This window comes from Syngnathus floridae, chromosome 16, assembly GCF_059516105.1.
Source record: "Syngnathus floridae isolate MCC-2025c chromosome 16, RoL_Sflo_1.0, whole genome shotgun sequence".
In the NCBI taxonomy this organism is placed as follows: domain Eukaryota; kingdom Metazoa; phylum Chordata; class Actinopteri; order Syngnathiformes; family Syngnathidae; genus Syngnathus; species Syngnathus floridae.
The window spans coordinates 5,250,391-5,533,819 of NC_142428.1; the positions used below are offsets into that span (position 1 = coordinate 5,250,391).

At 42.5% G+C, this 283,429-nt stretch overlaps 17 protein-coding genes and 2 long non-coding RNA genes across 38 annotated transcripts in view; 10 read left to right on the plus strand and 9 right to left on the minus strand.

The window, feature by feature from the left end:
- Positions 1-2,081: 2,081 nt before the first annotated feature.
- Positions 2,082-14,436, minus strand: rpap1 (RNA polymerase II associated protein 1). 3 transcript variants are annotated; one of them, XM_088401159.1, is made up of 27 exons: positions 14,373-14,436; positions 13,634-13,836; positions 13,367-13,515; positions 13,166-13,258; positions 12,761-12,941; positions 12,492-12,659; positions 12,159-12,368; positions 11,436-11,545; positions 11,245-11,343; positions 11,040-11,141; positions 10,809-10,976; positions 10,569-10,745; positions 10,358-10,492; positions 10,126-10,296; positions 9,905-10,062; positions 9,650-9,820; positions 9,362-9,557; positions 9,120-9,229; positions 8,830-9,025; positions 8,563-8,709; positions 8,290-8,432; positions 7,138-7,570; positions 6,946-7,064; positions 6,594-6,825; positions 6,346-6,522; positions 5,456-5,512; positions 2,082-5,130 (listed from the first exon to the last, which is right to left on the minus strand). In XM_088401159.1, the coding sequence occupies exons 2-27, from the start codon at positions 13,830-13,832 to the stop codon at positions 4,975-4,977; spliced, it is 4,257 nt and encodes a 1,418-aa protein (XP_088257285.1). In that variant the 5' UTR covers positions 13,833-13,836; positions 14,373-14,436; the 3' UTR covers positions 2,082-4,974. The 3 variants fall into 3 exon arrangements, with proteins under 3 accessions (XP_088257285.1, XP_088257283.1, XP_088257284.1); XM_088401157.1 differs by having other exon boundaries at positions 11,436-11,555; positions 12,157-12,368; XM_088401158.1 differs by having other exon boundaries at positions 11,436-11,555; positions 12,157-12,368; positions 13,634-13,853; positions 14,373-14,413.
- A 185-nt stretch (positions 14,437-14,621) lies between these two features.
- Positions 14,622-18,705, plus strand: LOC148385265 (transmembrane protein 151B). The gene is made up of 2 exons (XM_088400559.1): positions 14,622-15,164; positions 16,966-18,705. Exons 1-2 carry the CDS (start codon positions 15,054-15,056, stop codon positions 18,535-18,537), a joined length of 1,683 nt encoding a protein of 560 aa, XP_088256685.1. The 5' UTR covers positions 14,622-15,053; the 3' UTR covers positions 18,538-18,705.
- Positions 18,706-18,919: 214 nt separating this feature from the next.
- Positions 18,920-21,700, plus strand: lrr1 (leucine rich repeat protein 1). Of its 2 annotated transcripts, XM_088401323.1 has the most exons (6): positions 18,920-19,149; positions 19,211-19,402; positions 19,857-19,955; positions 20,281-20,533; positions 20,596-21,070; positions 21,172-21,700. In XM_088401323.1, the coding sequence occupies exons 2-6, from the start codon at positions 19,220-19,222 to the stop codon at positions 21,425-21,427; spliced, it is 1,266 nt and encodes a 421-aa protein (XP_088257449.1). In that variant the 5' UTR covers positions 18,920-19,149; positions 19,211-19,219; the 3' UTR covers positions 21,428-21,700. The 2 variants fall into 2 exon arrangements, with proteins under 2 accessions (XP_088257449.1, XP_088257448.1); XM_088401322.1 differs by having other exon boundaries at positions 18,920-19,402.
- Positions 21,701-21,759: 59 nt separating this feature from the next.
- On the minus strand, positions 21,760-25,631 carry dnaaf2 (dynein axonemal assembly factor 2). The gene is made up of 3 exons (XM_088401321.1): positions 25,375-25,631; positions 23,071-25,142; positions 21,760-22,320 (listed from the first exon to the last, which is right to left on the minus strand). The coding sequence occupies exons 2-3, from the start codon at positions 25,051-25,053 to the stop codon at positions 21,958-21,960; spliced, it is 2,346 nt and encodes a 781-aa protein (XP_088257447.1). The 5' UTR covers positions 25,054-25,142; positions 25,375-25,631; the 3' UTR covers positions 21,760-21,957.
- Positions 25,632-26,668: 1,037 nt separating this feature from the next.
- On the minus strand, positions 26,669-30,052 carry LOC148385268 (Krueppel-like factor 11). Its single transcript, XM_088400608.1, has 4 exons — positions 29,832-30,052; positions 28,960-29,247; positions 27,561-28,410; positions 26,669-27,404 (listed from the first exon to the last, which is right to left on the minus strand). The coding sequence occupies exons 1-4, from the start codon at positions 29,868-29,870 to the stop codon at positions 27,103-27,105; spliced, it is 1,479 nt and encodes a 492-aa protein (XP_088256734.1). The 5' UTR covers positions 29,871-30,052; the 3' UTR covers positions 26,669-27,102.
- A 4,141-nt stretch (positions 30,053-34,193) lies between these two features.
- grhl1 (grainyhead-like transcription factor 1) lies at positions 34,194-44,301 on the minus strand. Of its 3 annotated transcripts, none has more exons than XM_088400606.1 (16): positions 44,107-44,301; positions 41,716-41,905; positions 41,403-41,476; positions 41,170-41,303; positions 40,859-41,091; positions 40,377-40,459; positions 40,103-40,256; positions 39,898-40,009; positions 39,707-39,801; positions 38,173-38,383; positions 37,913-38,040; positions 37,194-37,222; positions 36,878-36,963; positions 35,777-35,862; positions 35,527-35,591; positions 34,194-35,280 (listed from the first exon to the last, which is right to left on the minus strand). In XM_088400606.1, the coding sequence occupies exons 1-16, from the start codon at positions 44,124-44,126 to the stop codon at positions 35,166-35,168; spliced, it is 1,815 nt and encodes a 604-aa protein (XP_088256732.1). In that variant the 5' UTR covers positions 44,127-44,301; the 3' UTR covers positions 34,194-35,165. The 3 variants fall into 3 exon arrangements, with proteins under 3 accessions (XP_088256732.1, XP_088256731.1, XP_088256733.1); XM_088400605.1 differs by having other exon boundaries at positions 38,140-38,383; XM_088400607.1 differs by lacking the exon at positions 44,107-44,301 and adding an exon at positions 43,827-44,086 and having other exon boundaries at positions 38,140-38,383.
- Positions 44,302-55,779: 11,478 nt separating this feature from the next.
- Positions 55,780-61,772, plus strand: LOC148385270 (14-3-3 protein beta/alpha-1-like). 3 transcript variants are annotated; one of them, XM_088400380.1, is made up of 6 exons: positions 55,780-55,937; positions 56,492-56,864; positions 59,922-60,042; positions 60,306-60,469; positions 60,550-60,645; positions 60,776-61,772. In XM_088400380.1, the coding sequence occupies exons 2-6, from the start codon at positions 56,571-56,573 to the stop codon at positions 60,848-60,850; spliced, it is 750 nt and encodes a 249-aa protein (XP_088256506.1). In that variant the 5' UTR covers positions 55,780-55,937; positions 56,492-56,570; the 3' UTR covers positions 60,851-61,772. The 3 variants fall into 3 exon arrangements, with proteins under 3 accessions (XP_088256506.1, XP_088256508.1, XP_088256509.1); XM_088400382.1 differs by having other exon boundaries at positions 55,818-55,937; positions 56,444-56,864; XM_088400383.1 differs by having other exon boundaries at positions 55,847-55,933.
- Positions 61,773-62,304: 532 nt separating this feature from the next.
- adam17a (ADAM metallopeptidase domain 17a) lies at positions 62,305-69,687 on the plus strand. Of its 3 annotated transcripts, XM_088401170.1 has the most exons (20): positions 62,305-62,529; positions 62,806-62,938; positions 63,132-63,265; positions 63,380-63,468; positions 63,585-63,768; positions 63,997-64,127; positions 64,211-64,297; positions 64,667-64,792; positions 65,031-65,175; positions 65,285-65,376; positions 65,472-65,624; positions 66,222-66,421; positions 66,527-66,630; positions 66,804-66,938; positions 67,017-67,147; positions 67,219-67,297; positions 67,362-67,450; positions 67,537-67,596; positions 67,844-67,886; positions 68,368-69,687. In XM_088401170.1, exons 1-20 carry the CDS (start codon positions 62,424-62,426, stop codon positions 68,736-68,738), a joined length of 2,592 nt encoding a protein of 863 aa, XP_088257296.1. In that variant the 5' UTR covers positions 62,305-62,423; the 3' UTR covers positions 68,739-69,687. The 3 variants fall into 3 exon arrangements, with proteins under 3 accessions (XP_088257296.1, XP_088257294.1, XP_088257293.1); XM_088401168.1 differs by lacking the exon at positions 67,844-67,886 and having other exon boundaries at positions 68,372-68,523; XM_088401167.1 differs by lacking the exon at positions 67,844-67,886 and having other exon boundaries at positions 62,306-62,529.
- On the minus strand, positions 69,590-70,905 carry iah1 (isoamyl acetate hydrolyzing esterase 1 (putative)). The gene is made up of 6 exons (XM_088401171.1): positions 70,773-70,905; positions 70,628-70,680; positions 70,390-70,535; positions 70,158-70,319; positions 69,975-70,096; positions 69,590-69,898 (listed from the first exon to the last, which is right to left on the minus strand). Exons 1-6 carry the CDS (start codon positions 70,833-70,835, stop codon positions 69,722-69,724), a joined length of 723 nt encoding a protein of 240 aa, XP_088257297.1. The 5' UTR covers positions 70,836-70,905; the 3' UTR covers positions 69,590-69,721.
- A 369-nt stretch (positions 70,906-71,274) lies between these two features.
- Positions 71,275-74,454, plus strand: LOC148385273 (dnaJ homolog subfamily C member 30, mitochondrial-like). 2 transcript variants are annotated; one of them, XM_088400889.1, is made up of 3 exons: positions 71,275-71,395; positions 71,525-72,165; positions 72,987-74,454. In XM_088400889.1, exons 1-3 carry the CDS (start codon positions 71,296-71,298, stop codon positions 73,008-73,010), a joined length of 765 nt encoding a protein of 254 aa, XP_088257015.1. In that variant the 5' UTR covers positions 71,275-71,295; the 3' UTR covers positions 73,011-74,454. The 2 variants fall into 2 exon arrangements, with proteins under 2 accessions (XP_088257015.1, XP_088257014.1); XM_088400888.1 differs by lacking the exon at positions 72,987-74,454 and having other exon boundaries at positions 71,525-72,669.
- On the minus strand, positions 72,765-76,773 carry LOC148385274 (cleavage and polyadenylation specificity factor subunit 3). 2 transcript variants are annotated; one of them, XM_088400886.1, is made up of 18 exons: positions 76,563-76,773; positions 76,382-76,445; positions 76,211-76,308; positions 75,968-76,096; positions 75,716-75,893; positions 75,498-75,587; positions 75,263-75,413; positions 75,007-75,182; positions 74,719-74,877; positions 74,487-74,633; positions 74,245-74,397; positions 73,997-74,105; positions 73,839-73,937; positions 73,672-73,766; positions 73,518-73,605; positions 73,393-73,459; positions 73,228-73,324; positions 72,765-73,125 (listed from the first exon to the last, which is right to left on the minus strand). In XM_088400886.1, the coding sequence occupies exons 1-18, from the start codon at positions 76,631-76,633 to the stop codon at positions 73,003-73,005; spliced, it is 2,094 nt and encodes a 697-aa protein (XP_088257012.1). In that variant the 5' UTR covers positions 76,634-76,773; the 3' UTR covers positions 72,765-73,002. The 2 variants fall into 2 exon arrangements, with proteins under 2 accessions (XP_088257012.1, XP_088257013.1); XM_088400887.1 differs by lacking the exon at positions 73,393-73,459 and having other exon boundaries at positions 73,228-73,308.
- itgb1bp1 (integrin beta 1 binding protein 1) lies at positions 76,744-79,642 on the plus strand. Its single transcript, XM_088400890.1, has 7 exons — positions 76,744-77,103; positions 77,783-77,901; positions 78,090-78,168; positions 78,248-78,378; positions 78,513-78,605; positions 78,879-79,028; positions 79,100-79,642. Exons 2-7 carry the CDS (start codon positions 77,830-77,832, stop codon positions 79,169-79,171), a joined length of 597 nt encoding a protein of 198 aa, XP_088257016.1. The 5' UTR covers positions 76,744-77,103; positions 77,783-77,829; the 3' UTR covers positions 79,172-79,642.
- Positions 79,643-81,022: 1,380 nt separating this feature from the next.
- On the plus strand, positions 81,023-104,274 carry asap2a (ArfGAP with SH3 domain, ankyrin repeat and PH domain 2a). The gene is made up of 28 exons (XM_088400900.1): positions 81,023-81,554; positions 89,398-89,470; positions 91,067-91,212; positions 91,305-91,379; positions 94,234-94,283; positions 95,170-95,299; positions 95,643-95,728; positions 95,797-95,872; positions 95,949-96,035; positions 96,482-96,585; positions 96,698-96,767; positions 96,855-96,942; positions 97,201-97,249; positions 97,454-97,620; positions 97,843-97,976; positions 98,159-98,253; positions 98,324-98,513; positions 98,649-98,734; positions 98,930-99,045; positions 99,472-99,539; positions 99,606-99,713; positions 99,793-99,994; positions 100,395-100,562; positions 100,715-100,820; positions 101,094-101,152; positions 101,344-101,423; positions 101,495-101,614; positions 102,786-104,274. The coding sequence occupies exons 1-28, from the start codon at positions 81,429-81,431 to the stop codon at positions 102,858-102,860; spliced, it is 2,934 nt and encodes a 977-aa protein (XP_088257026.1). The 5' UTR covers positions 81,023-81,428; the 3' UTR covers positions 102,861-104,274.
- Positions 104,275-105,749: 1,475 nt separating this feature from the next.
- mboat2a (membrane bound O-acyltransferase domain containing 2a) lies at positions 105,750-124,766 on the plus strand. Its single transcript, XM_088401073.1, has 13 exons — positions 105,750-106,002; positions 112,382-112,527; positions 114,034-114,111; positions 116,792-116,887; positions 117,257-117,312; positions 118,102-118,156; positions 118,530-118,716; positions 119,060-119,252; positions 119,600-119,703; positions 119,785-119,849; positions 119,908-120,040; positions 120,765-120,916; positions 121,206-124,766. The coding sequence occupies exons 1-13, from the start codon at positions 105,919-105,921 to the stop codon at positions 121,357-121,359; spliced, it is 1,503 nt and encodes a 500-aa protein (XP_088257199.1). The 5' UTR covers positions 105,750-105,918; the 3' UTR covers positions 121,360-124,766.
- A 787-nt stretch (positions 124,767-125,553) lies between these two features.
- Positions 125,554-155,289, plus strand: kidins220a (kinase D-interacting substrate 220a). 7 transcript variants are annotated; one of them, XM_088400287.1, is made up of 33 exons: positions 125,554-125,774; positions 128,261-128,468; positions 128,574-128,672; positions 128,902-129,000; positions 129,688-129,786; positions 129,936-130,034; positions 130,159-130,257; positions 130,331-130,528; positions 130,612-130,710; positions 131,046-131,144; positions 131,220-131,318; positions 131,395-131,572; positions 131,649-131,813; positions 131,894-132,073; positions 132,310-132,475; positions 132,559-132,710; positions 133,050-133,150; positions 133,210-133,395; positions 133,526-133,666; positions 134,116-134,353; positions 134,412-134,503; positions 136,085-136,229; positions 136,298-136,460; positions 146,217-146,395; positions 147,604-147,818; positions 148,190-148,306; positions 148,618-148,677; positions 150,000-150,032; positions 151,393-151,509; positions 151,617-151,715; positions 152,548-152,769; positions 153,177-153,398; positions 153,565-155,289. In XM_088400287.1, the coding sequence occupies exons 2-33, from the start codon at positions 128,337-128,339 to the stop codon at positions 154,339-154,341; spliced, it is 5,070 nt and encodes a 1,689-aa protein (XP_088256413.1). In that variant the 5' UTR covers positions 125,554-125,774; positions 128,261-128,336; the 3' UTR covers positions 154,342-155,289. The 7 variants fall into 7 exon arrangements, with proteins under 7 accessions (XP_088256413.1, XP_088256408.1, XP_088256411.1 ...); XM_088400282.1 differs by lacking the exon at positions 148,618-148,677; XM_088400285.1 differs by lacking the exon at positions 148,618-148,677 and having other exon boundaries at positions 128,320-128,468.
- A 1,161-nt stretch (positions 155,290-156,450) lies between these two features.
- On the minus strand, positions 156,451-158,413 carry id2a (inhibitor of DNA binding 2a). Its single transcript, XM_088400290.1, has 3 exons — positions 157,892-158,413; positions 157,741-157,802; positions 156,451-157,146 (listed from the first exon to the last, which is right to left on the minus strand). The coding sequence occupies exons 1-2, from the start codon at positions 158,261-158,263 to the stop codon at positions 157,746-157,748; spliced, it is 429 nt and encodes a 142-aa protein (XP_088256416.1). The 5' UTR covers positions 158,264-158,413; the 3' UTR covers positions 156,451-157,146; positions 157,741-157,745.
- Positions 158,414-162,947: 4,534 nt separating this feature from the next.
- Positions 162,948-270,801, plus strand: LOC148385280 (uncharacterized). Of its 3 annotated transcripts, XR_015853084.1 has the most exons (5): positions 252,998-253,098; positions 260,168-260,312; positions 262,202-262,313; positions 267,713-267,800; positions 268,003-270,801. It is a non-coding gene; the product is annotated as an uncharacterized LOC148385280 (long non-coding RNA). The 3 variants fall into 3 exon arrangements; XR_015853082.1 differs by lacking the exons at positions 252,998-253,098; positions 260,168-260,312; positions 262,202-262,313 and adding exons at positions 162,948-163,245; positions 178,214-178,321; XR_015853083.1 differs by lacking the exons at positions 252,998-253,098; positions 260,168-260,312; positions 262,202-262,313; positions 267,713-267,800; positions 268,003-270,801 and adding exons at positions 162,948-163,245; positions 178,214-178,321; positions 178,480-178,567.
- On the minus strand, positions 214,869-219,051 carry LOC148385281 (uncharacterized). The gene is made up of 3 exons (XR_015853088.1): positions 218,992-219,051; positions 216,328-216,407; positions 214,869-216,248 (listed from the first exon to the last, which is right to left on the minus strand). It is a non-coding gene; the product is annotated as an uncharacterized LOC148385281 (long non-coding RNA).
- Positions 270,802-280,568: 9,767 nt separating the features above from the next.
- Positions 280,569-283,429, minus strand: part of rnf144aa (ring finger protein 144aa) — a 15,855-nt gene continuing 12,994 nt past the window's right edge. Inside the window, exon 8 of the mRNA XM_088400324.1 lies at positions 280,569-283,429. This exon is cut by the window's right edge and continues 591 nt beyond it. The gene's annotated coding sequence lies outside the window, so the exon portion shown is untranslated.

Here is a 283,429-nt window from a genome sequence, read left to right on the forward strand (position 1 = left end):
TCAATAAAGGATTCTTAGGAATCTCATTTTATAAATGTTTCTTTTGATTCTTGATTCTTTCTAACAGTCACATAACTAAACCGACTGGAAGAGGAGGTTAGACAGACGTACTAAGAAAATTTATTCAATAAATACATTGTCTATTCTTATTCGTTTAACCAATGAATCGTTGCTTTGTATTAAAGAGAACATGAAAAATTACTTAATTGGTTTTACACAACTAGATGCTCAACAAAAGTCAGTCTGTTGGTATTTGCGCATTTCTGAAAATATTTTCGCTCATTGTATAAAACGATAAATTAAATTGCCCCCGCACAAAGCTTCTCGGTCCATTACATGGTTTGCTTGGCTGGGTGAAGATCCAAAGCCACTTTCAAGCACCGGCCGGGACTACACTACCTGAAACATTGTCAGACGAATAAATAATGACGAATGAATCAATGTGTATTAAATATACGTAAATATGTTCTATACTACAGAGAAACAGCGACATCTACAGGGAACTGCAGATTACGTCATACAATGCTAAGTTTGAATACATTATTTGCTCATCCTCTCCTGCAATCGTAACCGGCTCATTCAGACTTTAATTTAGTATTTTGTCCCCGTGGAACAACTTGTGTTTGTAAATGTCCTTTATTGCAACGTTCACTTTAGCAATCCTCTGAGTAACTTCGAAATACGGCAGCTGAGTAATACGAGGGAATGCGTCGATGTGAAGATGAAGGATAATTAAGGAAGAGGAAAGGAAGCACATAATGAAGCAAAGGACGTGACGGGAGTTATAAACTTCTCATTAAGATGGCAGCGGGGAACAATCGAGCCAACAAAAACGTGAGTCAATGATCACGCTAACGTCATAAAAGTTCTCAGACTAAAAGTCGCACTTTTCTCATAATTTGCCTGAATAAAATTAGAGCTTACCCCGGCAATCAATATTTCCATTCCTGAATCACGTTAAAATAATTTTGCCGATTATCAAACACAGAATTGGAAGATGTGTATTTATGGGAATTTTGGATCATTTTTCCATGACCATATTCAAGGTCACAAAATGACAAGAAAGTCTGGCTTTCAGTCTGGCTTCTAATTCATCCCAAATGTCCATTCTTGGGTTGATGGTCATGACTGCGTGGGCCGGTCAGGTTCATCCACACCAGATTTTGTCAAATATTATGAAACATGTTAATTTTATGGTGCTCTCATGATGAAAGGCATCCGGCATCTAGTTTTTATTAAATGCGTTTTTTGTCTCAACTAATCAGGTCACTTCTCTTTTAATGTGTTTTATTGATTCTTGTTTTAATGTTGAACATTAAAAAGCAGCCGCGGAAAACACATTAAAGTAACTTTACGATCGCAGGGACCACAAAGGCCTGAATGATCACGATAATAGGTGTTTTTTTTTGTTGCTTTCCTTCCGGCATATCACCTCTGCGACGTAGAGTGAATGTTTATTTTGAAATTGTGCAGTTGAGACGGAGGAGAAAGAGAGGGACGAAATGTTTCCTTTGTTTCCGCGTGTTGCTCTCAAGTCTGTCGCTTGCGTGCTTGCACAGGCAGTAAAGCCGATGTTTGTACCGTGACCTTGATGAACTCCCACTTACTGACATTTGCTGTGCTATAAGTGTGTTAGAGGAATTATCCGTTATATTCTTAATAACAGCAGTGCGTTTAAAAAAAAAATAATAATAATTCAAGCTAAAAAATGTTAACGATAGCTTACATTTATTTCTTACATTAATCATTTCTGACATTTTAAAATGAATAGTCGGATAATGACCGCCCATTGTGATCAGACAATAGCTGAACAAATGGACAAGCCGCTAACAATTAGTTTATTAGTCATGGAGCCTGACTTTAGAATTTGCCTTAACTAATACCGAATAGCGAGTCCTGCCAAACCACATCTAATTCAATATTATCAGTTTCGGCTTTGTTTGAAACAAACAAGCCCGACTTCAAGCTGTTCATTATCGCTAATGCATTCTGAAAAAACGTTTAATCAGGGTCACCCTATTGATCATTTCTATTTACTATTGGGAAAAACACACACACATGCAAAAAAAACACATCGGGACTTGATTAGCTTCCAAGAGCAGATCGTGTTTGGTTTCCAGTAAAATAGATGCTATCGTTCACATTTAGTGTTTTCATATGACAGGATTTCTGTCCAGAACAAAAACAAGTGGATTTGCTCTTTCTAACAGGAGCAGATTCTAACAAAGCTGCGGCTAATAATTCCGATCGCTGCTTGTCGGCATCAATCAATATTCTTGCTGACGTCATGAAAAGGGGACTTGTTTGGGCGAGAATTGCTAGTCGTATAAGAAAAATAAATCTGTTTTGGTTTAGATGTTCTGCTGCAAATTGAAAAGAACAAATCCATTCAGCTCAATAAATTTAAGCAGACAATTACTGGGCTACATAAATTGATCTGGCCTCCGGGGCTTTGACTTTGATTTTTGTGATTTAGAAATCTTCAATTAACCCAAGATGCACTTTTTTGGAACGTGTAATAGAGCTGGAGTACGCAAAAAAGAAAAAAAGCACAAAGAGGACATGGAAACTCTAAACAGAAAGGTCAGAGGCTGGATTCAACGTTATAACTGTGAAGCAAAGAGCCTTGATATAGAATCGAGATAAGGTGGAATCACGAGTGGAGCAATATTGGAGCACACAGCACACATTCACGACATACTGCATATATTCGGATTTATGAAACGAGGCAGGAAACAAAGCTAACATGAACAAATGCCCGATCAAATGATTCAAACAAAAAAGCTTTTGTGTTTGAGGGCACTGCGAGCAAAAACATTTTCTGTTGGGGAAAAAAAATTAGAACACTGACGTCTGTTTTGTTGTCACTCAATTGAGTAGTTGCACATGCTACAATCATTAAAAAAAAAAAAAAAAAAACGCACTACCAACTTGTAAAAGTTTACACACCCTTGTTCTAACACAAAGTTTTTGTGGTACAATACGAAAAAAAATGACCCCAAGTCAAACCACTTCGAAGATATTTTCAACGATTATAACCTATATAACTCAAATAATAAATGTACGCACGCTTTTTGTAACTATAGATTTGACTATGTTCAGAATAATCACGAGTCAAATAAGCCAATTTGTGACTTTGTCAGTTTTAAAAGCACATCCAAATCCACGCCGATAAAATTCCACCTAAGTGGTAATTAGGTGCTACCATTACAGCCATTAACCTACAATAAGGGCAGCATTAGATGAGATCAATCTGTTGACACCGATTAATTAGAGCACGTGAATTTATACCCATTAAAACAATCAATAGTAAAGTTACGTGATTTTAAAGGTTACCTTTTAAATTTGAAAGAACACACATTCAGAAAATCTGATCAAAGTGTTGATAGTAACCTTAAAAAACACACACATTCTATTCAAATTCAGTCATTGCAAATCCTGCCAAGGGCGAGACACGTGTTGCACTTGATTCATGCAACTTTTTTTTTTTTACACATGAAGGAATTCCGGATTGCACCGCGTCATTAATGAAAGCTGAAAATACACATCTGACTTTTTATTTGCTGTAGCTATTCTCTGCTCCATCTGTTAGCATTTTTACAACGTTTCCATCCACAAACACACGTTAGAAAAATATACTTAAGTGTAGGAATTCCCATGTGGATTTTGTGCTACAAAAATAAATCAAATGAGCTTCACATCGGAGCCTTTGAAAAAAGTCATGGTGTCGAATGCTCCGCGTTCGCTTTCATGCCGGGACACGTCATTAAACGCATCTCAGAGGCAGGGCCATCATTAACAGGGTGTTAAATTTTTAATTCTGACCCAACTACAAAGGATGAGTGAGGCAGCGGACAAGAGAGCGGCAAAAGCAAAAAAAAAAATCAAAACAATGGCAGCGGTGTTGTTTTTCTTGGGTATTTTTCCACAAAAAAGGCTTTTGGCGTAGTTTTTCTTTTCTTTTTGGGTTAATATTTTGCATTTCAGTCTGGTGTTTTCTAGACTTGCTTTTAACCTCCAGCGTAAAATACTTTTTAACACATGTACATGAAAGTACAAATTCATACATTTAATTTTCTTCTCTTTAGTCTAATCTACTGTTACGCAATACTTCAACTCTTAAATGAATGCCAAATTCAATAGAATGGAAATTGTGAGTTTTTTATGAATATAGAGTTGATATAACAAGAAACTTCTTGGAGGCCTATTTGCGTTTGTAGCCTCTGGTGGTTTTCAGTCTGCCATGAAGCAAAAAAGTCTAAAGGCACTCTTTGTTAGCGAAGACATCGTGAGACACCATGTCCTCCGTGTAATTCAATCAGTTTTACTAAATCACACCAGTGTCGTATGGCATTAGAAACTGCTGACATTCGTTTAGTCCATTTAGTCTGCGTTTCTCTTTGAAAGTAGGTAAAAAGACTGACAGTTGTCGAAAGACGACGAGTTTTGAGTGCTTAAATGCGCTTCATGGGAATTTCATCGCGTTGTCTGCCAAGTAATTGAAACGTTGGGTAACCTCATTATTAAATGTTTTATAGGTTACAAAAGAGTTGGACTTCTACCATGATGGATTAAAAAACAGACCTAAGCAAGGGTGAGTGAGTATACGTGGGGGGGGAATAAAAAATCCACCCCTCATGGGCATTTTATAAATCTGATGACTTGACTGGCTGCCATCTGGTCCGCATGCTTGGCTTGAATTCTTGTTAGTTAAGAACATCAGTTTGAGTGGTATTACTTCCCATTCCCAAAAACATAAATCCACAGTGTATTCATCAAATTTCATATACAAAAACGGGACAACCCTATAAAACCAAAATCTCTTGAATCACATGACCAAGAGTCATCCATTACTGTCAAAGTAAGTGTTTAATAGAGTGTACAACCCTCGATCAAATAAAATTCTTCATTGAAATACTGAAAAATGTAACTGTTCATGTCATTAAATGTCTTATGGTGACATTGTTCTCCTCTTCACCTGTTCTCCGTTTGACAGCTGCCGCCATTTTGCAGGCCCACGATGTTCTCCAAATGCTTTGCTCTTGTAGGAGGTAAGTGATCGTACATTTCGAAGCCCAACTGAGAGTTCTGTTTGGGCATCCGGAACAGCAACATGTGCTTCTTTAACACCTGTGTTTTGAGACAAAAATGTTAGAAGTGGAAAAAACAAATCGAGCACTTTAACATTAACAGCAAATAGACCTCCAAAATTGTTAAGTTATGCAAAGACCTAATTTAGCCGATCCAGATTACATCCATTGCTCCAAACAATAACAGTGGTTAGCAAAATTAAAAAACGAAAAAGAAATGAAAGCATTCATCCAAGGTTTAATCATAGTTGAGAAAACCTGCGAGAGCAAACGAGAGAGTTGCTCACGGTCACTAAAACCTCTCAGCGGGTGTGCAAGTAAAGAGGAGTTTGAAAAATGTGATTATAGGCAGAAGAAAGAAGTACCTCATCCGTCATGTAGTAAATTTTTTTCAGCATGCTGTGTCGTGCCGCTTCAAGCTCCTGGAAAGGATGAAGGGAAATAAGATCAAAAGGGGCCAGTGGTTCTAAAGACTAGCCAGCTTCATACATGAATGGTGGTAGCTCATAACTAAAATGTAATTTACAAGCAAAGTACAATGAGTGATGTGTGGAACCTAGTTATCAAAATTAAAAGCAGAAACCATAACTGACCACTTCAGCTATTTTTTTTTTTTTTTAGACTGTAAATTGCTGCAGAGTATAAGTCGCACCAGTCAAAAAATGCATCACCAAAAGTTCTGGTTGGACGAACCTTCCGCTTCTAATTTAAAGTTCTTTTAAAATTTAAAATGGCTTACCTTAAATAGAATCCTGGTCAGTTATTCTGCCTTTTGGTGCTGTAAATTGTTGCAGCGTAAATAAGACGGATGCTAATCTAGTGATATGTCGTAGCCATGATTAATCTTCTGCTTCCAGTTGCTGATTTGCGTTCAGACTGAAGCAATAAGAGTATTGCTATAGTACCATCTGGAGCCATCTTGGAGTCAAGGAAGTATGTTGAAGAGGGTAAGTAGCGCTTTGCCATCATCTTGTAGTACGGCATTTATACGCAAACCTTTTTTGACCTGGCGTCAAAAACTTGCAGATTTTTGCAATTCACGACAAGCCTTATTTGCAGAAAATGTAAAAAAAAATACAATAAAATTTAAATATATATATATATATATATGAACAAACATCCATTTTATTCGTTCCAGCCCCCAACCCCAAATATCTATTTTCAAGTGTTTTTAATTTAAAAAGAAAAAACTTTGCTTAAAGTTACCCCTTCTACATCAGTAGGAGGCAATTTCCTTCACATGAAATAAACATACCTGCGCCGCAGCATCCTGAGAGAAGACAAAAGCGTTGACATGAGCCAGAGCCACCACGTACAGGAAGGGACACCAGGAAGGCTTCGCACTCCCGGTGACAAGAGAGCGAAAGTAGAGTCGCACCAGAGGGAGGGAGTCTTCAGGGGGAGATGTGAACCTCTCCATGGGGATGGCAAGCTTCCATTAAAGAGGCACAAGGATGTTATTGAAAGAAACACTCAATAATGAAAATCAAAATGGCTGCTCACCTGTTCCAAAGTGACACCCAATGACCTCAAGATGCCCACGTGCTCCCCAAACATGGCCAACCTCATGGTGGCGCTGTACTTCCTCTGCAGGGGCAAGAGAATCCAGCAGCCGAAGAGGCGGTCCCCGAACGACACGGCCTCGTACTGAGCCAAGAGGGCACGATACAAATCTTGGAAGGAGGCCAGACCTGGAGGGGGGATGCTGAGGTCTAAACATTCCAGTCTTGATGGCCTGCATGCAGAAAAAGTGAGTGAACAAGATCATTGCCACTGAAGAGTAAGTAACAAGTGCTTAAAAAATAATCTTCAATAATTAAAATTAAAAATGATATCACAGGACTTTGACTCAAACCTTGATAGTAGCCGAAACAGACCCCAAGTCAGTTTTTGAACTGGTTTCTCCAGGAACAAATCGCTGGAACACAGGAACACACAAGACAGTCGGGCCAGCTTTGAAACAGGGAGGATCACCTATAGGATATCAAATTCAGGTTTTTAGTTAGATGGTCTCCTTAACTACAGTAACTCGAAGAGGTCAATGCACCTTAAGGGCTTCCTCCCGCCAGACTTCCAGCACCAGTAACCACTGCAGACATTGGGTGACTGCCAGCAGAGCCCCCTGGGGAAGCTCCTCCACCGATAGCCCTCCACCACCAGACACCCCGGTTTTCTCATACAGGCTGACCAGAGGAAGAAAAGGCCAGTCTGACGGCAGGGTTGGCCCACTTAGTTCTGGTAGGAGGTGGGATTTGATCCAGGGGTTGCGGCCAAAGAGAGCATCCTGCGAGACCAGCACGGATGTCTCCAGGTGGGCCAGGTGTGTGAGGAAGCAGCCACGAATGGAAGGAAGGTTGGCGCAGGCTTCTCGTAAAAGAGCTCCTACGATTTGGAGCGAAGGAGAGTTGGGATGGCTTGCTTCCTCTTGAAGCTGCAGTTCCCCCAACTCAATGGCCTCCGGACCACCACTGTGACCCTCCCTAAAAAAAAAAAAAGACAAATAAAATGATAATTTATCAAATGTAAAAAGCTACTGTGATTATTTTATTTATCAAAAAATAAATTGATATAATAATGATCATAACAAGCCTAATTACATTAATATAGGTGCTATGAAAGCTCTATGTAAACTTCTACCACCATTCACGATCACATTCATCCGAGAGGTCATAAGATAAGTCATGGGAGAGGAATTATGAGAACAGATTCACTAATTTGTTTTTGTTTTGGACGCTTGCCATTATTTTGGTGGTAGAGTTGGATCACGACAATGTTTTGATTATAAAAACCATGTGAGATGTTTAAAGGTATTTGCTAGTGCTGTAAACAAGTGAAACTTGTAATAAGAAACTTAAGGCTGAAAAAGCATAGGAACAGATTATTTAAAGTTCATATTTTGAAAGCGTCGTATTCTGTCAAAATTAGTCAAATAATAAAAACTGTCAAATTCACGATTTTCCACCAGCACTCAAATAAAAAGCGTGGTTCATCATGTTTTTCTTTTTTAATGTGTTCTCTGCTGCTTTGATGAAATTCTAAATAGATGAGCATTGATCTAATTTGTAAAATGACATTATATTAATGGGCTGCATTTTGCAAGTAAGTATTTTCACAAAGCAAGCATTATGTGCCTAATATGTCCACAGCTGTTTTGGTTGCTAGTGCACAAACTTGGCAGTCAAACGTTTTAGAAACTTACGGTATGAAGTCCTTGCTGAAAACCATGGTGGCGAGCAAGTCATGAGCAAGGTGCTCGCTCCCAGGCAATAACCATGGAAGAAGAACGAGCGCCACCTTGTGGTAGAGCTGGGCATGCTTTTCCACTTGTGGCTCAATTGAAACCTGAGATTGAAACAAAATGCTTAATAATGACAAAACTGATTTTCAAATAATGTCCAGTGAACCTATATCATGATAGATGCTTTTTTTTTTTTTTTTAGTTTCAAAATAAAAATTAAGACTTTGAACCTACCGATCTATATGCCAGGCGCAGCAACAGGAAGATGAGATGGTGCTCATGACGGAGGAGCCAGGACCAGGTATGAGACAGTGTGGGTGTGGCCTGACTGACAGTTTGCAGGTAACCAATGACAGGCTCCGACACAAGGAAGCTCGTGAACTAGATCGGATTAAAGAAAGTATAAGCACAACATACAAGCATACTAAATTTATTATAAACACGTTTGCTTGCTAATGAGTTCAAGCTTGACTTTTCGAGCTCAAGAACATCATGACTTACCTTGCAGGTGAGACCTTTGTGGATGCTGGTGATAGTATCCAAGAGGAGCGTGAGGCTTGTGAGGAGAGGGAAGGGAGAGGAGTGAGACATCAAGCCTGGACGGTCCCTCCATCCTGAGCAGGCCAAACCAGGCAGGCTGGGAGAGGTGTCCAAATCCACATTACCAGGCATAACACTGCATACTACTGAAGATGACCTGGTAACAAAAATAATCAGAATTTATTTTTCAAGATTACTAGGAGAATAGTCACGATTCTGACATAAGGGGCTTGAAAACAAATGAAACATACTTCAGGTTCTTTATCAGGTCTTGCACAACACTGTGGGACATTAGGGGAAGAAGAACCTCAGAAGCCAGCTGCTCTAGTTCTTGAAGACCTTCCACTGGCTTGAAACAGTTCTGAGGAAAAACAAAGCACATATTTAGAGTTTGAGCTGAATGCCACAGTGGTTGAAAGACCAGATGATTGCATATGAATTTCTTCTAAGGTAAAAGACAATGGATGGAATAAGAGTGGAAAATGAGAAGAACCTGTTTGGAGAGCTGAAGGTAGAAGGCCTCAAAGTAGATCAAATAAGATGGAATCAGTGCCAGACTGATGTCTCTCTGTACTGGATTATCGAGACCCTTTACAAAACTCTTTAAATGGCCCATAAGTGGTGCTGGCAAGCCTGTGACATGCCCCCATGTCACCGGAGGGGGAGGAGGACATTCATCACCTGAAGAACTTGAAAAGAAAACAAAGACCATGATTCTATGAGTTTCATCAATCACATCCAACTCCAAAATAAATAAAGTTCCATCAAGACTGTTTTTTACCTGACCATGCCAGCCTGCAGTTCCTGGTGGCAACCAGCAGTATGTGTCACCTGAGTAAGCAGAGTGAGCAGAGCCAACACCCTCTCGAGCTGCAGATGCAACAGATGGCAACAGCGAGCCAGCGTTGTACAAACAGACTGCAACGACGTCAGTAAAGCTGGATACAAATCTCTGTGGAACAGCATCAATCACAGCTGATGAGATGTTTTGGCATTCACGTATAAATGTCTTGCAAATATTCATAATGTTACATACATGTACAAGTCGCAGGCTTGGCCATAGCCGGCTGCCACAGCCCACATCCTGTAAGCTTCTGTGGTGATCCCAAGAGCCTTGCGTGGCTCTAAAAGGATCTCGCTGGGTTCAGCACTGAGCAGACGACATAGACGCTCCCTCACACCTGCAGAGTTCAACTAGAAGAACAATTAGTGAGGCACGCTAAACAGAAGCAATGTGATCTTACAAATAAAACTTACTAGTCTGGCACATGCATGTCTGCCAGAAGTAGCCAAAACTCTTAAGAGCTTCATGGCAGAAGCAAGGGGGAGCCCATAAACAGATTGAGGGAAGGAATTAGAAGGCACGGTCCAGGAAGTGGGAAGAAACTCCGACATCACCGTCTCCATCAGGCGAGGACAATCCAACACCTGAGAGAACAAGTCCGCAATAAAAACTGGGGGAAAAAAAAATCAATGAGCTGATATCTACCTGAGTAGCAGATGATGAAGAGTGTCTGGCGATACGGGTCAGGATCTCCAGAATGTCATGAACAACCCGGGGGGAGGGTCGGACAACCTCAAGGATGTAACGTAATCTGGGGAGAAGTTTCATTCTCAGGAGCCCCTGAAGCAAAACGCATTTCCTCATTAACTGTTTAACAAGCAATTATTTTGTTAGTTTTGACGGCGCTAAAAATCACCTTGACAACATCCTGCCTCGCCACGTCATGATCAGGCTTCCTCTCCTCCCTCTCCTTGGCAGTCTCTTTTAAAATTTCATCCAACCCTTCATCGTCTTCCTCTTCTTCCTCCTGCGATGGCAGCAACGGGAAGGCGGCCAGCCCTCGGAACCAGTGGAAAGTGAGGTCCAAACACTCCTTTGAAATATTTCACATCAATGTTCGTTTCGAAAAATTCCATTTAGAGTACTTTCGTCTTACTTCATCTTCTGTGCACACCAAAAGTGCTCGGAGTGCGTGCACGGCGGCGGCCATCACTGCCTCCACGCTATCATCCAGCGCAAAGCGAAGGAGGAAGAGCAAGCCGGCGTCGAGCAGAGTGGACAACATGCTGCCTTTCAGGGTTGAGCGGTAGTCCCCGGCCTGAGCCTGTGAGCCGTGGAGATACACGAGTAATGCGTATCGTTGACATGTTTGAGAGAGTTTGTGTACCTTTGAAAGAATATTGCGGAGGGTGTTGAGAGCCAAACTCCGCTGTTGGATGAGTTGACTGCGTGACAGAAGGAAAAGCTCCTGGAGGGAGTAACCTGCACGCTGGTGGAAGGGGGTGGATTTGAATTAAGCAGCAAGATCCACCCAATTTTGAGTATATAATGTTATGCACAATAAATTATAAGAAGCTGTATCGCTTGGATACCTCAGGCTCGTCTCCATGGTGGTGCAGACCCAGGTGGGTGGGCAAATCTTCCGTGGGAGGAATTAGATTTCCGTTAAAATCAAAACGGGCCTGCATGGCCTAAAAAAAAAAAGAATATGTGATGTGTTTTCTCAAGTTATCATAGTGTTCATCTTGAGTTAATTCAAATTTTAAATAGTTTATCTTCTCACCTGTTTGGTTCCAGTTTTTCTGGGTGCAGGAAGGTCCCCAATCCACTCCAGCTTCTCTGGTTCCAGTTTATCCATGTGCACCCAGTCCTTCTGAGGCTTCACTGGCAGATCTATTCCCACACCAAAACATTATCAGACACTTTATTAATTATAGCTGATTTTCCATTGTCCTTCTCACCAAAGAAGAATTATTCAATTGAAAACCACAGCAAGAGGTTCTTCCACGAGGAACACTTTCATCAGATCTAAGTGTAACCGCAAAGTAGTCAGGAGAGTGACTTTCCAGCTAATCAAACAAAGTAAAGCCAGTGCTTAGCTTTTTACATGGAATCCGGCCATGCGGCAAAATAATGTGGGAAGTCGCAGTGGCAAAAAAAAATCCCTACATTGGAAGGCCACAAAATCAATTAAGTCACTTGACAGCAGCTACGTCCACATCTTTGAAGCAATTTATGGGCCGGACAATGTCAGGGATAAAGTTGGATAAAGTTGGCAGGCATTTAATTGAATGGATCTTCTTGACAGAGTGGGACAAAGTCCAATGTCTCATCTAGAGCTCTAAGAATTTAGACTAATTAAAGGGATTTCTCAAGCTCAGCAATGTTTACAAAGTGAAGTGCAACATTAATATAGGTGGAGTGCATTTGGTTCATTTGGATCTCGACCAGACAAAAACAAGAGAGAAAAAGCAATGAGAAGGTTCCCTTTTAAAAATCATCATACCGATCACAGCAGATCGGGGCGACAGTTCCTCTTCTTCCTCCTCTTCCTCTTCCATCTCCACATCTTTGGGTTTTGCAGAGGGCGCAGCACCACTGGTGGAGTCTGAATTGAGATGAACACTGCTTTTGCCCTCAGGGTGTTCGCGTGAGAAGGAAGAAGCCGGCGCGCTCGCAGCTCTCCGAGATTGAACAAACTCCACCAGCGTCGGATCTGGCATGCAGAAATAATTGTTTTGAAAGAGTGGACCAACATAATGGAACAACAAAAGCCTTTGTGCACCGGCTTCATTTAATATCATGTCAGGTCACACCGGCGACGGATGCAAAAGCTTACCAAGCTGTGATAGGAGCCTCTCCTGCTCCTCTAGTATCTCAGACTGCGACATTGCCAGGATCTTCTCCTGGTTCTCCCTGTGGATCCTCTTGCTCTCCTCTGACCTATTAGGACACCCGAGTCCGTCTCCAGACACCAGTCTTGAACTTGACACTGGAGATGACACCGCTGAGGAAGAATATTATGCATTATTATAAATTACATATTACCATAATAAAAAATATGAGGAGTCACTCGTGATAGAGTTCCAGACCCACTGAGAGACTTACTGTCTCCATTGTGATAAGACATTTCCATAGGCCTCTGAGGAGGAAGTTTCTGCTCCTGAGGTCTGTGTTTTGATGGAGCTTGAGATGTAAACTTTAATGGGGCCTTCCCCTCTTTTAGTCTCTGAGCCGCAAGCTGTTGAGCAAAGATGCTCTTTTTCTCCCCCACGGCCGACAGAGGTACCTGATTGACAAGATGGGCAGCATTTAGGGTTCATACAACTAACAATTTACAAAATTTAAAATTTTGTTTTGTAAGAGGAGCAGAAAAAGACTATAAAGTAAAGGATACATTTTTTGCACAAGTTTCGTTAACTGCCCCGCAGGGATGAATAAAAGTTTTATTAAGCACATCTATTCTGTTTATTGCTTCTATCCACAAAGAAAGTTAGTTTTGTGTGTTTTTACCTGAGTGCTGTTTGTTGAGCGATGACATGCTTTAGGGAACGCCACGCCAGTAAATTCCGGTAGTGATATCGGAATGGAGCTGGTGTCTCGTTCCTTCAAAGAAAGTAATAATCACAGAGTCATTATTGAAACCCCACAGAAAAAACTCAAACTAGTTATAATGTCAGACTTTGGGGCAGATTATGGTTTAAGGACACTTACAATAATCTTGGACAGAACTGCACTGATGTGAGTGTCATGTCTGTCCATCGTCTCTCCCGCATCCTCGTCCTCAAAGGTCACATGTCTGTTTTTGAAGCGGGACTTTTTAGGAGGGGCTGGTGTCAAAGATGGAAGCTCGTCCGGGAGATCTGAGAACATAATTAAAATTATTTTGAAAATCCCATTAATCAACAGTAATCAACAGATTAATTGATGATCAAAAATAATTATGATGCATTCCTGGTTCATTAAAAAACAACAACAAACCTTCTATGGTGACCACATCCCTCTGACTTTCTTCATTGTGACCATTATGATCCTCCCCAAGGTCTCCTGCTGTCTCACCCCGCCTCTTGTCAGGACGGCGGAGCACGCTGGCAGCAGACGGAGCTCCAGATTTTAGGAACTCTTCCTGCTCCCGCAGGAGATCCGTCTCAGAGCCGCCTGGCTTAGGACGTCGCAGCATCCCTCTGGAGAAGGACAAAGTCTATTTCCTTAATTCATTTGGCATTTTTCATCCAGAAAAAACACAAAGTACTTCACAAAACAGGATATTAAAGATGAAAACGATGTAGAGTATTCCATTTGGAAATCTTTACTTAAATTACTTAATCAACCTGAAATTATGGTGCAACTCTGCAGACACAAGCAAGTCACTTGTGAGGGGAACTCAGTTGGATGGCTTCTATTATTCTGAGTTGTATCATGCAAAAAGAACAAACTACAACTTCAAAATAATTAGCACTGGGGTTTCCATCTCGGGATGGATATTTTATGTCTCCCTGCTGCAAAACAACCAGGAAAACAGATCTTGAGGACCAAGAATAAAGACCCCTTTGCTTAATTGTTGTTATCACGTGTGGCGATGTTTATTTTATAATTCGACAAAGTGAACTGAACAATTTATTGTACCTCTTCAAACACAAGACTTTCGTTATATTTATCAAAACCAACTCGTCACATTAAAAACACAACAACGCCGCTTTAACTTAGATGTAATGTTTACCTTTCTTTAGCTGTGCGAGTAGCGACTAGCAAAAATCCGGATGTACTCTGAAGTGACGCATTAATATCTGCTTTCAAAATAAAAGCTTTCGCAGAAAGCGGAAGTGACTTTTTATGACTTTATGAAATTCTATGACACGTCGTTTTACCCAGTAATCACATGGCCAGCCTCCGCTTGAAAGTATAAAAACTATTTTCCCTTTTTTATGTGTTTAATGTCATTATTACAATCAAACATTTTTACAGCTTTATTGTAACAATTTCAAAATAAAAGCTCCAAATTAATGCGCCCATATAGGACGACGTTTTCTTGAGCTAGAAAAATACCACACTCCCCCGAAGAAACATTTTTGTCACGACTTCCTCTCTTGTGCAGCCGTGGGATTGGTGGAACTGAGGACGTCGGGTTAAATCGGGACGCAACACCACGATCATCGTTATCGCTGACTGCATCATGGTCAACCTTTGCTGTCTCTGCTGTGGTGAAATCCCTCAACCCCGCCCCCCTCGGTCGGGACCACCACGGGATCCCCGCCTCACAGTGCAGCTGCAACCCACCGGCACCACCACCACCAAGAGTAAAGTGGGTCCGAAGAAGACGCGAGCAGACGCGGATGCTACTGCCCATACCGACAAAACGGACTGATCGTGCACTTGCCGCCTGACATGCAAGAAGTGCAGGATGCTCTCCTCCGATCTGGACTCAACAGAAGATACCGAGGCCAGCGCTCTTAATCATGCCGAGGAAGAAGCGCAGGAGGCGGACTCTCCAGTTGAGAGTGATGTGGGTGAGGTAAGTGGTATGCACTCATCGGTTCACCACCAGGATCATCTCATGAGATCCAATTAAGCCTAAGAGATGATCAATTTTGCAATGATTGATACTTATTGCTGTGTTGTGATGGTTTGCACTGCGTCCCATTCCGTCGAGCTGTTTCCAATATTTTGGTGATCTGATTTAATCCTAATATGAAGAAATTACAGTTTAGCTGTAGTCCAATTAGCAAATCAAAACAGAAAATTGCTACATCTGCAAAAGCTGAATATTTAATATGAGGTGTTTATTATCTAAAAGGCAAGTATGATCATAAATCCTCAAATGACGGCATCTTGGGAGTTACTGCAAAATTAAATCTTCATGTCATCATCCTCAGCATTGTCGGTCATGTATAATTTAAGGCAATAATTAATAATTAATTCCTTTTCCAGGCTAATTCATTGTGTCCTGAAGTGAGTTGAAGACAACGGTGTATAATATGTTTAAATTATTAACCCAAAACTATTTTTGCACAATACAACGGACTGAAAGTTTATTTCCCCTAAGATTTAATTCTGTTTAATGTTTGCATTATTCTCTATGATGATTGCCTCTTAGTATTTAATCATTTAACCTTTTATTTATTAATCCCTGTACTATTCCCAAGGCAAATTCCCCACTGAATCCACACAGTAAATCGTATTCAAATTCCAATTATTATTAGCAGTCAGCCGTGAAAAGATAGTAAAGTACTTCACATTCATTTTCAAACCTCTCGAAGAGCAGCATTCCGATAAAATGAACAAGTAAATATTATGATTTCATTTTTTTTTAATATTCTGTATTTGCTAATTAGCAATGTTCGCTAGCACACGTTAACCAGGCCATCAAACAAGCTAATATCATTTAAAATTATTTTCAAGATTAATTAATGTAACATACCTCAGTGTGCTTCTTCCATTTGGATGGAGGGTGTTTTTAAATTATAATATAATTACATCACTCTGTATTTGTATAAAAATTCATTCATGGATGTAGTAATGAGGAATAAGCACCAAACTTCAAATCCTTGAGTGCTACCGAGGATTGTTACCGCTGCCAATAAGTCCGTCCTCCTTGAGGTTCATCATGACAATTGAGTCCTTGTCTTTTTCTCCGCCATAAATCAAATGCGGTTGAAGCAGCACAATGACATCTTCGCCTGAGCCTGTGCAGTAATGGATGACTTGTTGTCAGCAAAGAATCTTTTCACTCCATTAAATGCAAGATGACAAAACAAGATCTCCCGAAGAGAACGACCGAGTGACTAACACGATGTGAACATTGTCTTTTCTAATTTGTGGACCTCCAAACGATCCAGTAGTTGCTCAATGGAATTGATTGGAATACATTAACTATATTAGTGTCTTAGCTTTAGGCAATTGTCCTTGCTGATTGCAAAGTTCTGACTTCTAGTTAGTATTGCAAATGTGTGCACTTTTTCTTGCTCGTCCGCCCTGGAGTAAATAATGACTCAGTGTTTTCCCTGATTCACTGGAATTAAAAAACGAAATTGTAAGTCCATGTACTGCCATTATATAAATTGAGATGACAACATCTTAATAAGCTATTTTGTCCTTCAGCTGCATTGAAGTTCTCACACGACGCGCTTTAATTGAATCCCCCTTAAGCTTTCTTCCATTTGATTTATTTTGTGCTTAGCTATGGCAAAGCTTCGCAATTTACAACGCATTCATTAGCATGGTGGCTACAACTCCTGATATCACTGGCATGTTTTAGGAGCCTCATTGCCTTAAGTGACCCATTTCTCACCGTGCTTCTGAACTTCTCTCCACAGCAGCGTCCAGTCAAGCAGTCTTTGGGTGCCTGCGTGTGCCGGCAAACTCATTGGCGCTGCCTGCTGCTCTCCTTGCTCATGTACAGCTGCCTGGGTGCAGTCAGCTGGTGTCAAGTCAGCCGAGTCACCAAGATCAGCTTCAATTCAGCCCTGGCTTCCACGTTCACGGCTTCCTTCGCCACGTCCCTACAAAGAGGATCCCATCCTGGAGGTCTCTCTATGATCTACCACGATAGCCCTTGCTCGGACGGCTACGTCTACATCCCATTGGCCTTCCTCTTCATGCTCTACGTGTTGTACATGGTGGAGTGTTGGCATTGCCGAGTCCGCAGCGAGCGGCAGTGTAAAGCCGACGTGGACAGCGTGTACGAACGTGTGGCGCGTATGCGGCAAGCTCAGCCGTGCATCTGGTGGAAGGCCATCAGCTATCATTTTGTACGCCGGACACGGCAAGTCACCCGTTACCGTAACGGAGACGCCTACACCACCACGCAAGTGTACAACGAGAGGGTCAATACGCACGTGGCTGAGAGCGAATTCGACTACGGCCGTTGCGGGATGAAAGACGTGTCGCGTGACCTCAGAGGGTTGGATGAACATCCGGCGACTCGCCTGCAGTTCACTAAATGTTTCAGCTTCACCGAAGTCGGCCCGGAAAATGATTACCTCAATCAACGAGCCAGGTTCTTCTCGGAAGTGGAAGGTTTGGATGATTACATGGAAGCCAGGGAGGGGATGCAGCTGAAGAATGTGGACTTCAGGGATAACTTGATCGCCTATGTACACCCGGATAAAATGCCCTGGTACAATTCCCAGGTGGCCTTCTGGTTGGCTGCTTTCTTCATGCTCTCCTGGCCCCTGAGGGTGCTGATAGAGTATCGCACGGCATACGTGCATTACCGCATTGAGAAACTGTTTGGGGTAGACTACACGTGCAGCAGCGACTCACCTCTGGATGAAGATCGGAATGTCAGTTGCGTCATTCCCAGAGTTGATACGCTGGACAGCACCGAGTTGGAGTGGCACATCCGCTGCAACCGCCAGGTGATCCCCAGCTACTCCGAGGCCATGCTGATCAACATGAGCTCCAATTCCGACTGCACCGCATCCTCCAACTGCTACCTCCTGGACACCAGCCCCACCACCCAGAGCTATGGAGCCCTCCAGGGTCAGACAGGGCGGGAAGGCAGGCGCGGGAGAACCAGGAGGAGGACCGTCACCAGCTCCAGCTGCTCTTCTCTCTTCTCCTACCAAGGAGCACGCTTTCGATCCCGTTTGTCTTCAGCCACTTCCCGCTTCTCACTGTGTCGCATGTACGGGTCACGTCGCACGGTGGCGCTATGGAGGAGCCGCAGCAGCAACATGACGGACCCCTGCTGCATGGATGAGCAGAGCCGCTCGGACTCCAGCCAGCTGGCCCTCAGCGATAGTCCGCCCAATTACAGCGATGCCAGGTTCTTTCCTGTGCTGATCGTGCACGGACCTGACGGGTGCGGGAGCGATGACGGCAGAGGAGGGCCCCAGCATTGTTACATTCGAAGGGACTCATCATGCGTGGAGACATCCCTGTAAAGAAGAGACTTGATTTATGTACATACAGAACTAGAGAAAACTGCTTTCAATAAATGAATCATTCCAAACTTGGAGGTCAATTGAGGCAAACACAATTTTTAAATCCGGACCCGGATTACCATTATTATTATTATTATTTTATAATTTGTTTTCAAGAAAAACAAGTGACAACCCATCATGTAGCCTAATTTGATTTGTCCAGTTCAACCATTAAAAAAAGACTTTAAATATTGCTGAATACGTTCCTCAATTTCCCAACTATTTTATATTCCTGGCTATTATCTTTCATCTGCTCTTTCAAAATATCACATTACTACAGACAGTGTATTATTTTGGAAGACCTTGTGTTATTCCTAACAACACAATGTTTTATTTTGAAAGTACTCTGACGCCATTTCCGACGCGCGCGCTCGCGCTAACAGTGAGCTAATCGACTCCTTGTCATCATCTACGACTCTGTACTAAGGAAAACACAGTAGAGTATCGCCAGGTTTTCTGCACTACCATCCGATCGTGCAATCGTGACTTTTTCCCCGATTTTCTCTGAGCTCCGACACCCAATCCGTGCGTCGCATCGGCGGGTTGTTTTCATCGAAGTTTCCCCCCCTGGAGGTATGCATCGCCCCGGCCCTTGTTAGCGCGGAGCTGGCTGTGAAACTTTAATCCCCGATAGCCGATCAGGATGAAGTTGCAGTGCGATGTGGAAGTGGTCAACCGTATGCTTCCCACCTTCGGTATGAAAAGTCGCGGCAAGGGGGTAAGGGCGGTGCTGTCCATCGGGAAACACTTGGACAAGACCAGTCAACGCGGGAATGTCTACTTGATGATCTGCACGGCCAAGGACAGAACAGGATCCAAGTATAAGGTCTGACAAAGCTGACACGATTTACTTGATGTGTTATGGCTAATTAAGTCTCGTACGCCATCTAGCGGAAGAGGATTTAATTATTTTGCCTGTCACTATACGTCGGTGGTAAAAATACAATAGAGTAGCTTGTTGAAATATATTTTTCATATATAAATATATATTTTTTTGTGGAGAGTAATAAGAGACACAATTCACTTGTCTCGCTTCATATTATTATTTTTAGTTTATTAATGTAGCTAGAAACAGAAAGAAAAGAAATTAGCTGTCTCATTTGACACCCTTGAAATTTTGTCCCAATCTCATCTACCATTTTTTAAATATTGTGACACTGCAAAAGTGACGCACGCACACGTTCCTGTTTAAGCCTGTGGAGAGTTTGACCAACGTTGTGTCATCTTGTTGTGACATGGAATTTTCCACTCGTTGAACGTGATCCAATTTTGTCTTGCAGCTCAAAGACAACATTGAGAAGTTCTTCACGTGGTTTGTAGAGGAGGGCAAGGCCACGGTGAGATTAAAGGAACCTGCTGTCGACATCTCTCTGAGCAAGGTAGGCGCGTCATTGATTTATCAAAAGGCATCGAGAGGCATTCAATTGCCTGTTTGTTACCCGTACAAAAAAGCGTTTGTTTTGACGGCCGTGGCCAGACACCCTGGCAGCCTCATTGCTTCCAGTGGCTGCCATGCCTGAATGCTGTCAGGCAGCTGTGACCTTTCACCTACATTTTGAACACGACTGACAATAACATTCACTTTGCAAATGCCCGACAGTGGCTTTAGACGACGGTTCGAGTACTACCCATTTTGGAAAAGGCCGCAAAATGATGTCTGGCGTCCACCATATCAACACGCTGATGATGTCACTTGACACTCAGGCCGACGCAAACAGCTTGAAGAACTTCCTCTCGGCCGCCCGCTTGGCGGACAGGGGGAGCGAAGCCAGCAGCCTGCCGCTCTCCACTCTCACGCCCGTCCGAGCCAGGGATGTGGAGCAGCCTAAGAAGAAGATGACCATCGTCTCCAAGAAGGACTACCCGCTCACCTGCAACTTCCCGTACTCCCTGGAGCAGCTTCAGGTCTCCTACTGCAAGCTGTCACGCATCGATACTCGCATGCTGTCACTGAAAGGTATGTGATGCTCAAAGAACATGATCAGTACACTTGGATGCCTCACATATTTGTTTTTGTAGCTCTTCGCAAGCTGGACCTCAGCAACAACCACATCAAGAAGCTCCCGGCCACCATCGGCGATCTGGGCTGCCTGTCCGAGCTGATCCTCCACAGTAACCACCTGGAAACTTTTAGCGAGGCCCTCTGTCTGTCCACATTACAGCAGACCCTCCAGCTCCTGGACCTCAGTCAGAACCGTCTGCAATCGCTTCCCACTCAGTTCTGCCAACTCCGTGAGCTGGTGAACCTCAAGCTGGATGAAAATAAGCTCGTCTCTCTGCCCTTCCACTTGGGACGTCTCGCTAAATTGAGGTTCTTGTCGGCGGCCCACAACCAGCTAGCCGCACTGCCCGGCAACTTCCGCAAGCTAAAATTGGAGAACTTGGACTTATTCGGAAACCCGTTCGTCCAGCCCAACCCTCTGGACGACACCATGAGGCTGGCGTTCCCGGTTCCTCTTCAAGAGCTAGCTTCCAGGGCTGTAGCTAACCTCAGGTGTTTTAAAATCCTGCATTACACACATAATCAATCGATCAACAATTTTGTATAACTGGTGCCACCTCATCATCTAATGAACTTTCATTTTCTTCCATCAGAATCCCATACGGACCTGACCTCATCCCCACTCACTTGTGCCGAGACCTGGAATTGGCCAAGCTTTGCGACTGCGGCCGCTTCTGCGTCAGCTTTTACATCAAGACGTGCGTGAGCATGAACCTGCACCAAGTTTCTCACACGGTGGTTCTCGTGGACGATATGGGAGGAACTGATGCTCCCGTGCAGCAGTACTTTTGCTCCCTTTCTTGCTACTCCGAATTCTTGGACAATTCTATCCAGAGGGGAATCAGATGAGGATGGCGAGGACGTGGCACTTTTTGAACTCAGTATTTTATTTCTAGAAATAAGAAGTGGCAAAAAGAGGAGGCAAGTATTTCTACTCCAGCTGAATTGTCCTGCATCCTTCTACTGACCTATTTGCATAATGCAATTAAGATGTGCTGTGACCTCATTGCCTCTCTCTCTCTCTCTCTCTACCAGAAGGCTAAATAAAGAGTTTGTGTTGTGCTCGTGACCTACTATTTTTCTATATGTTGAAAATTTCAATAAAAGTATTTGTTTCAAGAAGTTCATTGTGGCACTTCAAATAATTTGTTTTAATTTTGAATATAATTGTGTATAATTCATAGTATAATTAATTAATAATTGTATATAATTGTAAATAATTCTGACAATTTTTCAATTAATATTTAATTTGCTTCAAGCCATTTATCACTCAATTGAAGATTTCTGTAAAACTGACACAGTTGATAGAATAATTCTATAAACTCCTGTTCAGATGCCAGATTTTGTGATTTAAAGAAAAATGACAATCTAATAATTCTTTAGTCAAGTTCATACAAGAGGGAGTTCTGAAAGGTAAATCCTGCCGATGTGGCGTGATCGCTAAACACTATCTCGTTTCCGTCTTGGTCGATTTCTCTCAGTGAGACAGGCGGCAAATTCTTCTCTGGTTCTGGTTTTCGGATTATCTCCTTTTCTGGCAGGTTCTCTGCCTCCTCTTCCTTCATCCTCGCCTCATCCTTTGTGGAGGTTGGGCTGCTTTCCTCAGTTTTCTGGGTTATTTTGTCGCCTGCTCCTATGTAAGAAGGTTTTTCTAGTGTCTCACTTGTTTTTGTGGTGTTTTTAAAGATTATTTCTGTGGGCGTGGCTTCACCAGATGCCTCCTGTAGTGTCTCTAGTTCCATCTGGTAAAAATAAAATACATATTTTATTTTCTCTGTGAATATTTTACAATATATAAAATAGAAATCTTCAATGAATTTTATTTGATTTAAAAAAAACATTATTTTATGTATGTTTAGAGGGAAGCAGTAACACACTGACAATAAATGATCTAAATATATATTTTTGACTGGGTCATTGCATCCATATAAATTGCCACTAGATGGCAGTATTGGTCTGTAAACGACTTATCTTTGTATTTTATCTGCCTGACGTCTTTAATTTAATTTAGTAAAAATTAAACTTTTGCTTGTATTATATACTTTATACTTTTTATTTTTTATTAGAACAACTTGGAAGACAACCAGGATTACGGAATGGATTGTGTTCTATTTTAGTTTTGATGTTATATAGACATGTTGTCATCAAATGTCAAATTTAATTGCAACTACTTTGTGACACCACCCGTGATTGTTTGGAGGTGTTTTCTTTTTTTTTTTTTTGGAAAGTACATCCAGTGATTAATTGGTTACACCCAGAGATTACTCGATCTATAAAGCCGACTCTGAGTCATACTTACAAAACGTTGTATTCTAAACGATACATAATTATCTAATATAATTTGTCTAATGAATCTTTTTTTTTGTTAGTCATTTGTTTTAACTTTTTGTCTGATTTTTATTTTTTGTACTCCTTTTTCTGCAGCTGTGGTTGTCTAAATGAAGTTGAGTTTTATATAAGGAATGACAAGCAGGTTATGAGTGACGACTCACCGTAACATCCTTCTCTTTGATTTCCGCAGCTTCTTCCACTTGAATGTTCTCCACTTGGCTGCTTGAGTCTAAACATGCATCTTGACTTGCCGGGTTTATTTGAGAGTGCATTCTCCGTGGTGCATCATCTTCCCACACTTGAGCCTCATTTTTATTTTCACCGAGGTTAGTCTGACTTTCTTGAATGCACAGTACATCCTGTTCTTCATTTTCTTTTGTGTCCTCTTCTCTTCGTTTCCCTGTCAACGGCTCCTCTTCCCACACAGAAGCATGACTTTCTTTTTCATTGAGGTTGACCTGACTTTGAAGGGCATCCTGTTTTCCACTTTCTTCTTCCTCCTCTATGGTCTTTTTTTCAACTCCTTGTTCCTCTTCCTCCTCAAGCTCTTCACATGTTCTCTTCTCTGTGAGCTGCTCCTCCTCACTAATATCGACTTCTTGGCGCTCACCTATTTTAGGTTCCTCACCTTCATGATAATCCTGGTCTTTCTTCGTCTGCTCTTCCATCGCTGCATTTTCTTGCATAGAGTCATCCTTCACTTGGGTGTTTGGATTTTCCACATCGCTAGAAGGTTGGGTGGGGATCTGGAGATCAACACTTGCTGGGTCTCCTTGATTGGAATCAATTCTCTGTGACTCATCTTCTTCCTTCACTGGATCTTCATTTTTATTTTCAATGTGGTAGACGAGACCCTCTTTAATGTGAAGTACATTCTGGTCTCTATTTTCTTCAAGTTCTTTTTCCTCCTCCACAAGTTCTTCATCTGTTCCCTTGTCTTTCAGCTGCTCCTCCACACCTGTGTCCTCTTCACCAATCACAGTCTGACCTCCGTTCTGACCTTTTATCACCTCCCCTTCAATTAGTTGACTTTCTTCACCTTCCATTTTCTGTTCCTCCGTGTCACCTTCCGAGATGTTATTACTCCAGCAGAATTCCATCGCGTCATTGGAAGGAAGGACGGGCAGTGTGACCGTCAGTTGTCCTCTCTGCTTGCTGAACTTGGCTTGTCCTCTATCTTCATCCACTGGGTAGGAAAGAGGCAGCTCCAGCCGGTAGGCGGGTGTCTCAGACTCCAGCAGCAGACTTTTCTGCTTCACTTCAAGGTTGGCGTTCGCGACTGACTTCAGGAGTGGTACATCGATAGTGACAATAATTTCTTTGGGCCTGGGGCTCTTTCCAGAGTCCCTGGAACATCTGAAGTCCTGCAGGTCGATAAATGATCGATATTTGACGGAGTAGCTTGGCTCAGTGGGCGCTTTGCTTTTCTCATCCTGAATTTTAAAGCTCTGCGGTTTGAGATCAGGGATGGTTTTTGTTTTTTTTTCATCTGGGTATGGGAAGGCAAGCGGGTGGTCTTCAGGAGGCTTAGCTATATATCCAGGAATGGCTTTACGGATAACACAAGGCTGAGGCGTACCTTTGTACTTTGTGTTCATCTCCCTCACATTGTTTTTATCCAACGTCACCTTAAAGGCATCTTGGATTCCCTGAATGGCCGTGCTGATTACCATTTGCATGAATTCTGCTTTTTTATTCGCTATGTGGAGCGTGTCAGGGTGGAAAATGACATCATAGATCATGACTTTATTCCCCTTTGGATCTGTGTCTTGCCTTCCTGGGTGGAGATTGTGAGGGAGTGACCAGCATTGCCCTCTGCGACCATCTTCTGAAACACCCCACTTACACTCAGGCTTCCCAACTTTGTCATTAGCGCAGATGTTGATGTAGCACTTCTGCTTGCGGTTCACACTGGTCCTCAAAGCCCTGAATGGCTTCGGGTGGATGAACTCAATGGTGTTACCCCTTTCCTTCTCCAGTATAGCAATCTCCTCCTCGTAGATCCTCCTATTCTCCGGATCTGCTATCTCTTGGGCGTAATCATTCAGCATTTCCCTGAATTTTTCATCTTTAAACGCCTTTGTCAATCTTTTTATTTCATCTCCTGTCATGTTGAGCTCTTTTAGCTTTTCTCCGATATCCATGATGAAGTAGAGTAATCACAAATAACCCAGGGAAATTAATTTAAAGATATTATATTAGGACAACAGTGTAGGTTTTGCCTTTGGATCACCTGCAATGAGAACACCCAAAAATGAACATGTTAGGTAGCATTTGTTTCCTATGCCCAAAAAAGCGATTTTAATATGATTAAAAAATGATTTCCTGCAGTTTGGCATCGTTAATAGCACCAGTAAACAAATATGATGATGATATAGGCTTTGATTAAGCATGAACTCATCTAAAGGCAGTTACACTCGTGACGAACAATGCAAAAAGTTAGCTTTTAAATTGTTTGAACTTACCGTGCATTTTCCCGAATTCAAAGTATGTCTTCAGTTTGATTTCAATATGTTTGCCGTTATGGAGGAGCTAAGACAATCTAGCTTCGTTCTATTCACTTCACCAAATTTGTCATGCGTGTACTGTAACCATAGAAACGAATACACTTTTGACACGTGGGAAAAAATAAATTAAAAAGAGAGCAATAATTGTTTTTTATGTTCTTGTCAGTAATCTACACCGAATGGCACTAATACTATTTAAAAAATTGTATGCACATTTCCGGCTTTTTGTTTTTTCCTGTTTTGCCAAACCAATCAATTGAAGGTCACATGACTTCCTTTTATCCAAAACCATTTGACGCAACATAAATTTATGGACCGTTTTAAACTATAATTTACGGTGTTTTATTTAAATTTTTGTTATTTTTCCTTGTTTTGCTGAATTCATTTCTTTTACAAGTTGTTGTAATGTTTTAATATGGCCACCAGACGGCACTATTGACCGCGTTCCAGGGGACGAATCAAGCCGCGTGTTAAGTCGGTCAGTAAGGCAAAGGGGCGAGTGTGCAGGCAAGCAATATGATTGGTCGCGCCCCCAAGAGTTCATTTTTCTCTCTCTCTGATAGGAAGAAAGGCCCTGTTGCTAGGTGAAACCGCTACCAGGAAGAAGCATGGGGGAGGCATACTGACGCACTGGATGTAACTTGCCTTATATAAGTTACATAAAAAAATCTAATGACAATTATTATAGTCTAATTTGGTATGTAATCGTAACGAGGATAAGGTGTATTGAAAATGAATGAATGGCTCATATAAGCATTAAAGGTTATGAGGCAGATGTGTACCACTGCTCACATTGCTGCCCTCTTTTGTATATCATACTTGAATGAAAGTGTGTATATTTTCAATGTGAACAAAAATGAATGGGATTTAATGGCGCGCAATAAAGGCCCAGAGCACACTCAACATTTTTGGTCTGCCCTGACTCACTGAACACTTTGGCAGCCTCGTGAATAAACAAGACATGACGTCTCTGCGTGGTCTTACAAAACCGAGCTTTTATAGCACCGATAAACCGATCAGTGGGCCAGAAAGGAAGTTGTCCCACATATTCGTCAGCACATTTGGGAGGATGCGCGTGCACGTTCCAGACCAAAAAAGGGCGGCGAGGGCGAATAGTGTGACACGGAGGGTGTGGGAAGGCGGCACCAGAGAATTGCTGACTCAACTGAGAGCCCACACCTTGTTTTTCCTGGATTAGATACTGGAAAAGTTATGACTAAAAAGTAGAAAACAACCAACAAAGACAAGTGTGAACAGTAAATGAGTCATCTTTTTAATTACAAATATGTATTAAATAATATGAAAGTTACACATAGAGGTATGCGGTAATCATAAAGGTATCGTAGTAATGGCGATTACATTTTATTTACATTGTTGGTATATGTATTTCAACACGTTCCTCAAATAGGACACGCAACAAAACATTCACATATGTGTCACAACAAATAAAAAAAATGTTGCAGAAGGGTGGAAAATATGAAATTCAAAGTTGTACAAAGGCTTTGGCAAAGAGTGCATCCATTTAACAAAAAGAATCCTTTTGTGTAAATGTACAAATGAGCAGTAGAGATGTAAAGGTCCAGTGCATGTTTTTTTTCTTTGTTTTGTTTTCTTTTCTTTTCTTCCTATGAGTCAAGACGGCCGTATGTGCCAGGCCGCTCCCTGCATTAGTTAAATGTTCCTTGCCTACTGAGAGCCGGCAGGTACCAGCATGCTTATTGTGGCCAGGCTGGGTTTGGCAGGAGGGTTTTTGCCAGTGGCCATCTTGTTCAGGTTCCGAACGTCGGCCTGCCAGGTGGGAATTTTCTTGGTGGTCATGTGACGCCGGGCGTGTTTGGTGAGGTGATCGCTGCGCATGAATCGCCGATCGCACACGGGGCACACGAATTTCTTCTCGCCGGTGTGCGTCCGCCGGTGGCGGGAGAGCTCGTCGGAGCGGGCGAACCTTTTGTCGCAGCCGTCCCAGCTGCAGCTGAATGGCTTTTCACCTACAATTAAAAAAACGAGAAGGTGGTGGTCAGCAAAGTCACTAGAACATAAATTAGAACACACAATTTTTATGGTACAACCAGGACATCGAGGCAGTCGCACTGAATTCCGCATCTGTGTGAGTCATTAACAACAAAGGGCCCAAAAATCCTCACCTGTGTGTGTGCGAAGATGAGCCTTGAGGTGCGAGCTCTTGAAGTACGTCTTTCGGCAACCAGGGAAGTTGCACACATAGTTCCTCCGGCGGGAAAAGTCCATCTTTGTGGCCGCCGCACCACCGCCGAGACCCGTGGGCACGTGGACCGGAGCCGGTGCCAGCGGGAGCAGTTTGGTGTTGCCCAGCGTCATGACAGTCTGAGGTCCGTGGGAGGCCTGGGAGACCGAGGACTGGGGGAGGACCAGCATCACCGTACCCTGAGGCACCGCCGAGCCCACGATGAGAGACTGCTGCACTGCGGCGGGATTGGCGGAGCCAGGCTGAGACAGAATGGGCGCAGCGGCGGTCCGGGCCCCGGCGGACGACGTCTGGACCGTGCTGGGGATTAAGGTTGATATAATACCTGATTGGGCGCTAAAGGGGAACATCTGGCAGATGATTTGAGGGCTGGTGACTGGAGGCGGGGTCAGGGTCGCCTGGGCAGGGGTGCTGTTTAGCTGTTGACTGTTAATAGGAACGGGAGTGGAGACAGTGTCCAAAGAAGGTCTGGGAGGACCAGCCTCTGTTGTTGAGCGTATGCCAGGAAGAGGAAGAAGAGGAGATGGAGGTGTGATGCTCTGCTGCAGCTGGCGGGCTGTCGCCTTCTCTAAATTGGGGGCCACTGGAATGTGGTATTGGCACGGGGAGCTGTCCGCCGTGTGGCGGATTACGCTCGTCGCCATGGACCTGCAGGGAGGGGCGAGTGAGGGTGGGCTCTTGGCCACGGAGGAGGCAGTGCATTGCGAGGACGCGCCGCCGCTGGAGGATGAGGTTTCGGCAAAGCTGGGGCTCTGAGGCGGAGTCATACACTGTGACGAGACCAAAGACAAAAATCAGGAGAAAGGTACTAACAAGTCTTAGGTGGTCATATTTTGTTCAACAGAGGTAACATTTTAATGAGCCTTCATGCATAAACAGTGTGAGATCATCAGGTGTGCTGTGGGAAATCCCAAATCGCTTGAATGACTACAAATAATGCACCCTTGTTCATCTTCCTATCCATGCTGTCGACATAGGATGGTAATTTACACATTGATCCACTTTTGGTGCATTTTTTGTTCACTAAAGCACATCTTTCTTTTCTTATATATTTTTCTTATTCACTGCCAGCCCAGGTAAAATAATGTACCTTTGACTTTTATAGCCATCAATGGCAGTGAATGAGATAAGAAAATCCTGCCATCTCATTTCATAGTTCTCCTGCCACTGGATAGATGATCAAGTAAATATTTGACTACACTAAATAGACAAGTTGTTTAAATACTGTAAAATGGCTCGATCAGTCCATCTTCTGATCGGATCAATAGACTGTTATTGTTAATGGGTCTGTGAGTTCCGGACTGTGGTGGGATTCTTACCAGAGAGGAAAGGGACACAAAGTCTTTTGAGGGCTCCGGGAGCTCGGGTGGCAGGATGGAGTCGCAGGAGTCCGAGGCCGGGGTCAGGGGTCGAGGCTTGCAAGGGTTAGGCCTGTTGCTACCAACAAAGTGACCCCAGGAGCTCATGCACACCAGCGCCTCAGCGGCCTCCAGGTCTGTGTACTCCAGACTGGGAGAGCATCTGCTGTTGCCACTGGGGACGGGCTGCTCGGTGGTGTCGTGCCTCCTCCGCTTTGCGTAGGACCCGCACTGATCGACGGACTTGTTCTGAAGGAAAGAACGGCGTAAACAAGTTGAGTTTGCATCACGGCACGGAAATGGGAAGAATTGGCTGCTCAGTCATTATTTCCTGCATCTCAACTTGGAAATAAAGTGAAAGGGTGGAGGGCTGCTGACTACACCCTGGCCCAGTATGCACTGCCCCACATTTAGAGCCAGGACACCTCCCATAGCCAAATATAGACCAAAGAGTGACGTGCTGGCCAGATGGGCCATGTGAAATCCCCTATAAAGCTGGTTTGCCTCTGGAGGATTGCTCATACCAATTATGCCTTTTTACAGTAAACAATCACGCAACTTAGATTTACATGCAAAGACGCGTTAATGAAAAAAAAAAGAGTTATATGTCAAACTGACATTGGCACATAATAAAAGACTGGGGGAAAATGATGACGAAATGTACCCCCAAAATGACGTATAGTTCGATATCGAGATAAAAGGATGTTGTCATTCTTCAAAAGTGACCTCACGTTAACGGTAAAACAAGTCATCACAGTCAAAGGCTCATCAACAAGTTAGGGAACAAAAATTAAGACACAACTATATAGAAAAATAAAAAAAACGTGTCTTACCCCGCGAGGGTCCATTTCAATATACTTCCGGGATGGCATGAGTGAACAAAACGTTCAAAATGTTACTTTTTCTTAGTGGTCAAAGCCCAGTTAAGTGAACAAAGAGACGGCGCTTCCCGGTGCCGCTGCTTGTTCTGAGGCAGGGCAGAGATTGCTTCTTTTTTTTTTTCCACCACTCTCGGACTGGCTCCCTCTTTTCTCTCAGCTGTGTGAGTAAAACAGGGGGCGGAGAGAAAAAAGAAAAACAAAACTCGCAATGCACACCGTGCGGGTGGCAACACTCGGCCAATGGCAATCGTGTGTGTGCTGCGCCTCGGCCAATCGGAAGGCGGCGTGCGCGTGGACAGTGCGTGCTCAGCGGGCGGTTGGAGGAAACGGGGTGCGTGGCCGTTGGTAGGCGTGGCCTCGCGAGTCAGCAGTGTCAGAGTAAACCCGGTGAACTGCTATCCGTTAAACTAGGCGAAAGGTCGATCGAGTGTATGCTGCCTTCGCGTACTGTAGGAATTTAGAGACATCATACGTTTGGCAGTGTCGCGCATTCGAAAGGATAGCAAATTGTAAATGCGAGTGTATCGACATAATATGTCGTCTAGTGAAAAAGTGGCAAAATAACCCCACTGTGTACTTGAGTAGAAGTAAAGATGCTTGTGTAAAAAAAAAAAAAAAAAATACTGATTCTGCACTACGAGCAAGAGTTAAAAAAATGTCTAGGTCAGCTTTTCTCCACATGGCTTGGGGAAAAGTTTAAAATATATCGGTACAAATATATGTTACGGGGTGATTTGGAAAGGCGACTATTTTAGGCAAAGCGACACAGCTGATGACGTAAACGCAGCGAGAACTCCGTAACGTCAGTATCTGCTTAATCCGATGGTCTTTAAATGCAGCATTGTCGTCGACTGAAGCGCGCGCCTGTTATTTGTTTTTACGGTGTTTGTGCATCAGCTGATAGAGAATTGACAAAAACGATTTAATTTTAATTTTAATTAATTATTTTCGTGCTTGCAGAAGTGTTTTTATACACACACACACCCCATATCGACACTGTGTTAATGATTCCAGCACACCCACAACCCTAGGATAAGCATGAATAAGAAAATGGATGGATAGATGGATTAATATATATTTAAAACATATATATTATGAGCCTATGTGTTCTGAGGCTTTTGTTAGAGGTATTGCAAGGTTTTATTTGTATTTTTGAATTGCATGTAAGCCACGATCATGCTCTCTAGGATTTACTGTATGGACCCACAAACTCCAAGTTTCTAACCCTTCCATTAAAGTGATGTGTTGTATCAATTCATGAGCACGTTTGGGATGTGCCTACTATGCTGTGAAGACTCAATCTTGATGCACAAAAAAAAAAAAAAAAAACACATTCCAGTCTGCAGAACAACTGATAACCGAAAGCGACATTCCTTCTTCACACAGATAATGCAAACCTTCTTAAAACTTCACATCTCTGATCGTACACGGCCATTTGTTATACAAAAACGCATATGCAAGAAGCAAAGTTAGCATTGACCTACATATGACGTTATATCACACTGTGTAAATGAAAGGAGCATGTGTCACAAGGCCTATTCGGGCAAAAGAATGCAGCCAGGAATATCCACTGCTGAAGTTTATATAATAAAGAAAATTAACAACACAGTTTTTGCATTGAGATTTTCTTTATGAGTGTCTTTCCTGTGCTTGCGTGGGTTATCTGTCTTATTCACACGTTCCAAAAACAGCCATGCTAGTCTCATTGAAGACTTGAAATTGTCCAATGGTTGTTTGTGTGTTATTTGCCCTGCGATTGGTTGGCAACAAGTCCAGGGTGTACTTTGCCTCTCACTCAGAGTCAGCTGGGAAAAACTCGCGCGATCCAGTAGAAGTAGGTGTGTGCGCCTAGCAACCACTGCAGACCTGTGTCTCCGTGTGTGTGTCCTATACAGTCTAAGCATGACTGTAGGGTGCAATGAGGGCAGTGTGTGGCATTGCAGAGGAGCGGTAAGGGGTGAGGGAGTGCACGCAGTGCAGAGGTGGGGGTGGTCGAGTAAACGTGCGACAGGCAGCTCGCTCCTGACTGCTGTTTGTGCGCTAAAGTGGGGAAGTCCGCTTCAACTTAGTTAGGGAATCTGGAGGAAAGGTTATGCGGGCCCTGGCCAGGCCTCTGCATGCACACCTCCTCCTGTGTGCCGCCCCCCCCAGTCCAGGAAGTCCAGGAGTCATCGAGGATATGGAGGGAGGGAAAGGGGAGTTGCCCGTGCAGGGTTAAATATACCACCCCAGGGCCATATTTCACAAACAGCTCCTGCAGAGCTCTCAGACAGGCAGCTGAAGACAACAGTTCCATTTGCAGTGCACATATAGACTAACAAGCTATGGACATTTTTAGAATCTGGTTATTTTGTGACCATTGGAAATTTGAAATGTTACCTATCAATGTCCCCAAATGACAACAAATCCATTAAACTTGACTTTCAGCTTGGCGTGCAAGCAAAACTTCTTTCAGTACGCTTATCAAGTCACAGAAGATTCAAGCACATGTTCCACGAGAACCAAGAACGTACTTGCTGAACTGCAGCAGCGGTGATGATGTCATTGGCGTGAACATGGCGGAGGCTTTGTGGAGCTCAGCAGACGTGGCCCGGCCCCCTTTTCTCTCCCACACATGAGCAACAACAACACATTCCACCACAAGCCGCCGCTTCCCGATTGGTCAGCGGGAGTCACTGAGGCCAATCTGCTGCTAGGAGACACTGATTGCCAGATTGCTTGCTCGCTTGCTGGCTGGCTGTCTGTTGTCATGGCAACTTGAAGAGCAGGAGGCAGGGTTGCCGGGCTCCCAACGGCGGAGCCTCCCCTGGAGATGCACTGAGCATGTGCGCCGCCTAATGATGTTTCTGCAGCTGCTATGGACTGCAAAATATGTGGAATTGTCATCATATGGATTGTAGATCACAACCTCGGTGTTACTCGGGCCATTTCCACTGCGCTGCTCCTCATCGGAGATGATCGCTGCTATTTTCAGTGCACACAAGAAACAAAGGAGAGCTTGTGTTATGTCATAACAAGTGTGTACACAGCCAGTTCATCAGCTCCCAGCAGGAAGTTTTCAGTTTTCTACCACCCAGAATGTTTCTGTGAAACTGACCCACCCATAAACAACATGCGCTGTCAGAAAAAAAAAGGGAAGTGCTAAGAGACAGTCTGGCGCCACTTGGAATTATTCTTACAGTGAATGTTTGAGCACTCACTTGAATAATAGCAATAACAGAATATTAGTGGGTTTGAATGCACATACAATGTCACCTTAGGCACAATTATGCTTTTTTTTAAATATTAAATTAGACATGTAAGATTGATTTGCATAAAAATGAGGAAAAAAAGAGAGACCATATGTTAGACTGTGATTAAAAATGTAAAGGTATGTAATTGGCATGCATTGGAAAGAAAACTGAGTGAGATTAATCAATATATACATGGCAAGTGTGAATAACCTACCAATAAATAATTGAACAATAAATAAATGAAATCTACGCAGAGATCAGGGTACTGCATGAACAAAGAAATCAGTGCAATAAATAAACATCATCTGGATGCGAGTGATGACGTCAGAGCAAACTGCGTCATTTACGTAAATAGTTTTGACAGAAACAAGAGAAAAATAAACATTTTCTTTTATAATGTTTGTCCTCATTAGGATCACGATCAAACATGCTGACCACAAGACCAATTTGCTACTCGTCATGGAGCTAGATATTGCATTTTATAAGAGACAAAAAATGTCCTCAGATGCTCTCCCATATTTTGCCTTTTTTTGGGTTGGCTGACTTTCGAGCACAGAAACAGAAAGTGTGAGGTGGAATGAGGACAACGGAGGAGGAAATTTGGCATAGTAGCTGGAGAGAGGGAGAGAAAGCGATGATAAGCGACGGAGTCAAAAAGACTTACAGCAGATGGCTTTATCCTAAAGCGATGAAAATATGCAGGGGGGGGGTATGGTAATGTTTGGCGCGTGTGCTTAGTTAAATGATATCTTGCATCACACTCTGCATGCACTCTGGACACACCCATGAAAAATCCGATCAACCGGTGCACGCCTACTGACCTAGTTTTTCCAATTAAGATCCGTATATTTAAAAAAAAATAAAAAATCCCGTTCGTGGTTTTTATCAATGTATAGTTTGAGAAAGCTTCTAAAAATATTCTTTTTTTTTTAAAGGGCCAGCACAGGAAATTGCATCCAGGTGGTGTTAGAACCCGTACATGCTTCCTGAGTCCCCACAGTGTTGAGTCTATGCCCATTCAGACATCTGCTCCTGCAAAATTTTCAATACATCCATCATAAGACTTCGAGAAAGACAGCAGCACAAGCAAGCTTTTATTGAGTGCTTTGTGCATTGAAATTCTTACAAAAACAAACAAAAAAAAAGCAGAGGCTCCAATAAAATGAAAAACCGCTGGTCCCTTGACACATAATAAATCCATAAAAAAACATATTAGCAATGATAGACATCTGAATATTTAAAATCCAAAAAACCCCACAACCATTCTCTTAATAAATATATACACAAATAAGTACTGCCATACAAAGAGGATCAGAAGAGTAAATGTAAGCATGTTTTTAAAAGGATATTTACATCTATTAATGCTGTCATGTTTTTTTTCTGCATACAACTATCATATTGCACTTCCAAAACAAGATGGCGACTATGGTCGACCAATTAACCCAGTAATGTAGCTCGTTAAAAATCTTTCACAAGGGGAAGATGCATTTTAGCCTTCTATTTAAAAATACTATAGAGGCTATTATTTCAATTGGTCAGAAATCGAAGCCATTTCACTCTCAAACAACAAGTGTCTTACTCTTAAAAACCTGTACATATGTCTACCCTAATTATACAAAGGAGATTTTTACACGCTAAATACTGCCACGTTTTTTTTTTAATAATCTCATTAATGTTGCAGTCGGTTTACGAGCTGCACAACTAACTATTCATCATAACCGGTTGTAATCATCAGTGCTATGGCTTGATTAATATCAGCTATTTCTCCTCACAATATTTCAGGATATCGAGGAACACTGCTGCTTTTTTTTTTTGCAATAGGAGAATGAGGTATAGCAGCAACACAGAAGCATCATATAAAACACACATATAAGGAGAAAAGGGGACAAACAAAAATATTTGGACATTCATTGGAAGCAATGGGACAATAAGGCACATTAAGAGCTATATGGCTTGTTAAATACCATTATTTTGTTTTGCCTTGTAACGTGATACAAGTCCATCATCAATGCACAGTGTAAACCCTTCATCCTCCTCCTCCTCCTCCGTCCAATCAGATTTCAGTGAGAGTGAGCTTGTACATGCCGCCTAGCTCTTCCATGGAGATCTGGAAGGTGTCTTCATTGGAGTAGTGCTTGATGATGTTGTCATCCATGTGCACCAAAATCCTGGAAAAAAAACAAACAGGGTTCGGATTTATGATGATTGAAGCCAAATAAATGGAATGGATATTTTTTTCATTATTTTGGACTAATAATATTTTCATTTCAATGATTCGCTCTCGCTCTCTCTTTGAGCGATCTGTTTTAGTTGCAAATAGAAAGCGAAATCTCCCACAGGAGGATATGCCCTGAATGTGACATGAGACAAAAAGCACCTGTCAATCAGGTTTGCTCATCGTGATTCATACGTACCCTTTCTTGCACTTCTTATACACTTTTCCAACCTTGTCCAACGGCAAGTCGTACTTCTCTGAAATCTGAAAACGAAAAAAAACCTCGTCAGATTTCCTTAAGCGCTTCCCAGGTAGGCGTCCCGTCACAGCTCATTTAGCGACCATGTAGCCTCAGAGCTGCTGACGGAGACGTCTCCATCTGCCACTGATTAAACAGAAAGGTCCGCGAGTTCATCTATACGAGTTTTTTTTTTTTTTTTAATACTTACAGCGTCCACCAGGCCTTTCAGAGTGGGGTTCTTCAACATGACAGCGTCAAACACCTCCTCCGTCTCCTTGCGTACGTACAACAACACTAAGGTGAGCACACACAAAGAGGTTCATTAGTTATGGGCAGATCACTACTAAGAAAGTCAAAATATAATTTTGACAAACCCTGTCAAGTAATACCTCTAATTAAAGTGCTTAACGAGGCCTTTCCGGATAAGTAACAGGAGGTAGTGTAAAGAGCATTTGTTTTCACTCATGACTACTCGTATGAAAATGCGTTTGGCGTCATTTTAAGAAACGGCGTCACTAATGATTGACAGCTCTGTTCGACAACAACATCATGTAGCTGGCTGGTGGACCGGTTGAACTGCTGCAAGGCTTGTCAAACACCCAAAAAAAAAATTCACGTGGATGTTTTTTGTTTTCTTTAAATAACGCTCAATTCTTTTTAATCAGTTAATGATTAAAAGGGACATTTGAGGTCATGGTAGGAGCTTGATTATAAATCCTAAACAAGTCTTTATTTGCATCGATTGGATTTTGTGTGGAAATCTTCAGCGGCCTGATAAGCTGAGGAAAAAAGTTCAAAACAAATTATGTGGGAAAACAAAATATCTTGTGACCCCTTTCATGTTTTTTGCTCAAAACCTCATGATGGGAATCAACAATGTAAACGTTCTTGTTTGTACTGAGGCGTTGCAAAATAATTATTACATACACCGAGACAAAAATGTTCTTGCACCTCCTAAAATAAGAGCTTCTCACACCAATGACCTCCTGACAGCAGTCCTGCAGGAAAGGCAAATACTTTTATTTTTTGGAATTTGCAATGACAAGCAAACTAGGCTGCATTTAGCCCGCCAGCCGTCCTCAGGCTAGCTCTGATGTAGGCTAAAGGGCACAAGTTTGTTTGTGTGTGTCAGTGGTATTTCTGTTGGAAGCCAATGAGTGAAGGCCACAGCATGTGTGCGGTTGAAATTCAGAGGTGGCTACCAGAGCAAGCTGACATGCACGTGTACTAGCTTTGGCACGTTATTTTTTTTCCCCTACAGCAAATTCCCCCCCATCCTTCTACGCTGCACACACACATGCATGCTTACCTTTCTTGGGTTCCTCCGCCCTGGCTACTTTATTGGGCGGTGACCCGAACTCATCATCGCTGAAGGGCAACCTCTTCATGCCGGAGCTGCGTGGGACAAGCGGGCACATAAATCATCGCTTACGAGGTCTTAACAGCCAGTTAACAGGCAGTAAAAAGACACTGGAGAACAAACATGTGGGGATGCAACGCCTTCAAGGCTTTCCTAAAAACAACATTTTTCCCTTAGCGCCTTTTTTTTTTTTTCCTCCTCAGGAAAGTGCCAAAAGGTCACCGCGGTCGCAGTAGTGAAACCCAAATGTGAAATCCCAGCTCACCTGTCTTCTCCATCTTCTGCCGCAAAAGGCTGCAAGACACAAACAGACTCGCATTAACCCCCAATTAGATGGCCGACAAATATTTCATAGAATAAATTTAAAATGATTTCCCTCCAGTGTATTGATTGTAGGTGTTGCTGTTATTAGAATGCTATTCTGGGACCGATGAACCCGGTTAGCTCAAGAGTTTATCAGAAAGTGATAGCCAGGTTCAAAGTTAGCGGCAGCACCAAAAATAACCAAAGTAAATGTTAGCAGTAAGGGGGGAGGGGCTGTTTTTGGCAGCAACTGGCAGTTTGTTGTTTGACTACTCGGAAGCACTCAGAATTTCACGTATTTATCAATGGAGGGGAAAGGGGACATTTTTCCTGCTACCTATGGAAAGGTACGAGCCATCACTCGAATATATGATGTGCAAAATCTTACTATTTTTCAAATGACAAACCATTAGCTCATATTATGACATACAAAGGTCCGTTCGCTATCTTCTGGATCAAATATAAAAGCCACACTTGCATGTGTTGCTACGTGGTCAACCTGGTCAGAGTCCAAAGTGAACACGTCTCCACTGACAGGCTGGCGTCTGTATGCCAACACTAATAAAAATCGGAACTTAAGCGAGGGCGCTAGATGTTCTTAGTATGTGTTTGTTGCATCATACCTCTGCACGTAAAACATGGCAGAAGCATATATCTGCTAGTATGGAAGTGAGAACTCACATGACGCTGGAAGGCAGAGAAGTGAATGTCAGGTATGAAGAGCACAGGCTGGGTCTCTAGATCATTCATCATTTTGAAGATGGTCACGTCGTTGCGTTTCTGCAAGATGGGCACTTTGACATCCACGACTGTAAACAGGGTTGTAAAATAAGAAGCGGTTAAAGTCTGGTTACGGCGCCAGCGTGCCACGCTGTTGCCTCGTAACATTCCGAGGCATTGCCACTCACAGGACAGGCCCGGGGTGAGGTCGGCCACCTTGCCTTTCCTGCGGGACTGCTTCCTCTCCTCGTCTCGGATCTTCCTCTCGGCCCCCTTGTCGCAGAACACCTTGATCTGGCAGAAGGCCCGGTGGATGGGCTTGTTGCTGCGGTTGTTGTAGCTGTACGTGTCGATCTGCAGGTTGAGAGGGAGGCCCTTCACGCCCTTCTGAGATGAGAAGTCCGTGCTCAGGCAATTGACGGAGATGAAGATCTGAGGAAGGCACGTTTGGGTTTTTTAGAGAACCAATCTTCTGTTATTTGCTGAAAACTTGCTGAGGCCAAAGCCGTGTCTAATACAAAAACGTTGCTACGGTGATGTCTTGTGCCAGCATGGTGACAAGAACCTATGAAGCTTAATTCTGTCCGATTTGACTCAGTTCACTTTATACAACAGACCTAACATGATCTTTGTGAAGTATGGGAGAAAAAAAAAAATCACTAAAGCACGGGAGGGGAACTTTGAAACTTTGCACAGCAAAGCCTAAGCCGAGATTGGAACAGTCTGAGGCAGGTGTGATAACCATTTGAGCTAACTACATTCCAGACGATCCAAATACATGGAAGAAATTACATATTATACAACTGCTGGCTTTTACAGAACTAGTCATGACAGCAGCAGCAGAAGGACCGACTGAATAAATGCAACGAGCTTGTACTGTGTCTCCCTCTAGCGGGAAAATTTCGTAAACACAGGCTCGCACTTATTTCTCACTGATAGGCAAATAAACGTCGATATAATGGGCAATATTCTTGCCTAATATGAGATTTAACTTGTGCTGTTTTCTTCTTTGGATTGTATTTATAATTTTCTTTCCTTTTTATTTTTTTTTTATATGCAATTAAATTTATTTTTAATTTTGGGGGGTTATTCTTAAAGGTTTAATTTAATTTAATTTAAATTCATATCCAGTTTATATTATTATGCAACATCAATGTTCATTTTGGAAATAATACAAAACTGTTGACAAAAAACACAAATGCACTTACAAGGATGAACATCCTATGGGCCTGGAGTCATGAGACGGTTAGAGTCACATCCTGGTGTGTGTGTGTGTGCGTGAGTGTGTGCATGTGTGGCGCCAGGTTCTTTGGAGGCCCAATTATATCATTCATCTTTCCTCTCAAACGTGACAGTGAAACAACACATCAGGGCCACGGAAGGGTGAGCAAACGATATTTTCACCTTCATTCGCTCGGTTGAAAAAGGAGCCCACCCGCCCGCTGAGTTTCCTCATTCTTTGGCAGCACTTTAGAAATAATGACTTTGGTCACATGCTCATTTGCTTTGTTGCATGTTTTTTTTTCCAAAGTTTCATTTTGTTTTTACTTTTATTTTGTCTTAATCTTTGTTTGGTTTTTCTATTCAATTGTTTTTTTTGCTCCTTTTTGATGCAACTATAAATATACTGCTGTGACAGTCTGCTTTCTCTCACGGGATGAATGAAGTCTATCTCCGTCTAATCGACTCTAGTAACTGGAATATGTATACCCATGACAATGCATGTGTGTGTATGTAATTTTTTTTCCTTCTTACTTTGGCCTCTTCATTCGTGTCCCATGTGAAGGAGATGGCATTGTAGGAAATCTCCTCGATGTTGCCAATCGTGTTGAAGCTCTCTTTGTAGTCAGCTGCAGAAATTTTGACCAAAAAATATTATAGCTCCTGCATCATTAGAAATTCCAAGTTATGTATAAAAGCAATTGATTAAAAATAAATAAATATACCAATGTCGAGACACCTCTGCTTGGCAGTGTGTTGTCTTGAGTGCCAGTACTTCCAATGTTTGAGCTGGTCCTCTCTGCACTTCTCCTCCCCAAATACAACCATCACCACGCTCTGTGATAGCACAAGCAGTCTTCAGTAAACCCTGTGGGTCTTCTCGTGGGAATAAAAGTAGTACAAATTTGACTGGAGCTCATCAATTCTCACCCTGACTTTGGTGATTGGCTGCTGCAGACCTTTGTTGTCAATCTCACGAAGAGTGATTGGGTAAAACTGACCCTTGTTCAGATACGTCATGGTCCCGTCGCCTGTCTTCTGACGCAGAGACTTGGATGCTTCAAGGGTGTACTCGAAATTATTCCTACGATGGAGATATTAGGAGAAACATGAAGCTATCCATCTATTTCTACAGCGGTGAGTGATAAATGGGCTCCCTCTAGTGGAATGTGAAAGAATTACTGAAGTATATTTGGTGACTTACCCCGGCACCGTGTCAAACTGTGTGTAGTCCTCAGGTGTCATGGAGCTCATACGTAACTGAAGTTCACCCGGGAATGAAAACACCTGTACAAAGAAAGAAAAAACTTCTTTTTCTTAGCCTGAAAAATAAATTCAAAAAATAACTGAAAAGACCAACCACCAGTTTTTCTAATTACTTTCCCAATCAATTATTTTTTATCCTCATCCAGTGTTATATTTTTTGGTTAGTCTTTTTTCTTTCTGTGGTAAATGGTTAAAAAAAAATTATAAATAAGGGCCTTCGGCTGTTGTTGAGGAAACAGCACAACACTTTGTATTGCTGAGACAATGGCATAATAACACACTAGCTGCCATTTTGCCGTGTTCAAATAAAACCAATGGAGGCCAAGCCCACCTTGGACTCCACGGGATCAGGTGAAAACGCTATTGTTTGATGAGCCAGATCTGAGTGGCAAAGAAGAAGAAGAGGAGGATTCTGCTCACCTCCTGGGAACCGTCCTTAAAGCTCTCCGAGAAGGTGGAGTCCGGGGGCGTGCGGGACTGCGTGCTGGGGCTGAACTGGACCGAATTGTGGGCCAGCTGAGGGCGGTCAAAGACACCCACGTGGCTTTCGGTTTCGGCGCAGCTGTTGGGCACGGTCAAACTGTGAATGGGCACTTCGGTCTTGACGTGCGGGTAGTTCTGCAGGGCGGCGATGGACACGGTGACGGTCGTGTCTGAATGAAAGACGCCATGTGGCAATGAGATGACAATAATGGAAGAAGAAGATGGTTTAAAGGTGAAGGAGCATCTACCTGGTGATGGGAACTGATTTCTCTTGTCCTGGGCCAGTTGGAGAATGTTGAAGGGCCCCTTGAGGACTTGGATCCTGTTCTCCATGCTGGTCTCTGGAAGAGGAGGGATGCCATGTGTTGCTTGAAGCTGGTGCCTGCAGAAAAATAATACCTTTTTAAATGCCCTGCCCCAAAAATAAAATAAAATAAAATAAAATAAAATAAAATAAAATAAAATTAATGTCAGGCCGTACCTTTTGTTGGGATCCACATCAGAGACCAACGCATCTGGCTTGCCCTGGGTTATTGTTCTTTTTTCCCGGGGCACCTGTATGGGAGGGTAAACACAGCCGCTGAGCGTCTGACCACATCACATCGCCACAGGCTGCCGTCTTCAGTTACATGTGGCGCGCTTCACGGTCTGCCTCACAGATGTTGCACCACGCCAAGCATGCCGCTTATGATGAACTTGCAAAGGCACTCCATCCCCCCCTCCCCTTTGCACTTTTAATTGAGTACAAACCACTGTGATTGTGTCACGAGAAAGTTTTGACCTGCCAGGTATACCTTATAGTAATCATAGAGCAGCCCCAAAGCAGCGGCGCTATCCTCGTCCCCGTTGATGCTCATCATGGCCTTGGTGGCCGCCGTCAGGGGGTTCTCCAGGAACGACTTCCAGGCTTCATCTTCTGTGGTGAAGGAGCGACGCTGGCCGCCATAGTTGGGGTCATTCTGCACGACCAGGACGGCACGCTTGCTGGAAAGCAAAGATGACAAACGCTTAGTCATGGCCAAAAAGATCGTATCAGATTATCGGGACATCTAACGTTTATTTGGGGTGAAGTAGAGATTCTTTAAATGATCGGTGTGAATGTGAATTTGCGTATATGCGAGTCCTGTGATTGGCTGGCGACCATTTCGAGGTATAAACTGAGCCCATCCTTCTCCTTCTTCATTTTAAGGATTAAGCATGTCAATAAAAGATCACGTCAATGACGTCCTTGTCTCAAAATAGCCCAATGGGAAGTGAAAGAGTTCTTTATCTGCAAGACCAGTTGTTCAGGCTCTTCTGTGATTGTGCAACAAATCTCAGTCATGGAACGGCCGATGAGAAAAGATGCTCTACAGGCTTGGCCAGTGTAACAACTTGGGCGCCGCCATCTCATAGGCCCGCACGCCAACTGCAGGTGACGCACCAGACCGGGCCGCATTCCTGCGTTGTGGCAATTTTTTGGTTTTCAAAGGCGACGACTTACTGGAAAATGACAAGAGTAAACTTGGATGTGCCCCAGCGCTTTTGTCTTGCTTCGCCTCCTCTGCTGCTTTGTCAACACAAACTGAATATTCAGATACTTGCGTGCCAGTTTGAACCCCCTTTGGCTTGTTTTGTCATCACTGCGAGCCTCTAAGCTCAGAACTTCCTGTTCTTCGAATAGAGATGAAATTAAAACAGCCATCAACATGTAGGAAAATATTGGACTTTTTACTATTGGCTCAGGCCTGTTTGCACAGAATATATTTGCTTATGCTAATATTAATGACGAAGCCTCCACGGCATTATGAGCCGAGTTCTCGTTTAATTTAACATTTGTAATAGGGGTGGGGAACATGAGCCCCCCCACCATCATGAGCATTTGATTTCACCTGCCGTCAAGTTTTAAAAACAAATTTGAGGAACTGTCAAAAGCTCCATCCGTATAATTTTTCTCGGCCAAAACCTAGATGGTTAATTTGATATGAAAGAATTTCAAAACACTGTTGAAAATTTGACACTTTTGCATCTTTATCCATTTTTCTGTTTTGGAAACTAGCACTGATACCGTATGAATGGACCAAAGCATTAAATTAATCTCTTTTTGCTTGGCCTCATTATGGTTAAAGGTGAACCATCTTGAACAACACCGCCAAACGAACAAACGATTGTGCGGCTCAGTTTCTATGCATAGTATCTACAACAAATGCACCCTTTTCCCCCTCAATTGTTCTTGCAAAGTGTTCATTAGTAATCCTAGATCTAATTGTGCCTTTCAATAAAACCGCAACCTGATAAGAAGCATTATTTAGGAGCAATAAAACTCTTGGGAAAACAACATTCATGAGGAAAAAACAGTTTGGATGAGTCACATGGGGATTTACATTCAATTAAATAATTAAAAAAAAAGAAAAGTTGACCAAACTCATCGCAAACCTCAAAGGACCCCCCGCGTTTGCTTACATTGTTGTAGAGGAGCCAACGCCTAACAGGTGTACAATTTCATTCCAAAAAGTCTCCTTGTCATTGCCCTCGAAAAAAATTGATGATCTAAGCATATTTAGCATTAAGGAAAAAAACACCAATTTATTTGCATGCAGCAGTATGAAGCTGATGACTTTTTACACACAAAATATAGGAAGATTTAATGTGACATCACCCCCACTGCACTTTATTCCTGAACAAACATCATTAGGACTAAACACATAATAGGGCCCAACAGTTTAGCGCTCTGGGCCAAATCAAACAATCCAAAATGAAAAAAAAACAGCCATCACCCTCACAGGACAGTCCTTTTTTTTTTTCTTTATTCTGATCATTCTAACAGGCGCCTGTACTCTGACAACAGGTGCTGATCCACCTGTACAGGCTCCAACATGACAGGTGAATCACACATGACAGGAGCTGCCTGTATAAAATCACTTACCATTAACAACAAGATAAAACAAAAGAGTCATTCCTAAAGTGACATTTTAACAGCCTGGTGCGTTCAGGGGAAACTTTATAAAATAAGAAAAAAAAAACGTCAAAGGAGAAGCCGCTGGTCAGAGGGAAATCAAAACAAACTTTTAAACTCCAGGACGAAAATTGTCGTAAAAAAAAGATGTTTAAAAAAATCCAGAAAGGTTTTTATTAACAAGTGTGACTATTAAGTGTGAGGTGGTTTGTTGTGAGGGCGAGAGAGTGGCGAGGCCAGGACAACTTACTTGTCATGCTCCTGTGACATCTCGGTCGGTCGAACTGGACTTTCTAGTTGGGACTGAAAATCCGATCCGTCTTCTTTTAAGCGTAGAAAAACGGCGCCGCGAACGTTTGGATGAGGGCAGCGGCAACAAACAAGGTGTCCCCGGCGGAGTAGAACGGGTTTTGTCGGCTCGACTCGCTTTTTTGAGGGGGGGCATTACTGAGATATCGAGGCCGGTTTTTACCTGTGAAGGCGACACGGATTGGATTACAGGTGTCCGGTGGGCGGGGCCACTCTGTCCATTACCCGTTCCGAGGCCGTGATTGGCTGAGCCGGTTGACTACTTGATTCATGACAGTGAACCAGTAGTAAAAATATCAACTGAGATTTGACAAGGGTGTTTTTAAATGTCACTTTCACCTAAACAGTTATTATTAGGTATTATTAAATGTCATCATAGAAGCAAAATGTTATCTGGAAAAAAACTACTAAATAAAAGTACTTTTAATAGGAGTTATAGTACAACTCACCCAGGACTGGTCGCTAGTCAATGACAGGGCACAGACAAACATTCAGACATTCAGATCAACTCATGCTACTTGGACTAATATTTCCACATACAGTCGCCATATATTTATGTTTTTCCAGGAATTTTAATTTTCATCAGCCTTCATTTTGCACCAATTTCAGTCACCCTCAACGTAGATCATTTTAGGATTAAATAGCTTGTCACCTAAGTCCCTTAAGTGCAAAGTGGAGTACGTAAATTGCACCACGAGGTGAAGTGGTCTCATACTGCCCCCCGATTTCACCGTGTAGATGAGTATCAACCTGCAGGTAAAGCAGCATGCAAATCATCCAAGACTTGTGAAAAATTGCAAATTGCACAGTCAATTAGCATACATGAAAATCCGGAGTGAGCTTGAGGGGCAGTAAAACGCCATTTGTTTATTATCGTGCCACTAAAACGGCTGATTGAGGGGTCACAATGTGGTCTAAATAAATATAGATGATAAAAAAACAAAGCTGGAGAGAAAAAGCAATGCTTTAGGTGCAAACAAACAGCTTTGTTGGAGACAAAGGGGTCTTAGAGATGCTATCAGCGACCCCTCCCATACACACACAGACACATTGGGATAGAAACTAACTGTAATCCCCCCTCTCTCTCAACCCTCCAGCTCCCAGATCCTGCTTTACTGTTTATGTATCCCAAAGGAAATACACCTGCTTCTCTCTGAACTTGTTTGTGTTTGCATTGAGGACATGGGACAGTAGGGATGGAGAGGACGGTGTGTGTGGGAGGGGGGAGGGGGCCTTGTTGCTGATGGTAGTGGGTCCCGTCTAGATGCTGACTCGACACAGACATATATGATCTGTGAGACAACTGAGTCAATATAATGGTTCCAGACCCCCCCCAAAATTGAAGACCGCTGCCCTGAAAGAACATTATTGAGAGTGTCAGGACGTACGTTGAGGCAGGGCGTTGCAGGATTAGTTTTGCATCTTGCTCCCCTTTAAGTACTGGGTGTGTATCCGTAGGTAAGCCCCGGACTGTTTCTTTTTTTGTCACCAATTCTTCATTTGCTCTCATGTGAAACTCCTTTACGATGTGCCCCGAGGTGCTTTTCTAGCTTCATCCTTGTTTGCCTTGCAAACGTTTTGCAGTGGCCCCAGTTATACCTTTTGAAAGTAGATGGCATCACCTTGGGGAATGCTATGTTGATTCTGTTATGAAATAAAACATTTACCAAGCAAACCTGTCTTGTCCATTAATGCCATTGTACATCTCATATAGTATTGTATTAGTTTTACTGACATGAAATTATTGAATCTATCAAAACCCCTTCATAGTGTCCAATTACTTTTGTTCACATTTTTTTGCTCTCCTTATCATTATTACTCAAAAATTATTATTTTTTGCATTGAATAACACAGGCCCATTTTTTCTCATCCTGGAAGACAGTTGCTTTTTAATGACCCCTACCCTGCCTGCGCACTCTAACCGGGATGTAAATAGGATGCAAATCCACTTCTCCAGCATGTCCGGACCTGTTTGAGGTGTACAAGTGTGTCGGGACCGTTAGCTCAGAAGCACACTGACATATAGCTGGAAAAGTCCTTGTTGGCTAAACAAAAAAAAAAGCAGTTCAGTAGTGTGTGGGGATGATTATCAGATGGGTGTCTCGCTAATCGTATGTTGACTTTAAAGAGCATTTGTGATTATTATTCACATTTCAACAACACGTGAGCGCACACATTTGATCTGCAAATATTCATTTATTGACATTGTGGGATTGTCAGCTCGCCCCCTTCTAACTGCTACTCGTCCGTCTTCTGATCTCACGGCCTTGCGTGTCTGCGTTTGGTGAATAGTATGACATCATCTCTCGCACCGGTTCTCCGTTTAAGCTTGAGGTTCAAAACAGCTCATAACGTTTGGGAGTGTTTTGCTGAAGTGCTTTGATGCTATCTCGCTGATCACATTGATGACACTCAAAACACTCGGAGGCACTGAAGGCAGGGCTGACCCGTATTCTTCCTAACACAGGCACACACACATATCCTTAAGAAGTGCTCAGGCGTTGTGGGATTATGGGATTTTTAATGGAGTGTTTGTGTGTGTGTTTTGCTTTTCAACATGGAGCTTGTTTGACCTATGAGCTGTGAACATTATCTAACATTCACAGTTCACAACAACTCTTGTTCATCATACAAAATTGTCACATTAAAGAAGTAATGTGCTTAAAAAAATAACATTTGTTGTGTCCTTTGTTATTTATATTTTATCTTCAGATGATGAAAGGGCCAAAATAAAATCCTTTTTATGCGTTGGAACAAAAAGATATTTTTATTCACTCCAAGGTGTGGTTTTTTGTTCTTAATAATATTATGTTTTTTCTCATTTGTGTTAGTACATTTGTTGGATCAGAATGGAAATGTTCAAAACCGCTTTTTTTAATCTTGGCGTCATTGTGGCGCCTGTGAACATGAAAAAAGCAGCTCATTTATTTGAACAAATTGCAAAGGCTGACACATCTATGCAAATTATATGTTAAATTTTCTCCTTTTCCGACAGAATCGTTTTCCTTTGTCGCGTTGATCGAAATGTCTCATAAGTCTTAACATGCAAAATGGTTGAATAAGTTGTAATTATACGTCTGGATGGAGGGATGGATGGATGGATGGATGGATGGATGGATGGATGGATGGATGGATGGATGGATGGATGGATGGATGGATGGATGGATGGATGGATGGATGGATGGATGGATGGATGGATGGATGGATGGATGGATGGATGGATGGATGGATGGATGGATGGATGGATGGATGGATGGATGGATGGATGGATGGATGGATGGATGGATGGCACGAAAGCACGACTCTTTGCATGTGTTATCTTCCTCGCTCTTCTCAATTCGCTTTACCAAGAAGCAACAGCTTACTTTTTATATGAGAGTTTCTTTTAAGGAAGCGGCCCGACCGGCTTTCTGAGGAATGTCGACAAACACAACGCGTGACATTCCTGTGTGATCATGAACGCTACAAGGTGTTATTTTAACGCACAATCGTTGGGAAAGTTGTCGCTTCAGTTTTTTTATACTAACCAAGAGAAATTTTGCCATTATTTTAGTATTAAGTAGCTTTAACCTGACCATGAGGCATCATCCTTACATTTTGACTGACTGGTTGGTTGCCAGTCAATTAATTGTAGGGCATAAAAAAAAATATTCAGACTCTCATTCAGTCCTCAATAAAGATGTTTTTGTAATCCGGGTGGACACCAGCACTCATCTCAAAAGTACACAAACAAAAGAACCGTTGACATTTTGTTTGAAGGGCATCAGGAGTTACTAAATGTGTGTCTTCCGAAAACATTCAACATTAATAGTGTTACAAAAGTTTATGGTGGCTTGGAGAAGCAGCTGTTGTGTTGAATGGAAGACTCTGGATTTTTAAAGACATGCAGGACAAGCATATGATACCAGAAGTACGGTCCACAACTGACCACTCGAGGTTTGGTCCAGTGAGACAAGCTAGAGCTTGACTACTCAAAATCAATTACACGTGACCTATTGACTGACAAACTGTGAAAGCGAACGTTGACGAAAGCGTGGGATGGACTGCCGAAACAAGCTCTGCCACTTTTTTTTCACACCTCATTGGGCTGTCAAGTTTGGTTTCTTCTCACGAGTCATCAGGACTCACCTTGCAAGGAATAACAATAACTGCCTGTTAACTTCATTGGAAAAACAGGCCACAATTGTTGGATGATTATCTTTTATCTTAATCAAATCTGAGTATTAGCTGGAATTGTGCATGTATGAAAAACTAAAAACTAATAAAATACTACAATCTTAGTTACATTAACATGTCCTAAATATTTTACGATATTAATTTAGGACATTACATTTAACGAAAATTAATTTATAAACATAATTTGGCTTTCACTATTTAGGCAAAATAATGTTATTTTTACATTTCATACACATGGTATTTTATTGTGTGTTAAAAATTATGAAAAATAATGAGGCATAAAACAAAAGTTCACATCTATATTGATCAAATTAAGAAAAAATAATGCAAATATTTAGAGATTAAAAGAAATAATACTCTAAAATAGAAAAGTGTATTCATAGACAAATGCTTTCAAGCTGTAACTTTCAAACTAGAATATTAAATTAAAAAAAGGAACCACACACTTGCCACACACACACAGTGTTGCACTTGTTTGTGGTTGAGACAGTCAGGAGAGGACATGTAGAAGCGTGCACCAGTCAGTTTCTGTTGTCTATGAGCCAACCGTTGCTACTGCTTAGAGATGATTGAGAAGACAGAGCAGCGAAACCTCTGTTTGAGAAAAGACCCATTGTATCAACACTTGTCACTGCATTCTGATTGATGGGTCAAATACTCCTCCCAACGTGAATAAGCGACCATTAAAAAGGTGAGTTTCATCTAAAGAAATTGCCAGGATGAGGCCCAAACTCATCTCCAATTTGTGATGCCATCACCAATAAAACTCAGCAAAAACAAAATAGCATATGTATCCTTCATCTATCAAGTATTTGAAAAAACTATTTTCAAGTAATTTATACAAGTTAAACTTTTTGGTATAATAGCTGATGACTGACATTTTCAGTAATAAACGAAATTTAATTAAAAAATTAAAAACGTCCCCCACTATAATATTGCAATTCAGTGGCACCACAATGTTAAACAAAAAAATTATTAATCTGCGTGATAGTGTGGCCTATCATCCACAAGAGTGCAGTGCGAGCTCACTTTAGGGAGGAGAATTTTAAAAAAAAATTCAGAAACAGCTTGCGTAACAAAACCATAACGTTTGTCTCCACTGATCTGCTCCAACATGTCTAATGGAGAACACGCACACACATATACACACACTTGCACATAATAAAAGCGCAATTTCAGACAGCTCAAAGGGTCTTTTTAATGTACAGTGGCACCATTGACCCCCCTCTACTTTCATGCAAATGTCTGTTGGACAGTGTGAATAATTCCCTGCCAACATTAATTAGATTGTGACGTTTCGTAAAAGATAAATGACGGCCGGCTGAGCCTCTTTTGCAAGGAGCCCTTGTATGAAAGGAGTGTTCATTATGTATTCACACAAAAATGCGTGCCTGTTCATGCTCTAATGAATATTTCACCATACTGCAATCTCCATTATCATCATCATAGATACAGGAGGGGTGTGCACACTTGTGCAACACGGTTATTTTTTTATATCGCAAGAACCTGGCATTTGAATAGGGTGTGTAGACTTTTTATATCCACTGTGTGTGTCTGTGTGTGTGTGCTGCCAAACATCTCCAGTCATGTAGAGACAAAGGAGAGATGAATATTTAAAAACAAGCCCTAGCAGGCAGAACGAGGTTCAAGAAAACATGAAACGGATGGATGAATGCATGGATCCACTGAGGAGAGGAAACAGGAAGCAAGACATAAAGACAGGAAGTGCAGTAAAGCCCATCCTCCTGCTTCTCCTCCTCCGCCTCCTCCTCCTCCTCCTCCTCCTCCTCCTCCTCGTCTTCCTGCTAACAGATGCTCCCGTGTAATTCACCTCACAATCCTCTGCACTGGTACCGGCAGTCTGTCGACAGTTACCATGGAAACTGCACCGGGAATGTGCTCACAGTGATGGCGCCATGAAGACCTGAAGATGTTTTCTGCATCCATCAGCATGGCTGGGCTGGATATTATTTTCCTGCTGTCAATTTCACAATTTGAAATGAAAAATTTGTTATTTGCTACGGTGTCATTGTTCTTCTAACAACAGGGAGCCAGAAAATAATTTTCAATCGTCAATACACACACTCATATTCTACATTTAAATAAGCATTAACAGAATTTAAAAAAATAAATAAATCAAGACACAATTTTACTACAACTCAAATTTATTAACCACCCAACATTTTAAAATGTTAATAGGCTGAACTTTTCAATTTTAATTACATCTAATGATGTTCAGCACACAAACACAACCACAAGACAAGAAATGAATGCACACTCAAGACAAGACGCTGACTTGCCCATTTTTAATCTTCCTCTTTGTCTGACTGAAGCAACGAGTCTGTTTACTCGGTGGTGACAACACTGTTCTGGCATCCTCCCCGTCTGACCTCGCTGTGCAAAGGTCACGCACTGAGCGACTTCTCTTTTTTTTCCTCAACTGTCCTAGGTCTCCATAGCAACAGCCAAAGTCAGGGTGTGAGAGGGCGTCGTGTCGCGAGAAGAAAGGAGCTTTCACCACAGATGAATCACGATGTCTGAGTGTGCAAAAAGCTCACGATCGTCATTTATGCTACGCCCAATTTGACAGGAGTATGATAGCTGACAGCACAAATGAGCTTTAAGGATGACGAGCTTGCCCAAACATTATGACAACTCTAACAACCTTGAAGCCTGATGATATCCAAAATCAGAGCTGCTTCAAATGTGCCCAACAAACAGAATCATGTTTTTTTTTTTCAGAGGTAGTCATCTCAAAATATTGCACAATAATAAACATGTAGGTTTAGCAAATCAATTCTCCCCACTGAAATGAATTGAAATGTAATTAATCTGTTCCAGCCCTATTAGTCTGCGTGTGAGTAACTAGGTGTGAGTAGTGGAAAAAAATATCTGTTAATCTGACTTCATTTACACAAAAGAAAATCTAAATTGTGATTTGTAGTCTTTTGTGCTTGTGCCGGGTAAAAAAAAAAAAGGCTTTTAAGAGGAGCAGAATAGCAGATGGAGGATACATGGCACATAGGAGGAGGGAGGGGGGGAGGAAGGGGGAGGGAGGGGGGGTAGTCGAGGGCTGCTGCATTATAACTGAGTGAGGTCACCTTGGGAGAGAAGAGGAGGCCTTCAACAAGCACTTTCATGAAAGGAAGGGAAAAAACATGTTTGGAATAGATAGGGCATGATCGCACACAGTCACCAATTTGATTTCTCTTTGTCATACAAAGACAGAGACATACTTGATCTTTTTTTTCCCTTCATGACATTACAATAATATAAAATTACAACAGCAAAAGTTAAACTTATTGGGTAGGGGAAGCTGTGCCCATATTTGGGACATGAATCCTTCCTGTTGGGAGGAGGACATAGAAGAGGTGGATACTTCCTCCAGGGATATCCTTTGTGTGTTTATAGACACACAAAGGATATTAGTACCCATCCTGGCTCGGCGCCTGTAGCAAATATAGATTTTACGGCAAGTGGACTTTACATAATACTCAAAAGGGCAGGCAGAGATCCAGCAAGGTTGAAATATTTGCCACGAAATTAATATACACAGCTAAAAGGAGGAAAGGTTCTTCCTGTGTGGAGTTTGCATGTTCTCCCCAGGTTCCTCCCTCATTCCAAAACAAGCTTCTGACACTATGTGACTCAAATTCTGGCCTTGAGTGAGAATATGAATGTGAATAGTTGTTTGTCCGCAATTGCCCTCGTGATTGGCTGGCTACCAGACTCCAGGGCGGACACCGCCATTCACCAGTGGAGCCTATAATTCTTGGTGAGATTTCATTTCAATGTCTCTGAAGTTGATTTATTGTTGGGTTATTAGTCAAATTTTCTAAAAATAAAAACAAACAGCTGCATATAAACGTCTTTGTCGGAAGTCACGTAAACATTGCACTCTCCGGTAATGTGTAGTTGATTCTTATCGGTGTTATAAAGCGCTCCTTCATTGTTTCCAGCCGTTGCGCAACGTTGCCATAAAACTAACGACACTGTGAGATAACAGCGCCATATTTGCTGTAGTAATTTGCACTTGGTCAACCGGCATGGCTTGTGATTCATCGGCAGGAGATTTTTTACCTGCTGTCTCTTTTTGTCTCTTTGAGTCAGAGCCATCTTGCTGTTACTAACAATATCCATTTTGCCCCAGAGACGAACCGGGCCAGACCACAAAAGACGAGCGAGTGCAGAAATGGCACCCTCCATTTTACATAATCTATAAAATGCAGAATGGGTGAAGAAGAAGTGTGTTTGCTTTGATATGTGTGTTGTTATTCTTTTTTTTTTCCAGCAAGTGGGGGTGTTATAGTGAGAGTATTTGAATTTGCCCTCGCATTTGCATTATGTAACAACCAGTACAATCCCGCGTAGGACTGCGGAATGATCTCAGCACGTGCTGTGACCTTCTGCTGGTGTCAGCCTGCAAAGTTGCTTTGATTAATAACTCACACAAACCGGTGGCACCGGTTCAGCCCGACTGTGTCAATGATTATGATTTTCCTTTTGATTAAGTTGTTGTTATAAAGTGCACACCAAAAAAAAAAAAACCCACACACAGAGACTATGTTAATGCATTACCAGGAGTACACTGGAAAAATGCTCCAAACTCGTCAGTCAATAAATCCATCGGAAATGAGGCATGCCGGTGAATAATTGAGTCTGCATCCTGCTGACATCATCATTCTGTCGTTGGAGCCAAAAGCCCCCCTGGCCAGGACGGGGAGAGCTCGCCTGCTGGTCCACACTTGGAACATACTGTAAAACACTAAACAAGGATTTTTGGAGCCTGCCATTGCAAGTGAAAACAGGAAATAACAGTTTGGTTTGGTGAGTGGAAGTTTTGGAATAGAAGCCAACACACATAATGCAATTTTAAACCATAAGTATATTAAATTACTTCTTTAGGCTAAATTGTGACTTTACCATTCAGGTGCCTTGCGATTGGCTGGCAACAAATTCGTCGTCCCTCTGCCCACTCGTGACTCATAGAAGCCAACATGGCTTTTGCAATTACGTTTGCCCATCTTCAGGTCTGCGTGAGGCGAATAGATTCAAGCATTGACCACGTTCATTGGTTCTGAGGGAGGGCATGTCGGTAGGAGTGCAAATTTAAAAACTGATATTTTCTTTTGTATTTTACCTCACGAAAGAGGAGGAAGGGGGAGGCTTGGGTGGATGTGACTGAGCTCTGAGTCAATAGTCATGATTCAGACGTGGCGTTTATAAACTCAAAGAAGTTATGATGATAAATTGTCTGGGGGGGTTCTTGGTGAGGGGGGTCTTAACATGAAACAAAAATTCTCTCTACTTTTCTGCTTGTCTCATATGATCACATTCGGACACCATCACAAAATGGCGTAACTCCTTAATGTGCACATTCAGACACAAGTCTCCCACTTTGGGTGGAAACACTGTTGTGTAACATTTCATTCCTCCTCCACACCATCGCCCAACTCTGCTTTCGCCATCCGTTGTGGGATGTTTCACGCTTTCATGCCTCTGCACTTTCACTACATATTGAGTCAACATCAAGCATCACATTTGATCAAGAATGTCTGAATTAGTTCAATTATTTAGTCTGCGCTACCTTTCTCACTCATTAATGCAGACCGAAACATAAAATGGCGTCCCAATCAGCAATGGATTGTTCCTCTTACCCCTTTGTTGAGCACAGATCTTTCACCGGACCAGGCCGATAACCCGGCCAGTGCGGCTGTGAGGGTAATTACCGCCCATCAATAATTGATTGTCATTGCAGTTGCTGCAGCAGAAAAGCACATTGCGATGGGAAAAGCATTTGTTGGATCTCTCTCTTCTTTCTCACACAGGGAGGGGGCAGGGCCTCACAAAGAGGCTGCAGTGATGCTTAGCGGCTCTGAGGTAGCCGTAGCGCTGCAGCATGTCGCATGCATGGGACTGCGGAAGAGGGTGCGTAGAATTGATTGACAGGTGGAGCAAGCACAAGCTTGCATGTCTCTCCTTCAAGGCATACGGCACATATTTTGCATCGTCCATGCGAAAGCAGCTGTAGACTACACACAAATGCACATGCATGTTTCCAAGGCTACATGGCTCTTCTTGATTGTTTATCTCTGACTGTGCTGAGTTAAATTTGATTGAATTAGCTCTAATTATAGGTGAGGCAGGCTAGTGAACTGAAGAGCAAAGGCTTAATTGCGATATGCGACAGACTCACTATACAATATAAGACATGGCGCACCTTTTAAGCATTTAACTCGGTCATGATTCACAGTATCGATTGTAACGTGGAAAAATAGCACGCACATCATATTTTGTGTGTCGAAAAGACGGCTACACAAGGCCCGCTGCTCACTAATATCAACCGGAGTGGCTCAAATCTAGAGCTGACGCCGTGGGATTTCCTATCCTATTAATATTGCTATTTCGAGCCATCTGGCCTACTGTGGACAAGACAGTCTATAACTGAGAATGTTGGTTCTAGTGACCGAAATAGATGTCTTACTTCCTATACACTGGAAGGCAAATGTGAGTCTGTGAAATAAAAAAAAAAGAGCGAAAGAGAGGGGCCTAGTTTCATTTGGTTGCATTCAGGAAATTAGCCTTTATGTTCTTTCCTGTTGAGAGCAAATGTTGCCATATCGGTGTCCTCTGGCCTACTTCAGCGTGTGCTCTGGAAAGTCTCCATGATCACGTCCCATTGGGTCGGTCCGACTTGGAGGAGAAGAAAGATGAAATTGCCACCGTGTGCTACTTTTTAGTCAAGACGTCTTTTCGTTGTGTTTGGTACCTGGGCCTTCAGCGAGGACTTACTTGACTAAATACACTTAATGCCATTAGTATCACAATGTGATTATACCTTCATTACTAAAAAAAATGTAATATAGCAGCATACACGTATGCCATACATCATTTAAATGTGTTATGTCACTGCAAGCAAGCTTCTTTCTATGGCCTTCCCATGACTAAAAAAGGGTGGGACATAAGTGAGTAAAAAGGGCAGGGCAGGGAGGTTGGAATTTGCTTAATGAGAGCAGCAATTATGTTTTCCAAAGGCCTTTTTTCCCAAGAATAACACATCTTGAATCGACTCGTTTTTATCTTTTTATGGCTTAAAATGAGTATATTAATAATGACATCAACTTTTTTGGCACCGTATACTATTTAATGTTCACTTAATAGAGAAAGGATTCAAATTAAAGCAGAATAAAAATAGCATTGTGCGTTTGAGCGTGATCGTGCCACGCCTAGTGTCCACACGTCGTGCCAAACTCGGGAACGATTGGACCGATATCTCCCTGGCAACGCAGTGACGTCATCTCCCTTGCTCTAATTGGAGGAAACCCCGTGCGACCTGCAACTGCAGCGTTCCGGTCTGTCAAACTATGATTTGATCCCCCGCCTCTCACCCCCGCGCTCAATGTCTATTCGCCGGCCCTCCCCAAATTACCTGTCACTCAAAAGAGATAGCGATTTTCTATTGGAGAGTCGCTCCTAAATAACCCGCCCTCCTTTAATCAGGTTCAGTTGGACTTTAGCTGCCGCGGCTTGTTCTTTGCCTTTCTGCCCAATCCATCGAATCGGACCAATTTGTGAAGCGAATTCGGACCTCTGTAGGTGAGATACCTCTACTAATTCATTTTATACCTTCAAGAAAGCGTCCATAATGTCTGTCCGACAGCTAATATGATCAAAGAGGACTCGGTTCGTTTTCGTGAGCTGCGCTTTCGGTGACACTTTTTCATTGATAGGAGTGGCCCGTTAGCTTAAACGTACAGCTTTAGCATCGCTAGGCTAAATTTGTAGCTAGCTAGCTAGCGACCACCAGACAACTTTGTGGCGGGCTGCGGTACCGACGTGACTCAGCTTGGCCATTTCAGAGGCCCTTTTTGTTGCTAGAAATCAAATTTTAACTATTTGCAGTATTTCTGTTCATTATATTACATCAAATGACCGTTACGTAATCGCGTTAACGCTCATTGTGTTTCCCAAGGCGATGTAAACGCACTAAAAACGTTCACGTCGTTTTCTGTTATAATTAATTGTAGTTCTAGTATTCCTGATGTATGAAAAGGTGATGTTTTGATTTTCCTCCATAAGCGATCGGTTATTTTTTTTCTCAGCCTGTCACGCTGCGGTGGTAATAACGCCACTCCTTGTTCCGCTCCCAGTTCACAGTCCCCGACTCTCGCTCGCCCCGTCCGTGTTGTCTGATCCATCGCTCCCAAATCAATTATACAAACAAAAAAAATGGATAAAGTGGATCTTATCCAGAAGGCCAAGCTGGCAGAGCAGGCCGAGCGTTACGACGACATGGCCGAGTGCATGAAGGTGGTCACTGAGAAGGGCGAGGACCTGACGAACGAGGAGAGGAACCTGCTGTCCGTCGCCTACAAGAACGTGGTGGGGGCCCGGCGGTCCTCATGGAGGGTGCTCTCCAGCATCGAAGCCAAGTCCGATACTAGCGAGAAGAAGCTGCAGCTGGTTAAGGAATATCGGGAGAAAGTGGAGAAGGAGCTGCAAGAGATCTGCTCGAGCGTTTTGGTACGTGGCCTTTTTAATAATGATTTCCAGAGAACCAGGCATGATATATAAGAGCTGGATCAACCAGTCAAATATTAGGTACAGCTACATCAAAGCTTCTCCCATTTCAAAGATTAAAGCATCAAAGATGATTACATTCATAGACATAGGTGATTTAACACTGATTTCATCTCATGACAACTGAATTGTGTGAGTGTTAAAAAGAGGCTTCATTAGGACACATTTCTTAACCAGTTCAAACTTGAATGAGCAAAACATGCAGCTCATCCAGAAACGAGTGAGCCAATACGTTTGCCAATTCCAGTATGTATTTTGTCTTCAAAAAGTATTGAACACTAAGCCAATGGCATATGGAGATTGTAACGCGGTGTTGCTATACGTTCTGAAGTTTTTGTTTTGTTCTGTTTTTACCCCGGCGACGGGAATTGCCAGCATTCCTACGCAATCCCTGAGGGGCTTGTAATTGCTCGTTGGAAGGTTGCATGTAATTTGTGACAAACTCAAAATGCTGCAGGGTGATTATTCCATCTTTTGTTATTTGAATTGTCATCTGAGATTTCATTTGTTCCATCTAGGTGTGATACGTGTATATAATCTCAGTCCTATTCTTTAACACATTGTTGCATGGGGTGTATAAGGAAGTATTCTGTGGTTTTCCTCCAACTGTTTTTTGGGAAGCGAGAATTTTAGAGACGTGTTATCGCATCGCATTGTTCCATCTACTGGTATTGGGTCGTTGAATGAGGTGATTATTTTTATAGTAGAACCTCAACGTCACAGTCTGTCAGATGCTGAATAACTTCTAAATAGTTCACATTTCATAAATTCTCTGACTTGATTACAGGCTCACACTTATGCCATTATAATACATTAACTCCAGACTGGGTTGTTTTATAACTTTAACTGTAGACAGAATGAAATGGTGAATTTAAAACAAAGAAACTTGGTAACCTTTGAAAATGCCTCATAAAGGCCAAAGAGTGGATGCTGTCACCTAGTGGCATTTTATGGGTATTTCTGTAATGAATACGTTAAATTGTCTTTTTGGTCGCGTCATTGTGGTGCAGTGGATTTTGATGTAATCGATTGTACCGCTCGTCTTATACCTTGCCAGACCTTTCCCCATGAGCGAGTTCCATTCCTGCTTTGACAGTTGTTAGACTTGCTTTTCTTTTGCCCGCAAGGAGTTGGCATCACCCAAAAATCCAACCACTTGTAAAACTGATCCTTTGAATGCTCGCGGAGCTGAAGTCACGGGAGATTTGCTTCATGACACGCAATGACAGGTTTGGGGGCTTTGGGGATTCCACTGCAATTGGAACATCTCTCGCAGGACCCCTTACCCCAACCCTTCTATGTTAATGTGCAAATTTTGTATCCATGTCGTGTCTTTCATCTGGCAGATGGATCGCTAATGTGTCGAGCCATGTGCAATAACCGACATGCACAAACAGCTCCCACTAGTTAAACAGGGTACCTTTCAGCGGGGCCATATTTTTAAGCTCACGACTTTGGCCTACATTCGAAGTACTAGTTCCGAGCCCGGGTTGGGGGGCGGGGCTCTGCTCTCACTTCTTGATTAATCTATCGCAGCAGCAGGGATTGCGTTTTGCATTATTCCCCCCCATCCTGCCTTGATAGTGGATTAGAGTAGATCGGGTTGGAAGATTCCAGTAATGTCCCTTGGGCTCCTGTCTGACGGAGACGCCGCAGGGGCTGTTCCCTGCCAGTGACTCAGCCTTTTGTGTTTCTTCTGCTGAGTGTTGCAGAAGGGTGTGTCCCTCCTCAGGCCTCAACTCGTCGGCAGAAGCCTTCCGGCTTTTCTGTCTCGCTCCAAAAAAATAAATCTCGGACCACGTCAGCCACGAGGAAGGATTTCGGCTTGTCCGGCCGTTGGTTTAGTTTACCTTTTGTAAAAAGCAGTGACATTTAGGCAAAACATTTTGAATGGCTGAAATATGGAGAAAACAGCCTGTTCTGAAAGCAGTCATTTTTTACAGGCGAGTGTCAGAATTCCCATGGAAATGGAACGTTCTGAGAACAGCTGCTGTCTCAAGAGAGAGCAGTCATACATTAATCAGGCACCATCATTAAATATTTGTCCGGCTCGACAAAAGGTGATTTGAGGTAGTCTAGTTTTTTTCCTCACATATTTACACAGGTGCAGTAAGCTTGATGTCGTGAAGCAATAATTGTAAATTGTCCAGTTAACTGTTTGACGCCTAAAAACGAGATAACATTGGTTTGATTCTTGCATTTCCTTACTCCAGTTTCAACGTGTCAGTGACTGCCATTTTTTTTGCAAATACTGCCTCAATCGGTTATAAAAAGCCACCGATGGCCCAAAGATAAATTCCTGTCGGCCGTGTGAATCGAGTCAAGCTCGTGACCAGTCAGAACCTTCATCTGGCGACGCCGTTTGCACGCTCTCGTGAGGGCCGGCCACTGAAATCAGAGCTTTGTGTGAAAGCGCCGCCAAGAGAGCATACCTCCTCCTTGTCTTTTGTGCGCAGCTTGCAGGGGGAAAGGAATGCTCGGCACATGAGCCGCGTGCATGTTTTGACCGAGCCAATGGTGGCTTGTGGACGTGACTTGGGAGTGGTTGCCGGGAGGGATTTGGCTCAGACAAGGACACTTTCTTCGCCCTGCCAAGGCTTGGAATCCAAACCTCCTTTTTCTTCATTAGGTTTGAGGTTTATGGTGCTTTGCAGATGGTTAATCTGCGCTGTGCTTTAATTGAAGTAGGACACGTTTTTCCTCCACTTTATAATCTCCGTCGAAAGACCCATGACGTGTCCTAGAAAGGCCATCGCACGTTATGATTTTTATGTTGCCGCTGTAATCCACCTTAGGCAGTATGTTATTTATAGGGTTGGTAATTATAGCCCCACTTAGGATGGATTTTTAATATAAATATTTGTGACATGAAATAATGGGATGAAAGTCATCTGACGGCAGATGTCACATTGAGGAGTGTGTGATTTGTTCTCTGGTCGATGTTTATTAGTGTTACCGCATCTAACCAAGTCCCCCCCCCCCCCCCCCCTCCCCCTACAGTCACTGCTGGATAACTATTTAATTAAGAACTCCAAACAAGAGAGCAAAGTTTTTTACCTGAAGATGAAGGGGGACTACTATAGATACCTCGCTGAAGTTGCCTCCGGAGATGACAAGAAAAGTAAGTGGACCGCATTTAACGTTGAATTATTAAAACCTCCTTTATATCTTTGCACTCCAACTCGGAATGTGTCATAGTATGTCTGACTGTTTGCTGGAAACGATGTCACGGGGCCCCCATTTCAGAAGCTAGAGCAGTCGTGGGTGGGCGCTGACTCAGTTTCCGCACAAACCTACCGCGTGATTGTAATGTTCTGATTTGATCAATCAGCGCTTTTTCTTTCTTTCCGATTGACTGTTTCACCATGACGTCTTCTTCATCAGAGATAATCGAAAACTCGCAGCAGGCGTACCAGGAAGCCTTTGACATCAGTAAGACGGACATGGACCCCACACATCCCATCCGCTTGGGTCTGGCTCTTAACTTCTCCGTCTTCTACTATGAGATCCTCAACTCTCCAGAAAAAGCTTGTGAACTCGCCAAAAAGGTTTGTGCCCAGTCTCGCACCATTTGCCACTCGAGCCCTATGGAATTGTTGTTCCATTTTTTAATTTTTTTTGTTTGCAGGCGTTCGACGAGGCCATCGCCGAGCTTGACCAACTAAACGAGGAGTCCTACAAAGACAGCACCCTCATCATGCAGCTCCTCAGAGACAATCTGACAGTGAGTGTCCTCTTCTCACATTGCACAGAATGAGCATTACATTCGAGCTCGAGTTGTTGCCTGAGAATGCACAGTCACTGCCGGATAGTGTTTAAAATGCAACCTGTGTCTCGCATTTATCTCTTCTCAGCTATGGACATCGGATACCGCTGGGGAGGAGAACGACGCCGGAGAAAGAGGTGACTCCGGCGAAACTGAGAACTAGAAGAAAGTCCTTGACCTCCAAAAACAACAAAAGGATTAAAAAAAAAAAAAACTTTTTACACATCCATCATTCCTTATTGCGCCATTCTTCCAATAAAACCCATTGCTCCAAAAAAATGTAATCATGAAAAAAAGTAAATTGGAGAGAAAAAATGAAATTAGGATGACTTGTAAAAGTAAATCCCTCCATTCCTTTGGTTTGTGTGTGTGTCCTGGCCTTTCAGTATGTGCAATTTCAGCTGTAGAAAAGTATTGATAGCTTGACATGGTATTACGCTCTTTTCCTAAAGTTAGAGGCAGAACCCCTTAAAATTCATTGAGCAACAGGAAGTTTATCCAAGGAAGATTTTGTGTCCAGGTTATAATCATAGTTTCCTTTTCCTGCTCTGTATGAAAAAGAAAAAAAAATAAAGAAATAAAAATTGTGGTACGGTTACAGCGTCTGAAATTCCACTTCAGATAGTTTTCATGTTGCAGGGAATGCCAGTGTTCCACGCATGCTGGCGGCAAATACTTAGTTGTGCCCCGTCTGATTAATCCTCACTTTATGATGCCACTCTTTCACTGAAGCATGTCTGTTTGCGGGGAATAGCGGGGGGCTTGACTCACTGACACGCCGGGACCTTTTCAATGGGGGGGGAGATGAAGAGAATTCTGTCATTGCATGTCTCGAGATATTACACTGGAATGGGAACAAATGCTGTAACACACAAGCGCAAGTGTCAAGTTTAATATTTTTCAATGCAGGTTTGTACACATCCTAAATGAGGGTGGTCTGTTTGTCTGTCCAGTGATTGTCATTAGAGATTTGGACCACTATTGTTTTGCTATTCATTCGATTGTAGTCCCCTAAAGCCTTGTGGAAACCGTTTGAATCCCTGTGTAACAGCTATGTTAACATGAATAAATCATTTTATAAACCATCCTCTTGTGTCTTTAATATTTTCTTTATTGTACTGTACGTTATTTTTCCATGTCGTAATTTGTGCCATTGATTTTTCTCCCAGCCAACCCTGGACTACATTCAGTAACTGGTAAGGTATATCCGCTGTTACGTAATCTGTAACAAGTCACGGAGTTAAAAGGTTGAAAAAAACATGCTGTATTTAGAGGGGTAGTTTTTCTTTCTTGTGCTCCCCTCCAAAAAATCTCATGGAAATATTTTTCTAATTTTTTTATAGATTTTATTTTCAAGTCCAACATGATATATGAGCATGGGAAAATTGGTTAATTTATGTAACCCTGAAAGTATTTTGGATGCTGATTTATATTTTTTTGGCCATAACCTTTCAAATGAAATAGCAGGTAAATGTCCAGTGTTCACCATCCCATGAATTAAAAAATTAAAAAGAAAACCCACAATCTGGCGGTACATACCATGCAGAACTTTTAATGACGCGCCTGGTATGGAAAAATGGATGAATGACGTTGCATGATTAATTTCTTGATGACACTCCGACCGGAAATTGTCATTCAGTCATTTCCGCTTTGCTCTCGCTAGCTTGCCCGAAAGCTGGTAAACTTTATGACAATGTCGGCCACGCAGTGATATATGTTATCAGCGCTGTTTCACCATGTGGACCGTGTGCATATTTGTTTTTCTGGCACATTTATGCTTGATCGGAGCTTTTAAATCAAGAATTACGGCTGAGGAAAACCGCGAGGCTAACGCTGAAATTGGTAAATATTGCTAGCTTTTCAAATGTAGTCATCTGTCGTTCAGGAAAATAACCCCGCTATCTAATAGCGGTTTCATATTACTTGTCATATATCTTCCTTTATTCCAATTATGAGTTATATATTGTTTATAAAGTATTTTGGTCGTTGTAGTCAAGTACGAGCGTGTGGTTTGACAGCTGTGTTTTTCTCAAGCTATACAATGCTATGTTGTTCCCATTAATGTAAATCTGTTCATTATCTAGTTATTCGTGACTGGTTTCACCTTATATCTTTCAGATTCACTTCATTCCATTCTGTCTGATTTTGAGATTCTGCCAGTGTCAGACCTCCAGTTACATTCTGTGAGGAAGAGGGACGTGCACACCCCGTCCCACCTGGAGCGTCTGATCAGCTTCAGAGCCTTGCAGAGGTGCACAAGGAGCATTCAAACTACATATGATTTCTTTGTTTTCATTTAATTTTGGGGTTAAAAATGATCTAACTTGTGTAGCTTGAGTTTATATTCTGGGTGGATGGAGGAGGTCCCTCGGCATACCCCCCTACTACTACCTCAACGGTGTACGTGATTTGTGTTTTTACATAGTTTTGTGTGCTCTTTCCAGACATTTCAAGTTGTACTTGACCACCAACACAGACCTTTTCACTGACAATTTCCGAGCCGTTTTTGTCGATAACCTCGGTAGGGAGGAAAACTTCCACGTTCAGCGTCAGAACTACTTCACAGGTCATGTCGTCGGTAAGTTGATGTTAAATCATGTTGAGCTGTTGTGTGGTCAAAACGTGTATTATCACATTTCCTGTCCAATTATAGTTTTATTTTGTAGTTTTATTATTTTGTTTATATTTTCAGGTGAAGAGAATTCTCGTGTGCAGGCACACATTGATGGAGATGAATTTTCAGCTCACATTCTAAGTGATGAAGCAGAGTACAATATAGAGGTTAGGAGATATGCAGTATTGGTCATTTATACAGTATTCGCCCAAGTGCAGTTTTTCATGTCTTTCAAATATCTTCTGCAGTTTTTTAACTCAACTGTTTTGTTCATTTTTGCCAGCCCTTATGGAGGTTTACAGACAGCGCTGACGATAGCAGGTTGCTCGTGTATCGCTCGGAAGACATCAAAAATCTGAGCCGCATTGCTTCTCCAAAAGTGTGCGCTTACATGCACGCTAAGGACCTGTTGCCCGAGTCCGCTGGGGCAGGTTGGGAAGAGCCCGAGGTGACGGACAAGATCGACGGTACGTCTACTTTTACTCGTATCTTGTATTTGTCGTCTAAAATGTACAGAGAAAGTGTTTTTGTGGTTGAAGATCAGGGATGATGTAAGTTGGCAAGGAAAAGCAGAGGGAAAAAACGAGTAGGAGGATAATAAATGTCTAAGCTGGAGGAGGCTTTGGTAATTAGACAAAAGGATGTGGGTGTCAGATTCTTACGTCTGACTAAAGCTGCACAATTTCACTTTGCAGATTTTCATCACAGAGAAAAGCGCCAAGTCCACGACCACAAGAGGAACACCTGCCCCCTGTTGTTGGTGGCAGACTACCGCTTTTTTAAAAACATGGGTCGCGGACAAGAGAGCGTCACACTCAATTACCTGGTCAGATGCGGAAAACTGAAAACCTCTATCCGGCTTATACATACGATCCATAAATTTTGTGTCGTCATTTTCTACGTCTTCAGATTGAGCTGATCGATCGAGTCGATGACATTTACCGAAACACAACGTGGGATGATGACTTCAAAGACTACGGGGTGCAAATACATCAGGTTTGTGTAGTATAGCATGAATGCAGAAAAGACTTCCCCTTTTTTTTTTGTGTTGTGTCACCGCAGGAAGCGATTGACTAGCGGTCCCCTCGCTGAGACATACATTTTAAGAGGAACTGAACGCTTTTGTGTGCGGTTCATTAAGTTTGTTCCACATGCGTTATGCATGAATGGACACACTGTTTATTGTAGTGTGACTAGCCTTTTCTCACTCAAAAGATATGCATTCATTATTCAGCCACACCAAGTCATTTCTTGTTTGTCCTCAACAAGAAGAACTTTTGACTGCCTCTGCAAAGGCTATTTTTATGATTTTAAATCACATAAAAAAAAAAATACCGCCATGTGTGTTTATATTGCTGTTCTCAGATGATCATCCACAAGGAGCCCACAAAACCTCCTCCTGGTCGTGCTGGCTCTGTCTGGGCCCACTACAACATGGAGAACAGCCCTGTGAAATCGAAGGCGGTTTGGGATGTCAAGAAGCTTCTGGAGGTAGATGGGGAGAAAGTTGATGAGGAAATGATGCTTCAAATTTGCTTCATGAACCACTTGTTGTTTTTGGACTCTCGATGGCACTCTTGGTTAGGGGTTTAAGAAATGGTCAGTGAGAGTGCAATCTAGAGGGCTCAATAAACACAGCAAGTGCTTCACGAAGCAGCTTGAAGCTTCATTTTCCCCATTACTGGGAGAAAGCCATTGTGTCATTAAGTAGTTGTGAAATTTTTTCCAGCAATTCAGCTCTGACATAGCCGACAACGCGTCTACCGTGTGCCTGGCCCACCTGTTCACCTACCAGGATTTTGATGAGGGCACTCTGGGCCTGGCCTATGTGGCTCCCTCCAAACCGATGGCCTTGGGCGGCCTCTGCCCTAAACGTAAGGACACTGGCATTGTTTTGAAATGCCTGCCAAATAATCTTGGGGTTATGCTTGGTGCATTTTAGTGTTTCCCTTCTGTATCGTGAAATCTTGTTTGCTTTGACAGCTTATTATCCATCCCTTTCTGCCAAGAAGCCCAGTTACCTCAACACCGGCTTGACCAGCACCAAAAATTATGGCAAAACAATCCTGACAAAGGTCAAGATCACCCCTTAAATATGAATATTAACTTTGTCTCCCGAGCTTTGTTTTGAATGTTTGCCTTAAACTCAACCATATACTTGTCCCAGCAGGAGGCAGATTTGGTGACCACTCACGAACTAGGCCATAACTTCGGAGCCGAGCACGATCCGGACAACATTCCATTCTGTGCTCCCAGTGATGACCATGGTGGAAAGTTTGTCATGTACCCAATAGCTGTGAGTGGAGATCATGTCAACAACAAGGTACATACCGCTTGCTGCCTCTTCTTTTCTTTTTCAAGACTTGCTACAACACATGAAAATGCTTCAAGCAATTTAAAATATTTTTGTTGTAATTCACTGACTTGTTACATAAAATGCAAATGCATGAACCTTTTGTCTTGCATGAAATGTAATTTGTTTTTGCAGCCATCTTTGTTGTATCCATCGGCACAGACTGCTGATGTAGGCGACTTATCGGTTTGCCAGAAAGCTCGCACAATTTGCATAAATTGCATAAAAGGCTTGGATGACACCCGACCAAACTGGCAAGACTCGAGGAAATACAAACTCACTCAACCTTAGATGCCACTGAAGGTGTTGAGTCGATCATGCAATGTGTGATGCAAAGTGTGAAAGCCAGTTTTAAATGTTTACCTTTCGATTATCTGTAATAACAGCAACCTGTTGTCCGTTTTGGCTTTAGTTGTTATTGTTAGTGCAGATTAAATGAAAACGGTGCAAACACAAAGCACATTTTTGCGCTCACAATTAATCCGATTTGAAGAGTTCTTCTAATCGGCCTGCTAGGGCTACTCCACTTACAGTCTGATGATTTAACTCCTCCAACATCTCTTCCAGCGTTTCTCCAACTGCAGCAAGATCTCCATAGGAAAGACGCTTCGTTACAAAGCTCCCTTGTGCTTCAAGGAGAGGAACAGCAATGTGTGTGGGAATTCCCGGGTGGAAGAAGGGGAAGAGTGCGACCCCGGCTTGCTTCATCTCAATGATGATGCTTGCTGCTCCTCCAACTGCATGTTCAAATCAGGGTCCCAGTGCAGGTAGGAAAGCTGATATAAAACTCCTGTGCACTTAATTCCTTTCAAACACTTTCGACAGTGAATTTTTGTAGAACTTAACCACATTTGTTATTTTCCTCCTCTCAGTGATCGAAACAGCCCGTGCTGCAGAAATTGCATGTTTGAGCGGGCAGGAGCAAGGTGCCAAGAGCCCATCAATGCCACATGTAAGGGCATTGCCTACTGCACAGGTAGGTCTGCGCCCCCTGCTGGCCAAAGCAGACATACATTTGAATCTGACACGTTCGCCCCCTGCTGGCCAAAGCAGATACACCACGATTCAATAAAAATGACAGTGGCACCTTTAAGTAGGCCTATGGCAATTTATTTTTCAGGATTCAATAAATTGTTTTTTTACTTCAAGGCAACAGCAGTCAGTGTCCTCCCCCTGAAAACGCCATCGACAACACAGTTTGCGTGGACAACGGCCGGTGCCGAAATGGAGAGTGCAACCCGTTCTGTGAGGCCATGCAGAACCTTCAGTCCTGTGCCTGCAATGGTATGCAATTCTTGTGTTTCTTTTTTTTTTGTTTTTGTTTACCCTGTGTGACAGATTTCTTCCACTCTCATAATGCAGCCACAGAGGATTCCTGTAAAATGTGCTGCAGGCGTCGCGATGGCACCTGCGCGCCCTTCGTCCTGACCGATGGCACTTTGCTTTTACTACGTAAAGGGAAACCTTGCACCGTGGGCTTCTGCGACGAGAACGTGAGTGTGGAAACGTGCGCTCCAGACCCCGACACTTTACGATCCATTCAATGGTGTCAACGTTTCCGTAGGGGAAGTGCATGAAGCAGGTGCAGGATGTAATTGAGCGTCTGTGGGACTTCATTGACAAATTGGACATTAACACCTTTGGTAAGTGCTTCACGTTACACAAGTGAATGAAAGAGCTAATTTAATTTGACTTTCTCTTCATTAGGGAAGTTCCTGGCGGATAACATTGTGGGCTCTGTTGTCGTGTTCTCGCTCATCTTCTGGATCCCTCTGAGTATTCTAGTTCACTGTGTGGTAAGAACCCAACTTTAATTCTGCCAGCGGAGTTAAACTGTTAAAAATGATTTGCCCTGTTTTATCATTTTGCTCTTCTCTTATAGGACAAGAAACTCGACCAGCAATATGAGGAGAACACAATGTCGCTGTACTGTCCTCTGAATGTAAGTGTATCACCTCTTCTCCATTTTGAAGAATTGTATGGTGAGCACGAAGCATTTTAGTTCAGTTGAGATGTTTTTTTGTTCGGTTCCATTCATTTCCATCAAAACAAGAAGCACCGAGTAGATAGATTTGGGGCACACCGAGACTTGTGTTCACAGTCGAAGCTAAATTAGCGCTGGGTCTGTCGGTCCATGCGGGCTTTCAATGACCTTTGTCACTCTTGGCCTTTTCTTATTGGAACTGCAGCAGACGCTGGAGGTTTGTAATAGAGCTCCAGCCTTAGGTGAGTGCGTGTGCCATGGCTTGGTGTTGCGTTGCCATCCAGTCCATGATGATGCATGGTCCGTGGGCCCCCGTTTGCGATACTCCCCGCACTCCTTTACTCCTTGACGTAATCGCTGATCGCCCACAAAGTCGCCGCAAGGACGTCCCGCACGCCATTCGATCAGAAATTACCTCAAGAACGCAAGATTGCATCTCGGGAGTTCTCAAACAAAGATTTGTTGTCGTTCGTAAGATCAGATGCGGTGTGTGTCCACATTTTCAGTTTGTGTCTGCCGTGAGCAGATGAGAGTCCTTTTTAATTCACTTCCTGTCTTTTACCCCTTTTTAGTTGCTATTTCTGCACAGTGTTCACTATTTTGTTGTTTGGGTGAAAAATAGTTTAGCCTCTTTTACTCAAATCAGCAGGAATGCTGCACATAAAACACAAGTGCCCCCCCACGCAGTTACTATCCGCACATGCCTCACACCTTTCGGTCTCCTACTAGCAAGAAATCCTGAGCAACATGGAGACGGCGCCCATCCGCATCGTCAAGCCTCCTCCGCCTCCCTCTTCCTCCTTCGCCGGCCCGACCGCGCCCTTCTCGCAGCACCGCTTGGTGGCGGCCAGCGCCGTCTCAAACCAGACCCCCAGCTCGAGCTACGTGCCCACGCCGGACAGCAGCGACGTGGCCTCACGGATGGCCACCATCCAGGAGGACAGCAGCGACTCTCACCTGGGAGAGGAGGCAGGCAGGGCCGACGACTTCCCAACCGCAGGAGCCTGCTCGTTGGCTACGAGATCCTCCTACGAGGATCTGAGCGATCAAAGCCCGTCGGCCCGGGAGAGGCGGCGCCTCAAGAGGCAAGAGTGCTTTGATTCCAAAGAGACTGAGTGCTGAGTCCAATCAATTTGTAATTTATATATTCATACATTGACCTAAAGCTAGCTGTCATGGATATCTAATACATTCACAAAGGACATTCGATGCTCTTCTTAAGATGAACCACCGCCAATTGAAGTGTAATTTCCTCTTTCATCATACCTCAAACACATTTTGAACAGTATTTGCTTGCCAAAAGTCGCCGTGCTGCACTTTTGAAACAATCCTCGTTGTGTTTTAGTGTACAAAACCACTGGATGATCGTCTTACTGTAATACCCCGCTATTCGTAGGGGGACAGGGACCAAGCCCTGCTTCAAATAGTGACAAACTGACAGTAATTGAGCTTATAGTTAAAACCGAAAATTCCAAAACCAGAATTTTTGGCCGTCATAAACAGCTTATAAGCAGTTACAATATTTCTTCATTGATGCCGATCACGATGCTTCAATTTACTGGGCTTTAGTGCCTCTTGTGGCATCTTAGGGCGCTATTTAAAAAACAGAGATCCTCGAATAGGTGCGAATGTTTAATGAATTAGTTATCCGTGAATATGCTGGGGATTACTGTATACACTTGTGTCATGAATCATGATTGGCTTCTTTTTAAATACAGTATGTCTGCTTTGTGTCAACCTGACTCCAAAACACTGCTGTGCCTTTTTGGATGGTTATTCCCCATCATAAGAGAGAGAATTTGAATTGTTGCAAAGCTGTGAGGTGCTCAAGTTGTGTTACTGTTTTGTTTGCTCGTGTCAATATTGTCGTCACAATGTCTCGCCACTGTTGCCTGTTATTTAATTTCAAGCCAAAACAGCAACAAGGCTGACAAACTGAACGGTTGTGAAATTGTTAATCAATGTAAAGCTTTTATTCATGTCCACCGCTTGTATTACTTAAAAACATCCCAATAAATGATTGTATACAAAAAATATGACTCTTCAAAATCAGAGTCCTCATGCCGTCTGTCCATCTTCGGGTTTATGGGTCACACAGCAGGCTGCTCTCGGGGCTCCCAATGTCCACATCCCCCCAATAGGGCAGGATCATGGGCAGATGAACCACTTTGTTCTCCAGCAGCTCCCAAAGGTGCTGCATCACAAACTGGTTGCCTTTTGCAGACAGGTGGAGACCATCTGACAGGTAGACTGTGAAGTCCTGTGGGGAGGAGAATCAAATGTTATTTGGATGCATTTTTTCTTTCCATAAAATATATGATACAATAAAATAAAACCTGTCCGTCTGTTTGCATGAGCGTCCACAAGTCTAAGACGTCAACGCCGCACTGAGAAGCCGCCTGGACGCACGCTTGAGCGTACTGGCCAGCCACGGAGTTCAATCGATTGAGAGGACAACCTAGGATGCAAAGACGCTTCATGATCTTCAGCGGAGACGAGATCATGCATGTGAACGCTACCTTTCAGCTTGCATTCTTTCTCCCAGGCTGCTTCATTGATGGGAGGAGGGGTTATGAAGATGACTTTGCCTGCAGGGACCCCCACCTTGGTCAGGTAGCTGGTCATTGCCTTCAGGTTCTCCGAGTACTCGTGCAGAGGGACATGTTGCTGAGGGTTTTTATCTAAGTGCAGATTTCAATGCAATAACAGCATATTAAATGTGCGTTTTTGCATGTTTGAGGAGTTGTATACCTTGCAGGGCGCAGTCGTTGGCTCCAAAGAAGACAGTAACTGCTACGATGTTTTCCGACTTGTCCTGGTACAGTATCCGAGGAAGAACAATCCTTCCCCATCGGGAGTTGTAGCCCGAGAACCCTCTGTTGATTACGTCACACTTCCTGCTCGAACAAGTTAAAATATTCCCATCGATTAGTCTCCTAATTATGTATTGACTACGAAATTGCGGAAACGAGGAGAGCAAAAAAAAGACCTTGCTAATTTATCTGCGATGCCTGCACCCCATCCGTTCACTTGGAAGGAACCCTGGAAGAAACAAATTCAGCTAGCAACATATAGCAAAGAAGCGAACGAACAACAGCAACAAAAAATCGTGCAGTTCTTATGAAGCAGCCAACCTGTGTGATGGAATCCCCGAACAGAACCACCCGAGGCCAGGTTAAAGTTTTCAATTTGGACATGGCTGTATTCGTACACACTTGTCACTCGAGTTGCACAGCGCATGCGCAATAGTCACCTTTGTTTTCTGTTTTTAAAACTCTAAAGTCTTTAAAGAGTATTATAATTAAATAAGAACATATATAATATGAATATAAAAATAAATAAAGCAATAAAATGGGAATATATACAGACAATATATTTCCTTTTGCTTTAAACACCTCGGGATGCTGGCAAACACTACTGCAAATATTGACTGCATCTTTACTTTAACAGATCATTCAGTTCTACACCTGAAATGAAATAACGAATACATTTAATTTTTTCTGTATTTTTTTCGTGTTTTGGGGAAAATTTGAGAATTTTTTTTTAAAGGCCATTGTTTAAGGGAGGTGCTATGCCAATTATTCGACAGTAGAGGGCGCTGCAAAAAACAATAACAAACAAACGCAATTTCCGTTTCCGTTTCTTGACTCCACAAACATGGCGGAGGTCATATTTCGCTATAGCAGAAGCACTGTCAACATTTCGCCCAAAATATGCAACTATTTTCCACCGAAATCTCCTGGGAAGCACGTAGAAGGTACAGTGCACTCTTCCACGTTATTCACCGGGGTTTCATTTTAAAATTTTAATAGTAACGAAACAAACTGTGGAGTAACAGTTGAGATTTCAAATTATGTCATTGTTGTTGTTTTTTCTTTTTTTTTAGGGCTGAGGGATGACAAAAGAGCAGGTCATGGACATACTTCTGTATCTTGGGGCCACGGAGGCTATCTAGGGATTTCATTCCCTCAAATCAGTGCTCATCCAGGCTCTTGCTTGGGACATTTAACCTTTATTAGGACTTATGCCAATGGCACCAGAGAGGAGCCTCTTTATAGAAGCAAAACCGGCTACTACGACATCCTCGGCGTGTCTCCCACGGCCACCCAAGCGCAGATCAAAACCGCCTACTACAAACAGTGCTTCCTCTACCACCCGGACAGAAACGCCGGAAACGATGATGCCACCGTCCGCTTCTCAGACATCAGCGAGGCCTACTCAGTGCTGGGCCACAAGGGCCTGCGAAAGAAGTACGACCGCGGCCTCTTGAGTCTGCTCGACCTGACCAACAAGTCCCAGTCCAGACCCTCCGCCGCCAATCCCCCCGGAGGTGGGAGCTCGGCGGCAGCAGGAGGGAGGAACGCGGCCGTGGACCCCCGGAGTACCATATTTGACTTCGACAAGTTCCTTCGCTCGCATTACGGCGACCAGCTCCAGAGGGACAGAGACATTCGAAAACGGAAGGAGGAGATGCTGAAGAAACAGCAGGAGTCGCTGGGCGAGAGGAACAAGGAAAGTACCATGGAGGTGGGTGTCGTCATGATGCTCGTTGCCGCCATGGTGCTGCTGATCACCTTGAGGGGAGTGTCGAACTGAAGTTCATTTTCCTTCATGCACACATAGTTAAATTTCATATTTATAGAAAATTATGAACTATGGGTAACCTTTACCTCTTTAGAGCCACAAAAGTTGCGTATTGTATGATGACTGCTTCTCAGAAATGGTTAGAGGTATTTAAATGTAGGGAGGGGGGCAGTTGCTGTGTATACAATTTCCCAAAAGTTGAATCGATTGTTTTTAGCCGCAATTTAGTGTGCGTTGTTTTCTTTCAGCCTAAATTAGTAGGATGACTCCTGGCACTGTCAATCTGTCAAACTTTTTTTGACTTACAATAAGTCATATCACACTTGTATTATAACTATTGCTATTTGTTGGTCTTTTTGGGAGGTGCAATGTTCTAAAATAATGTGCCTTTTATGTGGGTGCTTTTGTCATCCACATATATAAGCAATGAATGAAACATATCTGGTATTAATTGTGTCATATCTAAATTTTCTTGAATTTGTATATTGAACCAAAACCACACATTCAAATCACTGAGCAATCATGACCCTTGACACCAGTGATGCCAAATACTGAACATTTAGTGCAATTAGAAATTCACATTGCCAAATACTGAATACTTAGTGCAATTAAAAAATCACATTACATGTTAAAACACAGATTTCAAGTCAGTGCATTTTTTTTAACGAACACAACATTAACAAATAAATAAAAATGCTTGTAGTTAAAAACACAACACGGTACATGTTATAAATACTGACAAACTATTAACACGTGTTTTCCAGGACATAAAAATATGCATCACTTAAGTGATGGCATGATTGAGGTGATGGGGTTGAGGGCATCAAATAGGCGCTGCACTGCTTGCTCCACCAGCTCCCTCAAGGAATCGTCTTCTGTGTCCTCGTCCTCGTAGCTCACCGACTAGTTAGGGTGGGGAAAAAAAGTGTAAATTGGGTACCTTCATTTTTTTTCGTTGAAATGTTCAAAGTGTTAAATCTCGAAGCAATGGCGCAAACACCTCACCCGTGTTTCCAAACAAATGTTCACCGTCTTGCCGTCGACGGTCACCGAGATGTTTTGACCGTCGCTGATGTCCACGCAGTCCTGTCCAAACATGTCCCTGAAACCAAACAACACTTCTTCACTTCTTCATTAAAACAGGAAATGTAAATAAGTCATACTACTCACTGTAACATGACTTCAAGTCGACTTTGAAAGACGTCCATGTCCAAAATGGAACTCTGGCTTTCCATGACTAAACACAAGAAAAATTTGAATGTTCTGTAGCATTGCTACCACCAACTACCGCCCACCTTTCTGAGCCTTCGGATTGGACTGGACCTCCAGCACCACAGTGGTGATGGCGTCGGCGTACATGTCGTTAAGAGGGTTGGCGATCCACTGAAAGCAGAACACGAAAAAGTTTGACAACCGCAGCGGGATGGAGGTTCACGTAAGAGTGTTCACCTCGAGCAGAACCATGCCAATTTCATGGATCAGAGTGATACTTTGGAAGATCCTCAGGGTTTTCTTCTCGGTACCGTCGAGCTCTTCTACATCACCTGACGACGAGAAAGCTCAGTGCTCAGTGCAAAGGAACATTTGATTTCATAATGCAGTATTTCAAGGCTGACCTGTGAGGTTCCTAAGGTGGCAGACGAGCAGCGAGTAGGGTCCGGTGAAGGGGATGGCCTGGGTCTGCTTCACTGTGCTCATGGACAGCTCTGTGTACACTGGAGAAGAAAAAAAAGCTGTGTAGGATGACGGGCGGATTGCCGAGGACTTGACTCACGTGAAAGGTCCGAGGGGTTGAGGATGTGGTAGTTGAAGTTCTTCTTCACCAGAATGCCCGACACCCTCTGACCCTGAATGCATTTTTGATCTGCCAGAGAGCCCATCACCTGCACAAAACGGAGCAGCCACGTCACGACGCTCATAATCTCAATAAAATACTTTTTTGTTTTATTAAATCTGTATAGATTGTTTTTAATTATCCAGGTCATGGAAATTTGCAAATGTTGACTCGATGTATTTACGAACCTTGGCCAGTTTTTCTCCCCTGAAGTTGAGGGTGACGGACTCTGTGTTGCGAGGGTTGTGGACTTCGATGTGAACCTGCTCGTTGTCCTCGTACTCTCGGATAAGCGCCGCTTTCAGGCGGGCCATCTCGTTCTGCTCGCCGTGGACCAAGATCTGAGGGCGGCAAAGTTTCACATTTTGTACACAGACTAGTTTTTTTTCTAAGTTCAACACAATCTAGCCATGCATTTCAGCTTCCCTACCACATGTGGAGGTTTGAGAGCGCGGATGAACTCGCTGGTCTGCTGGTAGTCCGTATGGGCCGAGAAGGAGATGTAGTCCACGGACATCTTCAGCTGCAGCTTCTGTCCCGACATGGTGGTGATCTCCTCCGGCTCGGACATGATGTGCTGCGCAACAAACGTGACCGCCAACTGTAAGCTGCACTCACACGACTAACGTAACTTTGAAATTACAGATTCGCTTGCAGCTGACCTTTGCCAACGTTCCCTCCACACAGTATCCAGCGATGATAACGCCGTTCCTCTTGTCTGTGCACCAACTTTCGAAGAGCTCCCTGGAAAGGCCGCTCTGCATCATTCCCGGGGACGCCATCACTACACTGGGACCGATGTCGTCAAAGTGGTCCATGCTCTGGAATTTTAAGACATCCGAGTAAGTTTCCATTCTGAATTTTTTTTTTTTTTTTGCATTGGTCATCTTTTTTCATGGTGTTTGAACATGGGTGTGCAGACTTTTTATATCCACTGCTTTGTGCTCTACCTTGAGGTTGCTAATGTGCTTGAAGACAAAAGGGTTGTTTATGTTGATGGCCTTGCGGATCTTGTCGTTCATGGCGTTGACGTAAGTCTGGTACACGGCCATGCACTTCTTGGCCAGGGACGAGGCGTAGTAGATGGGGATGTCGTGGAGCTCCGGATGGTTCTGCCAATACTCGTCTGCATTCAACAGGAAAAAAAAAAAGACATCATACAGAATTGATAGTGGAAACTTTAGATTGCATGTGTTAGATAATCACCCAGTATGAGCAGCAGTTCCTGAGCTCGGCCCAAAGCGAACACGGGGATCAGACAGCGGCCCTCCCTGTTGACGATGTCGTGCACCGTGTTACAAAAGCGAGCCTCGCGCTCTTCGCGCTTCTCGTGGATGTGCGTGCCGTAGGTGGACTCCTGCACAACAGTGATTAAAGACACTTTTGTTCACCTCAAGATATAACCAAAACACAATTTTTCTGAGAAATTTTGGGGGTGTACAATGATTAAGATGTCTGGTTTGACGCTAGGGATCTCGGCCGCCATGAGATGCCTATCTTCCTGTCGTGAGAAGTCGCCTGTATACAGCAGCTTTGTGAGAAACAGAATGAACAAATTATAATAGCAGTCAGAGGTGGGTAGAGGAGCCAAAAATCAAATTCACGTTCAGGTACTGTCAATTTAGAATATGATACAAGTACAAAGAATTCTTCTATTACCTTGACTCCGGCTATTTCAATCATGAACATGGCAGCTCCCAGCACATGGCCGGCATGGTAGCACCAGAACTTGATCCCCGCCACCTCCTTGACCTCGTGGAAGTTAATGGTCTCAATCTTATCCATGCTCTCCTCCAGGTCCGTCTCGGTATATAGCATGTCGTCTGCAGAAATGTTGCTGCAACGGGTAAAAAGCACAAATTATAATATTGTATTGTAATTTACAACATAATGAAGGGTTTCATGGCTTACCTGACTTTGACGTAGTCCGACAGGAGCCATCGGTAGATGGCCTTGGTGGCGTGCGTCATGAAGGTTCTGCCTTTGAAGCTGGTCTTCTGGAGGAACCAAGGCAGAGCCCCACAGTGATCAAGGTGGAAACTGGAGACAAAGGAAGTGAGTGAAGGGAGGAATTAAATGTGAAAGCAAATTAGGTTGGAAGAATATGATGGAAGAAAAAATGCAATCTTTCTCCTGAAAAGAAGAGATGCTTACTGGCTGATGAGCAGCAGGTCAATCTCTGCTGGGTCGATCAAGTCTATATAAGGGAGGGCATCCATCCCCTCCAAGCCAGGATGGATACCACAGTCCAGCTGACAAATCAAAACAAATTATAGTCTCCAATTATAGTCTCTATCTGATCGGCTTCAATTAATAATTAGTTACCATAATTTTTCTCCCTTTGAATTCCAGTATAATACAAGATCTCCCAACCTCCTGCCCAGCACCCCTGGCGAAAATACAACAAAAGAAAATTAATAATAGCTATAACTAAGCTTACACGGAGATGCAATATATATAATGTATATAATTTAATATAAACGAATTAATTAATTTATCATCGTACAGCGGACGAATATGAAGCTGATCACTCTCCTCTGCCGGAACGGCAATCTCCACTTTGCGTTTTGAAGCCATAGCTGCCGAAAATCACAGAGTAAAATAAAAATAATAAATATCACAATCCGATCATCGCGCACTGTTTTGAAAATGAATGAGGAGGAGGCGGTCCCTTGCAAAACGGGACACTTCAGGTCTTCCCTCAAAACACCGTCGATAAGAACAAGGGGTAGTGACAAACGTTCCGGCACAAATGTTCCCTTTCAGAATAATGATTATTTTAGAATAAAACAAAAAAAATGCTTCAAGAATATATTAGAAATAAACCAAATGTGCGGGGTTATTGATTTAATGTTTAACTATTGTGACAGCATTTTTAGGTTTACCGCTGTCATTGGTTAAGTCCCCTTTAAGAAGGGTTGGGCGGAGGCTGTGAAACTACGAGAGAAGCTAAACAGTGAATAAAAGCCGACAAACGCCCTGTTGAAAGCAGGGAGATTATCCAAGTGATGTTAACGGTGCACTGATGCGCCAACAAGGCTGAGCAGGTATGCATCTGCTGGATTTCTTGCAATTATGATGATCTCTCGAGGGAGTGAAAGTTGACTAACTTCAGCGTTGAAATGAAACCGACGTTATGCGTGGGAGGTGGATAATGAATGGTTTTGCTTGGGTGTTTGTACTTCTAAATAAAACGCTGGTTATAACTTTATTTATGGCACAACATGTCATTCGCGAATATAAATTAAACAGCAGCTAAGGGCAAGGATGTAACAGATATGTGAGAACCTTAAATATTTTATAGTCCACCAACGGACGAAGAAGCAACTTTGGGTCCGCAGGAAGCTGACGTCACACGTCTAAATAAGATAAATTATAGTGTTTTTTTTTTATTCTTCATGACATAAAATTGCATGAAAAATAAGATGGTTAAATGAAAAATTTAAATTAAAAAAATGGCTATTACCAGCACAGTCAATAGATACTGTAAATTCATCAAGTTCAGTATATTTTATCCAGTTTATAGAAAACATTTTTTTCCAATTAATTTTCCAATTAATAGTGAATATAATTGATTCACTATTCAACTTAAAATTAATTATTTAATAGGCTTCCAATGGATTATTTTTGGTACAAAAACGAGACGACAGTGAATATAATGCACATTGTCAAACAAAATGAGGACTATGGTGTAATCTTACATGTTAAATGTTTGGTGGCGATTAGCTTGGAGGTGGGCTGGAATGCGGTGGTCCAGGATGCAAAAGTGAAAGATGTTTCGCAAGGTGAAAAAGCGCCACAGCAGCAGTAGCTCTCAAAGCAGCGAGATCAGCACCAAAAGTAAGGTACAGTAATCAATCCCAGTCTTCACTCACTGGACAACATTAAGTACTCCATTGCAATCCAATGAGATCAGGTCATCTAAAAACTGAGGCTGATCATTTTTAATTTTTCAATCGGTCTTCTATTAGATCTCATTAGATCATGCAGGTTGTACCTTATGTCGTGGTCTTGACCTATGTCTCTTCCTTAGTCTGTAGACTCCAGTTTGGGAGGACTCTCCAGGTCCAGCACAGTCGCCAGCCTCGACACAGACTCTACCAAGAGCTCAGGTCAGTTGGATTGCATAATTCTAATATTTTATTCTATTACTCCTCATCTTATTGATGCAAAAATATACGACCTCTCTAGGAAACAACTCATCCGAAACGTGCGCAGAATTCCGGGTGAAGTATGTGGGAGCCATTGAGAAGTTGCAGTTTGACATGAGCAAGATGCTCCAGGAACCTCTTGACCTCATTAACTACATTGATGCGGCACAGGTAAAAAATATTAATCCAATGTCGTGCAGGATCTGTATGACATCAAATCTGCCAGTTATGCAGAGTTTTAATTCAATTCCATCATGTATACAGCCAAAATTATACAATTTATTTGACACTTTTTCTAATTTTAGCAAGATGGAAAGCTGCCATTTGTACCAGGAGACAAGGAAATGATCCTGTTTGTGTCGAAACACGGAGTCAAAGTGGCCTCGTTGGACCAATGTGTGAGTACTGTTTTGTATTATATTGGGTCTAAATACAACTTTAGCTACGACTGGTGAATGAATATCCAGCAGTAATTTATAAATGCACACAAAGGTTTATAACTTCCTCTTGATGCCACAGGAGGGCAGCAGAGCATGGCATTTGTCACTTCAGAATGGATTTAGTTTTGTTGCACAGAAATGAACTGCTTTTTATACTTACAAAAGGTAAAATACTGATGTTAGGGTAGTATAGATTTGGTGATAGGTAATAATTAATATTTATTCCCTCAGGATGTGTTGCATCGCCACCCGCTCTACCTGATTGTGCGCATGCTGTGCTACGACGATGGCCTCGGCGCGGGGAAGAACCTCCTGGCCCTCAAAACCACTGACCCCGAACAGGAAGGGTGCACCATCTGGGTGTACCAGTGCAGCAGCTCTGTGAGTGCCAGCAAATTATCTGCCATTAAAAAGAAAAATACTTGATTGCCTTTTATTTTTTATGTAAACAGGAGCAGGCTCAGTCCATCTGCAAGGTGCTCTCAGCTTCCTTTGACTGTGCACTCGCATCAGACAAGTTGTGAGGATAGCGTGTGAAAAGTAAAACCAACAAAGGGAGACAACAATGACTGACAAATTCAACTTTTTCTCAAAATCAAGTTTGTTTCACTTACTACCTAGATGCCATATCATTATCAATATCTGCACCAACCAACCACCACACAAACAATCTAATTTAAACTTTAAGTTCAAAATGAAAGATGTAAAGTGAAATGGTTGCATCCATTTGAATTTATTTCAGGTATTCTAGTTAAATGGTACAACAGAGTGCTGGATATAACAATAGTTCGGTGCAACTATTTGGGTACGATTCTTTGCAATGTAGCCGCTTGTCCTTAAGTTTTAAGACTTGAATTTATTAATTATATGTTTTTCATGATTGTGATAGATAATATCAGAAAGAAAATTGCGGTACATCATTTATTTCATGTTACTGTCACTTTCATCCATTTGTTAAAAACGTTTGTTACATTAAATGACTGAAACCTTTTCAATTTTGAGTGCCCCCTCCCTTCTTTGTTATAGTTCAAATATCCACCAGAGGGCGCTCTTGATGTGTAAAACCTTCCTTTTAGTCAACAGTACTATAGTTTAACTGAGACTGCGTGTACCTCATGAAAAGGTGGGTGTGTTAAAAGTCAAGAATGTCATGCATGCTGTGTGCACATTCTGAACAGGTTGTACCGGTACTTGGTGTCATTGAGTTAAGGTTAAACTAAACTGGGTGGACTTTGATGAAGAATGGTGTGGTTTGGTTCAGTTTATAAGACAGCGCCTTGCGGTACACGTCACATTCCAATACCCACAAATGAAAGAAGTAATTGAATTTACATCATGCAAATGAATAAAATTTTATGTTGAATTCGGGCCATTGGTACCGAAGTCTATACAGGTGGAAAGCTGCAGGTTGTGCTGAGCTAGGTAGCAGATGTTTGTCAGGGTCTGCTTTTTAATTTCATAAGGGAGTAGAGGCCTTCAGGCTAGATAGTCAGGCCAAATCTTGAGCTGCTTCATTTAGCAGCTTTCCAGGAGACGCTGCAGAAATGCAAGAATGTGTTAACACTGCCCACTTTGTGATTTGAAGTCTGGCTTGGCTGATACTATTTATACCAATTTCCCTGCCTTGGGTTGGAATTGGAAACAACTTTTAAAAAAAAATCCAAAACCCAGGGAAAATGCATGCTACTCTGGGAGAAGAAAATAATTCTGGTAAACAGTGATCAGCTGTACGCAATGCTCTTCTGAAACACTACTTTGTTCCAAGCAAAAAAAAACACACACAATGAGTAATGCCTTAATTACCAGATCAGCGGAGATCCTGCTCATCCTGTTCTTCACTGTTTACAGACGTGTGCATTACAATGAAATAAAATCGTAGTGTTTTTGTGTCTAGTGATGCATAAACTTAATTTCCCTCATGGGATAAATAAAGTAAATCATGCAATATCTCATTGATTGATTGATTGATTCATTCATTCATTCATCACATTATTTTAAAGGAAAAACAATGGTGAAATTTGTAAAATTTTAGCATACGCTGCATTCATGGACTACTAGAAATTTTTTCCTGAACAAACAACTAAAACAAAGACAGGAGTTTTAAAATGTGCACATGAAAAAAAATACCATAGTCGTGAACAAATACAATAAAAATCAACAATAAAATCTTAGATCTTGCTCAGTCGAGTTTCCTTTTAATCGTGTCCAGGGGATTTCTTCAAAGTCGTTATAATTACAACTGTTTAAATTGGGTTTGAAGGTAGCATAAGGTCACGCCCTTGCTTAGTTTTGATTGGCTTTCCTTTACCAGCCGTCGCTTCTTATTGGCTGCTGCCGGTCCATTGAACCCCTCCTCTACCTTTGTGGATTTCATGCGCTCCGGATGAAACCGTTTTATTGTTGTTCCCCCCGGCTCGCTGCAGTGAGCCCTTCCACCTCGTCCCACGTTTGAATACAACGGAGGACAATAGACTCCACGGAGGGAACTTTGGTGTCTGTATCGAACCGAGGGACAACTATTTAACCTGAATGGACTGGCAATACTTCACTGAAAAGCAACTAGAGGTTAAGAAAACGATCCATCACCGCGGAGCACTGTGTCGGGGACCGAGCGTTGTATGAGATCTACCCAGACATGGTTCACTGTCAGCCGGGATCGTCAAGGACACTACTACCGCTTCTTTGAACTTTTACAACCCAACACCGAGAAGGAGGCATCGGGGATAAGAGCTCGTCTTAGCCTGTTTATTAGACAGTAAAGGGGGTAAGGGAGTTTTAATTATGCCTGACCAAATCACAGTGTCTGAGTTTGTGGTGGAGACCAATGAGGACTACAAGTCACCCACCGCCTCCAACTTCACCACCAGGATGTCCCACTGCAGGAACACGGTGGCCGCACTGGAGGAGGTGAGTGCAACGGGTGGGAATGCAAATACACCTTTTTTCTTTATTGCAGCATTTCCCAACTGTATTGAGTCATAGCACTTATAAATTCAAAAAACAAACAAACAAAAATCTCTCTGTGCATCACTGAAGTTTAATTATCCTGTCTGTATACATTGTAGTCATAGATAGAAGTCAATATAAATATTTTTTGAACCAATTAAAAGGAATTGCATATTTTCCCTTACATTTTCAATACATGAAAATAAAATGAATAACATCCATTTTTATTGCATTTGGTAATTAATGTGCATCCATCAAAATGGTTATAAATGCAGACTTACTGTATTATATGAGTGAGTGTACGTTAACATTCAAACAAATGGATGCTTTGCATACACCTTTGGATCTGTAGTGACTTAACAAGATCAGTAAGTATATGCTGCTGCTGTCCATTTTTCAAATTGTTGCATTACACTGTGTGAGTGTGTGTACACAGACAAGCACATTTCCATGCAGGTTTTCTGAAGAAGGGCTTCCGTTTCCTTCCCCATCGGCGTCCTTCTCCTTTGCTAGAGTTTCCCGACTTTGTGTGCTCCACGACTTAGAGCCTCGCCCAGCCCCGGCGGTAAAAATAGAATTTCCCACATGAGCTGGTTGGCAGCCAGTGGTGTGTATATGTGTTAGTGTGTCTCTGCCTCTGGAAGATGTCAGGTGACCAGGGCCGGTTGATCACTTCCTGTCTGCAACTGTTTTACCTGTAAGCAAGCAAACTGCAGAGGAACCTCTGAGAAAGAAAACAGAATTGAGGCAATTCACTTTTAAGCCATTACGTTTTTTTAATTAGTACCATGACAATACTTTTTGCAAAATGCTAGTTACGGCGGCGGGCTGTCGGATAAACACCGATGCTCAAGCTGCACGGTGACAAAATATCACTTGAGCTGGCCTGTTTGCAGCTCAGCATTCAGTCCGACAAGTGTAACAAGTAGCAAAACCATAAGCGCCATTAATCCTTTAATGCTCACCTAACTGAGGTTGCTTCAGGTTGTGACGTCATGCTGGAAGGTAATTTGAATTTCAGTAGTTTCACAATTCCTTCCACCTTCCCATTGTGTAAACATTACCAAGAGAATAGACTTTTTTTTTTTTTTTTTTAAACGAAAGGCTAATCCACATCTGGGCTCTGTGTCAACAGCTTAAACTGTCTGAGCTTCTACACCTCGCTTTATTTTTACACCGACAGACACCTGCTCAGGCTGTCGGGCTCTCCGCTGACATCATCACCTGGCCACCATTGTTGCTGGTTTATGATGGTTACCTTTCTTGCACTCAGTTCAGCGTGTGAAATTTGTGGAGACCGACCAGTGGGTGCGTTTTGAATAGATTAAAAGACAGGTTTGTCGCTGTTGACTCTGCTCAACTGTTGTTCCGCTGACATTGACCTCAAGCTCAGCCGACACAAGGCTTTATTGTTAGCTGTTAGCTCGGTCTGCGGTGGTACACTTGGTGAACGATTCCATTTATTGTGGTTTGCTCTCCAAACAATCACAAATGCACATTTTTATCACTTATTGACTGTTTTCTTGATCGGAACTTTAAAGCAGTAATCTAAAGAAGATAATTGCGCTCAACTTAGTTCCAACCTTCTCGATTTAGCTTCCAAGAAGGCAAATCCTTTAAGTGATGACAATGCGTCTGTTTGCAGGTTTTTCTTGGGTTGCAATGTGCTAACAAAGGGGATTAATTGGTTTGCCTTGTGTGATTAATTCACAAATCTGTTGTACCAGATGGCTTGCAAACTTCCAGTTTGCTCCGAACGGACACGACCGAAGTTTTGCAGCAAATAGAGAGCAACTCGGACAGGAACTTATCTCTTATTTCGCTCCTTAATGTGTCAGAAAATGACACTAAACAGATCTCAGTCCGAAACAAGCGTAGTTCATAGAGCCCCTATATATGTGTGTTTGCACTCGTGTGTGTTGATGCTTGTAAAACCAGCATGGTAAAAACCAGTTCATCCATTAAAGAAGATGTCGACCCCCCCCCCCCTTTGTACTTCTGTAAAATTTTTCTATCTCCACTTTTTTCACAGATCTAAAAAATATGGATGGAAAAATGTTGTCTGAATAATTAGTGGTTGTGTATTGTTTGTCTTTACATGTAAAATTATCTGACCACACAAGTTCCATTAGAAGAAGTAGTTGTCAATATCCCCCCTCGAGGGTTGAGTTGACCTCCTTGTGAAGTATTGATCTTGGTTAAAATGCTCCTCGCTGACCTCTGGGAAGATTTGCTACAGTTACTTAATGTTGTCAGGCACAGCAACACCCAAAGTGATTTGTTCTCCAGCTGGCCATCATTTCATCCAGCAGAGCTTGCTTTCACAGCGGTATGCCAGCTATGCAAAGCTCAAACAAGTTGCCTCGCTGTTGATTTTGTAGCGGGACTACTGCGGAATACCTCTGGGAATCGGGGATGGTATTCCCAGCATCAATTAGGCAACTGCTGGCACTGACCGTGAATACCGTACCAGCCTTTCAGTTTCCAGATGATTGCATAGCACATAGCAACGTAATGAAGCTTGTTAAAAAGCAAGTAGCTTTCTATGAACTAAAGAGAGTTTATGAGCTCCTTCTGTATCCTTTTGTAACCACAATGAACCCACAATCGTGGTACCGCTCAATTTCCTAACTCGATTCTGGTCTCTTGTGATACCATCTTGCCAGCTGGCCACACTTAATATCTCTCGGCGCTACACGACTGTTATTGTAGCTCACCGCTAGCAGGTACTTAAACGTCTCATTCAACACGATCTGTTTTATAAGCTAATGTGATGACACGAGTGTTCCCTCGTACGTCTTGACCATGTGTTGGTTTGACATCTTGCGTTGTTTCAGGGATTTCTACAGCTCAGTTTCCTCCCCCCCTTTCAATGTTTGGCGGGAACGATAGCGGCCACGCTAAGAGTAGCAGCTGCCGTCTTCGAACAGGTGGCTCAGTGGAAAGTTTTAACAAGGATCCAGACACGTGGATTATCAATTGGCGGTGAAATCCTCATCTAATAGTCTTAGAGACACATGGATGGGATAGGATAGGATGGGATGGACGAGCACTCCCACATATTGCCTAAATGGTCAGTCGGTCCCAAGTGAGCAGATATGGCCAGTCTTGAGTACATCTCCTAAGAAGCTTAATGCTCCCTCTAATTGAAATGGGATTCGAGAAGGATTAGCACAGTGCTAGCGTCTGGCTTCGGACATACATATCCAACACCGTTGATAAATATCCCAAAAAAATAAGAATGTGGTTGTTCTCAGACTCATGATTTAGCTTACTTGGCTACTGGTTTTACACGTTTTTAATTCCTGTGGGGTTCTTGGTTTGAGATCAGCTCATACTGTGGAGTTGGCGTTATCATGCAGAGACAAACTATCAAGGCCTTCATTATGCGGATGCTTTCTCTGTGGCTCCTTCAGGGCCAGGGTAAAGGTTACCGTCTGGACCCAATCAGTGTAAAGCCACAATCTTAACCAGGGGTTTAGAAGAAAAGTTCAAACACTTGATTCAACCATGGTGAATGAGACTTGAGGGGCCAGGGGGGGTACTACCTACTTATTAGCCCAAAAAGAGGTTAGGGGTTGGACACTTGCGGCATTTGGTGGGGGTCAAAAGCATATGACACGCTCCTCATCCATCAGTCTGTCCTCTACCAGATTCTCCAAGACAACCTCTGTTGCTGGCTATTGTCCTCTGACAGGCCGGGCTTCTTCTTTAATGAACTCCACCATTGATTTGTCGTCCGCACCACTCGAGTGGGAGGGTGAGTCCTTATGTGTTGTTCTCCCGTAGTCACTTTCACTTTAAGATATGACCCACAATCTCTCTGGGGATCATTTTACCTTAAATTAAGGGAGTCGGAATGAATTTGTCACATTTGACATCAGACCAAAGAAATGTGATGTATAGGAAAGTAAAAATAATTGAAGATTTTAGCAATACGTTATCTTTATCATTACACCTCTGGACAAGAAACCTAAGAAGTTGAAATGAATGAACAGTACATTGTGGCACCTGGTCCACAGAATTATAAAATAATACAAAGTATCATCTGCATTTTCTGTTATGGCTTCACGATAAATGGCTTGCTTTGATATCAAATTCCACCGATGAATCCAGCTGTCACAAGATTATTGCTTTTCGGAGAAACCGAATCCATCAGCAAAGTTGCAATATTGGCGTGCTCCAGCCTTCTCCATTTTCTTCAGACTGTAACACTGCTTGATACCGCAGTCGATTAGAAACCGACAAGCAAGCCCGATTCCCCTTGTGATTCTCCCGAACGCTGTCACGCTCCATTTAATAGTGCGGTATGAGCTCCCGCTACTGCTCTGACACCGTGGGGTTGATGCATATGTTCATGCGAAAGAGCCAAAATGACTCTCCAAGGTGACATCCGCTGTTTCCCCTTCCAAAAAAAACCTTGGCACATTTCATCCCAACAAATATACTTTTATGAGTCTCCTGCTGCTTTATTACCTTTTTGAAATAGTACTCAAAGTATACAAGGTGCTATCAGGTCTCAGTCTTCTGGATCTCGCAATTTGGTTTGAAATATGCTCACCTTTGCTTAGAATGATGGAAAAGTTTTGATGGAAATACCTCAGTCTCCTGGGAAAACCAAACGAAACAAATGGCCCGCCCAGGTCCTTGTAAAATGCGAAACGTCTCAGCAGTGAACATGAAAGTTTGTTTTCTCTTTGCACTGCAACTGATGTTGACATCCTGCCGTGACTTTTGGCAGCTTGCGGCAGGGCCTGGAGCTACTGCTCACTTTATAGTGAACCATAAAGTACTACCAGAAGCTAAGTCAAACGTTTTCACTTTGGAGTTGTGCAGAAAGACCTTGACGGTGATGAATCCTCAAGTAGACAGAGGACAAAGGCTTCCTGGTTTCTACACAAATGTCTGAGAGACTCATGGACTAGCAGTCCTCAGACTTTCCAATGCCTTACCTGAGAACAGAACATGTTTGTAACAGCCTGGCTGTAACGTTGTCTCATCTCCTCAGATTTCTGCCCGCGGGATTCTTCCGGGCCGGCAAGGTGGAACTGTATATTTGACATATGTTTTGGATGAGTCATAGCTTTTCCGCAGGACGAACACTGCTGTGTTTACACTGACTGAACTGTGCAAAGCAGTTTTTCCTGACCAGGAGAACACAGGTGGAGAACAGCCACGCAGTGTCTGGCACATTTTAAGCAGTCCGTGTTTATATACTCCGCAACATCTTGACTTAAAAGTTACAAGATGTCTTCTCCAATAGGCACATCCAGCAAATAAATTGGATAATTAAATGCGAGACTGCTGCCTTCTCATTACCTGGTATCATCGACCTCACATGGGAGACTTTTTACTCATGACTGCCTTGGGTTAAGTTAGCGTTAGCCTTGTAAAGTATTGCTCTGTTTTGTAGTTTGTGTTTCTCCGAATCCAAAATGCCAACCAGGCCTTTGAGGAACGCATAAGACCATCTTGAATTACAGACATGTTGTCATCGCAAGGTACTTAAGTGGTACAAACAATGAGGCCGGGTGGCTTGTCTGCATGCAATCATCCAGGAATGTTTTCAGACAAACGGAGAGAAGAAGAACATCAGTTGAACAACTGGATGGAGCTGTTGTTGTCAATGATAGCTCATTGTAAAGCCTTGAATCAGCAAAAATATTTTACTATCATCTCCAAGACTGGAGTGGTAGGCCAGAGGCCAAATGTTAGCTAGTCATTATGTTGAGTGTTCAGACTTGGCAGAAGTTTACAATCAACTGAAATCTGTCCCTTAGATTGGATGCGGCTTGGAGATGAAGTCGTGATTTGCAATTCAGTTCGGTTACAACAGACTTAAGCAATCCCCAAATAGTTGTACAAGGGCCAAAATTTTCACTTGTCCCACTCATACCTTACTCACAAACTCAGGAAACTATGAGTAAATGGAGCTCCATGGCAACGGCCCTCATGACCCACTGTAGATGTCCCGCAACAGATGGTGCCTGATTATAATCAAAACGTTGATAGTCGTAATGATGTCAGGTATTATTTTGGTTGAGTCAGAGATTTTCAATTATCGCCCACAAGCTGCTTTCGAGGCAGTGATCGTCTTTTGTCAAGCAGCTTCTATCGTGTGAAGATTCTCCGATTTTTGGAAGCTTCCAAGGCGACGGAATTCCCCCGGGAATAGTTTCTGGGTTAAAACCAGCTAATTTTAGATCGGAGGCCCGCGTTCCAAACAAGAGGGCCGAGTCACTTCCCTCAAGCCTGCAGAGTGCAAACAGCCATTGATTCTTTCGCTTTGGGAGACTTTGCCTGAGAGAATTTGCCTCCTGGCTGAATCTGTGAGCGACCGTGTGTTACAGCTTGGAATGGTCAAATTGATTCAGAGGGTGATTACACTCTGTTGCGGTCAAATAGAGGTTAAGCTGGCCCATCAGCTAACTGATAGATGGAGCTTCTTAGCTAATACGTGACATTTGAGGTTATGAGGTAATTGGTCCACAAAAGCAGCTCTTAAGGTTAAATGGGGATTTTTTTTTTTTTTTGCCAATACGGATTTAAAGCCTTCACATATTTTTCAATTTGCAGTATCTGTCTTTATTGTATACATTAAATTTAATGATTGTATTTGTCTGTTGTATTGCTCAGACTGAGGAAACAGATTTTAATGATTGGTTCTATGGTTATCGTCATCATTTTACTTTTCTGTACTTTTCCATACAAAAATAACAAGGAAAATTGGTTTGGCTCAGAAAGTTTTTTGTTTTTTTTTTGCTTTTGTACACTTGTGTGAAGTCTGAGATGGGGAATTTCTCTCTCACTGTGACAGATCGCAACTAATTGGATAATAACACATGACACAAATGAGTCATTTAACAGGCGCCTAAGGAAATAAAACCGCAGCTTATATATCCACAGATTATATATATGTAACCAGAATGTAGACATTTGGTGCTTTATTTTTTTTCCACCCATTTTCCATAGCGTCTCTTGTCTTCATTTTGATTGCGGGTGAGTTGGAGTCTATCCAAACTCTCTTTGGGTGAAAGGTGGGGGTACACGGCAAACACCTATAGACAAACCAGCAATATGAATGTGTGTGTGTGTGTACAGTGCTGTGCATACTGTTCCTGAATGGGAGTCATTGTGCCATTCTTGTATGCAAAGTGTCTGGAGCATCTGATACGTGTTAAGCAGATAGGGGGGGAGCAGGTTAGGTAAACATTGCTTTTTCCCGCTTGAGCAGACATACTTAATAAGGTCTCCTCAAAATCGGCCCGTTTCCTTCGAGGTACAGTGGCGTATTGTTTCAGCTGCTTTTATTGACTATACAATCATCAGCCATAATATTAGTGTGACCTGCACTCTATTTTGAATTGAAATGAGTTCTCACAAGAACTCTGTATTTCCAAATTTAGTAATGCTACTTGTGTTGTCATGTTGAAAGAATTTAACACCATTATGCTTATTTTGGTTCGCTCATTCAGGACGTTCTGGATATTCCAAACTACTGTTGTGGTAGCAGCTCACACATGAAGAAATTCACACAAGCACACATCCCATAAAATAAATACAATAACTGTGGGGAGCATGTCTATTTTTAGCGCTGCCTTGAATAATGCATTACTTTGCAGTCAGTGTAGATACACAGCACACAAAGTGGGCTCTCCGCATGCATGCAGAGTGCGAAGTTCTAAGAAGCAACACATAAATGTCAATCAATGTCATTTCCAGAAATCTCCACTATTAGTTTGTGTCTTTTTTATTTGAATGAAATCCTCCTTGTCCCACATTTTCTTCTTTGTATCCATTTCAGGCCTTAGATGTGGACCGGAGCGTTTTATACAAGATGAAAAAGTCGGTGAAGGCCATCTACACGTCTGGTTTGGGTGAGTTTTGTCATTTTTTATTTTTGGGGTTATGTTTGCTGTTACAGCCAATGTGCATCGGGGTCAAGCAGGGACAATAATGCACCCCGACAAGGTTTGATTCTGTAGTCCCAACACGTACATATTCCGCTTCAGACATTGGAACGTCTGTTCTGATTGGCTGAGTGTTTTCCAGCGTCTTTTGTGTGACCTGCCAGAGCCCCCGCTGATGGCGAGAAAGCCAGCGAGCCAGGGCGAGAGACATGCAAACAATGTGCTGAGCACATCTTTGGGTGAACACTGCGAGCTCTGTTGTGGTCCCCGCGACAGCTGTCTGATCCCGACTCTCAAAGGAACAGCTGGGAGGGCCGCCGAGGCGCGGGCGGACACACGGCTGCTTTCACCTCCCGTCACGTTATTAACACGCATCGCTGGAATTGCGTCTTTGTGCTGTGACAACTAAAAGGAGAAATCCCTGTGTCTACAGTAAAAACATGATTTAAGCCACTGGGCTGCTGGAATAGTTTAACCAACTGAGCCTCGGTATTAGAAAATCGATCTACTTGGACTCTTATTTGTTTATAATGCAAACAAGTCAGATCCATGAAACCCTGTGCGGCCATTTTTTTTTTTGTCTCCTCAAAGTTATAATATAAATATGCAGAGGCCTGTTTATGTAAACGCTATCTTGCTATGTTAGCATTAAAAGATGATAAAATTTTGGATGAGAAGTAAATCAATCCAGTATTATTAAAGCCAACATTCTGATAGTTCTTAAGTGCTTTACTACACATTTCTACAACGAGAACTAAACTATAACAGCTCACACTGGTGCAATGTACTTTAATTTAAAAAGTTAACTCAAAAGTGTTGAGATCAGGTCACACTTTATGTTTGACCCTTGGAGATTTTATTACGTGCGACTGAATGGAAACCAAATTTGTTGTGTTGCTGCTCACCGATGGCAAAAAAGCAAAAGGGAATAAAAAAAAAAAGTCTTTGTAGACCACACATATGGCAAAATGTTTAGTCAAACAAAGTCTTGACTTAACCTTGTGTCTCAAATTAGACTTCTCTGATGTGTTTTGCACTTACGAGTGACTCAGAAGCTTTCAGCTAATAAGATTGTGCATATCTGCCGAGCCACAGACATGATGTGATACAGCTCCATCTATAAAACTGCACCGATGTTGTCTGCTTTGTGTCTGTGTGTGTTTGTGTGAGTCACGGCCGCGTCGCTCCAGGTGTGTTTTAGTGCTCACCTTTGCATTTTAACACTCCTCCTCTTTCTTTGAAGCGCTAACCTCCAGTGCCTTACAAGCAGACATACACGTCATATTTCCTTGTGATGGTTGTCATGGCAACATCCCCCCCTCATCCCCCCCCCCCCCCCCGAGCGCCTTCCCAAGCTCTGCTGCTGTCCTGATTATATTAAATGTTCCCCTTTTCATCCAAGATAGCTAAGGTGCTCCAATGGAAGATTCAGAATTTGTGTATTTTTAGGGTTTTGTTATAAATCAATCAACATTTAGATTTGGTGGTGTGCCATAAGATTTATTTTTTGTCTGTCAACGCTGACCTGAATATGTGTGTGTGTGTTTTTTTTTTTTTATTCAGCTCACGTTGAGAATGAGGAGCAGTACACTCAGGCCTTGGAAAAGTTTGGAGAAAATTGTGTGTATAGAGACGATCCCGATTTGGGCTCGGCGTTCCTCAAGTTCTCCGTCTTCACCAAGGAGCTCACTGCGCTCTTCAAAAACCTGGTAAGTAAAATCCACTGGGGTTAGAATTTCCATTTTGGCCATAATTGTCTCAAATGCCTGAAGGCACACACTGAACACTGTGTGTCATCTAGTTCCAGAACATGAACAACATCATCACCTTTCCTCTGGACAGCCTGCTGAAAGGAGACCTGAAAGGAGTCAAAGGGGTAAGTCAGCTACTGGTGTCACTTTACAAGCAAACTTTTATGAATGGGAAGGATGACAAGCTGGGAGGATTTTTTGCCGAATCAGCAACAAAACTAAAATCACAAAGGCAAAGTCAGTTCTCCCATATTTACTCGTTGCTGCATAACACTTGTTACTTGTGACCTCGTGACCTTTTACTCCTTGTCTTTGGTTAGCGGCTGGCGCTACAGTGACAATATGATGAGATTAAGTCAGCTCCAATGAGGCTGGTAGCTATGGAAACGTGGCCCCGTGACCTCTAGCCGCACGGTCCGTCTCGCTATCTCAGAACTGTTTGCCTCTCCTTGTTCTTTTTTGTCAATGTTTTCTCCAAGCGTCTGACATGGCTTCCTGTCATTGTTCTCACAACCCTGCACCACTAGCCCCCCCCTCCCCCTTAAAAAATAAAAAAATCCACACCATTTCTACTCGTAATGCTTCACCACTTATAGTTTTTTTTTTAATAATTCAGTGCAATGGAGTTTCTGCCCGTCAACTTATTGCTCAAGACAATATTCAGAAGTTTCTTATTCCCGTATTCCCAGCCCTCTTCTCACCTTCATCATCTTCTTCCTCCTCCTCCATTATCGCTCTGTATGGCTTTCCCACGAGACCGACCTGTCAGCAGATGGGGATGCGGCGTCGTGTCCAGACTCGCTTGACAAGCCGCCGAAGCCATAGGGAGAAAAACACAAAGTAACAACTCGACTTGAACGTCACGAAAGAAGGACTGGGGGAAAAAAAAAAAAAAAAAAGTCGAGAGCTCGGTGTAATAAATGTCACTCATGGAGGTATTCAATGTAGAGAAAAGCCACGCAATTTAATTTTATTAAACTCTAATTTTATCTGTTCATCATAGAGAACAACAAGTGTTTTCAAAAATTCAAAAAGTACTGAAAAAAAATAAGGCTCTGTAGAGTAACTTGCAAATTAAAGCAGGAAGTTTTGGACTTCCCAGTTTTGTGGAATGCAGGATTAATTTCCTGCTGGTTAATGTTTTCCACAAACATGTCAATACTCCCCCACTACTCTCGTCAGTAATAATACCAATGCCTTGCTAGTGACTAATTTAGCAACCTTTCTAGCTTTTGGCTCAGCAAAGAAAACAAATATTCCACGTCATCTTTTCTCCTTTGGCCACCCAAGACAATCTGGACTTTGTTTGGGTTAGCTCCCGCTCCTACAAAAATGACCACGCATGAGTTCCCGCAGGACCTGCTGGTGTCCCTCTTAAAGATAAACAAGCTTAATACACTCCCAGGCAGCGGAAAATGAAAAGTGCTGAGTCTAATAGTCAGTTGTGCAAACGGGAGGGATTTTCAAAGTGGACGCCAGCATGATGTCATGCCATCCCGTGCTTTGGATGGCCACTGTAGCATCATCTGTGTTTGCACAAGTAAGACGCGAGACGAGAAGGGCGTTAGTGGTTCTGAATGGAGTCCAGCTGAACCTCGTCTCGTTGTGGTCCGGCCGTTGGTGAACCACCCACTCTTGCTTACCGCTTGAGATTTTTAGATAAAAATGATTTGTCCATTTTTTGTATGGTTACTTTGTCTTGGCAAGATTGGACTATGACAGCTGAATTTGGGTGAAAGGCAGACTACACCCTTGGCATGTTGCCAGCGGGGGGTGCTTGTGATTCGGCGGGAATTGATCCCACGCCAGCTGTACGGAAGTCAGAAATGTGAACCACTACACTGCCTTAGCTTGCACATCCTGTTTTTTTTAAAAAAATTTTTTTAAAGAACCTTGGTGCTCTTGTTGGATCTATTTGGAGTACTTTGTAGATGGACTCTTGCCCAAGTACAAAACCTGGTCTCCACTGGTGCTGACCTTGCTGCACATTCAGCATGGAAGTGGGAAAGATGGTAGATTTGCTAATGAAAGCATTTTTAAGGGCATGACACCATGTTCTAGCTTCGTTCCTGAATTCCAGCCAAAATGGGAACAAGGGTACTAAATGCTGCTTCTCCCAGAGGGACTATTGTGCCCCCGTCTTGGCCTTTTCTGCCAAGCCATGCCCACGTATGATATTTTTAGCACTTTCTGTTCTTCTCGTGTCTCCGGCTGTGATATTTCCTTCCATCTTGCCCCACTTTGCAGTTTTTTTTATCAGCTTCCCGTTGGCTCTAAACTTTGGTTTCCCGGCTACCCTTCAGATGTTCGGTGAGTGGCAGAGTGCTCTTAGATTTGGTTCAGTAGACCAAATCTGATCCCGGGGTTTGAGAAGTTGAGCATGCCACTCACTCCTCTGCAGCTTGGGGAAACCAAACAATGGCACTGCAACGTCAATCTAAAATCAGTTTGATATGGATCAAATTCTTCGGTAGTTTCATAATTCCGAATTGACTGTGATTGTGTCGACTTGCATCGGATCTAATCTGCCTTTAATCAGCACGGCAACAACGGGGATGCTGTTTAATCAAAAGTTGCTTAAAGCTCACCCTTGACAATGAGAAATCAGCGTTGCTTGTCATAGGCGTGACCCAAGGGGAATTTAATGTCCTCCAAACAATCGGGCCTCCCTGTGCCCTGCTGAGACAGCATCTATGCACGGAAGGGGATTCCCTTGTGTCGATTCTCATCGTCGCATACACATTGAATTTGCTCATTAGTCAGTATGGAAGCTCTCAGCGTGTCTGCTCAGTGGAATTCCTGTGTATGTCTGCATAGCCATGGTTGCTTTGTCTTTCACTATTCTTGATTCTAAATATTTTTAGGTTGACTAATCAGCATGGATCGACCAGTCTTGTATTTATTTTGTTTGTCAGAGTTACTGTAATTTTTTTGTATTTGTATCATCAACATAAATGTCTTTTTTTTTTTGCCACACAGGATCTGAAAAAACCTTTTGACAAAGCCTGGAAGGACTACGAAACTAAAGTGTAAGATAGTTTTATCCAATTTGAAATGTTTCTTTTGAAATGTGTCTCTCCCTTGCTTTAACACCCCCATTGTGATTTTCTCTCACTTTAACAATACTGTAAATAACCTCTGCCCGCATGCCTCCCCCCCTCCCCTCACTGAAAAGTCTTGTGCATGCAAAAAGATGTTTATAGCTTTTGATATATATCTTACAAGCTGCAAAGGACATTCTTTACTGAAAGGGTAATACTGCACATCTCTCCAAAACTTTTCCAATGAGACAATCTGGTCTTGGTGCCAACATCAAGTATTCAGCCTGATGCTGCATGGCATTAGTCCACCATCAGTAAGGTCAAGTTGGAATGGAAGTGAATGGATTCTCGTTATCAGTTGAACAAGCAGTGTCTTGGCTTGTGGCCAAACAGCCTGGCAACCGTGTTTCGGGATTAGCCATCATGATTTTGTAAAACACGGTCATAGCTGAGGACGCATGTGCGTAATCCTGTCAAAGGAAGCCTCCCATGTGACAGGTAAAGCAGCTGCTGATGTTCAGACAGAAGCTGAAAAGTAGTGATATGATTTTTTTTCTTCGTTAGCATTGCTCGGACGTGCTGCAATATTTCTCCGATTGGCGATCCAAAGCTGCTTTTATTGATTTTTTTGCAAAAGAATTGCATGGAAATGGAGCCACCCCTCCATTTTGTGGTCCAGTTATATTTCAGTCATTGCCTGCAGAAGTGCGCCCCATTGTTGGTCTTTGTGTAAAATCACTTCCAGAATTGCCAAGATGCTCTTGCACCCCTCACTTGCTTGCCCTCAAAAAAGTAGTTGTGATATTTCACAAAGACCTATTTATGGTGGGGGTTGAGGTTCCTCAAGTTCACCACCTGCAATGTTCTTTGGCAGCACCAAGATAGAGAAGGAGAAGAAGGAGCACGCGAGGCAACACGGCATGATCAGGACGGAGATTAGCGGGGCGGAAATTGCCGAGGAGATGGAGAAGGAGAGGCGATTCTTTCAGCTGCAGATGTGTGAGGTTAGTTTCATTATCAATAAGCAATTTTAAAAAAAAAATGGCAAAGTGCCAAACATGTCATCGATGTTTGGGAAAATAACACCTTTTACCAGAAATGTCATTATTTGATAAATATTCCAATCCAGTACGTGTATTTTTTGGAATACGGATACTCGCTTCACATGTTTTATGATTGTAAAGTCGGAGCCGTTTTGATTTAAGTTTTACTTTCATGAACTTGAAGGATAACATTTTTACTTTCAAGTGAAGAAGATGAATTGAAGAGGGTGGGGGCGGGGTGAGAATAAATGTTCCCTCTGGCTGAACCTTTGCCTAAGTGGGGCCATCTTGACTCTTTTCACAGTATCTGCTCAAAGTCAATGAGATCAAAATCAAGAAGGGAGTGGACCTGTTGCAGAATCTCATCAAGTATTTCCATGCACAATGCAAGTAAGTAAATTCAATTTGGATTATTGCAATAACAATTCCACATGGATCTGACTGTTCTTCTGGTCCAGTTTTTTTCAGGATGGTCTCAAAGCTGTGGACAACTTGAAGCCTTCCATTGAAAAACTAGCTACAGATCTACACACAGTGAGAAATATTTTCTTAACACTTCATAAACTGCACTTCTTTCCTGCATTTTCATTTTCTATCATCTCATCTCCAGATTAAGCAGGTGCAGGATGAGGAACGCAAGCAGCTGACTCAGTTACGGGATGTTCTTAAAACGGCGCTACAAGTAGAGCAGAAGGAGGTAACACACACACTCACACGCGCTTAAATGTATTTTGCTGTGATCACTTTTTACATCTTGATCTTATCTGAAGTTTTCTCCTCTCTTTTACCGCCTCCTCAATTTGTGAAACAAGTCTAGAAGAGTAAGTGGATTAAAAAACAAAACATTCACTCTGTGTAGTTTCCTGTTTTTATTGTGGTGGCAGTTTTATTTTGGTGTATTATCCAATACTATAGTAGCTTTTTTAAAATTTATTTAAGTTGCAATTCTTTTGGCTCTGTGCATGTCTGCTGGTAAAAAAAATATATATATCAATACAATTGTATTAGTGTCATCACAGGCCTTGAGATATTTACAGCTTCCAGATTGTACCACTTGACAACATCCACTTGTCAATGTTGACATTGATTACAAATATAAAACAAAAAAGCTCCTATTATAGCCTTTGTGTGTGTGTTTTTCAGGAATCGCAGGTGCGGCAAAGCACTACTTATAGCTTACATCAGCCGCAAGGCAACAAAGAGCATGGCACTGAGCGCAGCGGCTATCTTTACAAGAGAAGTGATGGGTGGGTTGTTAAAAAAAAAAAAATCTAATAATTTCACTCATTCATTAAGGTGATCAGGTGAAAAATGCCATGTAACATGTTTTATCTGTCTGCTGATGAATGCGTGGTGCAGGTTGAGGAAAGTGTGGCAGAAGAGGAAATGCACAGCTAAGAATGGATACCTCACGATCCCACACAGCACGGTAAGAAAACCACCACGACCTCGGCAAAAACTTTTGTCGTCAATTCAGATTGATCTATTGATTTATTTTCCATCGTCCGTCTTGCAGGCAAACAGACCGCCAGCCAAACTCAATCTGCTCACCTGTCAGGTGAAGCACAATCCGGACGAGAAGAAGAGCTTTGACCTCATATCACGTAAAACCAGACTTTCTTTTTTTTCCCTTTTTTAATCCCTATTGTCGCCGTTCCCCATTTTTTTCCTTCCTGGTCTCAAATTGGTGTTCAAAGGAAGTAGAAGGTCACAGCTGGGAAGAAAGCAGGATGGGGTTGTTATTTTATTTTTACCTACAGCAAGGATGTTATCTTCTCATTGCTGCTTTAATGTTTTTGTAGAAAGGCCAATTAAAAAAGTACAACTCATTACAAAGCAGTTTATTTCTTTTTTCTTTTTAGACGACAGAACGTATCACTTTCAAGCTGAAGACGACCAGGACTGCCAAATGTAAGCGCCCGTTCCATCTTTTCTTGTTTACCTCCTTTAGCAATTGTACAGCTCCCATACTTCTTTTTATAACAAAGTCTGGCACTTTATTTTTATCTTCTACCCGGAGACTATTTACCCCACTTTCTCCTTTTGTTCCTTCTCACCTACTTTCTCCTCCTCCTCATCACTTCCCATGCAAATTTTCATTCCTCCTCCCTCCAGCTGGATCTCAGTGCTCCAGAACAGCAAGGAGGAGGCGCTGAACCAGGCTTTCAAAGGCGACCATCACGTCGGCGAGAACAACATCGTGCAGGAGTTGACCAAGGCCATCCTGTCTGAAGTGAAGAGGATGACAGGAAACGACGTGTGCTGTGATTGTGGAGCGCCCAGTAAGTGATGACAGTGGGAAATGACGGACAGCATATAAAATGGTATTTTGAAAATAAATATAAATAAATAAAAAATAATAATAATTAAATGTAATAATAAATGATATATATTTATTTAAATTAAATAATAAATAATAAATAATAAATAATAAATAATAAATAATAAATAATAAATAATAAATATATTTTTTAGAGTTTTACATTTTCTTGTTTTCTTTCCAGACCCGACGTGGCTGTCCACCAACTTGGGCATCCTCACATGTATCGAATGTTCCGGCATCCACCGGGAGCTGGGCGTCCACTACTCCAGGATTCAATCGCTCACTCTGGATGTACTCAGCACCTCCGAGCTCTTGGTAGGCATCCATAATTCTGGAATATTGTGGCAGGATGAAAGCATGCTTGCATTTTTTTGGGGGGGAGGTTAAAATCTGTTTGACTTAGCCTGTGGCTTTGGTCACATGACTCCTTGTCCATTGCGTGCCTGATTTAAGTGTCGAATCAATGCGACGCTACTCTAACTAACTGCATTCCACAGCTGGCCAAGAATGTGGGGAATGCAGTCTTCAATGAAATCATGGAAGCGGGTTTAAGTGCCGAAAACGCAGTGAAACCTAACCCCGCCAGTGACATGTAAGTCGCCGCCGTGCTTATACGCATGACCGACACCTCTAATGAGCTGACACTCGTCACCTTCCATCAGGCAGGCGAGGAAAGACTTCATCATCGCCAAGTACACCGAGAAACGTTTCGCCAGGAAGAAATGTCCCGACTCAGCTTCGCGACTCCACACGCTGTGCGACGCCGTCAAAGCTCGTGACATCGTTTCCCTCATTCAAGTTTACGCTGAGGGGGTGGACCTGATGGAACCCATACCGCTAGCTAATGGACATGTCAGTAACACCTAGTCACACTCACTGGTCACAAAATTAGGTCTAGGTCAAGCTGTGTCTTTTTTTAAGTGTTGATTTATGTCACGCTCAGTTTGTCTACTATGAAAGGTCTAATCTCTTGACGTTGTCCCTCAGGAGCAAGGAGAGACCGCCCTCCATCTGGCTGTCAGGCTGGTGGACAGGACCTCTCTTCACATCGTCGACTTCCTCACCCAGAACAGGTCAACAAAAAGTACACAAGAGAAAATCAGTTTTCTAAGAGTTCATTTGGCGAGCATTTATCCATGTGACATTTCAAAGGCTAATGTTGACATTAGCTGGTGGACAGATGTCTCGAAATTTGATCACGGGTACAGAAAGTCATATATTTTACTTCATCACAATAATTTTTTTTTGCTTTCTCTGCTTGCTTGCAGTTTAAATTTGGATAAGCAGACAGCCAAAGGCAGCACGGCGTTGCACTACTGTTGTCTGACTGACAACAGTGAATGTTTGAAGCTGCTTCTGAGGGGAAAAGCCTCCATAGACATCCGTAAGCAGAAAATAATTTTTTTCCTCTGTATTTATTGACACTTATTAGTATATATATATATATATATATTTTTTTTTTCAATTTGATTGATTTTTTTAATTGCTTTCATAATTATTATTGAATTTTTGATTTATGGCCACAATTTACTGACTCAGAAATCATCTCCTTGAGAAGTCCATATAAGGAGATCATGCAGATTTTTTTCTCCCACAAACACACATCTGTGCGGTTTAGTTCCCAAGAGTTTCGGCTCCATGGCGACTCTTTCTCACAACACTAATCTTTCCTCTGTTGTGGCCTGTCATCTGTAAAACACTGATAATGACGACAGAGAGGCAGAGGACTCAAGTGTGGGAAACGGGAAGTAAACCGGGTCGAGTTTTTGCTCTGTTATTGACTCCACGTTCATCCGATCCACCCTTTCAGCTAACGAGGCCGGGGAGACGCCGCTGGACATCGCTCGTAGACTCAAACACCATCAATGTGAAGAGCTGGTGAGCGAGCTCACTGCTTTTAAGATCTCACCCGCCACATGCACACTAATTCTTTACATATTTTAGTTGAACCAAGCCTTGGCAGGGAAATTCAACGCGCACGTCCACGTGGAGTACGAATGGTGCCTGCAGCATGAAGACTTGGATGAGAGTGATGAAGATCTCGATGAGAAGGTGACAGTAATCCCGGTTGATTGGAACATCTTTAAACACAAAATATTTTGTAGCATTGAGACCTCTTTGTGCTCTCCAGCCCAGCCCCCACCGCAGAGAAGAGCGTCCGGTCAGCTGTTACACACCAAGCACAAACTCCCACCTGGCTAAGGACAAGCAACGCTCCTATCTGCCAAATTTGGTCAACAACGAGACCTACGGCACCATCGTAAACAACAACCCACCTCAGCCCGGTCTGCCCGCCACCACCTCTGCGCCACCCCTACCCCCGAGAAACCTTGGTATATGAATTACAGTGTCTCTCTGTATTGCAGATTGCCCTCGTCATAAAAATGGTTTCTCTGTAATCCTTTTGGCCTGTTAATAACGGCCGTCTGACATCATGTCCGCATTTGGACGCCATATACGTTTTGCAGCAAGCCAATTTAATTTCTTAAAGGAAAGTCTGTGTGATTTTGTATGTGCTACTAAAAAGCGTAGCATAGCTCCACTGGGCAACCGCACGGTGACGCCGCCATCACAGACCCTCTTTAATAACGTTAGTGGTCTTCTGGAGTACCGCCAAGGAGCACGCCATTCCTCACTTTCACTCTCCCCCTATTAGTGTCCCTCTCAATTCCACTCACGTATAATCACGTTACTCTTCCTTCTTTTGACGAGCCTCCTCTTCTTCACTCGCAGTCCAGTTAGTGGGCCTCGGCGGGATGAATCAGCCCTCGTCGTCAGGCAGCTGGAAGCCAGCTTCCATAGACCTGGTTGGTCGGCAACGGTCGTCTTCGGATCCCCCCAACATGCACCCACCGGCGCCACCTGTTCGGCTCACCTCTACAGCAGCTAAGCATGACACAAGTTAGATATTATTAAATATTTATGAATCTTATTCTAAGCAGATCAGATAATGGATGAATGTATATTAAAAAGGTAATCAGAGCATCATTTACCAGAGCTTGAATATGCAAAGATAGTATGTGAAATAAAAGAGGTATCACTCTGTGCCACAGGTTCGGGCGCTTCTCCTGCAGGGAAGATTGACACAATGAATTTACACTCCAAGTCAAGTCAAGGATCTGCTGGATCTAGAAGCAGTCAACAAAAGTCGTCGGCAGGGTGAGGGCATAGGGGCTTTATTTTATTTCATTTCATTTAATTTCATTTCATTTTATTTTATTTTATTTTATTTTATTTTATTTTATTTTATTTTATTTTATTTTATATATTATTACTATATATTATTATTATTATTATATATTTTTATTTATTTTTATTTTACACTATGAGAAACATCTCTTACTACGATTTCCGTTCTTATGGCCTTGTTGCCGTTTGGCTTTCTGTTCTGCCTTCCATCCGTGAATCATTTATTTTCCTTCTGTTTTCCAGCAATGATAAAAGTTTCAACCGAACGCCAGCAAATCGGACAGCGTCTATCGAACGGCCAAGTGAGTAAACTGATAAAAACCAAAAAATAAAGACAAATAGGCCTTGTGTGTGCAGGAAAACTTGATTACTGAGCAGTCTGATTAAAAAGCTATACGTCAGTTGTTTCTCTACCCGAAGGCTTGATAGTTTAAGCTGTGGAAGCGTGCAAACCTTGTTGTCTTTCTGATATCATTTCCTCTTCCTGGTGCAGCTAAGGAAGTGCCAGTATGCCCCCAGAACTCCATAGGTCACGTTCTACCTCCAGCTCACCACTCCAGGAAGCCCTACACTGTAAGTTCATCCCTCTTTTTTCCTCGTTCACTAGCTTGCATCGACGTCTCACCATGTCCTCACCTTCTCAGAAGCACAGGCCGAAGCGAGTGAAGGCCATGTATAACTGTATGGCAGACAACCCAGACGAACTGACCTTCTCGGAGGGCGAGGTCATTGTGGTGGATGGGGAGGAAGACCAGGAGTGGTGGGTCAGTATCCCAAAATATGTTTGTGTCTTTCAATACTAGCAACACACAAATGCAGTGGAAATCGGATTTTAATACACAAATATTTGATCGAGTCTCAGTGAGTTTTTGCGGATGACATTACCGTTCATATGAAAATGATGGAAAGTGCAAAAGATAACATCTCCAAATGAGATCCTTTTTAATCATGTGCACTGTTTCCACGCTTTAATTAATTCGACAGTCTGTTCTTTGTTGGGGTTTAATTAGCAACAGCGTTCAGCAATTAACTGAATGTCTGTGTTTGAACAATAGCATCCGCTTATTTTCCGATGGAGAAAAAGAAGGCGTCTATTTGATTGGGGTATTTATTTGTTTAAATGGATAATGTAACCTGTGACTGATTAATACTCGGTATTTATCCGAGTCGAGGCCGCTATTTGGTGAAAATATGGTAATCGTCTTGTAAATGTACCCTCAAGACGATCCTTGGTCTCATTTCCACGGTAACCATGGTAGCGCCAGCAAAAAGCCATGAGCTCATCTTGAACCATGTCTCACACACAAAAGCCTCTTCCCGCTCACCCCCCCCCTCCCCTTTACCACCATTCCCGCTTCCTCTGCGGAGCCCCTTGTGTGAAAGTGAACCAGCTGCAGCCGTCCTCGCTGTCCCCCCCTCCCACACCCATAAGGGTCTCTAACATCCTCTCCCAGCATTTAGCATTGTTAGCGCCGCTATGTTTTCTTGGCCAGTGCACAAATATATTCTAGCTTTGTTGTTTTCAGGTATAGAAATGGAGCTTTTCAATGTCAAGGTAATGAGTGGTCACATCCTAGACGCCTTGTGAAGTAATGAATCTCCTTGTCAGCCATGAATATGAAACACATATTGTATTTTTCAGACTTAAGTTGCTTCAGAGTCAAAGTCACACCAGTCAAACATGATTTATGAAGAAGAAAAATAAAGTAAAAGCTGCGGGAGAAGACAAACTATGAAAAAAAGTGACTTATAGTCCGAAAAATACGGTGCTTCACCCAAAACCCTTCTAGCAAGTCCACAAAAAACCCATAAAAATTTCCAATTTAGCTCCAATAGGTGTGTGCTGTATGTATTCTGTATACTTGACATTAAATAGTTGCCCTCATGTGGAGGAATGTTTTGTTCTCATATTCCCTTGTGGCCTTTCCTTTCCAGCTGGGCCATATTGAAGGAGAACCGATGAGACGAGGAGCCTTCCCGGTCACCTTTGTACACTTCATCGTGGACTGAAATGTCACTGCAGGGGAGGTCAGCAAGTCCTAGTCTTGGTGACCGTGATGACATTCAATGTGTTTTTGAACCGCTTGCTGTTTGTGACTAGAACACAATTGAAATGATTGTAGTGAAGGACATCTCACAATAAATGCACTTTCCCTTGCCGCGCCGTCACACATGATGGAAGGTTGTGCACCACTCAATTCCTCCTCCTCCTTCGCCAGTCAGCAGGCCTTCACTGTACACAAGCAAATCAAAATCCATTTAGAGAGGAGGTTGGCATCACCTTGCCACTTTACAAACATGCCCAACGATGGCAGGAGGCTTCCCACTCGTACCATTTTGGGAGAGGGGAAAAAAAACAATTGTGTCACGCTTGCTCTGCCTTATAATAAAAAGTGAACAATAACACTTTATTTATTCGTCAAATGATGAGGCTTTATTTGGGTAATATATGTGCGTGTGCTCCACCTGTCATCTGCCTTATTAAGCAGTTAGGTAAATGTAAAAAATAGAAATGATTCATATGTGGACCCATTTTGAGTTTAAGTGCGTTCTTATTTGGTCAATGCATAGAGAATACTTTTGGAGAAAATGTTGAAATATGGGAAAAAGTTATTTTGTTCACTATATAATTAACCAAATGTAAATTTATTGTTTGCATAATTAAACATGACTCCGTTTATATTTTGCAATAATTACAAAGATCCTTTAGAATGCTGCAAAATTCTACTCAATGTCGGACTAATTTTCAAAATGCAGAAAAAAAACTCCACCAAAAATGTTCATTATTGTAATATATAACAACTTTGTTTTTTGAATCATTTACAGATACTCTGAATTTGGCCAGAATAAGAATACTTTTGAATGTACCTGTATGTATGCGCTCTTTCACAACCTGTTGCCATTCTGCCTTTACGTAGACTTTTCTTTGTGCGTTGACATTTCGATTGGCCCGCACAAGAAAAATGCACGCATAAGCGCCATTGACGCCAGTAGAATGTATGTGTTTGTGTTTTAGACATGTCAAACTAGTGGCTTTTTCAGCAACTAACATCCTCCTCCCTCCATTTGTACAGTTTTTTTCCATATTAACACAAGCATTTAATGTAATTAAAATGTGTTGCAGAGCAACTGTGTGTATACAAAAGTCAACGTTCTGATGTAGGAGAAGGCATTTAAAGCTGAGCCTTGCTGAGTGTCTAGGAAAATTGCAGCTAATATTCATGGTGTTTATTCTGACTATTATTATTAACTCACTGGAAACAGGATGTAATCTATACATGTGTACATAGGTGTGTTATTTAAATGTAAAGAGACTGTGGGTAACACAGCTGGACTTTAGTGAGTGTAAAAATAACATCTGTTGTCATGATTGACTCTGTATGTAAATGGGAAATTAAACTGGAATAAAATAATCAAAAGAGTGCCTTGTTGTTGCTTCTGGGAAGCGTGATTAAAGTGGCTCAATATGTGTAAATGGTCATTGATTGTAAGGCTTTTTTAAAAGCAAGGTGCCTGTTCTGTTCCATTAATGATGAGTCCACTCTCGGCTTGACTCCAGTGAGTGCAAGTATATCAAGTGTCCTGCACTTTATTATCTCCTGGCAGCTTCCATCTTCTTTTCCACTTTGCAGGTGAGAGGCATCACAGAACCAAGGAGCCATGTGACTGATACACTGCTTTATTTAAAGCCTGTTAATCATGTTTGTTCCTGAAAAAAAAGCAAGACTAAGTTTGTGGATAGCTATGGTAAGTTAAATAGCTCCAAAGTGCTTTTATCACGCATTCTATGCTGTGTATTAGAATTATCTGAAGTATTACAATGAATGAGCAACACAAAGTAAATAGTAAGATGAGATTTATTTTTGTATGTTAATTAGAACTAACCTCTCTGGTTGACTAAAATTTTATTTATTTTATTCAAGTTTAAAATTTCATTCAATTGTATTTAATTCTATGTCAGCAGTCATCCAGATCTGTGGCTTCCACTTTAACGTTATAACGCCTATTCTTATGCGCATGCTGCCCTCTAGCGGCAGCAATGAAAAATTACAACAGACCGCAAACAAATTATGTAAATCGCTTTTTCTTTCGTTCTTTCTTTCAATTTACCGTTAGGTGGTGTCGTCAGACAACTCACAACACGATGATAATAATAATAATGATAATGATAATAATAATAAAAATAATTAGAATGATAATGATAATGATAATGATTGATAATGATAATAATAATAATAATAATAAAAATAATAATAATCAAATAATCAAATCAAAACTATTTGGTTTAAATGCATGAGTGCACAAGTCACTTATGTTCTTTATTTTAATCTAATAACATTCAAGGATTTTCTTAGTCACTGAAAGGTGCCGTACAGCTGGTCCAGATGTAAGGGACCCAGCCCATTTTTACGTCACACTTCCCGAAGAACGCGAGAAATGTGGGCGGTTCTACCAAATTTTTGAGAGGATCCCAATTTGCCCCGAAGCCTGTAAATCAAGCGCACTTGCTTCTTTTCTTTGCTGTGATTGGCTGTTGAGATTTCACTTTCGCCAAACCACTGGAAGCTTTCCCACCTCCTCTCTCCCAGTTTTACTGATGCCAAAGATACGCACTACAAGATATTTCACCCCCAATTATACTACGGTCGTATTTATTATCTAACAGGCTGTCATTATGCGATAAATGCGGTGTTAAAAGTGCTTTAGAGTTGTTTAACTCCCCACGAATTCTGGCTTTATTGCATTTGGGTAATTACACAACCAAATGAATAAAATAAACGGTACGAGATAAAATGACTAAGCAAACCCGTTGAAACGACTTTTTGTCATTGTTGAGACGAAAGACACGGTGATTGTGGTGTCGCTCCTGTTTTACTCTTTTCTTCTTTGTCTGGATGTGCGCCCTGGATGACAACCGCCCAGCCAGACGCAGCGGCAGCAGCAGCACCGGCGGCGGCAGCGGCTGTGGCGGTTTATTTATCATCGCGGCAGCCGAGGGAGGCGATACACACCCGAGGGGGAGTTGGGAACGAAGGAGAGAAAGGATTTATACGTCCACCATCCAAGCATGGCTACCCAAAGCACGGCATCGTGCACCGGATCCACTCTGCTGCAACCCATCAGCGACATTATCAACCTCCCTCTCGACCAGGTACGACTCACAGTAGTTCGGGCTTTGGGTGGAAAAATGCAGCCCAGACTGCACATGACGCCGAGGCTCGCTAGCTATGTGTGCACACAAGGCTAGCAGAATGATGCGCATCGCTAACCACTGCCCAATGTGTGCAAAAAACAGATTAAAAACGTCGGATTTATGCGAGGAGCACCGGTCAACATTTTGAGCTTGAACAGCCCATCATTGACGACGTTAGCTTGCTTGCAACTACATTAGTAATACCTTTTGTCTCTTCCACATAGCCTTTTTGAGTAGTCCGTCCGTCATCACCATCTATTGATGCGTTCGTATTCTGGATTAACTAGTTACATCTCATTTCCATATCCACTTATTCACCGGTTAACGTGTCCAGTTGCAATTGCTGAAAAGATGACACTGGAACAAATGTGGTCAGATTTTTCTAAAAATCAAACCCGAGGCTACGTTTTGATAAATATATATTAATACTAAATAGTTTATATTTGTCAACATGTCTCGTTTTGACATTTGACGTGCTGTGATTTTATGCAGTGTGGTCCTACAGCGGCGCCTTGAGGTACGAGTGACCCTAGTTAAATTTTTTTTTTTGCCTATTAGCTAATTGTTTGCTTTGATTTGAGACATTATATAAACTTGCAAACTTGAGATACGAATGCATTGGTAGAGCTAGAGGGGGGTCTGTTCATCTGTCAATCAAAACATAAAACCAAGACTTGTTTAATATTTGCATACAGTGGAAAACATCAGAAGCATGCAGGCTACCAGTAAGCATCTGCATGTTGGTGGTCCACCCATTGTTGTGATTGTATCTCTGTGTAAGTTGCGCAATTCCCATGGCAGACAGGCTTCGGAGCTATAACGGGAGTGTGAAATGTGCACCTCTTCCTCACCCTAGCTCCTCTGCCACCTCTCCCTTTTTATAGGAGTACGATGCCATTCCTCTCACTTTAAATAAAGCCTCAAGTGCAAGCTCATGAATGATACGCTCAATGTGATGGAACCTCATTCCGAAAGACTCGTAATGTTGTCAGACATTGGCCTGTCTTCATCCACCCATCATAAACCTTGACTGACTCACCGGTCTTGCGCTTGAAGATATTGACCTGACAGTGTTGATTCCAGAAGAATCCTTGACATTTTTACCGCTTACGCATCCGCTTCTTCCTCTGTGGATTTCCGCCTCTTATGTCCACAAAAGCACACTTTGCTTTCACTGGAGTATTTTTAAGCAAGCAACCGGTTCTTTTTAGAGTCAGAGCTTGTGTTGCCGAAAAATCCCCAAGCCTTGTAAGTTTCGCATCTTGCAACCCTGTCATGATGTGCATCAATCTAATTGTGTAGGTGTCAACACTATTTCTCTGTGCACTCGCTAACCAACTGTGCAAGTCATCTGTTTCTGTGACATGTTGCACTTTGTCACAATAGTCGTCTTTTGTCACATTACAACAAGCCGTGTTTTGTGTCCGTTGCCTTTTCTACCAGGCCACCCTGCCCACATAGTTTGGAGAGCACCATTTTCTTTCCGGTACTTTTCCATCCTAACTGTGATATTGTTGGTAAAGAGAGTTTAATCGGTGAAAAGCAGTCAATGCAATCATATTTGTATGAGTCATATTTTTAAAATTGGTCATCACGGCAGTGAAGGGGTCATGCTCCCTCCAATTGAAGAATGATGGTGGTCCACATATGTGGGCCAGGCTTATGGTAATTGAACAAACTTGCAAATGGTTTTCTCGCATGACCTTTGATGCAGTTACGGCAGACTCAACTCCACACTGACAACAGCGGGGTTGAGTTTCAAATGATCATATTTCTAGTCTGGACTGCAAGATCTTGGATGGCCTATCATTGGATCAGCTCGGTCTAATGGGGAGAGTGGATCTTGTTGGCACTGATATTAATGTTTCCCCTGTTTTCTGACAGGAGAGACATCTTTGGCTAATGGCTAGACGGGAACTTGGAGAGTTTAATCTTGTTCGTGAGTTACATTTCCTCCATGACATATTTCAGGCTGAGCGGGGTTCAGTGTCTCCTTAAACGACTGTATGAAATTTAACTCAGGCCACTGAGATAGGTGGATTTTGTTGTTCTGTATTGACTCACCAATTTAATTTACATAACGAAGTCACCCCCCCCCCCCCCCCCCCCACACACACACACGGGGAAAACATGGCTTTAAGCACTCTGTTCTTGCTCTTGTCCCAAAAGTACCTGACTTGGGACTCCTGATTTTGTTTTAAAAGCCCTAGAGTCCAGTCAAAGTTCCGCTCAGCTCTCCTCTGAATTTAATTGGCTGCCCTCTGGGGAGTCTTATAACGCCAATTGATTTCTTCCCCCTCAGGTCTTGCTAATGGAATGCTGCAGGGCTGACTGATGATATTATTATTATTATTATTTCTATTATTATTATCATTATTATAATTATGTTGCACAATCAACACTAGATAACATGAGTGGTATGCACAGCAAATGCTTGTCCTATAAACTTCATTAATGGAATCTTCATACAGCTTTAGCATTTGAGGAATGTGCGGAGTAGGCATCTGCTGGTTGCAGAATTTACACTCTTGGCAGAAGAACACGAAAAACCCTTTTGTCTGCCTTTGTTGTTTTAGAAGTGAAGAACAGTAGAAGCTCTACATTCACCTTTAAGCTCTTAAAAATTTGGCTGGTTTCCAAATTTAGGACATCTGTCATGCTGCATGACGCCAGCTGTCAGTGGATCTCGCTCGACCAGCATCGTAGGATAACTTTGTGTGTTTGGATATTTACTTTGGGTTTGTTGTTGATTTTGTTTTCTTTGAGAAGCACACCAGGACAGCTTGGGCCGAAAGTAAACCGGGTACCATGGTTCAAGAAAAAAAAAGAAATCAGGCTTTAAAATGGTGTCACATAAACAACATTGTTGTTTTCATTGCAAACTACGTTATAGAAACGACCCCCTTAGCTAAGTTTATGCGCCGGCCTTGATCCCCTCCCGGCAGGGTGGAGGCATTGCTGGAAACCTTCCCAAGTCATTGAGGGCAACAGCTGAAGCAAAGGAAACATAGCCAGCACACACCAGGACTGGAACCTCTTGTGCATTTGGGCTCCCTGATGGAGGAGTGAGGTGCAATGAAGATACCCTTGACCCTCCCAAGGAAAACATCTTCTCACCTGACCATAAAAAGCCTCACCGAGGGAGGAGAGTGGGAAGAAGAAGTTAAAAATGACAAGTGAGCATGGGAGACTTTTGACGAAGTGTGGACACAGATGCCTGGAGGAGACTTGTGTTTCTCTCACACATGCTCTCCGTATATATTTATACACACACACACACACACTGTATTGGAATCAGCAAGGAGCTTCAGGAAGCTGGCTTATCTCGCTCATACTTGCACCGGCTCTGACTTCCTCCTCCCACTCCCTCTGCCAGCGTATGAGGCTAAATGTTGCACAGCGCTGCACCGCCTCTGCCAGGAGGAACTGCCTGAGAGCTTATTGGCCTTAAATGCTAATCGCTAACTGGCGCCTGCCACCTATCAAAACATCGTGTACGCTGTCTAGCTTTTCCAACGTGTGTGTTTTGGATATGCATAAAAATGACAGATGTCCTGTTGCTTGTTCGCTCCAGTGCCGTACTTGAATAACTTCAGTGGATCGTGACACATTGTAAAAAAAAATATGGAAATGGGCAGTCAACTGCGGTTGAGAGCCTGGTTAATTAATACCGTGGGGTCTCTTATAAGGCCGTAAAAACAGGGACAGCAGTGACAAGGAGGAATGTGATGAAGGGATTTTTAACGACTGCAAGAGATTCGTTTCTCATACATTACCTTATTTAAGAGAACTGTCCTAAGTTTACAGTGACAAGAAATATTCATTGAAGTGTGTCACGCAAGTTTGCGACATTTCAGAAGACAAAAACAATTTGAAAGGGTGAGGCATTTAAAATTGTGACTCAGCTGGAGCTGAGAGCTCAATTCAATAGTCTGCAATCACTGCAAAACCATTTACTAAATTTGACCCAACCTCAAGTCCTTTTTTGTGATTGCTTTGAGTTTTGCTTTTCAGGTTAGGTGAGTTTTGAACGGCCGTTGAATGGATGCCCTCTCGCCCAACAAATGCCATTCACAGTTTTTGTTTTTGTTAAGATAGAGAATAGATGGAATGGCCTTCAAGGCCGTCTGGCCTACTAATATCCAGACTCCGATCAAATCAGCCGGTCTCTAAAGTAAAGATTTCTCTCAATCTGTGTTCCCATTTTCTGAACGCCTTACAAACCTCCCCGCGGCGCCATTGTCGAAGCGTTCCATCTGAAACAGTGCGAGCATCGAACCCCAGGGTATGTTTTCAGCGGATCAATAATGAAAAAAGGGATCCATGTATTATGAATGAATAAACGTTGTACCCTTGTGCAGAAGCTTACAAAATGTTTATTCACTAACGTGCAAGACAAGCGTGCTGATGGACGTGCTCGAATGCCTTCCGTGTTGCATTTTAAAAAAAACATCGTTTGTTACTGCGTTTGACGTGAAATGTTGTGATTGGTCTTGAGTTGTTTTGGTGGTAGAGCCACCTGCAGCTGATGGGGGGGGGCACCAAAGTGGAAAGAACATGAAGTAGGATTATGCCATGGTTTAGTGTAAAACGTCTACAATTAAACATTAACAGGTTTCACTGACAGAAAAACAGACATACAGAAAAAATCCCAACAGTTGCAGGTTCAAATAACCAAAAAAGATGACTCAGGCTTAATCATTCTTGTCTATTTTCTACCATTGAATGATCAGATTATTTCTTATTTCATTATTTAATATTTCTTATTTATTATATTTTGTTTATTATATTTAATTTATTATACTTTATTTATTATTTAATAATAAATATTTATGATTTATTATTTAAATAATAACTATAATAATAAAAATATTTATTTTTATTTTATTATTTTACATTATAGATATATGCATATATTTATATAGGTACATTTAAAAAAAATCCAAATACATTCTGAACTTTGACTCGAGTTCCACTGCACTCAACTTGACTTCTACTTTGAACAATACAGTTGTTCCCTCGCACCCCTCCCAATCCACCACACCAGATTCCTTTCTTGCAGTGCAATGTGCCACGACCCAGGGAGGAGCTCTGTCTTCACACTCACAAGTTCAAGTTCCTCAACATTTAGCTCTTTTGTCTTCTAAGCCCTTCAGACACTTTCTAAGGAAACACCCACTTGTGCAAACTCTTCCTGTTTGATTTATTGTATAAACTTTTAGCACTGTGGAAAAATGTACACATTGCCAAACTATTTGTTTCGTCCTCATGCTAACGTTAAAATATTTGACGCCCACCCGGTGTGACGAGGGCCTGTGATCCAACGATGAATATTGCGGCCAGCCAGTCGCCGGCTTTCTGTTGGACCAGCCAGCTGTGAGATCCTCTGGAAAAGATCAGCGTGTAGTCATCAAAGCGTGAAATGAGTTTCAAAGCTGTGTGTTTGCGAAACACACCCACTGTGGAGCTCGCAGCAGAGGAGGAGGATGCTCAAAGGGTCACTTGATGGGATTTGTTTATTACCGAGGCCTGGTTTTATTTTTAGCCCCGAGAGGTGAAGCAGGGTCTATTTTGGGCTGAATGATGGAAGGTAGCTGCCAGTCAATATGCACTAACCTCTTATTAACTTCCGGCTGCCTATGAATTGTATCCACTAGCAAATAGAATGGAAATACGGAACCTACTGTTTTGTTGTCGGACTTTGCTTTATGCAAATACAATCGCAAAAAAGCCTTTTAGTTTTAATCCTCTTGCTTGGTTCCTCTTGTCTTTCAAATACCTCCTAGTGCCATATGACAACAGTCGACAATTGCCACCTGCTAAACTGATGAGCACACAATCGACACGGTTGTAAGGAACAACCCATAATCGATAAATTAATCAATCCCGGTTTGGTCTACTGCAGGGGTCAGCAATTAAATGATAATGAAACGGTTTTCGAGCTGGAGATCATATGACAAGCATGATAACAAATATTTTATCAGCACCAACAGAAAAATTGTCCAATAATATTTTTGATTTTCACAACAACATTAATTATACAGCACACAATAAAATTAGCATATGCCTTTGACTATTTTTATGTAGTCCAGGACCTTGAGGCCAAAAGTCTGTCCACTTGTCAGGACACGATCGGCCTAGCTTTCACTTTCCCATGCACTTTGAGCTCCTGATGTATGCATTTGAGGCTATATCGGTCTCACGACTCGCTCATAAATCATGCAAGAAGCATAGATAATGGATGGCGTGTTGTGGTGTCTCGAGAAACTAAGATCCGAGTTGCCGCAAATGTACATGTGGTTATATTGTCTAACGATTGTGCTTTTTTTTCGTGCAGGTTAATTTTGTGGCAGGCCAGTTGTTTGCGCTGCTCATGGCCGTGTGGTTCCGTCTCTACCTCCACCCCAGTAAGACCAGTCCTTTTGTCAGACATGTGGTGGCCACTCTACTGGGCTTCTATTTGGCTCTCTTCTGTTTTGGCTGGTGAGTCACTCCTTCCCATGTAAAATACATGCCATTCTTTACTTTCCTTCCTCCTTTCATTTATTCCTTCCTTCCTACCTTCCTTCCTTCCGTCAAACAAACAGTGGAATGTAGACCGAGCGTTCACTGATAGTGTTTTCAGGTGAGCTTTATGGTCGTCAATGACTTGAGTTCATTGTTGATTAAAGCAACAATGGGTGCATGTTCTCGTAAATAGATTACAGCACTTCCTTTCTCACTCTTGGCCAAAGCAAATAAATCGATGGCGTTGAAGCAGATACCCAATTAGAACGCTGTCTGTCACACTGGAATAGACGATTAACGACACTTGGCTCAAGGCGAGTGTGCGTTTTGAATGCTTGCTTATAAAACAGTTTTGATTTGAAATATATTAGGATGAATACAACCGGAATAATAATCCCCCAATTTCACAACTCACAATTGTCACAATCATGTAAATCCCAACAACAAAAGAGGAACTGGTCTGTGAGTAAAACCGATCCTGTGTCGCTGATAGGAAGTTGAATTAAAAAAAAAAAAAGTCCTGTCAATTTGGCAGCGAGTTTGTCTAAAATGGATCAATACAAAAGACTTTTATGTTGTTGAACGCATGCCAGACGATGAATGTTATTCGCTACATTAATAGGCTATAATCCCAGAGAGATTGCTGTGCCCTGCTAGGATTTAAAGCACAAGCATGGGACGCTTTACTTAGCATTTCAAATTTAGGGTATAAATCACAAATGGACTTTCAAATCATGCTTATTGTACAACCAATGCAACTTTCTTATTTATAATTCATACCTTAACTGTCACACTCTAATGGAACGAATTGATATTATGAATACAAGTCGGCGCCGATTGCTATCCTGTGACGGCAATGACGCATTTTAGGTTGGAAAAAAACATATGGTGGATGATGATATGCATAATTTCCTCATTTTGGGTGTCAGTCAGAGGTGACACAGCGGGAGATGACAGAAAGAAGCAAGAACAGTATTTTTCCTGTATTATCCTTTCTTGGTGTCAAACTGGTGTAATTGCCTGTCACTTTTGAGGACTATTAATTCAGTAATCAAAAATATTGGGACAGCAAATTCCACTCTTCTGCAAAGACTTTCCACTCAATGTGGTTTTTGTCCAGTCTTCCAGAAGGAACATTTGTGAGGTCAACAGTCACTGATGTTGGACCAGAGAAGGTGCCCGGTCCACAATCTGTCTTCTAGTTCATCCTCGAGCTGTTTGGTCCGTTGCCATATCAACAAGACTATCAGTTGTCGTGTAGCGATTTTATCGTGCGTGAAGTTTTATTCCCTTTGGGGCATGGAAATCTTAAAATGCATTATCTGAGATCATCTGGACAAGCATTCTTTTATTGGACTATGAAATTATTTTGAATTTGTTACGACACTCTGTGTTGTTAAAAAAAACAAGTTAAATTTCCCCCAATTTTGATCAAGAAAATGCATATGTGCGTCTATATTTACATGGTGTCCCTTCTTCCAGGTATTCCCTCCATTTTCTGGTGCAGAGCGGTTTGTCCTACAGCGTCATCGTCTTCGCCGGCCTGGAGCATATGCACAAGTAAGCGCTCGTCACGTTTCACCCTCAGAAACAGCCGCTCGGCGCGGGACAAACGATATCAGCGTAGTAGAATCGACCGTCTGCGTTTGTTTGTCTGCCTCTGTTTGAGGCGTACGAGCCAGGGTTACGATGACAATGATTCTGCCCTAAGGCCTGCGTCTCATCAGGAAACACACACACACACACACACACACATGTGAGCAAACACACACTTTGATGCCAGAATTCAAGGTTATGAGTGCAGGTGTAAACAGACAATGTTTCCCCGCAGGCTAAGCACTGAAAATAGATGCTAACAATTTATTTTTTTTTTCCACCAAAAGCAGCTGCTATGATTAAAGGCCTTAGCGTGACCATGACCTAAAACAAAAAACAGACTCATGCTAACTGAAGAAAGGGATATGATGGTGTCTCTGGATTGTGTACGATCATCGAAGCGAGCAGAGTTATTATTGAGATTGTCATGCGAAGGTGGTGTCGTTTATGGGTGTTCCTAATCCCGTTAAGAGAGTAGTTTTGTTTTCATTTTGTCCCGCAGCTTCAAGCTAGTCTTGGCTGCACTGTCGGTGTCAAAAGTTCCGCTCCAGGGCACAAACTCCGTGGCAGGATGACATGCTCCTCTTTGTCGCCGAGGGCGTTGAACCCTCAGAATTAGGTTTTTTTTTTTTTGTGGTGACAGGCTGAGATTGACTCCGCTGTGTGCGACCTTGCACATGTTACTCTGAGGATTATATTGTTAAATTCTTTCTTCTTATAAAATGGAATGGAAGAAACGGAAGCATTTTACAGAACTCAAATCTGACTCAGATGACAAGTTTCGCTCCCTCGCTATCTGAATCCACTTGTCTTTTTGTTTGTTCTAATCGTAAGACGTCCTCCACACCCTGAAGACCGGGTTCTATACCACTGCCAAAAAAAGATTAAGTGACTCTGTTGCTTCTGTTAACCCTTATGTGACTTCTGCATTAATTTTTAGAACATCCCACATGACTCACTTGACTTTGGTCAGGGCAATTATGTCTATTTCAGTTCTGCCATCCTCGGACTGAGTGCAGTACGCCAACTTTACGGAACTGCCAAAAGCTTTTTTTTCTCTCTTCACTGTGGGAACAAATGTGAAAACGGCCCAGCGTGACTCGTGACTCAAAACAAATGCTTTGTTCAAAATGCTAAGCATCGTATTTCACGGCATTCCCACTCTCCCGGCTTCCACTGTGCCACTCCCCTTTCTCCCTTTTGACAGTTCACCTGTTGTACATGTCAGGCAGAATGTTCGAGAATGTTCCAAGTGTGACACACAGCGCTACCTGCTGGTCACTGAGTGCAAGTACAAATAATGCTAACATTTCTTGTCTACTGTCAAAAACAGAAACATCTTTGGCATTTCATTGAGGGGTTGGATTAATACTTTGATTTCATTGGCCTCAGGCCTGATTTGCAGATAACCTTTCGAACAGTCCTGCTTTGTGTTGCAAGCTGTTAGATGGCATGTCACGTGACTTTGGTGCGGAAGCTGTGAAGCCTGTAGTGTGAATTTACTGAATCACAGCTGCTAACCGAGCAGATGGAAATTTTCCTCTGCACGTATTTGAATGGGCACGGTAGTATTGGGCTCGTGGAGGTGGCTACCGAATACACAAACACAAATCAGATGTGGATAATGGTAGGATTCCCTGTTGGGCCTTCTGCAAACATAGCAGCTGCACACACAATCATAAAAAGCACAGTTGTATGTTAGTGAGGGCAAATGGGATCATGAAAACGGATTAAAACTCCTCTGCTAAGCAAATACATGGTGAGCTGCTTATATTATATACTCCATTAAACATATATGTCATATATCCGACGTAATCTACACGGACACCCGGTAGCTACGGAAATGCGGTCTTTAATGTAATATATGTCTTTATGTAATATATAATATCTTTAATGTAATAATGTGGCTACAGCTTTGATTGACAATGTTAGACTGCAACTGGCTGTCCATCTTTTTTTTTTACTCAGGAAAGCATGAAAAATCTTTTCCCCCCCAACAATTTTTCATCCTTATCTGGGTGCAAGCTTTCCCAATCAAAAGGACGTGTTGTGTCTTTTTTCCCGTCATGCTTTGGCTCCGGCCGATGTGTTGTGCGCTCCTTGTGAGAGCAGCACAATCCTTTTATTGTTTGTAGCATGGTTGATGCTAGGTTGCTAACATTTGGACTGTACTCAGTCCACCCACAGACTCTTGTTCTGCCTTGGCTTTTTCTTTTGAAAGCACTTACTTGTCTTTTTAACAGTGGCACATTGTTGGACGCTCCTCCGCCCTTCTTGAGCATTTCCATAGTGATGCCATTGTCTTTTTGTTTTTCACCACTGACAAATAGCCATTGATTGTTTCTGTTTTATTCGTTTAGGATGTCCCAATACTTTTGTCTGCATGGAGAATGTACTATATTTTGAAGTCCTGACTCCTCCCATTCATCAATATAGATGACATTTTAAAATTAGAATGTCATGTTTAACATTACGATTTTTCATGACATGACAGTAAAGAAAGCGTATTGCTTTATTCTCACGAATAATTAATAAGTACAAGAGCTAGCGTGAAGATTATCCGGGGGGGCTCTTTTCATTCATGCACCAGACCGGAATGTAAGAATTTTTTTTTCTCTCTCTCTCTCTCCCTCTCTCTGCACAGGTACTGCTTCATCGTGACGCTCGGCTATTTGATTGTGTGTCAGATCACACGCGTCTACGTGTTTGATTACGGCATGTACTCCGCAGATTTTACCGGGTAAGCGCCAGACATCAGTATGTATGTCATGCTGTGATGATACTTGACAGAAAGGAATCGGAGAGCAATGCGGGGGGTTATTCCACCGTGAGCCAATAAGATTCGTCAATAAGGGAGTCACGCTTTTGATCCCTCCGCACTTTTGTGACAATTCAAGCAGACTGCCTGCACACTCCACAAGGTTGTTGCTTGGCAACCAGATCCAAACCAATACCGCCTGTTGGCGAGCACAGATTTCACTCTTTATCTTCTCTCCTTGTCCCTCTTTTATTTTTCCCCAAAGATATGGCATTTAATTACTTAAGTGATATAGTCGTTTTGACATCCAGACAGGAGCTTGAACGGCTTGTGTGTTCTCATCTTCAACAGGCCCATGATGGTGATAACACAAAAGATTACAAGCCTGGCCTTCGAAATACATGACGGTAAGCGAAATACTACTTTTTTTTTTTTTCACGTGAGAATGAGTAGTTTCTAAAACAGCACACGGTCACATTTCCTAGCCAAGTACTAGTGGGGCCAGCCCAAAGAGTAGAAATACTGTTACGTAACAAAGCAATGACCCAGTGCGCCCTCTCGCTCAGTTAAACGGTTAAATGGCTGACTTAAAACACAAGTTTCGTTTTGCAAGAAGACACACGCAGTTAAAGCCGGGACATCCATTACATTAGGGCCAAGAAAGGTCACATCCCGTGATGTCATCCGGCCGGCAGGCGGCCAGCATATGACACTGTCAGATTTTTGGGGATCAAGTGTCACGAAGTGTCACGTGACTGACTTTCATCTAACAGTGAAGGAAAAGACAATTTTAAACGCAATTAAAAATTAAAAAACAGCCAGTCACCCTGTTGCTGGGCTTCTCATTGACAACGGTAAGCTCCGAAGACAAATATTGACTCAGCCAGTCCCCAAGACTCACAGCCTAAAATATTTGTCACCAAGGTGCCGTTTAGGAAAGTGGAGCCTTCCCGTGTTTTGGTGTAGCACCGCAACTGTTGTTTGTTTAACCTTCGCTGAAGAAGGACAGTTCCAAAGTGACATTTGGAGAGAGGATGGGGGGGTGCTTTTTCCTTTTTTTTAAAGTTACCTTTTAACAGCCACGTTGTAAATCACACAGACACCAGGAATAGCCTACAATTCATCACATTGAAGAAAAAAAAAAACCTGGAAAAAAAGAACTCGAGTGCTGACTATTGGATCTTTTCTTCTTGCAGGTCTGACCAAACGGGATGCACAGCTGACTCCAGGTCAGAAATACCTTGCTATCAGGTATGTGACACAGGTATGTTTTTACTGCTCTAGATAGATAACGAACGGGTCCTCGCAATTTGTGCTGAGTAGGAATGTAGTCCATTTTAAAGGGCAAGTGATAGCATGACGCAGACTCGAGTGAAATAACAATAAGCCCCACGTGTCTTAAGGATACGTTTCTCTTTCCCCAAACGTTTCGCTGAGCACGGCTGTGGGGGTTCAGCAAGAATGTAAGAAGTAGGTCAGGGAATTAATACATGACATGACTTAAATAGAGCAGAGATTAGAAGAGTCATCAGAGTGTGACATCTTGACATGTAAGGAAGGTTGAAGAGAAGGGCACCATTTTTTTTTTTTTAAAGAGATTTTCTTTTCCCGCCTCGCCCCGAAGGCGAATGCCCAGCTTGTTGGAGTACCTCAGCTACAATTGCAACTTTATGGGCATCCTGGCGGGACCCACGTGCGCCTACAACGACTACATGGCTTTCATCGAGGGCACGTGCTACCAACCGCGTCATCAGGAGAACGCCAACGGCAAGGAGAACGGCAAGCACAAGCAGAGCGAGCCTTCGCCCAAGGTAAGAGTCGCAACTTCTTGATAGAGTCATAACTACATTAAAATTTAACATTATTTTTACTGTGCAGGTCTACCTGAAGAATTTTTTTTTTACACACTTGTGAAATATGTTTGTCAAACTACACAAAGGATAAATATTAGAAGACAATCATCACAGTCTGGTTCAAATGTGACAAGATGATAGGGAACACAGTGTTTCCAGCTATTTTTAGCAACTTATCCCGACCTCTTATTGACTTTTTAAAAGCCATGAGCAATAAATCTTGCTGCTTTTTGTGGTGTGCTTTGAGACGGTGTCAATTTTTCATTGTTATGATTGTCTATTTTCTTTCTTGGTCACTTAGGATGATGTCATCTCCAAATTGTGCACTTGCGCCATCTCTCTGGCCATCTACTTGTCACTTTGTAAGCTGATCCCAGTGGAGCGCTGCATAGATGAAGATTTCATTTTCAACACACCCTTCTACCTACAAGTGGTCTACCTTTACCTGGCCATGCTGGCGCTTAGACCAAAGTACTACTTTGTTTGGACACTCGGTGAGTTCCATTAGAGACGAATTTGGATTTGGGGGCATTTTTACAATAAGTAATAAAACCCCTATATTAAATTTCAATTATAAAATGGAGCGTAAAGATTAAAAAAATACATGGCATTGGATATCAGGCCATTAGATAAGCAGCTAACGTTTAATATTAATATTACTTCAATGTTATTGTTATGTTAATATCCGATTTAAGCAGTAGGTCAAAACCGGACTTGCATTTTAAATGCAGCCTTCAAATTTTGATATTAGAGCTCCCCCTGGTGCTATAATGGAAAAGTGCACCGTGTCAATTCACTGGTGAATTCTAAGCAGGCCTTCATTTGTATGTTTCCTTTGCAGCCGATGCAATCAACAATGCAGCAGGATTCGGCTTCAACGGCTACAACAAAGATGGCTCCCCGCGGTGGGACCTGATTTCCAACCTTAGAATTCTGGACATTGAGGTTCAATTCTTTTCTGTTCATTATTTCCTCTCGATGCCCCCAATTGAATCGTCTAAGCGCTTGTATTTTGGGGACTTTCAGTTTGCCACCAGTTTCAAGCTTTTCCTTGACAACTGGAACATCCAAACATCTCTTTGGCTCAAAAGGTAAAAGAAGCACACATGGGAGGAATGTTTTGTTGTGTTTTAATGAAATTTTTCTTAGGGTGTGTTACGAGCGCTGTCCCATCAACCCCACGGCCGCCACCTTCCTGCTGTCAGCAATGTGGCACGGCGTCTACCCGGGTTACTACTTGACATTCCTTACTGGCATCGGGATGACCATGGCAGCACGTGCAGTAAGTACACGCAACGCTTCTTTCCGCAAGAATAAATTGGACGTAAATAAAAAAAAAAACTGCTCAAGTGATTTCCATTTGCGGGTTTGTCAAGCCAAAGTGTTGCACATTAATCATTAGGCGATATGTTTGTTCCCGGAGGTGTTCCTGAAACATCCATATATTTACTTTTTCCATCTTCCTGACTGAGTTCACCGCAGTTACTTAGCAGACCAACAACACACCACAAAATCCTTCGTATGCAATCATCATATATTAGCCCAATTAAAGTGAGTGCCTCGGTCAGTAAAAATAAGAATATCGATGGCGGCCATCCAAAATCTGGGTCATTGTGAAGTTACATTGAAGCCTCCTTTATTGTGGAGGATATGTTCCAATATAAAACTATCTTAAAAAAAATGGTCACGGTCACTCCCTGTTGAAGTTCACTGTAAAACTGTAAAATTACAAATTACTATACACTGAACTTCTTCCAGTAGACCTCAAGGCTGCCTGAAATGTTCCGGCACAACGTTATGCTACACTACAGGCAAGGAACTCTAAATTTTGACTGTCTACTGTAAAAACCACCCCACCACCCCTAAAAAAAAAATAAAAATAAAGAACACAAACGATGAACTGCGATATAGTTGTGAATTGTCGGATAGTGAAGCGATTTAATTACTTTTTTTTTGCTTTCTTGACCAAGTTCAGATAGCATGATTTTTTTTCTCTTTACTTTTAGGTACGGCACAACGTCAGACCTTACTTCCAGGTCTCGGACATATCCAAGCGCATCTATGATGTCATCACGTGGGCGTGGACTCAAGTTGCCATCAGTTACACAGTGGTGCCGTTCGTCCTATTGGCTGTGGGGCCCTCGCTCAAGTTCTACAGGTATGTCTGGATTAAATTGAGGGCTGATTACCGATTTTATTACGGCAATTAGTAGAGCAAGACTTGCATTCCATCCTAATGGGGGAAATTACTGTAATATCTAACATGGCGGGGATATGAACGTTTCCCACTGCAGTTAATGAGACGTCATAATGAACGATTGTGAGAATTTATGGAGGAAATTAACGCCGCTTTAACATGGCCGCAATAATTAGGAGTGTCATTCTAAAATGGAGATTAAATCAGATTTTGCTACGGGTTCATTGTGTACCGACTGATGTTTTTCTAGGTCTTGGTACTTCTGCCTACACCTTCTGTGTCTACTGGTAGCGCTGGCCCTGCCGGTCCGATCGCGACGTCGCGAGGCCAAAGGTCAACAGGGAAGCACGCAGACGGACGGCGGCGCCACAAACAACTGCAGCCAGAAAGTCAAAACCACATGAGGCTCGGCACAAAAAGCATTAGTAGGACGAAACGGACACCGCTGGGAGCTGGAGTCTGTTTACGGACCAGGAAGCAAACATTTGGACGTGCTTGGACGGAACCTGACCATACTTCCAGTAGCAAGGGAGGACAGAGTGGTTGCATTACATTTTACTTGTGGAAAATGGAGATAAAACTGAATTCCAAGCTGCCTTAAACCCTCTATGTACCTGGCAGGTGAAACAACAACACATTTGGATGACACAAATACACGTGCGGTCAGTATGTGGAGGGTTTTTGTCACTGTCTGGATACAAGCCTCTGTTAGGTGGGAACGTTACGTTTATCATCAGCTGCCAACTTTCAAACAGGCCTTAGGATCCTCAAAATATTGATTTCACTCAACGCCGAGTTGACATTAATAATACGTGTTTTGTATTTCGATGTGACGACACTATTCCCCGACGCTTTCTTTTGCAGAATGAATAGAAAAGTCCCAAAGAGGAAACACAGTGCTTGTCTGTCTCCGGAGATGGAAATGTCTCACCCAATGGATTTTTACACAGTATATATTTTTGTTCTGATTTTTCGGCAAACTTATCAGCATCAAATATCTGTGCGGTTGAAAAGGGAGATGATTAACTCTGTTGTGACTTTGGGTAATTCCTTTCAAGGAGAGGTTTTTTTTCTAGTTAATTTTATTTTGATGATCCTGTTTTTCACACCGCAGCCTTGCAACATGAAACGAGCCCCTTAAACGACAAATAAGTCAATACTTGCATTTCCGCAAATAGTGGCCTCTGCTTCAATATGAGCTAATTACTTGCTAGGTGCATCATTCACTTTAAGAAATACCTCCTTCAAATAGGAGTCTTTCAAATAGGAGTCGTTTTTCATCACAATAAAAACAAATGACTGTAATTACTAGGGCTGAATGATTTTGAAAAGTAATTTCATTTTTTTCCCCCTCAATATTGCGATTGGAATTTAATGTGATTATTTTTTCAAGATCCTCTTTCCATGTACACATAGACTGCACTACTTAAGCACTGAATTTATCTAGACACTAAATAAATAAAATAATAATGTAAATTATGTATTTAAAATAAAATAAAGCTTAGCAACTAACCAAAATAGTTTTCAACATTGCAGCCTTTGCGAATTGAAAATGAAATGAATGGGAAAAAATATTTTCTTCACTGCAATGTCAATTTAAATGTAATTGTTCAGCCCAAGTAATTACTTGTAGTTGTGTTAAAGGGATAACTTCCAAGCCTTTTTTTTTTTTAACTCTGTTGCTAACCAAAACAGCAACACTGTTTCAGGTTGACAGTTTCACTGATGAAATAAAGCGCGAGCTTTCTGTGCAATATCAAAGTTGATCCTGTGTTATGTGTAGACGCCGTCTTTGATGATTTGTGTTCTATGTGATCACTCCACAATGTTGCGTGACCATGTTTATATGTTTCAAGGACCTACACAATGTATTAGTTCTGTATCGTATTTGATTCTTCCCGACACTTTAATTGATATAAATCGTAAATACCTACCATCATTTGCAGCTGACAAACTTCAACACCCATGGCCACTATTTGAGGAAATACGGAAATTATGGTACTTGGCAGTTATAGCGACAGTACTCTAAACACATTTTGTCACTGATGTGGACTGTTTTTACACACGGACGTTAACTACTGAGCCAATTTGAACTCTGTTGCTAACCAAAACAGCAGCAGGAAAGCTCATGGACAATTTTTCATTTAAAACCAAGCGTGGTGTTTCATAGCAGTGAGTTCAGTGCGCAGTATTAAAGGAGACCTTAAGAGGAAGGGGAAGTCAAGTCAAAAATGTTGTTCCATGCACCACCACTAGTCCAAACATGGTATTAATATTGCATTTGTGGAATATGAATGAAGCAAACTCAGAGAACAGATGAGACTGTCATTTTCAGTCGACCGCAAACGGCAAAATGGCCGCACCCTGAGATGGATGGACGGTTTTATCTTCTGAACTCATATTCAGCAAACAATATTAACCAGAATACCACATTTAGACTAGTCGGGGTGCATAAAACATACTGTCATGAAAATATTTGACTCTACTTGACCTTTAATAGTGTCTAGCGTTCCAGTACAGTCTGACATGTTCTCATTCCACAATGTTGTGTCCGTCAATTGTTGCGATTCAGGGAGCCCCATGCAGCTTATGAGTTCCGCGTAGTACTTGCCATGTCTAAGCATTTCTACATACTTAGTATGGTATGTCAAACCCCAGTTCCAATTGCTTTAAATAGAAATATATTGGTAATTCCATACAGCGTCGTGCCTCCTTCCCAGAATTGACACTCTTCTTATCTTCAGTTGACGAAAAAAAAAGTCCTTCACCTCTATTTGCGGAGATTTTGGAAACTAATGAGACTTTTTACATCTTGTACAGTTCCAGTACTAATATTCTAATGACGCCCAGTCAACTTAAATGATCTTTATTTAATTGTGAGCGTAACCATAATGATCTTCGTGATTGGGAAATAAAATGGTCCAAATAGGTGCACAGTGCATAAAAAGCACATAATGTACTGAGGCTACAAGAGTGAGTGCAATTTGCTTTCATTGTCATTGTGTTGTCAATTGACTTGATGATGTTGTACAAAGACCGGATGTCGTGTTAACTTATTTTTTATGTTAGAATAGGGGATGTTTCAAGGTGCATTTACTGTACGTTGTAAGAGACACTGGGTTCTTGCGTTGTTTTTTTTTGCTTCACGTCAAGCCTTCTTGTTTGTTGTAACACACACACATTACACCCTCGTGACTCTGTCCTGACGCCATCATTGCTAAGAAGTCACAGTTCTACATATCCTTCAAATGAGGAACTTCATGTTCACTTTGTGACCTTTCTTTTGTTGCATTTGTAAAATAACAACAAAGCAGCCAAGTTGACTTTTGGATTTCTTTTTTGGGACGCTTTAACATTTTGCATATTCCTGCCATAATGTGTGTCCTGTATGAGAGTTTGTGTGTGTATGTGTGTACTTGTGTTCATGTAGTTCGTACATATGTATATTTGTAGCGCGGCCCGCTACAGGTGAAAATTACCTGTAAGATAAAGAAAGGGATGTCAGTCATTCTGCAAACATAACATTTAGGACATGATTACACTGCATGGCCACCAAAACCAGCAGATCAATGCAAACTGCTCCATATGTCCAAAGTGCCAAAGCATTCAATGGCGCATTATTTTTTTTTCCAGTTTATTTTGTGTGTATGCGTGCATGTGCGCCTGCCTGTGTCTGTGGGTGTGTGCTCGCGAGCGTGCTTGTGTCACATAATGTTATTTTTGTGTCAGAAGGAAATTTATTGAAAGATTTGTATGACAGTTCATTACAATTCTGATTTATGTGGCAAAATAAAGAGAGGTTATTTTTAAACACCACTGCTGATACGCTGATGTTTGAAAATACGTAAATGTCTTTTTTTGCTTAAATTAATTTTAGTCAGATAGGAAGACTTCACTGATGTGGCAATTTAAAAAAGGTGAAAATTAACAAATTGTATGTGATAAGGTGACTGGTGATTGTTTATTTTACTGTACTAAATGCGCAGGTGTACTTGTTTACAAAACAAACCCATGATAAATGGGAGTCAGCACACACTTGCCACAATTTAAAGTGCCTCTGATTAACCCCTGAAAGTCTGGATCTAGTAGGCTTTTCCTGACCTTTTTTGTTGCTTTTTAGCAGAATCTAAATGTACATTAAACATTTTACACGTTCTTTAACGTTCAGCTTTGTTATTAAATGAAACAAAACTCAAACTAAGAAGGGGGGGGGGGCTCTCTATATTTTGATTTTACATTTTTTTTTTAAGATTGTTACTATGTAATGTTATTCATTCATATATTCAGTCATTTTTTTTGTTGGTTTCCAAATAATGATTTCATTTCATTTTTCTTTCCCCAAAAAATCATAACAATAAAGCAGGGGATGTAGCAACTAACGACTAGTTGTCCAAATCTCAGGGTGTATGACGTCAAGAAAGGATTACTTCTGTTCAAATTACACCGTTACAAATCCAACTTTGATCGTAGAAGGTATTTAAACACTTTAGTACGCTACAATCATCGTAGGGGCGGGGTTACGCAATGTGACGTGTCCTTCAATATATATTAAGTCTTAAAATCATATTTATTCTTAGTTTTAAATTACAATGTGCATACTTGGATTATTTCTGATGCATTAAAAGAATATTTATATTTGTTTTGTATATTTTCTTTTTCCTCGGATCTGGACTGTGTTACCCCCCATGTCGACGTCATTTGGGGATAAAAAAAATAAGGAAAAAAAATGACAAGCCTTGCTCATGTTAACGCGACATGATCAGGACATTGTCTACTTGTCATTGAAAAGTTCCAACGCTTTCGCAGAGTTTCGCTTGAGGTAGGAGCATTTTGATTCTTCTGTGTGTTCTTTCCCTTCACTTTGTTAAAATGACAAGTACTAGTTGATGTGCTAACCACCCGTAGCTAAGGCTAACAAGTTGTTAGCTTGTTAGCTACTGGAAGTTCAGATCGCTACTGTCACTGTTGTCATCGACTCTTGTGGATTGAACATAACAGATCGAAGTAAGTCTTTCAGAGGACGAAATCGCCGGATAGTATTAGAAATATATATTTGTTTATCTTGCAAATATATCACGTTGTGGCCATGTGACAGGTAAAAGTATCATCCAGATGTTGTGCTTTCGTTTTGTTAACCCCCACTGCTTGATATGCCAAACAAACATCAAGTCCAAAAGTGCAGATCACTTTGAGTTAATTTTTAAGCATGATTTTAGCATTTAATTTGTATTTTGGAGTTGTTTCCCTGGTTGTTTTAAGAGCAGGAAGTAGCGGGTTTTTGTTTGTTTTTAATAAACAAAATAATCCATCCAGTATTTTGCATTGTAAAAATAAATTAATGTACGTGGCTTCTGAGTGTCAAATGTTTTTTGACATGTCGAAACGGGATCCTCAGCAGTTTTAACATCTACACGACATGTAATGAAGAGCTGACTTCAAATTTAGTCTTGCCCTCAAACTGCTTACCTTAGCATGTTCCTCATATTACACTGGGGATTATTCCATGAGATTGGTGTTTTGTTGTTTAACATACATACAAACTGGGACATATTGCAACCTTAAACAGATCGTGCAAATTGATAAGTGACATTAGATGTGTGTGGGCTGCAGAAAAAAACAGATTGCTATTTTGAGTTAATCCACAGACATGAGTAGCTATTGTTTTATTTGACAGTAAAGCTTAATTTGAACCAAATTTACTTCATGTTTTATCTGTTTTGAAAGCATGCAATGATATACTGTGACATAAATGCTTAAAATGACTTACCATTAATTAATAATAAATAATAATGAATTCATCCCTGTCATTAGTTATACTTTAAAGATGAAAGAGGAATACTCAGTTAATCTTACACAAAATAGAAATGAACTCTTTCACCCAAAGAAAATGGTGTGGAGCATGCTCTGAATTGAAATCTAGTGCTGCCATTGTGTGGGGAAGCCATAAGTGTCAGCCAGCCCCCCTCATCTAATATTCATCCTTGACGGGAAAAAAAAGAGGTGGGAGGGATGCCGAGCCTGATCCAGGCAGTGTTTGTAGATTCTGTGTGTAGCGAGAGAGCAAGACTTACACTATTGTTGGACAATAAACCTTGCAAGGTAAGAGAGATCCTTGTTTCTTCATTTTCTGGATAATCTACCATATTTGTGTGTAAACTAGATTTCAGCAATTGTTGGTTGCTTTGTGTGTTTTGTCCGAATGAGGTGACACAGATGTGATGTAGTGATCTCCTTGTTGCGCTGGGAAACCAAAGAGCAGAGAGGGCGTGTCAACTGTTGCCTTTTTGGTTAACAAAGGATTTTTTTTTCCTGCTCTCAGGATTTCTGTTATGAGAATATAAAGTAGAATTAGGAAAAACACAAATGTCAATCTTTGGCTGCCTTGGCTCTTTTGGCCAACAATTATGTCAGGCAGTATTGACCCGAGCACGAACTATCTACGTGTTTCCTGGATTGTGTTGAGCAGCTTTCAGGGGAACCCTCATCTGTGGCCGCTTACAAGCATTTTGTTTTTCTGGTCGTGCCACGATGGAAGAGCCCATCTCGCACCCAATCATCAATTCAGATTATTAGCACGATACTAGCTGGATATCATCCCAGCCGGCAGGGTACACCATAGACAGCTTACCAGCCCCCAATTCTGATGATGAATTATTAATGTTCATCGATCGTTTGAATCACTCTTACAATGAAGCGGCCATGTTTGATGGCTTTTCCTTTTGTTCGGTGAAATAAAAGCAGTCACAACAGTTAATTATTGCTTCTTGTGGCCTGGTACTTACATAAATGAAAAGAGGGCTTAATGCTTAAAAACAAGGTCAAAGCTCTGAATCACCCCCCCAAAATTTCTGAACTTAAATTATGTATGCACTTTGTCTGCTCCAGTTCTTCATCATCCATCATTCCTAAAGGTTTTTATGAAGCTAATTTGTCACTCTTGAGCTTACTTTTGATGGTTTTGATTTGATTAAAAAGAATTGGTGGCTTTTACAACTACTTTAATGTTTTTTACCGTATTTCTTCAACTCCAAATGAACACCTTTTTTTATTTGTTCAGAAGAATTATGAGGTAGTGCCACACGTAAATTACTTTTATTAAAAGATCTGAATGTGTTGAGGGCAGATACATTTTTCATGTTCGGTTCCATCTTCTGCATGAGCAGCCAGAACTGAGTTAAATGTTCTGATCCTATTTGCAATGCTATGGTGACACTAATGACCTGCACTTATGACTAAAATCTACTTTGTAATTTGCCTTCCATGATGAATATTCATTTTGGCTCATCTTTCCTGTGTTATTTCCAGACTAGTTTGTCTACGTAGGACCGACCCATAAGCTAATTGGCCTTCCTCGCCCGCCACAGCGCCGTCCAGGTGAGCCATGGACACCACCACTTCCCTGAAGATGACCTCCGTGGCTGTCCAGAGTCTGTTCAACTACGTGGAGGAGGAGAACCTGGCTGCCATTAAAGCACACTTGGATAAATTCAGAGACGTCGACAGCAGAAGTGATGTAAGTTGCAACAACTATTATCTTTGCTACTTTGCCTACCCAACCCTAGTTTGTTGGTTCCAATTTAACAAACATGCTCTTGATCTCCTTGTTTTCTCCCTTCAGAATGGACAGACTCCCCTTATGGTGGCGGCTGAGCAAGGCAATCTGGAGATCGTACAGGAGCTCATCAGGAGAGGAGCTAACATTAACTTCGATGATGTTGTAAGCTTGCCACGTACACTAACTTGAAATGAATTTAAAGCGATCCGGAGAAGATGTAAAAAGTAGTTCAGATTTAATAATAATAATAATATTTAATCAGACTCCATTCTTTCATTCATGTCAGATCTTGTAACCTGCAGCTGCATTTGCAGATTGTGTACAGCCAGACACAGCTTTGACATGGCGCTGGGAGGCGGTTCCCATGGTAACAGTTTGCATCTTTACACAGGACTGCTGGACGGCTCTGATGTCAGCATCCAAGGAAGGCCACATCCAGGTGGTGGGAGAATTGCTGGACAACGATGCTAATATGGAACACAGAGACATGGTGAGAATATCGACATGAATAAAAGATGTCAGTCAAAGTGAAATCATTGGGAAATAATTTATGGTGACGGGAAATTGAAACTATGAGATTGCCAAAGAAATAGTAAATAGGTATTTAGTCAAGTAAAGAAATTCAATATACATATCATATTACAACTTTCAGGTTTTCATTTAATCGCTATTATTGTATTTTCTTTGGAGTGCTGGTTAAATCTGAAGATGCATTAGCTATGAAATGACATTACTCCTACCAGCAGTATTGTGAGTGATGGCTCTTATCCTTTACTAATCTCATTTATAGACCCCTAATGTTATTTATATGAGGCAATGATAGGATTTGCTTCTGTAATAGAGACCTACCTACTGACCTACGAGCATACAGTCGCCTCTGTGTCCAGTTGCACTAACGGCAATCCCCGTTAATCTCTTAAAGGAAGTGACACGATCTGAGTCATGCACACCGTGCATCGCGGTGGGATTATTTATAACAACAAAAGATCATGTTGGGTGCTACTGTTCCCTTGGTACAATGTGTGTCACTCACTCTCTAAATAGCACACTGTCTCGAGTCCCCAGAAAGCACTACAAAGGTCATCTTTATTGTCTTGTGCAGGGATTAATCTGAAGCCATTTTTGTAGTCCGTATGTATTATTCCCTTAATTGTATCTATTTGTGTCTTTTAATTAGGGAGGTTGGACTGCTCTCATGTGGGCCGCCTATAAAGGTCGTACAGATGTGGCAGAACTGCTCCTGAGCAAAGGAGCTAACCCGAACATCACGGGTCAGGTACTAAAACTGGATACGCTCTTCTACATTCATATGTCGGGTTTTGACTATGCATTTAAGATTCAGTGGTGGTTTACATTTTTATTGATTGTTTTTTTGCACCATGTAGAATTATATCTTAACATGATTCCTTTGTTCTTTCCTAACAGTATAGCGTCTACCCCATAATTTGGGCGGCGGGTCGAGGCCACGCTGAGATCGTCCGTCTCCTGCTACAGCACGGAGCCAAAGTCAACTGCTCGGACAAGGTAATGACCCACTACTAAGTGATAATGTGTCATAATCATTCAAATATGTCTGTCCTTTTTCGAAATAATTAAATTGCACTAGTCTAACATTTCAGTAACTCTTAAATGGTTTCTCTCTTTGCAGTACGGCACCACTCCACTGATCTGGGCTGCCAGGAAAGGTCATTACGACAGTGTGATGCACCTTCTGGCCAACGGAGCCGACGTGGACCAGGAAGGAGCTGTAAACAGATTATTATTATCATAAGAGTCAGTTTATTAAACACACAGCCAACTTGTATTTGTTTCTTTTGCAGAACTCCATGACTGCGTTGATCGTGGCAGTGAAAGGCGGCTACACCGACGTGGTCAAGGAGCTACTGAAGAGGAACCCCAATGTCAACATGACCGACAAGGACGGCAACACAGCCCTAGCCATCGCTGCTAAGGAAGGACACACAGAAATTGTGCAGGACCTGCTGGATGCCGGCACCTATGTTAACATACCAGATAGGGTGAGACCCACTGGACATTTGTTTTTCAGACATCCACATGGAAAAACAAATGCAATCGGCCTCACACTGTTTCTTCTTTCCAGAGCGGGGAGACCATGCTGATTGGAGCAGTCAGAGGAGGTCATGTGGAAATTGTGCGAGCTCTACTAAACAAATACGCAGATATTGATGTCAGGGGCCAGGTAGGAGCTCCTCGGTGAAACCTTTGTTGATCTTTAGAAACAAGCGGGAGGCCTATTTGTGTTCCGTGTAACTCAACACTCTTTGTTTTACTTGAAGTGAATTTAAATCCACGGCTCAGAGTTTATGAAAATATTTTGACTCCAAAAACAAACACCAATAGAGTGCATGACACGTTTTGGAGATTGCTGCACTACCATTATGTCAAAATGATATTTTGCAATGCTCGTCACATTTTTTTGCTATCAGAAAATTATATTAAAAAAAGGTTTATTATTATTTTTATTTTATTTCATACTAATTGCTCTAAATTGAATCCCGATGCCTTTTTCATCAGGATGGAAAGACTGCTCTCTACTGGGCTGTGGAAAAAGGTAATGCCACCATGGTGAGGGACATCCTGCAGTGTAACCCTGACACGGAGAGCTGCACCAAGGTAGAACATTCTGCAGCTATCAAGCATGTAATGTCCTTTCCACCAAAAAGCATATTGTCCACCCTGTCGTTTTAGGAAGGAGAAACCCCACTCATCAAAGCCACAAAAATGAGGAACATCGAGATCGTTGAGCTGTTGCTGGATAAAGGAGCAAAAGTGTCTGCTGTAGACAAGGTCAGGAATTTTAAACTCTTAATGACTTAGTCATTTTATCATCTTTATTTAATGTGACCTCATTTTGACTAAACAGAAAGGCGACACGCCCCTCCACATCGCCATCAGAGGGAGGAGCCGAAAGCTGGCCGAGTTGCTGCTAAGGAACCCTAAAGATGGCCGCCTACTTTACCGTCCGAATAAAGCTGGAGAAACACCATACAACATTGATTGCACCCACCAGAAAAGCATCCTCACGCAAATATTTGGCGCCAGTAGGACCATTTCCTCAGTTGTTAAGTTTTTATTGGAAAGCCCATTAATGCTTTTTTTATTGCATGTCTCTTTCAGAACACCTCTCCCCAACTGAAACCGACGGGGACATGTTGGGTTACGACCTGTACAGCAGCGCTCTTGCGGACATTCTCAGCGAGCCCACCATGCAACCACCCATCTGCGTTGGGCTGTACGCACAATGGGGCAGTGGCAAATCGTTTCTTCTGAAGAAACTCGAGGGTAGGCACAGCATCTGAAATCTCCTATTCGGCGATGAGTTGAATTAACAGGACTCCTCTATTCTCTGTTTGTCTCTCAAGATGAAATGAAGACATTTGCCGGGCAGCAGATTGAGCCGTTGTTCCAGTTCTCCTGGCTGGTGGTCTTCCTCACCCTCCTGCTGTGTGGTTCAGTGGCTGTGATATTGGGCTTTACTGTGGATCACAAACTGGCCATTGCCGTTTCCCTCAGCTTCCTGGCTTTGATTTACATCTTCTTTGGTAAAATCATAGACTTGGGGCATCCCTATTTTTGTGTCACAGTCGCCATTGTATATTTTTAAAATGTGCTTTCAAATGTGTTGCCCACAAGAGGGCGCCATTAGATAAACAATAAAAAGATGTTGGAGGAGAAATCAAGCAAGAAGAAAACAATCAGCTTGCCACGTTGAATGTTATGTATGCATGTTTAAAAAAAATCACTTAAAATATTTGCTATTTTTTTCTCTTTACTCCAGTTTTGGTGTACTTTGGAAGCCGACGTGAGAGAGAGAGCTGGAACTGGGCGTGGGTCATCAGCACTCGCCTGGCCCGGCAAATTGGCTACCTGGAGCTTCTTCTCAAACTGATGTTTGTAAATGCCCCCGAGCTGCCTGAACAAACCACCCGTGCACTGCCTGTCAGGTGACCTTGACACACAAAATGACTCCAAATTACCTTTACCCGAGTTTTTGCATTACATAAATTTTCTCTCTTGTTGGTGACAGATTCCTGTTCACGGATTACAATCGCCTATCCAGTGTGGGAGGGGAGACCTCTATGGCCGAGATGATTGCCACGCTCTCAGATGCGTGTGAAAGGGAGTTTGGTTTCATGGCCACTCGGCTGTTTCGAGTTTTCAAGAATGATGAGATCCAAGGTGACTTTACTGTCTTCTATTTATGACGCCAGCTTCCAGCAAGTCACAGTACATTTATATTACATTATTTATTTTTTAATATTTTTTATATTACATTTACTATTTTCAAATTTTATTTTTATTGGTCAATATCATATAAATGAATGTTTCATCATACACTGGCGGAAATATGACAGACATCCTGTAACCAAGCTTTATTAAACAGCAATAAGTAAATTAGGGCTCGACACAACTGCTGTTTACATCCGTTTGTGCATTATTAAGTGGTTAAGGAAGCTGTTAATTACAATTAGCACATTGCAAGCTTGATGAAATCATTCTTGTTCTTTCACCGCCCAGGTAAAAAGTGGAAAAAGACATGCTGCGTGCCATCCTTTGTCCTCTTTTCCTTGACACTTTGCTGCCTCATCGCCGGTTTAGCCTTGCTCGCAATATTTAAGGTAAGCTCAGTAAGTCTTGCTTTTGTAGGCCTCTGACTGATGTGTGCTTTGTTTTTCAGGTGGACCCTGAGAACCTGACAGTCAATGCAGTGCTTATCGCAATGGCCAGCATTGTTGGCCTGGCCTTGCTGCTCAATTGTAAGACTTGGTGGCAGGTGGGCGACTCAGTCCTCAACTCCCAAAGAAAACGCCTGCACAGCGCTGCCAACAATCTGCACCAACTCAAGAGTGAAGGTTTTATGAAGGTAGCGTGAACAGATCCCAACTGAGGCAGCTGGAATTCTTTGAGATCGTAAATTAAGATGATTGAATTTGCAAGTCAAATCAAATCAGAAGGCTTGTAAATGTTTGAAAGCTTTCATCCTGTCACGCCAGGTTCTGAAACACGAGGTGGAGCTGATGTCGAAAATGGCCAAGACCATTGACGGGTTTACTCAGAACCAAACGCGAATGGCCGTCATCATCGATGGGCTGGACGCCTGTGAACAGGACAAAGTGCTGCAAATGCTGGACACGGTGTGTGGTTGTCACTTTTGTGGTTCAACAATATTTGTTCCCATGAACCTAATTTTCTGTGTCTTTGAGCAGACACACAAACACTCAGCTGGTATACAACCACCCTGTTGTTCCCAGCTGCCGCAACTTCCCTTTGAATTTAGCTTCCTGCTCCCTGCTGCTCTAATAAAATTATTCCACCTTTAGCCAAATGTTATTATTTTATGGGGTGATCCCAAAGTAGATTGAAACCTCCTGTGTGCTAATCCAATCTTCTCAATTTTCTCTGAAGTTCACATGACAGCTGCTACTAAAACGCTAGTTCGTCCTCCTGTGTGGAGTTTACGCGGCTAAATGGTCAAAGGTTAACAAATTGTGTTAAAGTTGAATAAGAATTGAGATTTTAGTCAGGAAAGCAGTCCCAGTAAGCTTCACATGGTCATTTTTATTTCTCTTGCTTCTCCTGCTAGGTGCGAGTTCTCTTCTCCAAAGGTCCCTTCATTTCTATCTTCGCCAGCGACCCGCATATCATCATTAAAGCCATCAATCAAAACCTCAACAGCGTGCTGAGAGACTCCAACATCAACGGCCATGACTACATGAGGAACATTGTCCACCTGCCAGTGTTCCTCAACAGCAGAGGTCTCAGCACTGCCAGGAAGCTCTGCATGGCGGCGCCCTCCAATGGCGACAGCTTCGCTACAGAAGGTATAGCAAAATCCATCGGAGGACTTTAAGGCGCAAAGTAATATTTTACCTCCTCCAGGATGGACTGACGACGTTGACAAGAAGATGTCTCAGAGTAGCCTGGCTCCGGACCAGGCGAAGTTTGGCAGCAAGAACGCTCTTAACCGCAGGGTAAATCTTGTTTTAATGATGTCGAGTAAAATCCTTGAAGTGGAACGTCTTCAATTTCAGCATTTTGATTAACCTTGAATTTTCACAAATTTGGAATTCATTATTGCCATTATATACAAATTGAAAGCAGTAATAAATAAATAATTTGTCCCGCAATTGTGATAGTATTCACATTCTGCCTGTACTGGAAAATGTTTCCTCCAGACTCAGTGCCCTAGAAACCCTCGCTGCTTTCTCATTTCCGTCCCCCTCCTGAAGAGGATGCTTAGTGCAGGCGTGGCTTTGGCAAGCAGCGTGGAGGCCAGTGGACAGGAGGAGACCCGCTGATATGTAAAGCGAGAGGAAAGAGAAAGTGGGGTGTGCAGCCAAGACTCCCGGTGTAATTGATGTAATGGCTGTTTATCCTTCCTGCTGCGTCGCCACCGTCTAATGACAAGGCCGAGCAGCAGTGGGTCCCCGCGACAAAACACTGGCACCGGCTCTGCTGGCAGGAGGCTAAGCGACTCTGCTGCTGTCACTGATGCTTTCCTGCCCCTTGCGAGACCTTATCACCAACCGTACACTTCCTCCCCCCCTCCCTCACTTGTTTGCTAAACATTTTTTTTCCTACCTCTGGCACCCTCAAATTCACGAGCCCTTTAATTCTGGAGTCATCCTGCTTTTCAGTTTCTTGGCAGGATGGCGAAATGACAGAATGACTCCATGACTTTTTATTTTTGTGTAAGTTGAATTCAAGTAAATAGTTCCCCTTTGTGACAGTTAGCTTGGAGCCAACTACATTATTTGTTAAATGCTAAAAGCGGATGTACAAGTTGAAAACTTGAAAAGTCTATCTTTAACTTGGACATTTTAGGCACTGACTGAGTGGTAGCCATATGTTTCATCTCTGAGAAAGAGGTCACAAAAGTGGTATTACGACTTCAAAGTCGACCAAAAGCTTCATCTTGGCTCATGACCATGACAGCTGTCTGATACCATCACAGATGTTCTCCGGTAGATCTGTGTCAATAGCTTGTCTGTGTGTCATGTTCTGCTTGGGACAGTGGCTCTTTGATTTGTTTTTCTCTAGCAGTCACAGAGAGTTTTTCTCTTTAACAGATTATATGACAGGAAAAGCTGCTGGATAAGAATGTGGCTTAAAAGATAGCTTGCAGAGGAATTCCCGTTCATTGTTTCTTTAGTTGTTTTTTTGTTTTCAAGATAATCTCAACAGACTGCCATGAATAAAGAGAATAATTTTTTTTCTTCCACATGATATAATAAGAGACATGTATGTTTATTTCCGTCTTTAGTTTTTTTAAACATCTTGGCCTGAGCTCACATGGTGACCCTGAAGGCCGTTTCTGGGATCTCATGATGCAGTTTGTGTCAATTTGTCCTCAGGGAATAGACTGTCAGTTTACGACTTCCAGGAAATTATTTTAGCTCCATTTAATCTGATATAGTACATGATTAGTTCTATTCATGGTTTTTACTGTTTAAAATCACCATTAATTTTCCATCCTTTCCCATTAAGACTTTTTGAAAAATGTTAAGTTGTTTGTAATTAAGTAATTGTTGGAATGATGCCTTTCTTTCAAGGACACGTATCGGCGACGCCAGATGCAGAGGACCATCACTAGGCAGATGTCCTTTGACTTGACAAAGTTGCTGGTGACCGAAGACTGGTTCAGTGACATCAGCCCCCAGACCATGAGGAGGCTGCTCAATATTGTTTCTATCACTGGTAAACTACACATGGAAAATTTTGTGGATTTTACAGTATGGTCACCAGCTATGTCCGCCCGTTGACAGGTCGTTTATTGCGAGCTAATCAGATAATCTTCAATTGGGATCGTCTGGCGTCGTGGATCAATTTGACTGAGGAGTGGCCTTACAGGACATCATGGATCATCCTGTTTTTAGAAGAAAGTGATGGCGTGTCTGATCAGGTGGCTCTCAAGACGATCTATGAGAGGTAAGAACACAAAAGGTCAAAACATCCCCCTCAAAAAAACACCATATAAATATTTGTCATACACAGTAAATGATTTGTAAAAAATATTTTTCCAGTTAGGCAAGCACTGAGATTTGCGTCATTTTAAAAGGTCACACTTGCTTTAAAGTGCACATCGAACTGGCATAATATTATAATTTGACGCTTGGTAATTGAGACTGTTCCTGAAGAAACATCACAGCACCGCTACTGTAGTTCTTAATGCTCCATTTTAGCAACTAACTTGCTTGGTAATCTCCAATTATCCCAATTCTCACTCCTCAGGGTATTGAGTTAAAGGTATTTATTTCTTTTCCTGGCAATCATAAACCTGACCAGCAGGTGGCAGTAAATGATTTTCATTTCCAACAGCCTTCAAATGATAATTAGTGCCACAGCACTGGCTCTTTCATTTTGTATTTTTTTCCCCCATTATGCATGCATCAAATTATGACTCTATTAAAGTAAGCAAGCTAGATTAATGACTTGACATGGTTTCCTTTGAAGCGGTCAAAGTAGTTTCCGATGTCTTTGTCGGAGCGGCTAAGAGACGGCGTTGTGTGCTCGCCACAGCGATGACATGCCATCTTTGTGCATGTGCGGCCACAGATGCTCTTAGGCAAAGGGCCGTCGTGGGCTGAGTCGCTGGGGCTTGGGCGCTGTTGTGCATCAGTCGCTGGCCTTTAAAGGTTGCACTCTGTCACAATACACTAGCGCATACAACTCCTGCGGCAGGGAAGTGTCACACACACTTATCGTCAGCCGGTCAGCCAGCTAGATTCCACAGACAGCATTTTTGTTTTTTCACAGTCATAACGAGTGGTTGAAAGATTAGGATTTATGAAATCTGATAATTCTGAAATACGATGGGATATGTCTTGTCACTGCAGTGTTGTCGTAACCACGACATGCTTGCGAGGAAAAAGAACGTCCAACAAAAAGCTGCCATTTAGCTAAGCGTGGGTGTGAGCCCACATTTGCTCATTAGGCTTAATGTAACCATCTTCCTGTTCCTGACCAGCAGCGCTGTCTGTCTTCATCTTCCTCCTCACTGGGTGTCTTTCCAAATGGCCGCTCTGTCTCGCTGTGGCCGTCGGACAAATGACGTTAATGATGATGACATCTTAAACAGGCCTCGCCTTGGGGCCTTTATCTTCTGCACAAATCTTCCATTGATAAGACTCAGGTCTTTGCTTTGTGCGAGAAATCTCCAAAAACCCCTGCGATATTTTGAAACGATTCACCAGCAGAGACAAAATAGTAATAATGACCGGCCTCGTTAAGAGTTAGATTATTTATTTGCGATATGGCATAAAGCAGAATTAGAGTCATACATACGGAAAATCTTAACTGTATATTATTATCCATGTGCAGTATAATGAACTGTACTTAATTATATTTTTGCATTTTCTGTAAGCTTTTAAAGTGGCTTGTTGTGAACACAATAACGTCCTAATAGTGACATTGCATTCTAACATTCTTTTTTTGCGTATGCACATTTGACTTTTTACCAGAGCGAATCCTTACCCAGCATTACCGCACATCCCCTGAGCGTTAATAAGTGAATATATTAATGGTGAAGTGAATGTGGGGGTGAGTCAGCCCTTATAGGTCAGCTGTCGTCCTGCATCTCAGTCACAATGCGAGCCGGCTCTTCCTCTCTTCTCTTCGTTAAAAGCTTCTGAGCATAACATTGGCGTTTTGTAAACCGTAGAATGGAGGAATTATGGTTAATAATTCTCAAGTTATTTTAGAATGCTGCTTTAGAGATAGGTGGGGGGGAAATAAGAGCTGTGGGGTTTAATCCTTGTCAGGTGAGCTATGTGAGCCCATGCATGACTAAGTTGTAGGCAAATATTTTAAATACACTTTGACTCTTTGTCATTTCCCATCATTCCCAACAGGCTGAATGGATAAATATCAATAAATGAACCGGGTGAACTTTTTAGAAAAAGAAAAAAAATGTGAGGGAAGGAATTACAGTACAGCCTCCAAAGTAGTAGACCACAAAACCATGTACAGAAGCTGTGAAATGTCTTTTAAGGACACGAGGAGAAATGTTGAGCGCTAATACCGTAGCGGGCGCCGGGCGTCAACCAGTAGAGCCTCTAATCTGATGGAGAATGCGCAATCGGTTTATAACCTCAGCGATTTACCATTAATGGTCGAGTGAGGAGGGCCGGGGGGGGGCTTTAACCAAACTGATGCAAGGTAACATCAGCCGCAAATTATATATCAGTCTTTGAGGTTTTCATTTAAAGCGAGCGTGATTAAAAAAGTTTGCGTGACAAGTTCTGTGAGGGGAAATAAACAAATTAAAGTCTGAGCTGTGTTCCAACGTTGCGGTCCGCCCGGCACACCACCGTTGATGATTCAACATGAAATGAAGCAAGTCGTGTTTTTGGACCGGCTTATTAGCATTCCTGTTTGTACTGCTGTTTTGTCTGTTCACACACTAATTGAATTTGAGCTCGCAGGCTCGTGACTATCATATTCAGTGCTCTTGCATGTCTTCATCCTTTGCGTGCTCTCCGGGGGTCCGTTTTTCTCCAGGTTTAGTTGCCATTAGAGCCTTAATGACAACAAGCTAACTAGCGTCTCTCCTGCTTCATGGTGATTGCCCAAATGTGGCCTACCACTTCTAAATACCATTAATACGCCTTTTTCCTGTTGATTTCCTTGATGTAGTTTCGAGTCATTACATTACATTTAGCCATTTAGTCCTTATGTAAATTAACTTCTGGATTTTCCTCAAGACTCACGAGTCACGACGATTATGCTTTAATTGATTGCATTGCTTCTGTGAAACAGAGCAATGCTGTTCCTGAATTATCTTTCCAGTGTTTTGGAGATACCAAAATAAAACCAGCATTTGGAATTATTTACTACTATTTTCACTCCCCCTAATGAATATTAATATACTTCTTTTCATACGAATAATATGTTGAAGTTACTGACATCACCTTTCTTACCAAAGCCTGCTTTTTTTTTAATTCTCAGTCTTAATTGGGGTACCGTATTTTCCGGACTATAAGGCGCACCTAAAAACCTTTTGATTTGGATTAAAAATCTGACATGATGCATTAATGGTGCGCCTTATAGTCCGGTGCGCCTTATATAAGGACAGAGTTTTAAAATGGGCCATTCATTGAAGTTGCGCCTTATAGTCCGGTGCGCCTTATCGTCCGGAAAATACAGTAAATGTAATTTCCCGACTACAAAACACACCTGATTAAAAGTCCTGACAGGTAAATTCAGCTCAAAAAACACATTTAGAAAATTAATGGATAGAATACGACACGTGATTAGTTATTTAGCTGCACCATTAAAACTGACAAACATGTAGTTTTAAAATCAGGCCCATTAGATAGTAGCGTGGTCATGGAGCACACCGTCTGTCTCTTTTCCATCCCACATGAGATGATGGCCTGCCAACAACTGTCAATCAAACCCGACACTGGTCATGCCCTTGGAGCTGACTAAGCCAAAAACGTCCTAGTGGACTGTCCTTAAGGATCCTTCTTTTTTACTACACTAAATACATATGATTTTTTTTATACGATATTGAGCAAGTGATATTTCCTTTGCTTGTTGTTGCGAAATTGGCTAGACAAGATGACTCCAAAAGCCAAGAAGCAATTGAGACGCTTTTGCAAACACAGGGGACAAAACTGTGACAGACCGCCATGGAAATTAAACGGAAAGGCATGGTCACCCCCTGTACCTCCCCGCACACGCTCGGACTTGATTACAATCTGCACACTCAAATGTTTAATTCTCACTTTTGAAAAACTTTTCCGTGTTTCAATGAGGGCCGGTTCTGTTCAGTCCCCACAGCGGGTTTATTCTTGGACGCTCAAATCCTGTTTTCAGCTGTAAAAAGTGCCATTGGTCCACTGAGCAGGTTCCTGCTCAGCTCTGACATCTGGTGCCCTGTGTGTGCCAGGATGCCCCCGCTGCACATAGTAGTAGGTTTCTGGCGTCGCACCTGAATCTTCCGATCATTACGCTAACCCACATACACACAACTTAATGGATGCCGAGCACTTGACCACATGTTCGCACCAGAGTTGCTGCAAACACGCGAACGATCTTTGCCAATACAGTTGAACATATGTCCTCATCAAGTCACACCTAAAACCCGCCGCTTGCCGTTGCCGCCGCACAGACGCATTCGCTCTCTCACCACCACGAGAGCATATGTCACCCTCAATTCCTCCGAGAATCCGTGTAATTAATCAGACCCTGAGACGCCGGCTGCGTTCAACAAACAAGCACATTCACACGGCGCAGGAAGCGGAACTCTGCAAACAAAACTGCTGTCAGGTAAGGTTAAGGACAAGAGCTGAGAGCTCGGATTAAACAGGCGTTGCAGGCTAAATTATTAAAGATGGCGCTGGTAGTCGTCGCTATCTGCCGCTAAGGCCTTGATTCACTCAAATCCAAAATTCAAGCACACATTATGACATCAAGTCACATGGTAAAGATTGAAGTTAATTCTGAGCAAAGGTTGAGAAAGCATTCAAGCTGAAAAAAAGAACAGATAAGGGTCGCACCATTTTCTCTCCACTGCTAAATATCTTAAATCGTATTAAAGGATTTCACATAAAGGGCATCACCCACCCATAAGAGCGCTGGAGCGGCACTTTTATCCCAGCACATAATTGCAACCAAATTACAATAATTAAAGTAACCCTAAATGCTGAGTGTCATCTTAATGTTTCAGCACTTCAGATGGGAGTGTCGCTAATTAAGACTGAATTGCTTGTCTAGTTATTTGTTCTCAATGTGATTACAAACAAAAAAAGTTCTCAAGTGCTCATCTTTCGTAGAAAAAAATGAGACAATCAATATACAATTGGTATAAAATCAGACTTCATAGAGGATGTGCAGTTTAGAATTTGGTCAAGATTTTTTTTTTAAATTCTTAAAAAGAAATTGGCCAAAATTTTGAAATCTGACCCATCAAATTGCTAATGTATAATTTATTGCTGAACAGGACATATTTTCTAAGTCTCTTTGTGTGTACTGTATGTGCAAATGGAAAGAACGTCAGGCAGCATTCTTTGCTCCAAAATCCTTAAAGCCCCTTTTCGGGTTGTAAGCTGAGGTTGATGGATTAGTTTAATTGGCCTGAAACAGGAGAAATGCTTTGTTCCATTTCAGTTCAAAGTCAAGAAAAAAAAGAATCATTCCAAATAAACACTCTGAATTTTTTGATAGCCCTCTCCTGTGCTTTCACTCCTAAAAGAGTCATATTAACATTTAAATGTTGCGCTGAGATGCAGTCGGCGGTCTTAGCAATGATCTCTCCTTCTCTTCTTTGTGCTAGAACCGCTGGAAGGTGGGAGGGATGAATATAAATAGCATCACGGGGTTGCGAGAGGGTCAGCGCTGACCTTTAAGTAGATGACAAGATTTGTCACTCTTCCGCAAGCTCACGTGATCTACACTGTTAATTAATTATTATTATTTTTGGATGACTTGGAAACACTATCGAACAATTCCAATTTTTATTTTCGTCCCGATATATCTGACCTGGCCTATTTGCCTTTCATGCCCTCGTCATTTTATATCTGCTTTAAAAGCAGCTTTTGAACCCTGGCGTCTTTCCACTAGTGAGGATTTATCAATCAGATTTGTCTGCTTTGGCGATGGATGGACGCCATTTAATAGTTGTGATAGATTTTATAACAAAGGTTTGTTAGAAGTGAAACGCATTTCTTTAGTGGCATTATTGTCCGTTCTTGGCTAGCTGTGTTCAATACTTATTTGTTTATCGACATTGTCCCATCCTTATCTGCACTACAAGACTCCCTCATTGACCTGAGGATTATCATTTTAGCTTGAGCTTAATTTTTTTTTTTGCAATAATGCTTCACTTTTGGGATTTTTGGTGCATAAACAGACTTTGTAACTGTACTTCTTAGCTATCAACTGGTCTGTTCTATCTATCAAACAACCACATGCAGCCTTGTGAACTCTCCAGTGAAATTAGTGCCCTCCAAATTGTGCATAAATCACGAAGTTGAGGTTTTGTGTTTTTGCTGTTTCTCAAGAAATTAAACTCTTGTAACTATGTGCGGAGTTTTTTTTTTTTTTTTGGGAGGGTGGTCTGGAAAAAGCGTCTCTGTTTCAGGGCTACACATGAGTTTAATCACTGATTGGGAGAACCACGGCGTCCCGAGTCTTCCTCACCGAGAGGCCGCCCGCTTTATCAGCCTGTTGTGTTTCCCATTAGTGTTTGTGGCTTATGTGGGGATGCACAGGTCCAGCTCAGTGGAAGAGCGCTTCATTCAGTCTGACGAAACCGAATGTATATTCAAACCAGACATGGCCACAAGTCAGGGAAAGCAACGTGTCCGCATTACTTGAAGCATTTGATTCAAATCAAGAAAATTTGCCGGATTTATGGGAGACAAATAACACGGCACCGTCTAAAGTGAAAACATATTTATGCTTTCCCTCATCGTCTGACGTTGTGGTAGCTGGAGATATGTAATATTATTCTTTGCCAGCTAGCTTGCCCGTAGGTCTGCTGTTTTCCTGGAGAGGGCCTCGCTTGCTTTATCCAGACAAGGTGCCAAGGGCTGCAACAATGCCCGGCAGAGGAATGCGACGACCCCGTGCCTGGTTAACTTCTTCACCCACGCGCTGTTGCGTTGGTCGTTGAGCTTCTGACATGGGCGCTCTTGAGCTGCTCAAGCACAATGCGCATTGTCTGTTCTGTAGGCATCCCTCTCAGTCTTTGGACCCCTTTATGGAAATGTTTGGCTGCGGGACCACCTCTTTGTGTGCGCATGTTGTCTGTTAGCACAGAGGGCAGCTGTAAAGCAAAGTCAAGTGGCACATTCATGCCTTCCAGCTTCCAAAGAGCATGGAAGGGATGAATTCTGCTCATTCCCGGCAGCGTGTGGGCGGCTGAGAGCAGAAGAAAGGCTGTACTCCACTCAGCTTTTGGACTTATTAGCATTTGGATAAGCTCTGAAAGCTCCCAATGGCCGAGCCACACAGAGAGCGGTCGGACCTGAGAGCCTGTACTGCCTCGGTCATAAGCCGGGTCCCCGTCAATGAGCCCTATTGTGTTGCCATGACTTCTGGGATGCTTCATGGTATCAAACCCCCGTTTCGTCGGCGCTCCAACTCGTCGTTTGGCAAATCGATCGTTGATAAGAACGCCTTTGTTGCTTCATCCGTTGGCTGTGAGAATGACTCACTGAAGTGAGTTGTGTTCATTGCTCGATGCCAAGGTTAACGACTCAGCGTTATCAGCAAAGGACGCCATTTGATGTGGTTAAACCCCATTGTCATTTTTACTGGGTATTGCTCACCCTTTCACACCATTCCAGCACTTCCCCTGCTTTTGGCTCCGTATCCTTTCTCTTGATCAAACGCCTACTGATTGGCTCGCTCTCTTCTGTCGCAATGAACTGCCATGAGTGTTCAGCTGGGACTGTCAGAACCGAACTTCCGACTTTTTTTCTCCCCTTTCCATCTAACGTGCCTTTTCTTGGGCATTCCTCACCATCTTCTTATCTTTGGAACAAATGTCATCTGGCATTTCTCCGTTTCCAAGGAGAAGACGATCTTTCACTGTAAAAATATGAACCATGGTAGCTAATATCCCACTAATAAACAGCTTGATTGTCTGTGGCCGCACTATGAAGAGAGAGAGTGAGTCGCTGGCTCCTGTTGGTCTGCGTCTGCGTACCGCTAATAAACATCTCTAAGCCCGCTGGAAATGTGGGAAAACAGACTTCTCTCAGTCTGTACACGGGTTAGTACAGTTCATGGGAAGAAGAAGCAAATACACAATGTACATGAGCTCATGCCTTGTATTATCATTTCCCGTCCTTGCAGTCCAGTTGTCTGCTTTTGATAGGAAATCACAAATCGTACCGTTTTTCTCCAGGTGAGCAAGGTTCTATCGATTTGCCAACATGCTGCTCAGTTGACCTTTTGGGTCCGGCACGTTTTAATGGGAGATACACTGAAGAGGCTTTGTCCTCTAGAGCCCAGCTGTATGTCCTCAAGTGCTCACAGCACTTATATCTCTGTCTCTGCGTTTTATGGCTAATTAACAAGGCATGTCTTTAAGTGGGCCAACAAAGTTTTGATTGTTTGCCATGACAACACATTGCTTCACTGTCTGTTTTACTCTTAAGAATGTTCCTAACTTGGACATTCTCCTCCACTTGCACATCTTGCCAGACTTGCACATTTGGTTGGAGACGTCCTGCATCCACAAGGTCACAGGTTTGTGCCCTGCAACAGCAGATGAGTCCATCACCAGCCATCTGTGCTGTCAAAATGTCCTTGAACAGAAAGGTGGACCCCTACCTGCCCGTTTGCCCATAAACTGGCTGGATTTTAAAACCAATGAAAAGTCAAAAGCGGCTATGAATGAACTTTTGTGCCGTCAACCCATCACTCAACTATGAAACGTTTACCGCTTTGGAATTCCTCCAGGCTGATGGAGCTATTTCCACCAGTGCGTTAACTGGATTATCATAGCTGCGAGTTTGATTATTCGCTAACAATGTGTTGTGTTGAGCCCTCGCCAGATGCTGACCTCCCCCTGACTTTGCGAGAGTGCTGCCTCGATGGTAGCCATCATTGAATAAAGTCACGCATAGGCCGCCCTGTGTTCATTGGCGGATGAGACTCTGGGCAAAAAAAAAAAAGTTCCAAACAGAAGAAAAAAAAACAGATAAATTGCTGGCTGTTCCACGTGAGCTTGTTTTTTGGAGGTCCAAAGCATTACTATAGAGCTTGATTACCATCCGTGGCCACCCTGTAGCTCCGCCCCTGAACATACCAGTATGTGCAAGGATGGAATTGTATGCGCTGAGTCCACATGTGAGATGGAGACAACGATTAAGAAAATGCCCGTTCCCTTCTTCAGTCTCCACGTGGATCTGATAAGAGCGTCACATTGTGTTGATGAACGGCTCTTGTCACAAGTCGTTCCGAGATTCATATTTCCAGGTCTGAATGATCCAGTTAACGAGTACTGATTTATTGGTCAGTGTTGCAGTACAAAATTCTTAAAATGCAAAATTCACTTAATATTTTCAGATGTTGTTTTCGCTTGTCAACATTCCTTTCAAAACATGTCACATGAATTCCTTTCATATGACCTTCTCAACCAAAATCTTGGCCCGTCTTATAAACAAGAACTGAACTGCGACACAGTAATGTAACCCCCCCAGAACATACTGTTTACGCCGAGCTTGAGATAACAAACATCATGTTAACTGTAGCGCTGCACCATGACGCGCTTCCGTCTGCTGCTTGCTAAATTGCCCCGATTGTCATCTTCTCAGGTTTCCTCCTCTGCTCACAGAAGATAACGTGCCTGACTCTATCTGTCCTTGAACATCCACCTCCTTATTCTATCTTGTCTTTTCAAAATCTGGTTATCTCGCCCCTCTGATGAGGGCTCTGATGATGACCGTTACATACCGTATCTCTTCCATCTCGCTATTTCCTCTTACTTTCCCACCAGACAACGTTCTGCCTCTTTCACTGTATATTCAGTATTGAGACATTTTGCAGCTCTTAATTCCTCACACTGTTCAACAAAGTTTCCAGCATTGCGCCCATTTTATTTTTTTTTGTTTCAGCATGAATTAAACAATGCCCATACTTGGATAGTGTTGAATAATTTGAAAACCTGTACAAGTCCTTAAATGCAACGTGTCATTTTTGAATGTCTGCACTTTTTTTCATCTGAAGGCTCTCCAAGAATATTCCCACCACCAAGGATGTGGAACCGCTGCTGGAGATCGACGGCGACATCCGCAGCTTTGAGGTGTTCCTCTCCTCCCGAACTCCAGTCCTCACTGCCAGAGATGTGGAAATGTTCCTTCCCTGCACCGTAAACTTGGACCCCAAACTTCGAGAGATCATAGCAGGTATGAAAACAAGGTGTCGTGCAGTTGGCAATTCTGTTTCCACTTTTATTCCTAATTTAGATGGGTTAAAAAAAAAACTAATATTCAAAATAATTAGTAATATACTAAATTACTGTAAGTAACTTGCGTATATTTTTTTTCTTCAATTTTGCAACAACAACAACCCTTAACACACAGTGCTCACAAATACTTGTTTTCACCAAACTCGAGCATTCACGCGGCACAAACACAATTAAAACTATTAAGATAGGAGCCAGAGTGGCGCCGCACTTTTCATGCCATGCGTCAGTGTACGTTCAGCCCATTTGAGAGTGTCAATGACGCCTAGTGTGAAGTTGCTGCATCATCGTGTGAGGAGACCACAGGAAAACACACACAGTCTGTCCTAATGAGGCAATGCTGAGTCATGCATTGGACCAAATTAAAGGAACTCCTAAAAATAGCCAGTCCAAGCAGGTTTTCACCTCTATACGTTGCTCTATGCAGAGGAAGGTCATCTCATCTAGTTCCCTCCTCTCAATGTGTGTGCAGCCGTTATTTGGTGGTCAACCAGTGGGCAGCACTGTCACTGATACCCGCCCATGGGCCTGACTCACATCATAAGGCCCCCATTGTGTTCACAGACTGCTTTGGGTCTCACTCAGTGTGTCATTCAGCCACCACTTGTATAACCAGGAGACATTCTGGTGCCTTCTGTTTCTGGCTTCAACTTTCTTGCCAGCGACACAGAGCTACTCTGTTTCTGTCGCTGGCCTTGTTTAACTTCACTTTAGGGAGGTTCCCCCACCAATTCTCATACTCGGCGCCTACTCGGATTGATTGCGGACTACAATTGCGGCACAGTTCGGTTGGGCCTATGAGTTCCCATGGTCTTGTGTTGTGTATTTGCTTGCCAAAAGGATCACGTGGCGTCCATATCGAAAAAACAGAATGTCAACAAGGCTGCTTCCTTGAAAGCAAAAATTGTAAATATCAAAGTCTGAATGGAATTGTCTGTTCAAGGTTGTTGTTCTCTTTTTATTTCAAACATTCCCCCTAAATTGGTTTCCTCTATCCATTTACTCGGAACGGATGACGAAATAAAGCAAAATTATTGATGTGTGGGTAGCATCTGAAGACCCTTTATAGTCATCGCCAGAGATATGATCATGGGCGTCACACACAAACAATTCCCTCTCTCTTCCCCCGTGATTCTCTCCTTTCTTTAGATGTGCGTGCAGCCAGGGAGCAGATGCACGTGGGAGGGGTTACGTATCCCACAATGCCTTTGCAGGAGGCGGTGGTGCCCCGTCCACCGCCGGGATACGGCCAGCACACGGCCGCCTGTTCACCGGCTGGCTCCTTTGCCGGTTCCTTGCCGCCTCAGCCTCACAGTGCCTACTTCAGTGGGATGACTGGTCCTCAGCATCCTTTCTACAACCGGGTAAGACTAGTTGGCTGCCAATCGGGTCCGTCAGTAATATAACATAGAGGTGATGTTCAGTCCTCCACAACCACTCCCAACACATGCCTAGATTTTGCTTCATACCTCATTTTCCATCCATCACGACAGTCCTTATTTTTTATTTATTTTTTTATTAATTTTTTTATTTATTTTTGGGCACCCAACATGAGAATGACCTAGTTGGTTTTTTTTTCTTTATAGCAGGAATGGGCAATTGACAAAATGGGTTTATCAGGATTTTTTTTTGTAAAATATTTTACATATAAGTTGCCCATCCCTGCTCTGTAGTTTTATTTATTTTGATCCCTCCTATGATTTTCATCTGACCTCCTCTCCTCCTGCCTCCTTAGCCTTATTTCCCCCAACATGTGTATCACCTGCCAAGGCATTACCCCCATCATGCCCCCTCATCCTTGCACCCTTCCATTAAGCATCCTGCTCACCCCAAGGACATCACCGGTGGACTTGTAAGTACGGACTCGAAAATCAGATTTATTATTTCAATCATGTCAGTTGGTTTGTGAGAAGATGAATCAATTGCTGTCACACACACACATCCCAAAAAACACATTTGTGAATATTTACTGTAGCTCTTTTTGTGTGTGTCTTTCACCTGCTCACTCCTCCATCCTATCTCCTTAATTCTCCTTCTCGGTGTATCCCCCTCTCTATAAAACTTGCAAGTCCTCGACGGTTACATCGAGACAAAACGGCCATCAAGTCCTTTAGACTCAACCTCTGCACAATCCTTTTTTTTTGTATTCTGTGTCCACGTCAGGACGTTATAGCAGAAGATGCGAGAGAAGGCCTCCACACCTGTCCCTCTGACCCCGCCATGGTAACCAAATAAACCAACAAGCAAACCCGCTCTGACAGGTTTTGCAAACCCGTAGCTTGTTATTACTACTAATTTGCTCGCTGATGAACTTGCAAAACCTCAAGCATGCTGAACATTGCATGCCTTGTTAGTGTCTGAAACATGCTCTTTGGGCGCATGTGTAGTATAAGTTATTGGACTCCTCGTCGCCGTACACCGATCGTCTGTGACTTGAGACCTTTAACACAGAGGAAGCATTCTGCTCAACGTGTCATAAGGAGGACGCATGAGACACTCCGACGTCCATTCAAAGAGAGCAGCTTCTGTTGGAACAAACGAGCGATAACACTTCTCGCCCGCTCGGCAAAGCCACTTATCAGGCTGCCGCCAGCAAGCGTTTAAAGGAGCGACACTATATGAAAGATTTGAATATAGAGCACTGAGAATGTTCCTTCTCTGTCTATCTTTCCCATTCCACCTCCATCTGCCTCTTGCTCTTTTGTCCCATCTCCACCGCTTTTTTTAAATGCCCTCGGTTTCATCCTTCGCTCCGGCTTTTCCGATGCGCATCAGGCCCATCTTATCCCTTCCTGCAAATCTGTGAATGTGTGCGTGCACACGGCCTCATTTATGTGGAATTCTTTGGCTATGTAAGCGGGCCCAACCCAGTATAATTGCCAAGCTTATAGAAGTGTGAATGTGGATTTCTCTGTCTACGGGGATTATCATCAGAGCTACTGGCAACACACACACACACAGTCACACACACTGTGACAATGAACCTAGCGCTGTTCGAGCTTATCTCCTTACCAAGACGCTTCCGCTCCTGCAGAGCTCTGTTTCCTCTTCCCCATCCTTCTTGCCCTGCCCTGAGCTCAGCCCGGCTGTAATTATAGTCTTATCACACACACACCCTGGTTCACACAAACACACACTTGGACATACTCGCTGATATTTGCAGGGTTTTTGGTGTGTGTGTTCCGAATTGAAGGCTGTGCCTAAATTGAAACCTCTGCTTCTCTTCAACTTGGTTTCTAATCTGTCTTGGGTGTAAGATGTTCTGGCTGGAAAGATTATGACCCCAGAAGCTATGAAAACAAAATCGCCTTGTGTAATAACTCTACCTCCATTAGCCTCGCCTCTTCCGATCTGGCTTGGATGGAAATGGGCTGCCGCCTTGGCTGGTTCCCTCCTGCTCCTTCCTTCATGTTGTGCTTTAGTGCCTTTTTCATTTCTACCTCTACCTTCTCTCACCTCTTTCCACAGGTGCCACCCTGGCCTTATGTCTTTGTATTTATTTGTCTGACCATATGTCCGTCTGCTATTTTTGTCTCCTTATCAAGCTTTTAAGGTCACTGCCTTACAAATCAAAGCAGGTACATTGTTGGTTGCATTGTTTTTTGTTTTTTTTCCCACTCTGCAGTGGGGTTGCAACGGTAAGACAGTTATACAGTATGAAAACTGGATGCAAAACAGTTCTTAAGTATCTTGAGGTACTTATTATCACCGATTCTCATCATATTTAATAGTATAAATGAAATTAGTTGTATAGAATTTATGTAATTATGCAATTATTTAGATTTTTATAAAGTCCATTAGAGTAATTTAATTTTAATTTAATTTCAGCATTTATTTTGATTTATTTATTTTGGTGAAATTGTAATCTCATTTCGATTGTTAATTGTTACCTTTGTGTCTCACTATCCAATAATTATTTGGTAGATTGACAGATTTATTTCAACATTTAATGGACAACACTTTTGAAATTTCCAGATTATTTTTCTTCATTTCTGTATATTCCCCAACAACTGTTTCCATCAATTCACATTTATCACCCCAAAGTTTTAGAATGACTTTGAACTCCACAATGAAGTGTGGTGAAACTATTTTTTTTTTTACACACATACCAGTGTCTTCACAAAGTTGCATCATGCACATGAAGCGTGATATCCGTCAGTGTTCATACAGATTGTGAAACCAGTGTACCGCTGCAACCCTAATCTGCATCCAAGCAGACATTCAACTAACACTTAGACCGTCTTATCAATATCATGCATGGTGTACAATCAGATAATAATTAAAAAAAAAAAAAAACACGTACTGTCTCCTAGTCGCACTAACAGTTTCACACAAGTAGCAGTAGTCCTCCTCCCCTCCGCCGTACGATATTTGTTGTTTCATCCCCGTCTAACACCTCTCACAATGTGATTAAGTGCCACACTCCTCTGTCCAGGAATCAGAAACAAAACCTGGGTGGGCATGAGAGCGGTAAACACAGGTTGCAGAAAGTTAAAGCGAGTACTGAGTCCATACTGGGGGATAAGTGGAAAGAAAATAACGAAGAGTTGTGGTTTTCAAGTAGACAGTGAGATGATTTTCTTGACGCATCAAGAGTGATGCCAAAGCTTGGACGAACTGCTCAACGACCACCACTCAGACTCTCAGTCTCCATCCCTTAAGTATGCCATGTGCAATTTATGAGCTTGTACAGCATATACATACTAAAAAAGAACAAAGTGGTCTTGCTGTTTGGAAAGGTTGGCAGCTTTGTTTGCTCTTCCCCTTAATTTGTGTGACTGACAGAGGGAGTTAGTGTGCACAATTTTGACCACAGGCCGGCGTGTTTCTACCCTCCACAGAGATCCATTTTTTTTTCCCCCCTCATGCACTAACAGAGTGCACTAACATGTAGGACGCCATGAATGTGTTCTTATTTATGAGTGCGTGTTTTGCTAGGCCTCCCCAGCCGTCCTCCTCAGCTCCATGAGTACCGATGCAGTGTGTGAGTTCCTCAAACAGATCGATGGAATCGACGGCAGCATGCTGCGTCAGTACACCGCTACCATCAAGAAGGTGCGCTTGTCAATAACGTTTTCAAGTCGACATGTGGGAGGTTTTATTTCCTGCATTTCTTATCTTTTAATCTGTTTAAATGAATCCATTTTCTTACGACGTTGCAGGCTAATATAAACGGACGTGTGCTGGCGCAATGCAATCTGGATGAGCTGAAGAAAGAGATGGATATGAACTTTGGTGACTGGCAGCTCTTCAGGGGGATGGTGAGGCCCTAGTTGTCACTTTGTCATGAGAGCCAATACAAGAATTGTAAAAAGAAATGTCCCAGTTTCTATGGACACGTTCTTAGATTATTCCAATATGTTAATTATCGTGTTTGAGTAGTTCCAAAAATGATGCAATGCTGACCTTTGACCCATCCTGTTTATTTGTTGTTTTTATTTTTATTGTCAAAAGATTTGCACCAATGCAAGTGTGATTTAATAAGAGTAGCAAGATTGGATGGAACTTCCTGGCAAGTGAAGATTTTATTTTATTTTTTTAAAGAACAGTAACAATATAATAGTCTCATGTCATCGGTGAGCTATTTTAACAGCAGGCCTGCTGGCTTTTTGTGTTTCACAGTAATTTATTGCTTATGTTTTCTAAAGCAAAGAGGGCCTTAAAAAATAACCGCATTTTAAATCACTATCATAATATTGAAGGGGAAAAAAACCTCCAATTTGATTATTTTTTTGTAGAATACCCAGACACACGTAGCAGCCTCCCTATTAACAAACCAGCCGTGTTTTTAGCAGACATCTGATGCTGAGCTCACATCAGAGCAGCTGGAAAGTGCTGCGTCCTTACAGCTTCATGCACTAAACCAGTGTTGTGTTGCCAGGACGCAGCCAGCTCAGCCATCTGCTCGAAGATGGCCGACTGATATCTGGATGAAGGGAGGTCATTGTCAGGGATGAGTGGACTCCCATAAGGAGCAGCTCAAAGTTCCCCTCCTTGCTTGCGTGTGATTTCCTGCTGTTGCCTTGTAACATGTTTGTTTGCATGATCTCACTTGTGAGTCTGCGTCGAGTTAACAAAAATCTTCTTCCCGAGGTGATGGAACAACGGCACGCCGAAAGCCAGGCTGTGCTTGAGGACGAGTCGCGAGCTGCGAGCGAGCAGGGCAACAGCGTGTTCAACGGAGGGGAGCCCGCCAAGCGTTTGGTGGGGGCCCAGCGGGAAGCAGGGACCTTCAACCTCAACTTGAGCTTTGAGGAACTGAGCGGAGCAGGACTCGAAGAGCCCCCGAAACCCAGTAGCATCTCGCAGTGGCCGGTTAGTCTTCGCCCTGCCGACTGTTCATATACGACAACCACAAGTTATGACCTGGTGCAGAAGTAATTGAGATAATCCGGTGTAAGCATATTTAAATGGGACATACGTGTAAGGACGTGCTCTCAAAAAGTGTCACAAAGCCACAAAGTTCTCTTCATGTCGGCCTCACGCAACTTACTCATGTAGTGGAGTGAGAAAAGAGCACAGCAGAGGAAGTCAGTGGTTAAAAAAAAAAAAAAAGCACACACAAGGGGCCTCATGGTTGTTATTTTCACCTTCAGCCTGGATTTGCAAAATCTCAGACACATCAGCAAATTCTGAAATTATTTTTTTTTGCACACACTTGTATTCGTTCAAATTCAACTAGCTCAATTATATCGTGTCGTTTTTCTTTGTCTTGTCGCCAGGTGGCGAGTCTCCGCACCACAAGCATGTCCAGCCTCAACTCGCAAGAATCGTCCAACAACATCTGCAGGTTGACCGACAGGCAGCAGGCTGAGTACCGTGACGCTTACCAGGAGTACATCGCTCAGATGGCCCAGCTGGACGTGGCGGGTGGCGCCAAGGAGAGGCCGGGGCAGCACCAACCTTCGACCTTCCTCCAGGCTGCCAGCTCGGACGACAAAGTGGTGGGTGGACTGTCACAAGTTCAGTTGCCTTGGGAAACACTTTTTGAACGACTAACTTAGTGTATTTTGGCACTAAATGCTAAAAAAATGTTCTCTCCAGAGACCTTCCGTCCAACTGCTTCTGTATATTTTCATGTTCTCATTGAACTCTTTGCCCACTTCCCAGGCGAAGGAAGGAGCAGACCAAGATGGCCGCAAGCCTTTCATCAAGAGAGTTTCCAAGGTGACTGAGGCCACAGAGGTGCCCTCGGGGGCTGATGCCCAGCTCCTCGATCCCATCAGCGAGGAGGATGAGAAGCTGGACCACAGCACGAGCTCCAGAAACAACGCGACCGAGACGCGCCTCCGCAAGCTGTCCAGCGATGATGACTCAAGCCCGGAGGAGGCTGACAACACCACGCCGCTCCTCCAAAAAGAAGCAAAAGCCAAGTTCTCACATTTCCTCACCAAAGGGCTTTTGGATCGGAAGGAGTCCAGCGACAGCTTCCCAAGGGAGGCAGCGGGAGAACCCGGCTTGGAGAGGGCGGTAGCGAGGTCAGGTGGGATGGAGCTGGAGCTGGAGGGCCTGGTCAAGAAGCGAGGCGTTCTCCCCAGTAGCCTGCAGGACGCCGCCGTGGCCCGCATGTCCATCTGCTCCGAAGCGGCCTCCGAGGCCAGCCTGATGGCGAGCAGCCCGGACGAAGGGTGGCCTCCCGGCGGGATAGGCAACCTCAACCGCAGCGAGAGCAACACCACGCTCAACAACAACTCCAACGACGCCAACTCCAACACCAACAACAGCAGCTGCCAACAACAAGAGTTCACCACTTCCCCCTCTGGCGTCTCACCTTCCGTCATCATCACACCGGGCAGCGGCAACACCACCGTCACCACCGCCACCGTCCATCACAACCAGAACCTGCGCTCCATCAGCCTAGGAGATGAAAGGGAGAGCGTCCTTTAAGATTCTTTGTAGTTATGATTCAATGATCATTTTTGCTAATCAATGAATTAATTTGCGGAGTGACTTTCAAATTTTGATGGTTATGCAACAATTACCCAAACATCTAATTCAAGTGTTTCATATTTACTTGTCAATCATAAATTAGCTTAACAATTCTCAATCTTTGCTCATTATCTCCTAATGCGGCATATTTAATACCACGCTTCCCAGCTGAGGTGAAAAAAAAAAAATTTGCGACACATTACCATGCGTGCACCCAGCCTAGTGAAGCTTTTCGGGACCATCTCCAAAGCAAAATGATTAAAATCTGTGATTCTGTTTTGCGATTTATTGTGTTTAACTGAGACGCAATGTGCAACTTTTGACTTACAAAGTGCAATGCAAAGCCGCTTTATTTCGAGCCTTGGTCATGTGACGTGTAATAGAATGTAATCTGTTAGGATGGAATTGTAGAAGCTGTTACTTGTTAATGGTAATATTGTACTTTAAAACAAAGGTGTCAAACTCTTTTAACGTTCCAATTTTGACCAAAAACAAAACACAGAACATTGGTTAACCAGAAGCTGAGCTGCACTGGGTTTGTTTATGAAACAAGCATGCTCCTTAATTGCTACTTTTTCGTGGGCCACGTCTGATGGTTGGAGTTTGACACCCGGGCTTTAAAGTATCATTAGAAAAAAAAAAGTTGAAATTAGGAATGGATTATAGTGCAGTTGTTGTGACATTGTGGCGGTTGTTACCTAGAGATGATTTGTGGAGTGGTGAAATGTTACATGTCGAGTGTTGTGTTTGCTGGTTTCGACATTTACTCAGTGGTCATGTGGAGTAGTGGACAATTCTGTCAAAGGTATTTGCATGTACTCCAAGGTTCTGCTATATGATGTTCTGTCTGCTAAACATTGTCAAATTGTTTCATTATTTAAATCAATACACTTCATGTTCAAATCACTGGAATGACGTTTTTCTTTTTTTTCTCAATGCAGGAGAATCTGATCTTTCAAACTTACCTTGCTGAGAAATATTTAGTTGCCGTTAAGGAAACACAGGTCGTCCGATAGATGGCGCACTTTCCCTTCTAACGGTACTGCGCTTTGGCTGCTGCACAGATGCTGGCTGTCAACCGTCTCAGTGACCCCCCTCCCACCTTCTGAACGGGGTACATGCAGGGTTCTTTTGAGGACACTAATAAGGTACTTTGATGACTTTTTAAGCACCTTAGCGGTAATTTATCACTTACAAGTTTCTACATCTCTGGCCTCCCTGTTTGGGGATTGCATGTAGTCTGCATGTTTGTGTGGGGCTTTTACCACATTCCATAAACATGCAAGTTCATTGAAGACTCGAAATTCTTCACGGGTGTGAGGGAAAATGTTTGCCTATATATGAGCCGCAACTGCCGAGTTCAAAGTGTACACTGCCTTTCGCTTCTATATTGGATTGTGGATATACATAATCCTAAAGTCATACGACAAGTGAGCCCGTTTTTAAGTTTCATATTGGACACTTCAGTACGTCAGCAACAAAGCATTCAAATGATTCTTTTGACTCAATTTGTTTGCAACTGTCACATTTGCCAGTCAAAGATACATTTTCATAATTGTGTACTATTTCCCCCCCTTATACATATATTCCTCCCAACTACACAACCGACAGCCCTTTTAGCTTTAATGTCTCGGCCTGTCACGCTAAGCCATCTAATCCTATTTACTCTACATGGCACCCAAGGAAGTAAAAGTGCAGTCAGCGCGCCCTACATAAGCGTTTTATGCAATCGTGCGCCCTGAGGTGCTGTTCGCCTCGTTGGGACTGACGCACTGTCTTCGCACTATTCTGGGTCACATAGCAATGGTTGGAACAAGGTTTTTTTTTTTTTTTTTTAAAGGAATTTTGATAGTGTGCATGTGTCTAAAGCGCAGCAAAGAGTTGTGGCTAGGAGCCTTTTTCGGGCTATTTCGGTCATAGCCGTGTTACATTTATGAAAAATTTATGTATATGAGGCTTTGTGAGTTGAGCATTTTCGGACTGATGTGGGTCGCATGAATTGCTTTGGTGCACCCCGCAGACCCACAAGCCACAGGTTTCCCACCCCCCAAGAAAATGAAAGCATGCTGAGGTTGCTTTTGTGATTTATTTTGTATAAAAAAGGTACAATTTACATTACTTTTATAAAAAGTTTCAGCATAAGTACAACATTACACTTTTTGCAGAAATGCCTGCAACTATACAAGATAAACTCTCAAGAAGAGTTCACAAGGTGTCATTCTTTTTTTCCACTTTTCTTCTTTTAAACGTCCAGTCCTTCATGTGCCAACAATCCTGACAATACAAGACTAAACTTATTTTTTTCGCTTTTTTTTTTTTTTTTTTTTACAGTAAATAACCAAGTTCTCACCTCCGCAAAAAAAGCGAAGACTTCAACAAAGTAATGGAGGACAAGAGGAGGAAGGCGAGGGGGGAATAATAATAATCAGCCTCGTGACAATAATCTCATTTTTCCTCCCACAACTGGGAATATAACGCGCCTTCCATTTCAAGAAAGGACTTACAAATAATAATTAAAAAAATCTTAAGTTAAATAATAATAATGCGGGAAAAATGCACATCACATCATAAAGATTGTCCCATAGTAAGCACAAAGTCTCTCATGATGGAGGGAGGAAAAAAATAATCCATCAGGCCTGGAGGAGGACAGAGGTTGTTGGATTTTTTTTGTTTCTGTTTTGTTTTTTTAGGAAGGGGGAGGAAGCCCTGCATGCTCCCCAGGTCCTGTGAGATTTTTTTTTTAAACTTGTCTTGACCAAACACCTGCAAAAGATTGAGAGAAAAAGAAAGAGAGGCGTGTTTAGAAAAAGGCAAACAGGGCAGAGAGAAAGATCGGACAGACTGGCGCCAGGGAGGAAGCCGCATACTTTTTTAACATTTAACCAAACACTCCCAATACTAAGCAAACCCTGCACTCCAGATGTACACACACATACACACTCGCACACAAGTTTAGCCTCCAATCTGGGGAAGAATCATCGTAATTGCCGCTCAGCTGGCGCCTACCCACTTCTTGTACCAATTATGTGCAGACATAGTAGCGAGCAATCCAAAACAGCCATTATTTTCCTCTTTACAGATGCCCTTCATTATAGATACGAGAGGCTAGACAACTGCTACTTTATTAACCCCTAAGCAGCCTGTGCAAATGGACATATTGCACGCGTGACTGCAGCAATGCTTTTAATGCACGAAAAGTAAGCATATGGTACGGTTGGGATCCTCTCTGACAGGATGCGCAAGCATATTGGGACGCGATCGGAACAAATGTTGTTGGTGATTGGGTTGCAAGGGGGGGAAAAAAAAGCCTTGGACTTGGCCGGCATGCGTGAGCAGACAGGAGTCCAGACTACTCACCGCCTTTAGCGATGCAGAGTCCGGCTGTCATCTGTCGTCAGCTCGGATGGCAACTCGGGAGACTGAAAACAAACAAACAGAAAGCGAGCGCACCAAATGTTATTTACGCGTCATGCGTCATAATGCAAGCCGGCCGGGGAGCGGGTTGTACCTGTAGCGAGAGGATGCTGATGTCCGTGTTGAGGGTGGTCAGCGGGGTCCGGGATGCAGCCGGGGGAGGAGCCCCCTGGCCCGGCCGCGCGGGGTGATGCAGGCTCGTTCCCAGCGCGACGTTGGAGTCGAGCGCAATCTGCAGGTCCAGGATGTAATCGATGACGTGCTGCAGGATTTCCATCTTGCTGACGTTCTTGTTCTGCGGGATGCTGGGCACCAGCTCCTTCAGCTTGGAGTAGCAGTCGTTCATGTTGTACAGCAGGCTCAGCGGGTCGTCCACGGGGGTCTTGCTCCGCGAGAGACCCAGCGAGTGCTCCGACAACGCGGCGGTGTTTTTCCGGAAGGACCGAACGGGGCTTATTGCTTTCATTTTTTTCCCCCAAGTTAAATTTAAGTATCACGCGAGTTTTTCTCTTGTCTTGCTTCTTTTAAGTCCAGTGTTGTCAGGCGGTGGTTGTTCCGACTGGATTATTAGAGCGGCAGTTTGCTTTATATAGACAGCAGGTCCACTGCGAGATGGAGGCGGGAGCAAATCGCCGATTGGGCAGAACCGACGTGTCGTTCCAAGAGCGCTCGTTGTTCTATTGGGTTTTTACGCATAGTTCCGCCTCTTTTCCGCTTCGTTACCGGTGGCAACGCGAGCGGGGAGGCGGGGATCCATCCGGCAGCCTCGGCAGCTCCGGTGGGCAATTTGGAAAATTAAGCTCTTACCTGTTTGTGATCAAGAGAATTAATGCTGCACAAGGCTCGCAATTGACTTTGACAAGGTGCGGCCAATAACTGCAGAAAAACAAACTTCCCCCTGCTATGACTTGCTTTCCTCCAAATAAAAAACCGCAACATGCATGGGGGCAAAAAACAACATGAGAAATTGTACAGGGTGTTCGGAAAGTCACTGTGCACGTGTATTTTTTCTTATATTTACCTATGTATATTTATTATTCATTATATAGGCTACCAAACCTGTCTGTTAATAAAAGTGCACACGCAGCGACTTTCCAAACACGCTCTATAGTGTGCGCGCGCGCGTCTGACAGTACACATTTAGAAATAAGAATAATACTAATAATGATAATGCATATGAATATTTTTCTGTGCTTTGACCCAAACAAAACCAGGCGCGTCGGATTAATCCACCCAAGTCCAGACCGGTGTGAACTTTCTGAGGGAACAGGTACGATGCGACGTGTAAGGTCAGACCCATGACAAACTTTATTCTTATTATTCAACATATTCAATTTCGTGCTAATGTATTTAATTCTTCCGCTAACTACAGATTTGCGCACAAAGCATGACATTTATTGCGCATCTGCTCCCGACAGCCACTATTGGGCACACCGTGCACCTGTACATATCCAGTTTTAAGTGGCTGACAATTCGTGCGCTTTGCACATTTTTAAACCCATCACGATATACTATAGTATTACCTTGCTACATATACAATAATAGACTATTCTCAGCATGCACCGCAATGCAAATTACCTCTATAAAAGATAAATTAATACATTTTCTGATAATGCCGATCATTACTGAGTATCGGTGTTACCCGATTTATAATCTTTATGACCGTCATCATACGTACGCCACTCTGAACAAATTAATTGTTACAAATTCTGTTGCGCTGGTCCTCGGTTAACGAGGGAGTAGCTTTCCTTCGGCAGCGACGCAACCTGAGCGTGTACGGAGTTCGGACCGCGTCATAACGCACTAACAGACGCTAACGTCGTCATGTCAAAATTGCGGTACTATTTCGTAATATCAAAATGTCCTATGTTGCCGTGAAGCGAGGACCACCTGTGCTCAGCGAAACCCGCTGTCTGCCTGGAGCAGAGAAGGTAAGGAGACTGGCGCAAGAGCTTCATTGTGAGGAGCGCCCTCTCTCTCTCTCTCTCTCTCTCTCTCTCTCTCGCTCTCTCTCCCCCTCCCTCTCATGCAGACTCTCTGGCGCCGCCGTTGTGACGTCACTGGACTCATAACAAGACCCTTTGCAAGCCCCTCGAAGCGCCGCTCAGGCGGTTTCCATGGTCACCACGGGTGTCAATTCGGGGAGGCCGGACATCTTCTCAGCTGATCGACCCGAGGTCCGAACAAACGCGCACATGCACGCGCACACGCATGCATATGCGCGCACACACCGTGGTGATGGAATGTTATTTTCGTTACTCTTGTTTCTCTCTCTTTCCCCCCGTTCTCTGTCTCTGTCTCTCTCTCTCACTCTCTCTCTGTCTCACTCACACTCGATCTCTACCTCTGGAATAGTACAGTGTGTTTAAAGTCCAGTTCCTCCATTCAAATAATAAACAAGTACAGCACACAGAAAAAGTCGCACTCAGATGTCACAATAATAGGTACACTTGCACACTGTATAAATAGGACACATAATATATTATTATTATGATTTCACAATTTGTATTTAAATGATCATGATAGTTAAGGGGGGTTATTAAATATGAATAAATACTACAAATTAATAAAATGCTCTTGGTTTCATTAACAAAACTACTGGTGAGCTGCTTCATTTTAAACGATCTAGCCAAACAATTAAGAAGCAACCTTGCTCTTGTTTCAATCCCACAAAGCCGTTGGTCAGCTTCCTCTATTCCGAGGGGAATTGAGACCTGAAATGAGGTTATGAGAACTCCTTTACGGTCACAAGTCTAACGGCAGAGTTGTTCGTGAGAGTGTTTGCATTTATCTACATGAAATATCAGCTTCAAGATGGTCACGAGCTGAAGAGCATCTTTCTTACTGTCGTGGCGACCTAGCTTGCATCATCGGCTTCAGTGCGCTAAAATATTGATGGACCAGCCTGGACACCTTTCAAGTTGTTTTGGAGCTAGCATCTGTGCTAGCTTTTCTGCTCAGCATTATTGGCCACATAGGAAAATGCTCAGAAATAAATAATGCTGCCCCATGCAGGACAAGTCACATTAGTTATGTTTGTGCTAATGTTTCTGGTACCTAAGTGCAATGAAAAGATCCAATTTATTCCTTACTGTTGCTTTAATGTGTGTCAGCACATTTTCCCTTTTGAATGGAACGGCCCACAATGTCTTGCAGTGGCCCCGCATGTAGATTTGCAGCAAGTGAGCATGTTGAAGTGGTCAGGTGGATCATTGAACGCATCACGACGACAAAGGTTCTCACGGCCATAATCGTCTTGGCCTCTTATCGTTCATCCCTCCTCCTCCTCCATCTCATCGGCTCACCGCTCAGGATCAGACGGAGCAGCAGCAACACAGACTGCCTTTCCCTTTCATATCCCCATTACTTTCTCTTTTGTCATCTTTCAGCTTATCTTCCCTGCACGTCATCTTTCTCTCTCTCTCTCGCTCTCCCTCAGTTCGCTTTTGACACCTAATCTGCTCTTTCCCCCAGCATGGACGCTCTTCAACCTTTTCAGCAACAAAAAGTAGTTACTTTTGAAATGAAGAGTCTTCAAGGTGCACGCTGAGGCTGAGAGGAGGATCTGAAATCCGTCGAGTTTGCCTATTCATCTGTAAAGCCAAGTAGCAGTTCATTTGGGATTATTACAGAACTGTTTTAATTGTGGAGTATTCTGGGAAGGTGGGCAAAAGCGATATAAGCAAGATAAATAGTGTAACTTGTCAAAGAATTAAACAAAAAGAAACAACATAATGCATCACAAACTGACTGTGCAGGGGCCAACTGAAGCTTCAAATGCTTCATGAATCAGTCGTGTCATTTTTTGAGCCCTCTCGATGGCATTCTATTCAACATAGAACACCGACTTAACATTTCTACAACCCGCTTCTTGAAACCAACGTAGAGGAGACGTAAAGAAAAATGAAACTGGTTCATGAAGCAAATTTGAAGCTTCATTCAATTTCCATTCACGACTTATTCTGGCAGTAAGCAGTAGGCCCACGGCGGCAGATTTTTTTTTTTTTTTTACGAGGAGCACAGTCCCCCTTTGCGAAAGCCAGCATAGGTTAACGATCATTTATTTTAATATCAGCAAAACAGGACCAACCTTTAGCTTCTATTAATGTTATTAAAAAAAAAAGCTCCAGTGGGAGCTTCTATACGACTGTTGTGTTTTCACGCTTCATCAAACGTGTGTGTGTGGTTGTATATTATTGGGACTTATTGGAGTAACAAGCTAATGGAATTAAGGTGCTGGGTTTCACTCGCCCTTGCCAAGATTGAGCATTAAAAGGATGAATAAATAGCGCTCGCTAAGTAGATGAGATGGCGAAACGGAAGCAACGCTGCGTTGTTTACGCGGCCCGGGAGCCAGTAAAAGTGGACTTGGAATGGAATTAGCAGACAAACAAGTTAAAATGCTGAACGCAGAGGAAGTTTTCCCCACGTGCGAAAGAGAAGAAGAAGTGCTGGAAGCGCACCTAACGACAGCCTCTCCATGGAGTGTGAGGATTTCTATATTTGCCAGCTAATTACTTACATGAAAAGCCCAATAAAAAAAAAAATCCAAACATTAACCAAAAATAAACGGGCGTTTTGTTTGCGTCCTCCGTCAGCTGTGCCAGCAGCGAGTCGTCTCCATTACACATAATTCATGTGATGTTTGTGTTGCTTGCCGGATTAGCTGGGAGGCGTTGCTGTTGGCGCACGCTGTAAAAGGCTCTCATCTGTATTTTAATGGACTAAGAAGCAGTGGGAGGACATGGCGCCATGCCACAATTACACACTGAAAGAGGGGCCTCCCCTCTATGCAGCAGGTAATCTGTTTGTGAGAGGCTTTTTAGCCGTATAAATGGAATTAGATGACGGTTTGATGACACATTAAAAAGGCAACTGTGCGCAACGACATGTTTACCTCCGAGCACCAGGTTTCCGTATTTGGTCGACCCGAATTAGGAATTCTGTGCCATTTTTCTGCCGTGAGCAGGGGTAGAAATAATATGTGTGGTCAGGGGAGGCAAGTGAGGGTATGCCTCACCTGCCATCATGACAGGTAAAAAAAAAAAAAAAAAAAAAATTACAAAGGCTTTGTTTTGCAGATGGGACATAAAACCACAATAAGAAGGCACAGATTGAGGCAGGGAGTACTCTGCCGCACTGAAGGGGGCGCATATGAGCCAACAGATGATCAATACTGCCCCATTTTTGGCTCAAGAGGTAGACTAGACCATGCCTGTCACAAACAAATCACAGATCTCAATTATTTTTGTACCCATAATTGAATTGGACTGTGAAGTGATGGAAGAGTTTTTGGGGACAAGAGGGATGATGGATGAGCCCCTGCTGTATGTCTTGTTGGAGAAATACAGCTGTTCTGAAAAGCCAGCAGCTCAAACATATGATGGATCTGCTCTGATGGCATCAGAACTTAATGAGGTGCAGGCCCAAACAAATCCACGAACAAAGGTAAGACAAGTCAAGTTTATTTATATAGCCCTAAATCACAAGCAAGACTGATGAGAGATGAAATAACTGGTAGCCAATTAAATTAACTATCCTTTTGGGTTTATATATTTATAAATCTGACTCTTAAGTAGTCAGCCAGCACCTTAATTCCACTGTTTCATCTCAATTAGTAGAGCGCAGTCCTCTGCCAAGGTTGTAGTGATAACAAAGGTGAGAAGAAGCTAAAGCGTTTGTGTGTTGGCAGCCTACTTCCTGTTTGATTCAAGTTGGGACCGAATTGAAAATAAGATAAAATAATCAGTGCCAAATAAAATGCATTTATTGTACTGATGCACTGTTAATCAATTGTGAGTTGTTGACTCGATGTCAAAACAACATGATTATATGTTGTTGCCGAAAAAGCTTGCAGATGGCCAGGGCCGTGCAAGGCGGCTCTTTGGAGGCCTTTCACAGCGTGGCTGGAGGAGGAGAAGTCTTGTCTTCTATCAGCAGTGTTGACATTGGGATGGCACCTAATTAGGTTTAGGCCCAGCACAGCATGCATGCTTAACTAGGCTGGCCTCCGCCTCAGGCTGCCGCACTGATCCCAAGGTGACTGCTCCGCTGCAGCCCACCAATGATACTCCATACTGCTCATGGATTTTCTCTTGTTCAGAGATAACCATGACCTGGTTTGCACAGAAATTGAGTTGAATTGTGTCATTTGATTCATGCCACATAAATCCAGCCTCAGTCCATAAAAATGAAAATAAATAGTCATGCAGATTATATGAAGAAAAGGACTCCTCTTGAAGCTACTCCTATTTCTGAAAGCGTAGCATCAAACCATGTTTAACGCGTTACTTAAAGGCTCTTTTCATCTCATGTTGGAGTTCTTTTAACTTGTAGACCCACCTCTAATGGAGCGATAGACAATCGCCAACGAAAACAAGGTCTTAAATAAAGCCATGGTAGGCACTGTAGCAATTGAAAAATGAGAAGGACCGAAACAATGAAAAACAGCAGGAACAAATTGGAAGCAAATGCTTTTTATGGATGACAATGAGTTCAACATAAGTTTTATGTGTATGTAAGATATATGGCTTTTGGAAAGTTATCTTTGAACTACGCGGTTATTTTTTCTTAGAAATGTCTCCTTTTGTCATTTTAAGTGTGACAGAGGGAGGCTGACAGAAGTTGTTGTTTGAGATCCGTTTCGCACTTGTCTTCCTTCCACGAAGCTGCGCTTTGTGGCATCATAAACAGCTTCCTTGTGTAGAATCCCCATTTAACACCCCCCGACCCCCCCACCAACTACCAAGCCACCCCCTTCTGATTCCATTTCCGCTTTATTGCCAGTTGGCCTTCGTTCAAGAGCGATGGTCAAGCTCAAAAGAGGATATGAGCGGGAAAAAGAGGATGCAGTGCAGCTGAGTGTGTGCTGACTAACACAACGCTGTACTTGGACTTGCGAATCAGTGCGTGTGGTATGTGTGAGGGTATAAAAATCTTTTTGGATGAGTTCAGGTGCATTTTAAGAACTTGAAATATGTTTATTGCGTGTGGAAGGGCTACAATTTAATTTAATTTAATTTAATTTAATTTAATTTAATAAATAAATAAATAAATAAATAAATTTCTTGATATTGTAGATTTTCACCTTGGGACTCTTGAGCATTGGTGCAGGTGTGCACTATTGTGAGGCACATTCTTCTTGTGAGGGTATGTGAGAGGCCTGGAAAGAGGAGGGGGGGGTACGAGGGGGTGTTTGGTGTGGGGGTCCGGCCATGTTCAATGGCGGCTCCTTTGAGCGCAGAAGAGGGGAAGACGTCGGAAGAAAGAGGGCAGAAGAAGAAGAAAAGCAAGCCACCCAGGCTTCATTACCATGTCAATCTGCAGAAAGAGAGCTGGAGTGGGAGAAGCGGGCCGGCCAGGGCCCAGCAGTGGGGCCGGATCCATATGGTGCTGCCGGCTCGGGAATGAATAGTGAATGGATGGTGGAGCGGCTGGGCTGCTGGAATCTGCCTCCAAGCCTTTGTGAGCAGGATGACCAAAGACAAGAGGGAGCTCTGCAGATGGCCCGGGCTATAAATAGGTAGCTAGTCTATCTCTGTGCTGTCACTCTTATTCACCCCCCCTTGCCAAAAAAAAAAAAAATCTCCCTCACCGACCCAACCTCATGTGATGCCGGGCCCAATGTAAAATCCCGCGCTCTCATTCCTCGTCACACGGCGTCACATCACCACACGTTTTTGTCGCACGCCTTGAAACCTTAAATGAGGGGCCTGTGCAGGAATGTGTGTGCGTATATGTGCGCGCACACACTCTAGGGAGTTGCTAAGATCCTCCAACACGAAAGCCCAAGAAGGCAGCAAGACTGAGCAGTTGTGTTTACAGTCCAAACTTGTCGCAGATGGACTTTAAAGTGAGTGATAAATCCGTGTCCAGATTGAGGGTCCTTTTGTCATTAAACTAAGCTTTAGCGCTGCTCTCCATCTGGCTGTGTGTGCGTGCGTGTGTGTGTGTGTGTGTGTGTGTGTGTGTACACTGGACATGATCCGCCAGCAGAAAGGCGACGTCAAACCCTGTTTTTTCCAAGTATAGCAAGCAAGCTAGCCTTCTGCTTCCTTTTTGCAAGTCTTCAATCACAAGAAAAACTATTTCTATGATTAGATGACACACATTTTTCATTCAATATTGAATATCATAATCGTAAATATGCAAAGTAGTAGTTATAGTAATCATATAATACTGATAGAAATAATTAAAAATCAAAATGTGCTAAATAAATAAAATAGCTTAGCTTTTCCAAACAAAACTTCTCCACTAACCTTAAACATTCCAACTACCTCTTTACCATGACTTATTGTTTTGAAAATCTCTTCCCAGCACATCATCTGTTGAAACTCCCCGAGACGCTTTCTATATATTTCAAATAAAGACAAACTGCAATGAGTTATCGAGCCGAGCGTTTAGATAAGCTGCAGTGAGAACACCAGAAAATATACTTTATCAGCTTTTCTTTGTCGCTTGACTGTGTGGCAATCCATCACTGTGGCGTCGTGTTCTGTGTGTCACGCCACTGCTTAAGTTTTATAAAAAAATATTTTTTTATCCTGCAATTGCGGCCGTGTTCGCCTTAGGGGAATTTGCTATCATCATGCTCTTTGTCGCCAATCTGTCATATGAAAATATCAACACTGTGGAGCTGCAAGGTCACAAACTATCACTTTGGTCACACGCTGTATTATTACAAGACTCGTTATGTAATTCGACTCCAACAGTGGACTTCCACTACCCTCTTTCGTGCTTGCAAAATTGCTGCAACGGTGCTGAAACAGAAGACATGCCGTTTGCCCTACATTGTTTTTTTTGTTTTTTTTTTACACAAGAGACTGTTCATCCCAGATTAAAATAATTCAGTGTGTCATGCAGTGTGGGAAATAATCATTTGGTTCCCCGCTGTATGTGTAAGGTTGCTCATTTGGAAAAAAATGAACGGTCTCTAATTATTCTTGATTGAGGTAGTCGATCAGTCAAGGCGTCAGTCAAGTAGAGTCGAATTTATTTATTTAATCCCGCAAATTTTTCCAAGGGCTTTACAATGATTTATTTTTCCACCACTCGACAGTTCTGTGGTTGCCCCTCAAACCTAAATCAGTAAGTGATCATTTGTTTATATCTTTTGTTTTCAGTGTAGTACTAACTGTGTCAAAAATATCCTTTCTGAGAATAATTTTCAAATGTTTCCATTTTCGGGTTCGTGTAAACAAATCGAGGGCGAGCGAGTCGTAGCATCGTGCCTGTTTGACTCTTTTGGTTGGAATCCAAATGATGACCAACCCTGCAAAGTTCTCACACTCTTATCCAGCAGTGTGTTATGATGACGATGATGATGATGGTGGTGCTATTTTTACAACCTTCTTCTATTATTATCTCCACTACTGTAGACTTTCACACAGAGCATATTCTGGCATGCTGCCTTTCCCACTGCTCACATAAGCGCTCGAAGAAGGCACCAGCATAAAAAAAGAAGAAAAAAAAATGACAGACAGCGAGACAGAAGTTGTTTTTGTCTCTTCCCCTTTTTCCTCCCGCGCTTCCGCATATGGTCGCCCATTCTGCCCGTCTGTCTGTCTATCTGTCCGTGTGTCATTACAGTAAATCAGAGGGCTCTTCGGCTTTATCCCAGCGTCCTTCTGGCCCCGAGACGGCTGGAGCAGATGTTGGAGCCCGGGACAAAATGGATTTCCCCCTGCCGAGAGCAGCTTTTCTTGCCCTTCTTAATGGAGGCTCCTTGAAATGCTAATGCAGCCACATTACTGCAGCGGTGGTCCGGCATAGTGATGGTGGGAACAAAAAAGCGACCCTTTTGTCACTGGAAATATACTTCACTTCATTAGGTACACCTGCACACTGTATACTTACAAAGATGCTAATGTTTACTTTGGATTGACACTGTTAGAGACTTGTGCTCTTACTATTGGGGTTGCACTTTGCAGAGTCATTAAGAGCTGTTTCTAACACAGGGTATTCCTTAACAATAAATAAATAAATAAATAAATAAATAAATAAATAAATAAATAAATAAATAAATAAATAGGCAGGCTCCATATTGGAAAATTAAATATTTGTATAACAAAACTCCTACAAATTCAAACAGAAAAGCATAAATGTAACTTTGATTTGACTTTTTTCATTTCAAAACTTTAGCTCATAAAAGCAAAAATTAACATTTGATAGGAATGAGAAATTATACCAAATTCGATACACACAAATAAATATATTTGAAATTGCAGTGCAATCTAGTTGGGGAGGTGTCCCTAATTTAGTGGCCTTTTAGTGACTTGTATGAGTGACGTTTTTTGCGAAAGAAAAAAAAATCCCATTTTACCATTCTTGCCATGAAGCACCGCTAACCCTGCAGACAAAAAAACACTATGCTTTCCCAAAAAAATCTGCGAGTGCTACATAGGGTACAGTCGTCAGCCTACTAAAAGCTTCTTGCTCCTTTGCTCTTCCTTGCTCTCATCTCTCACATACATGCACGTGCACAGGTTTATCGCTCTGGACACTCTTGTCCCTGTCAGCAGCTGGCCGACTGAGTCTTGTTTGAGCTTGTGTACAACCGTGTGTATGTGTGTGTGTGTGAGGGTCCCAGTAAAGCCTGCCTGCTGCTGGGCTCAGCTCTGCATTGACGGCCAAGCCATGTGGCCACTTTAAAGCTCCTTTCTGAGAGGCCTGTGCGCTTGTTAAGGAGCTCCTCTACACTGACAGTTGGCTGTGGGAATCCCTCTGCCAGCTGTAGCCTGCACGCAGCCCTCCCTCCTCGCTCACTCGTTCCCCTCATCCCTCATTGCTTCCTTTCCACCCGTTCTTTCCCAACTACTTCGCGATCGCCGCTCACACAATCTGCATAATCTATGTAGTGAAACATCATTGCGGACCTTCTGTCTGTCCTGGCACTGGTCCGGCTGCACATGTTTTCCGCTGTATACCTGCGCACATGGCTGGAAATGCACTTTGGCAAAGGCGGCGGAGCCACGTGTGGCAATGATGGTTGTTTAGATGGGGGGAAGCTTCACGGTAGCGTTTTACGAGAACGGACTGCGGGTTCGTCTTTTCCACCGACTCGTTCGCACTTTTTCACGGTTATTTCTCGCCACACCAAATGCACTGTGAGGTTGCGCGGTCGTCTGACTTTGGCTGACCTTTTGAGGAGAGCAGAGAGCAGGTGCACCTGTGTCCCGTTGCCCGGCTCATATACTCCCAAGGTGCCGTGGGGCACATCTGCTCCAGAGCGCTCACTTGTGCACACAATAAGGGCATTTGCTTGTATTGTCATCCCTTCTATTTGTGGCGGGGGGCTCGGCCTTGCAGCTTTATAGATGAACTGCAGATGCTGTGATACTTGTACGTGGGTTCGCTTTTTTTTAATTTTGTACACATCACAGAGCAGGTCTGGTGGGAATAAGTGAAAATAAGCATATACTATAGCTTCCAAAGACTATGGGCTGTTTTTTTTTTGTAGACAGGTGCAGGAGCTTGCCGTAAAAACTGGCGCATTCTCAGTGTTGTGCCGGGGCGTGTTTAGATTTGGGATTTGGCAGATCGTATTGCTGCTGGGCATTTCATCAGACTGAGGGCATTTTCTAAACGCTCTCAGTGTACCTGACAATTTGGTGTCAGAAAGTAGACTAGACTCTAGACCAGATAAAATCGTGTTTAAGTTGTGGCGTGTGAAGTGGTTGCAGCTAGGTGTGGGCAAACAGATTCTGAGCTCCCTGGATGTGTTGTGATTGTGGAAATGAATGTATTGAATACATTATTATGATCATTTTTTAATATAATTTAAAAACTAAATGCATTATTTTAAGCTAGTGGTCATATTCAGAAACGTAAATCATAACAGATTCACATCTTGAGGCAAACTGAACGCAGGACTTTTTTTTATTGACTTATTCATCTTTATCTAAACTAAATAGGACGTTTCTCTCCTGCCCTCGCTCCCCTTCGTCCCTTTTTCCCTTTCTCTTCCCCTCCTGAGACGACCATGCAAGCTGGCGTCCTTTCACTCCACAGATGTCTCTGTTCCTATAGGGCTGCAAGGAGATGTGTTGGCAATCCTGTGAAACACACCTACAATACACACATGCACACACACACACCTTCACAGACACCCAAATGAGGGTGTGAGGCTGCTGTGAGGACTCTTCCAGTTCACGATGTGTTGAAAATGCACAGGGCGAATCAGAACATGTGTTTGTGGGTGCGTGTGTGTCTGCGCATGTCCTCAACACATCCTGCGTGACAACCTGGTGTAGTTTAGATCCGCCATAGCTCTCAGGTTGGGTGTGACATGGTTGTTGCCATATATCTGGCATGATTAGCACTTGTGTGTGTTTGTGTGATATACAGTTTGAACGGGATTCTAAGTTGTGCAAAATTTTTAACTCCTTCCACAAGTGTGTCCGGGATGCCTGTTTAAGCAGCCATGTTGGTGTTCTCTGATGTGTTCTCTTGCTGTCTGAACGGTTGTGTGTCACTTTGAGTGTGTGCGTGTATGTGGTTGTGTGTCCACAGCATGGCAGTCCATCTGTCTCCAGGAGAGCAGCTTCCTGCTTTCTCTCTTTCTCTCGCACTCTCTCTCTTATCTCTACCACTGCAGGAACACACAACCTGGTCTGACATCCGCTGACACACACACGCACACACGTGAAAACACAAAAGTCTACCTTCTGTCCGTCTATCTGTCTGTCTGTTTGTCCACACTCATTTGTGTCTGCGTGTCCGTCTGCACACATCTCCCCACAAAGCTGGTCAAAGCCAGTCATCTGCCTTCCTTCTGTCTCTCTGTCTGCCCGTCTATTTGTCTCGCTTCCAAATGGTCACAAATGATGGTTTGAGTGTGTGTGTGTATGGAGGGGGGGGGGGGGGCACGTGCCATTTGGAAAATCACAACTCAATAGAAAGCTCAGCCGTACGGACCCAAATTGGTTGTGACAAATTAGCTGCTGCAAAATGGCCATGTCACACTGAGTCAAAGGCTTCCTACCGTCTCTCCAATTTGAAATTTTAAAAGTTAAAATTTCATACATACATTTTAACAGTAGGTTACCAACAACTTTGTCTGCTTTTATCAGCCCCCATTGGTGCAATCTACAGGGTTGAGCGAGATAAGATACCGTCTATTGATTGGTCAGAAAAACATCAGACTTGCCGAATTGATCAGCTATTACCGCTACGATGATGTCATTCTATCCACACACACACAGTACAGTGCAAAAATCTCAGTAGCTTTGTTTTTATCAGTGAACCTTTACACAGGAGTCAATATGACTTGTAAAATATTAACTCATAGGATACAGCCAATTTCCACAAATGAATACAAAATCAATTCCCGCAAAACTGTGTAAAGGAATTCTTCATGAAGGATGATTTGCCTTCTAGTTATATTGTTTGTGATCAATTGTGGCATTGCTTGAACAATCACGATCAGTTTATGGTGGATATTTCCAAACTCAACCATGGCGAGTTGAAATGTTTTATAGCGGGACTTTATTTGGTGTAAACGTGACTTCAAATAAAATTCAAGCAAGATGCTTGCAGCCATCTTGGCTTTGCACGGACGAGCTAATCGATCGCTCCCACTGGTCGGTTACCTCGCCTATTCTAGCTTGCTGGCGAGCAGCCACACCTAGTGTGTGTGTGCGTTTGTGTGCGTGAGTATAACATTTGTATGTGTGGGTGTGTGTCCGAGGGGGGACATTGATTGGAGCTATTTCTGCTTTGCCACATGACAGATGCAGCCTGTTCGCAGCAGAAACGTCAATGCCCACACCTGCTTGGCTGCTCCATGTGAGCCATCACGTGTTTGTTTGTCAGTAGTCGAACATTTGGTGCAATTTGAACTTAGCAAACCTACGCGTGCACTTTCTTCTGGTCCGATACAAAAACTTCATCTGATATTTTCTATATACATACATATTAAGTCTCAGTATTTAATTGCACTGCTAGGCCACCATGTTGCTTCTGTAAAATAAAAAAAAATAGGAGGAAGATGAAAGATAAAATGTTGTCAAAAGAAAAAAAATCACTGCTTGACGCTTGCAGGTAAGATTACAGTTGCTAATAAGTTATAAATGATAGTAATGGCCATCTGTTCGCCTATAGGGAGCTCCTAGCCAGCTCGGATTTGGCACGCCGCGCCGCGCCTCCACAGACACTCCTTTGAGCGTCGGGCGTTTAGAACGCAGCCACCTCGTGCTTGGGCATTTGCTAAATTCAGACCTGACACTCTGACAGCAGATGCTCAAAGCTAGACTTCAAGATGAGGATAAGTGGAGCTTTCTACCCCCCACCCCCCTCCTCCTCCTCACTAAGCAGCATGGCGTACAAGGAGCAACTGTCAAATGGTACTTCCTCCTCCGTGGACGATTAATAGCAGCTAATTAGTACTGGTGGCTGCGGTACGGGGATAGAAAATCCAAACACGCACTTGGGAATGTGTAGCGTAAATATGATTTAAAAGAGCACTGGAACGAGTGAATATGACAAACCTGGGGATGTGATTGATTGCTGGTGCACTGCTTTGTCCATGGTAACCGTGGCCTCTCCATCTGTGTGTGCATGTGTGTGTATGTGGAGGCTCTGGTCTTAGCCCTGTGGCAGGTGTCTCATCCCTGTGCAGTGTTTGCAGTCTGGACCCTCTAAGCACTGGAGCCTGTCTCAGGCAGATTACACATACACACACACACACAAGCAGATGGGTGCAGACCTCATCACCCAACAAGCACACAAAGCATGGAAGGGCCTGGCCAGATGAATACGCTGGATGTGTATGGGAAGCCGTATGTGCATTCATTCCATATCCTTCATATCCAGCTTAAGGTTTACATACTAGTGCCCTCTTTGGCCGCAATAATAGTAGGACGAGACTAGAATTTTATTATTAACATTTTTTTCTTCTTCTACTATTTCCTCATTTTTGTCGCGGGTCGCATCATAGCCATAATTTCCATTGGAGGGCCATTATGACTTATATTATGAATAACTCGCTTTGAAATAGTGAAATCACTATTAAAAATTGTTCAAATATTTTTGGAAATGTGAATGGTAATAAAAATTGCTAGTAATATCTCTATTTTTTTAAAGTGAAGATAATTCGCCCCCGGGCCTTGAGTTTGACACCTACGATTTAAACCATACTGTGTCTATTTATCTACTAAAAAGGAGCATAGACAGTTATTTCTACAAGTGGACTGAATTATTTTATTAGTCTGGACAAAGAGCATACTAGCACATAGACCTTTAGCTGGATATTGAATAAATCAAAGTCAAAAGGTTTTCCTTGTAATGTGTATATTCTTTGATTATGTATCACCGTCACAGTAAAAAATATGCGGGCCAGTAGCAGCAGCGTAGCAAAAGACATTCACGGGTAAACCTTGTAATCCCGCTGCCCAAAGACGAGTAGTATCTCCGGCATGCGGCCCATTATCAAGGCCGAGGCTGCCTGAGATAACGTGCTCCTCTCCTCAGGTTGACTCACATTAAAGGTGTGGAGACGCCTGAGATGCGACACTGCAGAAGAGGGATTGTGTGTGGTAGCGATAAAATGCAACAGCATGCTAAATGTCAACGTGCCTCGGGCTAACAACGTCTGGCTTTGCTGACATAGGAAACACAAACTCTCTTCAATCTAATTGTAAGACTGATGTCTTTTTGAAGCTCATGAGCTCAAATGAAGCAATTAACATTGTTCATTCAATTTTTAGTTTTTTTTCTCCCTCAAAACAGAATGTTCTAGTTCTTGATTCAAGTTGTGCAATTATGAATTTCTGCTGAATTTCTGAATTTATGATATTAATTATATTAATATAAGAGATACCCTACAAAAGTCCTAGCTCAAAAGAAAATGTGTACCATATTTTCCAGACTATAAGGCACACCTAAAATTTTCTCAAAAGCCGACAGTGCGCCTTATAGTCCGGTGCGCCTTATATATGGACCAAATTCCTAAATTTAAACTGGCCTGAAGCATTGTGTTATGAAATCAATCATAAGTGGCCCGCTGAAGACTATGAATGATGAATCAAAAAGACTACAGATCATTATTTTGTTGCGTCTGAAGTTGAAATAAAAAAGATAAAATGGAGAATGATTTGATTTACATTAAAAATCTGACATGATGCATTAATGGTGCGCCTTATAGTCCGATGCACCTTATATATGGACAAAGTTTTAAAATGGGCCATTCATTGAAGGTGCGCCTTATAGTCCGGTGCGCCTTATAGTCTGGAAAATACGGTAAACAAAGTAGCCAAGAATACTTGCATTTACTTGGCATACAATAATGAAGCTTACGGATCACTATTAATTGATTAAAGCGTGCACATAGACATTTACTTGAAAAAAGTCACGCATCACAAGGGAGGCCTTAGCATGACCTCAGTGCTGCTTGTTTTTTCATCACACACTAATTTTCCGTGTATTTTAAGACCTATATAGCAGACAGTAAATGCATACATTGGTGCATAGAAGCACTACTGTGTGTTTGGCACAGCTGCTGTAGGAGTCTCCCATGTGACCACGGGCTGCTGAGACACATGAAGAGGAGAAAGTGCCACCTTTAATACTGATTGATGACACCCTGTTTGTGTGCATGTGTACACCCAGTGGTGTCGCAATTCTGCAATCAAAACAGAAATGTCATTTTAAATAGTAGCTGGTTTTAACAATAAAAATGTATTAATAATATGAAAATAAATATGACAACAAATTATTGTTTGTACTTACTTAGCATTGTTTTGACACTAGCATTGTTTTTGGCTGTTGACATTAGCAAGACAACACTAATCTTGGCAAACATGTCTTACTGGCCCAGTAGATAGATGATGTCGTGGCTGGCAGGTTGCCATGGCGATGTCTGACTTCAGCCGTCACGCGTCTGAAATTGCTGACATGCAGCATGGTGCCGCAGCCTCCATTAGGACTCAGTGTTCATATTGTTTGATGCTTCATGCCTGTCGTGTCGCATCACTGTCACTTGTCGCCATTTGCACTTATGATTGGACATGCTTTGTTTGTTCTTACATCGCTTACCTCCCGAGTTGTGTGTGTGTGTGTGTGTGTTTGTCCAAAGGGAAACAATGCATGATCATGGAATTCTTTGTAGGAGGTCAACGCAGAGGAAAATATTTCTTTTTAAATCTATTTTCTTTTATTCCCTCATTCCTTTTTCACCACATCAGTACTTCACAGAAATATTAGAGGATTATTTTCATTGAATCATATTTTCTGCAACATCTGTCAATGCTGCTTTGTGACAAGGCCTGCAAGCATTGCCATTCATTTCAATGGCATCTCCTTTTCCATTGTGTGCAAATGATTTCTCCATCCATTCCCCTTTCAATGTTCCCACACTGTCCATTTCGTCCACGTTTCGCTCCTTCCTACTCTCTCAAATACTTTCTCACCATTTCCACTGTTATTGCTGCCTCGCTCTCGTTCGCTCCTGCGATATATTTAACCCATCCCCCTGGGGAGAACAGAAGCCCGCCTCAATCTGGAACCAATTGTTTTGTTCGGTTCAGGAGTCCAGAACCGAGCCCTGACAAGGGGCTGCCTGTGAGGACTGCTCTGTTATTTGTTTTTGCTGTTATCAAAGTATGCCTTGTGAAACATTGCTGCCGTTGGGGGAGGCTCCGTCATTTCTGTCACAGTCGCGTGGACTGAACGGTTTGAAAAGTGTGTAGACTTTCACCGAGGACCCAACATTTTTCCCTTGAGAGTTTGTCACTAGATTCAGAATGAAACTAGGTGAAATCCGACAAGGGGGAGATTCTGGGTCTTATATAATAAGTAGTATTTTTTTTCTTTTTTTTAATTCTTACTTTTTTTTATTCCTACACATTCAAAATCTATTAGTTTTAGCATTTCAGTATCTTGGTGGAGGTTTTAAGAAACGTGTGTAGTCAAGCATTGTCACGCTCCACTTCCGTCACAAGCAGTGTGATGTGTTTGGCCATCTCAGTGACGCCTTGACCTCTCACGCGTCTCGCTCGCTGTGCTGTCACATGCAGAGACAGGAGACCCAAGAGCTCAGGTCGGGATCTGGACTCACTCTTAAACCCATTAAGGCCACCTGGGTGTGTATCCATGCATGGCTCCAAAGATGGCCAGGAGGTGTGTATGTGTGCGGGGTGGCCTCGACATGGCCAGGAGGAGCAGGCTGTTGAACAAGATTAGCAGGATCTCACATGTTGCATAACGCACCGGGCCACTCGTGAAACCTCAACTGTGGCCTACTTGTATGTGTGGAGGAACACCCTGAAAATAAGGCAATGTTTTATTTGAATGTCTTTTTGGGTGGAAGTGCAAAAGGAGAGGAAAGGTATGCATACCTGGCTCTCCAAGCCTTCACAAATGTCATTATCCAGAGCAGCCTGGAGGTGATTAGGGAGTGTGCCGCTTATACTCGGGCCCTGCTGCATCCATTTAGGCCAACTGCTGCCTCTGTGTGTTTGTGCATATGGGTCCGGGCTTGCTGGGGGCTGTGATCCGTTGGGTCTTATAACACCAAATCAAACACAGGGGGAGATTGCAGATTGCCACCGCTGCATCCTTGTGTGTGTGTTTGTGAGTGAGCAGGGGGGGTTAAGTAATAAACAAGGTCTCCATGGTGACAGCAGATGCAGCTGCAGCTCGGAATGAAGTTGAGAGTCAGCAGTTAAGGGACAACTCCATGTGTGTGTGTGTTGTATGTTGCTTGGTGTGTGTGTGTGTGGTGTGGAGGTAGGGGGGGTTCAGCAGTAGGAGCCCAGAGAGTCATAAACACCAGCAGGCCATGACTTCCACAAATAGACCTCTTACGGTAAAAAGGGAAGCTGAAAATTTCAGACGCAGCATATATAAAGAAAGAAGAACATATTATATGGAAAGATATTTTAAATAATGACTGCATATGCTGTTTTGGACAAAAAAATATATCTTGACTCACTAGTTTAATTCATTCCAAGAACAAGGAGTACCTTCATTTTCAGGGGATCTAAATCATCTTGATTGGCTGATGGACTCAGACTCAAAATTACATAAGATTTTGGAGATTCATGTTTTAAAAGGACAACTATTTCCATTTTCATCATGGCCCAAACATGCGTTGTAGCTAAACCACTTCAGCGCCACCCTCCTTCCTCTTGTCTAGGCTATTTTCCAATATTATTTATGCAGTGACTCTCTTTAGTCCTCTCTAAGCTGGCTTTTTCATGGCTTTTCACTGAGGGACTGAAAACATACAAATCCCCCCAAAAAGCCCTCCCAAAAAAAAAAAAAAAACATATGGAGCTCTCACTATACCTTAATCAGAGCAGTCCCAGTGCGTGTGCACACTAATATTAGAATAATCCCTGGTGATTATGGGAGTGGTTATTAGGATGAATATGGCATCAGGGTTGGGTCGTGGCGAGCTGAGCCCGGCCTGTGCTGAGAAACAGATGTCAGTTGACCCACATCTGCCGAGCATGCTGGGACATCGCAGTGTCAGGTCGTGGCTCCGATCACCTCCGGGACACCGTACATCTGGGCGATGAAAGATCATTAGCTGGTTCTCTTGATGCATAGAATCGCATGGGATGTGACCCGCAACCATGACACTCGCCACCTGTCTTTCTGTCATGCAACCGGACTGTTTGGTTCTTTTTTCCAAATATGGCACATTTTACATACTCAGCATTCACAATGAGTAAGTGAGCCAAGAGGAAAAAGTCATAATGTTCAGTCTTGATTAATGCTGCCAGTACTCAGGATGGTGTTTTCAAAGCGGATCAAATGGCCATGACATGTGGGGTCCCTCAAGGGTCAATCCTTGGACCCCTTTTGTTCAGTATTTGTTACCGCTGTGTCAAATGCTTCAGAAAGCCATTGTTGTCATGCCAGGTTAGGATGATCAAATTGTAATCTGATGAAGTAGAGAACGAAAATTCCGGTGCTAGGCTAAAGCATCCAAGACTATATCTGAGACGATGAGCAGCATTCCGAATAAATGTTAACGCTCGTTAAGATCTTTCAAGTCGTGTTCTGTTTCAATGGCTTCATTCTGACTGTACCACTGACATATTTTGCTTTTGTGCTTTGGAATTGGTATCTTATTATCTGCTGGCTTCTTTATAGCTGGTTTTGGATTACCTGTTATTGCATTACATCACGGTGAAACACCGCAGACTGAAGAATAGATGTAACCGTGAGTGAAAAGGATTTTCATTGCAGCTCCCTCTGTCAGACTAGAGAACATTTTGCAAAGCCAAACATTGTGGCTTTTTGCTATAGTTAAATTTACTTAAAATGATGTGGTGGACCAACACCGAGAATAAGTGAGGGCTAATTGGAAACAGCTTGCTGGAGTTTCAGCAAATCCTGACTATGAGACTGAACCTCCGCAACTTTTGTTTCCTTACATGCTGCTTTACTGGTCATTTCTTTGTGTTCCCAGGAGAACTGCCAGCTCGCTTGTGGTCCAAGATAACGAGTTGATGACTCACTCATGGGCTTTGCTGGACCAACCAATGTCAAGTTCATTTCGGCCATGCCATGGGATCAGGTAAGATGGCGGCATCTCGGTATTGATTGATTTGCAACCAAAACCAATAGATTGTTGTATGGGAACTATGGCAATGAAGCTTCATGGAAATATAACTCAGCCCACAATGTTTTTCTTATGTTTGACTTGTCATTTTGGTGCCTTATTATCCCATCCAGACATTAACAGCTCTGTCTCCTAAACATCACATTCCATCACAACTAAACCACTGCAATCTGTCTATGACTATCCTTGTGGAACGCCAGCCTCTTTGGGATCTATAAATCCCTCCAAATTTACAAAATACCATTTACAAAGTGTAAAGGCTGTGTTTTGGTTGAAAATAAACTGGTTCAAGGAGAGATGGCGGTCTGGGTTGACAGTATGTTGGGTTTTAAAAGATACATGCTTTTGACACTCTTGGAAAATTCAAACTCACTGTTACCAACTGGAGTCTAACAGTCTCCTCCTGTGAATTATGTCAAAGTTAACTCGCACTTGAACAAGTATTTAAAGGGCAAACAACAATTATTTTTATTTCCCAACTGTTTGCTATTTTCTTTTTCTCCATTTTGAGTTCCTCCTTGAAATGAACTTTTCATTATTAACTGAAACCAGACTTAAAAGCATTGACAGTGGGATTGAAAAAGCATTTAGAAAAACTTCCTTGAATGCGACAAGCAAGCATTATAAATCCAAACTAGTCTTTCTTGCCCCCTCCAACTCCCAATTTCCTCCTGTCTAATTTCCCCCCCCCCTTTCATTCCATCACTGTCACCCTCCCTCTCACTCCCGGCAGATTAAGGCCCATCCTTGTCATCCCATAGGGTAGAGAGCTTTGAATGACAGCCCAGTTCAGCTTCTTGACACAGGTCCGTGCCCCCGTCATCATCACTGATTGTCCCACGCTGGCCCCTCAGAGTGACAAGCGCCTGCAGAGACACTTACTCCCAGTGAAGACCAAAAAAAAAAAAGCCCACGTCCAGGATTGGCCCTTAGCTCTCATTTCCCCTTTTCTCTGCTCACTTTATGTAGTTCCACTCATCCGCAAACAGCAAAGCCCCCATTAATATGATCAACATTCCACCTTCTCCCTTAGCTTCACTTTCCTCCCCAGTTTTTGTCCCACAAGCCCCCAAATGGCCTTTACGCTCCCCTGACGTAAACTCTAGTATCTCACGAAAGCAGACTAGTATTAATCTCAAGGAATCTTCCAGATCTTAATCAGGCTAATTAGTGTGTTTGTTTTAACTTAACACTGTTGACTCCTCTTGAGCGACTATCTTTGAGCGGGCCACAACAGATGGCTCAGCGTTCTTTTGGGAATGCCAACAAGAGTTGGGATTGAGATGTTTGATGTTGATTTAGTTTACCTTGGATCTTTTTTTTTTTTGAGAGAAGAAATTCAGTGATAAACTTCCAATCCATGATGTGAAGCAATTTAAGGTAATAAGACAAACAATATGTATTGATTTACACATTTGCAACAAAAAAAAAAAGGCAGTTTGTTTTAAATGTATGTTTTGGCCTATATTATACCAATAAATTTAAAAATAAAGCAAAATATTTTTTCGGAATTTAATGTTTTTGTTACGGTTGCAGTGATTGAACAATCAGTACAGAAAGTCAAGCAATAGGTGATTACCGAACATGACAGCGATGACTAAAGGACAAGTTGTCGTGTGTGTGTGTGTGTGTGTGTGTGTGTGTGTGTGTGTGTGTGTGTGTGTATCAGCGCTATCCAAGAAGGATGAGCACAGACTGTTTCCACCTGCCAGGTGCCGGGTCTCTAATCCCCCTCTCTGTCTGATTACACAAACACAAGTATACAGACGTACACAAGGTCATTTTTCTCCGTCCCTTACAATATCACCGACCGACATCGTCTTTTATAAAACAAATGTGAAAAGATTGAAAATGTGGTTAGAAAAGTTGTCTAGAAGTAGCAAAATGCCGCCACCACTATTTCACACAGTGTAGTCATCCGGGACTGGTTGAAGAAGCGTCTTCAGACACAATACTTTTCTTTGTTGACATCAAAAAAACATATTTTGCAAGGAAGCTTATGCACGTTGCCAAATCTCCACGGAAATCTGCTCTTTGCTTTTGTGTCGTTTTCTGGCCTCGTCTCCTTTTGTGGATTTTCTTTGCAATGGACGCCATCCCTCTGCGTGAGTCACATCATCCTGACAAGATCTCATGCAGGGAGGACAGCTTTGATATCTCGTGGATAAGAAGGCTTTGTAGAGACGCCGACACCTCCTCCTCCCACTCCGACTTGACTATACCCTCAAGGAGGTATGGGCTGGGGAGGTTCCTCTGCTTCTTGTTTATGATGTTTACGCCTGACGCGGCTCAGCTCCTTTCAGGTGAAAGAGCGGTCAAATGACTTTAAATGCTTTTTTCACTCTTCAGTATATCTTGCGTATTATTTTTAGCACACAAAACATCATTCACCAAAAATACTCAAGTTTGAATCCAGTAGAGTTATTCCACATGGTGCCACCTTGTCTACACCCTCTCCTCCACTCAACTTCCCAGGCTGTGATTAGATACTGTCAACCCTCCAGCCATTGCTAAACACACACTCAGGTAGAACTCACTCAGGCGTATAATGTTGCTAAGGAATGTGACGAAACTGGTAAACTCACAGACACTGCTGATTCCGTGTCATCAAATATGCACAACTTTGAATGACGCACACTGACATGTACAAAACTAGGTCAAATAGTCATTTGGTCAAAATTCCTTTTAGATAGATTTAAGTCATCAACAATCAACATAACACATAATCCAAGTCTTATTATTTTCCCAGCAAGCCAAGACAACCTCAGTTATCATTACTATTCTAATTATACAATATAGTGACTAATCTCCTTGTTTCATCTTATATAATAACAGAGGTATGCAAATGTGTCGTCCAATTTAGCGTAATAATGCTGATAGTGTTAAAAAACAGTGGGAGGCTTAATAAAGGTGGATTCCGACTAAGTGGCTGTGAAATAAATGACTTAATAGCTAATTTTGTGAATTTATTCCGCCTAAAATAGAGCAATTTTTTATATTATTATATTGTATTATAATTTTTTATCAACTTCAGCATAAGTTGATTTTGTTCAAAGATTAATGTTATCATCCTAACCATGGGTGAAAAGACACATTATATTTCTTTTATGTTTCTGCATTGGTGTCAAGGCCAAGAAAACTCTTAAATCTTCAATAGAATGGAAATATTGTACGCGGGAGTTTTGGTGATGGAGATACTTTTTTCATACATAGCCACAAATCTTTGACCCGGCCGTCTGCTGTGCAAAACGATTGCTCGCTGCGCACTGAAGGGGCCCATCTTGAAAGCGGGGAGGCTGACAAGCGAGTCTTGACCCCGGGCCGAGGTTTGTTGTGGCGCGGCGTCTCCGGAGGGCTCGTCTGGAGCTTGGCTGCTCTCCGTCTGGGCCGCGCTGCTCTCTAATCAGCCTGACACTGCACTTACTGGGCTGACAGCTATGGCGCCAGCCAGAGTGGGGAGGGAGACATTGTACATGTGACAAGGCCCACCTTGGCTCCTCACTTGTTCCCTCTCAAGATAATCACTCCTATTGATTTTTTTTCTTTTTTCACCTTTCAACCTTTCCGAGGCTGCCTGTCCAAGTCCAACAGCATTTTTCTTACCATCAATAGGCATTTTTTCTAGTATTTTCCATTGTGGCATATGAAATGAATAAGGTCATGAATCAAGAGAAAAGCAGTAACTATGTCAGTAAATGAGCATGCCATCTAGTGCTGCGTGACGTTTACTCACACGGCATAAACTAGTTAATTGCATGCTGTTTGTAACCTTCAATCTTGGTATGATCCCCCGTAGTTTATAAAGACCTGGCAGCAACCACCATCCAGCATATCTTGCTTCAATGAACACATTTAGCTCCGCTCAAGTTATCTTCACATCTCAGCACAAAACATTTTGACACAAAATTATCAGTAGGCTGGAGTTTATTTTCTTGCAGTTTTTTTTTAAACACACTGATAATTTGTTATCAGCTTTCATCTTAATGGTAGTTAATTTTTGGGCAGATAAAATAAAAAGTTATTCAAATAAAAACCTAATTTAAGGGTATAAGTACCTGACAAGTCTAATCAAGAAGGCCACAGTCACAAAGTATTTAGTATATACTACTTCCCAACATTGGAAGTCACGTGACTTGGCTAGATCTTCAGAGGCGTGATTTTTACTGATCTTTAATCTCTCGCGTGACATAATACGTGATTCATCAGTTATTATTTCACAATGACTCATTTAGGAGACTTTTCCCAAAAGCCATACTTAGCCTCTAGCACTCCTCACTCCTTATTGACTTTTTAATGCAGCTCCATGAATAAAAGAAGCTCAAGAGTCATGGTCTCATATGCAAGGTCCCCGTTTTTCATTTTCAACCATGATGAATAATACAAGCAATTCATAAGCTGGCCCTTTTGAGAACACCTATGGCTGTTATTCATGATTGTGGGCAGCAGTGTATGCACAGGGAAACCTAAACCAAACGGTGAACGTGTGTGTGTGTGTGTGTGCTTCATTCCTTTACAGCTCCTATCAGTGAGACGATGCGTCACAGCCGGCGCCCTCCGCCACTCACCTAATTAGCTCCAGGAGCCTTTACATTATTAACAGAGCCCCTAAATCATTCAGAGGGGCCCTAATGTGCGTGAGCGGGTCTGTGTATTGGGAGGCGGGGCTACAGAGGAGGCCTGCGATAATGTCCCAACCCATTCACTACATGTCAGATGTCTAATTATTTAGCCCGGGAAGATTCAGGTAATGGCCTTCCTCTTATTCCCTCCTCCCCATCCCACAGTTTTATGATTGACAAGGTTCGACATGCCCCCCCCCTTTCCCTACACACACTGTGGAGACATAATGTATGATGGGATGGCATTGTTGGAATGTCTCTGCTCTAAAGGTCGTGCGTTATGATGAAGGAAGATGAGTACGAATGGATGCATAATGTTCTTTTTAATTAACAGGAGCGGCAGTGTTTGCTTTTATTACGTGCACTAATCATTTTAGGAGAAGATTACAATGATAGCACGAGTGTCATTTACGCTGGTTGTTATGCAACAGGAGCTTGATGAAAAGTCATTTGGGCCGCACAATGAATCAAGATTGCACACGAATCATGTTTGGCAAAATTACGGTTTGCAGCTGAACAATGGAAGCACCATTTTTGAATATCAATTTTTCATGGAAAAAAAAATCTGTTCATCAAAACAAGCCAGATGTTTTTATTACAAAAACTACATTTAATATTGGAAACCACTGTAACATTATGCATTTTTAAATAGAGGTCAATAGCAAATACTTTTTTTGATATTGTTGTGCATGTGATATTTCACTAGGCTTGAAACCAGGAGCGCTTTCCTTGGTAATTCCACATGTGTTTACTGGAATGTATTGTGTGTGTGTGTGTGTTTCCTGAAGCTCACCAGCAGCTCTGGTATGTGGATTTGGATTCCAACATATTTGCTGTTTTCTGAGCGGCCTTGTTTGCTCTTTGAAGGGAAGAATAGATGTGGAGGTCTGCAAGATGACGGTCATTCCTAGAAAACCATTTTCAAAGAAAGGGAACGTTTTCTGTATGTTGTGTGTAAATTCCTCAGTGGAAAGCTCTATTTACAGAAAGAAAAGTTTTTTCTGCTCCGTGCACTCATTCTAAGGTTAAATTGAAGCCTTTTCAAGATAACATTTTTTTTTTTCTCTTAAGTTTTCAGCAGTAGGAAATGGCCCTTATTAGAATATATCCCTCCTGCCGTCCGTTTTCAGTTGCACTTATCCTCATTGGGGTCAGCAGGGGCCTCCCACTGTTAACTTTGGGGCGAAAGATGGAGTCATAAGAATGTGATTATGATGGAATGAGTCTGGTAAGAATGCATTGAAAGCATTTTTATTTGATTCAGTTTTATGTATGGTAGTCTGGAGAAAAGTAAAAAATTGTGGATCACTTGAAATAAGAAAGTTTGAAGTTAAAAATTCAGATTTAATTCAGTTAATTATTTACACAAGTCCAAGCTCAAATATGTGATGGACTACCTCAATGTTTTTTTTTTTTACATACACTAAAAAGATCTCTTCTAATTAAAAAAAAAAGTACAATAAAATAGCTCACTTTCCATAATTACGTTAACGCTATAGTCAGCTTAAGTGAAAGCCATTTGAGTTGCCAATGTATTTGACAATGACATTTGTACATGATGGTAGACATAGTTGCATGGTGGAATAGGAGCATCTACCGCATCGTTGACTTTATATTGCCATTTGGTGGCTACTGCTGTTATGGTTAATCAGTTTTTAGAATATTGTCATAGCAACATTAGCACTAACTGCTTTTTGTGTCATTAAAACATACATGTTGTGCTGCATTATTGCCACTAACCTGTTTTACATCGAGTTGTATTTTGCTTTTCTGGTACCTGGATCTTGAGTTGTTATTTTAATATGTTTTCAATCCAATGAAAGTCTCGCTTTAAATTTATTTGAACCATTTTAAAAGATGCCAGCAAAATCATGTGCAATTGAAAGGCAGATACTTTTGCTAAATTGCATTTTGGAGGACAAAGCAGTCAGGTACAAACGTTTTTTTACTTTTTACAGCTAATTACATTACCGTCTTTTACAATAGTTGCAGGATGGAGAATAAAAATAATGACAAGAGTGAGGAAAAAGGAATTAGACAAGATCAAATTGTCAGGATGCTTTCGCAATGCAATTGAAGGTAACGTTCCTTTATGTCGTTAATCTGCTCTGCCCCTCCCCCTGGCTTTCAATTAAGAAAATTACTTTTTAGTTCAATTAACAATAATTCACGCTTAACTGAATCAAGTTTATTACACAATCAAGGTGACAACGGAGCCAGTCAGACACACGCATGCACAAACACACAACCGCTCATGCTCACAAACACACACATCCACACACACTTGCTTTTAGTTGACCCTTGCATACTGGGGCATGGGGTGAGGGGTGTGTCATGTTGTTGTGGGACATCACAGAGAAATATGTCACGGCATCCTTAGATGGAGGTGCCTCTCTGTCTGTGATCCCGGGCCTCAGGCGGCAGCTTGTGTCCCAGCGATTAGCTCCCAAATGTAGACAATAACACCAGCAGCCACATTGTTATAATCGCCATGATCTTGTTCACCGCAGTCCCCGTGATTCTCGCCATCAACATTTATTCGCCTTGCTTCGTACGGACAACTAACTTCTCTCCACTAATGACTTTGTTGATTGCGTAAATACGACAAATCAAATAGTAAACCTGCCCTGTAGCCAATTTTTCAATTGAATTTTTTTTTTTGATTTGAACCAAAAATTTGAATATTAAAACGCTGCCTTTTTATTTGAGTGTTAGATTTAAAAGCGTTATCAGCGTTTTAGAAAATTTTGTGGAAAATTTTGAATGAATCATTGATTTCCCTGCTGTTAATTAATTCGCCTTTGTTCCAACCTGGCTCTTCCTCCTTTTCTCCCCCCCCCCCCCCCCGCTTCAAAAATGATTTACACCGCTACAATTATTGGGTAATCTCCACTGTCATTACTCTTAACATCTGCTGTCACAATCCTGCACTCGGTGACTATTATTCTATGTGCTTACATTGGATTGATGGAAAAATCTCCCCCCCAATCCCCTCCCAGACCTCAACAGACAACTTAGTATAAACATATTTTCCATCGTTATTCATAAACAACACATCTTTTGTCTTCTCAACTTTGATAATAGAATAGAACAGCAAAACGCGGGTTCCAAGGTGACAACCAATGACCTCCAACTCAGTCATCTAGAGTTTAAACTCTTCGCTTCACCCAGTGGAGAATTCCACTGACACGGCTCCAACACCAGTGATTGAGATGGATGACCTGTTTAATAATCCGTGTTTTTGTATGCACGCGGACGTGCCCACGGACTCCCTAGAGGCCGAGGGAACGCGCTGTGACCCTGGTTGAATTTGGACACCAGAGGCCATGCTGGCAAAAGCTGAAAGGATGATGAAGGACGCCCGGGTCTGGACGTGAAAATGGGGATTAATGAAGCTCAGATAGAATTAATAGCAATGACAAACAATTCCAAAGGAGAATATGCCGTGGACATTGCTGGTTTTCAATCTCCTTCAATTTTCAGATCCCCGTAAGAAAAACCATCTCAGATTGATCTGCTCTTTAAATTCACCTTGTGCTTTGCTTTTAATTTCATGCTTTTTTTCACGTCTACCTCCCGCAGTGCACACACACACCTGAACAACTTATTAGTATGTTAAGTCAGGAAATAGAGCGCTGCTTTCGCCCCAGGCGGTGATCACACATTAATTCCAGATCACGTCTGCAGGTAAATGTTTACTTTGGACTGGTTAGACATTACAGGAGCCCGAAGGGTCATTAAGTTCTCGCTCTCACCTACAGTTTCTATTTATTTATAACTGTTGTGACACGTAACAATGGCTTATTTGTGTTTTTAAGAACAGGAAAAGTGCAAACAACCGTTGACGTGTTCTGGTTCAAGCGAGTCAGGATGTGGAATGCCGAATAAAATACCAGTTATGACAAAAACATTGAGCGGGGTAGCACAATACCTTCTTGGTAACATTTTTTTTGTTTCTGTCACTTCTCAAGTGGGCTTCAACTACTCAAGATGGAAAAAAAAAGGAGCGAAAGAAGGATCCCTCATGACAATGCCTTGCCGCTACCCTCTTTAGTGGCTTCAATTGTGGGTTGAGATAATAGCGAGCCTGGTCTACAGGCGAAAACTCTGGGAACAAGTGTAACAGGAGAGGATGAAAGGGTAACTGAGCTAATGTGCAATGACGGAATGGAGCTCCCAGGTGGGGACTCAACCCTGGGGGAGGTAATAGTTGCTGACAAAGCATGTGTGTATGTGTGTGTCACGAGGTGTTGGCAGGTGGATTTTCTTGGGTTCTCTCTTAATCAAGCATGATTATTTTGGAATTGTTCGTGGGAACTTTTAAGTTTGTACCTGATTTACTTGTTGTTTGAACAGACCAGTATGGGCATTTCCTCATGCCTGATTAATGATTTGGGAATGTGTAGCAAATTGTTGTGGTTTTGTCGTCATGGTTACAGTAACAACTAAGTACAAGGCTTTAATTGTCATGGTTGTCTGTTTTGTTTGAAACAGAAAGTAAAAATATGTAGGCGTGGGGTTTTAATGTTAATTAATGTCAGCAAAATAATGGCTGTAGTTTTGGCTTGAATTATTTTCCTAGTACAAATGCCAGATTTGAAATTGCTTCAAATCGATTTTAATTGTCAACTGACACAAACTACCTTAATCCACTGCCCCCCCTCAGTCAACCATGATAGAGCCGCCCTGGCATGTTTTTAGAACAGTAGCTCCGGTCCCGCAGCGAGTGAGTGCGGCTGACCTTGCTGCAAGTGCTACCGTTCCATTGTGAGAGGGGTGACCTTCTTCTTTTGTCCTGTTCCAAGCTCTGTACATCTGTGTCTGATCAGCAGCCCGCACAAGTCTACCTCAATCGGAAGTCAGCACAGCTGCTCCTCTCCTGTATCCCGCTGGTTGCGGTCTGAGGGCACACTTACTCCATGTGTCATCTCCAATTAAAAACCTGAACCTTTTTGAAACCCAAAAAAGAGATGGAGCTCGACAAACGAAACATGAAGAGTATAAAATCGAATGTCACTTTAGTCTGTTGACCCTTGTGCCTTTTTGTCCCATTTTTTGGAGTTGATCTTGGCTATCAGTTCGATCTATGTCTCGACAAGAAAGACCTGTCTGTACACATGACAAAATAAACACATCTGAGGAAGTTCTGCCACAGCGTCTTTTAGCCAGTGTGGTGGCTGAACAGGAAGAGTAAGGTTTCATTCAGCGAGGGCAGAGAAAGGTTAAGAACAAGGTTAAAAATCGAATCCTGCCTCAGGCGAGAATGGGATAGCAGTGAGAGCGAGACATCATTCGCACAGGTGTCGTTGCTGATTTTTGTCCCCAGTTGACCGTTCTAAATGAACCAGTCAGAGTGGTTCTTTTTTTGGGACCCTCTGGCCATTTTCTTTCTTCAGGTGGCCACTGAAAGGCTGAACACATGCAAGATTAAATCAGGCACAATTTAATTTATTTAGTTGCATAGTATTATTTATTAATCAATATCCATGATTATATTTGCAACATTATTGAAGGGTCATTATATTAACAGAAATAAATAGTGACTTTACCATAGCTTTGCACTTTGCAACATTGGTCCGATTTCAGAAGGCCAAACTTCTTATTGAAAAGGATGCACGGCAAGTGTGTTTTGTTTGTGACTGACATATGCTCGGAGTGTGTGAGAGAAGAACTGAGATCAACACTCTGCACATAGGGAGAGGTACAGCTGCTCGATAGCATTGCTTAGTTGCTGTGTGTGAAGTGAGTGAAAGAGCGTGTGTGTGTGTGTGTAAGAGGAGGCGATTGACTTCACGCAGGCGTAGCGGCAATGTGGCAAGTCAAGTGGCGAAGAAGGATGGAGGAATCTGCAACATTTGGTTATGTCACATTCCCACCACATTTCATTTTAATCACCTTTTTCATGCCAAAATCCTGAGAATGACAGCTCAATCTTTGTTTATAGAAACTGACCATCATGGCTGTTTTTAATATTTGGACGGCACATGAGCAACTCTTAAAAGAACACTTGAATATTCAGATGCCCTCCCACACGTGTCGAGCACACTTTAAGTCCCACACGCAGTTCTATGCCACTGGCAACCGTGTTATTCCCACCAGCTGTCTGAATGAATAAAACCCAGGCTTGTTGTTAAGTCCGTGGCTTAAAAGCGCTGCCAAAATGAAAGCTGGGCAGGAATAACGGCATTAATTCTGTGATTTGAGCCTCCGCTCCGACTCAGCATTTAAAAGTGCTTAAAAGTAGCAGCTGGTGTCAACAAGGTAATAAAAGCGAGACTCGAGGGATGGCTCTGCCTGACTGGAGCGAGATGGTGATACCACCGTGCCAGGAAAACAGAGGGGCACTTAGAGCAATGGAAGATGGGAAATGTAGTTCATGCAATGCCAAAGGACTATGTTCAGCTCTGTAAAGATTTGTTGTCAGGATTTCCAACATTTGACCGGTCACTTCTTAAATGTATATTATTTGAAGTCTTGTGGCTTCTAATTCACACACATTTCTCTTTACACTTTAAATCCAAAGGTAATTTATTATTACATTTTTAGTCAAAATAAGATATTTCTATCTTGTGGCATTAGTCCCTAAACCTCCGCATCATCGTTCTTGCAACCTTTCTGCCAAGTCATCCCTTCCCCACCCTCCCATCCACTTTTCTGCCCTTGTCTCTCTCTCTCTCTCGTTCCTCTCTGGCACTATCGTGATCATCTAAAAACGTAAGAGTCTGCTGGACACATGCCACAAAGTGCATTACGACCCACCGCCTCTCCTCTTGCCATTAGCTTGTCCTTTCTTCATGGCGTGGCTTGTAAATGCTTCAGCACTTGACTCTCCTCAACTCTTTGAGTCCGCTGTAAAACATTTTAACCGTCCTCACCATTTGCGGGAATTGGAAATTGTGTCGCATATCTTTATCAAGTATCACTTTCCAAATTTAAATGAATTTAGCTTACCCCAACAACAAACTGAGACAAAACATAAAGCCATGTTGGACCAACTACCGTATTTTCTGCACTATAAGGCGCACCTAAAAACTTCCAATTTTCTCAAAAGCCGACAGTGCGCCTTATAATCAGGTGCGCTTTATATATGGACCAATATTGAGCCACTACAGCAGATGTGTCCAAAGTCCGGCCCATGGGCCAAATGTATATCCCTTATATATGGACAAAGTTTTAAAATGGGCCACTCATTGAAGGTGCGCCTTATAATCCGGTGCGCCTTATAGTGAGGAAAATCCGGTAATTGGTATGCTAAGGACCAGAAACTCCATCTAAATTTTTTCAAAAAGCGGAGAGCATTTCATGAAATCTACACAGAGCTGTCAGTCAAAGTGTAGGAACAGTACAAGGTGTCCTGAAGGTTAATGGCTCAGGAAAGGCTGAGCGATTTAAACACCATATGGATAGGCTCATCATCTACAAGCTGTTCAAGGTTGAACCTAGCCGCAACACTGTAGGATTGAGATAATAGCCTCCTTCACCCAAATGTTGTTAAGCTACCAATCTCTTGTCAGTTGCAGAGGAACTGATTAGGACCAAGACCCTGTCGAGCAACTTTCTCCTTCTCTTGTCTCAATCTTGAACCCTTTTGTCAGTCCGTCAGGTACACGGCGCTCCTCACCCTCCGACCACACTTCTTTTTTCTCCTCGTTCCAAATCCTCCGCCTCCACCATTCTACTCCCTAGCCTTACACATCCGTCGGAGAGAGTGTCTCGTCCTCGCCGCCATCTGTTTCCAGGCAGCCTGTGAGCAGCGCTGAAATATGTAAGGCCTAATTAATTCAACCAAATTGTTTTAGAATAGATTAATACAATAATGGCAGCGCATGAAAGGTTATTTCAAGTACACCACTCAGCTAATCTCATCAAAGAGGAGATTTTGCTTCTCTGTGCTCCACAAACACACCTAGACTTCAAGATAGTGTGCCGGGAAATGCAATTTATAAACCGGTTGCCCGATATTTCGAAATGTAATATTCCTAATGACGGACATTCAGGCTGAAAGCAAAGATCGTTTTTAAAAAGTATTGGAAAAGTTGAATTGATGTCAGTGAAGTCATTTTCTCTGATGTTCTAAGCTGTAAACATCATAATGGGAAATATGAGCCGGTCTCAGACAAACAGATTATTTCATGAATTAAAAAGCGTATCTTCATGAATTATTTACGAAGCATTGCCTGGTCCAGACAGGTTGCTCTTGACCTCCGCTCAGTAGACACCAGCATGTGTGTGCGTTGCTCATTTTTACGTTTGTCTCCAAACAAAATGATGCTATAACTGTCACCACAAAAAAACAAAAAACAGAGAAGTAGATTTAAGAAGTTATTTTTATCAACCATTTTCTGCAATTTCTTCTGCTTTGGTTCCATGACGCTGTCGCTGGCTGTCTCAAACCTATTTATTTGAAATTATCAAATAGGTATGGATGGTTTATTGATTCGATTAAAGAGAACGGTTGGTTCTCGGTGGAGGCATTTACTCCACTGTGCTTTCAGTGTCTTTACTCCATAATGCACACGATCCATCATTGCAAGTCTGGTTCAAAGTATTGGTACGGCTTCGAGGTCGTAGCTTTTCAAGCAAGCAGCTCTATTACTTTTAAATAGCTTTCCCTGATCCTGCCAACCCCTTCTGGCTCGTGCGCTTTAGAAGATGAATCTGTGATTATTGTTCGTCATCTCGTCGCTGTTTAGTAGAGCAGCTGGCGATGCTTTCAATCGCATGACCTCGAGGAACACGACAATAGTCACTTTAAGGCATTTTCAATTATGGCAACGAATTAATTATGGAGTCTTCAAGTACTTTGTATGCATACTGAGAGAGGCAATCTTTTGTTGATGATTGTTTTTATGTTATTGTATACTGATCCCTGAAGGAGAAATCTGACCCTGTGGGTGACAAATAGCTTCTCATTTGCTACGCATCATATCGTGAATCTTTTTTTTGAAATTTTTCCCAAAAGTCTGCCAGCACTAAACTTTCTGTGTACTGTGGTACCTCGAAATTCAAACACTTCAGAGGTAGTACAGTTTTGAAAAGAAACAAACATTTTAGGATCGGCAGCAACTCTCCTGATAGCTCAGCATACTTGAACATGCTTCAGCTAGCATCAGTGTTTTGCATTAGCTAACTTCGGTGAAGTTGTCTTGGGCTTCACAGTTTTGAGTCTTGTTTTTTTTCGGGGCTCTGAGTCCAGCCACCCAATTGCTCTTCCCCTTGAGATCCTGAAACAGAACCTACCATTGGCCCGTTAATGCCTTGCTCACTTGCATGAGCCAGACAAAAATTAGGTTGTATAAAGTGTGCTATAATTCTTGATTCTCTGGTATTTTGACATAAATCCATTGTAGACACCTGGAAAATAAATCATTCTAATAATAATAATAATAATGGAAATAATAATAATAATGAAAATAATAATAATGATAAAAAATGAACAAACTATATAAAAGCTAGTATCACATGTCAGTCGTGACATCATATTCCCATTCGAGTAAGGGCGTGTCATCAGTCACCTGAAAAAAACTCCGTGGGGGATGAGACAGACAGGGAGAAGTCAGAAGGTTGCTGTTCATTTAGATTAATACCAGCTTCTTGTCCTCCCGAGAGAAACAAACTAACACATCCATTCCTTGACTCTCCGAGACGACTCCTATGGACCGCTGTGGTTCATTAATGCGAGTATAATAGCTCAACCACTTGCAATTAGTAATGTCTTTAAGACACGCATACACACATACACATCAGAGACACCTATGCGCACACACACTGACACGCGCAGTCACAAAGTGTCGCGTGCATTTTTTAAGAGGAGGAATATGATAATGAACCTGGCTTGATAGAGTAATTAACTGGGCTAAATGGAAATCCCATGAGGTTCAGTGATAGTTAGCAGATGTTCTCTGAAATACATTAAAGACCAGACGTCTTGTGGAAGGAGAGGAAGTGAGGGGGGGAAAAAAAAGCAGAAAGGATGGCAGCACATGGGACAAAGTTAGGTTTTCCTAATTGGAAGCGAATGGTCCGATCCTGTCGGACCCTCTGAGGGAGGTAAATCAGCTGACCAATCATGTGCCTTTTGATTTTTATGAACGTGAATTGTACTGTATGCTCCTTTTTTTATGTATCAAATATTTGTACTCTTTTCCATACATTGACATGAGTGCCAACCACCGGAGGCGATAGTTACACAGTATAGCTAGCTATCTTGCTGAGTCACACTGAGAAGAACCATCTGCTTCCCTGTATGAACTTTAGAACAAAGACAGCAGGCTGTCAAAGTTTCTATCCAAGTCGAAGGAAAAAAAAAAATCGGAATTCAACCACAAGAGGACAAAAAGACGTCGATACATCATAATTCACTGGACCTGAAACAAAAATAATACATCACAAATGGCTCAGGAATAATCCTGCTTTCATGCAATCTCATCAAAACAGCTCCTAATTCATCAGGATACTTTGCGTGTGGGCTTGAACTTTGGGCGACCTTGCTTTAAAATGTATTGATCACACAGTCTCCCATTAACTCCCCCCCGCCTCTTTAATCGAATCTTTTCTTTCTCTCCGCAAGGCACATCCACACTATCATGTAACCGTGCTGGAAAACCTTTTAGCAAGCCTTATTTTGACATCCTTCATGTGTTGCAAGAGTGCACTTGGATCCTCCACTGAGCTAATCTGTTCACATTAAGTGTGAAGAATGCCTGAGCATGAACTCTGTAATGAGAGGACAGTTGATAACAAGCCGTACAGTAAGACAGCGATGCAGGCTTCACTATGAGTTATTACTCCTGATGTCAATAACGTGGAGATATATTGCTGACATACTTACTATTTATAACACATCAGATGAGAGCCAGAAGGCAAGGAGTTATCTTACTTTTCCGTCAATTATTCAGAGTATGGTGAAAGAATTATATATGCTAGCTTGGCACCATTTCAGGCACCCCGTGGTGAAAACACAAATCAGACCAGGGTTTACTTACCCTTCACCTTTCACTGAGCACAAGGGTCAACTAAGTCAAGCATTTCTGTCAATCAGTGCAATCTTCTCAACAAGACCAAATCGCTCCCTGCTGGTTATTTATTACAATGCTCAATAAATCATTCACTTGGCCTGTGTAGGAATTCAATAATGCCTCTCCTTCCAAATCTCCTCTTCCTTTCATTGTGCTCGTTGGCAAAGCTCAAATCAACTACTTGATACCGAAAAGTTACAATTGTAATAAAATGCAAAAAAAAAAAAAAAGCTCTTACATTTGAACACGCTTGAGCCAGTCAGCCGACATTGTGGAAATTGGCAGCTCTATCAGAGTAGTATATCGCTGCTAGATTAGTTCTAATCAGATTTTTACTTTAAATGCATTTGCCTAGCACTTTAACCGCAAGCAAATCTGTGATGATGGTTTTAGCCCTGAAATCAAACAAGCCAAAGTGTCTAATGGAGTCATCAGGCCTCTCAGATAATCACCTTTATTTATTTATTTTTTTAGGCTGGCCACTTAAGTATTACATCTCTCTCTCTCTCTCTCTCTCTCTCTCTCTCTCTCTCTCTCTCTCTCTCTCTCTCTCTCTCTCTCTCTCTCTCTCTCTCTCTCTCTCTCTCTCTCTCTCTCTCTCTCTCTCTCTCTCTCTCCCTCCCTCAAATTTCCAACTACAAGGAGCAAAGAAGTGTCAGGAGATGTTTAATTAAGACAACAGATCAATTAACAGCTCAATTAGCCTGGCTAATTAAGGGCTCAGTTGGAACCAAACCTCGCTCTCCTCTCTGCTCTCGTCCTCTTGTTTTCATGTACATTCACCAACCCCCCCCTCGCTCTCACTTTAGCATAGGACCCAGTGTCGTTAAATCTCGCTGTAGACCAAATAATAATCCGACTTAATCTTCAGTGGAGATTTGGCTGGAAATTGCCTTGAAGCAGTCTGTCTTCCATATTTCAAATCTGATCACTCATGATTTAAGGACTAATTGGTGTTGCAGCAGCCTTGAGGATGGAGGACTGTAGCAAAGATTTTTGAGTCAGTGGGCATCAGCAGAATTGTTTCTCTATAAACTTTAGGAGTCTCTTTGTCGCTTACAAGACTGCAATTGTGGATTCACGGCGGCTCAAAGTGTTTACTGAGCCAGTTGCCATGTGTGAATAAAGACAAATTTTCATTATGTATGATGAATTAAATTTGCGTCTGTGAGGATGCAGAGACGGAAACTTCTGGGAACAGTACTCATCCAAGTAATTATGTAGTAATGATTGTTATTGATTACTCATGGATGAGGCACAAGATGGTCGCGAGCTGTGTCGTGTTTTAGCTTTTTTTTTGTATTTTATGAATAACATCTCTTGAGATATCTCGTTCTGACATGGCAGCATGACTATTTTTATTACGAAATTATGTCATCAGTATTTTGTGTGTCAGGGTGTTCCTGTGTCAACAAGAGTTCAGGTGCTTGCTAGTCCCATAAATCTCAAACGGAGTAGACCGGTCTGGGGTTCTGTTGCCCATTCACTGTCTGCTCATATTACTGTGCAGGACCCGGAGTAGGCCCAGGCCGTGCTGACTTGCACACGTGCACAACAAAACTACATAATCAAACACACACACACAAAAAGGTCTTGCTGGGATGTTTCTATAGGAAAAGCCGCTTCTAATGAACGAGGTCACTGGTTGATGCGGACTCGTGTACGACCACAATGGGACACACTGTGAAAGTCTTGTGACAGGATGAGTGACAGGCTGTTGTCACATGATGTCCACACAAGCATAAAGACACACACTTCCCTATATTCCAGTGTAATAAATTGTCTCCCAGCAGCTGTTTGCTTCGACTGCCACCTCCGTCTGCTGTGTGATCTGATCCGACAATGACGTCCAGTAAGCCGTTGACTCTCCTCCTTCCTGTTTCTCTTCCACTTCCCGTCCATGTGCAAACCTGCCATGCGAGTGACGCATCAAGCTTAGTGTGCGTGCTGTGTGATGCCAACTAGTTACTAGAATAGAAGTGGAGATTAAAAGTTTGCCTGTTTGCCAGCCATTGTAGGTTGAGGGTGCTGACTTAGTATACATGCAATTAATTTTTTTTATTTAGCTGTATATGATTTTTTTTTGTTTTCAAAAAGGACAGGGATGTATAATAATAATAATGATAATAATGATAATAATAATAATAACATAGACAATTTCTTCAAGTCATTGTGTCCAGTTGTAAAATGTAAAATAATGATCACTAGAAATGGGTCACTTATTAAGACGTAGAGGCTACCCTGCAAAACCGGTTAATAATTCATCACATTTTATATTTTCCCCCTTTCTTTCCTTTTTACTATATATGAATATTGACGAAAGAAAAGGAGTGGAGCCGAGCAGCAAGCCAGAGGAAGATTCCAGTAGTGCGTAATTGGCCTTAAGCCATTCTTCTGGCCTGCTGCTCCTTGAATAATGCATGCTCTTCTTAATGAAGACCCTTTTTTTTGTTGTCTTTCTTCTACTTCTTCAGGATCTAGGGTGAAATTAGCATTCCCTGCCTTTATATATTTTAATGAGTTTTGGCTAGGAATGCCGGGTCATACTTATTGTTGCCAATCGTAGTCTAAAGGTAAGTTAAGTGCGAGCTTCAAAGTGTTTTCTTTTTTTTTGCAAATGCTATGTGGCTGTCTTGTGACACTTTTACAGTTAGTCGAGTGTGGGATTAGAGCGAGGTCAAAACCAGATTAACAAAATGTACTATTTTATTGCTTTTCATACCAGGACAATCTCAAAGTGGCTGCAGAATTTAATTTCAAAGTATTTGCATGTGAACATTTTCTCATGCGTGACACCCTTGCAGTAAACAATACACAATGCAACAGTTTGATGCGAGTGTGACAGCCAGCGTAGGATGAAGTTGCTTGGGAATAATTGAAGCATCCAAGCTGTGTGTGGAAATGAATTTATGACTCATAAAATGCTAATTTCTCCGGATTTCCAGTTTGAAATACTTTATTTAAAATTATGATGACACATAGCAATCAGTTTTTGGATGGATGGTCTTGTTTGATTGCTTGATTCTAGTCTTATAAAATGCCACGGATTGATTTTCACGATACAAATGTAGCTTGTCTTTATTGACACATTTCGCCAAGATTTCTTTAAATGCAGTTGCTTGGATAATTAATTTCCGCATTAGCTGATTTGAGACGGCTGGTGGACACGAGCGTGGCGAGTCGACTGAGGATTGATCTGAAGTTTGATGGGATGGCAGAAACTGGAAATTTCAATATTTGGCAGGCTCGGCCATTTCTGTCAACTCACACAACTTCTGTTCAGTGTACTGGGTTGAGAGAGACTCTCATTTTCCAGTTTGGCTCAGGAGACAATTTGGCAGTGGAACAGAATAAGAAGCAAAGGTACAAGATGCTACCTCTGTGGGACTGTGTTACCTGCAGACTCTCCGACAGCTTGAGCAACTGATTGGTGCACTTGAATAGACCGAAGTGGGCTTGTATTCCACCTCACAGTGGGAATAATTATTGCTAAGCATTCCCCTTTATTTGACATCCAATGAGAAATTCCATGCGTTTACTTTCATCTGAAAAAAACATTTTGCTGTTTAGCTTTCGTGTGACCATATGGAGAAATTGATTTGGTGGGTATTTCTATTCCATTTAAAATATTATCGGTTTGAGTCTTTGTTTTGTCCCAGCATTTTATGTACCACTGATTTCCATGTTACACATTTTTAAACATTTGCTGGCTTCTCATGAGGTAAGTAAGACCACCCCAGGTGTTCTGTCCAACTTTCAACCAGTCCATTTAGTTTCCCTTGTTTGGTGACCACCACTTCGCCAATGGCTGCTGGCTGCAGCTGTGCACATCTCTGTTAATGTGAAGTTGATGACCACTTCATTCAGTTGATGGTGCACAACACCACACATCTTTAACCGTTGGCTCAAGCATTACTGCTGTACTGGGCGGGAGCCTGCAGCACTGCTGGGTTGGGCACCGAGCAACCGCTTATATGCTTGTGGCAGCAGACACGGGGTGGTGTGTTGGGACACAAAAGTGGAAGTCCAGTCCAGACCACAATTGGGCCAAGTCGATGTGATCATTGGTGCGTGAGGTGATCTGGCACGAGATGTCGTGTTCTCAGTGGTGAACTGCAGGGATGACAACCAGGATCAGCTTCTCTCTGTTTTGTCTCAATTAGGGCTGCTCTTTACAGGATTGCATAGAAAATGTTCAAAAAGTGGTTGGTTGTGGAATTGTAATATTCTTGTTAGTCCACGTTGAAAAAAATACTGCATTGGTTAAATGTTCAAAGATGGTTTCATCCATCTATCTGAAGAATACATTTTTTTTTTTTTTTTAAACAACGTAATTTGACAAAAGCAAAAACAAACCAAAGTCAAAATCAAAACCAACCAATCAAAGAACGTGACATTTTTAAAGTCTCAAATCTGCAAATCCCCTTGAATGGACTTTTGAAAGTCAATCTATTGTTCAATAGCATTCATTTTTTAAAGTCCAGATGTGTTTTGATCTGATTTCAGACGCTTTGGGCAAATTTCACCAACATGTATTTTTAATAAGCACGGCCTGCACTACAGTGGCAACGGATAGGGCACCTCTGATTAGTCAGCGTGGCTTAGTGCCCGATGTTGAATTAACTATGGGAGGGCATCTGCTCTTTGAGCGCCAATACTTTTGTTGTTGCGTGAAACAATGAATAATTCTCTTTACATCCCGCATGTGGGTGCTCAGTCGCTGGGCAGCGGGGTACGTGGTGCACCCGTGGCTAAGATCAAAAGGAAAATAGGGAAAGTTTAGAAAGGATGCACAGGAAAGTATGTGTAAAGAACAACAAGTATTCCACATTTTAAATCATTTCATTATGAAACATTCCAAAATGATATTATTACTCATACCGTGCAAATGATGTCATCAAGCTTAGCCAGGATTTGTGCCAGTTGGTGCAGTTAACTATTTGTCCTTTAGGCAACCTGGAATGTGGCTTCAGATTGATTTCAGTCTACTTATAGCATGCCATACATGTTTTTCGCACTGACAAAAAAAAAAGTCAAACCGGAGGGAATATATCTCAGCAGCTTGCGGTAAAAGTAGCCCGCAACGGTTCAGCACGTAACCACAAACTAGCCATCCCTTTAGATCTTTTCCGTGATTTTTTCTCTCTCTCTCTCTCCCTTCAGCATCATACCCGTGAAGCTCCTGCCAATTCCAAAACAGACAATACAGTCGGCCAGTTGCCGCGTTGTCTTCAGGGCATTCACCTGCCTGACATCCACACAGGGAGTGGGAGGCAATAAGTTACTGAACCCGGAGCAGCTATATTGGGGGTTAAGGTGATCACAGTAGACCCGAAAATTCCGTTGGCTGTATAAGTCAGTCAGCAGCACCTCAACAAGCAAACGTACGTTTTTTATTAGCCAATAATTCCAGCAGCCGCAAAAAATATGGCAAAATTATGCACTGTGTGTTTGCTATGATTTGCTTTGGAGAAGGAATCCAATAAAGATGATGAAGAAGCCTTATCGCCGCACCTTACAGGACTGGGTGGGCCCTGCACAGTTATTGAGTGCGATGTACGGGAAGTGATTGCTGTCATTAAGTCAACAGGAAATGTTGCATCTCCTCCATCGCAGCAGCTGGGAACAATAACGCTCCTGACGTGGCGCCATTATTGACTGCACGAGTTGCACTGGATAAAAGTAATAACGCTCGCTATTCCCACAGACCCACTTTAACGTCTCACCGACGAGCAGAGGCAGCAAATGAGATTTAGAAGGCAGGGAAAAGCGTAGGCTTATGATTGACTGGAGGATGACTTGATGGAGTCTGCATGATGTGGATCTCTCACCCTGTCAGATCTTCCATTTATTTTTATTCCTCTTTTTTTTTTTTCCGCCAGATTTTCCTGTCGGGTGAGGGACAGTGCAGGTATTGGAATTTAAAAAGAAACGACTAGCCTGTTTTTGTTATTTGGATAGTATTAAAAATCATTGGTGATGTAGAAATATAGTATGGAGAATTTATAGCAGCTAATCTGAGCTGAAAAGGGAACTTTAATTGGATCACTAGTTTGAGTACTACAACAGTATTTTAGTGCTTTTTACATCTTGGTCTTTATTTAGACTCAAGTTTAAGAAAAAAAGTATGAACTGCTTGCTCTGTGTCTTTTGAGAGAAGATGCTATTGGGATTATTTTACCTTTTGGTAGCTTCTAGGATGAGAACCTTGAACTCCCTTTTTTTTCGTAGCCTCTGTGTTCTTTTTCCCTACACAGGTCATTTTTTTCTGGCACCATACCCTCACCTCGGGTAAAATACACACTGCTATCCTCAAATAATTCCTATAAAAATAAAAATAAATACCACTGGTGCAGTTTTAGGATTACACCCACTGTGTTGCCTGAAGTCAATTTTTTGGCAGCAACGGTGATGTCATTACCCGCATCAAAACCAAAGGTTATGGATTTTGACACAGTATATCAACCTGGATTTTGAATAATAATAGATGGGTATACTTTCACAAAATTGCCTTGAAGAGAAAAGGCTATTTTTTTCCAGGCATGCTTGTATGGCGTGATTGTGTTGTTTCAGGACAGATAAAGGTTTTGCATGATTGGGGAATAGATGTCGAGATGGCAATATGCCACAGTTGTCTTGTGAAATGAGCCTCAGCAAATCCCCCCAAAAATAAATCACCAAACAAGCACATACTAACCAGTATTTGTGTTTTACCAGTCAGACACAGCAAAGATGCTATAAACCCTTGGAAAAAAAATCTTTCCATGTCTGTTTGCCTCACCCCTCTCTCCCAAAGTTTTCCTCTCTCTGGCTAGGCGGGCACAGGTTTCCAAACAAACTCACTGAAACATGTTGTCTGTCAGTCCGTCCATCCAGCCCTCCTGCTGGGCTCCAAAGCTGCCATCCACCATGGAAGCAGGTGGCGCCGGCGTCCCAGGGAGAGCGGGCCGAGCGCGTGGGCGTCACACAGGCGACGCCAATCCAAAATTCCCAGCTGACCTCCCCGAAACCAAGGCTACAGCTGAGCTTGCCATCGCCTCTCTTTGGAAGTCCTATCTTGCTCTTTGTCCCGCCAGCTGCGTTTCCTTACCCTCTTAAATTCATTTTTCGCTACCTTTTGTTTCTCGTCGGCATCTGTGTCTTTCTCCACGTGTTTGCTTTGTGCCGTTTATCCGAGTGGGACTAACGTTGGGCTGCGGGCCAGCCCAAGCCTTGGGTTGGACGTTAATGAACGGAGCAGGAGTGGGCCCATCTGATGAAGCTGGCCATGCTATCAACTGATTTTATCTGCTTTGTGTGAGCGAGAGAGACAACAGGTGCAGTGGAAAAATACTATGCCATCACAGGTGATTTTCTGAAATGTCACTTTGATGACATCCATCATATTCCATACTCCATCCTTACTGACTGGAAATGCAGTTTTGCAAAATGTACGTAGTACGTAGAACCAGTAAGCGAGGCAAGCAAGGAAACACCTGTCTCATACAGCCCCGAGTCAAACGACTCGCAACACACGCTCACAGTGGAAGCGCCTAACGACAACATCCTGTTCCTCGTTGCCTGTCAACAGACCTTGAGCAACTGTAGTATAAGAACATTTTCATTAGTTTAGAAAGGTACCTGTTTGAAGAGCCGGTTTCAACACAATAATTTTAAAAGACAATTGCAACATCCTTTTAAATGTTCATATACATCTCCTCAGTGGATTATACAGGATTATACACACAATGGCTTACTACCAGTGTGCCTTATAGTCGGAAAAATACGGTAAATTACCACTCACGTTGCTTCCAACGATAAAATCGTGAAACCTGATGAACGTTATCGCGATAGGCCGGCAAAATGTCACAATAATGAGACATCACATTGTTGATATTTGTCAGCAGATTTATTTTCGGTCCCTTCTTGTATATCAGCGGCTGGATGGCTCAGTGGGAAGCACTCCTGACTTCCTAAACTGGGAATACCAGAAATAAATTCCTGTGGAGGGTAAACGGTAGCAACCAGTTGGGTCTCTTAAAACCCTTTGCAGGATTTGCCGTTTCCCAGCTCCCGTCATGGGTGATTTGTGTCAGGAAGTGCATGTGACGTAAAAACTGTGACTAAGTCAAAGGTCAGCATTTCAGCCTCGCTTGAGCCTCGTCTTAAATAGAAAAGCATATTTCTACCACATCAGAATCCAACAATTCACAAACTCAGTGTGACATCAAGGCATCCTACTAATAGCTATCAAGCCCTTCCAAATTGTTTGACTCCACCGCTATCCTCGATTATTGCTCGGCCTTAGTGGAGGTTTTCACTCTCCGGAGTGCCGTTCTAGTTGTGAAATGCAATATTCTGCCTAGACAGAGATGATTTTTGCGTCCAAAAATAACCAAAAGAACAAAGGCAGATAAACAAGTGGGGTTTCCAGTGCAGGCTAGTGGGCTTTGGCAGGACCAACTATGTGAGGTGGGGGGTAGAGTAGATAGTGGTCCATCCACACATCTGTCCGCACAGCACGGGGCGGTTTCTAGTGACACCCACAGAAACGGGCTTAACCTTCTCTTCCTCCCACCACCTGTTCATTACTATGCCCCCCTCCCTTCCTCACCGAGACCCCACCCCACCATCCTCATTCGAGCTCGTCTCATCCTCGCTCTGTCTTTCTCTGCTCGTTCCAGTTCTGTCTTTGTTTCACCGGCATTATCGCCCTCATCTCGCTCTGTTCTCATCGATGGTACTTGTCCCATTTGATTCCCATTAGAAATTCAATTTAGTGAAACGACATCAGAGTTAGACTGGAGAAAAAAATAAGTGAGCTTATATAAGCTTGGCTTTTCTTTGTTGCCGTGTGCCGCTTGGACTTTATTTGCCTTTTTGATAGTTTAGCCAATCCGAAACACGATTTGGAATGCATGACTTTAAATGATCAACTGATGCACGCTCACTTTTAAATGTGTGTGTATGTGTGTGTGGCACAGGCAGGGGGCACCTTAGTTGACTTGCGTTCTGCTCTCTTGCGCCCCGCACAAGCGCAGATATTCTTTTTGACTCTTTAATTGCTTTTGCAAAGTGGCCCCAATGACGATAAGGAGGACGCGGTGACAACATCTCAATTCCTCTCCCCAACTGAACGCTCCCCGTTTCAATTATCCTCGCCGCCCTCGCCCGATGCCTCCAAATAAATTTCATTTCCCTTAAGCCCGCCGGTTTCAGTATCTGATGGCGTCTCACTCGGTTATCCATGCATGGTATTATCGGGAAGACAGGCCCTCGCTGCTCACTGAGTGGGAAAGGCTTCAGGCCTCTTATTACATACCAAAATATCAGGCACCGTATTCAAATCCAGAGTATCTGGCCAGGAGGGATATGCCCAAACTGGTCGAGCCTGTTAAGAGCAGCAGTGTATACAGACAAATGCCCACGGGGAATTTGCTTCCGATGGTAATTTTCGGCATTTTCCATATGTCCGTAACTTTGTTCTGCTAATTTCCCTTATCGGCGTGTTTAATCTCCAAAGCAGAACAGAGGGTTTCTGTAATTTGTTGAGACTATGTGTGATAGCATGAAAACGAAGAATACTAAAAGGTCACCTGATAGCGCTTCCCACTACGTTAGCTGTCATGACATCATTGGATTCAAAGGAGAGAATCGGGCCAGTCACGCCAAACAATGAGGTCATTCCAAACAGCCTTTCCAGGTCTGATTTCCTTTTAAAGAAAAAGACAGAAAAACAAATAGGACAATGAAAGAGTCTTATCATATCGTTTTACTGCCCTCCCAAAGCACAGAGTAATATTCTTTTTGTCATAAAAATCTCTGTGTCAATTAAAGTCAATGTCCTGACAGTTTTCCCACAGAGACAAAGCTCGGAGTAATATAACAATTAGAGAGTGATGAACACATAACAATAAATGCGTAAACTATTCAAGCCGGTGGAGATAAGGTGGTGTTTAAACATCTTTTACAGCTGTTCCCACAGTTCAGAGTGTTCAAAGGTCTGACTTCCATAAAAATCAACACCTCTTGATCGCATGCAGTGTGTGTAATAAAAATTACCGCTCCTTAAAGTCCTTCTCAAATCTTTTTCAATTATACATTCATAGGGAAAATTGTAGTTTAACTTAACCGGCTGTTGAACGACTTTGCCCATTCACAATTTAGAAAATATTGGGAAACTCATTGAGAAGAAAAACTTTGTGAGTCAGCCAAAACTTAATTCAGACAGGGTGTGATTTTAAAAACCAAAAAAGATCAGAACAATTTTATGGTTTTGATAACATCGACAGGTGGCTTTGTCTGCTGTGAAATGCTCGGCAAAGCTTTCAAGTTAAGGTTTTCTGCCGCTTTTCAACTCTTGCAAGGTGTTTGTTCACCGTCTTAGTGCGGTTATCTTTAGGACAAGATGACAACATCAAAGGAGATGCAAGACAAGGAAGAGGAAATATTTTTTTGCCTCCTGTTTCAAAGTAGTGGGATGAACTCATTGTCAAGGTCAGGGGATTTGAGAAGGGTAAACAATATTTCGTTCAACATAGATACTAGCTTACTAATAAACCAGTTGAGCTACGGACATTACGGTAATTCGAGATATGAATAGCCTTTTGGAATGTCTGTTTTTTGTAAGTACGGTTGCAAATTTTTTTTTTTATGCTTTGGACAGTATTTAGGTCTGCACCTTCAAACATATTCCGTATGGCAAAAACAAAACATGACAGCTCACATCATGCAACTTCCGTGAATCATCTCCCACTCTTTCTCCGCTCTTATTTTGGGCCTAATTGAATTTGTGTCAGACCGAGTCTCTCTCGCACGCTGATGCCACTTCCATTACAACGCACTGCCAAACATAAGCATTCATTAATTAGCGGCCTCGTTGTCTTTTAATTATGCATGTGGCTTATTAGTCACCTCCGCCATTCACCCAAGTCTTCCTTGCTCCGCTTCCCTCCACTTCCTTCCCATGCTGCGGTTCGCACGGGACCTTTAAACCTCCACCTGCACATTATAACGCTAATAAAGCTGCTATCAGCCCGTGAAGAAGACAGCAAACAGGCGTGAGAGCGGCGGAATGGGAGGGACTCCCAAAAAGGCTAACAAAGGCCTCTGATATATCAGCTGCAGAAATGAAGTAACTGCACCGGGTGGGAAAATGATGGAAAAAACATCTCCAGTCTTCTCCAGTCTTCCTCTCACTTCCTCCTTGGGTACAAAGCTCAGGCGAAGGAGACCAGCGTCAGCCGGCAAATTTTTACAGCTCTCCAAAATCATTATTGGCAATTAGCGTTCGTCAGGGAAGACAGCAGCTGCTTGTAATTACAGGTAGCCCCTCATTACTTCTCAGTGTAGGGGCCAAGAAGGAGGCGAGGGGGAGGGAGAAAACATGCTCCGAAGCCAGTGTTTATATTTATTTATATATTTCATCCTCCCGTCGTCATGTTGAGCCTCAGAATGTATATATAGAGGAGGAGACTGAAGCAGGTGCAGTGGAGAAGATGAACCTTGTAGTAAACAACAAGCACCGGCATACAAACATTGCGTATATGGAATACTTTTTTTGAAATAATTTTTGGCCCCTCAAATATCATATAAATCCACCATTTGACTCGGTAAATGTCGATAGTCATTTTACAGCGATCATAAATATTTTTCAAAATGATTTCCGAGATTGTCTGGCTTGTGAATAATAGATATATGTACCTAGATGAATGTCATCAGTTGAAGACCTGACGAAAACTTCACAACTATATGTGAAGTGTAGGACGAAAAAATAGCTGGACATGCTATTCCGTACGGTTTCTTTGAGCTTATGTTTGACACATCCCAAGTTAATGTGACCTGACATTTCAGTGTGCACCTTGCTGTTATCTACAGATCAGCACTGCATGGCAGAACAGAACGTTTACCCGGCCTTGGCTGCTGATATGCTTTGGCCTTGTTTTCCATTTCAACTAGCGCTGAAAGATACGTTTGATGGAGGGCACCTTCACCTTTTATTGGCTGTGCCTACTAGACCAGAAACTTGTGTGATTTAAGAGAAGTTACTCCTTTTGTGCATGAGGAATTTCTTACTGATCAGCATGCACCGTGCTAAGCTGGCCCAGGTCAAACTGTACTTAATATTCCTTTTTCTAATCTCAAGGAAAAGCGTCTCATTAAATGATAGCCACGGCTATTCTCCCGTTCCACTTTCCAAAGGGCTGAACTTCTACACCGTTTTCTTTGAACTTTGAGTTGGTTCCCCCAGTTTTCATTGTTTCCTCAATTCAAGTGAGATCCACCATGGCAAAAATCCGACAACTATTCCAATACCTGGCACGGCTGCCGTGACTTCATAGCTTTGACCTCGACTTGTGAAGGTAGAAAGGTTCAGCGTGAACTTAACTATAAAAGGAAATATTTATGGGGGTGGTGAAGATGAGGTAAACACATACCACTGGCAGCAGCTATACTCCTATGAATACTTAATTAATACCATCTGAATGCTTTATATGCCCTCACCATCACACGACTTGGAGTCCCCCACTGAATTAGTCAGACCCCGGGGCAACAATCAAACCAATTAACCCACGGCCGAAAGCAGTGTGTGTGTGTTTGCAGTTCTACTAATTCCGTGTCTCACAAGAGCACGGTCGGGTTCAGGGGAGACGGCACCCGACTCGGTGCCGCAGTGTTTTGCAATGTAGAGGTCAGACCTGCAACAAGCTCTGCAGCACTAAGTGAGGGCACACTAAAAGCAGCCAAACATTAGCCTCTTATCCCCCCATGGAGCTGCTGACCTCCTCTCACAAGAAAGGAATGTCTCTGGGAATATTGTTTTTAAGCCTGTTCTCACAAGAATTTAGTGGGATTTTTGAACAAAATGGGGAGTTTTAGTGGGGATGTTTTTATAATGTTTAATATGACTGAAAGACTGATTTGTTGCTCATAGACCTAATTTCCTAAAGCAACACAGTGAATGCCCTAAAATATAACGATAGGAATAAAAGTTCTATTACGGATAAGCAATGATTTCTGCCAACAACATAAAGCCCTAACCATGTTTTTGCTAATTTGTAAAGCATTGCAATTTACTGCCTCTTGCAATAAACATATAGTTGTCTACAAATAAAAAAAAAAGAAGAATCTCCTCAGACCTCGAGGATATGTGCAAAGCTTTATTCAATGCAAGGCTGCTGGTGTTTATTTTCCGCATGCATACACACACAAAACACACACACAGGCGAGCTCCTGCTCGGTTACAGTAGAACAAGCGGCGTGCTGGCAGCAGAAACACGCACATTTGCAGGGTATCTCTCCATTCCACTGTAGAGGGTCCAACGCAAATACAAAGAACAACTGTCACATTCAAAACTCGAGCTGAAATGACTGGCTGGGTTTCCATTCATCTTGTCTGTCAGGGTCCCTCTTTTTTATTCGCTGCCATGAAAAGTTGGAACTGTATGAGAACCCCCACGCGAGAGGGAGAAGATCAAGTGCGTAAGGATTTAACAGATGGAATTGCGACTAAACGGAACGCTAATGCATGGATAGTATGAATCCACTTTGCATGTTACATGTTACTGCCAGTCGGAGTCATGTGACCAAATATAAACGCTCTCCTTTATATTTAACTTAGTTATCAAAAAATACACCCAGAGAATAAGACAAGTGTATTTTTTTTCAGGGTGATTATAAAGTATTATGAAGTATTTAGAAATTAATTTCTGAATTCACTTTACAGGGTTTTTATAATTCACATTATTTAAAGATGATTAGCATGTGTGTTTTCCAACCATTTCGCAGCGATCTGCAGTAAAAAAAAAACAACACAATCCAAACGTAAAACCTTGTGGATGTCTTCGCAGTGTTGTCTTTTGAAAAACATTGCCATTTTATTCTGCGGTGTAAACTGTTGAGTCACATCTAATTTACCAGCTATTTTATCTGCTTTAACTCAGTCAGATGAGCAGTGTGTGTGAGAAGATGTGCATAAATTGGCCTGCTGGAATTTATCGTGTGTCTTGTCGTTTGTGCACGTATTGTGTGTATTTGTGTGTGTATACGCGGCCACCAACCCGGAGCTATTATGCGGGGACAGCAGGTATAATATCAGCAAACCTTTTCCGCTGTGCTGGATAAGTAATGGCCTCAAGACGTCACCTTTATCTTTAGCCACACTCCTGCAGCTGAGGCTGTGTATTTCCAGCCACACACTCCCTCCATGATGCACAGGTGTGGTATTATATATGTATGTGTGTGTGTGTGTGAGCGAGCTATTTATCCCCCACCTCCCCCCTTATGTCTTTCACAAAAGTGGCCATGAGGAAGGCAGATAGGGCCGAGACTGACACATTCATTTCCTTAACAGGCTGGGATGCGGCGCTGCCTCCTTTTAAGCAGCTTTAGTTATTTATCCCCTAACAAATTTTGACGTTGGGTGAATGCAGAGCGAGATGCCTCTGGGAGCATCCCATCATGCCCGGCAAACGGAAAAGGGCCGCGATATGGAGCGATTAGGATGAGGTAAAAAAAAAAAAAAAAAAGAAGATGGAGGAGGGTGAAGCAGAGTGGTGACGTGCGAAGGGAGATAGCGAGAGAATATTGAAATGAGACAGAGGGAGAGGTGAAACAAAGGAAAAGTCGGATGCGGAATGAGTAGAGCTTTGTGGTCTCGAGCTTCATGGGAGGTGCAGCCCGATCATTTATAAAAGGTAAATGCTGTCAGGACACAGGGCGTTTAAAGGCGCAGCGCTGCAGGTGTGATTTATGCTCTCAGTGCGGGGCTATAAATCAACCTACCTTTGTTTCCACAGGCAGCGGCTACACACACACACACACACACACACATGGCAGACTGCACAAAGATGCATGATGATGAAACTGGGTGAATGGATGGAGAGTGAACTGGTTGGAGTCTATCAGTTGGAGTTGTGGACACACACACACATGCACACATAAAAACAATCATGGTTTCATTCCTTGACATCAATTTGCCTTTTGACTTGGGTATGGAACAGAAGCTTTTCTTCTCCATCAACTGTCTTATCTTTGGTCACATCAAGAAGTTGAGCAATGATGACACAGGCGTCATTGATAAGATGTTTTCGGGGGCGGCAGCAGCACTTCAGTAAGGTCACATGTTCTGCTCATGACACTTGCATTGTTAGCATTCTTGCACAAGCTCAGATGAGGACGATTGTTCTGCAGTACTGTTTCTGAGTTCAATCAGTTCATTTGTTGATTTCTTATGGGATGGGAAAATCTTTCTGTGAAAGTTCTGATATTGACCATAATAAAGCTGCTAAGAAGAGTCGCGGGGTCAGGTTGTAATTTAACCTCCCATAACTGACTCCATGTAGGCTAAAAAGCTAGAAGACTGAATCAATAGCACATCTGCTAGCTTCAGCCAATTAGTGTGCACCAATTTGTCTCATTTGCATCAAGATAAGAATAATCAACGGTCAATGAATCAATATTACGGCCATTCCTACAAAAGAAACCCAGCAAGTATTTGGTTTATTTTCCTGTGTAGCTTTATAAAAATGCCTGTTGAAGTAAGCACTTTTTTTCTGCGGTTGATGTACGTCACGTTTCAAAATAAGATACATCTGTCTTCTAAATTAATTTGCGTTGATATATTTGGTTCATTTCATTAACGCTTGAAAGACGTCATCTTTGTCCTTAGCAACTGTGACGCTATGAGGAATGGACAAAATGTCTCCCAATTCACCGTCTGGTGTTTATTAAAATCTACCTTTTGAGCAGCAACCACACACACACACACACACACACACTGTACAACCAAGTTTTTGAAACTAATTTTCCACTTGTGATATTTTTTACCCTTATAAAAGTTGAAGGGAGTGAAAATGCTTGAAAATCTATCTGTGCGAAGGTTAGACTATTGAAAAGAGCTTTTGAAGTTTGAAGTACCAAAGTCCCCAAAGCATTCTAAGCCTTTATGGAACTTGCTTTGTACAGTGGAGTACAATTTTAATGGAATAGAAAAGCACTGGTGGAGCTCAAGGGCTTCACAAAAAAAAAAGACAAAACCCCAGAAATCTTCAGAAAATGCTTTTAGAAAAATTATTACATTATTATTATATATATATATATATATATATATATATATATATATATATATATATATATATATATATATATATATATATATATATATATTACATTATGTTTATATGAACAATTTTGGAATAGAAAAATACCCCAAAGTTAGTTTATTTGGCCTGGCACTTGGGTGAGGGGCAGTGCCCCAAGTGCCCTCCTTCTAGCTCCGCCTCCACCTTAAAGTTAACTCCTCATCTCGAAAACAAACATTTTCGAAACTGACGTAATGGTAATTGGGATTTGTGAAACACTGAAAACAACCTTCTCCATACCGCAAATCTTTCATCTAATGAGATGAATTTGATAATATTTTTGGCACTTCTAAACACACGTTTCCCATCATTTTCAGCCGACTAAAGTGTTGAGCAAAGTCTCCCACTCTGTCAAATTAATGCACAGGCGCACCTCGTCAAACATCATCAATCCTTTCAGCTAAACCCTATTTCACTTTTGCACACAACGTCTATTGTGTTGCTCACATTCTCTCCACTCAATACATAATACAAGTGTATAAATCAGGCTGGGGAAATGGAGACGTTAACGTGCAGGAGACACGAACAAGCTGACCCGAATGCTGGCTGCTCTTCTGATTTCCCTCAGGATCTCCTCTCTGGCCTGTGCCACTGGTATTTGGATTCCTGAGGGAGGCCATTACCGCTCGCGATCCATATGTATGTATGGCTGGCTGCAGCTTCTGTGCCTGCCAAGACGCTTGCACACTGAGGACAAGGCCAATGGTTTTACAAGGTGATTATTTGCACTGTGCATCTGGATGTGGAGCTGCAGCTAATAGGCTTTATTTGGAACTTTCAGAGCAGTTGGTGGGCTTTATCAGTACATGGCTGATTAGCATGCTGTATAGCAGGCTATTTAGCTCTTCTGAAATGACTCGTCCCCAAAAGTCCAACACTCATATTAGGGGTTCAGGGAAATAACCCTGTGTAAATTATGATTCAAAAGTCAAACTAACTTGGAGGTCAAGGCATCCTCATGCGTCATGTCAGCCCATCTTGCATTGTGAGCATCTAAAGGCTGCTGCACATTGATCAATGTGACCATGAAGAATGGTTTATGCATTTGTGTGCGTGCGTGTGTGTGTGTACTGTCTTTCTCTAATGGTATGGCTTAGCAGAAGCCAGTTGGATAGTTGAAAATGTTTTTATTGTACATTCCAACTTTTCTTTGTATTTATCTCACAATTAAGGATGTTCAAAGTTAATAAAAAAAACAGGTACGCCATTTTGAGCACTTCAATTTATAGTTATGAGATTTCAACAACTATCAGCAGATTGTGTTCAACTTTCGAGTTTCCAGCGGAGAAGAAAAATTGGCTTAAAAAGTTTCCCAATTATCCCAACCTTGTGATGTCAATATAGTCGGTTCACTTCAATGAATGGCTTATTTTTTTTCTTCCTCAACGCTTGCTCACTGTCCAGTACATCAGGAGCTGACTTTCTCCCGTCTGATGGGTTTGATAACCTTTTGATAGCCACGTGCACTCATTCTTCTCAATCTCCAATCGGCCAGCTGGACCGAGCAAAGTTGTCTCGCCAATCTAATTAACAAAATAAATCTGCTCGGCTTCTTGGTGCTGGAATAAAGGGGACGATAAAAGTGGGCCATACACTCACTTCGTAATGTCTCCCCGCCACAATAGATCCAAGCGTTCACGCTCGAATGTGTCTATCTCTCTCTGCCGAGTTAAATATAGTGTGATTAGGAGGTTAAATTGTGAAAAATCTAACTTCCTGATAGTCTCTTTGTCTTTCTACAGCTGGGAGGAATCGGGGCCTATTTCATGATTAAAAATTTATAAAGCAAGACTATGAATTGGAAATTCTGCCCGCATATAGCTGGCCTCCATCTCGCAAGTGGCCATGAGGCAAAGAGCAAAGTAAGAAGCTCGGCATGCCTCATCCTGTCACTATGACTGTGATCACATGATGCTATGTGGCACGCAGCCGGTCACTGCAGGATGGAGGAAGGGCCAGAGCGTAGCCTTTTGAAATCAAGCAGAAAATTTAATTAGTTAGGCCTTCCTTTCATTGGAAGCTTCATTATTCATTGAAAAATACTCAATTACGACAAGCACAAAAGGTTGGATGTTTTTAAATGAATTGAAGAATCTTCAACACGTGAAGTAATTTCAACTAATGGCATCGCATTAGGGTTGTTAGTTAGTTTAAAAGCAAAAATGAATGAATGTGGGTGTAGAAAGAAAAATATTAATTGTATAACAAGTTTATTTTCACACCTTTCAGATTTGTTTGCAAAAACTAATTATCATCATCCCAATACTGACCTTGAACTAGTTGTGTCTTGTCTTTAATTAAATAATAAACAAAATCAACACAAGCAGTCATGAGCATTTAAAAAAGTGTTTGCTTTAAATGTATGAATAATTACATGTATTTCCAATTAGCACGGGTTGCATCAAATGCTTATCTTCCTTGAAGGTTTGGTTATTTTTGCCTCGAGGCTATGTTTAGATTATGAATATTTAATTCTAAAACATTTCACGTTATCTTTTCAAAACAATGCATTTGGAAATGTCTGAATAAATTACAAAAAAAAACCAATCAGGCCATAGCAATGAAAGAAATCACAATTACTATTCATACAAATAGTAGATTCAATTCCCTTAAAGAATATTTATTTAAAATATTACATAGTGTATAATAAGTTTTTTTCTTTTACATTAAATCACAATATTGCCAAAAAAATTCTTTCCATTCCTTTTAAAACATTATCCAAATTAGCCTTTATCAGAAAAAATAATTGCTTTAAATGATGTTATTGTATTAAATCCAAAACAGTCAACATTTTTTTTTGTCTCTGTCAAGAGGAAAAATAAGTCGTGATGATTGGCAGACAGAAAGATCCAGGAACAGTTTGCCCATCACTTGTAGTTGGCTCCCATTGTTGGCAGTCGGAAAGGGAGCTGACTGCCTTCCAGTCTCGGGGAAATAAATGTCCCTTAAAAAAAAAAAAAAGACAAGGCAAAAAAAAAAAATCCATTTTGTGATACTGTCAAATATAATTGTTTCTCTCACATTAAAAATTACCTATTAGAAAAATATACTTCTCTTGGCACGTCTCCCTCTTTTAGATATGACTGATAGAAAAGGAATGATTTCTTACCGAAGGTGTTATGTTTTCCTGAATTTGTCTCTCCAGTGGATTTTGCTGCCAGACTGGCACTAATAACTGCTATGAGCCATAACATGCACAACACATGCATAGCAGGGACATGGAAACTCTCTTACCTTTTCCCCCTCTCAGCTCACCCGAGCAAATCCTGCACCACTGAATCCAGATCCAAATGTGAATGCAGTTCTTTATTTTTTCCATTTTCCTAATGATTGAACTATTTCCTCTAACAATGGTAGTGTCCCATTTGGCTCTTACCACTGTCTTACATCATTCTGCATAAAAAAGAAAATATCCTGCTGAATAGCAAATAAGCTGGGGATAAAATAAAGCTGCTCCAGAATAATAATTTAAAAAACACACACACTCACGATGCACATATAAAAATAGTCTCGGTTTTATTTCATGATCTTTGCAAAAGTAAACTTTACGAAGCCCCTATAGCAGAAGAGTCGTGTTACTCTGTTAAAGACAAAAGTATTTATCAGGAGTGTCTGTCTGCCTCCGGTTTGAGGGGGGGGACAATATTATAGCCTCAGTATCTGCTCAGGGAAGGTGGAGGAGGAAATAGATGGCTCTAGATATAATAGCAATGGCCCCTGGGTGGAACTCCAGTGAGGAAAGGAGAAGAGATGAGAGTGGAGGTGTGAGCTTGCAGTAAGATTACATTTTCCCTCATTTTTAATAGATACGCGTGCATCTATTCCCCCTTGTGTCACTCCCACTATTGCACTTCTGTTTAGCAGTGTTCCATTTTTCTCACTGCCCTCCTTCAACACACACACACGCACATCCTTAAAATGCTCACAATCATGCTCATATGCACGCACACACACTCCTCCCTGCGTCCTCCCTCACTTGATCCTTACACCTACGTGCTACAGATGGTTTCATTTTATAAGAGATAAAACCACATTTGGTGGAACTGATTAAACAGAGGGAACAACATCCCCATCTGCCATTTATTCCAATCTGAAATTGCTTGGGCAGATGCTGACATCTTTGGAGATGATTGATTCACCCCGTCTGGCCAGAGAGGGCTTGCGTCCTCCCAGGGGCTGCAGTTTCTCACTGCCCCACTGTAGTTTCGCCACTGATGGAGCTGCCGCCCCACCCTCGCTGCCTCCCCACTGACAAAAGTCCCCCGGTTCTTCTCTCCGGCAAACTGTCGCAATCAGCAGAGCTGCTGATTGGACTTGGGCAGGTGATCTCTACGCACTCGAATCACAAGGCCAGTACATGCCAGATCGTTCGTTCCCTCTGTACTGATGTGTGACTATGATGGTGACAGCATGGGTGGGCGATCAAGGATGTGCTTGTGATTCCACTAAATGTCAGACAAATCATGGTCGTGTTTTTTTTCTGCCCACCTGTTGTAGTCATACTGCTTGATTTCTATTTTTTTTCAGTATGGCACAACCTGTAAGGATGGATGGATGATGGATGGATGCATGGATGCATGGATGGATGGATGGATGGATGCATGGATGCATGGATGCATGGATGGATGCATGGATGGATGGATGGATATAGAAATATACACTATAGAAAATGAATGGATGGAAAAAGTAACAAAACAATGGAACGGATTAATTGCATTTCTATTCATTTGAATGGGGAAAATTGATTTGAAATATAGTACGAGCAAATTAAGGATTCATTTGTAAGTCAAGGTACCACTCCACTTCAATACTAATACCTGACTGGACTCAGCAAAGTAGTTCAAATCAAACCTTTGGGTATTTCACTGTGCTTTGGACTTCATTTTTCTCTCGTCATCATCCAGCATGTGATCACATTACTGTGGACTGAGGTGTGTGTTGTCACTACTCTGTGTGAACCGTTGCCGTGATCTCGACCCCCACCGGAGCTAACGTGATGAAAGAGTGACGAGAATACCAAATGGGCCTGGGGTGATTAAATATTCCACTCACCCTTCATCTAATCAACATTTATAGTGTCCTGCCAGTGGAATTACGCTGCCCTCCACTAAATCGCCTCTGCATCATCACTTGTAAACACTCAAGCATTTTAAGATGGAGATCTCCTCCTGCAAAAATGCCATCAAGGCCACCCGCGTGTGTACGTGTGTGTGTACATATCCTGTATGTGTGTGTATGTGTGCATGGTCTCATAAAAACTGCTGAGCTGGGCTCCTCAATGCAATCAAGCTGTGGTCTCAGCTCATATACTTGTTTGATGATAACCCAAGATGGAGGGAGAGTGATGGAACTCTCTGAGGGACGGTGGCCATCATTTAGCTCGGGGAGAGGGTGTGAATCACGGCGGGACAAGGACGGCTTGCCGCAGGCCACGGATGAATCATTAGAATGGCGGAGAGGGTAGGCACCCCCAGGTGACTTAGATCCATCGGCTGCAGAATCCGACGCCGGTCTGTCCATCTTGTATTTTGCCTCTGTCGCTATCTTTCTACTCTCCCTCTCTCATCAGGCGTGTCATTCCATCAGAGGCCTCCTCTGCGCCTCCTCTAAGCCCCTTGAAGTATGACTCGACACGGGAATGGCAAATGAATTCCCAGTCTGAGTGCGTACTTCTAGCCTCTTTGCTGCCCTCCCTCTCTCGCCTCGGGCAACCAATTCTACCTCTTTTCCATGTCCTCCATTCTCTCCTCCGTTCTCAACACCCTTGGTGAGCTCGCGGGATGAAATGACACAGAATGATATAAAAGGAGGAACAATGACTTGTGATGGCGAACTCGGCCACTTACTGTCCCACTTCTCCCGGTGCGATAATCAATTAGCGGCGACATCCACGCGAGAGCTGCCGCTCCCTAAGGCTCTGACTTTGGACAGGCAGAGGTTAGAGGAAAACAATGTGAAACAGCCTTATCGCTCTACACATGAATGTTTGTTAAGGTTCCTCCATTAAGTTCCACCCTTGAATTTGCATATTAATTGCATTTTGCCTCTACTTTCCTGCTTTAAGGCTTGTGTTTATAGGTGCTTCATTTCTTTGAGAAGACACTCGTGTCCGCGGGGAGCTCACCTGCAACAGAGGACAAGAAGTGAATTTCCACAGGAAATTGCTTTAACGTGAGAGTAATCTCATTTTCACCCACACACACCTTGAGTTGAGGGCCTAGAGGGCTCGGCAGCATGTGGATCCGCTCCACTCATGCGGCGTAATACCGCATATGTGGCCAGTCTGAAACAATTGCAAAATGCAAATGTTTTGAAGTCGTTTGGCAAAAGCGCAACGCATCACGTCACAAATTTTCTCACACCGAGCGTGCTTTGGCAGCTTTCTCGACAAATGTTTGAAAAGATGTGAAACTTTTAATGGGTGGCTTGAGTGGAGGGGGTTGGGGGATAAAGGAACAGCTGGAGATTCTGTAATGTAATGGCTATTCTTATATGGGAGAGGTACATGCAAGCTGTCTGCTTTTGAAAAAGCGATGCCGCAGTTTTTATCCTCGTGCACAAAGAACAGGTGATGGAGCGTTTGCTTCTACCCATCTCCAAAACAATGTGACCATATGGAGCATATTTGAATATGAAGCAGCGAATGACACTTATATATCTGCAATTTTGCATCATGCAGAGGCGGTCTGTTTAATATCAGTAGTACACTTCAGCCTTATACTTTTGAGGTTCTGGATTTGAATCTCACCTGAGCTACCATTTAAGTGTTCTTCCTGTCTTTCTGTGGTTTGATGCATATTTAATGTATCTTAGATTTTTATATATATATTTACATTTTTAGATTCATATTTTATTTATATTTTTAGATATATATTTATATTTCTGGATTTATATTATATTTATATTTTATACATTATTTTATATTAATTTATATTGTTATTATTCTACATATTTGAAGACTCTAAACTGTCCATGGGTGTGATTGTGACTGAATGGATGTTTTTTTTTTTTACATAGTCAGCTCAACCAAGATCATAGTAAGGACAATAGCAATTTTTTTCTTGTCTCTATAGTGTTTGAAAATGTATAATTACATTAGTTGCCACTGTTACGAGAAATGAATCAAAATATGTTGCAACGTAGCGATGCATTACTCGGTTGAGTTAAATTCCACCACATGAGACTTTGCTTTGTTCTTCAAGTCAGAATCTAATGATCTGCACTCAGAGGGGGGGAGTAACTCCCGTCTCGGACATTGATTTTCTTTTTCCCTGCTGATTGATCTGTGGCTTGCTCCATGTCAGTATATGCCACACTCTACAAGAAGACTGTAACACAAAGCAGCTGCAGTACAAAAATATAACATGGAGATACAATCCATATTCCCAAATCCTTAGAATTGCTTAATAATGTTTTGATACTTTATTTAGACCCTCGTTTGATGCAGCTATGCTACTTGCCCCCATGCTAATGCCCTTTCCAGTCTAGTGTGAATAAAATGTGCGCTGTCGCCTGGAAGTGTCATTACGACCTCAATCGTAGTGGACCACTCCCCAGGCCCCCCCGTGGCGGCACCCACTGCATCGCGACCCACCCTCGGAAAGATGCATGTGCACACACAAACACGCATGCACAAATTACACCCCTCAGCCTTTCCATTAGGCCATTTGCCGCAGCACGCTTCTCTTAACACGGTTGTCTGACTGCTCTGTCTCATCTGTGCTAATGCAGACTGGGTGTAGCTCCCCCCCCCCTGCTCCCTCCCTTCCTCCCCCACACCAATGCGTACGGAATCCGACGTTTTACTTTTGGGATGCAAACAAAGAAATGCAGTGGGACTTTGCAATGCAGTACATATGGCGCACAACAACAACATGCACGGCTGTGTTTTCCGGAGCTTCCTATGTGCCGTGGGTGCACATATAATGTCTTCTGAGGGGGTTCGGTCGGCACGCGGTGGGACACATAGAGCTGCTCTCCCGCAGATGCAATTAGGCTAAATGGGATTATGCCTATCACATTTCAGACAGGCCGGGCCTCACAGCCACCTGGGGAAGAGGGTGATGTGTGGAAGAGGAAGAAGAGGAGGAGGGGGTGATGGAGAGAAGTGGTGGAGCGGATGCGGGGAGAGGAATGCTGTCTCTTAGATACCGCATCCCTGGTAATGCCTCGTCCTGTGTACCGGCGCATGTCTTAAAAAGATTTGTGATCTCGCCTGACGTCGGATCGGCATTATACGCATTTCCGACCTGACCTTATAACGGCATGGTGTGTTGCTGTTGATATGATGCACTTTATAGAGGTACGCCCCCTGTGGTGTAAGGCTAAATGTCAGAAGGAAGGGTTGACATTTTCACACCAGGTGATAGGACCACAATATTCTCCCTAGTGGGGCCGTACTCTTGAGGATTGGGTTGGACAAATGGACAAAGAGATCACATGAGTACCGATATAGTCACCAGTCACAATATACTATTTAACAATAGTGTGAATACAAAGCTCTGTAGTTAATATGCTGCCGGTATTGTTATTCTCGTAGATAATAACGAGTCTTATTTATATAATCTTCTCCAGATGCTTTAGCGGGAAGTACCTTCATTTGAATTGTTAATATTGCACCTTTTTGGATGATACAATACAACAATATCAATGATATATTAAAATGCATAACAAGAGAAAACTGTAAAGCAAATTTGAATATCATTATGGAAAAGGTCAAATGGGTGGAATAAATAAAGCGTAGCTTCCCTTAACATAATGCACACCAAAATGTGGAAATCTGAAATTCTGTTCAGCTTGAAGCTCAAATTAACCAAAAATAACTTTCCCCTTCATTACCAGCTGTCTCCCAACTTACATAGACTTACCAATATTTGGGCGGAACCACGGTTTCCTCTTTTGGTGGTATACGGGGGCAGGACTGGCAGACTCCCACGGACTCGCTCTCACATTAATCAAAAAGAAACATGCGTGGTTCCCAAGCTCAATTGCGAGCCGGTTGGTGCCAGCTGTGTTTGGGACAGGCCCGTATTGGCCGCACTGACCCTGATCACACACTGTCATTGTTCCCCGGGCCTTGTAAACACTGAGCAGGCTACAGCTGATCAAATTCAGGCTAACATAAGCTCAATGCATGCACATTTAAATAGACAAGTGCAAATACGTGAGTATACCTACCATTTTACGTTAAATATAATTCCTTCCTTTTTTTTAGTCTAATGTGGAGGTACACTAATGGAAGTTGTTAACTTTTAGAAGACATGTCATGGGGGTTCCTCGGTGCACACATTTGTCACTACAAGCAAATGACTGTCGTAATGATGAGGGATTAAACATTTAAGGTGGTTCTTAGCCGCCTCCGATACTTTCAGATCACAGGGGACAGAGAACGGATATGGTCGCATAAACTGCCGGGCAGTGATAGGCTATGGACCATTAATCGCTGAATTTGTTGACGTTATGATAAATAGTGTTGCCCTGGCCCTCACCGGTGTCCGTGACTTGTACAAGGCCAGCTGGACGAAGTCTCAGCATTTGCAGGTTGGCTTTAATCTATCTTGATCTTTCTCAACCCCTGCTGCAATATGACAGAAGTTCAATTTGGGGATTGATAATAATAAAAAAAAAAGATAGGCTAAGCAGTTTTTAATGAACAATTTCCTCACTGTCTGTGCTTAGTTTCTCTCTTCACACTATTTCTGTTGTTGGTTCTGTCACTGTGTCAACTGGAGAGGTGACACCGCAAGTGTGAACATAAACAGCAATGCTTATTTCAACCCAGACCAAGATCTTTTCCCAAAGCCCTATTTTTGATTCACGGAACTAGACGTACTTGCTACACCACATTGCACTCATGACTTTTTCTTCATCTGAAAATAATTATTAGTATTTTTAAAGTATTACAAAAATGGCCACATCTCACTTGGAAGTACGGAGGTCTAAAAACCGGTTCATTTATAGCGCTAAATGACTTGGGTACCGCATTCTGAATAATGACTCCTTTTTATAGGAGACACTTAAGATTGACCGGGTGGGTGCTGGAATAATAGCGACATTTATGAGTCAAACGTATGGCGAGGTGTCACAGAGGGCATTGCGGGTCTATCCGTCTCCTGCTGTATCTCAGAATACAGCAAGTTGCCGCTTTGAGTAAGATGGGCTTGGTCCCCCCCCGCCCCCCGCGCTTGTTATCGGCCTTCACGTTATTCGCATCCCGCTGCCAGCTGCTGGAAGCTGGCAATTAGGCTTTGCACTTGAAACAAGGTGAGTCAGGACCTTTTAATGGTGCAGCAGCAGCAGCAGTTGCACAGAAGTTTTGCAGCACCGAAGTGTGGTTGTCCAATTATGTGTCATGATGTTGTGCACCATTGGAAATAATTCAAAATACACAATTGCAGCTGGATTTGGCAGGTTTAAGGTCATATATATATATATTTTTGTGCTTCTTCCCTTCCTAGGCCTTGATAGAGGGAGATTTTCTGTTTACTACACCTTGTTTCCTTGGCCCCTTACTCAGGCAACCTTGAATGTGTGTTGGTGAACGGTTAGACGTCTTGTTTGCTCCCTCTTAGCAACACACACATGCACGCGGCATGAATAGCGGGATAGACACACACACATAAATGCAATTATAAACCGGTTTTAAAATAGAACATGGCGTAGGCTGGAATAACAAAAGGATATCTCCGTTATGTTCTGCTCCGCTTAAATACAATTATATTAATTTAGAGCTGTTGATGCGCCTATTTCCATCTAGTTTCGCTTAATATTCTTAATAGCGTGTGACAGAAAAGATATTTATATAAAAAATATCTCTAAAATTCACAGATTCCAACACTCCAGCGAATGTGTATTAAAATAAAACTGCAGGAAAGCTGATACTTTATAGTACCTAGCAGTGAAAAAGAAAACGTTTTGACTAATACATTTGTCCGTTCTAGGATTTTGTCGGCCATAAAACAAAGCTTGAGAAAATTAACAAGCACGCGTGCGGATGACCTGCAAGGAGCTGTCGTTCTTTCAGTCTTTTGTTCTCCTGGAGATAAAGAGCATCCATTGCTGGGCGACAAACACATAAATATGCATTCATCTGTTCTGCTTGGGCGATTGTGAAGAACTGTCATGCGTCAAATGTAAAGGTCATGCTTTTCTTGCTGTAAGGGAAAAATCCCGCAGACTATCGTTAGGGCATTATTTGAATAAACTATGCAAGGAATTACAAGTAACCTTCAGGGGTAAACCCACCCCCTCCCCACCTTTTGCCCTCTCTGGTTCCATAATGTCAAAAATGTCACCATTCTGAATGAGACTATAGATTTATTCTCATCTTTGATAATTTCAGATGTCAGGCTTTTTGTGCAAGTACTTAAAAAAATACAATAGACATGCACATGGAGCCCTCATTCCGCACCTCCCTCCTTTCTGAGTGGAGTGTGACAGCCGAGCAGAATGTGGCAGGTGGGGGTCTTTCAAGCCGAGTGCGGGGTGACCTTGCCACTTCCTGTTCGGAAAGCACTTTGGTAGGTAGCACTAGAAATGTGCCATAGACAAGCCCTGCAGGCAAACAGAGGGCCAGCACCCCAGCCTCATGGCAGCAGATGCCACATGGCGGGCTCCGGAGCGTTCAGGAGACGTAGGCGAGCAACCAGCCGGGTCACCGGCGCCCATGTCCGTGTCATGCGCAGAAAAGGCCTTCTCAGCGGGCAGTCGGGCACGGTGCCGTTTTTGGTGACAGAGTCGAACGGCTCGTTTGCATGTGCTTTGTGTCGACTAAAGCAAGTGGCTGTCAGGGATAATTAAAAGTAATAGCGCTTAGCGCTTTTTGGATTAGTGCACTAGATGACAACACCATTATTGTCTGGGTTAGTGTCTTTGTTTATGTAGCTTATACGAGAAACGAGGCAATCAAATCGAAATGGACGCTTTGCTCCGAGCTGTGGAGAGCAAGACGGTTGTACTTTACCTTGGAAATCCACGAGACACAAAGTGCAGGTACTTCTTTGACAACTGAAATGAAATCAATGATACACCTGCTGTGTAAAGAGGGCAATAAAGGTTTATTCTCCTTCAAATTAAAAACCATTTGGTGGATTCACAGGAGCGAATTGTACCTGATGTTAAATGCAGTGTAAATATATATGCACCCAAACTTTGAAAACATCAAATGTAAATAGACTGGCAGGAAACCAAAGCTGGGTTTTAAATACCGTTTGAACAGATGAGAGTGAATGGTGACAAATGTTGCAACATATGAAGAAAAATGTTTGATCCAACCTACAAATCAATCTGATACCAAATAAAATTGGCTGTGATATCCACTTGAATGCTTTCTACTGCAATTACTTTTATATGCGCCACCGGGCTCCATGATTCAGACCTTAATTAAATCAAACGACATCTTTTTTTGCTTCATAGCAGCATAAGACTAGATCTGCATTCATTTTGTTTACGGACACAGAAAAAAAGCGAAGAAAATACTTATTAAGTAACCCGGCAGGTTTCTTGAGGGGAGCAAATTGCTTGAAGAAAAATATGTTTACAGCCAGTGGATGTGGCAGTCATCCATCAAATGCGTTGGGTCAGGGACTAGGGTCGGCTAAATGGTGACACGGAGCTTCAAGGCCCCCAAGGGGCTGCCCTCTCTCCTCCCAGCACTGTAAACACATCAGGGCAAAAAGGATCAAGGTTTACTACTCCTTGCCTTTTTTTTCTAGGTCATTATTTATTATGTAAAACATCAACGTCCTTGGCCGCCGCCGCCGCACGAGATCCCCCTCCTCCCCATTGACAGATCTCATTATGCGATAAAGGTGTCAAAGATAGCTCATAATGCTTCAGAGAAATGTAACACCATTAGCAGGTCATTGTCACTGTTCTAATGTGTCCTTTTAAGCCGCTTAGTGAACTGGTGTTGAAGTGTGATACAGGGATTAACCTATCAGAGTTGCTGCGGAGGAGTTGAGCTGCCACTGATGAGGAATTTTTTTTTGGGGATGTTTTGCAACATCTTTCCAGGCGCCGTGCGGAGTCATTCCTAAACGCATATAAGTTACAGGGATATGGTGGATTTTGCCTTTTTTTTTTTTTACCTCCATAACATCACATATTCTAAATACACCTCGAGCAAAACTGTGCTTGCAGCTCTCACCTGAACGAATTTCAGTGCAAAGTGCTTATTTATGATTCTATTGATGTTTGATTCCAAAGCAAGCTCATCATTGTGCCATTAATTGCGCTCCCGCTGACACAATTTCACCGATCAATTAGCCAACCTCAATATCAGTCACTCAATTAGCGCTCTGCCTTGCAACCACCGTCTTATTAAAGATTGCGAAACACAAATGAGGACAAGAATGAAAAGTGTATGAGTTTATAGAAACTACAACTACTGACTTAATTCTAGGAATGTGTGGTTTGCAACAAAAATACATATACAGCAGCATAATGTAGGTTCCTCTTGAGGGATTTTAATTAATATGTTAAATAAATAAAAAATATATATTCCAGTCATACAAAAGTGCCAGCGGATATTCAAGCCCAGCTTCCTGATTTACTTATTTTAATTTTATGGCTCAGTAGGAATTATCAAAGCTTTTTGATTACATTTTAATACGACCTTGATCTAAATGAGCCGAGCAATCAATACTATAGCCATTAGCATCCTGCCAATTGTATTTGAAATAATAATAATAATTTGCCAGGCCCTCTTTTAGCTTTTTATTTATTTATTGGGCATATGGAGGGAGAATGGCGCCGCTAGCCAAGATGGATGTAATGAGGAGAGCCCCGAGATGCAAATCAAACAATTTTTAATTAAATCTACTGATCATAATGGCCCCGTTTTTTCAGCAATCCTCCAGACTCGGCTTGAATCGAATTGTACGTTTTGTTACCTTGAGCAGAAATAGATGTTTGGTTTTTTGCAGTTGTTTTCTGTCATTGTATTTTTATTTTTTAGCATGTAAGCAACTAAACACATCTTTATTAGCCTATGTAAAAAAAAATTAAACAATGTGTAAAACTACAATGTACTCATCAGTATAATGGGACTATTTATTCGTCTTTGTTGGGAGAAGAGGTCATGTGATTGGCTGTCGTAATTATAGCATGCGCTTAATTACATTAGCAACCCTTCTGTCTTTTCATATTATCTTTGACACCACCAAAAATCCACTGAGAGACATTTGATTATGTTAATCAGCAACATTTTATACATGGTAATGGAGGCCTAGTTCAAAGCCATTAGTGCTATAAGGAATACGCATTTAAGTGGCACTGCTCTCCAACGCAGCTCGCCTCAAAATGCACGTTGTTTAATGGTATCGATCAACGGTCGAGAGAGCCGCGGGGCTTTTTGCTCATTACTCGAGCTCGTTCATGCCTCGTGGGGTAATGGTGCCTGCATACTGATAACCGCCATGCTCGAAGAGAGAATCATAAAAAATGTAAAATAAGAAGAGTGTCATTATCTGTGGGAAAAAAAAATGTTTGGTGGATGGACCTTATGTCAGAAGAAATCATTTTTTTCTCTCGCGGGTTAAAAATTAGAATATAAAACCAAATTGCATTGTTTAGTCACAAAACAAATTTCTTCTTAAATAGTCAGTGAATCAATTACACAGAACAACTTTGTAGAAATAAAACTAAAGCACAAAAAAATACAGGTGCTGTGATTTTTTTTTGCAAATCATAAACAAAAGTTCCATAAAAATCCAATTTGATGCAAAATTTCGCCAACACCTTCACTCATATCCAATCTCTCTACCCCTCTCTCTCCTCCCTATCAGTGAGGCAGCAGACCTGCTCAGTCAACTGCTTCAAGATTTATTCTTTGCAACAAATCTGCAACAGCTGGAGAGCCGGGGAATGCATGTAAACTTTGTGTGTGTAATTTGGTGACAAGTCAGGCTTAATCAAGCCCCCATTGGCTGGATGAGAGGAGCGCAGGGGGAGCGGCATATGGGGAGCCGAGTGGCAAACAGACAGCGGGCAGGCGGGGACACCAAGCATTAACAGTAGCAGCTAGCACTCAGCCAACTTTGTGTGGACAGGTATATCTGTTTTTCCATCTTAGAAATATTAAACATCTCTAATACCCATAATTAACACGCCATTGTCTCATTAGTTAAATAACTGACCACTTAGAATAAATCCTCAAGTAATAAATAGATCCCTGATTCTCAATAAATAGATTTGAATGGAGGCCTCAGCCTTAATAAAAGTCTTCTACAAGTTGGGTAAATAATTATTTCTATAAACTATTGCAGTAAAATTCAATGGAGAGTTAGAGCAGAGAGTTGACCTTGAAGTTTTCTCAATATCCAAATAGTGAAATAGAAGTCATTTGGTCTTGGCAGGGTTATTATATGAAAAAAATAACATTCAAATAGACTGATTATGCCAACAGGTGCATTTGAGAACAACATGTCCTTGGCAGGGACGGACGCGACACTAACAGGACAAATTATCGGACAAACTTATGTAAATACGGGTGGAGCGACAGGCTGTCGTCATTTATTGGGCACGAGGGGAACATTGAGTGGTTTACAAATAATGAGATTCTCATTGGATGCTGTGGAGGAATGGTAAAGATTTTCGGCATTTGCTGATTATTATGCAAGGAGACAGTTTGACATTGACTACGCCAAAAGATAAAAATTCATATGAAAATATTGCAGACAATGTTGACAAGGACAGGCTATGGACTGCGCCCCCTCCCACACCAACACCACCATCTCCTTTGACTATGGGGGATGCCAGTGCAAGTACGGTACAGCTGTGTGTTACTATGGCAACTGCTGAGCGGGATTCCTTGGAGAAACATAGCTGTCAATGAAAGTATAGTGCTACAACCGTTTCAGATCAGGTAATTAAGAACTCCATGGTTCACTTTGTTTTTTTTTCTGTAAATTGACATACAGGTTAAGTTCATATTTCCCGAATATTCCCCTGGTGCTGAACTAATTTGGGTTTGCTTCGCCTTGGAGTGTCACGTGAAATAGGCTAACATAATTAATATAATTATATATTATAATTATAATAATTATTTCATCAAGCTGGCGGTTTTGCTGTAGTGTCAAAGTGCGTTTTTTTCCCACACGAACTTGATGCATTAGGAGAAGTGTCCAGGGTTTGTGATGAGTTTCAATATATATTATTCCCGCTGTTTAAAGTAACTAAAGTTAGCTAAAAAGCGCCTTTTAATAAAATATTAAGAACTTTTCGTTGTGATAAAGGGGAAATAAATTGATGTGCGTGTTACATTTATTTCATTGGACAGCACTTAAGGGGACAAGAAGCAAGTCTTAAAATGCACATTAATTTGACTTTATCATGTTGATTTCCTTTTACAACAATTATGTTTTAATGACAATAAAAAAAAAAGATCAGAGACGTCGTTTTGCCTTTGTACTAAAAATAATCTTTTGTCCTCCACGCCCTGTCCATGATTACTTTGCCCTGACAGCAGCAGCAGCATCTTTCCATTAGTCAAATATTAATATGCATCTATGGGTATAATTGCTCTCGTCGCCGTCATCAAGCAGACACCATGTGAACTTGCAGACAATCCCTCGCGTGTGTCTGCCGCCCAACAATAGAGCAACATCTTCATTTCCCTCACAGAATACATTAGACCCATAAGTGGGCTCGCTTATTGCTGATGCGTGCGTTTGCAGCAGGCACCTGGGATTCTCCAGACCTGTTTGATGTGGCCTGCTTCAAGCACTCGGATCATCCTGCTAAATTGCGGCTAATGGACGAGGCCCACCACCCGGCAAGGCCGGAACAACGGAAATGGTTGGGAGGGGGGAATTTCGGGACGCACACACCTGTCCTTTGTAGTCAGGCGAGCGCATTGTGTGCACAGGCGCATTAGCCCCTGCCGTGCTCACGCAGACACTTTGTGTAGCCGGAGCTGCCATTTGGGCCTGAATAACCCCAGGTGCCATTACTTTGGCTACCTGAGTGTGCACCACCACCACTCGGAACAAACAATACACATCACATTGGAGATGGATGGCCATTGAGCAGCCGCTCTTGTGTATTAGGAATTGTTTGATTTGATGTGTGCACGTGCGAGTTTACACAGTGGATTGTGCCTTTCGCTGGGGGGGTGCATAGCTGCACCTGTCCCTTTAATGGAATCCCCGCAGTCGTGAATAATAGATTGGCAAGGTGGGGCTTTGAATGGGAGCAATGCGGAGAGTGACCATGTTGAGATATATACTCAGATTAATGTGGTTTCATGAGTGTGTCATCTTTTTGGTGGGGTTTTAATGGAAACCTTATTATATTATATAATGGAATATTATAATGATACTGAAATATTTTTTTAAGATATTCTGGTAACTTTCTAACCGGGAGGTAAGACACCTGAGTTACTAAAACCTCACATTTGGTGTACTCATACGGGGTGAATGACCACTCAGAGTCGGACATCTCAAAATTCTATTTAATGCATCAAACAGCAATGAGTTGGACATTTTGTATTATTTGATGCACAAAAATCAGAACAGCTGCATTTCAACTCAAGTTGAGAGGACAGCTGGTGTGTGTGTTTAATCTGCAGGGGCGGTACCAGGTGGCTCCTCACTTTGTGATGTCACAAAGTGACCCGTTTGTGTTTTGGGATTGGGCGGGGCTGGTGCTTAAAGAGGAAGAATAAGCAGGAATGCTCCTAGATGGAGGAAAAACAGCACGTTCAGATGCAATGTAGTTTCCAGCAAGAAAATGTGTTTGACTTTTAGAGATTTTGTTTTACAGCCAAAAATATTGGCTCCTTGGTAGAGGTAATGAAACAATAAAGTATCCAGCCGTTGTTCTGTTAGCCTGGCGACTTGACAGCTACTTCTGCTGCCATGACATTCACATTAACTGTTTTTATTGGGATCGTTTGTTGCTTTTTGTTTGCTCCCAATGAGTAGCAACCTTTCAAATGCAGCCTAAATTAAACTTTATAATTGTTACTCATTAACAGCCAACATTGAGTCACATGAGAAGGGGGCTACTCACATTGCTCTCAAACAAAAAAGGAGAGCAGGTAAGTGAGCAGAGAAATGTCCGAAAGTTGGCGGCTAACCAAGCCCATATTGAATGGCACCTAACAGTTTTAAATCAAGCCTGTGTGCCCAGCATCTGATGTGGGAGGGACTGGGAAAGGCTTTCTGTGAGCGCACCGGGAGATTTTTATATTTGAGAGTTATGTGTGTGTGTGTGTGTGTGTGTATGTGTGTGTGGACAATGACAGTATCTGTTGTGCCAGAGGAACTGATGAGCAGGTGGTCTGAGTGGGATTCAGCATACTCTCTCTCCCTCCTATTCACACTAGCACTCATCTTTCTGCTTCTGTGTCTCTGTCTGTCTGTCTGTCTGAAGCAGTCTCATTCTCCTTTTTTTGTATCTTTTTTTTTTTTAAAGAGAATATAATATCCTGGAGATGATCGGCTTTTTGTACAGGTACACAGTAGCTCCGATACATTGCATTTTTTTTTTTTTTAGAGTCAGGTGGTCAAATGGAAATGTTGAGCGCTATATTTGAAAAAGATACAATTTAAAAAAAAATATTTGTAGAAATATTTTAGTTTTTTTACTATAATTCCTGTGTGTGTGTGTGAGTAACCCTCTGAATGTTATTTTAAAACTCAGCACCTAATTGTGATTATCACAAAGTATATATTTTTAATTATTTATTGTTAATTATAATTATGCATTTGAAAATTCCGTACGATATTGTTCTTTACTATTCAAAAACATTTGTACAACAAGTCAGATCTATTAGATCACCTGAATCATGCCTTTATTTGTACAAATACCATATGCGGTGTAAAAAAAGGTGATACAAGTGTTATGGAAGTTACATAAAGCAAGTTGTCTTAGATGTTGCCATCAATAAATGAGTACAGGAACTCTCCTCTTGCATTACAAAGGCAGTGCACTGTTACATGACTCAGAGGACAAAAGAAAAACTCACATGCACACGCACATGCTTTTGCATACCATCACTGAGCAGATGTCTGAGTCCATCGATCGCCTCAGTGACATGCTTCAATGGTGTCCCATTAAGGTGCCCCCAACACACACACACACCTACACAACGGTTCTAATGTGACCCGTTTGCTCATCCAGCATTGTTGACCTGCTTGGACAGTGACCCAGTGCGGGATCAGGTTGTCATTAAATGTAGTGTCTTCTTTCTTCACTCTCAAGGTCATCCAGATGAATTGTCTCTCACACCAATACCGTATATGTACAGAAATATTCAAACTTTGATATAAATGTCTGAATATGGGTCAAACTTCAAAAACATTCAACAAATCACTTTGTAAAATTGAGACTTGTATTGACTTTTTCAGTGGGATAGAGATGAATAATACATCTTATTGGATCAGTCGTGCAATCTTTGTAAATACAAATTTGCAATAGAACTGGACTCACCCAAGAAAATTTATCATTGAGGGTTTGGATTTATGAGCGTAACACTATAATAAAATTTCCATCAAGGCTGAGAGGGCTTGTTGATATTCATTGGACATTTTGTGATCTAGTAAACCCTGGATCAATGACTGCTGCACTTAAGGAAATGAATTGGAAGATTTATTTGTCGCTACCGCCGGTCAGGGAAAGAGAGAGCGAGAGAGAGACCGAGAGTGTCGTACGGTTGTAACGTTTGCCTTTGAGCTTGCATCAGGCACCATTGTGGTCCTCATAAGATTGTTATTGTGTCCAGTGAGTTGTGATCAGGTGTTGTCCATTAACCAATGTGTTAGCCGCTACACCTTTCGCAGATGCGTCGCGACATGCGGCCTAAGTGAAGTCCCTCGGTCAGCGTGATAGCCAGCTAGTCATCCACTCACTCAGTCACTCACTCAGTCCTCCAGGCTGTCGGGCACACGGGGAACCAGAGCACAGCTGTCCGAGCAGGCCTCCATTATCTGGCCTCATCTATTGATTCACCCTGTGGGATTTTTTTTCTCCCCCATTTTTGGCATGGGATCATCTGTGAACACACAGCAGCACATGCATTCACTCAGTATTGTCGACTATTTTATACGCACAAATACAATGCATAAACTCAACAGGCATTGCACTGACACTGAAATATTTTATGTTTATAATTTTTTCCCAGTTTGCTACTATAAAGCAGCCCAGTGCAACGTACATTTAAAAAGAACTGCAAGATTTCCACTTGTGGATTATGTGCTTCCATATTGGACAAAAAAACGGATCTAAATTAACATACATCTGCAAAAATGCATTTTATCAAAGTGTGCATTTTTAATTTGTACATATGTCTCAAAACAAGATGATAAATCATGCTTCAAATAACTAACCAAATAAAAACAAGCGCTGTTTGCATTTGCATTCGCCCACATATAATTGTACGGGCGACCCCAGCAGCAACGATCAAACAAATAAATCAACAAATGTATACAAACAAAGCAACAGCTACAGTATGAGCAAGTGTAAACTCCAGATGATCGTATGATTAATGTATCTGCTCTATGTATGCGCCCTTCACTATTATTGCCAATGAATAATGCATGAGCCCCAGCCTTTGTTTATGGTATGATGTAAAGCATGGCCCTGAGTGTTGTGCCTTCACGCCAAGAAACGCCTCAATGTGCTCCTCCATCCTCTCATTCCAGCTCGCTGTCTGCATACTCTGTGAGGGATTGTCTCATTCCTGCCCTCTTACGGCACCAACAGTGAGCTAAACAAAGATTTTCAATAGTGGATGGACGGACAAGTGTGTGTGGGGCGGGAGTAAAGTTAATGAATAATAACAGCTGTTAATCTCGGATGGACAACATCTTTTCATATGAAAATCTGAAGGTTGATCTCACAATCCATCAATCTGGAATATGGAAGCCCAGGAGGAAAAGGCTCTGTAATCTGTTCTAAATCTCTGTGTTTCCACCCCTCCCGTTTTTTGAACAATATCCTCAACAGCAGATGTTTAGCGTGCCGGTTTGTTTTCGTCAGTGAAGGCTTGTCTTTGAACATCACCTCTAATATTTAAAGTGTCTTGCACCTCTCAAAAGAGAGAATAGGATGTCCATTTAGGATGAAAATATGGGTAGCATGACTTTATATTATATTATATTATATTAAAATTTAATAGAAAGATTCATTGTTTTGCAATAATCTGTCTTCACAGACGATCGTCAGATCATGCACATCCTGTTTTTACACATCATGTTTTTACACAGGACAGCAAGTCCATCAAGAACAAGGAGCAACTCAGTTGTTTCATTTTACGTAACACCCACGTTATGATACGAGAGTTTAGACGTGGGTTGGGTGAACACTTTGGCTCATTGTGCTTGTTTTTAGGACAGATAGGTCGTGTTTGTATAACTTCACCAAATGGGGAAAGCTTACTTCATCTAGCGGGTTAGGAATTTGCACGGTTTGCAAATAATCATGGACCTCTTTGTGTGCGGTGAAATAATTCTCTCTCTCCTGTTCAAAATAATGCTTGGTCTTATTAGGATGCTTAAAAATCTAATGTCAAACAATTGCATCCCCCGGCAAGCATCCTATTTTTGTCTATCTGCATACGATCCTTTTTAATCTTCAGAGCGGGCTCACTTACAGTCTTCCATCAGCCTCCTCAAGCTCTTGTAGGACTTGTAGTGGAGCCACACAGCTAGCAGGTGTTAGCCAGATTACACACTACAGGAGCCCACCCCACTACAGATATCTGCTTGCCTCAAACACACAAGCGCTTCATCCCTCTGTCTCCTAGTGGGCGAGGCCTGATGTGCCGGGCTGCGTCTACAAGAGGTTATCCGCTCCGAGGCAGATGTATGTCGACGTGTGGCGGCGTTTGCGCATGAGGGCTTGCATTGTTGGTAAAAAAGAAAAGCGTGACGACAGTCTGCTGTGGATATAATTAATAGGCCACATGCGGCTGCACCAAATGTGTCACAGTGAGGGGAAATCAATCGATGGATTCTGTCGAAATAAAGGGAGCGTGTGTCTGGGTGCATAGGGAAGGGGGAGGGTCGATTAAAATAGAGAAAAGACGGAGATGAATCACCGGAAATGGGACAGGGACTGAATGTGAAAAAATTTCGCCCTGAAGGAGGAGGTAGCCCTAAATGTAGAAGCGTCCATACTTTGGAGAGCTGTGCCGTCTTCCCAGGGCCCAAAGCCTACCGCCGCCCTGTTTGTACCGAGTGCATATCTAAGTTTGAAGGCAGGGGAGGAAATCAGTGCAGATAAGAGCTGGATAGAGAGCTTTGTGTTGGACAGACTGGCAGCACACTGAGAGATGCAGCCTGTCACCAGCTGCAGACTCCTGTGATTGTCTGTGTGTGTGTATGTGTGTGTGTGGGCCACATCCAGGCGCAGTCGCTGATAGTGCTGCCAGGCGCCAGACACCCATAGAGACAGGGAGCGTTATCACAGACCGCTACTGCCGTTGCCCTTGGAAGTCTTATAAACACAAGCCCATTTGCATGATGCATCTATACATGCAAATAGTCATGTTTACTGCACCAAAATATGTTTATGTACCGTATTTTCCGCACTATAAGGCGCAGCTAAAAACCTCCAATTTTCTCAAAAGCCGACTGTGCGCCTTATAATCAGGTGCGCCTTATGGACCAATATTGAGCCACTACAGCAGCCGTGTCCAAAGTCCGGCCCACAGGCCAAACGTATACATCTTATATATGGACAAAGTTTTAAAATGGGCCATTCATTGAAGGTGCGCCTTATAATCCGGTGTGCTTTATATCAAAGTCAAAGTCTGCTTTATTGTCAATTTCTTCACGTCAAGGCATACAAAGAGATCAAAATTGCGTTTCCTACTATCCCACGGTGACAAGACATATTACACATTCAAGTAAACAATACAAAAAGTAAAAATAAGAAGGCACATACAATGAATAAATAAGAGCAATGAATAAATAAGAGCAACTTGGTCAAAATGGGCCATTCATTGAAGGTGCGCCTTATAATCCAGTGCGCCTTATAGTGCGGAAATACGGTACACGTCCGGAGAAAAATGGGTGGGTTGCATCATGAAGAGCATCAGATGTAAAAACTGTGAAATGTATTACAATACAATCCTGGGGTGGAATATTGTTAAAAAAAAAAAAAAGGGAAGCAGAGGAGGTGTTTTTTGGTCTGAGGAACTTGCAGACCCGGCCCGGAGCTTGTCTGATCTCTGTAACCGCCCTCGCTGCCTCCCCCTAGTAAACAGTCCATTAGCGTAGCGCTCCAAGGTAAACATATTTACTGGCTGGTGACGACTTGCCAGTGTGGCTCGTGGAGCCCTGTGGCAGAGGGGATTTCATTAAGCGGAGGGCAGGGGGAGAACGGAGGAAATTAATGTGCCATTCAAGATGATTTCTTTGTTTCCCATCAACATGATCACAGACAGGCCGCAGGGAAGAGATGATTTACGCACACAAAAGGGAAGAGACGGGCAGAAAGAGGGAGCTTGAGCAAGTATCAAAAGGCTCCCAGTGCGTGAAATGTCTTCCTTTTGGTGAAAGAAAAAAAACTTGTTGGGATTCTTGTTATGGCTTGACGAGCTGGAATTGTCTTCAATCGGAAAAGCTTTCTTGTTTGTTATAAAGGGTTGCAAAAGCACCAACAGGCACAATGTTACAATGCAGTTTTTTTTTCCTCCCTCCCACACAGTAATCCAACCAGCGCAGTAATGTCCTGCAGTCTCATTCCGAAAGCTTTATCAAAATGTTTTTCTTTTGTTTTGTTGGCAGCCTAGAGGTTGTCATTCTGTTATTATTGCACTTTTCAAGTTAATCGTTTGATAACTACTTCCAGTTTACCAGTGGCACATTTGGTGTTTATTCACAGAGGCTCACGGACATCTTGTTGGATTCATTTGATAGATTTATTTGCAGACGAATATTACGAGAATAGCAGCTTAGTTTATTTGTTTGGTTTATCAATCAATTCCACACACTTAATATTACTCTTGGAAATAAAATGATCAATTGTCATGGCCATCTCTAAAAAATAAGAAACCGCATCTCAGACTCAAGTGCTTCCCAGATTAGCAATCTTGAAATCAAACAATAAAAATAAATCACCGCGACATCTTCACACAGACAGGAAATATCAATTGACATGGCAACATCGATTTTGATTTGATTTCTTCGGTCGCTATGGCACTTTGTGAGTGCTGTGTTAGCTAGGCTGCATTTAAATGATCTCAACACACTTTCTATACACGCACACACACAAAACACACACCTATTTTCAAATGCCCGGCTGGTTTGTGTAGTCGGTGACCTTAGACAGTAGAGCAGGTGTTTAGGATATGATAACATCATGACAGAGAAAACAGGTGCGACAACACACAGACAGGAAGGACACACACACACATACACACATGATACAGCTTTTTGTTCTCTGACTGAAAAACATGCAAAATTTTGTACTTTAAGAAAGACGATAAATAATAATTTATGAATTTATTTTAACTGGGGTGAATCAAAATTTTACTTTGGTCTTCAGTCTGACTCAAATGAACAAATAAGAGTAATATTTGGCTGCCTACCATGTATAGCAAATATTAGAAATTTAATTATCAAGGTTTGCTTTTCTGATGTGGCCTGTATCTTGCATTTTTCCATGAGTGTGGAAAGAACAGAGGTAAAAATGGAGATTTTGCACAGGGAGATACTTCTCTATCTGCACCATCATGTGGAGAGAAGGAGTACTCCAGCGACTCCATTGACATTCCACTCACAAAGTAATCCTTCGCGCAGACGTGAGAAGGCGAGATGATATTCTCTGGCGGGGGAAATGAAATGGTACATACTCTTGATTTGTCCACTCAATTCTGTATTTAAAGCCACGGGAAGGCATGCGTAAATAGTTTCTGCTGGTCATCACACCATGAAAAGATGTTTCGGAGCGACGAATGCATTTATTTGTCGAAGCTTCGGCTCGCAAGTGGAGTGATGGTTTGTTGATACCACGCAAGGCCCAGGTAGAGCCTTGATAAGGAGCGATATGCACACAGCCAATGTTTTGTCTTCCTCATCAAGCATGGCAGAGAGGATTTTTAGAGAGGCTGCACTGGCAGATGGGAGATTCTTCCTTCATGGATATTGTCTGTGAAACGCCTCGGAATATGTCAGCTTTATCTGTGTTAGAACATACCGAACATTTTTGCATGCGATACCGAGCTACCGGAGCTATAGCCTCTCCCATCTGTGCCGTTGCAAAGTATATCTTGGTCCTGCAGCATCCCACCACACAATACCGAAATAAATCCACTGATCAGGGGAAGTGCCGCCACATTGCCAAGTTGGGGGAAAATGTCTGAAATGCTGTGATATTGAGATGTGGTGCTGCAAGATAGATTATGTCGTATCACTGAGCTGTGTTTTTATCCTACCATTCCGCCCGTTCCTTACTCGCTATCTCACACACACACCGGCTGACACACATAATCGTTTCCCCCTCATCCCATATAGGGAAAGTTAATGAATGTTAGCATCACACAAGACCAGATCAATCCTGTTTCAAATATGCATAAAAGCATGTTCTTTTTTTTTTTTTTTTAAGAGCAAAGTAGTTTGGTAACTTAACCTAAACTATCTAATGAATTATTCAATTTTGGCTATGTGTTCCATTACTTTTGTCTTTCTGGTGTCTGTTCAAAAGCACAAAATGAATGCATCTCCATCAATCCATGTCGTTGGAAAGCGGTATGTGAAGGAGATGCAGCAGCTCGCTGATCAAGCGTCGTCACTGTTTGAGTATCTTATCAAGGCTGTTGCCAGCTCAACCTGCCTCGATTGACTTTGCGTGTGGGGATTAGAAAAGGACCACGGCGGCTGATTATTTGGGTGAGTGGAGTGGCTCTGTGTAAACAAACGTAGCGGGGCCTGTCTCTGTCTCACTCTCAACACGGTCTACATGACGGTAGCAGAAAAGGACTTGCTGTATAATTTTAAAAATATAATAAAAATAATAAAGCATGAAAAAAATAATGAAAATGAGAAAACTGATCAAATGAGAAAATGAGGAAAAATGAGGAAAAATGAGGAAAATGAGGAAAATGAAGAAAAATGAGAAAAATGAGAAACATGAGAAAAATAGGATTTGATGCACAGACATTGACCCTGAATCCCAACAAAAAAAAAAAACAGAGGAACCTTAAGGAATATGTTTACAATAGCAGAACAGAGTCTTCCTTATCACAGCCTTTCAGTTTGCATTTAGCGCCAGCATAAAGAGCGAGATTGAAAAGTTCCCACGAAGGAGCTGTGAAGTTTGCAGCATCTCCACATATCCATTCCAGATGCCGGCTAGACTGGCTGGAGCCGAAGGCCGTCATACTGGGGGCTCGATAGAGTTGTCTTTTCCTCCAGGTGTGATGCCTCACGCCGACTCCCCCATGTTCCCGTGCCCTTGTACAAACACACAAGGGGAGGTGACAGCGCCGCTAGGGCTGCCTCCTCAAGTTCCACACAGTTCATGGATGTCTCTCACGCGGCCCACCCAACCGAGCAGGCACCCACCCAAGCAGCGGTCTCCTCGGGATGCATGCGCGTGCAAGAAGCCTTCTTCCTTTGAGCTCTAATCTCTTATTTCATGCATTTCCCACTCGCGTCAGAACTCATGTCCCCTTCTGTGCTTGAACCCTTTTGACGAGGGGTTACGTTCACACTGCTGCGGGCCCCGGCAGGACGCTTGTTACTCTAGTAACCGGACCAAGTTTGCGCTAATGTAGGACGTATTGAGCTTGTCATATTTCAAGCCTGGTCAGCTTTAGGACAATACACCATCAGGGAGTGTCGGGTGGAGAAAGAAAACAGAAGCGGTACTGTTTTGTGTTTGTTTTCCAGATGAATGTGTTTTTCCAATAAAAGTGAGCAAAATTGAGAGCAGTAAGATCACCTGGCTGCACACTGTTTTACGTTCACAAGTTAATTCTTCCGTGGCAAATAAGTCTTTTTTTTTTTCCCCCCCGGTTTTTCTTTTTACATGAATTCCACCTACACTTTTAAGACTTTTCCATGGCTGGAACAGATACTGTAGATGCGGTCGGGGCAAACATTATTTGCAAGCCCACACAAAATATGTTGCCTCATGGCTCAAGCTGGATGGCATCCAGTTTCGGCATAACTCTTATTTATGGGAACAAGGCACCAATGTTCTTCATTTCTTTGACCGAAGACTGTCTCTACTCATTACTGTTACAAGCAGAAAGAAAGTATTGCCTCTCACTGCTTGAACATTTGAAAATTAAGGAAATCTGTTCGCTGGAATTCAGTTGACGACTTTTGGATGTGGATGAAAATTGATGTTGGTGTTTTATTTTTATGAAAATACAGCTTTGTTCACCCAACACAGTTACAAATTGCTTCACAGATACTTTAACAAACACACTGCACTACAACAATTATTCAGAAAATGCTGATGAGGATTCATTTTATTTTCCTTACAGATGACAAGTGGAAATGTAAAAACGTTTGTGTGCTTATGTGTAATCCTCTGTTGTTGTAACTTTTCCGTGATTGTTTGGAACTTTCCGCGGGCCAAAGTCGCTAAATGATTTCCTCATGTTCAAAACTTTATTACCATGATTACACACAGACAATTGTAATCTATCTTGTTAAATGATCTCAATACACCATCAAACTAAAAAGAAAGCAAAGCTCAGATTTACTGGCAAAAATGTAAAATGTTTTGTTTATTTTTTGAGCGATAGTGTTCAAATTAGTTAGTCGGTAAGAGCAATATCTGTTGCAAAAGCACCATAATCACGAAGCCCATTTTGACCTTAACCCGAACAGTGACCGCATGTAAACAGAGACTGAGACTCGTGACTTCCACTCATGTCCTTGTATCTCTTTCAAACTGGACTCAGGGTCTCGCTAAGAGCCGTTGCCCTTTCTGTAAACACATGCAGATAGTGTGTGTATGGGCTTATCCAAAAGCTGTCCCGCTTGGATCTTCAACGCCTCATTACCCCTCCATTGCCCCAAAGTGGGGGCGGGCTCCCCTTTGCAGAGCCTCGTCTCGTCAAGGTGACCCGACATGCCCCAGGGTGGCGGAGAGGCAGAATAGCAAAGCATTGTTCACTTTTATTGTACCTTGGCCACTACATGCTATAAGTACCGCACGAGGCTCATGGTTTCATTTTTGTCAGCACACAGCTGCCCCAACATCAGGCTGGGTGAAGGTGACCTCCCTCCTATCCTAAAAAAGTCCAAGAAGACTTGTGTTGCTAACGGGGAATATTTCTGAACAGACTGTTGTTGTTGTGGCATATAGCAATTAAAGGCATGATTAAAGTGGTGCTTTAACATCTACAGTACGTAGACATATGCAGACGCAAATGTAACAGTTGTTGCTGAGTAATTGTAGCAGACTGCATGCTGTTTGAGCCTCTGTGCTCTCGCAACAACAGACTGACCAGAAACAGACCATTAACTGCGCAGCTCATCCTTTCTACCCATGCGGATATCCATCTCCATTTCTTGCTCATTCTCACTCGGTCCATCCGTCCATCCATCTTTCAATTCCTCTCATTCGTCTCACCCCCTTCCCTCTGTCACCCCCTTCCAGACCCCCTCCTTACTCTCACACAGGACAGATTGGGTAGTCGTGATGGCGGTGCGGAAGATGAGCGAGGAGCTATTTATCCCAGACAGATCAGGAGGTGTGTGACGGAGGTGTGGACGGTTGCTGCAGGTCAGTGACGTTGGCAGGCGCCAGGCAGGCCGGCCCACATGGCTCGGGGACTGTGGGACTATAGACAGATGGCACCTGGTGGGTGACAAACAATTAACAAACCAACAAGAATAGCTGGATCGGCAGCATACCCACGAGCGCGTCACATAGCGAGAGAACGGGTGCATCTGTGTTCTGAACACTTTTTTCACTCTTGACTTTTTCCCTCTTCCCGACTCTTGTTTTTGTACGTTTGCAACTTTTTCTCAACACAATCACACAAATACAGACACACACTCACACAAAAGCCCTCTTGTTGTCATGTTGCTATAGAACCGTCTAAATAAAGCCGCACGGAGCATATGCAGCTAGCATATGTTTCTGTTTATTTCGGTGCACTTTGGAGAGCCCATCATTTCAACGTTACATTTCGTATTCGCTTAGATGTGGAAAGTTCTGAACTAACTAAGCCCAAAAATCTTTACATCCATCCATATGTATGCGCGCAGGATTTTGCTTCAGTGCCAGCCAATATTCATGCTGATATAGATTAATTAGGCCTCCAGTGTCATTCACATGCAAGAGAAGCTTTTAAGAGTATTTTCACACAAAAATGAGTCAATATGTTTTTCAGTCTGGAAAGTTTCCTTTATAGATCACAACAGTCATAAATAACTCAAATTGCTGCTATTTTTAAAAGTTAAAAAAAGGTGAATCCTTGTTTCTCATTGGAAAATGGCAATAAAAAAAAAATCCCTGAAACTCAAAAAAATTTAACATATATGTTCAAAAACCATTTGTCTCTATTTTCATCTTGTGTCAACAAACTCTATGTAACATCTCTTTCAAGAGTTGAAAACAGCTGTCGGGAGGAACCATATTTCGAATGGCAAACTGTGCGAGGGAACGTCCATCAGAGTGTGTGTCATGTAGGAATTATGAGTTTGGACTCGCACTGGTCTGAGAGTGTGTGAACACATCTGGAGTCTAGACTTAGTGGCTCTGTGGGCAGGGTCCTATCTATGAACAGCATCGTGTCCGGAGACCGGCCATGTTGACATAGGTGGCACATGCATCTGTTTCAACAGTCAGCACACACACACACAACGTTGGACACATTAATCGTCCACAGAGAGCGGGAAGTGGTGTCGAGAATGGCTGAGGAGGGAGGGCGGCACAACTAACCAAAAGCAAATGATGCTTTGCCATAAATCCTCCGTTTTAGTTGTTGCATCAGGATATTAACAACACGTGTATGTTATTGTCTTTATCCTCAAGTGGTTAACATTTGCCGCTTTGTGTGTGTGCACGTTTGTGCGCTTGTCAGACAAGATGTAATGAATTTTCTCTGGAGGAGTTATGGTTAATCATGAAAGTGACCCGACCATAGTCGTAAGGGGACATGTGAGGATACGAGGACTGCATTACTGGAAATGCATGACGAAGGAGCTTTTAGTGACCTCGGGTAGATGGATTTTATATCACAGCGCTGACACTCTAACTCTATGGAATGTCAACATGAACACATTATAGTGGACATACATGTATATACATCAAACTATTCCCGTGAGAAATTAGCCTTAAATGGCTTGTAAAATAGGCCACTGTAAGGGAAAATGAGAAGCACAGTTGCTGAGTGAGCTTTGTGATCATTTGCAAACTAATGCAGCAACATGCTAAAATAATTTTCTTAGGTTTAGGATGATGGAATTAGTCAGATTGTGTTTTAGAATTGCCTAACCCAGCACATAAAGATGGATTCCTCATCGTGTCTCCACCATGTATGATTAATTTAGTTATTGTTTTATTTCATCCATGGAACAGATCGTCTTTCTGCGTGTAATAGTTTTGCTTGTTTAGAACTTTATTGGAGATTTTTTATATTAAAAGTGCTTGGGAAAAAAAGGAGCTAAAGGTAGGCAAGACAAAAATAGTCATCCAACAGATTTTTTTTTTCCAGCAAAAAATATTTGTTTGAAATGAATGACAACAATGATAAAAAGCTAACAAACAAAAAAAATCACTTGTAAAAAAATATATATATATCTTTGTGTCTGTGAAGTTAAGTTTGGAATTGGCTTAAAACAATAAATCACAATTGGGCATTGACATGCAAAGAATACCAGTGCAAAAATAACACCAAGACTGTGGGAATAATGCTCAAGTGGGTGTAGTCTTCTTGGATTCTCCAGCAATTTAGTGAACATGACTTCTAATGCTAATTTACTTTCACCGAGTGTAGAAAAAAAATCCATTAATCAATGTTTATACATGTGGACTGTTAAGTGTGGGTAGTCCAAACGTGCAGTCAAAGTGTCTTCAAAAACAAGAGGCCTCTCTCTCTTTCTATCTGCAGATGCAGCCAGCAAATAGAAAGGCACTAATAGAAGCTGCAATATAAATTTTCCTGTCACCTCCTCCACCTCCGAGGAGCTCCTTGGTCGATAAGGCAGAGATTGGGTCTGAAATTGATTTTCCACAATAATTGCTATTCTCTTCGTCAAGGGAGACTGGAGTGTCTCCGAGGCTTTTTCTTATTACAGCTGCAGGTTCTCCAAATGACCTGCCTGCAGGAAAATACATGAGAGGCTGCAGCCTTTTGGCCTTAGCAATCATCAAGGCTGTGAAGCATCGCGTAGATAAGATTCATGATGTTTTGTGCCACGGGCTCGACGCCACTCCGTAGATTGATAACGTTTGACCTTTACAACGGCAAACCTGAAGAAATAAATGACACATTAACTTTATATTGTCCCGTAAATATCAATTGAACACATTTACATTCTGGGGTGGAGGTTAAAATGTTGCATCATGCGGGATCTGCATCATAAAACCTTCATGCACACCTTCTTTCAAGTTACAGTGACAGTTATTGACCTAGACTCCCTCCGGTTGCTGACAAGCCTCACGTTTTTATGCTAGGTGTGTCATCACCTCTTTGATCTCTTACACAATGGCAAGTATCGGCAAACAAGCCGTTTGTAATGCAAGCAGTTAGCAGATCGTTGAAACTCTCCCTAATATTGAACCTGAAAAACAAATGACGCTGCATTGCTTTTTTGCATGAATTCCCATCGGATCAGTTGTGTCACCTTTGCATGGAGCAGAAAGAGCAATTTTGTAAATGATGCTCTCTTTTTGTTGCCCCTTGCCTTTAACATGGCTCCCGTTCGATACAAGCAGTAAGAGTGAAAAGGCTGGAAGGTGAGAGACCTCTTTTGAATTATCTCCTTCATCTCTCCCCTGGGAACGTGTCAGCCTGCATTCCCAATAACAGGGAGAGCCTGGTTGCCCTTGCAGCCCACACACAGGAGGAGGATTTATGCCATAGTAACCAAATCTTTCTGACTGAACTCTTGAGTGCCCATGAGAGAGGGTGAGGATTTAAGAGTGTAGTGTAATACTGTTGTTTTTGTAGAGAGATACAAAATTCGGTTTCTGGTGAGGGCTCTTGTGATTCATGATGTGCATGTACTGTACATGCATGTGAGTTACTGTGCAGAAAAAAAATTGTGATCTGATCGCTGACTCAACTGAGTTGAAGGAGTTCTGACCACTGGCGGAGCTAGGATTTTTGTCTTCGGGGTTCCACAGTGTGGCCAATGATTTCTCTTCTTTAAAATCCTTCAAAAAATGCTGAAACACTTTTGTTATATAGCTCCTATGGAGTACAGGGCTATGTTCTGAAATTTTGAAAATCTGGGCTGGTATTTGGGCGGCTTGGGTGGTATCAGGGGGAGGCAGTGCCCCCATGCCCCCTTGCTCTGCCAGTGGTTCTGACCAAGACAAACAATTCGAAGTTGGAAGTTTGTTTCTGTAGATGAATCAAAATGAAGGTGCTATTAGAATGAGGATCAACATAGTGCGGTGTCGACGTAAATATTGAATGAAACTGAGTGTGACATCTTCTTGAATTCACAGGTTGAATATTTCATCGTCTGCAGGCACACCTGAGAGCCAAACATATGACTCAATCAAAAGTTAATGTGCACGCAATATGCTGAAATTGTGAAGTCACAGGAGGATGAATTAATGCACCACGGATGACAGGGTTGCTTAATAAACACTGAACTCCAGTCACTTTTTATTTGACAAAAATCTCTTGTATAAATGATAAATTAGCAAAGTGAGCCCAAGTCACGTTGTCACATAACGGTGATGATGCAAAAATATCTTCTGACGTATCCAAATGTAGCAGCGCAGATGTTTTCTCTTCCTGCGTGCACAAACTCACTCAAATGAGACCCCACACATAACTCTACAGCATCTTGCAAGCATTTGAGGAACCCACCAGGAGTCAGCCTTATGGTGATGTGCATGTGTTCGAGCACGTGCAATTAGGCCGGCCCGTATGTGCGAATTCGGCAGCGACGCAGCGACCCCCTGCCCTGTTCAAACGCCACGCAGGCGGCCGCCAGTCGCCAGGCTCGGCGTGCCAGTTGTACACGCTGTGCCTGACGCCCTGCGGAGGGGGAAGGAAGGAGCGCAGCGGGGCCAGGCTGCCTCCGACACCTCTCCCACCGAGCCAAAGGCCCCTCTGGTGGGCTTCGGAACCCCACAAAAGCCGCAGCGAGAAATAGTAATGAGGACCAAGACTGTGAAGCACAGGATGACACACTAGGGACCCTGTCACAGGTTCTAAAGCACGTACACACACACACAATGCAAATATAGAAACATATGTGCGCAAGCAGCTTGCTCATAATCAGGCTGGCATGGATGCAGACAATCAAACACATCCAAACTCACCAGGTTGTTAGGAAGAAGACTTTGTGAGTGTTGACAACTTCTCCCTGACTACTGTAAATTGTTATTTTTAAGCTATATTTTTGTTATCCAAGAAATTGCACACCTGTTAATGAAATTTCTCAGAGATGAGACCGAGGCTATAATTGAAGCGTTGTTTTATATTTGCTCCAGGGCTCCCCCTACACTTGTTAATGGTAATTGACTTTTAAGACGCTGCCGTTAACACCGCTCACTAAGGGGAGCAAGAACTTTCATTCGTCCACACTGGTCCATCAACGTTATGGACCAGTAAAATAGGTAATCCAAGGTTGGAATTGGAACAACATAGAAGAACATCATGATTAATGACTGAAGTGTTTGAAATTCTTGTTTTCATTAGCGTCGAATGTGCAGAATTTGCAAATGTAAAACCAGGCCAACTTGCCATCGTAGAAGTGGTTGTAAACATCGGGTTTGCCAAGATAAGACATTGAAAGCATGTGTTTTGTGCGATGTTCAAGATGAGAGGGGTTGAAAATGAGATGAAATGGCGTGTGGCAGCTCACTGTGGGGAGGTAATTAGGGACAAACATTGAGACGCAGAGCCTGATCTCTCCTGCTGGAGGTTAAGTGAAATCGGAGCTGCGAGTCCCAGCGTCCCGGTGGCGCAGTGATTAGAATTTCCTAATGTGGGGCTAATGGAATGTCAGCCGGGAGCAGAACCCCTACACAGAAGCGCTCATAACAACAAGTGGTCAAAGCTCAAGACTGATTAAAGAGACGCAGAAGAGACACACAAGCACGTCGCAAGTGATGAAGCACAAAGTGGCTACGTTTCCATAGATACAATTTCTTCGATCCGATTAGTACCGTAATTTCCAGATTATAAACCGCTACTTTTTTCTCGGTCGGAATGCGCTTGATCTGATTAGAATATTCAGAATGGGGAAGCATTTCAAACTGTTTTGCTAGTCTTGCCCTTTCATAGCCACGTTTGGAAAAAAAACAAAAGTAGCCCCTAATGATGAAACAACAGGGAAAACAAAAGCGGGCCCCACAGCTGCAAATGTCGATTCTCAAAGCGGTTTGTTGTGCAGGGATGTTTGCAAGGCAGAGGCGCTGTGTGTATTTGAACACACGTGGGCGCGTGTGAACATTTGTGTATTGTGTACCTGTCCGTGTGAATGCGTGTCAATGCGGTGGCCTTTTGGCAGCGGGGAAACCAGCTGGGAGGGTGAAGGAGCGCATTCATTGCGGCTCTCGGGAGCTGGGGGCCACGCAGGTACCCGGCGAGGGGATGAAAGGCTGCTCCGCAGATGTCACCCGCTGGGGTTCAGTGGCCGAGCCAGCGAATGTCATGTTTGGCTGCAGTCCCACCAGTTGTTGGCAGGGGCGTCTTCTGGAGGATGCTCGAGTGGGATGCGAGCACTGGGAGCGCCCTAATGGGAGCAACATTAAAGAGAGTTGCTGGCTTCTGTCTGTCATAGAACATTAACCTTGTTTCCTGCTTCTCTCAGCCCTCTCAGCCATACACTTGCCCGCCTCGATGTGCGCGTGTTTGCATTTTTCCCACACAGGAATGTGTTTCACCCAGTTTAAGGCCTGAGAACCAAGTGAAAAGTCAACGTGTAAAACCAGAGGTCATTTTTTTTCCTGAAGTGGGTAAAATTATGTTTTTGAATTTCTGGTTTCAGGTTGAAGCCAATACATTTTCTAGGGTTCAACTACAAGAAAATAATTAGAAAAATAAAATAATAATAAAAGTTTAAATATTTCACATAGATATAAAATTACACTAAAATGGTGAGTATTATGGTTTGTGGATAAAAAAAATAATGTGAGTTTATTATTACTACAATTACTCAAACTAACCCTTAACTTTTGCCAGAGGTGTCATTCAACTTCTAATTTCACACAAAACCATCCAATAAAACACACACAGACAACATTGATCATAATCGACAAGCATCATAAACAAATGGACTCAAATGCAAATCATGGTCCAAAGCTTTGTGATCTCAGAGTCCTATCAAGTAGAAAACCCCGGACTGGTTGCCGGCCAATTTCAGGGCATTAAGGCAAGGAAATGCTCTTGAGTTTGATTGTGAGGTGTATGGGAACAATGGTTTCCCTACTGGCCGTGGGACTGTGTGAGTTTTTGTGTGCAACTCCATTGCTGTCACCCACTTGCGTAATGGAATGCATGAGGCGATCTAGATTGATGTGTTTTGGTGGTCTGCGACAGTGCATTCCTAGTTTGAAAAATTGTTTCCCACTGGGGTGATACATTGTGCCCGCTACCGTCCAATGTTGATGCAGTTGGGACATTTTTCTCTCAGATTAAATAGTTTAAAAAAAAAAAAAAAAAACAGTTGACGCTTTCATTTGATCTGACCCTTTTATTGGTGCCTGCTTTATTTTGTTCTGAAAAATGCGGTTTTTGATGATCATAGATTTCAATATACCACATGCAAAGCTGAACTGATAATATACACTTAACATAAAAAACATTTTAATCTTCCAGTAATGTGTAACATTGCAAAGCAATAACTCAGCAGCATCTAAAATTACACACAAAAATACAAACAAAAGTCCAAACTATGCTGTAATTGCGCTGGCTGTGACGCACTGTTCCATTTGTTGGTCTTTGTTTTAAAACATGCCAGGGCCTGGAAATGCCAAAAGAAAGAAAAAGGTCACTTTCTCACAGTAGGATTATTATTTAATGACACATAAATTCCTCCATTATACAAAGCAACACATACACACGGGGAAATATTGCGGTTGTGTTTTGCAACATCTGCGAATAATTACGCACCCACGCAAATGCGAGAAAATGACAAATGACATCAGATGCTATGAAACCACATACTGTATTTTTGTTTAAGTTAGTTCATTTAAGTTACCTTTTATTCAAAATATTATATATAATTAGTGATAAGATGTGCCAAATTCATTTTCATTGGTTCACAAAACAACGAAATAAAAAATGCCCGTTCACTTTCTCATTGATTGAAAGTCAGAATACTTAAAGAAAAACAACACACAAGCCCAAAATACAAACTAAACACAGGAAGACTGAAATTCATTCGCTGTCTGATCCTTCCCTTAAAACTGCAATAAATGCTTACACATTATACCGTGTCGTAATCACGTGCACGCACGCAAACCCGCACACACATACGTGCAAAGTGGACAAATCACACCCCGGGGATTTGGATGCCTGCAATTAAGATTATGATCAATGACAAGTCAATCATGAGGGCCCGCTCTCCTCTCCCTTCCCCAACTCAGCAATTATTCTCCAGCTGGTGAGGTCGGCCCCTGAATCATTGCAGGAGACATTACACTCCTCTTTTTTTGTCCATCACTTCTTCCAAACACCTCGATCCGTACCTTCCTGCCCCGACTCCCCTTTTGCATCCATTTTCTTGCTCCCATTCGCTGTTCTTTTCCCCCGTCTGTCACTTGCGACAGCTTGGGGCTCTTCACCATTAGCTCTTAGACCTCCAGCCTACAGCGTCCATGTTAGGTCATAGAACACTCAACACCATCCATACAGATGAGTCCCCCTTGGCTTGGCAATGAATGATATATCGTAAAAACGATGCAGACAGCTTAAGCCACCAGTAGTTTTGGTGCTTTATTGGTCTTTTTTTTCCACAGTAAACAGTTGGCTTACTACATTGGCAGATGGATGGAATGGAACAGTCCACCCCCAAAGAATCATAATGGCACTGTCCATCTGTTTGTCATCCTCCATAAACCAGGAAGTAGCCTGCTAGCTAAGAAATAGATTGGCTATTTTTTTTTTTTAATGCCCTTGCATGTGGGAAAGGGGAGCCCCGCTTATGCACCTTACAATTGTTCATTGAAGACTGGGGAACAGTAAAATGCAAAAAACAATGGGCCTCATTCTCTGATTACCGTATTTTCTGACTATAAGACGCACCTAAAAACCTAACATTTTCTCAAAAGCCGACAGTGCGCCTTATAGTCCGGTGCACCTTATATATGGACCACATTCCTTAACTGGCCTGAAGCATTGTGTCATGAAATCAATCATAAGTGGCCCGCTGAAGACTATGAATCATAAATCAAAAAGACTATGGATCATTATTTTGTGATTATAAAGTAATTTGTTGCATCTGAAGTTGAAATAAAAAAGATAAAATGGAGAATGATTTGATTTGGATTAAAAATCTGACATGATGCATTAATGTTGCGCCTTATAGTCCGGTGCGCCTTATAGTCCGGAAAATACGGTAATGCATACAAATGTTTTTGCTTTATGTACAAGTTGAGCATATACATAAAATCACTATTGTACTTTATGGCTCTCGACTTTTAAATCAATAGTCTTCAAAATGGGCCATCATATTTCAATGTTGCCCAAAAAGCAGCTTGTGTTTTTGAGTCATCTGTGCTCTCAACACACACAACAGCAGGAGGGAAGCTGCACCTGTCCTCTTGCCTGTTTTGTTCTCCTTCGCATTGGCAGCCCCGGACATGCTGGATTTCACAGTTTCTCAGGTACATTTTCTACCATGCCACCAACTGCACTGAATAATAGCGCGTGGCTGTGTAGGTTGGGAGAGGCGTGCGCTCGGCGTGCCCATTATTCATCACAGAAAAGGCTGGCGCGTTGGCCGGCAGAAGCGTCGCCGCCGCTGCTGCTGTGCTATCTGAGAGCAGATAAAGGAGGCAGGTGTGAGAAGGAAATTAATGTGGATCCATCAGTTGTGAATTGGAGCTCCGTTAAAGACTCCAACCAACAGGACCCAATTTAGCCACAACAGCAGCATCTCCGGTGTGCAATTCTCTGTAGCTATATAATGTAATATTTAGTGTGCAATGTGTGCAGGTGCTATCCAGCTCACAAACAGCAACCACGTGGCATGCAGGCGTGTCCATTAAGGCTCCCAGAGTGGGGTAGGACTAATTCTGCCTGGGAGCACGGGCAAAGGGGGCTCTCCGTGGACAGCGGGCTGGGGGGAGAACTGCAGTTTAACCTAATTTGGTTCTAATTACAAAGACAGGAAGTCCACCTGCCACATATACTGCCAGGCTCCCCATCTCCTCCGAGGGTGGGCACGAGGGACGGGGGAGGAGGGGTAGTAGAGTGCGAAACAGCTTGCATGATTTTTGTTGCGGTGGCCTTCAGAGTGGTTTTTAGACACGTTCTTGTCAGCACACTCTCTCGCAGAACTGCTCTGGTAGACAAATATTTGAAAAGCGACGTAGCCTCCAGCGAGATATTTCAACTGTACGCATTGAAAATGGTTATCTGATGAGAACAAAAACAGCATTATCTAGTAGTGACATCACTGAAATGCCAAACATTGCCACTAGCCTTGAGAGATACACTTGCTGGCAACAACGTTAAAGTTACTTGCCCAATCTAATGGATCTAACTTTTAATGCCAAAAAGTCTATTGTATCAACCCCAAGTAAGTTTATAATAAACATTTTGTTTTAGTTGTTACAACAATTGTGTTCCTGCAATATTCTGTGACACTATAAGCAAGGGATATTAGCAACATGCTGCAATTTAAAATTAATAGATAAAACTTTCCCGAATAAAGCAGACACAGTATGACTCATTTAAATTAAATATAGTTAAATTAAATATAATTAACATGCTAAAGGTCAAACTTGTGTGTAACTTTTATCTGTCAGGCCTATCAACTGACCAGAACCCCCCCCCCCCCCCCCCCCCCCCAAGTGGTGTTAACTGCATTCTCTGGCCGTGTTAAGCTCCCTAACAAGGAACCTGATTGTACTGTTAATGTGTTACTTCCTGTGGGAGTCAGCTCTGGAATGGAGTTGAGCGTCCAGTGCCTGGAATGACTCCTACAGGGGAATGAGCCCAGACTTCCACTTTGTCAGGCCGGCGGATATTCACCCCTTATTCTGGTGAAGGTTCAAACTTTTGTCACTCATGTAAACATGAACATCAAAGAATTGCCTTACATAAGATCATAAATGGGGAATAATCTTGCATTTCTGGATTTTTTGCAGAAACGTCATAAGATATAGATAATATAAATAGTATAATATAAAATATAATATAAAATAAAATAAGTTTCAAATTACCCAAGACATTCAAGATGTTTTTCTAAAGATTATTTTTTCCATAATTTGAATTACTTTCCAGGTGTCCTGATAATAAATCTGTGCCATACCTTCATAAAAATATGCGACCCCCAACAAAGCAGTTATTTTTCCACTTGTAAATACGGACACAATGGTAGAATATGAGATACGCAAAGCGAGATGGTTTTTGGTCTTTTGTTCGACAGAGCTTGTGGGCAGCGGGTCAGCTTCTTAGCAGTGAATGTGATGCGTTGCCACGGCAACTTGCTTGTTACCCACCCTAGAGTCATGGGGTGCGAGGCACCATCAGCAGTGTGAGTGTTGTTCAAGAAGCAGTTCACCCTTAATCAGTCAGCGCTGATACAAGGGTGAAGAGAGATGATGGAGCCTGCGGCTATTTGGAAGTGCAGCATCACACGCGCAAAAAAAAAAAAACAGAGCTGGGACAAAATAGTGCATCAAGTAAACACAGTGGAATGAATGTTTTGAGTCATGTGCGATTAGCTAGAAATGCAATCATAGGTTGTACCTCTAAAGTCAAACACAATTTGTTCCGGTATATTTTAACGGGCATGGATTCTACAAATGTGTGCCCTTTTTTATTTATTTTTATTTATATTTATTTATGTTTTTTAAATTAATTTTATGTGAAATTGTATGTACCATAGTGGTATCGGAACTTGATTTTGGTATCAGTGAGTGCAAATATACCAACTTTTGTTAATTTCTTCGCTCACCACACATGGTACGTACGTTTGATGACTTTACAATTGTTTACATTATTAAATTGAGTATGCGTGTCTCAACTTGGCACCACTCAGTATCGAGATAAAATAAATGAGAAGAAACTTGTGCCATGGGTAAATCTAGCTTGAAGTTGTGTTAGGAAACTTAATAAGTGACTGACCATCTGATTCACACCCTCTCGGTCCAAGACGTGTTTATTTCCAGCCTGTGATTGTATCAAATTTGTCCCGTTTTAAACGTCATGCTTGGCGGATAGGCAGCACACACTGGTGGCTGAAAGCAGCCAAAATCACTTTATTTATGTTTGGATGGCAGCGGGCGCTCCGTGCTGCTTGGCACCCGCATCGAGCTGTGGTCTTTGGCACCTCTTTTCATCCCCCCCTGTCCTTCAAACATGCAAGCTATACAGCTCCACTGGGCCCCACTGCAACTTGTGGATGTATGCATATGCACGTTTCTGGAACGTTGCATGTATGCTGTGTCTTATTTTTTTTTTTTTGGTGCCATGCTGAGAAATTTTGTACCCTGAATATTCCATCAAAGACAACAGAGTGGCACTTCTTTCAACTAGTCCAAGCCTTGAGATGTTTTACAGCAATGATGATCGGGATGAAAATGATCAGGATTGTTATCCAGCTTCTGCAGATCTTGCTAGTTATCAGACTAGTTGCTAGTTATCATTTGAATCAGGTGTGTTGAAATATGTAGACATATTTGCATATACCATCCTCATTTCCATTATGTGTAGTAACAAAACAAAGCCTCTTACATTATCATAAAAATCATGAAAATTCCATAGACAAGCCGCAGCTTGTGCAAAAATTAGCGGCTTATAGTCGGGATATTACGGTACTTAAGACGTCACATGGCTGGCTTGACTAGCATAGCATTGAAGCCAAGTTGCACCTTCTAATCTTCCCTTTGCTGTTTTTTTGTATCTCTGTAAGAGATTTCTTTTCACCTCGGGGAACCTGCCGGCCCTTGCTTGGTATATAAGTATATAATTTATATCTCCTATATTTACTGTATAAACCAAAGCAAGGCCAGCCGCCTTAAAAGGAAGCACAGCCCTTTTCCTTGCTTCGCAGTTCTGAGGATCTGCTGAAGCTCAAACCGGGGATCCGTAGCCTGGGTTTGCTCAGGCTACAGCAGTCCACGCAGATGAAGGCCCGGGAAGAGGTTGAATCTGGACAGATAACGGAAGATACGGGCGACTAATTTGGACATGTGCTCTGCCGCCGGATGACGAGCGTCTGATAAAGAAAACATGAGAGAGCGACAACTGTGTTACTGAAGGAGGATGTGAACTCCCTACAGGATCTCAAATGTCAGGACCATTGTCCTGTTAGGCATCTGATCACTCTGCTTTCTCTTTTGTGTCGCTAGAATCTGCAATAACCTCTGAAATTTTGAAAGTGAATGTGCTGAGATGCTAAAAAAAAAAAGTCTGTTTCAAAACCGATAACTTCATTCCCAGAGAGTGTTCAATAGAAACAAAATGTTCTTCATCCAAACATTTGAATACATTTTATAGATCTGATTGCAATACTGTGATATTGTAAATAATATTTGTGCTCAAGATTTTCGTATGGTCAGAATCTGATGTGGTCATCAGTCATTTGATGGACGGATGCAATGTTGTTTTGCAAATGCAGACAACCAAAGCAGTTCTTGGCCAACACACATTAGAGAAACCCTGCTGGGGGTCATATGGTCCTGACAGTCTTGGTCTGCTTGGCCTAACACAGAACCTATTGCTGAGCCAGTGAGGGAAAGAACAGCACCATAGTGTGTGCTCGTGGTACTAGTACGTGTGTGTGTGTACGTGTGTGTATAGTTCAGCTCCCGGAAGGACAGCCATGGCTCAGAACCGCAAGGAAGCTGCTGGGAAATGTCTGTGTCACCGGTGTCACCCAGTGAAGGCAGATACAGAAAGCAGCAGTCACAGACACATTCTTGGCCTGTGCCTGTTTCCAAACACACACACACATACATACAGTACATACACACACATGCACAGTACTGCTTAATATGAGTACAATGCATTTTTCACAGGTCAAAAACTCTATTAACAGTTTACATATACAAAAGTTTACTGTTTATCAAACCGCAAAGTGGGCTGCTGACTTGCCCTTCTTTTGTTTCCATTGATGACATCATTTCTAGTAAGATGGCAACTCAGGGTATAAATGCTGGACTAGTTTGCTGTTGCAATTTTTTTTTTGCTTTTATACACATTGCCTATTCTCCTTTTTTAATTATTTAAATGGCTTAAAAATATTTTATGTTCTTTAATAAACCTTTAAGCAGACTATCAATGTAAGAGTATCTTTGCTTTACTGTGCATATGACGAATGATAATTTTCAATCTTGAATCTCGACTGAGGGTAGTACAAGTTTCGATGTGGTCATCAATTTTTCTATCCAATTTCTGTACTGCTTATCCACACTACATTCACACCCAAGGATAAAATCATATAATTGTAAAAAGATGTAAAATATTCTGCAAATTAAAAATGCAACATTATTATTATTATTTATTTTTTTATTTTTTTGCAGTACATTTTGTCATCCTTTTCGTTTAATGTCATTTACTTTCTCCATTTCCTCTTTGTACTGTGGATGGGTACTCCGAATGCTGTGGAACCAAAAGAAGCTAACTAGCACCCCCTTTTGAAAGAGAAAAACAGCATTTCATCCTTGGACTCGTCTGCTCGTCTGATCCATTTCTGGTATGTAGAGCAGAATAAAGTGACAGGGCAGTGCAGTGGGGGTGAATTAGGGAATTAATTGGGATTAAAATGTTTATGGCTGGAGGTTGTTGTGGTTGACCTTTTCATGTGTAATTCACATGCCTGAGAAATGACTATTTAGTGAAAACAACAGCTTTGATTAATATGGATTAACAAGGTTTTACAACTAATCATTCATAAATATATAAACATGTTTGGCATAATTCCACTTAAATGTATTTATTTGTTAATTACTCTTGTTGCCTTTGTTTATTCTCTCCTGCGTGAATGTCAAGTTAATCAACCATTACATTTCAAAGTAGCTTTTTTTTTTCTTTCCCTGAAGCATATGAAGCTGTAAAAGTTACGAGTTCAATGAAAAGCGCACCTGGCTAAATCGTCATTCTCAATCATATTTGGCGGCTTCTATTTCCGAGAGCATCTCGTCAATTTGTCGTAACCTTGACGCCATATTTTCTTGCAAGTCATTTATTTTTAAGTAATGGTTACGTTTTACGTACAACTTAACCGAACACGAGTACTCGACTGAAATTCACTCATTTTAGAATGCTCAACTAATTCAAAGTCTTTTTTTCATTAGATCCGATGTCTTAAGTAGAACATTCACATAAAATTCCCCCTCACAGTTTGAAGGCATTGGAGGTCAAAGAGGAGCTGGTGGTCCAGGCTGCAGAGGGGAGGGGCGGGGCTTGGGAGGGCTCTCTGGAGTGTGCAGTGTAGCTGGTTGGTGGGTCGGTCAGGTGCAGCGCCACCAGTGATCATTAGGGTTACAGCTGCCCAGGCCAGATTGTGTGCTGCCTGCACCGGGCGAGATGTTTTGCCCAGGGAGAAGAGCGAGCATCTGTCTGTCCCTCCCCGTAGACAGTAACCTCCTACCAGCCTGTCCAAGTCAACCCAACTAGTAACAAGGTCACCCAACTCCTACTTTCTCTTGCTCGCTCATGCACAGCTGCTCTCTGCTGCCCTCTACGTCTCGCCATTGTTATCTCTCCGTCTTAAGACGGGGCACAATCAGACGTAGGGCAATACTTCATTTGCAAAACTGTACAAACGACTTAGTTATCTGAGTCCAGTGCTAATTGCATAATTTGATCCCCGTTGATAAAGCACACTTTCATCATTAGGAAAATAATTGGCTTCAGCAACTAGAGGGCTTAATTTTTTAAGCACCATTGTTCGTTCTTATTGCGTCACACAAGAGCAAAATTATAATTATACACAAAGCCCAAAGGGTTCGCCGCCATACTTCTGATTTCTTTTTCTCAAGTTGCATCTACTTTTTAAAGGCTTTCGGTGTTGTTGTGATGATTGCATGCATGAAGTGATGGATGCTAATCTGAGTGATCTGGCTTTGCTTTTGTGAGAATAATCTTACCCGGTAACAGATGACACTTGGCCAGTGTGAATCGTCAATCAAATGTAGTGTTCCCTCGACAACAATAAACACTTAATGGGAATGTTAAATGTTGAACAAGGTTAAGCAACACAGTTTGGCCCTTGATTGGCTTAGAAATTAAATCCGATTCCAAAAGAACAAGCAACCGAGATATGAGTATTTAAACACATTTAACAGAAAAAAGAGTTATCGATCAAGATGGACAGCATCGCTTAGAATCAATTGTTAACCCAGTTGAATGAGAAACAAAAAGAAGAAAGCTGAAAACAGGTGTGACACCAACTTTGTGCCTCACAGGAGACAATAAAAGCCTTGGTCAAGGGCACAGCACCTGGACCATTGTTTTAGCCCACAAACTGGCTTTTAAGTGCAAATTTCCACTTGGTCCTAAAGGAGACCTGGCCTGCACACTTGCTTCACTCATCTCAACCAATATGTGATCCCTTCTCATTTGCATAATGGGTAGAATGCAAATGAGGGGGCCAGCTTTGTCGAACCAAGACAAAAAGAAGAAAGAAAAAAAGGAGTGGGGGGGGCAGACTGCTGCCATCCTGCTGAATCGCATCTGTAACGACACAAAGCCGTAATATATCTTGGCCCTCATTTTAGCGGTGATCACAGCTTATATTGAGCACTTCAAGGACCAATAATAGATAATTATACAATATAAAGACTAATTTAAGCAATCTACCTAAGAACATTTCGCTTTCTTAACTTATAAAAGGATTTATACATTTTCTTGACTTAATGGAAGTGATTGCTTTGTGCTGGCTATTTTGTCAGCATCATATTTGCTCAATTGGGTCTCCCAGTCTGTTTAGCAAGATATGAATTGATGGTTGGATGAGAGCTAAAGTTTAATGGCACAAGTTTTTTTGCACAAAAGGCATATATGATATCAAGAAAGCATTATAGTTGCAGTAGTGTTGTCATTTAGACAACAATAAATAGATCATGGAATGTTTAGAAGCATATCTCAGGAAGAAAGACTAAATAAATCCTCTCTGATGTTGACTGATCTGTTTTCTAGTACTCTACTTAACGTCCCAATACGATAAGTACTACAATGATATTTGCATTAATCCATCGCTTAGACTCCCCTTGTACCTTCCCTTTGTCACATTGCCACTCGGGCTCATAGGTATTTACTTTAGATTAATCTTCATGAGCTTCTTAACATCGGGAAACACGTTTGCGTACATTCTTACATGGACAAATACACGTAGAGACTAAACCCTGTTGCCTTGTTCTCGTGGAAGGTAGATTATCTGCGAATGTACGGGGAAATTTCTCCAGGGATGTTTTTTGGCGGCGAGTAATAAAACTCGGAGTGTGTTGCCTTTGCCAAGCTGAGACATCTGGTCACCTTATCACAGATAAGTGGGGGTTAGTCCTGGCATCTGCTAGAATTAATCCATTTTGCAAACACCGTTATCCTAATCTCCTAAATATGTCAGTCCACAACTGTAGTGTAAGGCACTAGGTATCGTTTTTCCATCTCGAGAAGGCTGAAGTCCTTAAGCGTGTCTAGTCGTGACACTCGGTGGAGAAGTGCGGGACAAAAAGACGTCACGGGGTCCACCTGGCCAACAAATTCAAGTACCAAGTGTGCTCTGCAACTTGCTACCTAACATCTCTTCATAAATATTCATGCGGGCGGATTTGTCTTTTGTTGCATGCCTAGTCAGCAGTCACAGAACACATGGTGAGTGTTGGCAGTGGCCAGCCTAGGTAGAGAGGCCGCGGACGGAGGCAGTGGCAGGAACCAGGACCTGTGAGGCTGACTGACATTTCCATCTGTGGCGAGGCCTGGTAATTATCGGGGAGAGGAGCGCCCGCAGCAGCGCGCCATCTGCTAGGGGAGATGGCTCAATGAGGTATGAGCACGAGCGGCGCTCCGTCGGGCCACTGCCTGTCTCTGACATGAGGGCTCGCATCTGCTACTGAGGAGCCGGGCCGCCCAACACAGCCTGCCTGGCTGGCCGGGAGAGGGGGCTGACAGGAGGGGGAAGAGCAGCCAACAGCCCCTCTGACACCCCCACTCTATACCTCCGCCACCGCCCGACGTCGTTCGTAACCGTCGCTGCCCCTGCCGAAGACACACTTGACAAACCTACTGACAAGTTTTGGGTTGCTCTCGGGTTCTAGCTCTTCTCGGAATTCAAACTTGTCACCGTCCCTAACCTTTAAAGCCAGACTATTTTTTTTTTTTTTAATTAACTCTAGTATTTGCCTAAATATTCATTCAAGTATTCTTGGAAAAGACACCTGGTGCACTTTCATTCTTACAAGTTTATTCCGGCACAATCGTGCAAGGTCACCAAGGTAAATGAGGAAAGCTAATGTTCCTCGTCCATGTTTCGTGATAGCTTTACTTGTTATGGTCTGAAAGCTGCTCAGGTTGACAAATTTGAGATTTTTAGGGAGCAAAACTTAACACGTATAATTGTTTTGAGCTTGTCATGCCTGGTCAAAATAGTTGGCACAATCTCAGAATACTACGTTTGCCCCAAAACATACACCTCACTTGTTTTCACCCTGACATACCCAATTAGGTGTATGCCGTTCCTAATTATGTTCAATGAGTTTAGTCAGGCACCAGTGAACTCCAACCATGTTGTAGAAGCAGCTCCAGGATGGCTGACAACGGGTGCATCGGTTCAGTACGAGGTCCCAGTGCCCTGCGTGTCGTAGATAATTTGCTACTCCCGAACTGATCTGATTAAAATAGTTGGAACAACATTAAACTCCAGCTTACAACCCAATCAAGCAGGAGAATATCTGAAACCGTTTTGAATTTGAAGTTGATTTGTTCCAATACTTTTGCTCATCACAACTTTTGCATCTGTCTTGAGCTACAAAATCAGAGCTTTCCATTCAACACAGCCGCTTTCAAACATTTTCAACATCTGTCATCTTGAAAACAAGATCTTTCGCAAGCTTTTGTGATTGATGTTTTCATACGGTACATACTTCCAACATCTCGAGAGTCTCAAAAGTGTGAAACTAGCAAAGCGAGAGAAGTCAGAAAGCTTGCAAAGGAAGAGGGCGGAGTACGCTGAGTGAAAAGCGCATCGCCTTGTCGCGGGATTTTATCAGACTATTTGGACAGATTGGTAGAATTCGAAATGCAGCAGGGGCTTGTGATGTGGCAATAAAGCGTTTGCCTTTGATCCCGCCTCACTTTTTTTTTCCCATTCCTACACTGCACATGTGCATGTCAAAACGAATTAGATCAACCAAGAAGAGGCGAGGCAGCTGTGGTGCCGCGCAGCAAAACTTTACATCACCTCAGTTTACCAACAGTCTGCTTGTTGTTGTCATTGTCAAACTCGACAACGTGCAACTCCGCCGGCGCCGTCACCTGTTCGCGACAACAAACTTCAAGGTGTGTGATCTAGATGAAACGACACACAAATAGAATATCCATCTTTACACGTGCTTACATTCCAAGCCGCAGCTGTCAATTACCTACATGGAGAAAAAAAAAAAAACACTCTTTGATAAGAAAAATATGAAGCAAGCCAACACCCACACTTGGAGTGGCTTTTTCAGATGCCGTCGCACTTAGGAAAAATTTGCGACGACACATCGACGTGCCTATTCCCCCATTCAGCAGCATTAACTCGGTGCCATGTGTCGAACAAACGGAGGCCATTTTGGAGCCCTTAATGACAAGGCTGCTCGGCTCCTCTCCTCTCCCTCTCGCTCTTTTCAAATTGCTCTCTAAATGAAGTACAGCTGTGTGGACCAGGTGCTGCCTGCCTACCCCCATCCCAACCCGCCGCCGCCGCCCCCCCTCTTTTTAGAAAGAACAGGAAATTATGAAATCCCCCAAATCCTTCACAAATGGGCAGGAGGGAAGGTTGGAGAATGTCAAGCTGCATGTCTCTTGTCAGTGGATGAGCTTTCATTTAGGTTCATCGCCAACGTTTTCGCCAACCCGACCCGGGACGTATTTCACATTTGAGTGTCAGTGGCCTAGACTTTACTTTGTGGATGTATTCAGGAGTTCCATCCTTTTTTGCTTACAGATTTGACAGCAGTGAGTGAAGTCTATGTGGAGCAACATTCAATGAGCGCCGACATTGGGTAGCTTGCAATTACTGAAAATATTTGGCTCATATTTTGGTTTGTGTGGAAGCAGATTAATCAAGAGATTTGAAACCTTTCTAGGGCACTCATTAAAAAATATGTGGAAATTCCAAGGTTTAACCTTCAAAGGATCGGAATAACTATTGCCAAAGATATGAAACATTTTCAAGAAGTGCAATACCTGTTTGTAACACTGAGTCAATGTGTGTGTTATGCTTCAGACAGAGCGAGCACTTGCATTTTCTGGCAATTAATGCGAGCGCACTGCTGTGTGTTTGTGAAAAAACAAGCTCTTTTGCATGTTTTAGTACAAGAGATGGATTAGTGAATCATAATCAAACATTCATTGAACAGCACTATTTGCCCCCAATCCCCCTCCCCAACCCCAACATGCTGTCGCCAACTCAGGAGCCAAGCGATCCGTTTTGATGTGACCATAAATGTGCCCCAAAGCTGCACAGCTACGTACATTTGATCAGTCGAAAACTTTTTAGGTAAAACTTTTACGCATTTCTGATTGGCTGTTAACGTCCGCAACATTGCTACCCCATTCAAATTTGCAGCAAAACTTTTAACCGAAAGGTCAGCCACTCATGAAACCTATAATGCGTAACTGTTCAGTCAGGTTTAGTCGGCCTCGACTTAACCATGTTCTTCTTACTGCAGCAGGTCCTGGATAGCATCCATCCTATAAGCAAAGCACGCCGTTTGTTCTTTGACAAGGGAACGCGCACAACTGCTGAACTAGGCCTCCTGCTCAGGAGACCGCCAATGTGCAGCTGTCAATGTCTCCATAAAGCCCCATATCCATAATAGACAAAGCACTCATCAAGCCTCGGCTTCATCTGGCCTCCCAGATGCCCCATCACCAGGGGCAAATCCCATCCAGGTCTCAGCGCCGCACCGTGCAGCCAGATGTGCGCTGGCAACATGGCCGTGGGGTCAACACATGGCCAAGGTAGAGCCGATAAATGAATTATACTCTGATTATCATAAATGTGGCATCTAAGCATTGTGTGGCATTCAAATACCAGGATGTAGGTGTTGCATCACGCACGTACGGACACACAAAAAAGTATCAAGCTATCGTGTTTTGGCAATGGTTTACAAATTGCTGAAAGTTTCTGCAGGAGGAAAATGACACGTTTGAGCCAAAGCGCATTTCGGATTCTCGGAATGGTTGGCTGCCATATGCCCTGTATTTGTACATCATTCCGCAATGTTCTAGGTCGCTCTCCTAAACATATTCCGTTTCGTCCCATGCCAAAAAGACCTTTTTCCCCTCCGCCTCCATCCCGCCGTTCCTCGTTTCGCCGAGTTTGCGCCCGGCCTTGGCTCCTCGTACTTTCCCCCCCTTTAAGACACCATGCCAACTTCAGAGGACCCAGGTGTATGGGTGCCTTATCAATTCCACTAACAAGCGTGCTTACTGGGATCACAGGACACGTTGTGGCTTGCTTTTAAGTCCCCGTCTGTAGCCAAGAGTGACCTGAATTGGAGACACGGGGCTCCCATTGCTGATAGCAGCCAACCTCTGATGGGCAGTCCCTCTTCCAGACTTGGCCAGCACTCCACGTGGGTAGGAGGAGGGAAGCGCGAAAGAAGTCTTTGAAATGCTGGAGTTCCATGAAGAATTCAGAAGCAGGATGGATTCAAAGGATTCTGCTAGAGGAAAGGAAGGAAGTGGAGAAACAAAACTTGGGTGAGTCTGCTTGTCGAGAATCAAAGAGTATCTGATTTTCATTGTGACACTTCTTACCCAGCACGTAAAAAAGTATTCAAAGGTTTGTTTACCTCTTCTCATTTTCAACAACCTGGCAAAAGCTTCACCAGAAAAATACAAAAGAAAGAACGTTCCTCTCATCCTGACATCATATGATGTCCAAGCTGCCCTCTCAGTGCTTGGCAAACAACTCAAACTTTTGATCATGACAATAATTTATGTTGTTAGAGCCTCATTTTTATGACATTCTTGCTTGTTTTTAATCAGTGCATCAAAATGTTTATTCGTTTGTGGCCAATTCAATCATTAATAGATTAACATTATCCTCAATCTCACTGTATTCAGCATTCTGATCTTTTTTATTTTTGAAAACTGCAAGTCAGTAAATGACTTAACATGTTTCAAAAAAAATGATGGAAATGGATTTTATGTTCGTGCTGCCGCCTATATTTGCAGCAATGGTGGCAGCTGAAGACCATTATGTCCAGGTGGTCTTGAGAATGCCATGACTTTACAGAGTGCTGTACAGTTTTTCTCCCTCCACATATACACTCACACACATTCATAAACACGCACACGTGATGCGGAAAGCCTCACAGCTGCTCGGCCCTGCTGCATGTCAATTAGGATGGTAGAGGATGTAGAGGGACACATGGACGTTCACACAGCACATGTATAATTCATGATAGGTTGCTTGGACTGTGTTGAGTTCGACTTGTAGACTGCATTGGAGATTTATTTTAAAAGATGCTTTGTTAGAAAACAAATGTGACAATCATTGGAATACTAATTGCTTATTTTATATTGTCACAATAACTAAAATAGTTGAGTCAGCAAAATTAGTAGATTCCGGCTTCAGCTCATATTAAAGTAAGTTTGACTTTTAGCAAAATTTGAATATAGTCTCTCACTTTAATTTCTTGGCCTCAATTTTGGACCAATGCCTTAACATGGCTAAAACATACAAACATGTTTTTAACGTCAAGGGAAGTGAGAAGAAAGAGGTGGGCCCATTATGGTGATTCCCCTTATGAAAATTAGATGTGGTGGGGTCAAGGGTCAGCCGAGCTTAATTCAGTTTTCATGTTGTGTTACATACCAGCTGTGTGTGTTTGCGTGTCAGCACACAAAGTAATTGGCTGAGTGACACTTTCCTTGGCAAATTTTGACACTAGAGGTGAACAAGGATGTGGTGCCAGGGGAGCTAACCTTGTAGAAAAATTATTTTACACAGCAGGGGGGAATGTTGAAGGGACCCGCCTCAATGCATTTGCATCATGTAATGAACATTACAGAATTTTTCATCTAATTGATATCGAGCATTTAAATTTTATTCACTGCCACCCAATGTCATGATCTAACTCCTTTTTTGGACACCAAAGTCATTCCTTCCTCTGAGTTCTCACCTTCACCCCTTTTGTTTTCATCACCCTTTCCTTGCTTCCTTCTCCCTCTTGCTCCTGGCGTAGCTCGTGGAGAAGAGGAAGAGGCGGAGCAGCAGCCAACGCTGTGCTGTTCCTCAGAACTGTCCTCCTCTATGCACAACACAGATGGTTATTATGGAGCTGCACATAAATTGATTATGTTGGAAATTAACTGTTGCTGTCAAAGGCAGCCGCCAACCTGTCCCAGTGTGTCCCTGTGCCCGCTGATGCATAGGATCCAGCTGATGGACCAGATGTTTGCACACTGCGCCGCTCCTTTTAAGGTCGCCGCAAAAAGTGGAGCGAAGGCTTTCTAATCTTTGCGGCTTTGTACTTTCAGTCGGAGCCCTCTTGACATTTGGAGAGAGCGAGATGGGAATTTATCAATTGGTGAACTGGATATTTTGATGTTGGACTGATTCAGCATGATCTTATTATGTCCAGGCAGAGAGGGGATACTTTCTGGAGTGATGTATTCTACTGTCTTGGAACACAGTGGCTGATGTCCCCCCCTCCCATGTGAGCTGTGATTGATCGGTGACCAGTCGACATTCAGGTATTAATCCAGTTCCCTGTCACCTGTCAAATAGATAAACCCATTGGAACAGGGGTGTCAAATTCTGGACCGTGGGACAAATTCTGGCCCATATTTGGCCCGCGAAGACAAATCTTGTGTCAATACTAAAATTGCAAATTGTTTTCAAGTTTAAAAAAATAGAGGTTTCTAGCAATATTTATTGCCATTCATCTTTTTTAAAAATTTGAACAGTTTTTACTCGTCTCTGATTCCAAAATTCACTAGTTTCTTGCGTAGCTTATACTGTGTATAATATGAGATTATTTGGGTTGACAGTCATAATGGCCTTCCAAAGGAAACTATGATGACAAAAATGAGACCCTCCATTAAAGATGAATGGATGAATGTTGCCAAAATCCGCCGCCAGCAGAGTAACTTTTAATGTACCTGGTGAATGTAGCTCCACGTTTGTGCCAGAAGGCCATGTATTCGTTTTATGCAAACTGGCATGCCAAGATCCTTCAAACATTGTTCCTAAGAAGGACTGTCCTCGAGTAGCTCATTACAGGTTCCTCGGGATAAGCAGTGATGGGTGATTCCTGGCTGCAACCTCAGGGGACAGCTTGTGCACACAAATGCCAAACTCAGCAGAAAGTCAAGTCCTGGGAGCGTCGCGACATGGTTTTCCAGGCCTGACCTTGATTCCAGGCCCGCTCCTGCGTGTTTCCGTATGCATGGCAGAGTTTCGAGGACTGCCAAAATGTGAGCCAAACAGCGGATAGGAGCCCCCTGTGATTTCCACACACGCACAGCAACATTCTGATGCACGGGCGTAAACATTCATCAACGAGGGCCAACTCACATCATGAAGGTTAACTTGAATCAGAGTGGAAGGATGAATATGTTCTTTTATATCCGCTCAAATGTGGAAAATTGTAAATCTTCAAGACTGTTTTGATAACATACAAAGATGTTCTAAGGTTGGAAGCTTCTAAAATCTCCACTGTGGTGTTAAATGTGCTAATGCGCTTCTGCGCTCTCTGAGAGCGTTTTGATTCTCACTACTCAGAAGATCAAGATGACTTTGACTCGCTTTTCAGCAAAAAAAAAAAAAAAAAAAGCTGCTGGATGCTTTTTATAGCAGCTTTTCGGTGGAAGAAAACCCCGCTGATCGGCGAACTAACCAAAATCACGTCTTAGCCCAGAAAGGCGTCGTGAAATTAATATGACTGTCAGGTGTGAAAAACTGAGTGGATTTGCGGATTTATGTGGCGCATCCTAGATGGAAGGAGCAGAAGTCATTTTCGAAAGGCATATGTGTGGGGTCTCTTAAAATTTTAAGATGTTAAAAATGTACTTTAGCTTCTTGGTGACCCTTCAAACCATTTATACACATTTTCCCATAATACAACTTTTTGGAGTTTTCCCAACTTTATATTCTGCGCATTATTGGACATTAGTTTCTTTAATGAGATTAAATTCATTTTTCCTCTTCTGTTTATTTTGTCTGTTCTAAAACAATAAACATCTGCAGAGGATGTGCTGTATGGCTTTAGAGGCAAACCCTTTTGCAAATGTTTCAACAGTAAATATCTTCTTTTCCTAAGTATGAATGTATCGTATCTTCTAACACCCAGATGGAATTTGGAGGAAAAAAGGTAGAGGGGGAAAAAAAAAAATCCGGATTCCAAAGCAATGTGCTTTCATTGTACAAAACTTAGATTATGAGAGAATAGGCTGAGGGATTTCTGGCGATTTATACTCGTCTGAATATAAAAAAAAGGAATACATCGTCTATTCTTCTCATGTCTATCAGCCTGGAACACCTTGAGTTGAGAGCTCAATTACAATGTTCCACATTTATGTGTGTGTATGTGTGTATTAACATCAATGAGCGCGCGGTTGTGCTGGGAGATATTTTCCAATCACCGCACTGGCGCTTCCTCATTGTTCGCCGGCCGCTGTTTGCCATTGCGCGATTAACAACGTTATCTGTAGCTAACCCAGTCAGCCGGCCAGCCGGCCCTTGGGCCATTGTGTTTCCGTCAGGGGTGGGTGCCCTCAGAACTGTGTGTCAAACTACCCTCCTCCCCACCCACACACACCATCAGCACCACCTTCCTGTCGGGACAGGCTTGGCTGGGCCCAGGTGGGATGTGCTGGCATTTGGGCACTTTACAGGGGGTAATGGGTGCATTGGAGGGCTTGAGACAGGGAACAAGTGGCTTTTACCCTCAAACCCATTTGAGAGGTGAGGACTGGTGAGTGAGTAAGGATGGGAGGCCCTCAGGGGGCCATCTTTGTTTGCCCCCGTGTATCAGGCTCCATCTGGTCACTCTGCAGAGAGGACAGCATCTGTGACAGGCTTACAGAAGCAGTCCCTTCATCGTCTTGGCTGCTCTTAAATTTACTCAAGCGCAATCTTGAGGACTTTATCCATATCACCTCCTCTTTGTGGTACGCTTCACCATTCCATAACCATCATCACATTTCTTTCCACTATAACAGCTACAAAGGTATTCAAGTTGAGTACGGCCGGCTGCTTTATTACTAAATTCCCTCTGGAAGGTTTGTATTTGAAATATCACAAAAGTGTTTTGTGATGTACACTGTACTCAGAAAACAGCATATTGCTCATGTTTTAATTGCATGCAAGATTGTAGTGATGTCGTCTCTGTTGTAAATATCATATTAGCATAATTACTGACAAGACTGAAAAGCTCCATCTCTCTCTCTCTCTCTCCTTCTCTCTCTCTCTCTCCCCCCCGCTTTTTTTTTTTTTATCCCAACAGGCTCTTTTCCCCGCAGCCTCTTCCACCGTTGACCTGCGTGCCCTCTCCTTTGATGGACTCATGCATTCATTGCCCCCTTCTCTTCCTCCCCTGACCCCCCCCCCCCCCTTCACCCCCACCCTACGCTGTATAATTGACTCAGCTGTAGCCTTTGTGATATAATAGCTAGTTTACCTGGCAGAATGACATTTCACAGGCTCAGAGCCACCATAAAGCTAATTGTTCAAGAGCGGAAGGGAGACTATGTGTGTGTGTGTGCGCGCAGCTGATAACGGGAGCGCTGCTGCTCAATTTGTGCCCGTATAGGCCAACGGAGAGTTAGAATTGACATTTATCTCCATAGTGAACCTCAAACGAAACCATGGCCTGCTCTATTCTCTCGGCGCTCTCATTCCCTCACAGTTTGTCTCTCTTACATTGTTGGCTTTTATTTATTTATTCCTTCCATACATATATGCAAGCAAATAAGTGACTGAGATATGATATAAGATTATGTTCATGCACACACACACACACACACGTATGCCGACGGGCTTCTTCTAGTCCTCCTGCCACTGCGGCGAACAGACTGCGGCGTGTCACCGACTCGTCTGCTCTGTTCCTGTTACAAAACCCACAGGCCCACCCATCCAAGATGGCCTCTCGTCTTCCCACTTAGAGGAATAGATGGAGTGTTTAAGTGTTTTTGTCGAGTCAAATGGCACCAGGCAGATGATTGCATGCTATTAGCATAATTTAGCCGCATGCAGGCTGTCGGGGTGCATCATCAGCAGGTCTGTTTCCTGGAGCTTCCGGGTGTGTATGGACAGGTATGCATCACGCTACTCACACGATCGGGGCTCGCATTTTCCATTGCCGCCGCATAAGTTTCCCTCGCTCCCTCTGTCGTGCTGATCATGTAGCTGGAAGGAGACTGAGTGGCACTTGCCTTCCAGTTTGTCCGTCTGTCCGTCCCACCTGTCTCTCTCTGCCAACGCTTTCAGGCGCTGCCCGCACAGATCTGTCGGGCAGATGGGGGGGCCGGCTTTTTACATGTCACTTGAGGGACACCCAGTCAACACAATCTGTAGCCCACAATGCAGCGTGTTTGAACCATGTCGGGCCCAAATGGAAAATGGATGCGGTGCCATGCACGGCCCAGATTCTCTGAAGAATCCCTCTGTATCCATCTTGCCTGCATCTACCTTCTGCTAGGCTCCTTTAGATAAACTCTGCATCTTTTATTTATCCCTTGAAGTAAGGCTGGACCCTGACGAGAGCAGAGGCTGTACACACACACACACACGCGCACACACACAAATGGCCCTCCTTCTGTTACTGAAAAGTCGGCAATTATGGAGAGAGAGGGGAGGGACAGTTGGGAATTGCATATGTCATTGAGAGAAGAAACTACATCTCCCACAAGGCCCGGCGGTGGAAATGAACCAGCTGTCCATGGTTTGTAGATCAGATCCCATCCTCTTGATTGCAAAATCACACAATAACAAGGACCAAGAAGTTGTGGGCCTCGCCGGTTGTTCCTCCTTTGTTGTTCCCTGGAACAGAAGTTATTTTGCTTCGGCTGCCTCCGAGCTCTTCGCCGTGTGTGCCAATGTTTGCTGCACTGTGCTCCACTTGCTCTCCTTTTGCACCGAGCCAATCACAAGTCTGCGGTCCTGCCCCTCCAAAGCTGTCGTGTGAACTCCCGCCTTTTGTTTAATTTACATTTTGGAGGCACAGCCCATCAATTCCCCCCCCTCTTCTTGCTAACCCCTGCCAACCGCCCCACCACACCAACTGGTGTCATCAAAAATGCAGAGTTCAAACTAATTGGTGACATTTGGTCATTTGTAAAACTTTTTTTTTTCGTCTCTGAGCACAACTTCTGTCAAGTATGAGACAGAACTGGGAACTTTTTATCAGCATGAAAGATTGGATTTCTCAACATTTATTGATGACAAAAGTCCGTTTCTACATCATTAGCAGTGCATTTCTGAGCAGAGATCAATAATCATTAGTCAGTGGAGCCCGCTGCCAAGACTGAAGTACTGACAAAAGTGGATGAAAAAATTTTTTGGGTGGGCTGCAGTTTCTGCAATCGGTAGTTTTCACTCTCGTGAATGACAATGAATGACCTTTATTGTGAAGCGGCACACAAAGATAATATTAGGAATAAACAGGAATCTGCTATTTGCATTCTGAGATGGAGAAAAAAAAATCAACCAGATTTACACCCAATTTCGTTTTTTTTTAACTTCTGTCAACCAATTTTTGATTTCATTTGTTAAACCTCAAAAAGATGATCAAAAAATACTTAACTTTATCTCATGCTTGACAAACAATGCATTGTTCATAATAATCCTCGAATGTACCGCTTTGTTATTAGAAAGCCAAAAATACAACAAGCTGATTGTGTTTTGCACGTGTTTGTGCACAGTCGGTGGGAGCATTTGAGCTGATTTAAAGGTTTTGCTTTTGTCACGAGAGACATCTGTCTCGCTGATTAAAAAGAGCTCTCGGTATGGAGGCAAACATCTGTAGGGACGAAAATAAATAATGTGATAAAGCAACGACATGATTAGGGCTTAATTACACAAATATGGCTGTTCTTCAGCGAGACTTTGTGTGTTTACGCGTGTGCATGTGTGTTTGTGTGTCTGTCTGCAGAGATCAACAATGCATGCCTCAAACTGCATCTTTGGAATGTTATCACGATGTTGCTCCAGTTCGCCATTGACCCTTAACAGGATAAGCGGTAGAACATACATTTATGTGTCTGATATACATGTAGTCATAAAATAAAAATGTGCCTTTATTTATTTAAATTCTAGTTCGCGTATATCTTATAAAACTTTACTGAGTTCCCACAGTATGAAAAATGCAAATGCGTTCAAAACAAATAATACGGATTGGCCTAGACTTAAAGTTTGCGGTGTACTTTTTTTTTTTTCTTGCAGTGCTTTTTGAGGAGGAAGCGCTTGGAAATGACATGAGTGAGCAGCACAACATGGAGCGGTGCAGATGAGGAGCAAGCAAGTAAAAAAAGCTGACAACGTTAATATGGAAGCAAACAGAGAGCGCAGCCTGGCAGTCACTCAAATTATGCACCTGCACCTTTACAGAAAAAAAAACCCAGCCTCTCTGGTGTCTTGCCTCTCTCTTTTTTGTTTTCCTCATTTTGCTCCTTCTTCCCACTTTGCTTGCCATGTGCTATGCTGTGGCTCGCGGCGTTGTCGTTTTCTAAGCGTTTTCTCTCCTTCGTGGTGTGTGCGTGTGTTAATTGCGGCCATCCTTCGGGAGGAGACAACGATGAAGAATACCTGTTTGAGAGAAGCCACATTGGCTTCTGTGTTTCGATTCATACTTGAACGGGAAGAGGAGAGATCCCACCCGAAAGAGAGTGTGTGTGTGTTGCCACTGTGTATTCCGTGACACCAACTTTGGCCTTTCGGCTCAACTTTGACATTTTCTCGTGGGCTTTGTGACCATATGTGCTCATGGCGGGGTTGGGGCGAATGTTTTCAGATTCACCATCTAACTCGTTTTTGCGGAACACGAAGATGCTCCCTGCCAGAGACGGTGACATTCGGACACATTGTCGCTTTTGCTCATGAAGGCGAACAAGTGTTGGTCAGCAGCACAGATGAGTTGTGGGAAAACAAGCAGCTGGAGGAGGAGAGAAAAGACCATAAGGCTGGACGGCTTGCCAAATTTCATCATCTATTATGGATTGCCTGAGATGCGTATTCTCCTGCAAACCTGAGCTTGTCTCTTACTCACATGCAATCAGAGGTCTGTATGTAATCTCAAATGCACATTTCCATGTATTTACTTATAATAAATACAAATGTGCATCATTTCAAAGCCCAAATTGAGAACCCAAATTGAGAAGGATAGTCGATTGTGTATGCAATAGATCGGACCAAGGTGAGGCACGACAACAAAAAATATTTTGGTTTATACGAGTAACTCTCCGATTCCTACCGCTTAATCCGGGTGATGAAAAAATAACTTTGCGCTGGGGCCATGATGGCAGATGACAATAATCCTCACATCTGTAGTATTCTGTTTAGGGTTATGGCTGTGGTTATTTCCTAACCATAAACGAACTGCAATTGTGAGCACAGTTCAAATTTGGCAATCCAAATCGAGGACTGCGCGAAGCCAAGTGTGATGAAAACAAAGCACCTGGTACAAGTATATGTAAGATCTTGTTAGTAGCTGGTGTGTTTAGTTGTAGTTCAATCCCTGTAAGACCTTAAAACATTTAGTGCTATTGAGTATCTTTGTTGGGGGTTAGCCACAGATTGGTGGGTGTCTCTCAAAAGTGTATTCCCTTCATGAGGCAGGAGTGCACCCATGGCCGCATGGCAGCTGGTGCTCTAAGCGCACACAGTAGACTTTTATGTTCTAGCTGTTGCCGGCACCTCATGTGGATTGGTTAATACTTATGATGAAATTTGGAGCTGCCTGATAGTAGCAACAAATGCATTTTTTCAGGACAAATATGTAAGGTAAGGTGAGTGTCATGGATTAATGGATGTTTTATTATTGTTTCAGACTAAACCCTAGTTTGAAACCCTAACTCTAGTATGAAACCCTACTTTGAAACCCTAACCCTAGCTTTAAACCCTAATTTGAAACTGTAACTCTAGTATGAAACCTTAATTTGAAACCCTAACCCTAGCTGTAAACCCTACTTTGAAACCCTAACTCTAGTATAAAACCCTACTTTGAAACCCTAACCCTAGTTTGAAACCATAGTTTGAAACTCTAACCCTAGCTTTAAACCCATGTTTGAAACCCTAACCCTAGCTTTAAACCCGACTTTGAAACCCTAACTCTAGTATGAAACCCTACTTTGAAACCCTAAGCCTAGATTTAAACCAGGGGTGTCAAACTCATTTTTTCTGCAGGCCGCATTTGAGTTATGGTTTCTTTCGGAGGACCATTATTGACTGTCAACCCAAATAAACGTATGAGCATCTCATATATACAGTAAAAGCTACAAATCAAACTGACAAAACGCGTTTTCAAATCAGACGAGTAAAAACTAGTCAAATATTTAAAAAAAACGATATTATTAAAAGTGAAGACAATTTGCAATTCTCGTAATGACACAAATTTGATGCACAATTTGTCTTCGCGGGCCACATAAAATGATGTGGCGGGTCGTATTAGACACCTGTGTACTAGCTGGTGGAATTTTACCAGTTGTGGTTACATTTAAAAAAAGTAAACTTGGTATTTTGGGATTGGTCTCCACACAACTTGTTGTTGCACATGTTTGTATATGTTTTCAGAGGGAGCACTTGGGCAGGCTCCATTAGCGCCCAGCGGTAAATTGCCTTGTAAATTACAGTAGCGGGTAATAAAGCTAGATTTGTATATCACCAGGAGTGCAGACTCTGTCTGTCTTGTAAATTTAATTAAACAGCAGGTGCAAAATCAGGTCATATGGCTTTGATGTGCCCCATGTGAGAATGACAACCAGACAAAGATCCAAATACGGGCCCCATTTCCATATTCTTGCATGTTGCGGGCGGATTGTGCAGAGGTAGGGGGAGCCTTGTCTATCACCTTGTTCTCCATTACATTTCCTGTGATTCAAAGAGGTTTCAAATTAGCTGTCACATGTCACTTTAATACAACTACAGCAAAATAAACGGTAAAGTTTTTGGGAGAAAAAAAAAGTCATAATTAGTAACACCCAGTTTGGAATGACAAAATTGCAGAGGGATCATTTCTTGACAAAAGAACAACCCTAACCCTAACCCTAACCCTAACCTTCCACAACTATGACTGAATTTTCACATTCTGCGTCTTTTACCTTTAAAACTCCCAAACACGTTTCAGAAACTGAAAAGTGATTTGGCAAAAAAAAAAAAAAAAGATGATGAAAATATAGTGGAGCAGATAAAACCTTAATAAAGATATTTGCTTGTGGCTTCTGTGGAATGAAGCCAAAAAAAATCTCCTCATGGTGGTTCTTGACCTTTGACACCGTCAATGTGCTGTCAGGCCTCCAGAAGAACCCTTGCGGTAAATTCCCTCACCCCTTTCTCTCCCCGTTTGTCGGTTTGAGCTCACTGCCAGAGAACTCCTACGAAACGTGTCAGCGCCATCAGTTGACCTGACGGCAACACCTTGCCTTGTTACTTTTTTTTCCCTTCCTTGTTGTCGGGAAGGAAGTAGTTGATAATTACCACCTAGGATGTAGCCATCTGTGCTGCCCTTTCACGGCCTGTTAAGCTCGCTTTTCACAAAGTTTACTGTTGACAGAGGGCACGCGAGAGGAGCAAACGCCATAATGTGTAAAGAAAAACAACCCAAAAAAAAAAGCATTGCCAAAAATGATTTTGTGAGGGTAGAAGGAAATGATGGGATGATGTCATCACGACAGGTTGAGCCACATCCACTTTGTTTCCACTTGTGTAACTTTTCATCAAAGCCATCCGTCAATCAGAGTTGTCCATTGTCGTAGGCCATGAGGGACACCTGTGTTTCTGCAATAAGGCAACAGTTATCATCAAGCTGTCGGATATCTGTCACTGCCGCGCCTGCTATGTGCAAGTCGTCACTGTCAAAAGCTGTCAAATTGCGCCCAGTCTTTAATGAGAAAAAGCCAAGTTGAAAACCACACGCACTGAAGCGTACTACTGTGTGTTTGTGTGTGAAGGAACAGGTGCATGGCTGCAAGCTGTGGTGCAGCTAAGAATACGGTGTGTCATCACTGATGGTTGACGCTCGCAGCCGCGCTAATCAAATGCAGTCAATCTACAAAAATACCTGAGTGACATTATGTAAAGAGTAGCGGAAAGGAAATGTGATTTCTCTAAAATGCACAATTCTTTTTAATTACACGGGAATTCACATGAGTCCCCATCATTTTGACATGTCTTCAAGGAAGATACATATTTCTAACCAAACATATAACCATTTTAACTATTTGCTTGTGAGCTGCTCCATAAAACCATATGTATTCTACACAGTGTGAGCGAGGGTTCCATAGTGTAGTGGTTAGTGCTCTGGACTTTCACCCCAGTGACCCGGGTTCAAATCCCATTGGGACTTCAAATGTTTTATCATAGAACATTTGCAACACAGTTGCTCGTCTGCTGCCCCATATAACCATTATAACTATTTGTTTGTGAGCTGATCCATAAAACCATATATATTCCAGGTAACTTAAGTGAGACTTCCATAGTGTAGTACTCAGTGCTCTGGACTCTCACCCCAGCGACCCGAGTTCAAATCCCATTGGGACCCAATTATCATAGAAAATTTGCAACACAGTTGCTCGTGTGCTGCCCCATATAACCATACACCTCCCTAAAGCTTAGAGCTAGGGTTAGGATTAGGGTTAGGGTTAGAGCTAGTGTTTGGGCTAGGGTTAGAGTTAGAGCTAGGGTTAGGATTAGCGCTAGAGCTAGGGTTAGGTTTAGAGCTAGGGTTAGAGCTAGGGTTAGGGTTAGAGCTAGGATTAGTGTTAGGGTTAGAGCAAGGGTTAGGGTTAGAGCTATGGTTAGGGTTAGGGTTGGACCTAGGGTTAGGGTCAGAGCTAAGGTTAGGGTTAGGGTTAGAGCTAGGGTTAGAGTTAGAGCTAGGGTTAGGGTTAGAGCTAGGGTTAGGGTTAGGGTTTAGGGTTAGGGTTTAGGGTTAGGGTTAGAGCTAGGGTTAGGATTAGAGCTAGGGTTAGGGTTAGGTTTAGAGCGCAGGGTTAGGATTAGAGCCACCGTTAAGGTTAGAGCTCGGGTTAGGGTTGGAGTTAGGGTTAGGTTTAGAGCTAGTGTTAGTGTTTGGGTTGGAGCTAGGATTAGTGTTAAGGTTAGAGTTAGGGTTAGGGTCAGAGCTAGGGTTAAGGTTAGGTTTAGGCTTAGAGTTAGAGCTAGGGTCCATAAAACCATATATATTCCATACAATCTGAGGAAGGGTTCCATAGTGTAGTGGTTAGTGCCCTGGACTCACACCCCAGCGACCCCGGTTCAAATCCCAGTGAGACCTAAATTATTTTATCATAGATAAATTTCCAACACAGTTGCTCGTGTGATGCCCCATGTATATTTGTTTGTGAGCTGCCCCATGAATCCATATATATTCCATGCAATGTGAGCGAGGGTTCCATAGTGTAGTGCAGTGTTTCCCAACCAGTGTGCCGCGTCACACTGCTGTGCCGTGAGAGATGTTCATCTGTGCCTTGGGAAATTGTCCAACATTAAATACCGAGCGCATTGTAAACAGGATCGTCAAACCACAGGTCAGTTCGTGCAAGGCCTGGTCAGCCACTAGGGTCCATAAAACCATATATATTCCATGCAATGTGAGTGAGGGTTCCATAGTGTAGTGGTTAGTGCTCTAGACTCTCACCCCAGTGACCCGGGTTCAAATCCCATTGGGACCCAAAATGTTTTATTATAAGGGAAAAAGCTCAAGTGAAAAGTGCCACACCCGCCCTCACCCCCACCTCCTAATTCACTGTTTGATCTGTGACGTCACTTGGACACTCCATTAGGTACCCTGCCATTTTCAAGTGTACCTAATAAAAGGCCACTTTATTTGGGAAATACCATGGTCCAAAGTCACAGGTGTCAAGCTCTAGTCCTCAGGGCCGCATTCCAACATGTTTTTCAAGATTCCCTCGTTAAGTGCACCTGCGTGAAAAGTTTTAGCTCCTTTCACGTTCTGCATGAGCTAAAACTTTTCACGCAGGTGCACTTAACGAGGGAATCACACGGACACTCCATTAGGTACACTAATGGAACTAACCCTAACCAGAACTAATCTGTCAACCAGCATAAATAGAGGAGTTCCAAGCTATGGTTTAATCTTTATTCCTTTCAACAGAATGGGCATGAAAATGGCGGTGTACCTAATAGAGTGTCCAAATGACGTCACAGATCAAACAGCCAATCAGAAAGTGGGGGTGAGGGCGGGTGTGGCATTTTTCACTTTCATTTAAGCTTTGACCATGATTTTTCCCTAATGAATTGGCCTGTTATTAGGAACATCTGAAAATGGCGGTGTACCTAATGGAGTGTCCGAGTGGCGTCACAGATCAAACAGCCAATCAGAAAGTGGGGGTGAGGGCGGGTGTGGCACTTTTCACTTAAACCAAAGGTCTCGACCTTTAGTCCTCGAGGGGCCGCGTTCCAATATGTTTTTCAAGTGACCCTCGTTAAGCGCAGGTGCGTGAAAAGTTTTAGCTTCTTTCACGTTCAAAAGGAGCTAAAAGTTTTCACGCAGGTGCACTTAACGAGGGAAGTCCCACGGACACTCCATTAGATACACCGCCATTTTCAAGTGTACCTAATAACAGGCCACTTAATTAGGGAAATATCATGATCAAAGGTCACAGGTGTCAAGCTCTAGTCCTCGGGGCCGCGTTCCAACATGTTTTCCAAGTGACCCTCGTTAAGCGCAGGTGCGTGAAAAGTTTTAGCTTCTTTCACGTTCAAAAGGAGCTAAAAGTTTTCACGCAGGTGCACTTAACGAGGGAATCACATGGACTCTCCATTAGGTACACACTTTATTAGGGAAATATCATGGTCAAAGGTCACAGGTGTCAAGCTCTAGTCCTCGGGGCCGCGTTCCAACATATTTTCCAAGTGACCCTCGTTAACCGCAGGTGCGTGAAAAGTTTTAGCTTCTTTCACGTTCAAAAGGAGCTAAAAGTTTTCACGCAGGTGCACTTAACGAGGAAATCACATGGACTCTCCATTAGGTACACACTTTATTAGGGAAATATCATGGTCAAAGGTCACAGGTGTCAAGCTCTAGCCCTCAGGGCCGAATTCCAACATGTTTTCCAAGATTCCTTCGTTAATGCGGCCCCAAGGACTAGAGCTTGACACCTGTGACCTTTGACCATGATATTTCCCTAATAAAGTGGCCTGTTATTGGTACAATTGAAAATGGCGGTGTACCTAATGGAGTGTCCAAGTGACGTCACAGATCAAACAGTGAATTAGGAGGTGGGGGTGAGGGCGGGTGTGACACTTTTAACTTTCACTTAGCTCTTTCCCTATGATAAAATGTGTTAGGTCCCAATGGGATTTGAACCCGGGTTGCTGGAGTGAGAGTCCAGAGAACTAACCAGTACACTATGGAACCCTTGCTTAGAGTGCATGGAATATACATGGTTTTATGTAGCAGCTCACAAGCAAATGTTTTGTTTTATGGGGCAGCACACAAGCAACTGTGTTGCAATTTTTCTATGATAAAATATTTCAGGTCTCACTGGGATTTGATCCCGGGTCGCTGGGATTACAGTCCAGAGAACTAACCACTACACTATGGAACCCTCGCTCACATTGCATGGAATATATATGGATTTATGGGGCAGCTCACAAATATATATGGGGCATCACAAGAGCAACTGTGTTGGAAATTTATCTATGATAAAATAATTTAGGTCTCACAGGGATTTGAACCCGTGTCGCTGGGGTGAGAGTACAGAGCACTAACCACTACACTATGGAACCCTTCCTCAGATTGTATGGAATATATATGGTTTTATGGACCCTAGCTCTAACTCTAAGCCTAAACCTAACCTTAACCCTAGCTCTGAGCCTAACCCTAACCCTAACCCTAACTCTAACCTCAAGACTAATCCTAGCTCTAACCCAAACCCTAACACTAGCTCTAAACCTAACCCTAGCTCTAACCCTAACCCTAACCCTAGCTCTGATCCTAACCCTAGCTCTAACCCTAACCCTAAACCCTAACCCTAACCCTAACCCTAACCCTAACTCTAACCTTAAGACTAATCCTAGCTCTAACCCAAACCCTAACACTAGCTCTAAACCTAACCCTAGCTCTAACCCTAACCCTAACCCTAACCCTAGCTCTGATCCTAACCCTAGCTCTGATCCTAACCCTAGCTCTAACCCTAACCCTAAACCCTAACCCTAACCCTAACTCTAACCTTAAGACTAATCCTAGCTCTAACCCAAACCCTAACACTAGCTCTAAACCTAACCCTAGCTCTAACCCTAACCCTAACCCTAGCTCTGATCCTAACCCTAGCTCTGATCCTAACCCTAGCTCTAACCCTAACCCTAAACCCTAACCCTAACCCTAACCCTAACTCTAACCTTAAGACTAATCCTAGCTCTAACCCAAACCCTAACACTAGCTCTAAACCTAACCCTAGCTCTAACCCTAACCCTAACCCTAACCCTAGCTCTGATCCTAACCCTAGCTCGAACCCTAACCCTAAACCCTAACCCTAACCCTAACCCTAACCCCAGCTCTAACCCTAACCCTAGCTCTAGCTCTAGCGCTAACCCTAAGTCTAACCATAGCTCTAACCCTAACCCTCGCTCTAAACCTGACACTAATCCTACCTCTAACCCTAACCCTAGCTCTAACCCTAACCCTAACTCTAGCTCTAACCCTAACCCTAGCTCTAACCCTAACTCTAACCCTAGCTCTAAACCTAACCCTAGCTCTGACTCTAACCCTAACCCTAGCTCTAACTCTAACCTTAGCTCTAACCCTAAACCTAGGTCTAACCCTAGCCCTAGCTCTAATCCTAACCCTAGCTCTAACTCTAACCCTAGCTCTAAACGTAACCCGAACACTAGCACTAACCCTAACCCTAATCCTAGCTCTAACACTAAGCTTTAGGGAGGTGTATGGTTATATGGGGCAGCACACGAGCAACTGTGTTGCAAATTTTCTATGATAAAATATTTTGGGTCCCAATGGGATTTGAACCCGGATCACTGGGGTGAGAGTCCAGAGCACTCACCACTACACTATGGAAGCCTCACTTAAGTAACCTGGAATATGTATGGTTTTATGGATCAGCTCACAAGCAAATAATGGTTATATTGGGCAGCACACGAGCAACTGTGTTGCAAATATTTCTTTGACAAAATGTTTTAGTTCTCACTGGGATTTGAACCCGGGTCACTGGGGTGAGAGTCCAGAGCACTAACCATTACACTATGGAACCCTCACTCACATTGCAGGGAATATATATGGTTTTATGGACCCTAGTGGCTGACCAGGCCTTGCACGAACTGACCTGTGGTTTGGCGATCCTGTTTACAATGCGCTCGGTATTTAATGTTGGACAATTTCCCACGGCACAGGTGAACATCTCTCACGGCACACCAGTGTGACGCGGCACACTGGTTGGGAAACACTGCCTTAGACAACCTCAAACCTCACTTGGCACCCTGACAGGTGAGTCAGAGGCCAGGTGAGAACACACAGGTGAATCACCACAGGCCAATTTCTTCTCGTTAACAAGTGAGGAAAAGGGCAGGAGGAAGGTGGGGAAGAAATGGAGCAGGAAAGTGAGGAAAGAAATGAAGTGAGGAGTGATTGTTCAAGACGTTGACTTTTCTTGAAGGTGACTGCCAACAAGGTACAATACATCAAGTGAAAGAGGAGTCAGTAGGAGCATTCAATTAATTTATTATGTACTGTATATATTGCTTATTAGTTTTTGTGGTGTGATATTTTCCATCATTATGTGGAATTTGATTCATCGGATACTGTTACCAGCATCATCAATTCCTTTAGTATAAAATTACTACAATGGTCTCCTTACACGTTATCAATACACCATGAAGCAAGTATCAGATCCAAGAATTCATTGTGTTGTCCTTGGTGGAGGTCTACAATCTCCAAGGAGCATTCTCCTGCATGTCACAGCGTGTCCTCTCTAATACATGACCATCAACAAATGAGCGTACAGCCTTTGTTGTTTTGACAGGGCCTTTTTTTCCAAGCTTGAGCCACGGGAAGCTAATGGCATCTAATAGGTGTCACAGGCTTGAGGGACAATAAGCGAGGCAGCGACATGCTGAGCTAAAATAGGTCCGAGGTGTGTCCTGTCATCTTGAGTCAGTCAGAGGTTGGATGTACAATGGCCTCTGGTCACAATTAGCACCGTTTGTGTCACATGCACAAATGACTACATGCACATGCCAATCATTGACCCTCTCGGGAAGCTTTGTTTTTGCTTCTATTGCTTTAATCCTCATTGGAAGATTGAAGAAAGGCTCTGTTCCACTGAATCATTTGGGGAGATGTAAACAGTAGACATTTGCAGGGGATTGTGAAAATCTGCATATAATTGACAGGGGTTGATGACAGAGGGTGGCCATGGAGCATCAGCTTTAAATTCAGAATTGAATTTAAAAACAAACAAGCTATTAAAAAGTCATTAAATGAAATTTTTATTTATTTTCCAACATTCACAGAAAGCCACAGCAGAGGAATGAAAGAGCCACATGTTGCTCTGGAGCCACGGGTTGCACACCACTATTTATCCATGCATTCAATCATCTATCCATCCATGCTTGCTTAATTGTGAGCCCGCCTTCAGTGCCACTACTTTGCTCATCAGTGTCGCTGTCGCAGCTAAACAGAGAGCTAATGGTACATTTACATGTTCTTATGAATTTTCCCACTTCGTATTCCCAGCATGGAGACAAAGAGGTGGTGCTGCTTTGACGGCACTTGAGTTCCCTCTACTGGCATATGCTTTCATGAACAAATGCAGCTTTTTGTGGACTTTGAAGCTGATGAATTTTTTTTACAGACAAACACTTTTTTACATATGATGTGGTAAGCACAGGATTACATTTTTGGGGTGTGGTAGCTGATCTACAAAAGTCACGGTTGTATGCCAACAATGTTGAGCCCCAATGCAGAGCAAGTTATCAAACCACACAAATAAAAAAATAAACCTCTCACTCCAGTGACCCGGGTTCAAATCCCAGTGAGACCTAAAATATTTTATCATAGAAAAATTTGCAACACAGTTGCTCGTGTGCTGCCCCATGTAACCATTGTAACTATTTGCCTGTGAGCTGATCCATAAAACCATATATATTCCATGCAATGTAAGCGAGGGTTTCATAGTGTAGTGGTTAGTGCTCTGGACTCTCACCCCAGTGACCCGAGTTCATATCCCATTGGGACCTAAAATGTTTTATTATAAGGGAAAAAGCTCAAGTGAAAAGTGCCACACCCACCCTCACCTCCTAATTCACTGTTTGATCTGTGACATCACTTGGACACTCCATTAGGTACACCGCCATTTTCAAGTGTACCAATAACAGGCCACTTTATTAGGGAAATATCATGGTCAAAGGTCACAGGTGTCAAGCTCTAGTCCATCATATTTCCCTCATAAAGTGTGTACCTAATGGAGAGTCCATGTGATTCCCTCGTTAAGTGCACCTGCGTGAAAACTTTTAGCTCCTTTTGAACGTGAAAGAAGCTAAAACTTTTCACGCACCTGCGGTTAACGAGGGTCACTTGGAAAACATGTTGGAACGCGGCCCCGAAGACCAGAGCTTGACACCTGTGACCTTTGACCATGATATTTCCCTAATAAAGTGGCCTGTTATTTGGTACACTTGAAAATGGCGGTGTACCTAATGGAGTGTCCGTGTGATTCCCTCGTTAAGTGCAGGTGCGTGAAAACTTTTAGCTCCTTTTGAACGTGAAAGAAGCTAAAACTTTTCACGCAGGTGCGCTTAACGAGGGTCACTTGGAAAACATGTTGGAACGCGGCCCCGAGGACTAGAGCTTGATACCTGTGACCTTTGATCATGATATTTCCCTAATAAAGTGGCCTGTTATTAGGTGCACTTGAAAATGGCGGTGTACCTAATGGAGTGTCCGTGGGACTTCCCTCGTTAAGTGCAGGTGCGTGAAAACTTTTAGCTCCTTTTGAACGTGAAAGAAGCTAAAACTTTTCACGCACCTGCGCTTAACGAGGGTCACTTGAAAAACATATTGGAACGCGGCCCCTCGAGGACTAAAGGTCGAGACCCTTGGTTTAAGTGAAAAGTGCCACACCCGCCCTCACCCCCACTTTCTGATTGGCTGTTTGATCTGTGACGCCACTCGGACACCCCATTAGGTACACTGCCATTTTCAGATGTTCCTAATAACAGGCCAATTCATTAGGGGAAAATCATGGTCAAAGCTTAAATGAAAGTGAAAAATGCCACACCTGCCCTCACCCCCACTTTCTGATTGGCTGTTTGATCTGTGACGTCATTTGGACACTCTATTAGGTACACCGCCATTTTCATGCCCATTCTGTTGAAAAGAATAAAGATTAAACCATAGCTTGGAACTCCTCTATTTGTGCTGGTTGACAGATTAGTTCTGTCAAGATACTATTGAGAAACACTGTACATGTATGCCCTCTAGTGGTAGCTTTTGATCATAATCAGAAAAAAGCTACTATTGAATGAAATAAATAAAACTACCATTGACCATAAAAATTGCTTAGGCATTATAAAAAATGAATGGATGTATGTTGTGAATTGCGCTACATGTATATAGCCTAACTTGTTACTTTTCCAAAAAGTAGATACAATAAAAAAAATAGACACTTTGACACTAAATATGCAGAAGTAGTAAGTAAATGTGCAGAAATTCAATCCCTCCATGCAAACTGCGTTGAACCACAAGAGGACGCCAAATCCGACTATAAAGGCGTCTATGTTATGACGGACAGTTAATTTGAAAGAATGAAGAGAAGACAATCACAAAAAAACATTTAATATCTGGTATCACAGTGTTAGTGGAACTGTAGATATACTGAACCTAAGACTTACAGAACTGATACAAATGTCATCTTTTGTTGGCAACCAGGTTAGTTTTTTTTCCAAATCCAAACAATGAACAAACAAATGCAAGTATTGTGTTTATATAAAACAAATACAAGTCAGGTGGAGCTGAACTAGGTGGTGAAGATAGGCTCCTCAAAATGCACAAAACATGGCAGGTTTTTTTTAACATAAGATGACTGATGGGAGGCTAAAGCAAAGCTTTATTAATTAGACGGCCAATAAAAATCATGCAGCTTTATCCAAGGACGCATCACTCAAATACAAATTGCAAGGGCATCAAACGTTCATTGTACTTTTTTCGCCCTCCATTCAGACATTTCGAAGCAAGCCCTTACTTAACATCTGTGCTGATGTGTAAGAAGTCGTAAGCTTTACAGAAGTCCTGATTGGCATAATGCGATGTGATTGTGGAATTTGGCCCTTTTTTTAAATTTCTGTTGCATATTCAATTGTATAACTGTGCAAGCCATTTTGAAAGAATAATAAACAATGTGAAAGGAAATGGCCAGAATTTTATTTTGATGTCATTGGCGCCTATACTCACCATGTAAATGTGACATTCTTGTATTTGTTTAGTCTTCACCAGCCTGAATATATAAATAAAAAGAACTACAAGCAATTAAATTTTTGAAAGCTATCGCCAGTAAACACACCAGGCACCAGAACTACAAAATTAAATGACACCTCCTTATGAACAAAACTTAACCCCGAATACAGTGCAGCACTCACATTAAAGAAGCATTAAGATAGTTCCACCCTGTAAAAACTGGTATCACATTACAAATACAGTAGACAACTTTGCCCTTCTTTATAGCAAATCTGCTTGGCACGATTGTCATGAAAATAAAAACAAACAATAAAAAAAAAAAAAAGAATCAAATCACTTTCAGGTTGAAATTCAACAGTTGAAAAAATGTTTTTTTTACCAAATGTGGAATAGTGTCATGCTTACACTGTAGTAAAAAGGGCTACACAAACTTAAGGCGACTAATATTATGAACAATACATCAAGAGGGAGCTGCAGATGTTTGAGCTACTTGTTAGCTTCAAAAAGCTACAGACTGTCATAGAACACGTGGCCTGCTTTTTGCTTGATAATGTAAATGTAAGACATATTTAAACCTAAATGCTACATGAACTCCACCGGAATGCAACGGTGGGAATATAGGAGGATGAACATTTGTATAATCAGAGATGAAATATGGCGGAGGGCAACGGTATGTGTGGAGTCCCAGCAAAGTGATCATAATATCTCTATCTTGTATAATTAAAAAAATCAATGCACCAGGAGGGGTTTGCCCTGAGCAGTACTTCTGTATGATCAAATTATCTTAAAAATATTGGAGCGTCATCCAAAGTCAGTCAAGTTCTCAAGTTTGCTTGAAAGAATTCCTGAAAGTTTGTTGATGATCATCTGCTAGTTGGCTAACAAGATATAAAAGTGATGGAGCAACACAAAACATTTAAAATCACTAAGATTCCTTATTTTAATGGATTGGGTCACTTTTCTGGGATTCAAATAATGACAAACTAAATTGATAAATGATGACTTTGGCTACAGCAGAGAAAAGCTGATACGAAACATCCATACCGTATTTTCTACTCGTGGGAGGTTTAAATTTGTATTAATGTTGTTCCTTGACAGCAGACATCAGATCATGCCTGCCCTCCCCTCGCAAATTGATTTTGGGTCAAATTAAAGTGTTAAACTATTCCACTTAACCTTTCCAGATGTCATGTCTGCTCTGAAAGCAGTTTGCGGTATGTCAAAGCTGTCTATCAAATCCTAATTTTTTTTTATTTTTTTTTTACCCTGGATACAAAAATTCAAATAAACTCCCTGCAAATAAATGACGTGCAAAATGTATAGACATATTTTAACGTAGTAGTTTTGTATTTTTTGTAGACCAATCAACACACAAATGAGAGGGGCGGGATGTTCAAACTTGCATAGATAAAGTGATATAGCAAAGCAGCTTGATATCAAGCTGCCCTAAAATGGTACATTCGTTTCGATCAACTGTACAGGCTCTTCTGTAGCTCCCCTTTGGGGAGGGGGGTGCTTGTTGCTACCAACAAGACAAAAACACTCAGGACCACTAACATATATGCAAGTTTGGGCTTTGAAATCTCCAGGAGCGGGAGATCTGATTGCATGCTGTGAGGGTTGAGCAAATGTCAGGATTTTAGAAATGATGGCCCTATAGGTAAGACAGAACTTGATCCCCCAACTCCAACAAGTATGGCTATTAACAAAGTGACACATGAATGACATCATAGAATCATCAGACACAGAGCTCGACGGCCACTTTGAAAGGTCTCTGTACACATTTTCCCTGGGATTATACAGAATATTTGGATTTATCATATGTGGGGGAATGGCTGCTTTTGGCTATTTTCAATCCTAAGGCTTCAGTTTTGGCTAAACCACCACTTAGGGGTGTCGAAGTATTAAAGGAGAGAAACACTGATTTAAAAAAAAGAAAGTCCTCCCGATTGGCTTTTAAGTCGGCACTGAATTTGAAAAAGGAGAGTGCCGCTCTAGCATAACGAATGTGCACAATGGAGCGGCGACCCCCTTTGACGTTTTTTCTTAAAGGTTTGGAAACTTTTAAAAATACACAACAGGACATACAGCAGACACGACTCGGTTCTATTCAAAAGCGTGAGGTCATGACATCATTGAAGGGGGGGACGTGTTGGTAGTCGCTACGGCAACCATCAACGAGCAATTCACGCTGATGTGTGCAAGTTGAGTGAACACCGAACATGC

Bases quoted from the DNA above. Each gene is read 5' to 3' on its own strand.
- rpap1 (XM_088401157.1), bottom strand. From the start codon at position 13,832: ATGCTGCGACGTCCTAAGCCAGGCGGCTCTGAGACGGATCTCCTGCGG. The intron at 11,344-11,435 runs GTGAGAAGATAA...TTTTTTTTTTAG, and splicing joins GAAAAACTGGAACCAAACAG to GCCATGCAGGCCCGTTTTGA. The intron at 10,977-11,039 runs GTACACAAACTC...CACGGCTCACAG, and splicing joins TCCGCAATATTCTTTCAAAG to GCTCAGGCCGGGGACTACCG.
- LOC148385265 (XM_088400559.1), top strand. From the start codon at position 15,054: ATGCTCTCCTCCGATCTGGACTCAACAGAAGATACCGAGGCCAGCGCT. The intron at 15,165-16,965 runs GTAAGTGGTATG...TTCTCTCCACAG, and splicing joins TTGAGAGTGATGTGGGTGAG to CAGCGTCCAGTCAAGCAGTC.
- lrr1 (XM_088401322.1), top strand. From the start codon at position 19,220: ATGAAGTTGCAGTGCGATGTGGAAGTGGTCAACCGTATGCTTCCCACC. The intron at 19,403-19,856 runs GTCTGACAAAGC...TTTGTCTTGCAG, and splicing joins GAACAGGATCCAAGTATAAG to CTCAAAGACAACATTGAGAA. The intron at 19,956-20,280 runs GTAGGCGCGTCA...CTTGACACTCAG, and splicing joins TCGACATCTCTCTGAGCAAG to GCCGACGCAAACAGCTTGAA.
- dnaaf2 (XM_088401321.1), bottom strand. From the start codon at position 25,053: ATGGATATCGGAGAAAAGCTAAAAGAGCTCAACATGACAGGAGATGAA. The intron at 22,321-23,070 runs GTGAGTCGTCAC...TATTTTTACCAG, and splicing joins TCAAAGAGAAGGATGTTACG to ATGGAACTAGAGACACTACA.
- LOC148385268 (XM_088400608.1), bottom strand. From the start codon at position 29,870: ATGCCATCCCGGAAGTATATTGAAATGGACCCTCGCGGG. The intron at 29,248-29,831 runs GTAAGACACGTT...TCTTTCCTTCAG, and splicing joins TTGAAATGGACCCTCGCGGG to AACAAGTCCGTCGATCAGTG. The intron at 28,411-28,959 runs GTAAGAATCCCA...GTCTCGTCACAG, and splicing joins TTGTGTCCCTTTCCTCTCTG to TGTATGACTCCGCCTCAGAG.
- grhl1 (XM_088400605.1), bottom strand. From the start codon at position 44,126: ATGTCACAGGAGCATGACAA. The intron at 41,477-41,715 runs GTATACCTGGCA...CCTCCCATACAG, and splicing joins TGCTCTATGATTACTATAAG to GTGCCCCGGGAAAAAAGAAC. The intron at 36,964-37,193 runs GTGAGCTGGGAT...TGTCCCACGCAG, and splicing joins GCAGAAGATGGAGAAGACAG to CTCCGGCATGAAGAGGTTGC.
- LOC148385270 (XM_088400380.1), top strand. From the start codon at position 56,571: ATGGATAAAGTGGATCTTATCCAGAAGGCCAAGCTGGCAGAGCAGGCC. The intron at 60,043-60,305 runs GTAAGTGGACCG...CTTCTTCATCAG, and splicing joins CTCCGGAGATGACAAGAAAA to AGATAATCGAAAACTCGCAG. The intron at 60,646-60,775 runs GTGAGTGTCCTC...ATCTCTTCTCAG, and splicing joins TCCTCAGAGACAATCTGACA to CTATGGACATCGGATACCGC.
- adam17a (XM_088401170.1), top strand. From the start codon at position 62,424: ATGTGGACCGTGTGCATATTTGTTTTTCTGGCACATTTATGCTTGATC. The intron at 64,128-64,210 runs GTCAGATGCGGA...CTACGTCTTCAG, and splicing joins GCGTCACACTCAATTACCTG to ATTGAGCTGATCGATCGAGT. The intron at 64,793-65,030 runs GTAGATGGGGAG...AATTTTTTCCAG, and splicing joins ATGTCAAGAAGCTTCTGGAG to CAATTCAGCTCTGACATAGC.
- iah1 (XM_088401171.1), bottom strand. From the start codon at position 70,835: ATGTCCAAATTGAAAACTTTAACCTGGCCTCGGGTGGTTCTGTTCGGG. The intron at 70,681-70,772 runs GTTGGCTGCTTC...TGTTTCTTCCAG, and splicing joins TCGGGGATTCCATCACACAG to GGTTCCTTCCAAGTGAACGG. The intron at 69,899-69,974 runs GTTTTATTTTAT...TCCTCCCCACAG, and splicing joins TCATGCAAACAGACGGACAG to GACTTCACAGTCTACCTGTC.
- LOC148385273 (XM_088400888.1), top strand. From the start codon at position 71,296: ATGGCGGAGGTCATATTTCGCTATAGCAGAAGCACTGTCAACATTTCG. The intron at 71,396-71,524 runs GTACAGTGCACT...CTTTTTTTTTAG, and splicing joins TCCTGGGAAGCACGTAGAAG to GGCTGAGGGATGACAAAAGA.
- LOC148385274 (XM_088400886.1), bottom strand. From the start codon at position 76,633: ATGGCTTCAAAACGCAAAGTGGAGATTGCCGTTCCGGCAGAGGAGAGT. The intron at 76,097-76,210 runs GTAAGCATCTCT...CTTTGTCTCCAG, and splicing joins GACCTGCTGCTCATCAGCCA to TTTCCACCTTGATCACTGTG. The intron at 73,126-73,227 runs GTGAGGTGTTTG...CACCCTAACTAG, and splicing joins ACATTTGTTTGGAAACACGG to TCGGTGAGCTACGAGGACGA.
- itgb1bp1 (XM_088400890.1), top strand. From the start codon at position 77,830: ATGTTTCGCAAGGTGAAAAAGCGCCACAGCAGCAGTAGCTCTCAAAGC. The intron at 77,902-78,089 runs GTACAGTAATCA...TCTCTTCCTTAG, and splicing joins AGATCAGCACCAAAAGTAAG to TCTGTAGACTCCAGTTTGGG. The intron at 78,379-78,512 runs GTAAAAAATATT...TTCTAATTTTAG, and splicing joins ACTACATTGATGCGGCACAG to CAAGATGGAAAGCTGCCATT.
- asap2a (XM_088400900.1), top strand. From the start codon at position 81,429: ATGCCTGACCAAATCACAGTGTCTGAGTTTGTGGTGGAGACCAATGAG. The intron at 97,250-97,453 runs GTAAGCGCCCGT...TCCTCCCTCCAG, and splicing joins GACGACCAGGACTGCCAAAT to CTGGATCTCAGTGCTCCAGA. The intron at 98,254-98,323 runs GTAAGTCGCCGC...ACCTTCCATCAG, and splicing joins CCTAACCCCGCCAGTGACAT to GCAGGCGAGGAAAGACTTCA.
- mboat2a (XM_088401073.1), top strand. From the start codon at position 105,919: ATGGCTACCCAAAGCACGGCATCGTGCACCGGATCCACTCTGCTGCAA. The intron at 118,157-118,529 runs GTATGTGACACA...CTCGCCCCGAAG, and splicing joins CAGAAATACCTTGCTATCAG to GCGAATGCCCAGCTTGTTGG. The intron at 119,704-119,784 runs GTTCAATTCTTT...GGGGACTTTCAG, and splicing joins TTAGAATTCTGGACATTGAG to TTTGCCACCAGTTTCAAGCT.
- kidins220a (XM_088400287.1), top strand. From the start codon at position 128,337: ATGGACACCACCACTTCCCTGAAGATGACCTCCGTGGCTGTCCAGAGT. The intron at 129,787-129,935 runs GTACTAAAACTG...CTTTCCTAACAG, and splicing joins ACCCGAACATCACGGGTCAG to TATAGCGTCTACCCCATAAT. The intron at 132,074-132,309 runs GTAAAATCATAG...TCTTTACTCCAG, and splicing joins TTTGATTTACATCTTCTTTG to TTTTGGTGTACTTTGGAAGC.
- id2a (XM_088400290.1), bottom strand. From the start codon at position 158,263: ATGAAAGCAATAAGCCCCGTTCGGTCCTTCCGGAAAAACACCGCCGCG. The intron at 157,803-157,891 runs GTACAACCCGCT...GTTTGTTTTCAG, and splicing joins TCAGCATCCTCTCGCTACAG to TCTCCCGAGTTGCCATCCGA.